This window comes from Miniopterus natalensis, chromosome 3, assembly GCF_054644295.1.
Source record: "Miniopterus natalensis isolate mMinNat1 chromosome 3, mMinNat1.hap1, whole genome shotgun sequence".
NCBI classification, from domain to species: domain Eukaryota; kingdom Metazoa; phylum Chordata; class Mammalia; order Chiroptera; family Miniopteridae; genus Miniopterus; species Miniopterus natalensis.
In genome coordinates, this window is record NC_142083.1 from 10,664,424 (window position 1) to 10,952,781 (window position 288,358).

General features: G+C 42.5%; 2 protein-coding genes and 1 non-coding gene across 4 annotated transcripts; 2 read left to right on the top strand and 1 right to left on the bottom strand.

The window, feature by feature from the left end:
- Nucleotides 1–4,931: 4,931 nt before the first annotated feature.
- On the top strand, nt 4,932–180,792 carry ADAMTS12 (ADAM metallopeptidase with thrombospondin type 1 motif 12). Of its 2 annotated transcripts, XM_016224373.2 has the most exons (24): nt 4,932–5,168; nt 11,994–12,355; nt 69,865–69,997; nt 111,606–111,802; nt 112,475–112,558; nt 116,995–117,119; nt 118,025–118,174; nt 119,954–120,097; nt 120,611–120,755; nt 122,324–122,416; nt 123,868–124,013; nt 127,105–127,274; nt 131,323–131,456; nt 136,543–136,663; nt 139,607–139,851; nt 141,337–141,475; nt 149,405–149,531; nt 151,761–151,971; nt 155,758–156,858; nt 164,178–164,330; nt 168,561–168,737; nt 171,723–171,866; nt 175,427–175,586; nt 178,181–180,792. In XM_016224373.2, exons 1-24 carry the CDS (start codon nt 5,042–5,044, stop codon nt 178,357–178,359), a joined length of 4,767 nt encoding a protein of 1,588 aa, XP_016079859.2. In that variant the 5' UTR covers nt 4,932–5,041; the 3' UTR covers nt 178,360–180,792. The 2 variants fall into 2 exon arrangements, with proteins under 2 accessions (XP_016079859.2, XP_087671441.1); XM_087815315.1 differs by lacking the exons at nt 168,561–168,737; nt 171,723–171,866; nt 175,427–175,586; nt 178,181–180,792 and adding an exon at nt 166,629–167,820.
- A 9,247-nt stretch (nt 180,793–190,039) lies between these two features.
- On the top strand, nt 190,040–190,122 carry TRNAL-UAA (transfer RNA leucine (anticodon UAA)). Its single transcript has one exon. It is a non-coding gene; the product is annotated as a tRNA-Leu (tRNA).
- Nucleotides 190,123–191,618: 1,496 nt separating this feature from the next.
- Nucleotides 191,619–215,272, bottom strand: TARS1 (threonyl-tRNA synthetase 1). Its single transcript, XM_016224359.2, has 19 exons — nt 215,141–215,272; nt 211,749–211,829; nt 208,568–208,758; nt 205,556–205,679; nt 204,038–204,159; nt 203,405–203,522; nt 203,079–203,143; nt 202,916–202,994; nt 201,979–202,125; nt 200,851–200,949; nt 199,706–199,872; nt 198,589–198,751; nt 198,362–198,499; nt 197,935–198,012; nt 197,448–197,548; nt 197,189–197,293; nt 195,582–195,654; nt 193,020–193,134; nt 191,619–192,566 (listed from the first exon to the last, which is right to left on the bottom strand). Exons 1-19 carry the CDS (start codon nt 215,195–215,197, stop codon nt 192,418–192,420), a joined length of 2,172 nt encoding a protein of 723 aa, XP_016079845.2. The 5' UTR covers nt 215,198–215,272; the 3' UTR covers nt 191,619–192,417.
- Between the last annotated feature and the right edge of the window lie 73,086 nt (nt 215,273–288,358).

The window sequence follows — 288,358 nt, forward strand, 5'->3', positions numbered from 1 at the left end:
AATCAATCGTAATGAATCTCAAGATTCATAAACTTTGACCTTATTGTCTGACATGCAGCAGTTGCCCACCTTCTAATTCACACTTGATGACACCACTTCTTTCTAGGAGTCCTTCTCTCTGCCTTACATGCTATTCCATGTACTCAGCAAACTTACCCTGTGCACTTACTGTTCTCACACCAGGCTTCTCAGCCTCCGTCAGTCCATCTACACACACGCCACCCCTCCCACCTTCAAGAGCTGAGTGATAACACCTTAATGTCCCCACAGCCACTGCTTTACTGCAGGAAGCAACCAGCTGAGCCAACATCGCTCTTCACTCTCCGAGGCCTGTCAGGAGACCTGGTGAATATTTAGCAGGACAGCAAAACGGTAACTAATCTTGTGAGTTGGGGTGTTGTCTGCAACGTTCAGAGGGGCAATGAAGCAACAAAGGAGGCGATCCCAGCAGGCACCGTTTGGAAAGCGCGGCCCAGGTGGATAGGGTGTTAGCAGAGGCATCCAACCCTCCCCACTGTCCCCTGGGTCTCAGGAAAGGGTCTCTGAGAGCACAGAGCTTGGATTTTTGTGCTCTGAAGAATCAAAGTGCCGCAAATAGCCATCTCCTGGCTGTGGAGATAACCAAGCCCTGCCTGGCAGTGTGGGCAAGCTCTGCTGAGACTCTACAAAACCATAAAGAGAACCTTTATCTCAATCCAGGGTTAACTTCAAAGCCAATTTTTTTTTTTGATGTGTATGTTTTAAAGTTACTTTATCTTGAAGAGAAACACATACTGTCCATTGAATTGCAATTGTTGGAGCACGTAGGGGCCGTGCTTCACTGGTTCCAAGAAAAGATCTTCAGCATGAATTAGCAATATGCACACATCTGCCTGATTTTAGGCCGGGTGTCCAAGTTTACCCTCCATCATTTTTCCAATGGTCAACAGATAAGCTAGTGACAAGGTGAGTGATAGCACAACTGGGGTAGATCTACACAGTGGATTACTATGCAGAAGTAAAAAGGAGCAGAATATTGACGAACAAAACATCCAGGAATCTCAAATAATGCTGAGTGAAAGAAGGCAGACAAAAGTGGGCACATCCTGTATGACTCCAGTTATATAAAATTCTAGAAATGCCGACTAATCTCCTGCGACAGAAAGCAGGACAACAGCCACCTGTGGTTGGGGGTGATGCAAGTAAGAGCAGGAGGAACTCTTTGGCTTGACATGCACACACATGCACACACACATGCATGGACATACCTATTGTGGTGATGGTTTCACAGGTGTATATATGTCAACACATAACATGTGCAGTTTATTGCATGTCAATTATACCGCAATGGCGCTAAGAAAAAAGAGTGAGTACTATTACGGTGTATCCTTCTTGTTTCCTGAACTAATCTCTTTTACTCACTTCAGAGTTTCGTGGGGCACAGCTGACGTTCTGCTCTCAATGATCCCAGGAGGATTCCAAAGAGCAGTGATAAATGTCAGGGCAGTGGGCCTCTGGACCAGAGCGGGACCCCTGACACAGCTGGTCTGCTCCTCTAAGGAGGAGAACCCCACCCAGGCTACTCACAGGCTCTGGTTGAGCTCAGCGGGTTAAGAAAATATAAAGAGTGGGGTGAACTAGGGTTGTAGACATCCCTTGGTACTTTCATCCCTTCCTGACACCACCCTCCATATGAGACTCTCTAATCAGGTCGGATTTCCTGGACACCGATGGAGCTGCATTTATTAGTGGGTGGAGTTACTATTCTCTTTCTCTCAATTTTTTTCTTCTGTGCAGTTGAGTATGTAGAGCCAGGAGTCCTCCCCCCCACCCCCGCAGTTTGAGCTAATGAATCACTCCTTAAAAAATACCCCCTTACATAAACAGGAGCTCTCCCTCTCAATCGCTCCTGGCCGCCTGGCCTGCTCTAGTTCTCCATGGTTTTCATCGCTACCGTACATAACATACACTTACTAGTTTCTCTCATCCTCCTGTCTCCCACGACCCAAACTAGAGCACATGCAAGCATGAGGAAAGAGACCATTTTATGCACTGCTGCATTCCTAAAGTGTGGACATGGTAAGCAGTCAATAAATAAATAAATGAAGTATTCTCTTCTTTGCTAAGGCAGGAGCACTCAAAGTTTCCCTGATGCATTTCGTCCCCAATTTCTTCCTCTCCTTAGGACAATAGATGCACTCTTCTTAAATTCAGGCTTGATCTTTAAGGCAGAATAAAATATAGGGGCCGGTGGCCATGTGGTTCAGGACCAACATAGGACAGTGTGATAATGATGGCATCCACAGCTGGGAGCTCAGAGATCACCAGACACGGCCACTTCATTGTCAATTAACTTCTCATTAATACACTTCTCTAATCTCCAGTTCTATAGCATCTCCACCAAGTGTTATTTTATTTATTTATTTTTAAATATATCTTTATTGATTTCGGAGAGAGGAAGGGAGAGGGAGAGAGAGTTGAAACATCAATGATGAGAGAGTCATTGATTGGCTGCCTCCCACACACCCCCGACTGGGGATCGAACTTGCAACCCGGGCATGTGCCCTGACCGGGAATTGAACCATGGTCTCCTGGATCATAGGTCAATGCTCAACTGCTGAGCCACACCCAGCCGGGCAAGTGTTAAATTATTTTAAAGAATGAGAACAGACTGTTACACTTGATGTGTTTTGTTTTTGGGATTTTTTTGTTTGTTTTGTTTTTTGTTTTAATTTAGAAACAATCTCAAACTTACAGAAATTTGAAAGTGAAGTAGAAAAAAATTACATTTTGTGTTCTGAATCATTTGAGAGTATGTCGCCAACTAGATGGCCCACCCTCCAAGCACTGTAACGTGTGTCTCTAACAAACAAGGACGTTCTACAGAACCACATCACCATCGGGAAACCGGCAGGGATGCCAGAGGACCATGCAATCCTCTCTTCCCTTTCGAGTTGCACTAATTGTTCCAACACTGTCCTTTGTAACAAAGGATCCAATTCAGAATTGTGCTGCCTTTAGTTATCGTATCTCTTCGGTCTTCTTTCATCTGGAATAGCTTTTCAGTTTTCCTTTGACTTTCATGGCCTTCTGAAGAGAAAAAGCCAGTTTTTTGTAGATTCTCCCTCAGTTTCCCTTGGCCTGATGTTCCCTCACTCTGTGACTCAGGCTGTGTATTGTTAGCAGAGACTTCAGAGGTGACGCTGTCCTTCTCGTTGAGGCCTATCCGGTAGCACACAGTTTTGATTTTCTACCTTACTGGTTTTCTTGCCTTTTCCAGCCACTCTATGACTGGCCCATGATGACATAACGTACGATGTTATATTACATGTTGTGGGATAAAGGCTGCAGATGGAATTAAGGCTGCTGATCAGCTCACTTTAAGATGAGGAGACATCTATCCTGGTTGATCCTGGAGGCCCAGTGCAACCACAGGGGTCCTTATGAGTGGAAGGGAGGGAAGAGAGATAGCGACAGAGTGATATGACATAAAAGACTCAACTGGCCATTGCTGGCTTTGAAAATGGGGGAAGAGAGCCATGAGCCAAGGAATGGGGGCAGCCTCTAGAAGATGGAAAAGGCAAGAAAACGGATTCTCCCGGAGCCTCCAGAGAGAAATGCAGCTGTGCTAACATCTCCTCGATTTTAGCCCAGTGAGACCCAGCTCAGACCTCTGACCTCCAGAGCTGTAAGATAATACATTTGTGTTGTTTGAAGTTGCCAAGTTTATAGGACTTCATAATGGCAATCATAGGAAACCAATACATACCCCTTGAAGGGCCGTGGTGTGTATGTATCCAGTCTGAAGTTGTGCAGGCTCTCCCCCCAGGCCCGAGAGGACCGCCTTGCACTGGGTCACTGCTTTGACGTGGCTGCCCTGCCCTGGGCATGGGTGAGTGAGCTTTCATCCCCAGCCTCTCACTGAACACATGTGGTTCGCTGGAAAGCCAGGGGCCAAATTCCTCCTGAATGGAGTAAGGAGGCGTGTTTCAGTCCAGAGGTGCAAAATCTTGGCTGGATGATCGCAGGAAATTCTCAGGAAGCCTGGCAAGCTCCCTGGTTTGTGGCACTCTCTCAGTGATGTGAAGCTTAAGCCTCCGAAGGGACACCCCTCCCTGCGCCCCTCCCTGCTCAGGCGCCCTGCAGAAAGACGCACCTCCTGGGGCTGACTTACTCCCTCCACTCTCCCCAGTTTCCTGTCGGGTGAGTGGAGATGGGCTCGGAAAGGGTCGGTTATAAAGGCAGAAAGCACCGGAGAGACCTGCAGACTCAGAGTGCCTCGTATCACTGGGTCAGATCACCTTTTGTGCAGAGGAAGGGACTTGTCCAGGGTCAAACTAGCTGGTGAGCTCAGCCCGCGTCCCTCTGTGTGACTTGGCAAAGAGAGAAGTTCCCTATACATTTTTCAAGGGGGAGCCCTGGCCTGCCCCGGGGGACCCCAGCTCTGCAGCCTCGGTGGAGGGAGCGAAGTCAGGCGAAGTTCAGGGCTGGGAGGGGAGGGGAGGGGAGGCGGGCAGGGGGCAGCACTGAGCCGGGAGGGGCGCGGCGCTCGCCCCGCCCCCGCGCCGCAAACCTTCCTCGCGCGCCGGGCCTGGTGCGGGGCTGGCCGGGGCCTCGCTCCCGGAGTCCCGCCCAGGGTGGCTCTCGCGGGGCTCCCCTATTTGGCCGGCTCGCCCCGGCCCTGGGCGGGGCCGCAGGAGCGCGGGGGTGGGAGTCCCCGAGGAAGATGCGCGGAGCCGGCCGCCGGGCCGGGCCCCGGGAGGAGAGGGGTGGGGAGCGGGGGTGGGCTGCGCCCTCCCCTCCAGAGCCTTTCCACACCCCGCGCGAAACAAACGCTGTCAGCAGAAATCACTCCCCCTGTAGGAGGAGGGAGGGGAAATCAAGGTAACTAGCCCCTGGCTGCTTAAAAAAGCGGAGGGAGGTCTGCGCAGCTTGGCCGCCGCTCCCGCCCCGCTCCTGGACCATGCGCCCGGCGCCTCCCCGCAGGGCCGCCGGCGGGGACTCGGTTTCTTAAGCTGAGAGCCCAAACCTGGTGACTTTGCTTCTCCCCAACGACTGAATCATGCCATGTGCCCAGAGGAGCTGGCTCGCAAACCTGTCGGTGGTGGCTCAGCTCCTGAACTTTGGGGGCCTGTGCTATGCGCGGCACCCGCAGCCCGGCCGGGTGCGCTTCCCCGACGGCAGGCAAGGTTGGTGGCTTTTCTCTCTTTCCGTTTGGAAACCTAGAGGTAAATAAAACGTGTGAAAAGTTGGTGGCTCCCTCTTCCCTTCCCCCACTCGGCTGAACTCTGCGGAGCCTTTGGGCTGAGTTGTGAGGAAATCTGAGCTGGGAGCTCAGGAGCATAGGGGTTCTCAGAATCCAGGGTTTGCGGCGGTGGTTCCCTAATTCTCACTGAAAGGTGAGTGTCCTGTCTCTTTTCACTGATGCTGCTGCAGCCAGGACTCCAGAGGTAGCGGGTAACCCCCCCACCTCTCTCTTTTGTGTTCTCTGCAGCTGCCCTGGTTCAGTCCCCTGGTTTTCAGATTCTGAACCCAGAGAAGGATTTTTTTATTTTATTTTATAAAAGTTCCAGCTGGCTCCTGGCAGACATGGCAGCGTTTCTGGTGCTTTTTAAACTCTGCACAGGGAAGGGGGAAATGTGACTCCGGCCCCCTGCTGAGTGAGTTTGGTTGTGTTTTGGTTTCCTGGAAAGATTTAGGGCTGTGTTTTAAAAATAACAGTCATTTAGGAGAAAATTTACCACCGTAGGGGCTCACCTTTTCCTGTCCCACCTTCCTGATCACAGCCAGCTGTGTCCCTTTCTGAGTTTTTGTGAAGCTCCTAATGCCCTAGGAAGCACTGGGGCAGTTGTGATAGACCCTTTGTTGTTTTAATTATTTTTAAGCCTGATACCCTAGGAGGCTGGTACTGTTTTATTGGACTTGGAAGGGCCAGAGACTCTGCAGTTTGGTGGGGAGTTCACTGTGCCTCTGGGAGAAAACAGGAGAGTGTTCTCTGCACCAACAGTGCTAAGGCACCCTGTGTGTGTCCAGCCACTGACCACCCACAACAGCCTCCTGGGTGCAGGGGCCGTTGTTACTGTTTTACAGATGAGGCAGCTGAAGTGTGGAGAGTTTATGGGCCTAGCGAGTGGCGGAGTGAGGTTTTGAACCCAGGTCGCCTGACTCCAGAGGCTGGCTGGCCCCTTACCATCAAGCAGCATTGCCCAGCAGCAGTAATAGGACAACACACAGGCACAGAGCACTGGCTTAGCATCCATTAAGTCCTGTGTCTGCTGACTATGCTCAAGTCTTGGGAAGCTTCCATACTTCCTGACCCCCTTTGATCCCCAAAACCACTTGGGTGGCAAACATCACCAGCCCACCCTTCTTAGGCTTTCCACGCAGGGGTTTCTGCTTACATTGCTAAGTTCAAAACTGCTGGAGAGCTCACCTGCTGAGACTCAAGAGCCAGCAAAAGCCAGTTCCTTTGCTTTCCTTGGAAGCTGGAGCCGCAGCATTGGAGTTGGATGTCAGGCAGGGCCCAGATACAATCTCCCACCCCCAAGTTTAAAATAGCAGCGTTTGTTGTTCTTTGAAAAACAGCTCCTTTGTGAAAAATCTCTCTTCTGTGGCAGCACAAACAAAGCCTTCGAGCACTTCCCAGGGCATTTAGAGATGGCTTGGTTCAAAGACACATTCTCCTGGGCTGGCTTTCAGCACTGCCTGCTCTGCATCTTCGAAAGAGAATCCAGGGTAGTGTGGAGCAGACAGCCCAGGGCCTTGCTTTCTCTTCCTTAGAAAGTGGGAGGTGATGGTTTTCCCTGGTCACCTTTAGGGTTATGTACTGAGAGTGTTCCACATGGAAAAATAGCTGTGAAGTGCTCCAAGCTTATTAGCGATAAGTAGATATATTAGGATTTAAAAATAATTTCAGATTTTAAATGCCCTTTCACCAGAATATTTGTCTTCAATCCACATTTTATGCGAAGGAGAAATTTCTGAGCAGAGTTCCATTGAGGACTAAGTTGAGAGAGCAGACCAGTCAGAGAAGGAAATGTTGAGGCTTCCTGGGAATCTGATGACTTGGGTTTTTCTTCCACACAAGCTGCCTGCTGCTTCACATTGGCCAGTCCCTCTCAACTTCTCCTGGAACTCTGACAGCATTTTTGAGTTGCACCCACATTCTGCACATAAGTGCTTTAAATATCACATCTCCCAGCCTTCTTATTTTTACAGATGAGAATGGGTGGTCTAGGTGGCCAGTCTGTCAGTCAACATGTTCTCATCGAGTACCCGCCAATTGCTATTTCACCAGAGGGGTGAAAAGAGCCCCACAGTTGGAAATTCATTCAGAACCTAGGTAACTGTTAAGGCTCCTTGTAGGCCTAAGGGTCGAGCAAAGTCAGGATGTTAGACTGAGGAAGGAGTATGGAGATAAATCCAATCCTTTTTGGAACTAGAAACAGGCAGATTTGACAAACTCCACTCAGTAGACTTTCCACATCGCTCAGTTGTGCAGTGATGTCCACAGGGGTCCCAACCAAGGATCAGAACAATGGGAAATATTCATCTTGTACAAAACACTCTTCTGCAGCCAATGCTGTCCCCTTAGGTGTGTTATTCCCTGGGCTGTTTATAAGTCGTCAGTCACTTCTGTGACCTCTTTTGCTCCCGACAGTTCCATGAAATCAACAGAGCAGGCACTCGATCCCATGTTAGAGCCATGCTCTGGGCCGCACAGACTTGTGCAAGAGCCCTGGGAGTGTGGCCGTGTGTTTCAACACAAATGTTACAATCGTGCACTTATGCAGTCTGCAAAAAATAAATTCTGCAAGGAGAAAATGGTTTGGGGTATTTTCTTAATGTAAGCAGAGACTTCACGGTTTTGATATTTTATATATGTTAATAGTAATGAGCAATTATGCTCTGCAGGTTAATCATGGGGTTGGTGAGCAGATCCAGCCTCCTGTGGTGTATCTTATAACTTTGAGGGGACCAACACGATTCTCCACAACATTTCCACACATGGAGTTTCCTATAATAAAAATACAGAGGAAAGGCTACAACAATCTGTGGAAGATAATTATGAAAACAAACTTCCATTACAGGAATTGCCCTTTTCAGTAAGGAGTCTTAGAAATTCAATTGCTCTCTAAGATAGAAATAAATATGAAGAGTAATCATAGATTTAACCTAAAATTTATAAAGACCGGCAGGCGAATATTCTCTCACCTCTCTCCTTTCTTTCTAAGCAGAGGATAAGTGATCACTCGGTATTTTGTATTTTCAAAAGTGTTTGTGCCAATAGGCTTCACTTAGAGTTTCTCATGAAGTATCAGCATTTGTGGTTTCAAATTGAATTTTAAACACAGCAACTCACAGTATTCAGGGCTTTTAATTTATGTTCATAAACCGCAGGGCAGACCGTAATGTCGTTATAGTGCGTCTCAGCCTCCCCCCAGGCTTGAAGGCTGATGCCCAGTGGCAGACCCTAAAAAGCACTCAGGACTTAGCTCAGAGGGTGGTCTCTGGGGTCAGGTTGCCCAGCATGAGTCCTCGCCCCTCTTATTATTTTTAAAGAGGTGGGAGTGGAGGCTAAGGCAAGGGACACCATTAACAATACCCACCCCGCCTGGCCGGGCATGACTCAGCGGTTGAGCATCGACCTGGGATCCAGGTGATCAGGGTTCGATTCCCAGTCAGGGCATATGCCCGGGTTGCGGGCTCGATCAATGACTCTCTCATCATTGATGTTTCTATCTCTCTCTTTCCCTCTCCTTTCCTCTCTGAAATCAATAAAGATATATTTAAAAAAAAAAAAATACCCACCCCTTGGAACTGTGAGCATTAGACAAGACCAAGTTGCTATAGCCTTGATGCTGTGCTTGAACATAGAAATGGTAAAGCTGTTATTAGAGCTGTTATTATTTCCTGACATCTATTCCTCCATCCCTATCATATTCCCTCTGGACTCTGCTTTCCGTGGGCCAAGGTTATAGCCACCTAGTCTTCCAAACTAAACGCCTACTGAGGGGAAGCCAAGGTGAGTGGGGGCAGCTCACTCTCTCTGCTTGGAGGTTATATGTATTTATGGCCACAGAGATCACCAGTAGCCAAGTTTATGTCTTTAATACCAATAATAACTAGTGAGTGCTGATTGTCAGGCACTGTTCTAAATCTGTTACCTGTACTGATACACTGGATCCTCACACCACCCTAGGAGGTAGATACTGATATTATGCCCACAAGGCAACTGTAGTTGGACCATCAACATTAACCATACTCGGTCCACAGCCTCCTGTTTCCACCCACACCTGTGGGCTGACATGACTAAGCGGCCTCCTTTGCAGTAACATCAAGAGGCAAAGCCAGTCTTATCTCTCGTTATTGTCCCCGATAAAGAGGCAATTATTATTTCCATTTATTGATGAGCAAATTGAGGCCCTTAAAGAAGTCAAGCAGTTCTTTGCGTGTTAGGTCATCATTGCCAGGGGCAGTGCTATTACCTCTACTCTTACATTCTCTGCCGAGTGCAACTGCATATATGTACGTGAAGTACGGTGGCAAGAACATGATTTTGAAATAGGAAGCACGAGATTTTAATCTGAGCACTGTTGCATATTGGCTCTGTGCCCTCCCTTGGCCTCCGTTTCTTTATCTGTGAAATGGGGATAATACTCGGTATCATGGGGTTGTTGTGAGTATTGAATGAGGAGAGACTTATGGTACCTGGCTCATAGCAAGTGCTTGTTAAATGGCTACAGTAAGTGTTATCATTATATTATTGTATAGTCATCTTATGCTGGCTCTTTAAAAAACCTGTTAGGTTAAAAGTGACCTGGTCAAAAGCTGGAAATTTGCTTGCTCTTTTATTCTTTGGGAAATAGGTGCTTTAGTCTCTCATTTATACTTTCAAAAATTATGTTTAACTCTTTGAGTTGTATCTTCAGAGAGAGGCCCTATATGGGGCATAAAATCTGCTCCTGAGAGAGGGAATCTGCATCTGGACACTGGCCCCACACAAGGACCACTGCATGAATAAGTCTTTTCCTGCCTCTAACTCCCCTCCACTGCTCTAATCCTGGGAAGGCAGAGACATCACTACCAGTAGGAGAAGAGAAGAGAAACACAGGAGAATTACTAACGGAGGCCGGCTACGCCCACCTCACCCAGCCCGGCCGTTCCTCTCCTGGGGTCTGAGCTCGGAAGGGCAGATATTCCTTGGCGAGGGGGCGTGCAGAGGGCTAAGTCAGTTTGACTCCCAGCTCTTGGCATAGTAGCATCACTAATTTGTGCAGAACCCCTTTCTTGTTTTATTTATCTATGCATTTTTGTCCCCATTCCCCACTTTCATTTTTCCTCTAAAAAACCCACGATAATGGATTCCATATGTATTTTTTTGTGTGCATATGTCCTGGCAAACTTTGTAGTATTGTTTCTGTGTGCACACATTTTCCATGAATGTAAATGGCTCTGTATTAACTTGCTTCGTCTCATACTTTGCATCAAGCATTGTTTTGAAGATCTGCCCGTGTCTCTACGGGAGCCTGCTGTCTCTACCTGCTGCAGTTGGAAGCAATGGGCCTGGACAATTTACACCTGAAAGCCGAGATAATTTGTTAGCACCTAAGAATGAAACTCTGTGCTCTGTCCCAGATTTCATCCAAGGTGGAGATGAACCTCTCTACAAAGTGTGCTTGAAGGCAGTTGTCTGGGGGAGGAAGTCTTTGATCATGGTACCCCAGCAGGTTCAGTTCTTTTAATTAACCAGCTACAAACGTCTTCACTGCTCCATCGGTGCTGTGATGTGCAAGGTTCTGGCCTCCAAAGGGTGTGGGGATAAAGAGTATAGTAAACAAAAGGCATCGTAAAAGGAGGCCCTTCTGGGAGCTGCGGAAAGCAGGGACAGGGGGTTCAGAGGCGGCAGGCAGAGAGAGCTTCAACCGGGGACCTTAGGAGGGAGACAGGGAGGACTGGAGTTGGGACTTTAAAGCATAAACAGGAATAAATAGGATATTGATAGGGAGTGTGAACAACGTAGGAAGTAGCTGGGGAAGTGGCGAGGAAATAACACCAATCAGGAAGTGCTGGTGCAGCTGCAAGGTGGCAGGTGTCACTTTTCCCTTTCTGTCCCCCTTTCCTCCCTGCCTCCCTCCCTCCCTCCCTGCCTCCCTTCCTGTTCTTGTTTTTTTGTTTTTTTTCTGTCTCCAGCTGAAGACTAGTTTGCCTTGCCGAGTGTACTGGTTTGCTTTAAGTAGCCTGCAATCCAGAGTGACAGTCGCTCCCCAATCCTCAAACATGAAAGTGGGGACACAGCGGCAGATCCAGGGGTGAGGGAGCCGAAAGGCACCCGTGTGCCGTGTGTGCAGGGAATGAATGTTCCTGCTTTGCCCTGTTAAAGGGGCGATTTTCATACTTTGCGCTGATGCCTCGGCCCCTCATAGGTTCACTTACTCTTTTTTTGTGTATTTTGTAAAAATAAAAAAGAAACACCCAAGGTCCTGTAAGCACTCTGCTGCACGATCAACCATGTATGCTGTAACTGGTGTAAAGTTTGTCAGAATGTATATGGTGCATTTGCTGTGCTTTTGCATTTTTTCTTCAACCTGACCTAACAGGACACCCCCAAGGTGTTTAAACTCCTTAATAAACAGCGAAGTACTACTGTCTGTGGCAGGGAACTCTGGGCTTGGACTGTTCCTGCTTGTCGTGCTGACCTTGCCTTCTCCCTAAGAGTACTGCTCATGAATTAGTTCTCGCCTCAGTTTGTCTCTGGTCAAACATCTGCCATCCAGAGCTAGGCCTCAGCGTCAGCTTAGGTCACATGCCACCGAGGAAGGAGCCCCATGTCAGTTGTTCAGGGAATTTAATGTTGACAGCATTTGTATGGTGGAAAGGATCTCAAAACTTAAAGTCAACGGTGGGGTTTTGCAGCCAACAAGCTAAAATCTAAGTTCCAAACGGGAGTGCATTTGCCTTGATGCAGACCCAGCAGGGACCTCTGTTTTACCCTGTGTCTCCTTTTTTTCCAGAGCATTTCATCAAGGCCCTGCCAGAATACCACGTGGTGGCACCTGTGCGCGTGGATGCCCGAGGGCATTTTCTGTCCTATGGCCTGCACCATCCCTTTGGTGGCAGCAGGAGGAAGAGGGACGTGGAGAGCCCAGAGGACCGGGTGTACTACAGAATTTCCCACGACGGGGAGGACCTGTTTTTCAACCTGACGGTCAATCAGGGATTTCTTTCCAAAAGCTACATCGTGGAGAGAAGGTATGGGAACCTGTCCCACGTTAAGATGGAGGCGTCATCTGCCCCGCCCTGCCATCTCAGGGGCACAGTTCTGCAGCAAGGCACCGGCATGGGGACTGCGGCCCTGAGTTCCTGCCACGGACTGGTGAGTGCCTGGGTCCATCGCCTCCCTCCTCTGTCCCCAGGCCCCTAGCACCTTGACCTGCACACCCACTGCCGATGGGTTCACAGATGCATTCAACACGTGGGAACTGAGCACTTACCATGGACATGGTCCTGGCCTCTAAATGAGTTTAAGAGAAAGTTCAGAAAATTAAAAGTCAATAAATCTGGGTGGAACAGAGAGTAAGGGTTCTAAAGTCGCAGGTGATTGCAGCCTGTAGCTGGGGATGGAGACCAGGTGCTCTCAATTGCTCTCAGGCTTGCAAATAGAATAATGGGGCCTTTTCCATTTCAAATGGCCCCTTGTGAACAGTGAGAACCACCCTATGGGCATTTTCAGATTCAGATTTCAGTTTCATACTAAATTCAGGAGCTCAAAGAAGAAAACATTGACTAATGGAATTATGTGGCAGTAGCCAAGGTGATGGAAAATGTTTAGAGCCAAATCATTGAGTGATTTTGCCAGAAGAACCAATCCACTGGGATTATTTGGGTTTGGGAGCCTTTTACACATGATTGGACAATTAATGGATGTTTATAAAAAAGGGCACCAAGACGGAAGGTGATTTGACTATGGGTGGTGGGCACACAATGCAACATACAGATCATGTGTCATAGACATGTAAACTTGCAACCTACATGACCCTATTCACCATTGTCACCCCAGTAAGTTTAATTGAAAAAGACACCAAAAGCCGAATGAGTTTCTTTCCTTTTTGTGAGCACACAAGCTGGCTGGCTTCAAGTTGATTTGCTCATGTGTCATAATTCACCAGGGCTCACCTGGTCAAAAGGATAATGTTGGCTGGTGTCTGATTTTTCCTGATCTCCAAGTTACTTACTTTGCCTTTCACCCAGGGTTGACCCCACACTCAGGTTCACAGGATGGCAGGCGTAGGATAAGCTGGCTCTAAGCCTCCCACCTCTGAGTGACATCTGGGAGGCTTTCTGAGGAAGGAAACTGCCATGTGCGACAGGACATCTGCTTCTCATTTCTATGGCTCAGAGCTGGCATAGTTTTTGCTTCAGATGTGGTCACCCTAATGCTGGGGCTGTGTTCTCTTCGAGTTGTCTCTAATTTGAAGTTCATTTAGTCTCTGTTGGAGGAGACTCAGATGGTTGCAAACTGAAGACCCAGGAAGGTCACCCATGACAAGCCGTGGGATGACCACCTTCCTGCATTTAATATCCTCTTACCTGGCTCTGGCTCTGTCCCCTGGAGGTTCCTTTCAGTTTGAGTTAGCCCATGTCTCCAGCTTAGCAGCTCTCCCCCTGTCCATCTCAATCATTTTCATTACCGTTTTCCCTCAACAGTTTTATAACTTTGAAGTTATGGAATTTATTTCTTTAAAAAAAATTGATTAAAAAAAATTTTAAATGTCCAGTTGCTCCAGCACCATTTTTAAAGACGGCTACTTTTTTTTTTCAGTTGCTTCTGCACTTGTCAAAAGTCACTTGGGCATAATTTTGTGTCTGTTTCTGAGTTTTCTATCCTACTCCACCAACAGAATCTTCATTATTATTGCTTGAAATCAGGTAGACTGATGCCTTCCATTTTCTTCTTTTCCAAAAGCTGGGTTAACAATTCTAGTTCCTTTGCCTTTCTATATACATTTTAGAATAATATGACAAAAATCTTACTGGGATTTTGATAGGGGTTGCATTAACCTATATATTAATTTTGTGGCCGGGCGGGGAGAGAGATTGACATTTGCTATGTTTAGTCTTCCAATCCATGGACATGGTAAGTCTCTTCCAATTCTGCCCATGAGACCCATGTAGGTTGGCTGGTGGAACTGAAAGGTCCATGCAGCTTGGTCTTCCCTCCTTCCCAAGGTGATAATCATATAGTCTCTTAAGGAAAAATGACAAATCCCACTCTGATGGCATTTCTCACAGGAAATATCCCAGTGAACAGTGAGAACCACCACATGGACTTTTCCATATTCAGATTTCACACTCATACTAAGTACAGCAGCACAAAGAAGCAAATATCAACTAATAGAACAAATGGAAGGTATGCTCCAAAAGGAACTTCAATCTTCCTTCTCTTAGGATGCAGGACACTCTACAACTTTAGACTAGCTTTCTAGCCTTTAACCAGCAAGGTATCAGTTTTTGCTAGGATATGCTGTTAGAGTCATTTTTAACTCTTTAAATTGTGTTAGGTTCTAATTTTCAGAAATGCAAGGATTAAGTGTTCTCTGTGTTTTGCTGTATAAATGCTACAAATGAGATCAGTGATATTTAGAAATCTGTGCCGCATGATGGCTCCCCTGTTGGGAAGGATGTGTGTGCTATACCACATGACCCCTTCAGCTCTTGGCCTGGATGGAAAGCCCTACTGGTTTATATTACTGACAATCCAAGAATGTAACAGTCTCTGCCCTCATGTCCTTGAGCTCTGGCTGCAGCCTGGGGTGTGTGGCTCAGGAATGGAATCCCTGGCAGAGCCCCGTGGGAAAACTTTCCCAGCGTGGCTTCTCGCCTGGGCTTCCCGATCCCAGGAAACAGTGGAGTCGAGGGATATCTGTGTGTCAGGGTTTGTTGTTCCTCACCCAGGGGAGGGAAAGAAATGCTCTGTGTATCTCCTAACTCTGCTCCCAGGCGGAAGAATTTGCCCTGACCCCTGACCTTTGGGGATTACTGGGTAAGACCCATGTTTACTTGGACTTGAGACTAAAGCAGGGCCTGCGGCTGGTGGGAGTGCCTCCCTCACTATTACTGCTTTGTGTTACAGGCTCATAAACACCACTAGGTCCCCCCCTCCCCCCGTTTTCATCTTTCTGCTTACTTTTCAGTTCATTGGGTTCATTTTGTGAGTTCCCAGCGTGATAGATTGGAAGTGAGAGAGAACTGAGGAACCTATACTTTGAGAAGCAGCATTTCTTTCTTTTGCTGGAGCTTGAGTTAGGGGCCTTCCCTATGGTCCTGGGAGGGACAGGAGAAGGAGTGGCCCTCAGCTCTTATGGAGGACAAGAGGCCAGTGCTCTTTTTCTTACTGGGCTGACTACTTGGCTCGCAGTCCACACCAATGCAGCATAGAGGCGCCACTGCCTTCTGCTGTGTATCTCTCCCTTGGACACTTTAATTTGAATATCATTTCTGTTTTCATTACAGACATTGAAGATTGGGTGTCCAGAGTTTCCCATTATTAATGTTTAAAAATTTTTCTTCCTTTTTGATGCAACATGAATTGTAGGTCCAGGGAGTTTAAATAGTAGCTTTCAGGAAGATCTAGTTCCTTCAGAAATGTCTCTGAACCCAGAGACACTAATTCCTTTTGAATACACCCTTTTATGTATTGCATGCCTTTGGCAAACACGTGGAAGCCTAATGATGCTTAGAAACAGTCGTGTGTGTGTGTGTGTGTGTGTGATGCTGTTCTAATCAATGTAGGTGAAAGGGTGGATGAGGAATCTTAGATAATGGAATTCAGAAAAGGACTGGAAAGATCCATGGGCGCTTGGGAGCCAAATAAGGTAGGTTATAGTGGCCAGATGTACCCTTTGTCATTCTTTGCTACTCTTCTGTCCTCTGCATGGTTTGTTATATTAGAACCCATGGACAGGGCCTCCCACAACAGCTCCTGTGTTCTCAGGTTCCTGAATTCTCCGCTCTCTGGCGAGTGTGCTAAGCAACACTGTCTGTTTCAGCGCCTTCATCCAAACGGTTGAGAGGAGACAGGCTTTCTGGGCCCCTGGGAGCCTGGGACAGACACAGTTTAGCCTCTCCTTGCTACTCCCAAGGGGATGGGGCCTTGTGGAGGCTAAGTGTGGGTTAGGAATGAGGAGACCTTGATGTTTATAAATATTTCCTTAGGAGATTGCCAGTGTGGGGTTTTCAGATTGTTAATGGGAGGCCAGGTATGAAAGGGCAATCGCAGAGCAAGAAAGAGGCTTCCCTCGCTGCTCTGTCCATGCACAGAGACCAGTGTGGCAGGGCACCCCACCCACGACGGGGACAGGCAATGCGGCCTCTGCCCCTGGGCCGGGGACCTTGCTTCCATTAAGCTCTGTGTCCTTGACCAAACACACCAGGGATTTAGAGAAGGTGTGCATATGTTTGTCTTCCCACTTCTTCAGAACCATTTATTTGTTAGCCCTGTGGATGGATGTCCTGTTTGCCTTCTTCTTTGATTGTACCTGGTTATTTCCTTTCACATAGTCAAACGTGGGAAATTCTTCCTCCAAACGCATTAAAAACCATGACCTTGTGAGACTTCCCAGGGGTGTATGCGGTTTGATTTCCTTACTTTCCCCCTTGAGATAGCTCGGGCGTTCATGTGAAAGGGGTGACTTTTGTACGTCGGTGTTTCCCACTGGGCCCAGTTTCTCTGACCCTGACCGCACATTCCCACTTACACCTTCCTTCATGGTTCTGAGCGAAATTGGTGGCAGGACAGTTAGCAATTCTCAGGAACAGATTGATCAGTTATAAGCTTTCATGCTAATGGTCCCATTTGATGGTATTGATTTCCCTCTTCGCTAAGCCAGCCACCCCCACCCTGCTTACAAACAGATTTTTCTCTGGAAATTTCTTCCTCACTGACTTTCTGGTTTGACCCTAAGGAGTGAGTCACACAATTTAAAAATGCCCAGCTTCCACAGTCTCTGCCTGGGTCACCAGATACCACTATCTTTCTTCCAAGCAGACCTCCATCTGGCAAGTCTTTTTTTTAAATTTAATTTAAGTTTGCAACCAGATTTCTGGCTTTCTCTTTCTTGCTCTTGCTGTGTTTTAGTGATTTTTTTTTTTTTAGCACATCTGTAGAAGCAACACATGAGATTGAGCTATTAGCTAAAATAGACTTATTTAACTTTTATAACTTATAAGTTATTATTTTATATAACACATATGTTTAGTGTATTACATATTTTTTTATAAGAGGTACTACTTTATAAATATATATTTAACTTATATAACATATATCTTAGAAGTTATTTAGCTTATATAATTTATATAAACTTCTTATCTCTTTTCAACCTCTGCATAACTTGATAGGGAAAGGACATTGGAAATGGGCAGCTCAGAGCTTCCAGACAAGTCAGAGTTTATTGCAAGTAGAAGAGCAGGTGTGTGTGTGTGTGTGTGTGTGTGTGTGTGTGTGTTCACGCATGTACATTAGGAGTGGGGGGAGGGAGATAGCTAATACAGAGTAAGTCCACAGAAAGGGGTTTTATCTGAAACTATGATTCAGAAGAAATGGATTAACTCACAGTTACAGTTAAAGATAAAAAACGTCCTTCACCGTCATTCATTTGACATTACAGTAGAGCAGAGGGCACGTCTGAGCCTGGAGGATGGATGGGGGCAAACGTGCAGTTTCCCTTCTGAGTGGGCTCAGTGTCCTGCAGAAAATGTCTTCCAATGTTCAACAAATAATTTTATTTATTCACATTTATCTGCAGTGCCCTAGAATTAACATATACAGCATTATTTATTATTTAGTCTTTGGGACAAATAAGTTAAAATTTTTCAATTATTTCTTTTTTTTCATAATTAAAATCTTTTTTTAAATTTTTACTTCCTTAAGCTTGGCACTTAAAGTTTTCACTCTTCTGACCCATCTTTCCTTTTAAGAAAAAATAATCTAGAGGACTCTAGACTTTTTCTTTCATTTATAATAATATTTTTTCAGCAGGTAAATTCACATGCTACAAAATATAAGACACAAAAAGGTTTATGGCACATGTGTACAGGGAGGAGCCAAGAAAGCCCCTTGGAGGAACTGCAAGAAGGTAGTATGGCTGGAGAGCAGAGAGCATTTAGTCTTCTAACAGTATTTATTAGCACCTCTTTCTAATTAATAAATATTGATGGGGAAAAACCTTGAAGCTATATGAGCATTGTCTTCCTCGTGGGCTTTCAGTTTGTTCATTCATTTATTTATACTAGTATGAACCTGTGTCCACATGAATAAATCTCTGTTTATTGTGATGCTCAATGATCTCAATTTGGCCAGTGGAAGCCCTTCAGTCTGTCTCCTTCTGACTTGTCCCCTCGTTATTCGAGCATTCTGTTGTGTCCAGGTCCAGTAAGATGTTCTAGCTCATCTTGTACTTTCCCAGCCCTAAAATCAGTCATATCCTTAAGGAACTTCTTTCCCCCTCTCCTGAAGAGTGGTGCCTAGAAGCACAGATCTGGGCACAAGGTGTGCTCATTGCTATTGGGTGTTGCTGTGCCAGGCCTCCTCAATGGAATGGAAGTGTGTACACGCATATGTACACGTAAGTCAACGTATGCAATTACATCCATAGATATTACTATTATCTATCTCTAGATAGAACATTATGAATTTACACCAATACATTTAATTCTAGCCCAACACTACAGGATTCGTTCTAGCTTTCTCTTTCCAAAATTTGTAAAAACATCTTCTCCGACAAGGACAGAACTGGCTCCCATCATTCTTAGCCTGTCTACTCACTTGCTTGATCTCCATTTATAGCCAGTATCCCATTGCTATCACTTCTACAACTCCCTCCTCTCTTGCATAAATGACTGTCTCACCTCAGTGGAGCCCCTGCCTTCTTTGCTGGTGCCCCCAGATCCCTCATGTAAATGTCCCCTTGCCCCTGCTTGGGCTCCGACCCTCATGCCAGGTCACTGGGCTTTGATTCTCTAGTGAGGCTGCTTCCCTGTGGGGTTCTCAGAGCTTCTGCTCTGACACCCGGCGCTGTGTCACTACTTCCCCATCAACAGCGATGCCTTTCTCACTTTGTTTGGGTTCTGGGTCCCATTACCCTGCATCATGCACCCCTCCTATGCAGATATCTTTCCCACTCTGCTCGGACTTGACTCTGCTCTGCTCTACCTCAGCTCTCGCTGCACCCCCAAGCTCCCTATCCCAACCCCATCCAGGTGCCTACATTGCTTTTAAGGGCTTAGAACTGAATTGTTCGGCAAGAGAAGAGGAGAGAGAGGGAGAGGAAAGGGTACCTTGTCTGTAATTTTACCATGTGTGTCTGACTGATCACCAGATGCCCTTTAAATTCAGATACTCTGTGAACCCACACTGGGCTGGGGACAGATTCCCAGCTCTTCCTGGTGTTTCTTGTGTGCCCACCAAGTCCAGCTCTGCCTTTGGTTCCTGCCTTTGTGTTCACACCTCACTGTTGCCCTGGCTCTTGGTGTGATGCCCACTGTCCTAGTGTCCCAGGCTTTCTGTCCTTCTGTGTGTCATCTGTAGGGCCTCTGCTCCAGCTGTGAGAGGGCTTAGCTGGAGAGGCTGCCCCAGTGCCTGGCACCAGGCCTGCTTCCTAGCTCCCTGTGTTTTTTCAGCTGTCCCTGGAGTTTTCTCAATAGTTCTTTATGCAGCCTTGTGAGTATTAAGTAAACTTTATGCTAGTTTCAGTGGGAAAAGGTCTGCTTCAAAGTTGCAGTGTGGACAACTCCTGTTTTAAATTCCTTTTGCTCTGGAAAGCTTTGATGAGATAGAGACACACTTTTGTTAACCCGCCCTTTGTGGGGAGGTGCAGCCCTGTCAGTTTATTTACAGTGGGGCCATCCCCAAAGCAAATTCAATCTTACCATTGACTCAGCTGTATAATTTGAAATACATCTCTAATGAAAGCACCTTTTAAATTTATATAAGCATTAAAAAGGGGGCATGGAAATCAGTAAACTGGGATGGGTACCTGATTGGAAAGGGATGGAGAGTGCATTTCTCGCCTGTGTTAGGATTATAAGCTATTTTTCTTCTCTGGTGAGTTACTGATGAACATTTCCAGTGGTCTGTTGGGCCTATGTACCTGGGTGTCCTTGCAGAGTAAAATCATAATCCTGTGCTGGAGGCCCAGAAGGCATTGCTGAGGGATGGCTGAGGAGGGTGCCCGAGGCCTCTCTGATGCCTGGGTGGCGTTGACTCGGTCCCCCTGGGTGCCAGGTGCGAGGCCCAAAGGGGATGGAGTTAGGAGAGTGGAGAGGGGCTGGGGCTGGAGTGCCATGCAGGGGGTGGGGGACAGAAACCACCAGGAATTACACGGAAGAGTCAGTGGGAGGAATTAAGCTCCAAATGTAGATGACTCTTTTTGAAAGAAATAAAAATACAGGTCAGCAGAGAGAGAGAAACAAAGGGTTAGACGTGAGCTGCTTTTTCTCTCGGGAAGCTGGGAGAACCAGAGGTCAGCCACACGGAGGGTAGTTGAAACAAGGGCCCTGAGGAGGTAAGAGGGTCCCAGACCCACAGCACAGTGAGGCGACTTTGCTTTGGACGGGATTGTTTAAGAGATGTGACTTTTATAAGGACTTTTCGGCTGTGTCCGCGCTTTGGCACATTTTCTAGCAAAGAGAAAGCAGTGAGGAAGCAATGCCGGGGCGCCCAGCATGGGCCCCGGGGTGTCTGGCATGGATCCGGGGCCTCCTGCATGGACCCGGGCTCCAGCCAGGTCCCGGAGGCACAGGCTGTGCCATGTTTTAGGTGATGTCATCAACTCCGGTTCATAGGCAAGGAAACCGAGGCACAAAGAAGTTAAGTGACCTTCCAAAGGGCTCACGTGGAGAGGAGACTGAGATTAGGACTGCCTATGGTCTTAATCTCAATATTGTTGTGCTCTTCTTTTAAACCACAGAAGGGTCAAGTTTGACGAGACCTGTTTTAGGAGCTTCACTTTATAGATGAGGGACCTGCCACCGAGGGGGGCTGGACCCGCAGTTGAAGTGGCCCCAGATTAACATCGGTGTTGGGATGTTCAGGTCCAGATGTTTTTCAATCAGAAGAGGAAGGTCCTATCACCAGCCTGCTGTGTCCCAGTGTTTTGGTCCGTTGTCTGGTCTAGGGACACGTTTCTCCTAGAATATGACCTTGCTTGTTTCCAGGTAAGCTCTTGCTTCTTCCCTATTTCGTCCTACCCACGTCTGTCCCTTGGCGCCCTTCCCAGTCTTCTTCCCCATCTTCCCACTCATTCTTTCTCCCTCCCTCCTCTCCTCTGTTTCTCTAATACCTTTATGCGCTGAAATTCTTAGTCTGCTTTCAGCTGTCTTTTCCTTTTCTTGCCTTTCTCTTCTAATACTATCATTTTCCATTTAATTTTTTCTTCTTTTTTTATTCTCTGACCCCAGTGAGTCTGGCTGATGGGCTCTAAGAAACTGTGTAATTGGCATGATTCTTGTGATCGAATATTTTTAGTCCTTTAAACTCTTGAAAGGTTGCTTCATGTTTTCTAAATTTGTGTCACCATTGCTCGTCGTGGAAGTCTAGACACCCATGTGAGTGCCTGTGAGGTGTTGGGGGAATTTCTATGTAGCATTTCTGTGGTGGTGTTGTGGAGGGTAATTAAAATGCACCATCATTTTTCATGACAGTTCTTCCTTTAAAAAATGTGAGAGATGTTAAACTGAACTACAGATCCTAATTTAATTGTGACAGTTGAATGCTCTTAATTATAGTTTTTATATTGAACTCTGTTGTATACAACTTTTAAACTCCTTTTTTTTAGATTGCTTACTTTTAAAAAAAATTTATACTGTTGAAAGTGTTACAGATGCCCCCTTTTTCCCCCCATTGGTCCTTCCACCCCACCCCTTCCTCGCCCCACTTTGGAATGGTTTGAAAACTTCTTTAAAGTAAGTTTTCTAAAAGGCAAGCTTTGCTCAATACGAAATCTCTTTCTCTGGTAAAAAGTTACAAGTGAGGTTTCTTCCAATAATTAATTCTCAGCAGTGTTCTTATTGTAGGAAGTGGCCACTGAGTAATGCTGTAATTAAATCCAGATAGTCACTGCTGTTGACCTGTCTCCTCGATTGCATTATTGTCATATCCGTGCTTTCTTTTAAGCTTCTTTCTCAAAATAATCATACCCTCCAAGAAGTACCCAGCAGAAAAGTTACAGCAGATGCTGGGAACGTAATGGGAAGAGATTTACCTAAGCCCAGGAATCCCATTCAGCTGGAAACAAAAGCATTCCCTGCCCTTACAGGGTGAGATTCTTACAAGAAATGGATGCTTTTCAATAATTTTATTTATTTATTTATTTATGCTCTTATTTTTAAAAATTTATCTTTATTGTTGAAAGTATTACAGATGTCCCCTTTTTTCTCCCCATTGACCCCCTCCACCCCACTCTCAAGAATTTTTTGTTGGACCTAAGGGGTCAGTTGTCAAAAGGAATTTATCTGTGCGGGTGTGGTGAGCAGAGCTCCGATGACGGCTTCCTTAACGTGGGCATTTGGCTGAATGCAATGAAAACGTGGTCTCCCGGCCCGGCCCACCACCACACCTGGGCCACTGTAGTCCTGTTCTGTCTTCGAGGCATAGTTCAAGTCCCTGTCCGCCCATGGCCCCTCTCACGCTAGCCCAGGCCCCGCATCTCTTACCTGACCCCGCTGTTCCCCTTTCCCCTGTGTGATTCATTCTACACACAAAGCCAGAGTGACCTACTAGGAACAGAAACTGGGTCTTGTCCGGTGCACTTAGGCCCATCCAGTGGATACGCGTTGTTAGGATAAAATCCAGGCTGCTGCAGAGGCGGGCGGGACCTCTCCTGCAGGCTCCGGTTTTCCCTCGCCGCCCGCTGCTCCTCAGGCCTCAGCCACCCGGCCTGCTTTTGATGTATTTGGTTGCGGCTGCTTTGGGACAGAACATTCTTTAGCTCATCTGGTTTCTTCTGGCCCTTCAGTCCTTTGCTTACTTATCACCTCCTCTGAGCACCCCAAGTCAGGGTCTGCCCCATTTTATTATTATTCATTCCGTCTCCCTACTCCTTTCCTCCCCAGGATTTCTGTGCCTGTGCTTCTCTGTTGTCTGAAACCCACTGACTGCCTCCTCCCCTCAAATGGAAGTTCTCCCATATCCTTAATATGTCGTGACTATTAAATACAGATTTATTGAAGGCATTTGTTTCTAGTCCCCAGATTGTCCAGCTGACTTTCATCGTCTCTGCCCAGAGGTTTTCTGTACCACCACTATCTAGATATTGGCATTTTAAAACAGGACAGGAGTGAATCACCCCTTGGGGAATGTCGAGGTTGGGGGGCTACCTGGCTGCTTTGGAGCCATTCCAGATTGGCACCACCCATTCTTCTAGGCTGAGGGAGCCTTCTCGTGGCTGGTGCACACTCTTCTGCCCCCACCCAGCCAACCACAGCTGGCATGGCCACGTGGGTTGGAATACAAACCAGGAATATTTGTGTTTGTACTGAGCTTCTGTAACTCGTATTTCTCATTTGGGTCTTGGCATAAACTGCCCAGATACATAGGAAATTAGATAGACGATTGTTGATTGATTGATTGATTGATTGATAGGTAATGGATGGATATTATCCTCCATTTGATTATAAGTTTTATCAGGGCAGGGAAAACCTCACACTGCTCTGTATTTTCCAATCCTGAGAATGTTGCACATATTTAATTTCTCCAAGCCTCAGTTATCTTACATCTAAAATGGGGAAATAGTCCCAATTTTGCAAAGTTAGTGTAAGGACTAGAGATCATGTCTGACAAGTCCTTACCTGGCACTGCGGTTCTTAGTAAATGAACTAATTTGGAGGGCAGGCTGTATGGTTTTCTTTTCTTTTTCAATGAATACTTATTGTGGACCCCCTGGGGATAGAGTAGACTAGACACGGTGCTGCCTTTGTGGAGCTTATGGCCCTGAGAGGTCATGAATGGGGCTCCAAAGACAGGCCTGGGCTCCAGTCCTGGCTCAGCCACTTGTTAACTATGCAGCCTTGGACAAGTAACTTCTCTGAGTCTCAGTTTCCTCATTTGTAAAAAATAGAATAGACTTCATAAGCTGTTCTAAGAATGAAAGGGATAGTGTTTGAAACATGTTTAGCACCACTCGTGGGTATGGAAAGTGCTGAAGAGATGGTGACTTATATCTATATTCCATTGCTATCACCGTGGCAGCTGTTGCCACAGGGTTGGGTGACTTTTCTGCCTTTTTCTTGGCCCCCTTCCCTGCAAGTGCCACCTGGGACTTAGCTGTTCCCAAGGATCAATTTGGTTGTCTTGAGTATGAGTAAGGCCTCTCAGCCTTTTACTTGTGACCTAAATATGTATTTTAAGCAGGCATTTGAAGGAAGAATCCTTGGCCAGCAGCAGCATGTGTGTATGGACAGTTGGAACATGGTGTCCTAATCCTCCAAGGAAATGGTGACATCTGTCCTAGACTTCTATTTGCCCAGGGAATTTGGGTGAACCATTGTGTGGGGAGGGGGACATTTAAGAGGGGTTGATCTTTGGTGGATGAGCTTGCCTCTGACTCCCCAAGGGGGGTTTTGTGGAGAAGGGCAGGGCCCTGGCCTGCTGGAATGCAAGCCAAGGGTTCATAGATGGCCAGGGTTCCCGAGCGAGGATGTCGTTCCCTGACACATACCTGGCAGTGAGCACAGTGTTAGGTATGTGGCTTCGCAGCAAAGCCTCTCTATGTTTCCCAAAAATGCCAAGAACTTTTATATTTCCTAAATATAAAAGTAACAAATATTATTGTAGAATATTGGAAACATTCATAACAATACTAAGAAGCAAAACAAAATTCTCTGCATATTCACCAGTTTGGAGCTTAAGTCCAGGGAAGACAATTTGTGTAGCCATTTATGAACCAAAAAGCAAGTACTACTGTGTGATCTGAGGCCTACTTGGAACTTATTGGAACAAAGTTGTTTTTTCAACAGAAATTATATTTCCCCTCCTTCCCCATCACACCCCCCACTTTAGTTGTTCATTTTTAGCGTCTCACACTAACGTCCACGTGCCTTTACAAAATTATGGCACAGTGACTCACATCTTACTTTTACTCATGGTGACATTTTTTTTAAAAATGTTTTTGTTGATTTTCGAGAGAGAGGAAGGGAGAGGGAGAGACAGAGAGAGAAACATCCATTGTTCCCCTCCCACATGCACCCTACTGGGGATGGAGCCTGCAACCCGGGCATGTGCCCTGATGGGGAATCGAATGGGCGACCTTTCAGCACATGGGACATTGCTCAACCAACTGGGCCACACTGGCCATGCTCATGGTGACATATTTAAATAGCTATTGTGTTCTGGAAGATCTATTAGAGAGAAACAAGTGTGTTCCTGGAACCTCTGCTAATAAGAGGACTATATTTACTGAATTATAAAAATGGATTTGCCAGAGGCTGGGGAAATACGCAAGTGGCCTGTTTCCCCTTCATGTTTGGTGTCAGACCATTTTTTTCAGTCTGGCCTTTGTTTGTCTCTGGTGCATGTATGAGAATCAGAAGGAGTGAGCCTTATATTTATATTGATATAAATGGAGGCAAAGTGTGGTACATTTAAAGATGGGGAAACCCAGCTCTTCTGTTAACCATCACTGTAAATAAGCAAACACTGTATTATTGTCCCCAAATCAAAAGGGGAACCCCTCCACTCATCCAGTGCTCAGTGGAAATTTAGTTTCTGAGCATGTGCTATACCAAGTGATAGCAACTGTTCACGTTATGTGTGTGATAAATTTTTTAATGCGTAACACATTTGCCTGCATGTCAGCTGAATGGAACTCAGTTGAAACAAGAAAAGGAAATTCCATTCTGTTGGAGAAGTTTCCAACTACCTTGATTCTTTGTGGTTTGCATATTGTAATTCTGAATGGATGTACAGTGCCCATGCCCATAGGCTTTTTTTCACCCTCACAAAATGTTCATTTATTTATTAAGTAACTCTGTTTGCAAAACACATAGTCAGGTAAGAACCTCATACAGTGCAGATGAGGAAACTGAGGCATGGTGAGCCTGCACAGTGAGTTGGGGTACTGCTTAGAACTGGAAAAAAGATGCCATTTCTTATTTAATTATTCCATCCACCAGCCTACATACCCCCCCTACCCCCCCCCAAAGTCCAGGTGTTGCCTTTAGAAAGCACATTGCAGCTACTGCTTTCCTCTCCTTCCATTTGAACCTTTCTGGATAATTTCAGCAACAGGTCACAAACACAGTGACAGTGATCACCTGAGCTGTGAATCTGGAATGCACGGAACATGCCATCTTCCTCAGAAGGGGAGGAGCTGTCTTCGTACCAGCTGCCCGTCAGGGATCCTGCCTCCTTCTTTCATCATTCTGGGCAGGACCCTCCCTGGGAGTCAGGAGGTACTAGAGAGGACCTGCCTACTTCTAGCTTTTGCAGTGGCCTTGGCCATGGGTCAGGGCTGTCATGAGTGTCTCTCCCACCTGGAGTTTTCATCTTGGGAGCTGTTCATTTGCCATGGCCATATATTTTTGTTCCCTGGGATAGGAATTGTGAAAAGTAACCAGCATAAAAAGGAGATGATGAAGCAGCCAGCTTCATTTGCACCCACCATTCTCTCACTAATTAAGCAGCACAGTAAACATGTATCATGCTGTTTCCCACGTGGTTTGGGGAGTGAGAAGGCATCCAAGATGAGGACCGATGACAGATGCAAACAGGGCCCCTTGGTTGGAACCAATGATGTGCCTCTTGGTATTTCTTATTAATTTCTAGTTACTTAAAATGCAGTAAGTCCAGCAAAATATTTGCCTTCAGCTGCTAGACTGATATTTGGGCTAGTTAGTGAGGAATCCTTCACAGGGAAGCTTGACTTAAGGTCACTTTATTTTTGCTGGGGTGATAATCACCATTATTTAGGAGATAGTGTAAGAGTGGTTTTAGCAATGGATTCTGGAGCCAGAGTGCATGGATTAGAATCCCAGTTCTGCCCCCTCTCACAGTTTGGGTTTGACAAGATATTCAATCTCTATATGCCTCAATATGTGGATTTACTAGTAGCTATTTTATAGGGCACAGATTCGATGAGTTAATACATATGTGCTTAAAAGAGTGCCTGGAACATAGTAAATATTATCTATTGCTTTCCCCTATTGTTATTGCAATTTTCCCCCCATTCTATTCTCAGTGTATCCTATCTGAATTATGTGCATGTGGATGTGTACTTCCTAAGGCAAGAGTCTGTTTCTAGTGTAGCCACAATGGAAATAATTTTGAAAACAAAATTACATCAGGAACCAGAGGCATCAAGTTAGCAAGTCCCCACAGTTAGTATGGGCTTTCTTTGCAGAAGCTGATGAAAAGGCAGAATTCTTTAACAAGTGTCTAAAGTTGTGAGAGCCACCCGACCCCAGACCTTTTGTGTTTTCCTGTATCAACCAGCTGCTTTCTCGGGGGTGGGGGGTAGGGGGGGTCTTCTCTTTCGAAAATAAATGTGATCATGTAATTGAGCTGGCCTTATGCAAAGTGTGATACAGGTCAAATCTGCACACTAGTTTTCCTGGCCCCTTTTTTCACTCACCCCTTCCTGTCACTCTTTCCTCTAACTTCCGAGGAGATCAGAGCTGCACTGTGACTCTCAGGAGCCCTGGTTGGGCGATTTCACTCAGATCTGTCCTTCCTCATAGATCCTTCATTTCATCCCCAGTGTCCTACTCTTTCTGCTTCTCGAATCCATCAAAGCCTCATTCCATAGGATGGCCAGAAATGGTGGCCTCATCTGCTTCCTGATTTTGATTTCCACCCTGTGACCCTGGCCTCTCTTCCAACCTGGGATGTCTCACCTCCCTTCCTTCACATGTTGGGGTTTGGGACACTAGCATTTCATTGAGTCAGAGGTACAGGCTGACCAAGGAGGTTCTGGAGGGGCCTCTCTGAATGCTGGTGAGGAGCCTTGAGGCGGGCTGTCACCCTCCCTTGAAGGGTCTGGGCTTTCCATCACTGGTGCCAATTGGATTCCTCAGTGAGGGGAAGCTGAGTTCTTTGAGAAAGAAGGGAAACAGGTTGACATCAGAGCGGGACCAGAAAGGGCCATTCCTAAGGGAGGCTCTCTCCTTGGTAACCATAGCGGCTTAGTTCAGTGGAATCTGTTCACAGCTGTCTAGAGGAGTTGTTTCCAGGGAGTGAGTTCAAGGGAACTCAGAGGCCCTGGGAGGAATGAATTATTAAGACCTATGGGGGTTAAAGAAGGCCAGGGGGTCAGATCCTCCTTCCATGCAGTTCTTCGGAAGTCACTTCTTAACTTCTAGGCTGAGTTAGAAGTTGAGAGAAGAAGAGAGATCAGAAAGTTGAGTGCTGCTTTGAAAAGGTGAGGAGGGAAAGTCCTGGCTGCATGAGAAGAGAGGAGGAATGGACCAAGCTTTAAGGTAGAGCAGTGAGTTTCAAGTACACAACGAAAGATCATATCTGGCCAAGACCTTGTTAACCAGGCAGGTCAGGACTCCCGAGCTGTGAGCCCAAGTCCTGCAGAGGGCCCGAGAGCCTTCCCTCTTGTTGTGCTCAGGGAGGGCCGGCTTGGAGAGGCACAGCTTGAGTGTGGTGCTTTGAATGGGCTCCTCTCCCTTTGCTGGAAGGCTCTAGCCTAACAAGCTGTGCCATTTGTTGATCTCCTTGGACCTCATCAGTTTCATGATGCAAAGGGTTTTAAGATGGAATGACATGGGCTGGAATGGAACAAATTCAGAGCAGCGTGGTTAATGCCAGCTGTTGATGTCACCAGGGCTTACGTGGTATATATCAGCAGGACCTTTTCTCTCCTACCACCCCCTCACCAACTGAAAAGCAACTCATTTCCAGTGGAAGCTGAGATTAGTAGCTGTTAACACATGGGCCAAAGAGGATGTTCAGGACAGTGTCTCCTGAGACAGACCCTTTCTAACGTCTTCCCGCCAGCATCTTCAGTCACTGCGTCACACCCTCCTCCGGAGGATGGTGGGGTCACTTTGGGTTCTCAGCCCGTCCCACATCCATATTTTCCGTCTTATCTCTACCCAGAGTGGACTGTCGAACAGATGGTGTTAAGAAAACTGGCTCACAATATGGAGAAAAATAAAACTAGAGAGCTTTATACAAAATGGACTGAAATGTGAAAGATAAAAATATGAAGCCAAAAGAAGAAAATACTGGATACTATTTTAGTAACTTAATGGTGGGAAATAGTTCTTTTTTGATTTATTAATTTAATTTATTTTTAATTAATTAATTTATTTTTAATTTTTGTTCAGAATATTACACATGTCCCTTTTTCTCACCAATGACCCATTCCATCCCATCCCACCCCTTCCCACCCCACTTCCCAGTCCCTCGCCACACCATTGTCCGTGCCCTTGGGTTGTGCATATATGCCTCTAAGTTCTTTGGTTAATCTCTCCCCCTACTACCCACCCGCCCTCCTTCATCTCTCTGATATTTGTCAGTCTGATCCATGCTTCCATGTCATTGAATCACTTCTGTTCGTCAGTTTATTAAGTTCTTTAGATTCCACATATAAGTGAGATCATGTGATATTTGTCTTTCTCTGCCTGGCTTATTTTGCTTAGGATAATATTCTCCAGGTCCTTCCATACTGTCCTAAAAGGTAAGATATTCTTCTTCTTTACAGCTGCATAGTATTCCGTGGTATAAATGTGCCACAGCTTTTTTATCCACTCACCTACTGATGGGCACTTGGGCTGTTTCCAGATCTTAGCTATTATAAACTGTGCTGCTATTAACATAGGGGTGCATATATTCTTTCTGATTAATGTTTCAGGATTCTTAGGATATATTCCTAGGAGTGAGATCACTGGGTCAAAAGGCAGCTCCATTTTTAATTCTTTAAGGAACCTCCATACTGTTTTCCATAGTGGCTGCACCAGTCTGCGTTCCCACCGGCAGTGTACCAGGGTTCCCCTTTCTCCACACCCTCGCCAGCACTTGTTTGTTGATTTGTTGATGGAGCCATTCTGACAGGTGTGAAGTGATACCTCGTTGTGGTTTTAATCTGCATCTCTCTGATAATTAGTGACACTGAGCATTTTTTGTATGCCTCTTGGCAGGAAATAGTTCTTAACAAAGATTTTAATAAAGCACACATTATAAAGCAAAACATTGATGAACATGATGATAAAATATTAAGTATTTCTGAGTCAACAGAAAAACACCACATTGGAAGATACCAGAAGAGTCTGGTGTCTAAAAGGTACAAGGACTTTCTAGAAATTAATAAGAAAAAAATGGGGAACTAATAGAAAATTTGGCAAAGTATATGAGCAGGCAGTTCACAAAAGGAGAAACCTAAATGGTTAATAAATATAGGAAGCGACACTTAACGTCATTGATTCAGAGAAATGCAAATTAAAAGAACTAGATAACACTTTCTACCTGAGAGATTGACAGAGACAAGGAAGTTGGTAATGTCAAATCTTAGAAGTAATAGAAAACAGAAACTCTTGCAGAGGGGAGTAGCCTGATGTCACCATTTAATAGAATAATCTGATGGCTCACAGTTAAATTAAGTATTCATATATCCTATGACCCATCCATCCTATTCCTGAAAGAATTCTTACAGGATCATGAGGACATCTATGAGGGATGCTTATCACAGTGCTGATTTCGATACCAGGGCATGGAAGTCCAGCTCAGAAAAATTAGTACATAAGAATGTAGTGGACACACACTATGAAATACTTTGCAGTCAGAAGGAACTCACTAGGTCTGCCCACAGCAAATGGATAGATGGTAAGGTGAATCTGAGTCAAAAAATTCAATATATAGCATAGCATATGTGACACAATTCTATTAATATAAATTAAACTACATACACAAAACAAGAACATATATTTTTTTCAGGGACATATACACAAAATCAAGGATATATCTTAATGACAAACAACAGTTTGCCTCTGAGTAAAGGGGAATAAGAGAGGGGGATGGGGATAAAAGGCAGTTTGCTGAAGTATTAATTTTCTATTGCTAAAACGAATGATCACAAACTTAGCAACTTTGGAACAACACCCATCTATTAGCTCACAGTTCTGTAGGTGAGAAATCGGGCACAGCATGCTGGGTACTGTGCTGAGGGTAGCTCATGGCTGAACTGAGGGTGTTAGATTAGCTGAGTTCTCCTTTGGAGGCCTTGGGGAAAAGTCTGTCTCTAAGCTCACTGCCTTGTGGTTGTAGGACTGAAGTCCCTGTTTCCTTGCTTGTCGTAAGCCAGGGACACTGGTGGCTCCTAGAAGCTACCTGCATTCCATGTCACAGGGCTCCCCTCCATCTTCAAGCCAGCAGTCACAGATTAAATCTTCTCATGCTTAACAATCTCTTCTTCCCCCGTGACGGGCCAGAGAAAACTCTCTGCTTCTAAAGGACTCATGTGATTAGATCATGGGCACTCTGATAATCTCCATATTTTAAGGCCATCTGATTTTTTACCTTAATTACATCAACAAAATCCCTTCACAGCAGCACCTGGATTAGTGTTCCATTGAATAATTGGGAGAAGCTGTGCTTACAGCGGGGGCTGGCCCATCTCCGACATGCCCCTACCACACTGACCCAGGGAAATCCTTTCACAGTCCTTGATCTCCAGGAAAGGGCTTTACATCTGTTTGCTCATTAGTTTGTTCATTCAACACTCCTAGCCTGCAAGTCACTGTCCCCATCCTAACTCTCGACTTGGTCTGGGAGTAAATATATCTTAGAATTCACCATGAGGACCCTGATCCTGGCATGAATGTAGTGAGCTGTATGCAGTCTTGCAATATATAGGAAGCAATTTTGGCTTACCTAGCTGAAGTCAGGATTCCAAACAAAGATGGGGTTGATGCTGTTCACCACTGGCTTTGAAGAATTAGCTTTTCAGTTATATTTTCCAGGTCCTGTTAGCCTGGGGCTGTTTTCCTGGCCTTCTGGGTGCCTAACCTTCTCTGCATCATCTCCCAGTGCTTTGCTTGGCATCAGAAGTGCAGCCTCCTCGCTGTGCAGAAGGAAGATCCTGCCTGAGATGCAAGGTTTCTTCCTGAGCTCATTCTCAAGAGTTGTCAAGCAAGTGTAGCATTGGCTCATCTCTTTCTCTACGAAGCAGTCCCTTTGGAAATGCATAGAGTAGAAAATTTGAGGAAAGGAACACACTTTATGCAGCCAGAGTGATTTGAGATCCCCTCTTTTTATCTCCATTTATTCTAGAAGGGACATCAGGGATATAGTAACCTTATGCTATTGCTATTAATTGTTTTTGTACCTTTCAAGAGTAATAGATGAATAAAAATGCACGTGGAAATCAAAGAAAGCCCTCTGGCATTCAGACTTCAAACTTCGTCATGTTTTCAGTTAATTTCTATAGGTTTTAAGGAGCACCTGCATAATTATGTATGTGTGATATAGTATTTTTCCAGGGCCCCACCATGGCCTCAATCAAAGCAGCTGTTTTTAACTGGTTTATATGTCAGGGTGACTTCTCTTTGAATCCACGTGTTCTGAGAACCTGCTGCCAGCATCTAGTTTTCATTTATAACTGTTCTCTTCTGTCTGTGTCATAGCTCCTTATATTCACCAATTAATTTTTGCAAATAACAGAATACAATAGCTAAGTGTTTATCTGACAGGAGTCATGGGAAATGATATATGTGGGTTATCTCAGGGAAGGGCACATTGTTTTTGTAAAGGGTCAGATAGTCAATATTTCAGTCTTTGCAGGCCATGTGGTCTCTCTCGCAAGTACTCAGTTCTCCTTTTATAGTGTGAAAGCAGCCATAGATAATACATAAATGAGTGGGCATGACTGTGTTCCAATAAAACTTTATATATAAAAACAGGGGGCCCTTGGATCATAGTTTGCCAACCTCTGAATTATATTGTTTAATTCTCATGAGAACCCTATACATAGAAATTATTGTTATTATTATCCACATTTTTCAGATGAGGAAACTAAAGTCCAGAAGAGTTAACTAATTTGTCTAATGTCACACAGCTAAGAAGTAGAAAAGCTGGCTTTGGCTTTTTCCATTGTCTCTAGAATTCAGCTCTTATTCCTTAAGCTATAAATTCTCCTGGCTACTGCTGAAAAAATAATTTATAACAAATACTCAGGTCTCATGTTCAATTATTGTGGATTGACTAGAAAGTATAATCTTCCTGATCTACAGTACAAAGTTCTAGCTGTCTCTGTTTGTTGTCAGAGAAATGCGTAGATGGTCTTTCTCCATTGCTAGTGGGAGTGGGGTTTTTGGGGTGCTGCTGGAATAAGCATTTCTGGAGGCCCCCCGGGAGGATGAGATGTGGCAGAGAAGCTTTATTTCGTGGAATTACATCTCTGCATTTCCAAAGTCCCATTTCCCATAATCCAGTCCTAGAAAATGTGCAGCTGGGGGTTCAGTAGAACTAGAAGCGGAGCCAGCATCCAAAGATTCCTTTCCGTGTGGGAACTGGGCCTGGTTCAGCATTAGGCTAGTTGCAGTCCATCAGTCCATTGTGTGGGGTCCACTGGCTGTGGGCCTATGGGTGAATGCAGGGAGCCAAGAGAGCACACCCACTGCAAGAAGAGTCCCAAGAAAACCAAGAGAGTGACCTCCTTTGTTTGGGAGAATAAATATCTTAACTCTTCAGGTGCTTGCAGTGGCCACGCCTGTTTTGGCCAATGACCTGTTCCCAGGTGTGACTGGCAGGCAAGTTCCTTCCCCATTTTACCCAGACTTTACTGGGCATGTGTCTCTTCTGCATCCTGTTCAGTCCCTTCGCACAGTGAGGCGGGTGACTTCCCTGCGGAGTGTTAAACTGCAGCTTCCTGGCAAAGCTGCACAAATGAACGCCTATAATACTTGGCCTTCCCTTTGCTCCTTTCCAGTTATTCATAACTAGGGTAAATTACAACGTTGTCATGTTCATCCATGTCTTCAACATAAATAACACCCCCCCCCCCCCTTGCTCCTACCTCCCTAGGAGACCTTCCTGCTTGACGGTGCTCAAGGTTGGGGTGTCATCAGAGTTGATTCTGAAAGTGCTGCCCCCAACCCGCTTGTCAGCCTGGAGCAGCCTCCTGATGGGCTGAGAAAGGGGCCAGGTCCTTATGAGGGGAGTGATGCATACAGTTCCGTGGACTTTAATTTTCATGGATGTCAGAGCTATTTAATGCCAACCAATTCTGTGAGTTATTAAGGATTATTAGATTTTAGTATTTAGAAACTAAAATGAATGTGTTCCTGCAGCTTATTATGGACTCTAGTTTGTTATCTTATTAAGAAGCCCAGGTGCCCTGCAATTCCTGGCAACATAGCAGAGGGCCCTGCCGTCCAAACACCTGGCTGACTGTGGTCCTGCAGTTTTTGGACAGAAGCTTTTTACTGGTTTACCATCAAGGTGGTACTTAGCTATTTATTTTTGTTTGCTACAATTCTTGCCTTTTAATTTACAAACGGTGCTTATTATTAATTTAGTTTGTTATTTGTTATGTAGTTAACCAAATAATGAGCACTGTACACATTTGCATCAGGAATATTTTGGACATATGTTTTCAAACAGTGAGGTGCAAATTGGATTACCCAAACTATATTGCTTAAACTTTTGTGTATAATCTCCTACAAATTTGCTAGTAATGGTATCACTTATTTTATTAAAATTTTTTTTACATGGATGAGTTAGGTAGACTGTGAATCTTTGGCCCCTACTGAGTAGACTTCCATTAAAAAAAGTTTCAGTTCCATGGCTCAAAAAAGAAAAGCTGTTTTTTCCTGAGCACACTATCAGGAGGCATAAATTGAACATAAAGACTTAGAAGGGGAGAAGCAGAAAAACCAATTTATTTCTTGACTTCCCTTGGAAATGTCTCTGACTCTTATCACTGACAAGTTATCTAGGGATATACAGATGAAAATACCAAATGTTTTCATCTTCTTTGTTCTTAAAAGGGCTTTTATTTTTAACACCGCCCTGCCTGCACTCAGACAGCAGCCAAGTGATGTGTCCAGCCCGTTCGGGTACAGCAAGAGAAGCTCCATTCCAGTGTGGTGTGCTTTCTAAACTCCATTTGCAGAAGTCGCGTGGCTTGGCCTTGGCCTCCTGAGCAAGTCTGCGTAGTTCGGAGCACACTCTTCAGGTTGCAGAGTTGAGGATCTGTCTGAGCAAAGTGTTGCAGCAATTTCTCTTTGCAAGAGTGGAGCAAAGACTCGTGTGGGGAAGAATTGCTTACAGTTTGGTCCAATTTTCTTTCCCACTTCTGAAGAATTTTCACGTAATCAATTATTGCTTCTTCCTTGGTCACAATTTGTTAAGCAAAACCCATACATTTGAAAATTACCCATAGGAAATTATCTAGTCTTTCTTTACAAAAACAAAAATAATTATGATTACATAAAAACTTTAAAGCACTCCATCTTGATCAAATAGTTTTAAACAACTAGTTAAAAGCTTTGTAGTTTTGTGTTGTTGTTTTTTTTAAAAAAACCCTTCTGGTTGTGTGTGGCATTTTATACACAAATCCTGGGCGTACACACTTCTCTCTTGGCAGGAGCACCTCCACATTCGTTGCTCTGGCTATATATCAGCTGAAAGTCATCCGAGTTTGGCCACTGTCAAAACTCCTGTCCAGTGAAATGATTTATCTAGCCTCGTTTCCCTCCCTGAAGAGTTTGGGCCACAGTGCATTCATAGGTATCACTAGACTTCTGGCCACCACTGGTTTCTTTCAAGTGCTTTGTGTTCTTGCATGTGGCCAGCAGGGCTTGTCTGGAATTTCAGTAAGTGGTTTTCAGCAGGTTCTGTGAGGTCATCTCTGGGGACCTCCTCAGTACTAAGCTCTTTGATCATCTGAAGGGCAGAAAATGTTGTACACACTGGATCTTTGGTCAGGCATAGAGGAGACCACGCTAGCTTTCCTGGGAATACTTAGGACTGGCTTTGTAGTTACTGTAACACATAGCTCCCAAATCTGAGTTGCCAATCATAGTAAGTTTCTCATTCACATCACAGCCCAGTCTGGGTCATCATCTCTTCTGGATGGCTCTTCTCCAAGAAATGGCTCCCCTTCCAGTGGTGAATCAGGAATCCAGGTCCTTCATCATGTGGCTATGCCATGGTAGAGTCCTTTACTTCCCACCCTTCTGAAAAGCTGTGAAGGTGGGAGCTGAGGATCCCTAGAAGATTTTACAGGCCTAGTCAGGAAGTGTCGTCCTAGCCATGACTGCATAATTTAACAGAGCAAAAGATGCTGGGAAGTGACGTTGTCTTGTGTTCTCAGAAAGAGAATGTGGGATTGATGGATATGTGAGGACACTCGGTCACAAATAACATCATAGTCACCTTTGGGGCAAGTGAGTGATGACTAGGAGGGATACAAGGAAAGCTTCTGTATTGGCAAAAATAGTCTCTTTTTTATCTCGATGGTGATTAGCCTGCTATGTTCTTTGTGTGCAAGCTCATTGAGCTGCCTACTTAAGATGTGCGTGTGTGTTTCTTCTGTATGTTAACTTGAGCTACAGAAACTGTCTTCCCTAAAACTGAGCTTCTCACCCCCCTGTGAAACCTCTGCCACTCAGTCTTCCCATCTGAGCTAGTGGCTGCCCTCTCCTGAGTCATCTCTGACTTCACTGTCTTCCCCTCACACGCAAAGGCACCTGCGAATCTGGTTGGTTCACCTTCAGCACAGGTCAGGATTCCACCCACCCTTTCTCCCGCCTCCAGAACCACCCTGGTCCAGGTCCCCTTGTCTGCTCCTGGATTATTGCCTTAGATTCCAAATTGACCTTCCAGTTTCTGCCTTCTCCCTGCTGTTGGCTCTTCTTAGCTCATAGCTAGATGATCCACTCAAAACACAAAACAGAACTTCACGGCACTTCTCAGTGGCCCCCATGTCACTCAGAGTAAAAGCCAAATTCCTCAGCGCAATTTACAGGGCTCTGGAGGGTACAGCCCATTTTCCATTTCTCCTCCGGCCGCTCTGGCCTCCACGCTGTTCCTTGAATATAGCCTGCGTATCCTCGCCACAGGGCCCTCTCCCGATCACTCCCCCCAGCCCCCCAGAAAGCTGCATGACTGTCACCTCTTAAGTTTTTTTCCAGCTACCACCTTCTCCATGAGACTTGCTCTGACCACCCTAATTAAAATCACCCTTCCCTCGCACTGCCCTGCTGTGCTTTGAATTTCACCTGTGTACTTATTACCCTTTACAAACTATATATTTTCCTCTTTATTACATTTATTATTTGTCTTTCCCCGTTATACAAACTCCCTGGGGGAGGGGTTCAAGCAAGTTAAAGCCTGGGAAGCTCTGGCTTTGATCTTCCCAGTTCAAAGTGCTTTTACATCCCCTTATTGAGCTTGACTTCTACCCTGTGAGTGGGCAGAACAGGTACTATGAGCCTCTATGACTTTTTGTTGTTGTTGTTTTTGAACAGAGAGGAAACTAAGGCTTAGAGACCAAGGTCATGGTGCTAGAAAGTGACAGGGCCAAGACTTGTACTTTGGTCTTCAAGGAATTGACTCCAAGGCCAGTGTCCTTTCTACCATAACACATCACCCTCTAAGGCAAACAGCTGCAACTAAAAGGCAGATGAGATTGGTGAGAGCCCAGCACCGAGGTGGGCCAAAGAGCAGGGGAGCGACTGGACTTAATTTAGCTATGAAGCAAGACGGGGTGGTGAGGAGTGTGTGGACATCAAAATGACAGAGCCTGGCAAAGGGCTAACCAGCCAGTTGTCCCCAGGGGCTGATGGGGAGTCAAGTAAGGACAGTCCTGGCTCTACTCCATGTCTGGAGGCTGGAAGTGGAGCAGGAGAAACGCCGATCCTTTCGTGCCCAAATCCCTCCGTTTCAGGGCAAAGTTCCCGGCTTGTGGTGCTGTGCTTTGTTTTGCTGGTGCTCACAGACCTTTAGGGGTCTCAAATATTCCAGGGGATTCACATGAGAATCGGATCTAAATTTCTATGGATTATTTCACTTATTTTTCTTTTCCTCCAACTTCCCTTTGAAACAGATTTGAGACAACTTACAATGTAATAGGACCATTAGCGTAAACATAAAAGATAAATAGCACATGTGGGGGCATGGAGATAGAACGAGCCAAACATTTTTTTCTAGTGAATTGACTGTGATTGGAACATTTGGATTTGATAATTTTGGGAGCTGAAGAGGAAATGAAAAGTAGCAGGTAATGCCTGCTGGATCTTTTGGGGGATCTAATCTCAGAGGAGCCCATCACACAAATCTTGTTTCAGGGACATTGAATTCATTAGTTGATGTTCATTTTACAGACCTATTTTAAAGCATTTTTTTCCTGCTATCATGAGTGTTCCACTTACCCAATAGCTCTCTAGTCATTAAAATGCAGAATGCTTGGAGGGGGTTTCAGGGAGGAGAGATTTGCATTGTGAGAAACACTTGTGCTTCCACTCTTGCCTGTGATTTGAGTGCTCTTAGCACTCGTAACTTAGCATTTTTCAGTACATCACTGTCAGCCCTGCTTCTAACCTTGATTTTCCCAGTTAAATTTAAACTTCTTGAGGACAAAAATGTCTTCCATGTCTTATGTGCTCCCTCAGTGCCAGGCCCAAAATACTGTAAAAACTACAAAGTCTTCAGTCATCTCTCAACTGAGTTTGACTTTGGAGTCAGATCCATGACCAGATCTGACCTTAAATTCTCATCTAGGATTATCCTGGGTGAGAGATTGAGAGCTAAGAAACCTTGGTGTGAGTCCTGGCTCCAACATTTATAAATCATGAATCATAGTTTCCTATTCGGTAGCATGGGATACCTAATGACCCATTTTTCATATGACCTTCACTGATGAATTTTGTAGCCAACTCGCAGTTTTAGTCCTAGTTAACCCATGTGGGTGTCATATAAACTCAACTGCCCAAAACTGAATTCCTTTTTCTTGGCAGTCCTTTCTCTGTCAGCGTCCCTGCCTCCGTAAAGGGCACCAATATCACCTGGTAGCACAAGCTAGACTCCTGCAGCCCTCCTGACTCCTTCCCTGTTATCTCCCACAGACAGTGATTCATCACTCGCTGTTGATTCCACCTTTTACGTTTCTCTTCATGTCACTGTCACCATCTTTCTGGTGCAGTCGAGCACACAGTGACTGCAGATTCCAGATTGTTCCTGTCTGCACTCTGACCCCGCAGTTCATTTTCTGTGTTACTGCCTCTGGGATATTTTGAAAATGGGCATCTGCTCATGTTCTTCCCTTGTTTAAAACCCTTTAATGGCTTTCCAGTTTCTCAGAATAAAGTCTGAACTTCACACAGCTTATATGGCCCTTTCTCCTCTGGCGCTTTGTGTCCCCAGTAGTTATTCCCCCCTTTCTTTCTGTTTTAACAATGTTGGACTTTTATCTCCTCCAGAGTTCTGCATTCCCTTCTGCCTTTTGGCCTTTGTACTCGCTGCCTCTTGTCTTTCTGTACCTGAAACAGTCATTTTACGGGTAAGAAAATTAAAGTTCAGGAAAAGAAAGTGACTTACCTGTGGACATTTTATTTGTTCACTAAGGAAATATCTAAAATCCCAAAGTACGACAAAGAAAGAAGCATAGCTCCAGAATCAGACACAGTTAGCTTCGGCTTCTAGCCTATCACTTACTAGCCATGACCCTAGTCGAGTGACCTGTCTCCTGTAATCCTTGTTTTCCTCATGAGTAAAATGGGGATAATGGTAGAATCATTGGGTACCTGTGAGGATGAAATTAAACGATAGATGTAAAATTCTTATTGCAAAGACTGGCCCACAATAATCATTAAATAAAAATCTGGAATTGTGTTGTTGATTTAGAAATCATCATCATCGTCAGAATCAGTTGGCTTGATTCTTGATTTTTTGGATTTAAATCTAATGTAGTCATAAAAATAATGACATAATTAATTAACCCAGAAATATGGAACCACTTCAGAAGTGGACACTAAATTGCTTACATCCAGTGAAACATCAGTGAGTACATACCAGGCATGGGCAAAGAGCAAAAGTGTAGAATTCAAGGAAAGCCATCATAAGCAACGCCTGTTCGGACTGAATTGGGCAAAAATAGCATGTAGCTATTTTTAACCCATTATTCTTATGTAATATTTATGGTGGAAAGAATGAGGCAGAGTCTTGATCAGCAGCTTCTTTTATTGCACACTGAGAAGTTTGGGGCTCAGAGGACTTAAGCACTTACCAAGGTCACGTCATAAGTGACATAGTTGAAATTCAAGGGTGGACCGGGGCCAGAGCCCAGGGTGCCGGACTGTAGGCAACATTCTTCGCACAGCAGGCTCAGGCACAAAGCCTGTCGTCATATGAAGGGAACACTGAGACACAAGGAGGTGCGACTTGCCCAAGGTTACTCATGTGGTGCTCCTTCCTGTAAGAGTATGATCCAAATATACGGCAATTAGAAATCTGTCATGTGAGAATATTCATTCTTTTAAAAGAAGTGTAAACTTCTTCCACAAATTCTATAGTTACCAACATATTTAGAGGATCTAGAGTCCAGATCCTATACTAAAAACTATTAGGTTTCTTTAAAAATGCTCACAAGGTGAAAAGTTCCTCAGGGTTTTTGCCTCAGTAAGGATTTTGTACATCAGAGGATCTCAAACAGAGTCTGAAGTGCACTCTTGGCAGGAGTCATGGAGAAGGGGAGTTTCAGCTCAGCTCCATCCCTGGCTAGACCTGGGATTCCTTGACTTGGATTCCTTGACTTGCATTTCAGTGACCAATTTTATAAAAGTAAAAGGTTGGCATGAGGTTGTTGATGTTTTTGCTTTTCCACGTAAGGAAAATATTTAAAAGTTACAACACTTTCAGCTAGAACTGGTCAGCATCATTCCATTCCATAGATCAGCCCTGAGAAAGTACTTAGCTAAACTGTCATCATGTCTTTCCATCCTTAGAGGATGTGCTTCCATTAGTACGTCTGTATGTATATACTGAGTACTTTTCTAGGTTCTTCAGTGACTTCTACATATTGGGGGTGAGGAAAGAGAGGGAAATAACACTGAAAATACACAGTGCATGTTTATTCAAGACCTTCTGTGAGTGCTCTTAGTACTCTGTCATTATTACAATGTGTTATCCCATTTAATGCAACACTCCATTAAGGTAGACTTGACTTCTGAATTACAGACAAGAAAGCTGAAGTTCACAGCAGATCTATAGCTAGTAGATGGAAGAACTAGGATTTATGACTTTAAAGCATGCTTTTAAATAATATTTTATCATCTTATTTATTAAAAAATCTAATTTTAGACTTTTGTACTTCTTTGTCCTTGAGACAGCAGTGGACTCTAAAGCATAATCACATTTAATTTATTTTTAAGTGTTCACTAATTTACAATAGACAGGGAGTAAGAAATGAGTAAGGAGTCAGTAATGTGGTGTCTTAAAAAAGGAAGGCTAGATTTTGTTGTTGTTGTTAGTTACCCCTGGATGTTTACTTCAGAAGCCACCCAAGGAAGTTGTTGAAGCCTTCTTAAAACCAAGCAGAGCACTCAGTGAGGGTATTTATGGGGAGTAATGGGAAAAGATGCAGGGAATAGGGACCTAGGTGGCCATCTGAGCCATGGTGTGCATGTTACTGTCACCATAGGACTGGTGGAGCAGAGCCATTTTTGGTGATGAGTACCATCCCCATGGTGACACCAAGGGTGGCATCCTCCTGTTTGACAAATGCTACTTCCTGTAGTTAGGATCTGATTTTGTACTTGACCCAGTTTTGCTTTGCTAGGAGATATGCTCAACAGAGAAACAAGCCTTCCCACTCAGCTCCTTTCAGAGAAAGCTCTGTGATTAGTCTGGGAAAATATCCCCCACTGGGAGCTCCATTCCCCGGTGACAAATTACCTCAGTGACTTGGCACTGGGATGAGAAAGAGTGTCAGTCATGGAAATGGGAAATGCCTCAGCAGTTACCCTCAACCTTTTACCTCCTAATGGCATTTTTTGGTCACTTAGCCATCTGATGTCACCGAGTTGTCCCCTTCATCAATGACAGGAATCATGTCTCACTCATTATTGTTCTTTCAGCACTCTTTCTGGTACATAGCAGGTGCTTAGTAAATGCTTCTAGAGTGAATGAGCTGGTTTTGAGCCTCTTACTTTTTCAGGAAGGAAACCACAGAGAAAAGTAAAGAGATCTTTGTAAGAACAGATGGAATCTGTTGGGTGAATGGCAGACTGAGGAGCCTGGTTACAAGTTAAGTGCATTTTCCAGTGTATCACATCACATCACATCACGTTATATTATATTGTCATGTCATGTCACATCACATCACACCATGAAGTGACATTCTCTAGTTGTTCATCTAAGGCTGAACTACCCAGTTATAATGTAATTACACCAACTCCCTGAAGCTAAAAGCCTTGATTTTGAGCATTTGCCAATTTCTGTGGTGTAAACACTCCACCATGGTTGATTTCAAGCTACTCACCCATATTAGTTTCCTATGGCTGCTGGTTTAAACTTGGTGCTTTCAATCAACAACAAATTGTTTATTTTCTCACAGTTCTGGAGACCAACAGTCTAAAATCAGTTTCACTGGGCTGAAATCAGAGTGTCAGTGGGACCCTACTCCTTGCCTTTTCTAGCTTCTGCTGGCTACTGACATTGCTTGGCTTGTGACCACATCGCTCCAATTCTGCCTCAGTGCTCACAGTGCCTTCTCTTCTTCTTTGTGTGTCTAATCTCCTTCTGTACCCATCTCATAAGCATACACGTGATTGCATTTAGTGCCCCCTGGACAATCCCATCTCAAGATATTTAACTTAATAATCACATTTGCAAAGTTCTTTTTGTTTTTTGTTTTTGTCATATAACTTAATATTAATAGGCTTCAGGAATTATGTTATCTTTTGGAGGGTCATTGTTCAAGCAACCACACTTATTTTTAACAACCAGCTCACAAAATTCCTGAATATTTAGTAAATGATTCTCACAGGAAGTACAAGGGGCTACAACACACTACTGAATGTAAACTTCTTGCAGGAGAAAATTGAGGTTACTCCTTAATTCATATCCCCTATGATCCTTAGTTTGAAGCAAGCTGTTATGAGCTAATGCTTAAAAAATGCTTTTGAATTGACTATAGGAGACCTTAGTGACAACTCAAAAGCTAGTTAATGTCCAGCCATTCTGGTTGTTTATTTCTAGGAAATACCTTCAGACTGTGAGAATTATAGCAGAAACAAATAGTCAAGGGCTTAGGGACATGGTCAAAACTCACAGCTTTGTGAGAATCCAGTGGGTCATGGCCAAAGTATGCACAATACTGAGCTCTTTGGAAAACCCACATATCTGCAATGACTCATTCTCTGAATGTTCCCCTCGTGTCAAGTTTTCCAGTTCTTTTTTTCTCTTTGCTTTTTTCTCATGCGCCTCACTAGAGTGAGCTCTTTGGGCAGAAATTGCATGTTGTGCTTCCTCATTACCCCGCCCTTCTCCCCTCACTCAATCCTGCAACACGAGCCCAATTCCTTGAACTCAATAATGTCTCCAGAGTTATTTTGTGATGTAATGACTGACTGAGCCACACACTACATTGAAGTGCATGTACATGTGCATGTATAAGTCTACTGAATGGGAAAGTGAGAAGAAAACAGCTCCGTTTCTCATCCTGCTTCCCTGTTCCTCTGGAAAATGTTGAAAAAATATCACTCCCTTTTCTGTATGGGAGACTCTTCTGTCACCCCACACAATGATATGTTAATGACCCCTAGAGGCAGTCATGGCTGTGGGTCCCCCAGGGACTGGGACATGGGGAGGGGCAGATGTGGGCAGTGAGTGTGGAAACCAGGAAATAGGCCTCCCCAAGGCTGGACCACAATACTGGGCAGCCTGTCGACTTGATGCCATTCAATTCTGTAGCATCTGCGTGTGGTTCCGGTGTGATTAAGAGTGTCAAAAAACTGGTCTTCTTAAAGTAGTATTTTTTCACTGTGCCTTGCCACAATTCTGAAGGTTCCTAGCAGTGTAGAACATGGGCAGTATTTCTTAAACTTTTCTGATCACAAGAATTAACAATTTTGCTTATTAAAAACAGACTCTTGTGACCCAATTGGATTAAGAAGAAATTCTCAGGGGTATATATTTGTGGGGTAATGCATATCAGAATCACCCGGGGGAGTATTTGCAAACTATATACAGCCTCCCCATAATGATGCTGTTCTTTGATGTCTGGTATGACACTGTAGAGAACAAATGTGTGTTTTAAAAAAACTTCTTCGATGATTCTAATATTCTGCTTCCTGTCTTCTTCCCTGTCCCTACCCACCCTCATTGGAGAACCACCAACCCAGAAGAAAGGAAGTATCTTTTTCAGTAGCTTTATTGAGATATCATTTATATACCATGGATTTTACCCACTGTAAGTGTACAGTTCAGAGGTTTTAGTAAATTTATGCAGTTGTGGAATCATCACCACAATACATTTTTAGAATATTTCTATCACCCAAAAAAGTTCACTCATGCCTATCTGCAGTCAATTCCCATTCCCATCCCAGCCCCAGGCGAATACTGTTCTCTGTCTCTCAAGATTTACATTTTAAAGAAATTTCATATAACGGAATCATACAAGATACAGTCTTTTGTGTCTGGTTTATTTCAATTAGCATTATATTTTTGAGGTTCGTCCATGTCGTTCCATTTATAAGTCGTTGTTTTTGTTTTGTAGTGTCACAGTATTCCATTGTATTCATGTATAATAGTTTGTTTATCCGGTCACTAGCTGATGGACTTTTGGATTGTTTCTAGTTTGGCACTACTGTGAATAACGCTGTTATGAATATTTGCATATAAGTAAGCCCTTGTGTGAATATGTACTTTTGTTCTCTTGGGTAGATACCTAGGAGTGGAATTGCTTGGTTATATGAAAAGTACATGTTCAGTCTTTTGAGAAACTTCCAAACTTCTTCCCAAAATAATTGTACCTGTATAATTGTAACAAAATAATTTCCAACAACAACATATGAGGGCTTGAGTTTCTCCAAATCCTAGCCAACACTTGGCATTGCTAGTCTTTTAGAGCAAATGGGTATGTAGTAGGATATAATTATGGCTTTAATTTACATTTCCTTAATAATTAAAAATGTTTAACATCTTTTCATGAGTTTAGTAGCAACTCATATCTTTATTGAAGTGTCTGTTCAAATCTTTTCTTATTTTGTAGTTGGTTTATCATGTTACTGAGTTGTAATTTAAAAAATTTTAATTAATAGTTTACATTTAATATTATTTTGTATTAGTTTCAGGTGTACAGTATAGTGATTAAATAATGATATACTTTACAAAGTGTTCCCCCTGATATTTCTAGTACCCAATGGGCACCATACATAGTTATTATAATATTATTGACTCTATTCCCCTATGCTGGACTTTATATCCCCATGACTACTTTTGTAACTTCCAATCTGTACTTCTCAATCTCTTCACCTTTTCCACCCAGCCCCCTATAGGTTGAAAACATAATTTTCATACAAATATATGTGTATTAAAGTTTAATTAATTCTTTAAAGATGGAACCAGCAGCATAATAGACTGGTAAAAGAACGCAAGGAATAGTTAATGAAAGAGCCAGGTCATGCGAAGTCAGTCACAGAATGGGTTAATGCTGTACAAGCCAATGGAAATTAACCTTCAGGGTTAATTCTCCACTGGACAGTAACCATTTGCATTTCTTCTGGACAAAAATCACTTGCAACTATTTATCTTCTACAAGTTAATTCTAACTTCAGAGAGCCTAGACTCTTATTAAGGGTAAATAGTAACTCAAATAAGAATACATTCTTCTAAAGAATTGGGCAGCTCTTTAGTGAGCCTGCTAGACAGTGTGCCAGCATGAAATAAAAAGGACATGCAGCCATCCTTTTGTAATTTACCAAAGTTTTTGGTCATTTTTCTTAACAGTATGTGCTACCATGCTTAGGAAAAACTAGCACAGCTCACCTACATACAGATAACCCCAAAACATGCTATTTGGTGGCAAATTAGCTTAAATGTCACTTCTTCTAGGGGAGCATTTTCTGGATCCCCTAGGTTCTTAGGTGCTCTTATGCAATCCTGCGCTTCCCTTATCAGGACTTTCATTATAATATTTTAAGTTGCTTGTTTAATTCCCTGTGCTCCTCACTAGACTCTAAACTCCACAAGGGCAGCAGAGATACCTGCTTTCTTCACTGTTACATTCTCAGGGCTCGTGGAGAAGCTGGTACACAGGAGACTCTGAATAAATGCTTCTTGATTGGGTAGATGAGAGTGGTGATCTCAGACCAGGTTAGTGTGAAGTTATACAAAAGTCCAATATAGAGGGTTCATTGGAAACCCAGCCAGCTGCTTTCCCAGGGCAGTGCTTAATGGTCAGCTGCTTCTGAACAATGTTTCTCTTGATGAAGGGTGAGCTCAGCCCTGTTTTTCTCTTTCAACATAAAAGATTGAAGGTTAAACCTATATCTTCAAAAAAATCAATCATCTTCAACCTCCTAAAGAGCTATTTTTTCCCCCCAGTAGCTCAGTGTAGTGCTCTGCTAGACTCCTGGAAAGAAAGCAGTCAATATCATCAAGACCTACAGAGGGTAGACAAGAAACTGATGTACATGATCTCTCTTCTTCCAGTTTTATGCACATAGCAGTTAGGCCCAGGCTACTACTTGGAGTTAGGGTAATTCTGAGTCCGATTACTAAGGCTTCGCATAGAAAAATGACCCCCGTTTATCATCCTGATGGTCACAGTGGTGGGGCTGTGACAAGCCATGAGGAACATAGTTCACCCATCAGCAGCCAGTTATCACTCTAAACTCCCTAAGTGAGTGCAATGAAAACTAAAGGGAGAGCGTGGTTCTCAAAACTGTGAAAACTTCTCTACCAAGCTCCAATCAAAATATCAAGAGCACGACCTTTCTTAGTGTCATATACACTCGTTATTGGGAAGTTGGCCAAGGAGTTACCATGTTGCCCCTAAATTCAGGAAGAGACGAGCCCTGGAACCTGAAATGTCATTGAGCAAAATAAGCAGCGAGTGCTGTTCTTAAAAGGACAAAGAATTGAAACAGAAGATTCCATCAAGAATCACTCACATGTTCTGGAATCCAGGCTACGCCTTGTACTTCCATATGTGGGCTTTGTGCAGAGCCTTTTCAGCTGAATAAAATATTTTGCTCCCCAACTGTAAAGCACTCCTCTCTCCAAGGCCCGGATCACAGACACCTCCTTTATGAAACCTTCCTAGACGGAATGAATTTCTTTCTCGTTAGTCTGGCCGCAGCATGGAATCTGTTTCTTCTCGCTGCCCACTTCATATTAGAATTATTCATGCCAGTGTCTAGAAGGCAAAATTCATGTGTGCATCACATGTGGTGGTGCATGTCTTCATGCACTTCAAATGGTGCGCAAAATAAATCGAATCCGGGGAAAGCTTCCCCAGGACTAGCTCAGTTCTTCAGAGTAGTGCGGACCCGCCTTTAACACACAACTCTCATTATGCAGAGAGGTGCAGCGCCAGCCTGGTGGCTCCTTTCCAAGAATCCTGGGAAAGAAGGATCTCATGCTTTACTCGTGCATGCACTTTGTTACGAATGCGTGCAGGCACATGTGGGAATTGTCGCACCTCTTTTTCTAGAATATCTTTAAAAATTCTCTTGCGCTCAATCTCCTGACCTCCCATATGTTTTCCAAATGAGTGATAGAACACCTTAGGAGGAGTTATGTCTGGATCACAATGGTAGATAAGTTTCATCTCCCACTGTCAAGTCTGATTAATTGGTAGAGAATGAACTGCATGTTGAGAGGGTCTGTAGGTGGTATAAGGCGTGGATAGCAGTGTCTGCTATGAACACATCACAGGGGCATGTGGGTGAGGCAGGTGGCAGTGTGTGGACCATGTTTTTGCCATCTCTGGTCTAGATGGATTATGGTAGTTCTTGTGCAAGGAGGTAGCTGCTGAGAGTCTAGAATTAAAACTACATCGAATTTACTCATCCAAAGTGACCACAAAGGATATCTAGTCTAAAATATAATTTTACTTGATAGTGTTATCTTTTTTAGGACAATGGGTATTTCTTTTCTTTTTTGTGTGTGTGCGTGCAGTTTTTTATATTGTGGAAAAATATACATAATGTAAAATTTACTGTCTAAGCAATTTTTACGTGTACAGTTCTGTGGCATTAGGTACCTTCACACTGTGGACAAAATGCATCCATTTGTGTAACTTTTCAGCTTGCAAAACTGAAACTGTACCTATTAAACTCTGTACCTGTTTTTCTTACTATTTCATTTTCTAAAAAGCAGTTTTAGGTTCACAAGAAAAATAAAAGAAAGGTACAGAGATTTCCCATATACCTCTTCCCCTCACACATGCAGGGCCTCCCCATTACCAACATCCAACACCAAAGTGGTACATTGTCACAGTCGATGAACCTATATTGGCACATCATAATTACCCAAAGTCCATAGTTTACCTTAGGTTTCAGTCATTGTGTTGTATATTCTATGGGTGTGAACAAATGTATAATAGCATTTATTCATCATTATATTATCATCACACAGATTATTTTCACTGCCCTAAAAATTCTCCGTGCTCCACCTATTCATTCCTCCTCTCAGCCCCGATCCCTGGCAACCACAGATTTTATTACTGTTCCCCATAGTTTTCTCTTCATCAGAATGTCATAAAGTTCGAATCATACAACATGTAGCCTTTTACAATTGTCTTCTTTCACTTAGTAATGCACATTTAAGTTTACTCCATGTCTTTTCACGGCTTGATAGCTCATTTCTTTTTTGTGTTGAATAATATTCCATTATCTCGGTGGACCACAGTTTATTTATACATTCACCTACTGAAGGACATCTTGGTTGCTTCCAAGTTTTGGCAATTATGAATACAACTGCTGTAAACGTCCATGTGCAGGTGTATGCGTGGACATAAGTTTTTAATTCCTTTGTGTAAGTACCAAGGAGCTTGATTGCTGGGTTGTATGGTAAAAGTATGTTTAGTTTTGTAAGAGACTCCAGACTGGCTCATAAAGTGTATGTACCATTTTGCATTCCCACCAATGAATGAGAATTCCTGTTGCTCCACATTCCCACCAGCATTTGATGTTGTCAGGGTTCCAGATTTTGTCCATTCTAATAAGTATAGTGGCATTTCCCTAATGATGTATGATATGGAGCATCTTTTCATATGCTTATTTGACATCTGTATATCAGCTTTGGTGAGGTGTCTGTTAAGGTCTTCGGCCCATTTTCCAACCGGATTGGGTTTTTTCTTATTGCTGAGTTTTATTTATTTATTTATTTTTTTAATATATCTTTATTGATTTCAGAGAAAGGAAAGGAGGGAGAGAGAGAGAGAGGCAGAAACATCAATGATGAGAGAGTCATTGATCAAGCCCACAACCGGGCATGTGCCCTGACCGGGAATCGAACCCCGATCGCCTGGATCCCAGGTCAACGCTCAACTGCTGAGCCACGCCCAGCCGGGCTTATTGCTGAGTTTTAAGACTTCTTTGTTTATTTTGGGTAACAAGTCTTTATCAGATGTGTCTTTTGCAAATATTTTTCCCCCAGTCTGTGGCTTGCCTTCTCATTTTCTTGACATTGTCTTTTGCAGAGCGGAAGTTTTTAATTTTAATGACATCCAGCTTATTAATTATTTCTTTGATGGATCATGCCTCTGTGTTGTATCTAAAAAGTCATCATACCTGCAGTAATCTGTGTTTTCTCCTATGTTATCTTCTAAGAGTTTCATAGCTTTGCATTTTACATTTTGTCCATGATCCATTTCAAATCAATTTTTATGACGGGTGTAAGTTCAATGTCCAGCAGCACCATTTGCTGTATCGTATTATCTTTGCTCCTTTGTCAAAGATTAGTTGACTGTATTTATGTGGGTCTATTTCTGGGCTCTCTGTTTCGTTCCATTAACCTATTTGTCTGTTATTTTGCCAGAACCACCCTGTCTGGATTACTGTAGCTTTATAGTAAGTCTTGAAGTTGGGTACTGTCAATCCTCTGAGTTTGTTCTTCCCCTTCACTATTATGTTGGCTATTCTGGGTCTTTTGCCTCTTTAAATAAACTTTAGAATCAGTTTCTCAATATTCTGAAAATAACTTGCTGGGATTTGATTGGGATTGCATTGAATCTGTAGGTCAAATAGGGAGAAACAGACATCTTGACAATATTGAGTCTTGCTATGTAGGAACGTGGAATACATCTCCATTTCTTCTTGGATTTTATTCATCAGAGTTTTGTAGTTTTCCTCATATAGATCATATATATGTATATATATGTAGTTAGATTTATATCTTAAGTATTTCATTTGTGGGAGTGCTAATATAAATGATACTGTATTTTTAATTTCAAATTCCACTTGTTTTTTGCTGGTATATAAGAAAATGATTGACTTTTGTGTGTTAACCCATATCTTACAACCTTGCTATAATTGCATATTAATTCCAGGATTGTTTTTGTTGATTCTTTTAGATTTTCTACATACACAATCATGTCATTTGCAAACAAAGACAGTTTTAGTTCTTCCTTCTTAATCTGTGTACCTTTTATTTCCCCCTTGTTTTAATTAGCTAGAACTTCAAACAGGATGTCGAAAAGTAGGGGTGAGAGAGGACATACTTGCCTATATCTGATCTTAACGGGAAAGCTGCAAATTTCTCATTAAGTATGACATTAGCTGTACGTTTTTTTTTGTAGATAGTCTTTTTATTAAGTGTTTTTTGAAATGCTGAGGTGTATTTTTTTTAATCCCACATGGTGTTCTCTGAGCTTCCTGGATCTGTGACTTGGTGTCTGATATTACTTTGGGGAAATTTCTAGTCATTATTGTTTCAAATATTTCTTCTGTCTCTTTCTCTCTTTCTTCTCTTTCTGGTATTCCTATTATGTATATGTTATAGCTTTTATAGTTGTCCCAACAATTTTTGGATATGCTGTTCTTTTTTTTTATTTTTCCAGTCTTCGTTCTCTTTTGATTTTCAGTTTTAGATGTTTCCATTGCTATATCCTTAAGCTCAAATATTTTTTCCTAAGCTGTGTCCAATATACTAACAAGCCCATCAAAGACATTCTTCACTTCTGCTTGTGTTTTTGATCTCTAGCATTTATTTTTGGTTCTTTCTTAGAATTTCCATCTCTCTGCTTACATTGGCCATCTGTTCTTGCATGCTGTCTACATTATTGATCGGAGCTCTTAGCATATTAAATGTAGTTTAAAACCCCTGGTCTCATAGTTCCAACATTCCTGCCATGTCTGGTTCTGATGCTTGGTCTTTAAATTGTGTTATTTGGATTTTGGTATGCCTTGTAATTTTTTAGAAGAAAAATTGTGTATGTGTATACAACATGATGTTTTGTATACAGAGTGAAATGATAATTACAGTCAAGCTAATGAACATATCCATGTCTTCACATAGTATTTTTAGGGGATAATTTTTTCTAGAAAGGTAGACATTATGTACCGGGTAAAAAGAACTGCCGTAACCAGGCCTTTAGTAATGTGGTGGTGAGGTGTAGGAGAAAGGGAAGTAAGTGCTCTGTCATTCGTTGCTTAGGTCTCAGTTTTATAGTGAGCCTGTGTTTCTGGACTGGACTGTGAACTTCACAGGAGTTTCTGTTTTTTTCTCCCCCTTAGGAGGAACAGGACAGCTAGCCTGGGCTGGAGTTGGGTATTTCCTTTCTCCCATGTGGAAGGCTGGAGCTGTTCAGAATTGGGTATTTCCCTTCCCCAGGTCAGTTAGGCTCTGATAATATGCCAGCAGGCTAGTCTCTTGTTAACCACTCCCCCTGAGGGCTGGCTTCGTTAAGAAAAAAAGTACTCTGCATATTTGAAAATGGTTCTTTTTGCCCTCCCCCTGAAGAAAGCATGAGGGGATTTTTCTCTGATATTTTCTTTGGGAACCTTGTTGAGCCCCTGGAGGTAAATCTCACGATATTGCAGGGACCCCTTTTCATTGGGTCCTCCTGGAGGTAGCTCTCAGAGTTGTCCACACTGAGTCTCCAGTGGTTCATCAGTTACAGTTCACGTTCTCCCTGGCTCTGCTTCCCAGGGTGTTTGTCCTCTGAGTCTGCACTGGCAAGCTGCCACCCTCTGCATGCCCTGCCTGCCTCTCCAGTCTCGGGGCCAGCAGTTTGCGTTGTGTCCTCCCCTTTCTCATGGATCCTGGAAAGGTGGCCGATTTTTTGGTCTGTTCAGCTTTTTACAAGCTCCTTATGAGTCCCCTTTTATACCTATCTTGGCTGGATGGATATTTCATTTTTAGTTAAAAGTTTAGATAATAAAAACTAATGCTTTCAGGAAAGTTAAAATGTATAAGAAAATAAGAAAGAGGAATAATAGTTTTAGAGTGGGACTGTTAACGTCCTGGTGAATGCTCTCCACTTGGTCACTGAGGTCACTGAGGTTTTCTCTTGTGTATCAAGATCTGCTCCCAGAAAAGAACTGAGACCTGCTCTTTCCTACAGACTGAAACACTTCTTCCAGTCATTTTAATTATTTTCAAGAAACAGATTTCTTGTTTAAGCTAGAAGAATAAAGATCTAACTATGGATTTTAAACATGGGTTATTGAACATTCACACTGGACAGATACAAGTTCAGCACCTGTCAGGTGTTGTGTCACCGTAGTAGTCTAGGCAGTGGGGATACAGCCTTGAACAAACTTAGATAAAAGCTCCTCTCATAGAACTGACATTCTGGTGCGGAGAGTGACATTAGATGAGATTATACTGGTAGATATATGCCTATACAGAGTATGCAATAAGTGGTATAAAGAAAAATAAAGGCAGTAAGGTGGATAGGGAGGGCTAGGGTGGGAGCTATTTGCATTTTTGTTTGCATGATCAGGAAAGGACCTTCTAGAAGATGACATCAGAAGTGTACATGTATCTGGGGGAGGGGGAGAGGGCAGAATTCAAGGGCAGGGACCCTAAAATAACATTTCAGTCATCCCCTCTGGGTCTGTTGCAAAGCTGACTGTCTGCTCAGACCTCTGAATTTTTCTGAATGTGTATTTCAGACAGGTTTGAGAAACACGTTTTCAAACATTCTTATATTGCCACAAAACCCCAGTTAAAGCTGTGGAGATATAATCAATGAAAGCGCGACTTATTTGGAGTTTCCTGGGAGAAGCTGAATCACAGGCAGTTGAAGACTCCCCTTTCCCCCAAACAGTGTGCAAGTTACAAATTAACCAATAGTGAGAAAGAATCCAGCAATGTCCTCACATTTTCCCAGGAGGCTCCAGGGAGGTTGACACTTGATATGAACGGGGTTTCTTGCTCCCCACAGATTTCGAATTTTCCTATGTTCATTTTATACTTGGAAGCCACCAGGACCCAGCCCTTAAGGCCATTTCCTCCTTCATGCTCTGAGGTCAAACAGGCTGTTCTGGGAAGTTCTCTTTGGAACCTTTGGAATGAAGATATGTTTAAAACCATGAGCTCATAATACAAAAAAAGCAACCACCCACCTTCCTCAGGCATGAGTTTATTTGAAAGAAAACTATTAGTAAAGCGTAATTGCGATTTGTGATAAAAGAAGTGATCATGATAATTAAGCTGAAAATGATAGAGGAATATACATATGTATTACTTGCAGATTCACGTAGTTTTATTTGCCTTTCACTATACCCATGTGAAGGCAGGGCGGGTATCATAATTTTAATTTTTTGGCTGCATCTTCTAATTGCTAGGCCAAGTTCGTTTTCACCCCTTGCATTTCACTTCAGAGCCCTATATCATATATTAAGCTATCTAGAGAGACAACTAAATATCTTAATGCTATTTCTAATTTTTCTTCCCAGTAGAAAGAGAATTGTGTTTCAACCTTAACAAGCTTGACTTTTTTGTGTGCTAATTTGGCAAAAATCTCTGGGGGCTGAGATGAGCTCACACCACTGTAATTGATTTAAGATGCATGCAATAGCCTCATTTTAAGTTTCTTTCAAATGTTTTAGTCTGTAGCTACAATTTCCAGGGAGCGAAGTTAGCCCTTTTCCTCAGTCCCAGGGCTAGATACCAGCTTTCATCTAGGCATAGGCAATCTTCTTTTATTTAGAACTGGCACCCCAATTCTAGCTGGCACTGTCTTTCCTTTTGCACTTGATGTGTGTAACCATATTGTATTAGTTTCCTATCGTTGCTTTAACAAGTCACCACAAGCTATGTGGTTTCAAACAACACAGATTTATTATGACAGTTCTGGAGGTCAGTGATTTGAAATGGGTCTCAGTGAGCCAATATCAAGGGTCAGCAGTGCTGTTTTCTTCTGGGAATTTGGATAAACCATTTCCTTACTTTTTCCAGCTTCTAGAGGTCACTTTGGTGGCTTATGGCCCCATTTCTCCATCTCCCAAGCCAGCAGCATTGGGCCAAGTCCTTTTCACACTGCGCCTCTCCAGTTCTCTCCACCTCCCTCTTCCACTGATAATAATCCTTTGGATTGTACCAAGCCCTCCTGGACAATCTGGGTTTATCTCCCATCACAAGGTGAGATGATTAGCAACCCTAATTCCTTGTGCAATCTTAATTCCCCTTTGCCATGTAACCTAACATATTCACAGTTTCTGGGCATCTTTAGTGGGGCTGGAGAGAGTTATTATTTTGCCTATCACACATATATTGTTTTGTTGTTAGCTGTCTCCTTTTATCAGTGTGTAGTATTTTAGTATATAACGATATGGGTAGTTCATCAAGCCACTAAATGGTCCTGAACATAGTAATAAGTAAGGTCCCATTTTCCCACAAGGAGTATTTTGAACCCAATGAATTATAGCTAAAATCCCACAATATGCTATAAAATAAAAGGCACAGACATCAAAAACCTTTTAAATTATTTGGAGTAATAATATTAAACCATCAGCCCTGTAAAACAAACACGAATGTATTCTGTCCAAATAATTACATATTGTATTTTCATGTACCTAAAATTAGAAAGCAGGCATAGTACAGTTCTACTGTATCATTTAAATATAATTAAAAACAAATATCTTGGCAAGGCAAACATTCATGAGCTACTTAGTGAATAAGAATTTCCCCTCTTTTATGGTTTAGAAGGGCTTTTGACATAGTGATTTTGACCATCCAGAAGCCTGCCAAAGCTGATGGTGTTATTTCGTGATTGCTTGCAGTTGCGTTCAAAATCGCCTCTCTGATGTTACAGATCAGCTTTTCAGAAATGACCTTCCCTGTCCCTCTTCTGCTGTGAGGTGCACAAGTGACTAGCTGAGACTAGGCGGCGAGCAGAAGGTGGAAGGGGGGCCTCCAGCAGCTTTCTTGAGCAGAACGACCCACTGCCCCGGAGACGCCCGCAGGCCTCGCGCTGCGCTCTTGGCCGCCTGCAGGCCTGGCCTCCCCAGGGCAGCTTCGAAGCATTGCTCTCCCAGCTTTACAACACTTTTTATTACAAAACAGGTGTCTGATGTAACCCAGTTGGCTTATCTACTGATTACGGACAGATCTCACCCTGTGTCATTACCTTTTACTGTGTTTATTTCATGTAAGCTCCCACTTCCTACTTCATAGATTTGAAAGAAGTACATACAGTATCTTGCTCTCCCTTTCCTACCCTTTTTTTTTTTTAATCCTCACCTGAGGATATTTTTCTCCCATTGCTTCTCAGAGAGAGTGGAAGAGAGAGAGAGAGAGAGAGAGAGACTGGCTGGCTGCCTCCCGCACGCTCCCCGACGGGCCAGGGATCAAGCCTGTGACCGAGGCACGTGCCCTTGGCCAGAATTGAACCCGGGACCCTTCAGCCTGCCGGCCGACGCTCTAACCGCTGAGCCGAACCAGCCAGGGCCCCACCCTTTTCTCTTGCTTCACTTCCATTCCTTCCACTCTGCCCCGTTTCGGCTTCTCTGTCACTCTTTTCCCCTTCCCTTCTCTCCTGGTGCAGTTGTCCTGTCTGTCTGTCTGTCTGCCCTCCACGTTCTCCAGCCCCACCCTCCTCTTCCCTGCTCTCAGCTGCTCACCTGCAGGCTGCTCGTTAGCAATGTCAGTGTGCAAACTGATGACTGTCAGCAACAGGATGTATTTTAAAAGTCCCTCAATTAAAATCATGCTTCCTAATAAATACCCCCAACACATCACCCTCTATTTGTGTATGTCACTTGGTTCCTTAAAAGCTTTTTCCTGGCTAAAACATGTGTTACCACTCAAACCATGACATTTACAGCAAGAAGAATATTAAAACCTATTGTACATTCTATCTCATTTTAAGTGTCACCTGCTAATATAGAGATTTGGAAAATTCAGAAAGGCACAAAGAGGAAAATAAGAATTATGTGTAATCTAATCACGCAAGAGCACTAGCAAATGTTTTGAAGATAATTTTACTTTCATTATAAAAGAAGTATATATCCAGTGTGGCAGATTCAGAATTTTCAGCCAGAAAGGAAAAACTAACCATTATCCCTCAGGAGTGACTGTGATTAACATTAAAATATATATTTCTTTCTTATATTTTCTCTGAATTTCTACATAAATAGAATCATGCTGAATGCACAGCTTTGTATTTTTCATTTAATCTCATCTAATGAACATTTTTGATATCATTAAAAACCTAACAGTTTTTATTTGCTTTGTAATATCCTATTGTATAGATGTTACACAGCTTATTTCCCAGTCTTCTGTGGTTGGTCATTTAGGTTGCTTCCCGTTAGTTGTCATTATAAGTAATGCAGCGATGGCTATCTTTGTGCAGAAACTGTTTTCCTTAATGGGACTGCTTCCTTGGGAAATAATTTTACATGTGAAGTTTTGGGGTCAGAAGTGTGCTTTCTGAGCTTTTGACTCATATTGCCCCAGAGGCAGAGCCGCCCTCCCTCGCTGCCCGGAGTGCGTGAGAGCGTAGCTGACGATGATATGATGTGGCATCTTGACAGAGTAATTGCTCAAGTTTACTGTGGGAAATTTTAAATCTCCCTCCCTAGATTTTGATTGGGACCCACATTCCATCAATTTTAACACTAATGAAAAAGAACTGAGTTACTTATAATTTTTAAAGTATACTATTTTATTGCAGTTCTGGATTTACAAAAAAGTTACAAGGGGAGTACATCTAGTTCTTGTACACTTGGTTCCAGTTTCCTTCATTGTTAACATCTAATGATATTACGGTATATTTGTCACAACTAAGAAGCCAACATTGCCACATTACTATTAACTGAATGACACACTTGGTTTAGGGTTTGCTAGCTTTCCCCTGATGTCTTCTGTTCCGAGATCCCATCCTGGATACCACGTTACATTTAGTCACCACGTCTCCTTCACCTCCCCTGGGCTATGACAGTTTCCCAGGCCTAACTTGTTTTCGATGACCTTGACAATTTGAGGAGCACTGCTCAGGTGTATCATAGAATGTCCCTACATTTGGGTTTGTCCAGTGGTTAGACTGGGATTGTGGGCTTTGGGGAGGACCACAACGGAAGTCAAGTGCCCTTCCCACGCTGTCGTATCCAGGGCACATGCTGTCAGTATATAAGACTTGCCACTGAGGATGCTAACCTCAGTCACGGCGGAGGCAGCCGGCATCTGCTGTGTTCCTCCACTGGAAAGCGACTCTTTTTCTTCTCTTTCAGCCCACTCTATGGAACCAAGGCACCAAACCAAGCCTACACTAAAGGCAGGGTTCGGAGAGTTAGGTTCTACCTCCTGCGGGGCAGAATATTTACATAAATTATCTGTAGTTCTTCTTTGTAGAAGAAGTTTGGATTTTAATCTTACAAAACAAGGGTGTCACATAGAAATAACCATTGGTAAATTTTTGGAATAATTGTTTTGTTTATAAGAGAAATATACATCAAATATGTAGATGTATATATAAGTATGTGTATGTATATACACACAAACACATTATAGATATTAAATATATATATTGACTGTAGCAAATTTGGGAGTTACAGAAAAATTTAAAAAGAGAAAATAACCTTATCTTCGTGTTTTTGCTGTGTAAGACTTTTTTTTGCGTTTATTTTTTAAAATTTTTAAATATTTTTCTATTACTGTCATTTTATTTTTCTGTTTTCTTATTTTTTGTTTATTTTCGTTTAAAATATTACAGATGCCCCTTTTTCTCCCCCATGACCCATTCCATCCTATCCCATCCCCCTCCCCAGTCCCTCTCCCACCACTGTCCATGTCCTTGGGTTGTGCATATATGCATATAAATTCTTTGGTTACTCTCTCCCCCTCCACCCACCTGCCCTCCTCCATCCCTCTGACATTCCTGTCTCATCTATGCTTCCATATCATTGAATCTATTCTGTTCACCAGTTTATTAAGTTCTCTAGATTCCACGTATGAAATAAGCCAGGCAGAAATTCTTGATTATACCTTTTCGTTTGCTTAACAATTACTATTCATTAGTAACTAGGGAAGTCTCCAAGGGTCAGACAGGTTGGCATTTGCCTCAGGCCAATTCATCTCTAAGAACATTGTCCTCATCAGGGTTAAGGTCACTGAAAAGGTCACAGGTGGTGGACAAACTTCAGCTGTCATTCAGCTGCCTCAGAAAGTTCTGCAGCACTCACCACATACTTTCCAGAACTGAGCAAATTATTCGTGCTGTTTAGATTTGGGCAGGAATGCTTTGTTGTATAATTAGTCTAATAGAAAGACTTTTTAAATTTTTGTGCCATTTATCATTTCTCTATTATGAACTATTTGTGGTGTGAACAATTTGAAATGGTGAGTTAAAAGAGAGGTGGACTTATTTTCCTGAGTTTAAAAAAGGGTGGCCCAGCTGAGCATGGCTCAGAGGTTGAGTGTTGACCTAGGATCCAGGCGATCGGGGTCCGATTCCCAGTCAGGGCACATGCCCGGGTTGCAGGCTCGGTCCCCAGTCAGGGGCATGCAGGAGGCAGCTAATCAATGACTCTCTCATCATTGATATTTCTATCTCCCTCTCCTTTCCTCTCTCTGAAATCAATAAAAATACATTTAAAAAAAATTTTTTTAAATGGTGAATTTGATATTATAATCTCTTTGATGTAGGTGTAAAGGGTTAGCTCATTATCTATTTATATTTGTTAAAAGCATGTCTAATTACGGTAGTTATTTTTATTTTCAATGTTCCTGAGACCATGAAAACATTTCCAAAGCTGAGAGATGGAACAGTAGGTTTCCTGTCCTTCCTAACAATAACAGAGAATACTACAGGAGCCATTTTAGGGTAGGAGATTCTGACAGGATTCTAGATGATAGGTGATGGAAAGTGGGAGAAGTCATAACCAGTGTTTCATGGCCGAGTAAGCCACCCTGAGTGTGCACCCTGCTAGGACAGAGACCAGAAGAAGGTCAGTATGACCCAGGAACCCCAGAGCGGCCTGGACCTTGGACATGCTGGCGATGATGGGGGGTAGGGAGGGTGGGGGATGGAGCCAAAAACGCAATGGTGGTCTGCCTCCAGTGTCTCAGGCAGAATTACGACAGCCTGGCATCTATTTTCTAAGACTAGAGTTTTTTTCTCCGAAGGAATTAAATGGCCCCAGAAAAAAAAAAAGACCTTTCTATGTTGGCATTTGGGCAGTCCTCCAGCCATAAAGATGAGGTGTCTCCCAGATCCCCACTCCAACAGTCAAAAGTCCTCTATGCAGCCCCGGCCGGTTTGGCTCAGCGGCTAGAGCGTTGGCCTGTAGACTGAAGGGTCCCAGGTTTAATTTCGGCCAAGGGCACATACCTTGGTTGCAGACTTAATCCCTGGCCCCGGTTGGGAGGCAACCAATCGATGTGTCTCTCTCACATTGGTGTTCCTCTCTCTCTCTCTCTCTCTCTCTCTCTCTCTCTCTCCCCCTTCCACTCTCTCTGAAAAGCAATGGGAAAAATATCCTCAGGTGAGGATTAAAAAGAAGAAAGTCCTCTGTGCACACACAGAGCACCCCACCAGCTTTCCAGAGTCCATCATAAATATGAATGGACGAGCGAGGATGTCAAGGTGTTTTAGGAAAACCCTCAAAATGAAAGAGGTAGAGTAGGGCGAGGTAGATAGGCAGGAAAAATAACTTTGGGGACATCAGATAGTGTAGAAAGCAGAAAGGAATGCAACAAACAGATCTCAAAATCTTTAATTAGTGTCCTAGAAATATTCTAGAATAGATTGTGCCCATCAAATGAGAAGAGGTTACCATGGAAAAGAGCAACTCGAGGCCAAGAAAGAGCTCTCTAGGAAAAAAATGATGAAATTTAAAAAGAAATCAATAGAAATGTTGGAAGATAAAGCCAAGAGAATCCGTTAAAAAAACAGATAAAGCGAACTCATAGAAACAAAGGACAAACTGATGGTTGGCAGAGGGAGAGGGAGGGAGAGGTGGGTGAAAGAGGTGCAGGGGAATAGAGTAAATATTGTGATAACTTTGCACGGTGACGGTTGGTCACTAGACTTAGTGTGGTGATCACGTTGTTAAGATATATAAATGTCGAATCTAATATAATATTGTATGTCAACTATATTATATTTAAAAAGTAGAAAAGGAAGACTAAGAGTAGAAAAATATGACAGAAAAGGTAAGGAACATGGAGGCGTAATGTAGCAGGTCTAATATGCAAGAGTATTCCTCATAGCCGGAGTATTTCTCAAAAACGCAGTGTCCAGAGTGAGAAGCACTGGGTGTCCAACACAGTGGATGAAAGGAGACTCCCTCAAAGGCACATAACTGAAATTTCCAACTAGCAAATCAGTGCATACTGGTTGAGTACCAGGTTCGCCTGGTTTCAGTAACGTAAATAGAGTCGTCTGTATTGCTTTGATGAAGTAAGGATGTTAGGAGTGGCGCAGGGACTGCGTAAGGAAGCCAAGTCCTCATCTGCTATAGCAGGCAGAGTCCTTCAGCTATGCCCAAAACCGATGTAAGAAACTAACAGCATCTTATTTTAGAAATATGGAGGTAACTCCCAAAAGTCATTACCTCTGGGGATTGGGAAGGGGAGAACAAAAGATTAGTGTTTTTCGTAAGAGGTTTTTAAAAACACTCCACTTTTTAAACCATGTGCTTGAAATACATATGAAGTTATTAAAAATAATTTATTGCATGCCAACCAAATGCATTTTATTAAACTTGATTAGATTCTGGAGTACAGACAAAGAAAGAAGCAAGCAAGCAATGAAGAGCTCTAAAGTACATTTTGGGGACAACATGGGAAATTTGAATATGGAATGAAAATTAGGTTATGCCGTGGAATTATTCTCATTTTCTTAGGTGAGGTAATGGCTCCTCATATGAATTGCCTCAACAGCGCACCTCTTTTTTCTCCCTGTGCCACCTTTGAAGGAGGGCGCAGCACTTCTGGCGACCCCAAAGTATTAGAGAGCAATGTTGATTCTGCTGAAGATTTCGGAGATAAAGGAGTTTCCATTGTACATTTTCTATCACGCTCCAGGCAGATCTTTCACTTTGGCGGCCAGCTGGTGCATCTCCCTCTGTAGGTCCTTTACTTCCAGCCTCTCTATCTCCAGGTGCTGCTTTGTCTACACCTGGATTATACCCAGGACTCCCATTGTCTCCCTTCTTCCTTAAACACAGTTATTTAGGACTTTTTTGCTGCTATTTCCCTTCCCCTAGCACTTTAATGTTGTCTCGAAGGATGTGAAAGTCTGTTCTGAGTTGGAAGATACTGCTTGCCCTTGATAAAAAAAAATACTCTAGTTACCTGCACCAGTTCTTACAGGGTAGTGGGGGATTACAAATAACTAAGCTATACTTGTTCCACTATAGTGTGACATTAATGGGCAGGAAAGGTGCAGGCAGTCACGTCCACATTCACATCTTTAACATCGCACACTAGACCTCCTCTTCAGTTTTTCACTTCTCTGCTGGGGCACTTTGTGAAGTTACCATCCTATCAAACTCCTCATGGCTCACCTATTTCCTTCACTAAGCCACCAGACAAGGTGCTCCCGTTTGGCCCTAAGTTTTTGTTAAACATCCCCGGATGCTGTGAAGCCAAAATCACCTTGGTGGCCATAGCAACAGTCTTGACTGGCTGCCTGCTCTTCCCTCCAGGGATGGGAACAGTCACCCATCAGGGACTGTTGCCCTTCACAGTGGGAGAAGCAGGGCCAGGAAGGGCTTGCATCCTCGCAGTAGAGAATGGTCCCTGGTTGGGAGTCGTGGCCTGCTGGGCAGCATGTACAATGGTGCTTTGTCGCTGCTAAATCCGCCATCATGGGTTTCTGCTCCTTCCAGGAGCAGGTGCTTTCACTCTGTGAAACTGGTTCTCTCCTTTTGTTGTTCCTTAAAACATAATTTGCTGGGCTTGGAATATGCTAGCAATTTTCCCCTATCTTTCAGATGAACTCATTTTCCGGTGATGAAATAGATTGTTGCTTAGAGGCACACATACACACAAAAGGCAGACATAAAGAAATTCTGAGAAATAAAAACTTTCCTGGTAGAATATTATTGAGAAGAGAAGTAGTCAGAAATGACCTGAAGTCTCTGACATTCCTCTTTGTGCTCAGGACTAAAAAGACCATTTTGTAAGGTACCATTAACCTTGAGGCTGCCACCCTGTCCCTGAAGACAGTGGGAGACAGAAGTTCTGAGGAATTTTTGGTTGTGACAGTGTCTCTTAGCTGATGCTCCTTGATTCTGTTGGCTTATATAGGGACACATGGTTTGCTATGTAATGAAAATTCCTCTTTTAATTTTTGGGAATTGGCTCAGTAGGGTTCTTCAGCATTTGTATCAGGTTGGCTTCCTTCAGACTGCCCATTTTCTTCTTGATGTGAAATAATTTCATATTTATTTCACATATCAAACCCAAAACATTTATTTAATTAGGGGATCTACTTCCTAGAGTGTTTTCAACTTTTTTTAGGCGGGAGGAGGGTGCATCTTTTAATTGCCCTTACTTGCCAAGATGTTATTGGCTTTCTCTGCGAACCTCAGATTCAGGGGAACATTCTTCCCAAACTACAGTCAACAATCATGATAGCTGAAACTTTTGAATGAAGTGAACTAAGTGTCTACTTGGGGTCATTACTGGTATTCCCCCATATCTTTAGTGTCATGCCATTTGGTGGTGGGAAAAGATAAGACAGTCACATGCCACCTAATGGAGTAGTATGATATATGGGTTACCTAAGACCCTAGGGTGCTTGCTAAGATGCAGATTCCTGGATATCATATTGGACTTACTGATCAGGATCGCTGGGCAAGGCTTCTGGGTACAGTATATGCATTTTCAATAAGCTTTCCCTGTGATCTGCACACTGAAATTTGAGATAAGTGGGTCATATGATGCCTTATTCTCTTTGGTGGCTACATTTTTAATTTCTAAAGATGCACTTCGTTGGGTTGAATGGCTGTCCTTTATCAGTGCTTTACTCCCCCTTCCCTAAGAATAGTTGCAAATCTGTGGGGACAGTTCTTGGGAATTACTATTGAATAATCCAAATGAGTTCCAAGTACTATCAAGTGAGAAACTAAGATCATTAAGAGACAATTTGTCTGCCCTTAGGTGAGCAGAAGGTTTTCTTCTGGAACTAAACACCGAGCACTTCTAGAAATAAACAACTAGGTTAACCCTGCTGCAAGAAGAGGAAATGAGTGATTTAGTTACAGGGAAGAGCCCAAACGCTGTCACCTTGAGGAGATTCCTAGAAACGGCAACATTTCCAAGGCCAGGCACTGTTTGGGGTCATTTTTATGTATTGTCTTAGTTCTTACCAGAATTCCTTAGCAAAGCACATGATGTCGTCATGTTTTTACAAGTGAGGAAATTACCTGTGCAAAACTACACTGCTTGCTAGGACCAGAGTTGAGTGTTGAACTCAGCTCGCCTCCAAAGGCTGGCTCTTTCCACTGGAGGAGAGCCAGCTGTGCTGTATGTTCTGTTTCCATACAAGGACTTGGACTTGGCATCCATGGCTGACCTAGAGACTTGGAAGTTAAGTTGACTGAAGATTGCAGCCTTAATTCACTTGAGGAAATCTCAGCTTGGGAATTAAGCTTGATTTTTTCCCTGAGCGATACTCTGAAAAACAACCTCCCAGGCTGAGGAGATGACTGTGATGTGTTGGAGGTATGATCAGAAAGCCTCCACCATCACTTCTAGCTCTAAGACAATCAAAAAGAAACAAGGAGAAATCTGTTCTGCCTCCTCGCAGATTTTTCCAGACAAGTCAGTGTATGCCCAGCCACCACCACTGAGACGCCCCACAACCTGCTATGAGCTAGAGAACCAGGAAAGCCAGTGGTAATTTAATCCAAGTCTGAAGGTCTGAGGACCAGGGTCACTGCTGATGTAAGGCCCAGTCTGAGAGAAAATTTGGCCCTCAATGGGTTGGGTGATGCCCACCCACTTTGGGGAGGGCAGTGTACTTTACTGGGTCCACCAATTCGATCACTAATGTCACCTGAAAAGACCCTCACGGACACAACCAGAAATGATTAATCTGGCACCTCATGGCCACTCAAGTTCACACATAAAATTAACCATCTCATTAGGCATCTGTGGGGAATGTTCCTTGAATTCTCATGATAGCTAACAGCTAACACTAGGCACTCGCTATGTGCTGACACTTATGCAAACACTTTATACTAACTCATTTAATACACCTGACAACTTTTAAATAAGTTAGTTAACAAGTTACCATCACTATTCATATCTTCCAGATAAGAAACTGAAGCCCAGAGAAGTTACCTGCAGCTAAGAGATAAACCAAGTGGTTGGACTAGAGAGTACTTGCTTTCGGTCACCACTTTATATCATGTTCATTGTGGATTATGCTATGATAAAATACACTACTGTGCATTTATTGAGTACCTAGCATATGGCAAACCTTCTGCCGGGCATTTTACATGCAGTGCTGGTAGTTTTAACCCTGCAAATTAAGATATATTTTGTCTCATTTTACAGATGAGAAAACTGGGGCTCATTGTATTAACTAATTTGGCCAAGATCACACAGCTCATGCCATTTCTATTAAACCTTGTCATAGCATTTTGATCTTATAATTTTTTTGGAATCCATATCACCCATTTCTCAATAAAAGGATATTTTTTCTACTACTTGGACTCTGAACTGTCAGCCAGTGATGGGATGTGGTTTTGTATATATTAGGGCTGTGGCAGGCTCCTCTGAAGAGCATCAGAGGGGTGTGAGGACATGCAGGCTGCTACTCCAGGGCTCTTATGAGGACAACTCCTTCTAGAAGTGGATCCAGGCTTCCAATTCTTCCAATTCTGTATGATCATAACCCCAGTCCCAGGCCTCTGCTGGGACATCCAAGTTCCTTCCTTTCTGGTCTCAGGACAATGACAGCCACCTCACACAGCCCTTGTCCTGCCAGATTTGCTCCCGATGACTCATTTTAATTTTGGCAAATGTTGCATCGTTTATACCTAGTTTCCTCTTTCAATTCCCCCAAGTCTGAGTGCAATACATGGATGTTTCCAAGCAGGCTCCTGATCGACTTGATCATGAAAAACAAACTGTTTTAGTGAAATGTCACATTTTGGCAGTTTGTTTTTCTTTTCAGTGCTGCCTTTAATTACAGCACTTATCACTGCTTATGGATCTCACTCCTTCCCTAGTCAGCCAGTCTCCAGAAATATGCAGTTCAATATGGCAGCCATTAACCTCCTGTGGCTGTTTAAGTTAGTACTTAAAGTTAGATGAAATTAAAAATTCAGTTCATCTGTTGCATTAAGCACATCTCAAGTGCTCAATAGCCACACGTGGCTAGTGGCTGTTGAATTGGACAGTCTGACATAGAACATCTCCATCATCACAGGAAGTTCTATTGGACAGTACTGTTGTGAGAGGTAGGGGCCAGGTTTTCTGCAGGTTATAACACCTACATTCACATGGTAACTTCTAGGTAGATGCAGCAGAGAATGTCTTTCTGGCTTGGGCTTTATTTCCTTAAACCACATGAGTTACTAGGGCTTCCAAGACTAATATGCATCATCTTCATGAATCAATGACATTACCTTAGCATCAGAGAAGGGGCTGGGATGCTCCTGGGGGAATCTTCTCAGTGGTTTTGCTTCTCTGTATTTCAAAGCTTCTGTTACCCCTTGACTTCTGACTTAGGGTCCTGGCTGCATATTAAATGAGAAAAAGTTGTTCTGCCTCTTGCAAACCAGCCAGAAGAAAGTGAGTGATTCTGGGAGGCTGCCATGGCGTTAAGACTGTGCCAAGTACTTTGCAGACTATAGAAATTCGATGACTTAAAGGTTTCTGGCTTTATGATTCTAGAATACTCTACTCACAAATTCCATGTAAGATGCTTCCAATTTCCCAGTGGACCCCAAATCATTGCATTAACTGAAGTATAATGTCAAGTACATCATGATGACGAACACTTTAATGGGAATTCAGGAGAAGGAGGTATTTTCAACCTGACACGAGGAAGGAGAAATCGGTTCTAAAGAGCCTGTGAAGGTCCCTCTCCACCTTTCATTAGCAGAGAGCAGTAGAGGCTCAGTGCCAACTGACTCTCCAAGGTAGCCCAGCCCTGTCTCAGCCCCACCAGCTGGGCTTGCCTGGTGAGTAGGAAGCAATATGAAGAGTCCAATCTAATGGGTCTTGAGAAATCCACCTGCCTTAAAATCTTTTCCATTGGCCGCTCCCTAGCACTGGAGATGCATTAGGACACCTTATTTTTCTTTTATGTCAAGTAATGCTTCCTGTACATAATTCAGGATAGGCTTAAAGCTAATTTGTTAGTGTCAGAAATCAGAGTAACGGTTACCCGTGGAGGATGTTATTGCCTGGAAGGGGGACCCGGGAGTGTCTCAGCAGCTGGGCATGTTCTGTTTCTCCATCAAGCTGTTCCCTCTATGGAAGATTTATGGGACTTTACAGTTCTGACTTGTAATCTTTCTGTATGTTTACCATACTTCAAAATAGAGTTTATTTAAGGCAGCTCTTCCAAGATAGCCTTGGGAAGCATTCACAGATACTTAGAACTTTGTTAAAACAAAGAGGTGAGTTTATTTCTAAAAGAGGGTTAGTGTGGAGGAGAGTAGATGGCAGAGAAGATAAAAGGGCAAATTGGTCTTCTTTAAGCTTCTGTCTGAGGCTTATTCCACCTTGGTGTTCATGGGAACAGAGTGCAAGCCCCCAGTGAAGTGGATACTTTATCCTCAAATCAATTCCTTCCACTGTCCTTCGGGAGAGGTGAGCAGATTGTAGGGAAGATTGGAATGAAGAGCACCTTCTTTAGCTCAAATCCAGAACTAGCAATAGAAGGTGATTCTCTTGGGCAGTTAGCTTTGGGGGAGGCTTGGAGCCAGTCCTTCCTTTGCAAAGTAAACTGTATGTGATTTCTTCCAACATGACCTGGCCTTGGTTAAATGAGAGAGACCAATAAACCATGGCCTCCTGGGTATACTAGGTACACAAAGTCTGTATTTATATGTTGGGAGGGAGAGAGGAGGTCCAGAGCCCAGCTGGGCAATCTTCCCACCTCACTCTCCCCCACAACAGCAGAGGTCTCTTCATCCCCCCTCCTGCCTGGTCCCTTCTCTGTGACACACTCATGGGGTTCTGAGGCCAGCAGCCCCACTTGCATGTGAGCCGGTGTCCTGCTTCCCCTCCAGCTGGTCAGCCACCCAGCTCTCTTAGGTCTTCACCTGCCTTTGGAGAAATATTTAGGCTGATTAGGTGATTTGTGGACGCACGCTGGCCTGGCTGGCCTTGGGGAGGAATGCAAATGGAAGTGAGCCTTTCGGAAGATGCTTGTTTGGCTTCCAGGCGTTCTCATTCATGTTGCCCATAAAATAGTTATTATGTTCTCAGCTGGAGTCCCATCTGTTTCTTCTGCACCACCTGGGTCCAAAATTTGAGGCCGAAGAAATACCAATAAAACCTTCCTGTTGGTGATTTTTTTCTTCTTCATGGACATCAGTATTAGGATGATAGCAGTGTCACAAAGGGACCCCAGGCCAGCCATCCCTAAGGACCTCTTGACTTCTTTGCTTCTATGGAACAAATGAGCTTCATTAGCAACAGGCATGCTTCTTCCATGCATTCCTGGTCTTAGTCTCAGAATGGAAATCAAACCAAACCTCAGCACTGCACGAGTCTGTTTCCAGCTATTTTATTGCAATGTGGACCTTGTCAGTTCTTCCTGTCCCAGCAGTTTGTCCTGGGAGAATGATACTGAGAAAAAAAAATGTCTCCCAAGAAATGTGAGCAAATTTGAAGTCAGATATAACCACTATGAGAGTTGGTAGCTAAAGCATTACCAAGCTGCATTTGTAAAGCAGTTGTCACAAGCTTCAGCTCACTTGAGTCTCCTAACAGCCCTATGAAGTAGTAGAGATTTACCCCTGTTTTGCAGGCTGGGCCACCAAGTCAAGGTCACATAGCTATTGTTATGACTGCCAGTAAAGTGTTCCTTTTTTCTGTTCTCCTTATTATTAAAGATATTTTAAGGTCAGTAATCGAAATGGGAAGTCAACTGTGGAGATTTATGTTAAGATCTGGTTATATTACTGGTGCAATGAAGCAAACATTTTGAAAGACACTCAACTGCAGGGTTGTTGAGTAGAGAGCAGCCTCCTTTTGTGGAGCCCCGCTTGTCTCCTGACTGAGGGCTGCTCAGCTGTCTTCAGAGTCCTCTGCAGAGCAGAGCAGCCCTGGCTTGCTGAGATTTTGGGCGGGGGAGAGAGGGTCTTGAACTTTGGAAGCCTTTCACAGTTCCCCTGATCCCCCAATGTTTCCAGGTTTATTTTTGCAAAATTGAAATTTTTTGAACTTCCATACTGATTCTGGAGACTGTACAATGAAATGATATAAAATCTGAGATCTGGAAAGAGCCTATGATAGATGAGACTATGAACCAGGCCCTTTTCTAAGAGCTTTGCATATATTAACTCATTTAATTTCCACAACAACCCTTGATTAATCTCTATTTATCAGTTGAGAAACCTGAAACTGAGCAAGCCATTTGCCCAAGGGTATAAAGTTAATAAGTGGAGGAGCTGGGATTTTAACCCATTTTAATTCCAGAGTGTGAATTTCTGACCACCTCAATATGATGCCTCAAGCAGGTTGTCTAGGGCAAGCCCTATTGTTCATTGATACAGAATTGAGATCCTGAGACTTAAATCCATCCTAAAAGACTATTAGCAAAGGAGTTTTCTAAGTATCTCAAATGGGCACTAAGACATTTTCCTAAAGAGAAAAGAGAGCTGTAGGATATGCCTCTTCTAGACCTGACCTCCAAAAACGAGTTCCCCATTGACCAGCATTCTCCAGCATATCGCAAATCCCCATATCTGTGAAATGAGAGGGCCTCTCTTCCCTCAGAACTGACAGAGGGCTTTCCACTGTAGACCCTTGGGCACCCAGTCTCAGAGCAGAGACTTCATGTTACAATTCTTGGTTTTCTTGAGAGCGTAATGGCATTAAACACATCAAGTCAAACAGTTGTGTGAACATGTAGCTGGGCTGTCCACATCCAGATCAATAAATATTCCACAAAGCCGTCAGTGGACATGGAGTTCAGGTACCAACTCCACAATAGGGCAGCCAGGAGGCACTGGCTCTTAATTTAAAATTTACAGGTACCCAGCTATGGGTTTTAGGGGGAATGCATGAAACTACAAAATCATATGCTATACTTTAGATACGTGTATATATGTGCACGTTTTTCAGTAGAGTCTCAAAGGGATCCATGACCCCTAAACATTTAATAACTATGACTATGAAGACCTTCATTAAATCACTTATGTGTAGCTCTTCTGTGAGATCAAATGGCAGCTATGAAAGCATCCATCTTACGAGTTTGAGGAATCACATGATCTGTATAATTTTCACTTTGCTGATTTTCTTTGCATAGATAAAGAATGGATTCAAATAAAACTTTCTATTGCATATATTTACAGACTGGGTTTTTCCATCTACCACATGGAGACTTTTTTATTGAGCCTGTCAAAAAGCATCCCCAGGCGGAGGGAGAGTCCCACCCACACGTCGTTTACAGGAGGCAGAGGAAGGAGCCAGCCTGCGGATTAAAGGGTATTGTTACTTAAATCTCCTCACTGGGTTGAGGAGTTTGTTCTGTTCTGTTATTGTTTTATTCCAACATGACCTGTTCTTATTGAAATCTGTCATTTCCTCCCCATTCAAATGCCAAAAAGTATGCACCCTCATATAGGTTATTTCAGTTCTCTACAAGTCTCTTTATGTGCTTAATGGGAAGGGAGAAAGCAGTTCCTGTATCTTTGCCACATTTAGTTGATGATACTCATATGATATTCATAGTGGTGAATTTGTTTAAAACAACACTTTTCTGAACCCCCTAGAGGAAGGTAATTTAAAGAAAGTGATTTTCAGTATCAACAATGTCATGATACATTAGTGTGGAAGATTATTAGAGAGCTTGTCAGATCTACATGTGAAATGCAGAGTTAAGTGTTTGATGATGCCGACCACGGGTGAAGAGAAACTGAAAAAATATCAACACATTACCAGATGATGAAATCAGCTAAACGTCTTTCGGTTGCCTTTTGTTTGTAGGTCACTGGGATGCTTCCCTGCCCCTATGCCCCTGGAATGACCTGGGCTGCTCCTCTCGGCCTTGTGTGAAACAGTTTTGGGTAGCTTTCAGAGAGAAACTGACCCAGGCTTTTTCCTTGCAACTCCCACATTCTCTTTAATGTGTGGGAGATAATAGTTTATGCAATAAAGGACCATTGGAAATTGGGGCATTTTCTTAAATATTGTATAGTTCATGCTTTCTTCAGAGATTAAAAAATAATGGGCTGGGGGACAGTTAATAAAAGTAACCCATAATATTATTTATATGTCTTAAGAATTTGAAAACCATGGACTTCAAAGGGAAAATAGGTAGATGATGAAGGAATTAGGGAAGGTGGATTCTGATAGGGTTTAAGGGGACTAAGAACGTGAATTTTGTAAGTGCGAAAATGAAAGGAAATTGAAAGAACAGGGGACAAGTAATTTCTCTACAGACTTCACCCAGACCCCGAGGGACGGTCACTTTCCTGGGAGTTTCTTCTGTAATCTTAGCAGAGTATATAAGCTTCAAGAGACTTCTGAGTCTGCGATGTTTTCTGTACACAAAAATGGACAACTGCTTAAATTCTTTAGTAAGATATTGCAGCTTTGTCCGAAATTAGATAATCTCCTGTCTAAATCTCCTTCTAGCAAGTACCAAGAGAAGGTAAGAGACGTATTGTGTGGTTGATTTGATCGATAAAGCTACCAATCCAGATAACTTAGCCTCAATGGGAATTTTAGGACTTAGTTTGCCACCAGTCCAATCCCCTGGATAACTCTCCAGAAGTGAAGGTTCTATTATACCTCGGGCTTTACATTCCTTCGGGCTTTACATTATTCTTTCACTCTTCCTTGAATATAAATCTTATTTTATCAGCTATCTTGAAAGCCCCATTAGAGTAGGAACTCTCTCTCCAAACAGTATATAACATAGTGTTAAGTGCAGAGTAGAAACTAGTAAATCTTTGAAATGAAACTGAGAGTGATGAGTAGCCAAGTAGATGAACCTAGACAGTGGCAGTCTCTAGTATATGTAACAACGATAGAAAGAAAAAGGAAAAGTGTGTTTGCTAGATGCCGAGGAAGCCCCAACTCTGTTCTTATGGTCTTTCATCTGATTATCAGTTGTTGGTGACCATCTCCCTTCCTAAAACGATAAGCGGGATTCAGTGCTTAAGTGATAGCAAGAAATTCAAGAATAACCTAACATGCTGTGAATATTCTTAAGGTGTATTTGACATTCGGAATTTTAAAAACTTGGTAAATTGAAATGAACGTGATCCGGCTGAACAAGGTAATTGCAATGTTCTTAAACCACGATACCCTGCAGAGATAATGACATGAGCTGACAGTAGCCGTGTCATTAGCCAGCATTAAGATATTCTTCGTTCTTAGGTTAGTTGGTGTTGTGAGATTAAATTACTGTGATTATATCAAGAAAAGATCACATTGTGCAAAGCATTCCGTCTTTGTAAAGTTCAAAGCAGGAACACCCTTGGTGTTGAAAAAAGATGTATTTTAAAAGTATTCTAGTACTTCAGAAGAGGAATGTATCATTGCTTTCCCCTAAAATATGTCCCCTCAGTTATATTTATTTTCCACCTAGCAAGGTGCCCAGGAATCCCGCAATAAGTCCTTTATCAACATAGCCCAGTGTATTGAAGTTCTCCCCCCACCTCAGGGGTTTATTGTGATGCTGTTTTGTTATTGATTTGATCCGTTTGAACTAAAATTTCTTAACCTGTGTGCTAGTTCTGTTTGCTTTTCTGAGCCTCATGTTTGCCAAGCCTTGCCAAAGTTCTTGTTTTCTCCAACTTTCTGGACTCTATGTTAAATGGTGGGAAAATACAGCTTGCCTGAAATAAATCTAAAGCAAATCTCAAAACTTCATTTAATTGACAATGATAAGCTCCTCTCTCTTAGGTTTTTTGGCAAGAATGTGTCACACTGGGACTTGAGTGGCTTTTAGGTGGAAGTGTCTGAGGGAACCTCGGTTTTAGGAGGCTGGGGAAGGGGAGGCAACGCTAGTCAGGTAGGTCAGGTGACAGCAGCAGCAGGATCGGCTAAGGCAGAAAGGGTCCAGGCAGGTGAGGTCAGAATTTAGGGTTTCATGCATCAGGACTCTAGGCTAAAAACACAGGGTCAGGTTCCTGGCATGCATTTCTGTGTTCAAAATGTATTCATTCATTCTCTATCTATTGGGTATCTTCCGTGTGCCTGGTACTCTCCTAGTTCTGCAGGTACGGCTGTGAATAGGATATAGTTTTAGTCTGAAGAGCTGTCAGCCTGGATACAGGACATGGATAAGTAGGGATCCAGTCCTGGCTTTACCTTTATAATGTACAGTAAGACAGCGAAGAGAAATGGAATCTTAATGCATGGATTAGATTTTTATTTTTATTTTTTTACTTTGTGTTACTATACATTATGTTCGTGCCAGGACATGTAGCTATAATTTGTTCATTTTATTTGCTGTCGTTCTCTATTATGTGACTCTTTATCCACTCTCCTATGAGTGGATCTGAATTGCTTGCAGTTTGGGGCTATTGTACATTCATTATGTTGCAAAGACCACTTTTGTACATGTTTTGAACAGGTTCATCAGGGTCTCAAGGATATATACATAGTAGTAGATTGAAATCAATGTTGCATAGGATATATACATCTATGCCTTTACCAGATGATGCAAAATGGCTTTCCAGAGTTGAGGGTCCAAAGCAGCAAGTGAGAGTTTCCACTGTTCCATACCCTGCCCACTGCTTGGTATTCTCACTTTAAACTTTGCCAGTCTGGTAGATATGAAGTGGATTCCTGTATGCTTAATGTTGAAGCTACTTGTATCCCATTGTGAAATTGGGTTCCTAATATGTGGCTTGTGGCTATAGATTCTCCATGAATTGTTTTCTCGCCTGTACCGAGAGTTATGAAGCCCAGAGAGCCAAGTTCAGGTTTGCTGGCTTGTTTCTTTGTTTTCTGGTTCACTTTTTCAGTTAGTGCCTAATTTGACTTTTCACCTATGTGGATCCTGAACTTGCCTCTTTTCTCCAGAGCAAAAGGAGGGAGCAGCAGTTGCCTCAGACCAGCAGCTAGCTCCAGACATCAATCGGTATTTAGCCAGAGAAGCAGACCAGTAAGAAATGTATATTAAAACATTTATTGCAAGAAATGGGTTGACATGATAGTCGGGGCTGGCTAGGCAAATCCAAAACCCATGAGGGCCCTTCAGGAAACACAGGCTGCAACTCAGGCCTGGGCAGAAGCAGCTGTCCCCCAGGCAGAATTTCTTCTTCTGGAAGCCTCAGCTCTGCTCTTAAAGGTCTTTCAACTGATTGAGTCAGGCCTCCCCGATGATCAACAGTGATCTTTACCTAAGGTCAACTGATTATGAACTTTAATTACACCTACAAAATATCTTCACAGCAACACCCAGATTGGTGTTTGGATAACGGGACTGCAGCCTAGCCAAGCTGATACATAAAAAAAGATCATCATCACACTGCATCTTTCAATTTTCTCTCTGAATTCTGAACTTATTTTTCATTTTCTATATCTGGCCTCTGAACAGTCCTCTCCCCTTTTATGCTTTAAACATTGGTAGGGGCTTTATATGGGGAGAGCTTTTCAGAATATCAAGTCCACTATATTGCAAATAATCAGACTTGAGTGGGTTTCTTATGTAAGTCATTTGGAAATTTTTGAGTTGCCTTTTAAATAGCATGCACAGACTATTAAATGTTAACAAATGTTAAATACTATAATAACATTAACAATAGCTCATTCGACTTAATTAGCATATCAGACCATTAATCTGACACAGTGTGAGGGGATTGTTTGTAGGTTTGTTCTGATTTCATGGCAATCCAATTAGTTGAAAATTCGAAATGACCACCATACTCCATATTGAGTCTAAAATGCACTATTAGGTTTATTTGGTTAACAGCAGACTTCCTTGGTACAACCTGCCTGAGACTTCTCTTGAATTTCTTGATTGCCTTAATTGCCTTATGGTTGTAGCCACTCCACAATGATCCATGCTTTGCTTTGCTCTGAGGTAGTTAACATTTTAATTGGTGTTCTGTACTTTTAACTTTTATTGGGGTGACATATGGTTTTTGATTACTTGCTTTCAGAACTGGTGGAAAGGTGGGTAAAGTGCTTCAAACTTTTACCAGTGAGAGGGATCAGAAAACTGTTGGAGAGAATTTGGGGAACCATTTAATGTGTGAATATATAGAAAGATAGAATAGTAATGTTTGCTTAGTAAAATCCAAGACCAAGATTATAGGAATTCAAGCACCAGGTGCCTCAGCACAGTTGCTCAGAGCTACTCATTTATCCAGTCAGAAGCCTTTATTCTTTCACCTGACCTCGCCCCAGTAACTCCTTTGTGTGCATTTCCTCAGCATTTGACGGTCCTTGCCTTTGTTCCTTGATCATTTTAGGTGCATAGGTTTCCATCCCCAACAGGAAACAGTTTCCCTGGGAGGCATGGCACCTGCTCGGTTTACCTCCTCCAGGATGCTCTGTGCTGAGCCCAGCCTGTCAGTGGCCAGGACTGCACTGACGTGCAGGTAGAGTTTGGAGGCCATGCTGAGCTGGGAAGGAGATTTGGATCAACCTGAAGTCATACGGTCTGATATCTCAGTTATGTAAGATCTGCTATACTTCCCATAACTCTTTAGGGAAATTGACAAGGTATCTTGATGAGTAGCAGCTCCTAGCTTTGCCCTGGGTCATTCCTGTGCTTCCATGTGCCTGGGGGGTGGAGAAAGAAAGATGCTTACCCTATACTTCTTTAAAAAAATTTTACTGATTGATTTTGAGAGAGAATCTTTGACTTGTTGTCCTACTTATTTATACATTCATAGGTTGTTTCTTGCAAGTGTCTTGATGGGGATCAAACTCACAACCTTGGTGTGTCGAGACAATGCTCTAACCAACTGAGCTGCCTGGCCAGGGCTGGTTTATCCTGTTCTGACCAACCCTCTGGCTTCCTCCTGCTGCCCGAAGAGACCTGAGATAGCTATCTTATCTTTCCTTCATGCCCTGTCTGCTCATCCTTGGAGCCACCAATAACCCTAACAGGACAGTGATATTGGCCCTAAAAAACCAAATAATTCAACCTCTAGCTTCAAAGCTCTATATGGCAAGCAAACCCCCCGGGGTGGGTTTTCTTCTTTAATCCATGCCTGCCATGACCCACATTACCAAGGCCTGTCGCTTCTCCCTTCTGATTCTCTAAATCATGTGCCTTTCCCAGTGCACTGCTGCGCTTCAGCCTTATAACCTTTCACTTGGATTATTGCAAAACCCTCCCACTGGTCTCCCTTCCCTTGACCTCTCCCGTCAGAAGTCGGAGAACTATTTCTAGAGCACAAATCGGATCATATCTTTCCCGTGCCCTAGCCTGTCGGCGTGCCCCGAGGAGGAAGCCCTGGGTGTTTAATGAGCTTCAGGAGCGCCTTCTCTGTGTGACTCCTGCCCGTTTCTCTAGCCTTATCTCTTATCTCTCCAAATACACGGCCTGTGCCACCCTGAGCGAGTTGTGACCCCTCAGAGGAAATGTTCATTCCCTCCAGCCCTCGCACCTAGGCTCCTTCCGCCTGAAGCTCGTTCTTCCAGGTGCTTTACTGACTCACTTTGTGGGACTGTGGCGTGGCTTCCTTTAGAAAACCTTCGCGGCTGCCCCTCGGTCTGCATTAGATGCCTCTCCCATGACTTCTAACACCAGCTACTTCCCCTGCCACAGGCTTTATTATGAATATCTGTCTGTGTCCTTCTCTGGGCAGAAAGCTTAACAAGGACAAGAGTCATGTCTGCTTATTTACAGGTGTGTCTCCAAGGACTGGCAGAGCTCCTGGCCAGGGTAGGAACTCAAAAATGTTGAGTTTATAAGTGCTGGACTTACTATCTCTCATGCATGTGGTGGCTTATTGGTTATTGTTTGGTAGCTACTATATATACTAATATTTTACCTATATGGTCTATAGATACTTAAATTTTACCTACATGGAGCCAGTTTAACCCATGAGAATACCCACACTCTCCTGAAGAAATGTAGTGGACACTGTGATGCCTTGCTGTTGAGGAGGCCATACAAGAGACAGGTGGGGCAGTGCTTGGGACTTGCGGCTGAGGTTACACCTGAAAATGACTACTGCACATTCTTCTTTTGGAAATAAGAAGTGGGTGGGTGGGTGGGTGGGTGGATGGATGGATGGATGGACGGGCGGATGGATGGGTGGATGGATGGAGGATAAGAAAAAGCAAGTGACATTCATTTACTCAGCAAGCTCTCACCTGTGCCAGGCGCTGTGCTGGCAAATGGGGATGCGGTGGTGAACGTAACATCAGCCCGGGCAGGAGTGTAGAGACGGAGGCCTGGGACGGCCATCAGGTGGCAAGGAGCAGGTGTGCCCTCTAGGTGAGGTGTAGAAGAGCAGGCGCAGTGGAGGGTGAGCACAGCCAGAGACGCCGGCGTCTGAGCCCACGCACACGTGGTCTTCAGCTTCCTGTGGGGGTGGGAGACAGGTTCTCGGCCAGGCCGCTGGCATCCTTTTGGTCTCGTTTCAAATGCTGTCTCCTGTGAGGTCCCCCTCCTCTACACGGACTGCCCTCGGAGGGCTGATGTGTCCCTTTCCCAGGCTCACTCTGCATTTCGACGTGGCCCTTAGCTGCCCCCTCCCTTCCCTCCTACCACTTTCTCCTGCTTCCCCTGCCTCTGTCCCCTGATGTGACTCCCCTCAGGGCCTTGTACTCACTGTTCCCTCTGCCTGGAATATTCTCCTCCAGGTTTCTTCCTGGTTCATTCCTCACACTATCCAGGGCTCTGCTCAAAATCACTCAATCGAGAAGCCTTCCTTGACCATGATCTAGGACAGCGGCCCCTCTGTCACTTTGTAAACCATGTTCCTGCGTTTTTTCCCCACAGCACTCTCAGCATCTGATGCGATTTTATCTATTAATTTGTTGATTGGTTTATTATCTCTCCTGCCCCAACTGGAATGTCAGCTTCCTGGAGGCAGACACTTCCTCACTTTTGTCCTCTGCTGCACCCCCACCGCCTAGGGCAGGGCCTGCCACAGGGAGCACCTGGTAAGTGTTGGATGAATGAGTGGCTAGGTGAATGAATGACAGCTTCCCTGTTGAGCTTGTATTCTTTCCCAGCCATGGACTCATCTTCGTGTCCTAAGAATCAAGCCCAGTGTCTGATGCATACTTGGTGGTTTGGTAAATGTTTGTCCACCGAACGAGTGGGTGATGTGCATTTGCGGCAGGGTCCTGCAGGTTGAGTGGACCCTATCTTACCTGGGCTAGGAGCTGAACGTTCCCGAGTCCTCTGTGTCTCCGAGGCACGGCAGATGTGGGCCTGGGGCAGCAGTTCATGTTAGCGCTGTGTGTGTCCCACAGCTGGGTTAATGCCCCTGTAGGGAAGTCAGACATTCCACCCCCACACAGTCCCACTTCTGTGCAGCAGCTGGAAGTCTCATAAATACCATAAGATTGTTTCTTTATGGGGAAGGAAGTTTACTTGTTATTTTGAAATCAAATATTTGAGCAAATTATCAGTGCACTTTATGCTCTAAATCCTTTCCTCCAAAGGCAGAGAAGCAGATCCCCAGGGGACTTTCTGGGCCAATAAGCCAAAGATTTCGAAGGTTTCAAAATTTTGTTCACATTGGTTTGTGTGTCATTGATTGACCTTCCTTCCTGAAGGAAATATTAATTTGGCGTTTTCTGTGGGCCAGACACTAAGGGACACAGCTCTGAATGTGCCAAGTTGGTCCTTGCCGTCATGGTCTTACAATCTAGTGGGAAGAGAATTTAAAGAAAAATTATTTTGAAAGTATTCATGGGTGTTGTGACAAATGCTGTAGGAGTGTATAGCAAGGGAAGTTGATGTGATGAGGAAGGTCAGAGAAGGCCTCCCTAGGATAAGTATAGACTGGTATAGACTCTTAGGGAGCCATTTTTCCTGAGGTCACTTCTACAGAATATGCAGCCTTCAAAGAACGGTGCCTGTGGTGGATTGAGTTGTGTCCCCCCCAAATTCATATGTTGAAGTCCTAACCCTCTGTAGCTCAGAATGTGACTGTCCTTATGGATAGGATCTTTAAAGAGGTAATTAAATTAAAATGAGGTAATCGGGGTGAGCCCTAATCCAATATGACTGGTGTCTCTAGAAGATGAGATTTGGACACAGACCTGTACAGAGGAGAGACCATGTAGTGACACAAGGAGAAGATGGTTACCTACAGGCCAAGGAGGGACCTGCAGACATTTGGATCTCGGACTTCTAGCCTCCAGAATTGAGAGGAAATAAGTTTCTGTTGTCTAAGCCACCCAGACTATGGGACTTTGTCACGGTGGCCCTAGCAGATGAACGCTGGGGCCATCTATTAGCTCACCTGCGCAGTGTTCTCTAGTTCTTTCTAGCTCCGGGCATGACTTACGCCCCATGAGCAACAGAAAAGTGCATGCACAGCAAAGTTTAGTCAGGGCTGGCTGTGTGGTGTGTGACCAGGTGCATCACACAGCTCTCACCCAGAGGAGTTCCGTGCTTGGGGCTTTGTGCTGTGCAGTAGCCGCCTCAAAATTCTTAATGATTTCATCTTTGAATTTATGCTTCATAAGTGAAGGCTGGTCAGGGTTGGAGCACATGCTAGGGCCTGGAGCCTCAGCTCTTACATATTCTTGCCTCTTGCCACCTTCCTGCCTTCCCACAGTGGGTCCTCAGCCACTTTCTCCCTGGCCTCTTGGTGTCCTGGTCCCAGCTGACCTCCCACTTTCCACTGGGACCGTCTGGGGCAGTGACAAGGTCACACCAATGGGGGAGGCCTGTGTTCTGTGGTTGCCCCTCACCTCCAGCAGGCGCACACATGAGGACATTCAGGATTGGGTGGTATCCTAGGGGCTTGGGGTGAGGCACAGCAGTAGTTGGCAGGCATCAAGTGGAGGCGTGCTCCTCCACTTCCCATCAGGTCCTGGACATATCCTGGGTAGTGTTTACAATTCCTTGGGGTTGACCATCTCTTCTGGGTTGGGATGGGGGGCATGGGAAGGAAAAATTGACTCCCCTGCCGCTGGCCCGGGCCCTGTATTTTCATTTTGCACTGCACTCAGTAGATTATGTAGCTGGCCCTGGCTTTAGAGTTGCTTTGCTTCCAAATAATTAAAATGAATCCGACACATATTCATGATGTGCCTGAGATTGCTGGATAATTAACCATAGGTGAAGAGCAGTTATTATTAATCATGATTTTTAGTTTGGCGCCTATATAAGTGGATGAGTTTTACCTTTTTCTTTTTTCGGAGTTTAGAGAGAAACAGACTGGGGGTCGAGGGAACCATGCTCTACGCCGCCTCCGTCATCCTCTCACTTGGACACATTTCATACATGTGTCCGTTTCCTCATCAGTAAGATGAAGGGCTTGGAGGACCATGATGGATTTTTTTGAGCTCTCATATGTTGAGAGCCTGGTTCTGTGTTTATTCTGCAGCATCTAGGAACAGAGCCGTGCTGACATTCTCCACAGACATCGTGTGGTTGAAATCCTGTCAAGTGGGTTTGTACACACTTGTGCCACGCTCACACTGAGAAGGTGAAGGTCCTGACCCGATTCTCCAAGATCCCCAGGCCTGGCTGCCAAGTGCTTCCTCCTTCGGACCTCCTGCCTCCTGCTTCCCCCACACCCTGGCCCCACCCCAAGCTGCAGCACCCAAAGCAGGAGCACAGGCCGCTGGCGCAGAGGGCCCCTGGGCCCGCGTTCCTGGGGCCCCGCAAGCTGAGGCAGCAGAACTTCAGGTCATGAGTTGGTGGGTGTGTCTAGTCTGTCATCGTGAGTCGGAGCATCGAAGGAAAGAGGTGGCTGTCCAACAGCTGAGTTTGGACCCAAGAGCCCTAATTTCTGGGAAGGGAGAGAGGTGAGAGTACAATGTTGTAGCAAGGTTAGAAGGCCAACTATGCAGGCATAGGGCACGTCGTGTGTGTGTGTGTGTGTGTGTCTCTCTCTCTCTCTGTCTCTCTCTCTGATACACACACGTTTCTCTTGAAATGTGGTGCTTAGTTAAAAAGACTCCACGTATATTTGAATGATGTCAAATACAGTGGGGCTATTCTTCTAAAGTTCAGGACCTCAGGTTTTAGCTAAATTCAGCCCAAGTGGTGTGCGTGTGTGTGTGTGTGTGTGTGTGTGTGTTAATGTGTATGGATGTGTGTTTGTGTGTGTCTATGTGTGTTTTTATAGGTAGAAAGTGTGTTTGTGTGGTGTGTGTGTTTATTGGGCATGTATGTGTGTCTTTAAACACACCGATTGCGCACTGTTGGCTCCAGGAGACAAAGGCAGCTTGCCCCGCTGCTGTGACTCAGGATTTTATGTAAGTCCTTTCCATTCTGTTAAATATACCATGTTGAAAGCCCAGTGTATTCTCTCAGTCGACAGAGGAGTCCTTTGTTTAATTTAACTGAGAAGGGGGAGCCCAGGCCCTTCAGAAGAAAGGCTTCCCCTTGCTGAGAATTGTGCTAATAATAGTGCCCTCATCAACCCTGCCAGCAGCTGGCCATTACTGGCTGCATTTCTGAGGGAGTCACTGCTGCATTTACACAGAAAGGGGCCCAGGGCTCTGTTTCTATGAAGTGCCTCTCCGCCCCTCCACCCCTCCATCCCCTCAGAGAGCCCTGAGTTGGGCATAGGCCCTTCTCACCAGCTCCTCAGGGACACCAAACCTTGGCCCTTTAGCGCTTCTCCCAGTGTGATCAGTGAGAGCACTGAGGTTCTGAGCACTGTCTCCCCTTCGTTGGCCAATTCAGCACCAAGATGTGGAAACTGAGGCAGCGAAGTTCCCATGGTGCTTGTGTGGGTGCACTGGAGATGGGTGGCCGTCCATGCAGGTCTGCTGTGTGCTGGGGCGGCCGTCCACGCAGGTCTGCTGTGCAGGTCGATTGGCACAGCATCTGCGACTAAGCCCTGTCGTCGCCAGCGCTCAGGGCGCTGCCCTCACGGGGAGATGAGAGCACAGCCTTTTTCTTGTCTGCTCTGTCAGGCGTCAGCTCCCCTTCGCTCTCATTTCTCCTGGGAACACGCAGGAGCAGTGTCAGGTTAAGAGAATCAAAGGCTCTTTCTATCTACATGGCTATCTCTGGGGAACAGTCCCCTTCGAAAGCAGATTGTGAGCATTGGGGACAAGGGGAGCAGAGGCGTACTGGTTGCAGAGGTCCCTACTTTAGGCCTGAGTAACAAAAGATCAAAGCACAGTCTCCGGGGACAGAGGTATCCTGCTCGTGGTCCAGGCTCAGAGAATCATATGCACAGGGGCTGGGGAGGGAGGAGGTCATGGCCGTGCAAGGGGAGAGGCCATTATCAACCCCCCACGTGGCTGCATCTCACACCCCTTCCCCTGCACCCCTTCTAGGATGAATTCTCTGGGAATCCAATTTCCAGGGGCTTCTTTGGGATTTCATTGTTTGTTGATCAGGTCTGTGTCCACAGTAGCTGGGTCAAGGTGAAGCCTCAGCAGTGGAACCAGTCAGGTTTGAATTCCGACCACATGGCCGACCTTGGGCAAGTGCTATTTTCATCCTATTCCCTCCTGTTTCCATTTTCTTGTCTGCAAACTGTGGATGACAAACATTTCATACTAAGGTGGGGCAGGGTGGGGTCAGTGGGAGCTCCCAGCTTCTGAGCTGCAAGTCCAAATGCACCGAATTCCGAAAACCACAAGTATTATAGTGTTCAGCAAACTTGCTTGGTGGCTAAATGTGACCTGAACTGACGTGAGGCTGTGTATGACTTTTATTCATCCAAGTTAGTGAGACTAGTTGTACATTTTGTTGTAGAATTATCCACGTGTTTGATTTTCAGGTACCACGCTCGAGCCTGCTAGGGATGTTCAGTAACACAGAGTCGATGATCCAAATTACTTGTTTAAAAAATCATGACAAAGCACACATAACATAAAATTTACCATCTTAACCATTTTTTACATTTACAGTTCAGGAGTGTCATAGAGCTTCACGTTGTAGAACTCTTTTCATCTTGCAAGACTGAAACTCTGTACCCGATAAACAATTCCCTATTCTTCCTCTCCCAGCCAACCGCCACTCTACTTTTCAGGTTACTTTTATAATTGCAGAAATTCTGAATTCTAATGCATTTGACCCCCAGGGTTTTGAATAAGGGATGGTGGACCTTCATGAGGGAAGAGGAATGGTCACCTTTGGACAGTCACCACCCTGCAAGATAATCCTGAAGAACCCAGTCCCTCTGTCTTACAGGGATCTTTCCACTCCAGCAGTCTGCATCCCAATATTAGTGCCCATCTGCAGAATCTTGCCCAACACGAGGACAGCACCACTGGACCCCCACAGCAGAGTGGGCACTAGAAGGCAGTGCTTAATATATTCTCCTTCTTTTCTATCATTTCCTTAACCTCTGTCTCGGGAAGTAGCTGGTCGTGACTGCAGCATGTTAGTTCCAACCCATGGAGCATGATGTAGGATGCATTTCCAGTGAGAAAGCATTCAAACCTTCATGCAGACTGCGCTTGAGGGAAAGATGCTAACGGCCCATTCTGACCTTGCCAGAGACCTACAGCTGGATCGATCGTTTCGCAGAACTCCCCAGGCATGTCATGAAAAGCGGTACCCCTCACTTTGTCATCCCCCAGCAGGTGCAGCCTGGAGGCCAGCTCTGAGCCGTGTTCCCTAGGGCTGGAGTGAGTCAGGAAAATCACACGTCTCCAACAGTGCAGCAGTGAAAGGCCAACTCGGGTTCGTCATTGGGAAACTAGAGCATCATTATTGGAGTGTCTTCTCCACACCTGTGATTATGTGAACATCCTGGGGGAATGAAGGGGTTGTTCTGTGCAGGAGGCTTGTGCTTTCTTTCCCTGCCTCTCTAAACACAGTTTCTCTTTATCTGATCATAGAAGCATGGAACAGACTGACACATTTCAGAGGGAAGGCAGGGCTGGGGGAGTGAGGCGGGGAGAGATTAATCAAAGAACTTACATGCATGTATAACCCATGGACACAGACAGTAGTGTGGAGAAGACCCAGGAGGGGGTGGGGGTGGGTGCTGGGTAGAGGGGATCAATGGGGGGAAAGGGGGACATCTCTAATACTTTCAACAATTAAGATAAATTAAGATAATAAAATAAAGAAAATGAAAATTACTCATAATCTCATTACCAAAAATAACCACTATTTGTGGATATTTTATTTTCTATAATATGACATATGACATGAGAGTATAATTTAATATTGGATAAAAATATAATATACTGTGATATATAATGAAGCACACAATTGGGATGTGCAAAATTTTTCTACACAAATGTTATGTTGTAACATTTTCCCCAGTTATTAAAAACTATTTCAAAACCATTTTAAGGATTGCTGAAAACTCTTCTGTTAGATAGATCAGTTTTCCCTAGCTTAGACATTCAAATTTTGTTGCAATAAAACTCTGTATGATTTTGCCCACACTTTAAAATATTACTTTAGATTAGATTTCTATAAATGAATTACTGGAAATATTCCAAGTATTCCCCAAAAGACAATTTATATTTATAAAGCACCATATCAGAGTACCCACTTGTATTCTAACTAGCATTGAGTAATGTATATTTTTAATCTTCTTTAATTTTAAGTGCAAAATATCTTTTCTCATGAGCGCTCTAATCACTAATTTCTTGAATGTGAGTGTGCACTTTTGTAACTGAAGATTTTGAGTCATTTACTCAAATGCATTACTCTCTGGGCAGACATCACTAAGCTACCACAGCGCCCCGTCCTGCTCAGTCTGGATGCAGCCCTAGACTGTTTCTCAGTGCAGCGGGAGCTTAGCCACTACCAGCCCGTCAGAGTTGGAACATGAGATTATGTCTTTTAGACGTCTTTACTGATATTAACGAGAAGGCTGAATAATTTTTAAAATCCTGCAAATCTTGTGTATTTGTGGAATAATTTATCATCTTGTGCATACACACAATCTAAGAAGATGTAATCTTAGCATTTCTCAGTCAGGGTCACGGGCCCTCTGCAGACTTCTGGCATCCCCCTGAGCAGCCTGTGCTAGGACAGAGCATCTTATTTCTGTCACTATCTGCTTTCCCACCTGGCCTCAATTCTGGACCTGTCAGCCTAGTCCTGGAGAAGGTCCTTGCTCGTTACTGCCTTACCTGATCCCCTAGGGCTTGACCCCTCATCTTAGTAGACATACTGGTCCCCCTTTTGGAGCTAGAGTCCATGTCCCACCCTCTCTTTCTTCATCACCACTCATGCTATTTCAAGGCGTTAGGTAAGGGCCATCTCTGAGCATATCGGAATGGATTTGGGGTTTCATGACAAGGCAGCAGGAGCTTCTGTATGTATACCTGTCTTTAACACTCGCTGTGCTGTAGAGGAAATAAAATAATAGGCGAAGGGGAAACGGGAGTTAATTAATAATAATAATGAAAAATAAATTGCCATTATGTGCATGTTATTGAGTTAAATACTCTTCAGATGACGTGTATTGAATTCTCACAATAGCATGGTGAGGCCATTTTTAATACTATTCCTCTATTCCTGTTTATAGATGAGGAAACTGAGGCAGGACAGACAGCTGCCAGCTCATTAGTGTGGAGCTGGGATTTGTATCCAGGTGTGTGTGACTTCTGGGCTGTTAACCACTATGCTCGCCCCTTCCACTCTCTCTACAAAGTCAGAGACCTCTCCATTGTGGAAGAGCTTCGGGAAAATAGTTAGGTTATCCTAAGTGAGCAAAATTGAAGGATCGTGCAAAGAATTGTCTGTCTTTCACGCCACAGTTAGGAATTTGTTAAGGTATATAAATGGAGTTAATGACATTATACTAGCATGGAAAACAGTGTGTGAAGTAGGGGCTCCCAATGAAACAATCCTGCTGTCTAATTAGCTGGAAAAGGGACCTTTTGTCTTTTGACACTGACTTTCTGTAGACCAGTGGTAGGAACTGGCCTTTGGAAGACCACCAACTGATTTTAGTATATTTTCCTGTTATTTAAAAAAATAATACAATTGTAGATTTTATTCATCCCCTTAGAGATTAAGATAATGAGTTAAAATTCTATAAGAAAAAGAAAAAAGAGGTATTTGAACTCTATATTTTAACCGTATAAAGGAGTAAGTATAAGAACAAGAGGGAGAGACACCGAAGAGACAGATTCTGTGGTCCTTCTCACCTACTCCCACCTTTCCATCATGTCCATCCTCCCCTTCCTAAGAGAATTCTCTCTTCACACACACACACACACACACACACACACCCCAGACTTTAAGAGCCTAATGACACCATCTTGTGGCCTTGTGCAATATTGATGCTTATAGACTGTCACAGATGTGCTGTTTTTGCTATGATTGGCATACACAGTGTTTAATCCCATTTCACAGGGAAAGATTCAGATCTTGCTTCTAGCCCTGGGGTGGTGGTGAAGGACATTCTTAAGAGCATCAAGGTGGAAGGAAGGAGCCTTCTATTCTATGATTCTATGACTTTTGCTTGGTACTCCAGAATTGAACTTTCACTCATAGACACACCCTTAATTGGTACATATTTAGAAAAGCTGGGTATTTAATAAGTATTATTATTTTTTAAATTTCTTTTTTTTTTTTTATACTCATGCCATAAAGTTTTTTCAAGGCAGTATAAACATTTTTTAAAATTTTATTGGAGTGACATTGGTTAAGAAAATTATATAGGTTTCAGGTATAATTCTGCAAACATCATCTGTATGTTGTATTGTGTGCTCACCACCCCAAGTCAAGTCTCGTTCCAGCACCATTTATTCCCCCTTTTCCCTCTCTGCCTACCCCACCTCCATTTCCCCTGGTAATCACCATACTTTTGCCTGTGTCTATGAGTTGTTGGGGTTTTTAGGTTTTTTTAATCCCTTCACGTTTTTCACCCAGTCCCCCTCCCCTCTGACAGCTGTCAGTCTGTTTTCTGATTCTTTGAGTCTATTTATATTTTGTTTGTTAATTTATTTTGTTCATTAGATTCCACATATAAGTGAAATCATGTGGTACTTGTCTTTCTCTGACTGGCTTATTTCACTTCACATAATATACTCCAGGTCCATCCATGCTGTCCCAAACGGTAAGATTTCCTTCTTTTTTTATGGCTGAATTAAGTATTTGAAAAGCTACACACTCTATATCATTGATTCATCACACACACTCACTTTAGAGCATGGTCCCACTGGATCTCATATCTACCTGTGCACTCAGTGGGCTGGAAATTATTTTCCCATTAAACTTTTTCTGATTGTGTAAGTTATGTCTGCATAGTACAACATTTGGAAATTCCATACGCATATGTAGAATATAAAATACCATTATACCCCCATCACACCGAGCTAATAGGAACATTTCCTATTTCATGCACATCAGTTTTCCTATGCAAACACACATATATGTGTGTGCATATGTTCATTTGCATACATGTATATATGTCCATGTATATGCACACATACATATTTTTAATGAGATACTTTATAAATGAGATGATCATAACTGAGACGTTACATGACTTGTTCAGCCATACCTGACATTCCTGGATAGTCATTGATTCTAGAAATCCTTTCTTTCTCCCCCTGTTCTACTTGGCCTTCTCTCTACTGACCAAGCTCTCCAGGGTAAGTGGCCTTTCCCAGCCTGCGGTGACAATAGGTTTTGTGGAATAGCCTGTGCTAGCCTGGGGCCTGAACCCCTGCCAGCAGGGACACTGTCCTTCTCTCAGTAAGAAGTGAGGCTTAAAGAGCAAGTGGCCTGGGCAGGGAAGCTCCAGGGATGGACCCATCTCACCAAATGCCCGTGAGCAGACCGCACACTGAGAGCATGTGAGGTCACTGAGCTTGTGAGTGTCAAGGTCATAACTCCGCGGAGGGAAAGGGGCACAACTGGGAGGTTGTGAGCACTGACTGCTCATCCCCTCCACCTAGTCTGTGGCTCACTCTCATAGGTGGGGTCCCCCTACCACCTGGGGCCTGGAGTGTGAGCGTCTCACCCATAGCAGACAGTGCCCTGCAGGAAGCTGGCTCTCCCAGGCCTGCCTCACAGGGTCCTTTTCATGGTCGGTGCTTGGCTCTGCTCCTCCCCCTCCCTTTCTTTTTTAGCCTGTGGATTTTCAGCTGAAATGTATTATTTCAGTAAACATCCCCATGAAATGACTTCCTTGAGCCTCAGGAAGCCCAGCGGCACACAGAGAGGCAGGGGCCTCCTTCCAGGGAAGGATGGTGGCTTCAGGGCTGGCCTGGGGCGAGGGACAGGATGTCCAAGACTCATTTAACGGCCACCTGAGCATTCCAAGGACACACCAGGACCTTCAGCAGGTTTCTGTTAAATATGTTTGTCTTTTTCTTTAGAGAACAGTCTTGCAGCCTTGGAGCTTTCGCCCAGTCTGCAGATGGGTTCTGAGTGTCCGCATGCTAGGTGCTGGGGGTGCAGTGGGTGCCCTACAGGCACTGTGCCCTCAGGGAGCCACTGGCTTGTAGGAAGACTGACACAGAAACAGGCAGACATCCAAAATAGAAACCAATGCACAGCAGTAAATATCAGAAATGGAATGAGCAACATGAAAGCAACAGAGGACAGAGGGAGGGTGGGACGGTCTGTAGGGCTCATGCTGAGAAGGGAAGGAGCAGGACCATGCACTCAAAACCCAGGAAGAAGTGTTGCAGGAGCAAATGTGCCAAGGCCTCGAGCACAGACGCATTGGCCTGTCTGAGGAATTAAAAGGTGGTATGGCCAGAGAGACAATAAAGAATTCACCTGGAGATCCGGAGAACCCGGAGCCCTCTTGAATAAACCCTGAGCTAACACTCCAGTATCTATAATAGTCGAAGGCCTTGGAAAGTCTTGAAAATGTAAGCGTCCAAGAAACTGATACATTGGGACAAACTGTAAAGCTCAGGTTTTAATTGCTGTGGGTTTGCTCTTTAGAGGAGAGCTGCTGACAGTCAGAAAACTGCTCTTAACCTTCCTAGAATATAAGGCTAAATGGAGTTCACCTTCTAAGTCCTATATATCTATAAACCTGAGATGATGTTGACAATGACAGTAAAAAGGCGGGGGGAGGCCTCTGCGCAGGCTGAAAGGGTAGGAAAAGAGCAAGGTATCTATCTAGTTGACACAAGTATGCAGGGCAGGAGAGGCTGAGCTCTTGTTTTTTTGTTTGTTTGTTTTTAATCTTCACCCGAGGATTTTTCCATTGCTTTTTCAGAGAGAGGGGAAGGGAGAGAGAGAGAAACATCCATGTGAGGCACATCACTTGGTTGGGTTCAAGCCTGCAACCAAGGTACATGCCCGTGGTCAGAATCGAAACTGGGACCCTTCAGTCAGGCCAACACCCTAACCACTCGGCCAAGCCGGCCAGGGCAAGGCTGAGCTCTTAAAGCCAGCCGTCGGCTCTGACCCGGGCCCTGTGATTCTGAGCTGCGTCTGCCACCTTTGCCCCTGCTGGCACCACTCTCCCTGGCTTTTCTCCGGCTTCCATGGTCTGCTGTCCTTCCCCTCTTGCTCCTGCAGCTGCATGGTGGGCACTTCCCATTGCTCTGAACTCTGCACCGCCTCAGTGTAGGGCCAGTTGGCTGTCAGTGGTCCCTGCCTGACCCTCATCCTGACTCAGTGACTCCTTGGTTACCTGTCTGTCTTCCTTGCTTCCAGAATCACTCCTGATGAATTCCCCTCTGCCCCTTTGGCCCGTCGGTAGAGCAGTCGTCCCCTCTTACTCTTTTCATCCTTCTAGCTAATGACATTCCGCATAGTTAAAATGCGCTTAAAGGAATTAGGGAAATTTTACTTCTTTACCCATTTAGTTTTAAAAAGTTACTGAATATAAGTGCACATATCGTAAGTGCACAGTTGATAATTTTCACAAACTGAACACACCCATGTAACTACACCCAGATCAAGAAATAAGCCAGGCAGAAAAAGACAAATATCACATGATCTAACTTATATGTGGAATCTAAAGAACATAACAAATGGATGAACAAAATAGATTCAGTGACATAGAAGCATGGAACAGACTGACGAATCTCAGAGGGAAGGCGGGGGTGGGTGGGTGGGTGGGTGGGGAGAGATTAACCAAAGAATTTATATGCAAGTGTGCGTAACCCATGGACACAGACAATAGTGGAGTGAAGGCCTGGGGCGGGGAGTGGGTGCGGGATAGAGGGGTCAGTGGGGAAAAAAGGGGACATCTGTAATACTGTCAACAATAAAGATAAATTAAAACAAAAAGATAAGGTACAGAAATACATCATGTTATCCAGTTATACTGAAATGGCTTTAAAACATTAAACAGTTTATTTAAGTAAAAAAAAAAAGAAAGAAACAGAACAAGAGCAGCCGCCCCAGAAGCCCTTCTGTGCTACTCTAACTTTTAGCCGAATAGGTTACTTTTGCCTTTTTGGTACTTCATATAAATCGAATGATTCGATATCCACGCTTTTCTACCTGCATTTTTCCCCTCAGTATGACATTGATGAGATTCATCTGTAATGTTGCGTGTGGTTGAAGACCATCCTTTGCTGCAGAGAACTCCATCATCTGAATACTGTTGATGCACATTTAGTGGTTTCCATCTGGCCTATGTGACTAGTGTTGTTATGAACAATCTAGTATATACCTTTTAGTGAATACATGTGCACATTTTGGGAATATATATGTGTGTGTATTTTTCACACACGCACACACACACACACACACACACACACACACCCCTTCCATACCTAGAGTGGAATTGCTGGGTCATACACTATGCATGAGCTCAGCTTTAGTTGATTCTGGACAGTTTTACAAAGTGAATTTACCAATTTAGTATATGGGGGTTCCATTTGGTCTCCATCCAACTTTTGCCTCCCTAGATTTCAGGGCCAGATTGACAGACTGCATGTGGAATAAGCACATATAACTGGGAACACACTTCAAATAGACAAGTCAGCCTTCTTTTCAAAGCCGAGCTAGTATTCTTGCTGCTCACCTCAGCTGCTCTCTGTCTGACTGATGAGATTTGTCACTGAGCCATCAAGTCCCTAGTGATATATAAACACAGATCACATTCTTGGTTCTGATTTTCCTTTGACCACTGAGAATCCCCTTGAGCATTTGTTGTTGATGGTTGCCATCAAAGGACTGAGTCTCTGTGACCTAGAAGGGTGGAAGGACTTGGAATGGCTATTCCTGAATCTGGAAATGTACTTAGTGGAGTTGAAATACAGCCACTTTTTGGAATTGGTCATCATTTGGGGGTGGAGGGGGGATATATTAAGAGCCTATTTAAGAAAGTTGATACGTTGATGCCAGAAACCACTTTCATTCTCACCAAAGAATTCATCTTAATCCCATTGCTCACTTCACAGTTTTAGAAGCCTCTGCATGGCTTCCACTGTGGATGTTTGTTTGGGTGTTTTTACAAGCAGCGTATTTTCTTGTGGAATGTTTGGCAAACATTTGTAATCAAGATTTTTAAAAATTTTGTTAAATTTATTTGGGTGACATTGGTTAAAAGGGTCGTATAGGTTTCAAGTGTGCTTCTGTGATACATGATCTGTATGTTGCATTGTGTACCCACCGCCCAATGTCAAATTAACCATTCCCTGTAATAAAGATCTTGGATTTGCTGTTGTGAGTGCAGATGAATAACCTCAGCCTACAAATCAACCAATAAGTAACGTTTCAGTAGTTAAATTAGATATTAGATATAAATGCGTGCTTTGACTCCTCCCACCCTCAATCCCCAAATATTTCTCTTTGGCTTCCATTTCTTAATAATTGTTTAGCAATTTTTCTTTTTATTGGGCTTTGAACAAAGTACTTTTCTTTAAAAAAAAAAATAGCATCTACCTACCATGGTAACTTCTTCACTTTTAAGAAAACTGGCAAAATTGTCGCTCTCTGTGTTGTCTTTTACTCATAGATTGAGTTCCAGCAAGTAAAGATGACAAGCCAGTGGCTAGTAGTTGAGGAAGGTTTGTCCTATGGGTAAGCTGTTTAGCCGGAAGGGATTTAAAATGCTGCTTTGCATGGCGAACCCCCTTAAGATTCTTAGAAGGTGATAGTGCTGTGAAGTCAGTGTACTTAATAGGTACCCATTGGACAGCTGAGCCACCTGACCACCTTATCACTCCCTGGTCAGAAAAGCAGGCTAGTCACATACACAACTATTTTGTAGTTAGATTTCTAGAAATGACATTGCTAGGTCAAAGAGTCAAGTACATTTAAACATTTTAGAGATATTGCCAAGTTGTGGTCCAGAAAGTTTCCATCAATTGTCACTCAATCCAGAGTATGCAAGAGTGTCTGTTTTTTTCATCACATCTTTGAAAAACTGTCACAAAAACATTTTCTCCTTGGTTTCTTTATAGAGTTCACCTTTCACAGCCCCACTTTGCATTTCCCTAGCACCTGTCTTTTTCTTCTCTATAGCTCATATTTTGCATACTTTTACAGCTTACATATTTATCTATGTACTTCATCCCCTCAACCCAGCCCGTCTGCCTTCCGACCTAAGAATTAAAACCCAAGTGGACTGGAAGAATTATTAAACTCTTATTTGTGGATTTTAGTGTATGTACAATTTTAACTTCACAATAACTAATGAAATAGACAAATTGAGTAAGTGGAAGAATGACTATATAATGAGAAAGATATCAAGATTAGGACCATTGAAGTATTCAGTAATCAAGGTCTTTTATTTGGTATAGGATGCTTAGTGGGGGGGAAGAAAGAGGGAGAAGATTATTTCTGAGAGAAAATGCAGTGATTAAGAACCAAAACAACTGTTTAAATCCCCGCTCTGCCACTTACTGTCTGTGTGACATCTAGTAAGGAACTTTTCTCATCTATAAAATGGGGTAATAGTTGTATTTATCTCATGGAATCTTTGTGTAGATTAAATGACTTAATGTATGCAAAGCACTTCTAAGGGGGTCTGGCACAGGGCTACTATAATTAGTTCATTGCTTTCTATTTCTCAATGCTTAACTATTCCATTGAACAAGAAAAAGAAGTCTTCTTTGAGTTCCCTTCATAAGACTAGCTGAAATATTAATGCATAGAGAGGCAGTTTACATGAAAGGACTGAGCTTTTTTGCTTCAAAAAATAGCAAAATGGTGCTAAAAGGAAGTGGCAAGGGAGGGGTGCAAGTTTTGTCTTATCTATTTAAAAACATTGCCTGCATGAGCTCAGTTTTTCACCTGTTTGATGGACGCATGAAATGGGTGCCTCTTCGCTCCTCCTCATGGCCCATCTGGCACGCCTTCAGCAGGGAAACACAAGCCACGCAAAGCCCCAGGACACCAGGGCAACCAACAGGACCCCTCTGCTGTGACATGCACCAAGAAAGAACCAAAAAGTATGGAATTTCTTTCTTAATGTCTATGTACATCCAACTTTCCAGCCTCTAAATCCACAGAGTTTCTTTAACTCTACGGTGGTACCAAAATTATTACTATATTCATGTCCTGAGATTGTGCCCCTCCACAAACCAATAAAATAAGGACTCTGCTTGGGCAAGCTCGGTGACTCCCCCCATCTGCTGAGAAGGGTTTAGTCCTACTAGACCAGTTCTTTGGGGACTTTTATACTGTGGAACCAGAAGGGAAGTGAAAGTGAAGAAGACCCTGAAGCCCTTGAGCTTGGACCAGGGAGGAGATTTTCAGGGGAATGTTGGAGGGATGCTATGACTTTAAGAGATTGTTCCTTGTCATATGATTTATTATGTACAAGTAAGTTACTTGAGTTATTTTAAATTTATTTTGTTAGTGGCTGATTGTGTTCCTTTGTTCATATCAAAATATAATTTTTAATGAATAAAAAAGGCAGAATTCTGATAAAAATTATGGTGAGTGTGTGCCAGGTTTTAATGACCACAGTAAGGAGGGAGCCGGCAGAATGGCAATGCGGATTCATAGGAGGACGTGAGAAACTAGCGGGTCTAGACCCTGTAAAGGAAAAACAAAAGAGCACAGCACTGCAATAAAGAAGAAACTGCAGAAAGACGGCTAAGTCCCACACAGGACTGGCTAATTTCCTACGAGGCAATAAAACCATAACCTTTGGCGTTATCTTGCCTACCAAACAAAACGCATTTGTAGTTTCTAAATTTTCTACAAATGGACAGTTATCTTTTCAGGTCTGTAAAATGCCTGGGCCTTATCAATGGTAAATAGTAAGTTGAACAAAGTTACATCAGGAGCCGAGAGAGTCCAGTGAACTCCCCTTGGGTGGGCTTGTTAGACGACTCCCAGCCTAACAACAGATTACCCAGTTATCCTGCTTTTTCCCCCGGAGCTTTGGGTAATTTTTCTTAAGAGTCCTTTGTATGGTCATAAACAGTCTCCAAAGATTATTTTTGATTACAAAGAAAGAGCTGGTCTCATTATGTTTCGTGTTCTTTGCCTGCCTCATTTACAGAGGAGCAACATATATGACACATACCACACTCCACATTCTGGTACAGCCGTCAGTCTACCCCAGGAGAAGCTGGCCAACTGCAGAAGCCAGAGAATTAACTTTGGTCTGGGGAGTTTGTAAAGAACCTGGGATTTCATCTCAGAAACCTCTATTATCCTAAAGATCACTTCCCCTGATGTTTGTTTAATCATTCTCACATGTTTATTTATTTCAAAACTAGAGAAATAAAATTAAGAAATTTATCTCCATCCAGATTTCATACTCAATGCCTAAAACTGTTTGTGGATTCTTCTATTCTCAAAGTCCCCCCAAATTGCTAAAGTTTTGAGACTACCAGGAGGTGATCCTCTTTACTGCCTGTAAGTCTGGAACCTGGAATAGATTCATACCAATTTCTCAGAATGGTTTTGTAGACATTAGGTCCACATATGTCACTCAACCTTTGTTGCTTAATAGTGGGCTTGCCGTACCGGATAAAATGAGATGTAACTCAGGTATGCCAGTCACAAATAATGGGTCCCCAGGGTACCCACACTTCTGATTTGCCTACAAAGTGGGGGGTTCTTACATCCTCCAATCCCACAATTTGCTAGAACAGCTTACAGAACTCAGGGGGACATTTACTTATACTAATCAGTTTATTATAAAAGATGTGATCAAGGATACAGATGAATGGCTTGATGAAGATGTCCATAGAGTGATGTCCGGAAGGGTCCCGAGTGCAAGAGCAGCTGTCCCCATGAAACTGGGGTGTGCCACTCTGGGCTGTGGATATGTTCACCATCCTAGAAGCTCTTCGAATCCTGTCATTTAGGGATTTTAATGGAGGCTCCATCACATAGGCACGGTCGATTATTAACTCAATCTTCAGCCTCTCTCCCCTCCCAGGAGGATGAGGGGTGGGGCTGAAAATTCCAAGTTTCTAATCATTGCTTGGTCTTCATGGTGAGCAGCCCTCATCCTGAAGCTATCCAGGAGCCCACCCAAAGTCTCCTCATTAGAAAAATAGATGTTCCTATCAGCCAGGAAATTCCAAGGGACTTAGGAGCTCTGTGCGAGATGCTTCCATAACCTCCTTCACTCAGGAAATTCCAAGAGTTTTAGGAGCTCTGTGTCAGGAACCAAAGGCAGAGACCAAATATATAGTTCTTATTATGTCACAACTAAATAACACTAGAAAGGTCGTGCTTGTGCAAACGAATGCTAGCTTCTTTTCGTGATTGGGCCTCTCTTCCTGTGATCAGGGCAGCTCTAACAATGGCATTGACCTGCTTAAGAAACACGGAGCATGCTGAGCCGTTGTTAGCATCCCTCCTGCACATAGGGTCAAGGCATTGGTGTCAAGATGAAGAAGCCCCTTGTTGGCATTTCCCCCATGTAGTAAGTTTTATAATGTGATGGATCATGTGATGCTTAAAATTACTTTGGTGATACTATTTTTTTCTGAATTCAGGGTCTTATCTTGAAAAAGTAACATCAAAAAGAGCTATCAAAAGAGAGCTGATACCTCTTTTCAAACAGAAGCCTAGGTGCCCAACAACAGTGAGTGGCTTTGCTTCGATACCTATTTACCAGAACAATAACCCAGTATCTAAAAATAAATATGTCCAAATAATGTAATTGTAAGGAACTTGTGCTCTTCGGCACTCTGCTCTTTGTTTTCTAAAAATCAAGGATGTACGAAGTCAGCACAAAGCACAAAATTATTTTGGTGAGTAGCCAAGTCTCTGTTCTCTGGACAAATTACACAGAAGATAAAGGGTAATGTTTACTACCTCTTATTAAGAGCAGGCTGAACACTTCAAGACTAATTTACCATATTAATGGAAATAAAACCACATGCTAATTTTGCATTAATATAATATTTGGCAGTAAAAAATTCATGAGTATTATTTTTTAAATGAAAATTGAACTAGATTGGTCAAAATTTTAAACAAATTTCTTCTTTCAGACTCTTAAATCTTCAAGCTTTGTAAACTTAGGCAAATAAAATGTTCTTTTCTTCAGTACCTCTTCATCCTGTTCCCATGAAGGTTTTGGCTTTTGTCATCTTTTTTCACATGCTAGCAGAACCAGATATTTTATTGTAAGATGGAATTACTTCCCTTTCTCATTAATAAATAGAACCATATCCCATTATCTTATGGCACTGTTGCTCTCAGTATAGTCTCAACCACTCATCTTATTTACAACTTTTAACTGAAGTAACCAATTTTTATTTCATACTGAAAACTGAGAGGTCATCTTTAAGAGCCATCTGTTACACAGAAGCACCATAGCAGACTAGCAAAGTCCATGAACCCAGATAACATGACCTGCAGCCACGCTCGTCTCATTTACACACACACCTACTGAAGCTCGCAGCTGCAGGTCTGCAACTGAGTCAAGTTCATGTACAGACTCAGATACATGGGTCTGAAAACCAACCAACCAACCAACTAACCAACTCCTACCTGGACTTAAAAAAAAAACTAAAAAAACCCCCTTGCAAGTCAGTAGACCCTGAGAATGGGTAATTACTAAACAGCCCCAGGCCATTACTTTATCTGACTTTCAGATATAAACAAGTGTTATCCCAACCAAAGCTCACTGTCTCTACCCGGAGGAGGACGGGTATCCAGCCAAGTGGACCAAGCTCTCACCCTGGAAAGGAATTCCTTGTCAGACTAGATTTTTGAGACTCTTATCCTGTGTGATGATAACCAGAAAAGCTGGGCCTTAACATTTTTCTTTACGTCTCAGAAACAGCTTTGCTTCTGTTGACCCAAGTGGCTTTTTGTCATAGAAACAGTCTGACTTGAATAACTAATGACATTTTCCCTCAGTAATGGCTAGAGCTGGAGCCAAGCGTGTGGACCAAACAAAGCCAATAAGGACAGAACGTGGTAGCCCGTTTTAAATTGGTCTCGTTTTTCACTCATTTTAGTTTCTTTCCCTTGTCTTTCTTTTTTTTCTTGCTATCTTATGCAAGTTATCTGGCCACAGTGTCTATATTTTGGAACCACATTAACCCCTTTGTGAAATAAAGCGGGCTCTCTATATAAATCAAATGCCTGTGTTGGGTGAGTTTCCAAATTGCCCTTTGTGATGCCCCTTGTAGTTCTGAGGGCATGTGTTAGAATATGCCCGGCCGGCGTGGCTCAGCGGTTGAGCATCGCCCTAGGATCCAGGAGATAGAAGTTCGATTCCCGGTCAGGGCACAGGCCCGGGTTGCGGGCTCCATCCCCAGAGGGGGGCGTGCAGGAGGCAGCCGATCAATGACTCTCTATCATTGATGTTTCTATCTCTCTCTCCCTCAACTTTCCTCTCTCTGAAACCAATAAAGATTTTTTTTAAAGTGTTTTAGAATAAACAAGAAAAAGTTATAGCTGTAAGTCTCTCTTTTCAAAGCTCTTGTGAGAACTAATGAGGACGCTGCTTTGTATGCAGTGGCTTCTGTTGACTGGGCCCTGCTTTTGCTTCCCTGGAGCTTGATTTCCTCAGCACTGAGCTCCCAGCCCGCTCTGCGGCTGCTGACTGGACACATCACGCACAATAACTCTTGATAAAGCAGGATGCGTGGCGGGGCAAGTAGAGCTCCCTGATTGGCCCTTTTGATGATACTGATTTTCCCCTTTGTTGCGTTTCACACTGTGAATCAAACTCTAAGAACCAAGTGGGAAGCATCCCCTGAGTGTCAAAAACGTCAATTCAGAGCCTTAAGACCCCAGATTCCAGGCCATCCACAATTACAAAACCAGTGTGGAATTTGGGGTATTTGACTAATATTTGTTTAAAATCAAGATGTGAATTCTTCCCAACTCCCACATTTATTTTAAAATGAGGCCAGGCTACATGGAGTCTAGCCAGGTCACCCTGCTGTGCCATGAGCTGAATTGCTGTTGACCCAGACAATGGTCCACAGGCAACTTGGCGACCCTGAGACCAGATGTTGGGTCGGGTGAGCCAAAGTCCTGGTGTCCAGCACTGGGAGGATATTGTATCAGCTTATCTCATCTGGATTCATCTCTTTGTACAAGAGGGACCCAAGAGGCTCAAGGGGGGTGAGGTTTGAATTGAGAGGCCGTGCTGGTTCATCTTTGACAGTTTATTACATGAATAATCGCAGGTTCTCACCTTCTTCAGTGATCTTGGGCTTGGCCTGTCTTTATTCTTCACATTGTCAAACCTCGTTGACTCTCTCCCTCACCTCCGGCACCACTAAAACTTTCTTTTCACAACCTGCTTTCCCTCCTCTATGTAGGTGTTTTCATCCCCAAGCTTTTACCCTCACCCATTTGAATCTTGCCCTTGAAAACTTCCTATCTCTCCAGGGTAATCTCTGCATTTGGGGGTGCTGTTGAGAACTGCTATCATCACCCAAAGTCCGAGGTTATCTTTGATAGTAACTGACCGTGAATATTTTAGGTTTTCCAGGCATTTTTTATTTATTAGATCAATTATTAATAGTAATAGATAACATTTGTTAATTTTTACAGGGTGCCAACTACTGTTATAGGTATTTTATGCATCAGCGCATTTAATGCTTATAATAATTCCACGAGATAAATTCTGATACATTCCCAACTTACAGATGAGGAAACTGAGGCAGAGAGACATCAAGTAAATTATCCAAATTCACTCAGAAGTAGTACTAATTCTGCTTTAAAACTCTGCACGCGGACATCATACCACGCTCAGAACTAAGACTGAGACACTGCTGTGTGCTGCGCATGTAGTCAGGGCCACTCCAGCTTGCCAGGGTCCATAGTAGTTGGAAAACAGTCTATATTTCTAACTCTGTAGACATTTTCAGAGAGAAGAGTAGAAGAGCTGTGAGGGAGGCAATGATGCTATTCACTGAACAGCATTAATCTTAGATTTTGCCTCTGTGGCCTCCCACTGCTTGTATATCTGTTGACACAGTTCTGTCCTTTCAGAGAGCCCAATGGCAGGGAGTGATGCTTGGAGCACACAGTGTGTCTGGAAGGGTACCAGCGTCTGTTTGTGCAGGACAGACCCCAGGTCCTGGAGCCCGGCTGGGCCAGCTGCAGCTCGGCAAGGGCTTTAATTTAGAATTTCCTGAGCCACTTGTGGATCCAAAGTATTTCATATGTGTTTCAAAATAATAATTGAAAAGGAAGCAGAAACAGCAAATCAGCTGTAAAAGTTGAATGATATCAAGTAGCAGGGCCAGGTTACCCAAGGCTGTTGTCCCAAGGGAAATCAATAACAAAGGGCCTTGGAAAGTCCCGTTAATATGGATGGGGAGGGTGGAGGGAGGTTGGAAGAGGGAGAAGGTTCAGGGACTTGGGAATAAATTGTGCGGGGCCAGTGACTTACTCACTGGGCCGTGATTCAGGTGTGAGGACATTGTCTGGGTCTTGAGCTGGGGATAAAGCTGGACAAGGGGAAGAACATGGTGTTTGAAAATAGCGGGAGCGAAAATCTTGGTTGGAATCTTCAGTGCAAGAGAGAAGAGGCAGAGATGACCACATCTTTTCTAATGTGCTTCCTTCTTTGCTCTCTCTCAAGGCTACATGTCATCTGGCCCTGCCAGCCTGTTCAGGATAGTCCCTCTTGTGTCACCTGGCCCACGTTCACCATGTCCCAACCAATTGCTCTGTTAGTTCCTGGTACCCCTAAGCTTGTTCCTGTTGTAGGAATTTCATACTTGCTCTTTTCACTCTGGAACATTCTCCCCCTGTGTCTGCACATGTGTTTCTCATCATTGAAGTCTCAGTGTACATGCCATTCCCTCAGTGTTGTTTCCTGATCGCCTTATCTAAAATACATTCTCCCCTTCTACAAACTTCTGTCTGTTCCAGCAGCCTCTTTGTGTCGTTCACAGTGCATATTACAACCTTTGATTTTTTTATCGGTTTGGTTGTCTCACTTGTTTGTGGTAAGTCTTTACAATCAGGTTGGAGCTCCACGAAGCCAGGGACCATGTCAGTGTTGCTCACTGCTGGCTACTCAACTTCTAGGACAGTGACTAGCTCATAGTAGATGCTTAATAAAGGTTTTCTTTAAAGAGAGGGAGTGGGAGGAAGACTTGGTGACTTGGGATTAGAAAAGGGAGGCATAGGGAGCCTCTGGAATGGTTTGTCATGGGGCCAGACCTACTTCCTTGTCTCCTTGACTCCGTGCTCCAGTGGCAGCAACTGGATTCAAGATCATTTCTACATGAGGTTCAACAGCTTCCTTTATGATGAGGGTTGGAGTGTAGACCTAAGTGAAGAAGCAGAAAGTTGATCTGACCGATAATTTAACAGGTCCGTTGAGACTTCAGGAGGTGTTTTTGTATGTATACATTTTTTTTTTAGAATTCAGATCTTTAAGAATTCTGAACTAATATCAATTACTAGTTCTTGACGTGAACACAGAACTTTTCATAATTATCATATCCTTGGATCACCACAACAGCCCTGGAAAGTGACAAGGGCACACAATTTTAATGCCATTTCAGAGATGAGGAATTAGCCTCAGAGAGTTTAAGAGTCTGGTGTCGAATGGTGGGGATTAGAGTAGAGGACGTTTGGCTTGTATTGGTTCACTTGGAGCTCAGTGTAGAGTGGAGTCTTCATTATCCAGAGCTATTAGCTGATGAGGGTCCAGGGAAATCCCAGCTTCTGCATGACTTACATTTCTCTCTATGCCACCACACACCCTCAGTGTTTAAAAACACAGTTGATAGAAAGTATTCAGTAGGAGTCCTCAGATGGTCACAGGATTTCTTTCCTGATTGAGAAGGCACGTGTGGATCTTCACAGACTCATGATCACTGTCAAGGCCGTGTAACACTGGCAAAGGAAAGAACACCCTGTAGGGAAGCTGGGCTGATTCTAGAACAAACACTGGACGTTGCTTTAAATAAACTATTGCTATCAGTGCCTTCATTATTTGGTCAGTTCTTTGCTCGTGTAAAAGGATGTCTAAGGAGAAAATGATGTCCCAGGTATGAATCAGACTGAACTTTGTGCTTGTTAAGGTTCCATGAACACAGTCATTTGGCATCGTGCTGATAACATTTCTTCTGTGAGATGGGCTCTGGGAGATTTGAATCTGTTTTTGGCCTCCTTTGGATACCCAGAAAATCCATTTGATCCAGTGTGTGCATGATAAAAATCCTTGAAAGGTTGCTGTTGGTGGTTGTCACTCTCCATTAAGCTGACATTAACAGGAAACCTGAAAACGGAAAATGACAGGGGTGTTGGGTTTTGCAGCTGTGTTCCTTTTGTTTCAGGCAGGCTATGGGAAGGGTACTGTGCTGATGGTTATGTGGTTTATATCTTCACATTTTATCCCCACAAGTTAAGTTTGGCAAAGGACCTGGGTGACTGGAGTCACTGTCCCAATTGCCAGCTCTGTGAGTGTGGTCGTTTGGAAGGTCAAGGTTGTGATTTGGCTGCCACTCAAAGCACCAGTGCCCTGACCTAAATGAGCATCTTAATTTTAATTTCACTTTTGTGAACATATAAAAAGTAAGGAAAGCTTCTCAGTAATTCTAGCTGTTCAGATTTGGGTAACTTCTCACTGATTCAGACTTCCCAGGGGCGTGGTGGGTGATTGTCAATGCCATCGACCCTGGTCTGGACACTGGTCTGTATGGTCTGTCATGGATGTGGATGGATCTCATTGGGTTCACTCAATAAAAGGAGTAGCCAGGCAGCCACAGGCCCAGCCAGGAAGGAAGGAAGAACAGATTTTAGAATAATCCAGAAGAGGATGAGGGTCCTAAGGCTGGTTGGCTGGTGGGATGCAGAACCTGGAGAAATTCCTCTAGACAGTGACAGCCCAGCTTGGCCTTGATAGAGGCTGACTGTATTTGGTTTACCTTACTTTCTTTTATGTATTTATGCACATGTCTTTAATTTCCCATTCCTGGGGTTATATCACGCATGCTGCTGTTATCATGGACACTTCTCCTACCCCTTCCCCACTCGTGTTCCTCAGAGGTAGCTCTTCTTGGTGGTAAATCCACTCAAGCAGGAAGGAAGCACAGATGGGGGTTCAGGAGGGCTGTCTGAGCCAGAGGAGCCACTGACTCTGGACTAGGAGTCGGGAGATTTAGGTTTAGTTTTTGCTTTTGCTACTACTGTGTGAGCTTGGACAAATACTTTTTATTTTAATAAAAATGGATTTCAAGTATTTGTAGATTCTTATATAGTTGTACAATATAATAGAAAGAGATCCCTTGTACCTTTCACCCAGTTTCCCCAATGGTGACATTTTGCAGAACAATAGTACAGTATCATAATTGGACACAATCCACTGATCTTATACAGGTTTACCCAGTTTTCTTGTATTCATGTGTATGCGTTTGTGTGATTAGTTCTTCACAGTTTTATCACATCCTACCCCAACGATGTCACTGATGACCAATCAGGGGCGCCCTTGCTGGCCAGGTTCCAGGTAGAATTTTGGGGTGTCACTGGGTGTCTTGTGGCCTGAGGTTCCATAGTGACTGGGCAGTCTCAGACTTTTGTGAGCATTATATACATAGTAATCTAAGTGAACATATATAGTTTATTCTCTGCTTAAATATTCTATTTTAATTTGAAAATCTATGCAGCTTTGCAATAAAGACTTATAATTTGCATAAAAAAATCAGGCATGTCCATGTGGGTCTATTTCTGGGTTCTCTGTTCTGTTCCGTTGACCTCTGTATCTATGCCTCCTATTTTAAGCTTTTTAAAATGCGATTGCCTTTCTGGAAAATGGAGTCGGTAGTACCTGTGCTCCTGCTCCCAGGTTGTTAAGAGAAGCAACTGTGACTGTGTTAAGGTACATGCTCCTATTGGGAGGAACCAGTTTCACTCATTCCCTTTAAATTCTTTCAGCATCTCTGGTTGGCACCGTTCAACTTTCCTGTTCCTATGCTGGGAACCACGATGAGTCACTGCTCAGTTATGGACATGGGAAATGTCCACTTTATGGCATCTTTGCAGTGACATGAGAATCCCAGCCCAACTTCAACTTCTATCTGCAGTCCTTTTGCGGGCTCTCTGGATTCCTCCCACCATCCCAGTTGTTGTTGGTTCAGAAATACAAGCTGCCCGGCCGGGCGTGGCTCAGCAGTTGAGCATCAACCTAAGATCCAGGCGATCAGGGTTCGATTCCCGGTCAGGGCACATGCCCGGGTTGCGGGCTCGATCAATGACTCTCTCATCATTGATATTTCTATCTCTCTCTCTCTCCCTCTCCTTTCCTCTCTCTGAAATCAATAAAGATATATTTAAAAAAAAGAAAAAAAAAGAAAAAGAAATACAAGCTTATTTTAATATGCGAAGTATAACAAAATTATAAAGGAGAGCTAATGTCCCTGAATCACTTGGTAAATGGAAATAGTGCAAGATTAGGCCATTTGGAATTATCCAGGCCATTCTGAATTCTAAAGGCTACACGACCAACCCTTTGCTCATATTTTATCTTTCCCCAGAGAGACTAGTGCAGGCCTGGCAGGTTCTGAATACTTGCACAATCCCTTATGCCTAATTAAATAGCACAGTTTAAGTGTATTGAGTTCACTACCCCATTTTTGAGGAGAGAACATTCTAGAACCCCTATCTCTAAAGCCTCAGGCCCAAAGTGACACCTCGGGGAGGAATTTTGTGGTAGGTGTATGGTGAGCAAGGAGTTAGATGGAGGATTAGAAAGCGAAATCTAGACTCAGAAAATATATAGTCAAAGACAGCAAGCAGACCTACTGAGGACAATATCTCAGGCTGACAATATTAAGCCAAAAAGAGCTGCCTGGGAAACAGCCTCAAAAGAACAGGGGGAGCAGAGGCATGAAGGTTAAGCCAGGACTGGCCTGTCAGCACTGATGGATAGATGGGGAGAAAGTCACAGGGGGCAGGACCAGCCAGGCTGCATGCAGTCAAGGGTCCATCCAGGAAGGTCCAGGGAAAGACTTTTAATTTATGTTATTGTCAAACCTCATTTCACTGGAATGTTTTGGAATGTGGAATTTCTGGCTAATTAAAATGTTAAAGTTTATTTAGAAAAGCCTTACTCTGATAACTCCACTTGTTGAAATGTCAATGCCTTAATAAGCATGCTTTAGTGATCATGGAAGTGATTCCTGATTGAGCCTCTTAGGGACCTAAGGTCGCCGTGGGGCTTACTAATGTAGCGATAGCAAGTGCAGAAGATTGGGTGGATCCGTATTCACTTCAACACCCACCATCTATCATGGAAGTTACTTTTTTAAAAAAAATTATTATTTTTTTAGTTTATCTTTATTGTTGACAGTGTTACAGATTCCCCCATTTTCCCCACCTTGCCCCCTTATTTTTTAATTGTGGTCAAATCTATATAACATAAAATGTATCATTTTTACTATTATAAATGTATATTTCAGTGACCTTAAAACATTCACATGGTTGTGCAACCATCCCCTCTATCTGTCAGTCTAAAGACCTTGAGCCATCTTCCCAAACTGAACTCTGTACCTTAAACAATAACTCCTCAGAGTGTCCCTCCCTGCCAGCCCTTGCCAACCAGCATCCTATTATCTGTCTCTATGAATTTGACTGCTCTAGGTACCTCATGTAAGTGGAACCATAACATCCTCAAGTTCCATTCATGTTGTAGCATGTGCCAGAATGCCCCCCTTTTCAGGGCTGAATAACATTCCATTGTATGCATAGACAGTATTTTGTTTACATAGTCATCTGTCGATAGGAAGTTACTTTTTTAAAAAGCAATTTCAGTGTCAGAATTGATTGATCTCTTTCTCTCTCCTAAAAAAAAAGTATGGAAAAACAACAGGTATAAATTCCTTGCTCTTAAGTGCCGTTTCCTGGTCACTTTGCTCTAGTGGGTGAGAAACTAAGGTATTTTATAAGCAAGGGCAGGGAAGAGGCAGCCAAGCTGGTTAAAGTCATGGCTCTCCACCATCAGTGGAATTCACTGAAGATGAGAGGAACTAGGATTTTGACCTTTAATGAACGTCGTATTTTTAGTCACAAATACGATTGAGAAAAATGAAATAACACTTATTGTGCCTCGGGTATGTGACAGTCATCTTGCTTGACCGTGATCCCACATTCTGATTTACTCCTTTCTCATAGCAGTTCTGCGAGTCCAACTGTAGACAAGACGGAGAATAAGTAGGAGACCTGGCCTGATATCCAGGTGCCTTGAGCTCTAAACACGTTCCATGCAATAAAAATATACCGTGAGCCACAAACGCCAGTCACCTATATAATTCTCTGTTTTCTAGCAGCCGAGAGAAAATGAAAATGGAGTAGGTGAAATTAACTTTAATAATTTCCTTAGCCCAAGATATCTGGAATCTTATTATTTCAACATGTAATCCATGTAAATCGTTAATGTGATAGTTTACATATTTTTTTATACCAGTTCTTAAAATCCAAGGCGTATTTTTACATTTACAGCAGGATTCAGTTTTGACTTGGCACATTTCAAGGGCCCGATCGCCACCTGTGGTGGGGGCCATGTATGGTCCTGTGCTTCTGTGGACGATGGTGTTCTTTCCGTTGCTGCAGGAAGTGTGTTTATCTGGCTAAGTTCAGTGTCTCCCTTGGTACTTCATGTCTCTCCAATTCCTTAATGGAAATGCTGGCGCATATTTTCAAAGCTCTTTACTAGCCTCATGCCTTCACAGAAGAATGGCTGGCTTATTATTTGGAATAGTTCCTTTTTTTGCCTCCTTGATTTTGCATTTCCCCCCAGGTTAACTTCTGTACCTTTGGAGAACCAGATAATGAATGAACAGAAACATTGAGCAGATTTCTATTTCTCAATAATTAGGTAGGAAATTATGTTGCTGTGCTGTTTCCAGGGGAGCATTTAACATAGTTGGGAAAATAGCCTTTGGTGCCTTGGTTAAAAGGACAGACATTAATGAGAGAATTAGAGAAGAAATGCAGAAAAATACTGCTATTAAATTATAAAATTGATCAAAGTAAGATTCTTCATATTTTTAAACTTTATTTTTCTAGCTATAAAAGTAATATAGAAAATATAATAAAGTAGATAAAAGAGAAAATTGCCCACAATTTCACTTTCTCCAATGAACTACTAAGAAGTTTCAGAGCTGAAGTGGGAAGGCCTGGTTAATTTGTGGGGTCCCTTCTCCCTCAGAGGCAGGACAGTGCCTTACTCCACAATAGTGTTTCCTTTAGAAACAAGACTTGCCTGATATGTGTTCATGTGTGTTGTTAGCATTCTGCTTTGGGGTGTGGGAGTTGGAGGTGGTAAAGGTGCCGAGAAAAGTACAGAGGTTGGGAAAGAAGAACAAATAACTATCTAAGTCAAGGTGATGGCTCACTGAGCCTGCTGTTGGACGGTATGTACCTTGAATGAATAAAGGGCACCCACAAGGAAAGTTGGGAAAGGATGAGTTCAGTATTTGTGGGATTCAGATCTTCCATCAGAAGCAGACCCTGGCCATCAGTTTGTGGTCTTGGGTGCCTTGGATTGTGACCCTGGCCCTGCATAGTTAGGCTCTAGTTCTCTCTGTGAATGACTTTCTCTTGCCCCAAGACACTTCTGCAAGAACTTTCCAAATAATTGCTCCTCTTCTGGTCATTGACACCTCTAGCATTTGAAATCCTCACTCTCCTTCCCATAGGTAACCCCCCCACAGACTCGGCAGGAGAGACAAGGTCAGAGGCTGCCTGCCACTGACATGGTCCTTCCACAGTGTCCACCCCTCAGTCTGGCCCATCCTGTGTGAGGAAGGTCCAGGGTGCCTTTGGAACTTGTCACAGGCCTGTGAAGGGCCCACTGTCTTGTCACCCTTGATATTGCCTTTGTCTTCAGACATCTATTTAAGACTAGCTCAGCATTTACACATTAGGGAGTCCTGTGGAGCCCAAAGGAGCCCTTTGGGTGATTAGTGTACTTCCAGCTTCTAGGGTGCTCATCTCTGTCACTGTCTCAAAGGCAAGCCCAAAGGGCTCATGCCTTTGGTTCATAACAAGAATAATACCATTCTGACCTTTACAAGAAAAAAGCAAACTGCAGAATCTCCCTTTTTGGCATTTGTCTCAAGAGCAAAGTGATCCCTGACTGCAGCTGATACAGTGCCCCTCAGATAATTTATATCTCCTGAGTCCCTCTGCCCTGATGTACTTTGTCAGGCCTGTGATGTTGCAGAGGACCTAAGAAAAAAAGATGTGTTCAGTATCTTTGGACTATTTTAGAAAACAGATTCTTAGAACACATTGGGAAACTATATACTCTGTAGCATTTCCTACAAGTAAATATACTATTTTGTAAGTATAGTGAGGCTGAATTTTACCCTGAAAAGTGACACAAAAATACTGTAAACTTGAGACCTTGCAGAAGCCCATATCCCCACCCCAGTGTGTAAAACTTAAACATTCTGGATAAAGAGCTTTTACAAAATATTTATTTTCTTTAAGTGCAGATAGTGGAGTGGGTAGGAACATGAACAAAGTTCTCAGAGGCAAAAAAGGAAGAAGAAGAAATAAAGGGAGGGAGGGGGAAGGGGCAGGGAGGGGAAAAGTATAGGAATGCAGACACTAGAGGTTGCCCAGCTGCTGAAGACGGTGGCTTCTCCGGAGCTTAGAGCTCTGGGTTTTGGGGGGACTGAGGACAAGTTTCTGAGGTCATAGAAAGTGCAAAGCTGAAAGCAGTCACCTACATAAAGCTGAAACTCTGAAAAAGTTCCATTTTTAGTGCAAAGGTATACTAGAAACAAAATAAAACCAACAAACAAAGAAATCCCGCGGAGGAATATGTACCTGTTTTAGCCTAGGTTCTGGGTGGAGGAGGGCCATGTGTGCTAGGAGCAAAACAGAACATTTTAAAACTGGTATGAATGTAAATACTGTATTTATAATAAATTGGCATGCAAGAAGTTATATTTGTATGAAATGAAGCATTAAGTAGAGGGAAGGAACTGTAAAATACGGCAATGTGTATGTATGTATATAATATATTCGTTGGTATGTAAATATGACCATATATAAATGTGATCTCTCTCACTTTCTTTGAAAATTAAGCCTCATTAAGGTAGAGTGGTTCTGCTACTTTCAGCTCAAACATGGGCAGATGGCTTCTCCAGGTCTCTGTGGTGTACTTTTCTGATTAGTGCCCTCAAAGACTTCTTTACTCTTGACGTCCAGCTTGACTCTTGCAGTCTTGCCAATTAACATTTATTACTCAGGATGTTTATTTTCTGAGAGACTCTGGGGAAAGAGCTAGGACCTATTTTTGCCCTGGAATCAAGTTGGTGAAGTGAAATATCGTGCAGTTGTGTGTGGTGTGGGGCGTAGCAGCAGCACAAGTAGCTGAAAGCTAGATTCCTTACCAGCAGATATACTGAGCTTTTGATGCCAGTGGGGAGAGTGTTAATAAATCAGCAACACAGTAGGTACCGCTCAGAATTTTCTTGCTGTGCTTCAAAGTGCCTGTGAATTGAGGTTCCCAAGCATGAGTCGTGTTTCCTTCCTCTCTCCATGAAAGTTGTTACCTTTAGATCTCTCCAGAAGACCAGACTGACCAGGCCTAAAGCAAATTTAGTCTGCCAATTAAGGCTCAAACATTACAGGCCAGGCAGGAGTCCTGCTTCTCCGTGGGAAATCTGGGTATGAGGCAGTAGAAGTGAATCTAGGTGAGGCGAAAGTTGAGTCAGGGTAGGAGGCAGAGCCTTGAGTAATGAGTTCCCTAAGAAAAGGTAGCTTCATTGTTCATGCTACAGGCCACTAGATGCTCAAAAAGACCCCTTCACGTACAGGAAACTTTGTAATTTCAGAGTCTTCCACTCTCTGTGTTCACTTTCCTTGCCCCTGGTACCACTCAAGCCTCCTCCATGCAGCTTTCTCCAGGCATGGTCCACGCCTGCTTGCAGATGAGCCCGCTCTGAGAGAGAGGGAGCAATTAAAGGCTCTGCTGCCTGAGAGAGCTCTCAGTGAAAGAGGGCTTTGTGAAGTGCTGCCTCAAGCATTTGTGGAAGGAAAACATAATTATTTGTATTTCTCAGGGATCTCTAGGACTAACAGGGATCTCAGCTCTGTTAGTGCATGGGGCATCCTGGACGGATATCCGCACTTCCTTAGCTTCAGGTCCAGGAAAGTCGATCCTGTGTCAGGACTGGAAATTGTCCTCACTTCAACTGCCCTTTTGGCTGGATTTCTCCCCTTAGAACAAATACTTCACAGTCTCAGTGTGGAGAATTCTCTAATTGAAACAAGTCACCTCATGGGGAAAAGTAGACAGTTTTTGCAGTTCTTATTATGATTCATAAATTGATTACAGTTCATCTTTTTCTTTTTTTAAAAGATTTTTTTTAAATGGATTTTTAGAGAGGAAGGGAGAGGGAGGGAGAGAGAGAGAGAAACATTGACATGAGAGCAAAACATCCATCAGCTCCTGCACTGGGGGGCTGGCCCAGCCTGTAGGGCTGAGTAAGAGGAGCAGGCCTGTTTACCGTGGGCCTTGTGAGGGTACTCTCGTGAAGAAGCTAATCTGCTGGTCACCCAAGTACATAAGCTCTGGAGAGCTGTGAGCATCCTTGAAATTTGGAGGAGATCCGCCTCCACAGGGCAAGGACAGAAGGGGATTGAGAGAAGACTATCATGCCTAACCCGAGTTGATAGGATTCCTGCACTTGGCCCAGTCTGCTAACAACCCCTCCAGAAACACAGGCCCCATGTGGGCTCAGGTGTGGCTTGCTCCCTGGCTTGCATGGAAAGATTTGGAAACGGATTGTTGTTTGAAAACGTTCCCATGATCTTCAAAGATGGATGAGAGGGTGAGAGACTGGGGGACACCTACGGGGTGCAGAATTAGAAACCAGCAATAAAATTTCTGGACATTTCTTAGGGAAATCATACTCAGCCATGCAAGGTAAGTGAGAAGGAGAATAGAAAGCTGATCTTCCGCAGATGAAGGGTTAACCATCTCCCTATTTATAAGCCTTTGCAGAACTTTCCTCCAATGCTTACACAATCCTAGATTATTTTTCAAAAGTCTTCTATCAAAATATGGCTTTATTATTTTCAAGTAAAATTCACAATAATAGGATTTGAATTGACTTAGACCTATGATTATGTCTCATTTTTTTGTAACTTTTACTCAGTGTGTGCTATTTCACATGGACAGTGAAATTGAGGAACCAGGAATGGTTATGCAGTAAATTAGTGTAATTAACTCAACAACCCAAAGAGCGCTGTGGGAGAGGGCAGGACGTGGTTTCAGTCGTCTGCAGGAGGGGCCTGGATTTAGACAGCTTCAAAGAGCAGGAACAGACTAATGAGTGAAAATGACAGTGGAGGGGTTTCAGCCCAGTGCAGGAGGGAACTGCCAAATAGAACAAGATGCCCATGAGGTGGTGAGTGCCCCACCACAGGAAGTATTCAAGCTGAGGCTGGGTGGCCATCACTAGAGATTAGGAGGAGATGTGAGGTTTGCTACCCTGCTCCCAGGCTCTGCCCCTGCCAGGGGTCCAGGGTGCCTACGGGGGCGCGGAGGTGAGGCGTGGGGTCTACAAGGTGTGTGGCTGATAGGAATCTCCAAGGACTGAGATTCTGCTTCCCCATCAGCCCAGGCTTCTTTCCTTATTTACTCTCCTGGTAAATTTCTCTTTCGTCAACTTCCTAAGCCAGCAATTTTCAACTTTTTTTCATCTCATGGCATACATAAACTAATTACTAGAATTCTGCGGCATGCCAAAAAATATATTTTTTGCCGAGCTGACAAAAAACATAGGTATAATTTTGATTCATTTACACCGGATGGCTATTGTTGTGTAAAAAGCACTGTCCTAAGCCCTGCGAGCTCACTGAAACCTCCTAGACCTGACCACCACTTGAGCTAAGTAAGCTTCCTGACGGTTCAAGCAGCACTTCATTCCCTTTGGTGTTAAACAGACCTTTCAGCTTTCAAGGAGGTGCTGCCTGGTTATAGTATCCTGGGATTTTGAGAATGATTCGTTTCCTTCATGATTCTATAGCTTCTCCTAGGTTTTGCTTTCTAAACGACGATCCTCATTTATTAAATCTTGTTCATACTAAAGCCTGTTAGCCACCCTGGAAATTTCCCTGACCTCCACTAGATCTTTTCCAGCTCTCTATGCCTTTTGAAGTAGGATGCCCTGAACCACATGCAGCTTTTCCAGCTTACCTGTTCTCCAGCTTTATGCGAGTTTACTCCATGGGAGACAGTGTGGCGTATATGAAAATGCACGATTTTAAGGGCATAGAAAATCCTAGCTCTTACCCTGACTTTTTGTAACCAGCCACTTTGAACATCAGTTTCGCCACCTGTAAAATGGAGACAGCGATGTGTACCTCAGACATTCGTGAGGATATCAACTGGGCATTTTAAAGCCGAGTACACTGCCTTGCACACAGTAGGTACTGAATAATTTAGAGGAGGGAGAGAAAGACGAAGCTCCCAGTCTTGATGAGGAGCTTAATAGTGAGGAAACCTTTTAATGAAACAGGTAACGGTTATTTCAAAGAAGCGCTTTTCAACCTCCCTGTAAGATTCAGATGTCGGCTATCTTGGCCATACTCACTTAAATTGGCCCCTTCCTCCATTTCAGTGATGTATACAAGGGCATTGCGGTCGCACGTTATCGATCACAAATTCAATGCACGGCCTTGCATCTTTACTAACATAACTGATTCACACTTGAGAGAGATACGGAACGAACCGACCGCCCTCTGTTTACTGCGCAGACGGCCCTGGCGCCTCCCAGAGGCTGGAGCTGCAGCGGGAGAAGTGGGAGCGGGGCGCCTGGCCCAGCAGGAGGCTGTCCCGGCGCTCCATCAGCAAGGAGAGGTGGGTGGAGACGCTGGTGGTGGCCGACACCAAGATGGTGCAGTATCATGGGAACGACAACGTGGAGTCCTATATCCTCACCATCATGAACATGGTAAGTCAGACTCCGGGGGGCACGGCCAGCTAGTGAACATGTCATCGGGAGCCTGTTCGCTGACCAGGTGACGGATGGAAATTCAGGACGTATCAGGCTTTCCCTTCAAAGTGCGTGTCCTGGGAAAATGTATAACTTATCAGTCACATTTTCTGCTAGATGTTTACCAAGCGACTCAGTCCTTTCCGTATGAAAGGACTTACATCAGTGCCCAAATGACTAAACGGAGGCACAAAGACTGGGACGTGATTCCCTCGAGGTGGGCAGAGCTAGAATCGGAGCAGAGTGAGTGATCCCGAACTTCAAGCTTCCCCCTCGTATTGTTGATGTTTTCCGCCTCCCCAGAGAGCGTAGTCCTGTGGAGATGGGAAAGATGTTTGCCTGGGTCACTGGTAATAAGAGAGGAAGACCCTGGGCCAGGGCCAGGGCCAAAGAGAAGAAAGGTGCCAACCCCCCGAGCGCACAGCCAGCTGATGGGTAACCTTGGAAAGGCCTTTAAGTATCAATGTGGGTTGGGCTGGGCGCCTCCCTCACCCTCCTTTGCATTCCAGCAAAACTTCTTGACCTAGGAGATTAGATTTGCGTTGAGTACACCCCAGTGCTGTTCCCCGCACCCTGGCATTTGTCTGTTGTCAACTGCTGTGGGCTGATGGTGTCTGCTTCTGACTCTAGGTCACTGGCCTGTTCCATAACCCGAGCATCGGCAACGCAATCCACATCGTCGTGGTTCGGCTCGTCCTGCTTGAAGAGGAAGAGGTGAGGGGCAGTTTCCCTCCACTCCTCTCACCTACACTTCCTACTCCCCGCCTCCTTTCTTCAGGAAAGTTCTTAATGGACAAGAAAGAGGGTACCAGAAAGGTACCAGAAAGGCCAGGTTTCTTAGCTTGTCCTGCAGAGGTTTCAGCTCTTTCTGGCCCTTCCTTGGGTCGCCCTTTGCCTTGCTTCCCGCTCTCACTCACTGAACTTGGGACAGGTGGGTGCTGGACTCCTCTGTGCCCCCGCGTCTTCGCTTTATAGAATGGGGGTGATAGCCCTACTTCTGGTCACTGCGGTGAGAATGAAACGTGTTAATCCATGTCACAGCACGGTATCCGGCTTGCAGAAATCACTCGATAAATGGCACTTGTTAGTATCATTTTTATTATTCTTATCATCAGCATCCCCATCGTTTAGGTCCCCCAACAACCCTGTAAACTCGTTACTATTATTAGCTTAGTTCACAGATGGGGAAACTGTGCCAAGGGCGAAAGGGTAAGGTAGGGTCATAAGAGGCTGGAGGCTTCTTTTAAGAACAGTATAGAGACAGTACTGGGACGGGGGCGAGTGAACTGGGATCTAAAGCCAGGTGGGCCCCATGTCACTGTGCCATCCAGGGCTGTGACCCAAGGCTGTCAAGCTGGCTTGAAGGAGCAGCAGTAGGGCTGACAGGCAGGAAGGAAATGAATGTTATCATAGAGAATATCCCTCTTGTTCTCAAAGTGATTTAGTGTTGGGTCCACTTTTGTGAGTCTCTGGAGTTAAAAAGCCTGCAGACCTTAGAAATCCAGGCTATTTCCCCAGCCCCAGGGTAGTGTGTGGGTCTGTAATAGCCTGTATTTCAGGATAAATACCAACAATATTAGCAAAGAATTTGTAGACTTGTTATTTTTTTAAAATCAAGTATCTTTTCCTCTGATAGTCTAATGAGTTATTTCTTAAGCACATGGGAAGTTTTCAGATTAAACTTTTTACTGCTTTTCTTTTCTCTGCCCATTGTCTCTCTCCCAGGAACCTAATTCTGGCTAGGAGCATGTTCAGATTATGTACTGAATCAAAAGCTGCCATCAGGACTTCTCAAAGAAATAAATACAAGATTTTTTTCATTATAGAGAGAGCTTAAAAGGAGCAGAACAATTTATAATAAAAGCCATATACTTGCAAAATCATTTTCTATCTCCCATTTGGGCCTGTTCCCGTGAGCTGTTGTTGATTTCCTCTGGGTCATCTCCTTGCCCTGTAAGGTCACCTACCCCAATGAATAGGAAAGGGAAGTGGGCAGTGAATTGGACTCACTTGAGAAAATGAGGTGAGAAAAACAATGATGCGAGAACAAAAAGGGAAATCTATTTTTGTTTAAAAGGAAATGGGGGGAAATTAGTGTGGATGGGGGTTTGTTTGGACAAGCTCAAATAATTATGAGGTTGCTTTATGGAAACTGTTTGTCGCAAGTCTCTGCATGTTCACTGAGAGCCAGCATAATCCTCTGACGTGTTTCTACATCTTGCACATGCTTAGGGCTGCGCGGTAGTGAGGCACAGCTAATTACTCTTCCCAGGGCGCCTGCGACCAAGTGCATTCAAGAAACTAAATGAGTAAGTGTTCCTTGGACTTAACCTCTTAGGAGATTTAGAGATTTAGAGGCTGAGGAGATTGAAAAAAAAATGTGCACAATTAAAACCTCCTGGAAGGGTCATGACACTTAGTAGAAAAGCAGTAAGGCATCCTTGAGACCATGTCACTGAGCTTGCGTCGAATGCCCCATATTGTAGAGGAAAATTCTACACGGGCAGGTTACCCAGCTGCAAGTGATCAACTACCCAGCTATTTGTGCAGTTGCTTTGTTTGTAAGAGGAGCCAACAAAAGCAATAGGAGAAATCATGGATGCTGAATAGGTTAAAGGGGAGAAGAGAGAAGAGAAAGACATTCTAGGTGGAGGGAGCAGCTCAAGGAAAGCAAGGTAAAAACTAGCATGGTGAATGGGAATGTGGTGCTAGGGGCAATAATAATATAAGCAGTTTGAATGTTGCTAAAGTATAAACTGTGAGGTTACAAAAGAAGGGAGAGCTTCCTGGAGGCTAGACTTTGAAGGGTCTTGAACCCCGGGTCATGATATAGGTGGACTTTGGTTTTGACTACGTTGACCTGGCAACAGCAAGGGGGTTGGGATAAAAAAGAAAACAAAGAAGAAAGAAGGAGAACAGTTAAGAGATGCTACAAGCGTAAATCCAAGCATAAAATGATGAGGGTTGAGCTAGGGCAGTGGGGAGTAAAGATGGAGAGGAGGTAAAATGAGCAGCCCATGATGGATTGGGAGGCAGGATATGAGGGAAGAAGAGGCCAATAGGTGGACACTGGTGTTTTTAGACTGGGCAGTTGGGTTGATGGTAGTTCCTGTAACTAAGCCAGAGGATACAAGAAGAACAGGTTAACAATTGGGGGAAGATTTCAGGGATGCTGAGATGGGGCTACCTGGGGTGCCATCCAGAAGGAGGCGTCCATCAAGAGATTTGGATACAGGAATTTGAACTCTAGGGGAGATTTGGAGTGAGAGATGGATTTGAGAGTCAACAGCATATAGGTGATTTACTAAAATAGGACTGTGACTGAGAATGAACTAAGCAAGGAGCCAACAGAAGGGCAGAAGAGGGTCCTGAGAAGTAATCAGAGAGTAAGGAGGTTGGAGAGTTGGAGATCTCAGAAGTAGAGGGTCTCTGCCTGTGTTTGTCTCCTCGTTGGCAAATTGCTAAAGCTTTTCAGTTACTCAAAGCAAAAATAATTTAAAGAAGTCTTCAATAGTTTGGAAACCACTAGTCCTAGACTCGTAGCTGGAAACCTGGCCTCTAAGCCCTGCTCTGCCAAAACCTGCTGTGTGACTAGGTGAAGGTACTGCCCCTCTCTGGCCTGGATTTTCTCATCATTTAAATGACAGGATTGGAGGCATAGTTCCTAAGGTCCGTCAGGGAAATGGGTTCTTCCTAATGCTGGGAAAACTAGAAGCAGAGTTTATGCTGCAACATCTGGAAAATGATTGTTTTCTCATGATGATGATATGTCCTTGCTGACGCTGAATTTGGCTCAGGAACAAGGGGGAGTGGATGCTAGCATCTTATATCTCCCTTCTGCCTACCAACCTGACCCTGGGAAAGCACTAATCTCTTTTCCATCTCTGTAATTTTGTCATTTCAAGAATGTCATAAAATGGAACAGTATAGTATGCAACCTCTTGAGATTAAATTTTTTCATTCAGCATAACTCCCTTGAGATCCATCTAAATTATGTGTATCTAGTATATTAATATTCACTGTTCCTTAAACAGACACACATGGTTTGTATGTAGGGTCTTCCAAAATCATGAGTCCAGCCAACGTATTGTAGTGAGGCCGGCCGGTCACTCGTTAGAACCACAGCTTCGCCTAAGAGCCCCTATATCTGACCTGAGTGACCTTCACTAGTTCTTTACTTCTCTGAGGTTTAATTCCCTCTTATTATATAATGAACCTAGCAATGCTTTCTTTCTTTACAAATGATGCTGAGAAGATGCAATTAAATGAGAAAATATAAGTGAAAATCGCTGGTGTACCTAGTAAATGATTAAGAAATGTTCCCTTCCTTCCTTTTCTCTTTTCCTCCCTCCCTCCCTTTAATTTCCTTGTCTTCTCTTTTCTTTTCTTTTCTTTCTTTCCCTTCCTCCCTTTCCCCTTACATTCCTGCTGCATGCCACCTGGCCAGTGCTTTATGGTGGGTGTGGGTCATTCACCCCGGTAGGGTTGCTGTTCTAACTACAGCTTGACTACTTGTGCCCAGCCGGTTCCCCAGAACTCCTCCTCATTCTCCATGGTACATCATTTTGCTGGCTGGTGTCACGATGAGGATTTTTAAATAATAAAGCCTGTTTCTTCTATTTAAATTCATTATACTAATCAGTTTGGTGAGTTTTCATGAGTGACGAGCCATCTTTCTGTGTTTTCATGAAAGGAAGGCGGCCTGTGGTGCTTAATTAGCATGGGTGGCAGGACCTGGGAGTATATCTAACAGGCAACTGAAAGGAAGAAGCTTTTTGCTGCAAATCTATTCATTTTGCATTGGAAATAAGAATGCCTCTTAGGAATTGTATTGACTTCGGCAGAGAGTCACTGGAAATAGAACTTCAAACAGCTGCTGGTCTTTGCTAATATAGTTTTGGTTACTTGTGCCAGTGATCATTCTGTCCTACAGTTCTCCCCTCCATGTTCTTTTAGTGGAAGTCATGAGAGTCATAGTGTTTAGAGTAGGGGGGTAGCCCAGAGAAGTCACTTGGCTTCTGCCAAATTCTGCCAGATCTCTGCGGCACCCACCTAGAGCTCATCTCACTTGGCTGCTTTTGGGGACTAACATGATGGGCCCCAACCACAGTGAACTCACCCATTCCAATCCGTTCCTCTTCTTTCTCCAGCAAGGATTGAAAATAGTTCACCATGCAGAGAAGACACTGTCCAGCTTCTGTAAGTGGCAGAAAAGCATCAATCCCAAGAGTGACCTCAACCCTGCCCATCATGACGTGGCCGTCCTTCTCACCAGGTACCCCAGAGACCACGGGGATCCAGGGGCTGCAAGGCAGGGAGGGCTGGCAGGTGGGAGGGGTGCCAGGTATTCAAACGCATGAAATTCTCCTACTCTTTGCTGCTCTTGGTCATTTTTAAAGGTAGCTTCTATGACCTTAAACAACTCCTGACTCCCATACCAGTGAGGGGGCAGTTAGCAAACTTGCTAAATGTGACAAAGTCTCTGTTAATAAACCGTGTCTGCTGGCGAAATGCTGGCCTCTTTCCTAGCCCAGTGATGATTTCCTCTTTAAAACTGGCTCCTCTCTGTGGCTTTGTAAATAATCAGGAAGCTTGTTTGCAGATCCTTAGTTGCATGTTCATCCCCTCTCATATGCAGTATTATTAAGGTAGCCGAGCTGGAGAGAAAATTGATTTGATCTCTGGATGGGTTTATCAGACCAATTGTCTTTTTCATGAGTGAGAAAAGGTTCTCATACGAGTTTTGAGCACAGACCTCAGAAAAAACAAAAAAATTATTTCACATTTGAAAAACCTCAGTGACTGCTTGTTGTCTCCCTTTCTGGTTTAAAAGTTCAAATTAACCAATTTTCAACCAAATCCTTCTCTTTTTGAGCAAAAATATAATTTGTCTTCCTGAGATCAAGAGCAAAAGCAGCTAAAAATAAAACATCTACCATAATTCTCACATTCCTTAGATGTTAATTAGATTCAGTTATCAAGAGGTGAAATCAGAATAATCTTAAGAAATTCAAAATTGCTCCCTGTATTCATATGGACATTTTAAAAAATTATTTTAAATTAATGATGCTTTACAGACCATATTGAATGTGAATTAATACCCAGCTTTTTCCAGGAGGGTTTTGTGGGTATTTTTTTGGCACTCTGCATGTTTCATGCATCTCTGTTCTCTGCTTTCAGAAAAGACATCTGTGCGGGTGTCAATCGCCCCTGTGAGACCCTGGGTCTGTCCCACCTGTCGGGAATGTGCCAGCCTCACCGGAGTTGTAACATCAATGAAGACTCGGGCCTCCCTTTGGCGTTTACCATTGCCCATGAGCTTGGACACAGGTAAAGGGCCGAAGAAACTGAGATCTCTTTGCCATGTTCGTGTGTCAGTATCGGATAGTAGAAGGAACGGAAAGCGCCTCAAATGGGACACAGGCAGCCGGGTTGCTCTGTGGCTTGAACCTCAGCCTCCTAAATCTCTGCTTTCTCACCTGTAATGTAGACATAATCACCTTTAAAGATCCCAGTGCCTCCTCTGTCCTGACCACTTGTACCACCTACATCACAGAGTCAGAGGGGCCCCTGCAGTTATCTGAACTAGAAGGTGAGCAGCCCGGCCGGCGTCACTCAGCGGTTGAGCATTGGCCTTTGATCCTGGAGATCTCGGTTCGATTCCTGGCGGGGACATGTGCCCGGGTTGCGGGCTCGATCCCCAGTAGGGGGCGTGCAGGAGGCAGCCTGTCAATGACTCTCATCATTGATGTTTCTATCTCTCTCTCCCTCTCCCTTCTTCTGTCTCTGAAATCAATAAAAAAAATTAAAATAAAATAAGATGAGCAGAAGCAAGGGAATAAGCTTTAACTCAGTTGATTAATTCAGTAGTAACTCCTGTTTAGTTCTTGTGAAATAATAATTATATTAATATCATTAAAAAGTCACAAACTGTTAACATTCTGTGCTCTTCCATTATGCCCGCCACTTTGCATTGTGTCACCGAATCATCTCAGTGGCTTTATGAAGTAGATACTAGTGTTAGTCTCATTTAGCTTCTATGTGTAAAGGAGAATATTGAATAAATAAGAAATTGAAAACTGCTATAAACTTGGAAAGACCATCAAACAAACACCAGTTAATAGGAGGTCCAAGTTGTCACAAAAATGTGTAACTTTGATTAGATGAATTCATTCAAAGCAGGTTCCAGAATGTTTGCGTGAAGGAATAAAGAAAATTCTGGATTCTCCAGGTATCAGAGGTCCCCATGGAGGGAAGGTCTTAGCTTAGCTTTGCCCCCAGGAAGCTCTGTGACTTTTGACAGATCTCAGACACTAAGCTTCCTCATCTAGAGAAGGAAAATAAGCTAGACAATGATAAAACAGCAATGAAATTTTCTTTCATTTACGGAGCCCTTATATGTCAGGCACCTGGCTAAGTGGTTTTCAGTCTATTCCGTTCAAATCTCATCCACCGTGATGTCTACTCCACTTTCCAGGAGAGGCAAATGAAGCTGAGCAACTTTCAGTAGCACGGATCATGAAGTGGCAGGGGCAGGGTTCCAATCCAGACTCTGTCTTCAGAAAGCCTGCTCCTAACCCTGAACCGAGGCCTCCCCGACCCGACATGTGTGATGCTGAGGACCCTTGTGCAGTAGAGAAAGAAACCCATCCCCTCAAAGCTCTGGCCTTGGATGAGGCCTCCCTCAGGCTTCTCCTTTCATACTGTCCCTTCAGTTATGATGAAAAGGGAGGAGGAAGGTTTTGTTCTTTTGTGCTGTGGTTACTGCAGCAGGAGAAAGAACACAGCTTGAGGCAGCAGTTGCCCTCCTGACTCTAGACTCATAGAAAGCCACTGGCAGCTCTACACTTTCTACCAAACAGAAGTTTTTGAATTAGCCACGTGGCTCTCACGGGTGCATATTTGAGGCAAAGCTTGCCTAAAATGCTCCCTGTGCTTTTTAGTTGAACATTAGCTATCCCCCTCCAACTTCCAAGTCCCACTCAAGTAAGCAGAAGCCTTCTGTACAAAAGTAGCCCTCCATGGGTATTTGCACCGTGGAGAAACCCTGGCTTTGCCCTGTTTCATGCCTGTGTCCTTGATGGCCTTGGACCTTGTGCCTCCCTGCAGCTTCGGTATCCAGCACGACGGGAAAGAAAATGACTGTGAGCCCGTGGGCAGGGACCCCTACATCATGTCACGCCAGCTCCAGTACAATCCCACCCCACTGACGTGGTCCAAGTGCAGCAAGGAGTATATTACCCGCTTCCTGGAGTAAGTGACAGTGTGTCTCAGAACAGCCCCACTTGGGTCTCAATTCCTCTGACAGGTCATTGTATCAAGGTGACATATGAAGGTGTGGATTTCACTTCCACGTTGGGTTCTGCTCTCCAGCCACAGCCAGGTGAATACCGTGTCCCCTGCTGGCTTCTGTCCAAGGTGGCTCTTTATGAGCTGAGTGTGCCTTAAGTCCTTGGGGACTGGCAGGAACAACCAGGATATGTCAGAAGTGGTCACCCAAACCCCACTGGAGATAAGATGATGATCCTCTAATTTTACCACTACTTGTATTTCCTAAATCACATCTGAACGAATGGAACGGGGTGTGGTTTTTGGTTTCCTTTTAATGTCTCCTACCATGGGCCCGGAGGGTTCTCTGCCTTGTAGAGAGAAAGACTATTTGGAGACAAAGACTAAACTAGCGGGGCTGGAGCTTCTGCCAAATGAAAGACTGAAAATGAAGGAAGTCATAAGCATCTGCTCTCATTTCTATTAACTTCTTTTCAGCCGAGGCTGGGGGTTCTGTCTTGATGACATGCCCCAAAAGAAAGGCTTGAAGTCCAAAGTCATTGCCCCTGGAGTGATCTATGACGTTCACCACCAATGCCAGCTGCAATATGGCCCCAATGCTACCTTCTGCCAGGAAGTGGAAGTAAGTGTTGGGTGGGCAGGTACAGGGCCCAAGATCTCCAGCACGCTGAAAGAAGGGCCAGGGAAATATTCGGAAATCCCAAGATCCGGACACAGGAATGGAAACTCTCTCTTTATGGCCAGGTGTCTGTAAGGCAGAAGGGCTGGTGTTGGGGTTTGCTTATACTCCTTGACTCTACCTCCTTGGTGTTCTATGGAGCCAGCAATGCTTTGCACCTGGGTGGTGCCGAAGAAAATTCTACAGCGATTTTTCAAGAATCACAGTTATTCACACCTACAGACTCCATAGCAAACAACTTAATCCCTAACATTGCTCTCTCTCCTGAATTTCCCACCAGATCCCAAGGTAGGAATAGGATTCATCCCTAGTTTATTCTTCTTTATGTTCAACATCCAAATGGTAGCTCCTAAAGGGTCTGTAGCTCAGTCCTGTCTTTCTCATTCCCGCTGCCACTGGCTTGATCCAGTCTCTCATTTTCTTTCCCTGCTACTGTAATTACCTCCTACCCATTCCCTGCCCCCCATTTCTCAGGCTATGTCAAAAACACACAAATCTAACCATGGCTCTTCTCAGATCTTAAGGTCCTCACTGACCACAGGATAAAGTCTGAAGTCCTTACACTTCTTTGTGAGCCAGATCTTGACTGTCCTCTGAGCTGATGCCCTTTAGTGCAGAAGTATTATTGTCAACACGTAGACAAGGAGAAGCAACTCTCATTGAACCCACTGCAGATTCTGTGCCGTGTACTGAGTGAGAGGGAAAAGACGAGTGCTCTAAAATTAATATGACAGAGCCTCTGCCCTTGTGGGACCCCAGTAGAGGAGGCAGGTGGAAAAATTTCAATACAGTGAGATAAAGACCAAAGGAGACAAAGAGAAGAGTTTGAGGAGGAAGTAAATAAATGCTTAGACAGAACAAGCAAAACAACAGAAATGATAATGTTGGTGCAAAAATCCCTCACCCCTCACTTCTAACTGGTTACACATTGCACCAATTCTGCCTCCTAAATATCTCTAAACTCTACCTGTTCCTAGAAGACTGCAGTGGCCCCCTGATTGGTCTCCTTTCCTAGAGGCCACCAGATAAAACAAGCTGGATACTTTCAGTAATAAGTAAGTAAGCTGAGGCTTTCTGGGTGGAATAGTTTCCATTTCCTTCAGTGAGCAGGCTCAGCTTCCAACCACCCCAGCTCTCTGTAAACTTCTGTCCACAGTTTTTGGATTGGCCCTTGATGGCTACTATCACCAGTTACCCTGCCTAAGGGCAATGATATTGTGCCACACACATCTAGAGATTACAGTTTCAACTTTCAGGAAATGTGTTTTATCTCCCACTTTCTTATTGCCCAGAATGGTCTCCACACCGCTGTTTATGAATCACGACAAAGTCCAGATTAAGTCTGAGCTGAGAGTGCTCGAATGACCAGTTTCCATGACTCTTGTTCACTAAGAACAGCAGCACTTTTTGTGGGTATGTGGGTCAGTGTGTGTATTTTACCATCACCATAGAGATGCTTTTGTGCAGGTTTTGAAAATATAAAAGGTTGTGATCTCACATTTGCTTTCCAGAATGTTTGCCAGACACTGTGGTGCTTGGTGAAAGGCTTTTGTCGCTCTAAGCTGGATGCTGCTGCGGATGGGACACGATGTGGCGAGAAGAAGGTGATGTGTCCGGCTGAGGCAGGAAGGTGGGAGGGAGGTGGACACTGAGTCCTTGGGGAGAGCTGGGGAGAAGGTCCTGGAGAGCAGCTGTCTCTGGATGAATGGAGATCCTAGAGCCGGACTAGCCAGAGGAAAGGATTCACTGCCACTACACCTTTGAGCCTTCCTGGGAGCAAGGAGAGAGGGTTGAGGCCCAACTCCACACCTCACTTGCAAAACACCTGTTCCATCTTTTCCTGATGAACTTCCATGGAGTTTGTGGTTAGTAAACATCTGCTGAGCTTATTTTGAGTTTATTTTCCCTTCATGTTGAAGATTGGGAAGGACAAGCCAATGGTGCTTCTTTCCAAAGATGATGGATTTGGGCCACTTATGATCTTCTTTCTCATCCTCTGACCTAACTGCATTTCTTGAAGATCTGTCCACTCTATAAAGCAGGAAAGCCAGACACCCAAGAGCTCAGAGATGTTAGATATGCTCTAGTCTTCCCGAGAACCGGGTACTACTTGTTGCTCCACAAAGCCAATCGGGTTTGATGTGGGCCTAGAATTTAGGCGTTTAGTGGGAATTTTTATGCAGCTTGAGGATGGCCGGACCCATCACTGACATTTTAGAACCTGGTCAAAATACACAGTGATCAGAAATCATGACGACAAGGTGGGCAACAGGTAAGACATGCCCAAATTGTCCAGGTAATGTGGCCGTTTCTAACAACCATGCTGTATTTTCTTTTGTTTTCCTTTTCCTGTGTTCTCCCTGCTAAACTGATAGTTGTTGAAGTATTTCCCTGAAGAGGGAGAGAGAGGATTTTTTTCAGAATCACTTGGAAGGCCAGAACTAAAAACATTGGGTAGAGTTGCAAAAAAGGAGAATTTTTTTCTTGGTACTAAAAAGAACTTCAAATTCTTAACATGTAGTGTTTTTTTGGCAATGAATGGACTTTTTCTAGGAGGTTTAAGTTATCTGTTGCTGACATTAATTACCCATAGAGGCTTTGAAGGAGTGTTGTCACAGTACCAGTCTGGAAAATGTTTGTTACTGTCTACAGGAAGATAAGGAGCTTGCACCAGAAAGTAAATCAATGGTGTCACTAAACAACTATGTCACCGAGCATACTGAGCTGACATGCTCTTCAGAGCAAAACGTTCTCCATGTAGGAAGAGATGTGTTGCTGTACATTCTGGCATGCAGTCTGCCAACCACACTTTGAGTAACACTCCTGCTTTGGATGCAACTAGGCACCATAAAGTTCCCTAAATTCCTGAAATTCTCTGATTCTAAGATCCAAGACTCTTGGAGGAAATTCCTTAATGAGCTCTTCTTGGTTGCCCATGTGATGTGTGACTGCAGGAAGCCTACTAGGAGAGTTGGGGTTAGACTTCTAGTGTTCTCGGCCCAGCCTGCCATGGGAACCTTCCTGACATATGCGTCTCCCGCTCTTCTCTTTCCAGTGGTGTATGGCTGGCAAGTGTATCACGGTGGGGAAGAAGCCAGAGAGCATCCCCGGAGGCTGGGGCCGCTGGTCGCCCTGGTCCCACTGCTCCAGGACCTGCGGGGCCGGAGCCCAGAGTGCCGAGAGGCTCTGCAACAACCCCGAGTGAGTGCGGCCAGATATACTTCCCTCCTTCCGGGAGCTCTGGGAGACCTGTCTTCACCAGTGTGACGTCAGTGACCCCAGGCCTCCTGAGGGACACTAAGTGGGGACCCTGAAGATTCATAGAGGGTAAAAAAACAAAGTGGTCCTGCCGTGTTTCATTTTGGCTTGGCGCTGGATTCTTGTTAGAACTTGGATAAATAAGCTGATTGCATCACTTGAAAAGATAAGCTAAGTTCTTTTAAAAGAGCATCTGTGTAAAAGCCTCTAGATACGGTTAAATCTTCCCAGATAAACCACACTATCAGTGAGAGATTAGTCAAACCCAATTTTGCTGATAAGATTGTAGCTGTCTTTCAATCATAATGAATGTACAATTTTAAAAACATGTTTTCCTTCCCTTAGGTAACTAAGAAAATAGCTAGGCACCTTTTTGAGGATTATTATTTTTAACATTTTAGATAAGGATTTTGTAAACCTTAGAGATCCATATCAGCCTGTTAAGGATTCCAAAGAAGTTATTTCACAGGTGGCTTTTGATATTTTAATCCAATCGTGTAATTTTTTCATGTTTTAAATTTGTATAATAATATTATATATAAATTAAATTTAAATTCCCTTGTTTTTCAAGTATCTATTACATTCTCAATTTCATTATTTCCTGGTACACCAGTTCCAAAGTATAATTTTTTAAAAGTATATATATGATGCCTTCTGTAAGTGCAAAACTTACTAAGCTTCTTTTACCTATTTTTATACATTAGTCTGCATCGAAGAGAAAGAGTCACAGTTTTTAAAAGGCAAATGATAATGTTATTACAGTCCCCTCAATATCTCAATTCCAAACCTTACATCTCCTTTTTTTTATTTGTTTATTCTTGACAGTATTACATATGTCCCCCATTTTCCCCCCTTGTCCGCCCTCCACCCAGCCCCTGCCACACCCCAGGCCTTCCCCACACTATTGTCTGTGACCATGGCCTATACATATATGCATATATATTCTTTGATTAATCTCTCCCTGTCCCCCCACCCCCCACCCTCTGAGGTCTGTCAGTCTGTTCTATGCATTTATGCCTCTGGACCTATTTTCTTTGTCAGTTTATTTTGTTCATTAGATTCTACATATAAGTGAGATTATGTGATATTTGTCTTTCTCTGACTGGCTTATTTTTCTTAGCATGATAATCTCCAGGTCCATCCATGCTGTGGCAAAGGATAAAAAAAGAGATCCTTCTGTTTTACAGCCGCATAGTATTCTATTATGTAATGTACCACAGCCTTTTTATCTACTCACTCACCTACTGATGGGCTACATCGCCTATTGATAAATATATTATTATATGTATATATGTGTGTATATGTATTTATATGTATACATATATATACACACACACACATCACATATATAATAAATTTCTAAGGGCTAATAAGTTACTATCTATAAAGAGTTTAATACAATACCTACTACAAAAATTGTTAGTAGATGGTAGTTATTATAGTAATTATTATGATATTTTATCATTTATCACACATGTAAGTGTACATTTGAGGAATTTTGACAAAATTGCTTTAAAAACTTACCCTTTGATCAAAGTTGCTTTTGTTTAAATATAAGGTTTCTGTGAATTCATAAGTGTAAAACAAGGAATTTCTTATACTTCATTTTTACAGAAAATCTTTATTTTATAGTTTATTTCAGTGTGATCAGAAAAGTGATTTTTATTTTGGTGATCAGGAAATATAGGTGGTTAGCTCTGGGACCCATTGTCAGTGCTGTATGTCAGCTACCACCAATCTGTAGCCTTTTGGGGATAATGGTAGTGGCCTGTGGTTATCAAAAAAGGGACATCTTTGTCAAGGAACTAAAGGGAGATTCTCTAATAGACCTTCAGGGGAAAGTGATCCTAACTCCCACCCCAGAGGCCACATTTTGTCATAGAGTCTCCTCAAATGAATGACCATGTGTGATCTCAGTGGCTGGTTTGCTTAAGTTCTCTGAGAACAATGCCAGTGGACAGAGTCACAGATTCAGATCTGTGATTCAGATCACAGATTCGTGTCAGTGAGTAACCAAGTGACCTTGAGACTGTATCCTTGATGTTGGTCAGCTGTCTAGTGAGAACCCAGTGGGGCTTGGCTCATAAAATGCCCTCAGTGAAGTTTGTTGGATGGAGATGAATTAGAGAGATTCCAAGTCATAGAGTACCACTCTATCATAACGAGTAGAAAACCAGCCTAACCTCAAATATCAGGGGGAATTCTTTCTACTGCCTACAAGGAGTCAGTGACTATAAACTCCTTTTATCAGAGAATTATCTTCAGGAGTGCTAAGTGCAGGAAGCACATAGAGTAGAAAACGAAGTGTCATTTAAGTGGATAAAGAGATTACTTCTGGCAGGATTCCAGAAAGAATTCATGATTGAGATGACATTTATTTGGTCTTTAGAGCATGGGCCATATGTAGACTTTTAGAGACTTAAGAGAAGGAAAAATCTATCTAGAAGCACAAAAGAGAAATACTAAATATGTCAGCTTATATTACTGGAGCAGTGTACAGATGAAGGAGAGTGTAGGAAGTGAAGTTGTAAAAGTAAATTATGTCAGGATTGTGAGGGCCTTGAAGGCCAAGGTCAAGAGGCTGGACTTAAAGGTTTTTAAACAAGAAACTAAAATAATTCAGGTAATTGTAAAAATTACCCAGATAATAGTGTGTACAATGGGTTGAATTAGGAAAAAAAGATGGACGGGGGCAGATAGGAATGGAGATAAGGGTTGAATAAGTTTGGTGATTATGAAAATAAAGCGGAGGAAACCAATATAAAAACACAGCTGATGACCAGGCAACTGACTGACTGTGGGGAGGGGTCAGGCTTTTCGGAACAGTACCTGTACACATGGGACTGAATGTTCACGGACAACAACACAAACGAAAATGTATGGACTTGGAAGAATTTGTCTGAAAGCTGAATTTTGAGGGTAGAGAGGGATGTGCTTTGGGAAGGAGTGAGCATGGCTACGTGCCAGGGGAGCTTTAAAAGAAGATGCTGGCCTTTAAGGAGACTAACAGGACAGCGTATGTGTTTGTCTGCAGACCAAAGTTTGGGGGGAAGTACTGCACTGGAGAAAGGAAACGCTATCGCCTGTGCAACGTCCACCCCTGTCGCCCAGACGCCCCGACGTTTCGGCAGATGCAGTGCAGCGAGTTTGACACAGTGCCCTACAAGAACGCCTTCTACAACTGGTTCCCAGTGTTTAATCCAGGTAAGGGGCTGTGACAGAATATTCCAGAACTAGGTCCACAGCCATCATCAGAAAGCCTATGTCAGGGGTCTGTGCTGCCCCACAAAGCTCAACAAAAAGACAAATGTACCAGTAGGTGTTTTGTATTTTAGAAGGTAAAACCACTGGTCAGTAAAGTTGATAAGGAAATGCTGAAAGCTGAATATGTCCAAGTTCTGTGCTGAGCTCTGTGGAGGTGAGAGAGTAGTTTATCCAACTCGGTGTCTCTAAGTGATAAGTGGGGCCCATAGGAACTCCGTCACTGATCACTGATGAAAGTGCTTGTTGATGAGCAGACAAAACTGACTGTAATTTTGGGCAGAAATTCAGAAAAGGAGGTCATTGTGGGTTTGGAGTAATTTCAAAAAAGGCTTCCAAGGAAGTACGTGATGATCCTTAAGTCTGAGTGGTCTTGCTACTGGAAGAAGGCATGAAAATAGAGTCGGTCATTCCAGGTGGGCAGAGAACAGGACAAGGAAAGATGACAGGAATGACTTCATCAGAAAGGAATGAGAACCAGTTCTGGGCCAGAAATGAACATTTTATGTGTACAAGGCAGTCTAAGAGGGGTAGAAAGTAAAAGCAAACATCTGAAGAATGCACGTTAGAGGGAAATAACTGAGCTGGGGAATGGAACAGCAGCCTTGGCAGTGCTGACCCTGAATCAGGACCAGTGACACATTGTCTTCTGAAAATGAAGACTATCATTAACTCTTAGCTACAGATTAACATCAGAAAATATCTGTGTTATTCGTTGTTGTCCCAGTGAGGAATGAAACATAAAAGATTTTCCTGAGCGAGAGAGATTTGAGACAGGAAGTAAAAAAATAACCAAATTTTTCATGAATTTAAGTTTCTGAAATTCCAGTGTAAGAGCACACAGGAGGCCTCAGAGATGTTGGGCAATGAATGAAAATTATATATTTGAACTATTATAAAAATGCTACAATTTCTTTTGAAAGAAAGACCCTATAGTGCTATGTCTACTTTGGGTCTCCAAAATACCCTGATAGCTATTGGTTGTCATGGGTGACATCTGCTCCTTGCCCCCCATTGTTTAGCATCATTCATGCTCTAAAGGAGCGAGTCATTTGGTTATTGGTACAATTTAGCTTACTGAGCCGGGCATTTGAATATAGTAAAACTCATGTATATACTCATGTGACTCCCCACCCCCAAAAAAAACTAATGATGAAAATTACTTACTACCTTTCCTATATTCTGGACATTCTCTATTTTGTTGAAACTGTTTGAGTCCTATATAATCCTATGGCCCTAAGTGAGCGGCCTTCCAGAACTAAAGTAGCACAGCTGCCTCAGGAGTGTGACAGGTGCTTAGTTTGGAGATTCACACACACACACACACACACACACACACACACACACACACACACCCCGCCCAGTGCAGATGCAGGTGCAGAGTTGGGCTTGTGTGTTCCAAACTTGGATGACTTGAGTAGTTGGACTTGGAATAAAAAGATTTGGTTCATCTTGGTTTTTCATTTTTTTACAAGCATTTAGCACATGCATACTTTTTTTCTAGTATAGAATAGGTACTAAAGAAATGAGAGTCATAAAAGTAATAAGTTTCACTCGCTTTGGAGTGATTGGTTTGTACCTGAAACTAGTCTGAGGCTGAATAAACCACAGAGTGGGGCCAAGCTAGGCTCGCTGCCCACCTGGGCTCTGAGCCTCCGCCCTCCCTCCTGCCGGTGTTCCTATAGGCCTCTGCTCTATTAGTTGAGCATGTGGCTTACCTGCTAATACGAGTAACTCCTACCTTGACCAGCACGCTGCTTTCTTTCCCCCATCAAACTCTGTCTTACAGAGCTGCCATTTGCTTAGTTGGTAAGCATCCCTGACTGGAGGTAATTCATATCAACACCTATGCATGGAGCACTTACTCTGTGCCGGCAGCGAGTACTTTACACCGCCCCCCAGCCTTCCCTTAAAAGTCACCAGAGAATAAAATAATATACAGCAGAATTTTCTACCCACTCAGTGGAGAGAATTAAATGTCTTGGTATGTGATCTTTGGTAGATTTGCTAAGCTGCCAACAACTGAAGAAGAATCATAGATTTAAACATTTGGAATAAACGTAGAAACTCTGTCAAACCTTATAGTTTGCAAACTCAGTTTCATGGAATCCCAGGGCTCCAAAAATTGCTTGATTCTCATTTCATTTTGCAAAAAAATTTTTTAACTATTTTAAAAAGTGCAATAAAGAACAATGCTTACACTAAAAAATATTAGGCCAGGTTTTAACGTATCAGAAACCACCAATGCATTAACTTACACAGTCAAATTAATTTGGTTTTCTGCAGATCTTAGAAAGAAAGTCTCCTATCAACACAATTTCACTGAGAAATATCCTGAGATTGCCAGATGAGTTGTTCTAAACTGTAGCCATTTACAACTATTTGTCTGTATAAGTGAAGATTTTTCAATAGTGCGGAACCAAAAACCACAGAAAAAAATTAGATGCTGCAGCCCACATAAGTCTGTAACGCCATCCATAAGCTCAGTGTCAAATTTTTTTGTTCATCTTAATAGTGTCTATAAATCCCACTAATTTGTTTTTAGTCATTGTATACCTGAACTTATAAAACCTATGCTTAATAAAATCCTGATTTCACCTGCCTTACTGGCAAGGTCTTGTTTGAAAAAAAGAATAATTCTGCTTTAAAGTTTTGAAAACTACTAATCTAGGTCAGCCTGCTTTCCAATACAGGCATTTTCCTTCCAGCGTTCCTGACAAAAAAATTATGCCAACTCCACCTGATCACAGCCGTGCAGGCACCAATGAGAAGAGCCGCCATGTATCGGCTCCATTGTCCGAGGACGCGCTTATATCAGCACGTGGATGCGCAGGATCTCACTTCCCCACCTCCCCATCTTTTAGCGATAAAGAAGCTTAGTCTAGGGAGGGCAGTAACTTGCTCAAGGTTACAGGATTTTTATAGTGGAGCTGGGATGGCAGCATGGGTCTGTCTGACTCAGAAGCTCACACACACACACACACACACACACACACACACGTAGATTCCCAGGGACTTCATTAGCTATGTTAACAGAATGTGTTTATATCCTGCATCTTCTATTAGGAAATGACCAGTGTCTGATCTTGATGTCATCTTTCTTGGACTCTTTCTTTTTAGATCTTTTTAAATTTCTCAGAACACCCAATAACTCTTCATTGATGCTCATTTTTTATTTTTGCTTCTAAATATTTAAGCCCAATTAATGCTTAATGCCAGTGAGGTTTCCAGCAAATGTGGAGGGTCTGACGTGAGGTCGGACCACAGCCTGCTCCTCGTGGAGCAGGGTCCTTCGGGAACCTCTCTGAGGAGTTGTTGCTGGTGGGTCCCTAGGAAACAGACTCCCAGACAGAGGCCAGCGGGCAGGAGGTTCAGCAGCTGTGAGGGGGACGGACCATCACAATAAGCAGGTTGGCTTCAGCTTCGGCTGCAGCAAGAAAAGCACATCCCTGTCTCTGTGTGATTGTAAATCTGCCCAAGGACGCCCTTGGCTTAGGAATAAGGGAGGATTTCGTGGGGGTGGGGTTATGATAGGAGTTTGGGTGTTAGTGGTGAGCTGGTCTCATGGGAGGGAACCAGCTCTACCCTGGAGGCCTATTTACTTTGCTGCAAACAGCGGGCAGGTGTCATGCTTGCCTAAAACCCTGCGTCAGTGGTTGATCTCTAGGTTAACCTAGGGATAACCTTAACCTCCAGGTTAACCCCACATGCACAGTGCCTTATTTTTACAAGCACAGTTCAATGCTGGATTGAAAGTTCTCATCGTTTGTAACAGCCTTTTAAAGCAGTCTTCCCAATTTGCTGTAAAACTCTTTAACCAAAATAAGAAAAGAAAAAAAGCTACTCTTCAGCATGTGTCATAGGAAGGTGGAAGATGGGAATCTGCGGATTAATGGCACTGGGTTCACATTCATACGTACAGAAGAATCCCGGGGGAGGGGAGCTGAGCCAGAAAGCTGACGTGCAAGGATTTGTCTCCTTTTCACTTCAGCACGTCCCTGTGAGCTCTTCTGCCGACCCATCGACGGCCAGTTTTCCGAGAAAATGCTGGATGCTGTCATTGACGGTACCCCCTGCTTTGAAGGCGGCAACAGCAGAAATGTCTGTATTAATGGCATATGTAAGGTATTGGGTATGTTTCCTTAATCTATAACTCTACAAAATCATGCTTTTATTAATTCAGTAGGTGAGGCGTTCGAACCCTTGGCTTTTGTGGCATTTGCATGTGGCCCGGGTTTTATTTTTGGTCTGCGAGGCAGGACTTCTCAGTGTATATCAGAGACACTGTTTGGAACTGAATAGTGTTCATCCTGCTGTCTTCTTTTCTTGACTTGTTGAGATGCTCTAGGACATTATTTTACGCATGGAGCAAGGTCACACTGAAGAAAAATCCAATTAAAGTGGGAATTGTAAGGAAAAGGCAACGAGATTATTCCAGTCACATTCAGTTATTCATTGGTTTCTTGCCAACAGCTATTAAATTTCAGGAAAAACTGAAATTAATAATAGTTTGTACAGTGTTTATCACGAAGCATTTTGACATTTAATTTCGTTGATTACCGACGTGATCTTTTTAGGAAGAGAGATGGCATGACAGGGAGTTACACACCATTACACACCAGGTCTTCTGATTTCTATTTAACTTTTCCTCACTGATTCCGTTAATCACCTCAGCCTTTTTGTAAGCTACTTAGACTTGATTTGTGAACGCTTTTATGTGTACAACCATTGAAAAATCCCTTCCCATTGCTCACAGTTTGTTTTGCAAGGAACAAATGAACACGTTTTGTGCTCCAACACCCAGGCATAAATCTCAGTTTAAAGAGAAGGTGTTTTTAATGAATGAAATAAAAACTATACTATAGAAATGCCAAATTAACTGTTGGTAAAGCAGAATGGTTTCCCACTCAGGCTCCAGAATGTGAACTCATTACCATATTATTTATTAGCTATTAACCCTCTGCATCTTTCTAAAGCTCAATTTTCTTTCATAAGATGAAGATAATAATATATCTTCCTAATGTGGTTGTCAAAAAGATTAAATAAGGCCATGTTTGTTAAGCCCATAACAGAACCCTGGCACACAATAAACTCTTAATACATTTTATTTGTTTTTGCAAATATTTATCATATTTTTTTTCCTACTGGACCAAATTGCCACTGCAAAAAGCTCCTGCCCATAGATGTTCGTTCCCTGGGTAGGTGCACTTACCACCTTGAAGTTGTCTTTTGACTATTTCTGGTTCTGACCAAAGCCCAGAAGGTGATGTTGATATCCAGGAATGAGTGAGTGAACAGCCAGCCTTAATCAGACCCTTGATTGGAAAAAGCTCAGGCAGAATTATCCTCCAGACTCACTAATTACCACTGTAGCTACAAAGAGCCAAATTTAGGCTAGATGTGTTCCCCAGTGTGGGAAAAGGTTTATTTAGCTACTTCAGGCCAAAACAGCCCACCACTGCTGAAAGCAGTGGTTCTCAGGCCTGGCTGCCTTTTAGAATTACCTGGGGAGCTTTTAAAACTCCTGATGTTTGGCTGGATCTCAAAATTCAGAACCTCTGGAATTTGGGGCCTAGCCATTGATATTTTAAAAACTCCCCAGCTGATTCCATATGCAGCTGGGGCTGAGGACTTTGTCACGGGGAAATTAATGGGATGCTGAAACGGTCTTTTAGACCTAAATACCTTCTCATGCATAAAGAAAACAGGCGTTTTGAACAAAACATAAGGGGTCTTGGTTGTGCCTCTCATAAAAAAACAACTAAATCAGTTTACTAGAATAAGCCATATTTTCTCAGCTTGCTTTCCTCTTTCTGGAAACCAATTAAGGCCTTTTAGAAGGTTTAATTACCCACTTTCTGTCTGTGCCACACTGGTTTAAAAATGAGCAAAGGACTTGAATAGACATTTCTCCAAAGAAGACATACAGATGGCCAACAGGTACATGAAAAGGCACTCAACATCTTTAAATATCAGAGAAATACATATCAAACCCACAATAAGATATAACCTTGCCCCTGTTAGGATGGAGGTTATAAAATAGAACAAAAATCAAAAGATAAAAAGTGTAGGCAAAGATGTGAAGAAATTGGAACCCTTGTATATTGTTGGTGAGAATGTAGCCTCTATGGAAAACAGTATGGAGGTTCTCCAAAAAATAAAAAATAGAGCTACCGTATGACCCAGAAATTCCACTTCTGGGCATATATCCAAAAGAATTGAAACCAGGATCTTGAGGAGATATTTGTACTTCCATGTTCATTGCAACATTATTTACAATAGCTGAGACACGGGAACAGCCCAAATGTCCATCAACAGATGAATGGATAAAGAAAATATACACACCATGGAATATTATTCAGTTTAAGAAAAGGAGCCCTGGCTGGTGTTGCTCAGTGGTTAGAGCGTCGACCCACACACCAAAGGGTCCCAGGTTCAATTCCCAGTCAAGGGCACGAACCTCGGCTGCCGGTTCAATCCTGGGGCCCTGTCGGGGTGCACGCAGGAGGCAACCAATCGACGTGTCTCTCTCCTCTCTTACATGGATGTTTCTCTCTCTCCTCTCTCCCCTTCCCCCTCCCTTTCTCTCTCTCTGAAAATCAATGGGAAAGATATCCTCCGATGAGAAATAATAAAAAAAAAAAAGAGAGAAAAGAAGGAAATTCTACCATTTGTGACAACACTAATGAGCCTTTAGGACGTTGTGCTAAGTGAAACAAGCCAGTCACAGAAGGACAAATGCTACATGATTCCACGTACATGTGAATCTAAAACAGTCGAACTGATAGAGGCAGAGACTAGAATGGTGGTTGCCAAGGGCTGAGGAGAGGGAGCAGTGGAGAGCTGCTGTTCAATGGGTACACAGTTTGTAACACCAGATGAGTAAGTCCCAGGGACCTGCCGTACAACGCAGTGTCTGGGGCTGACAGTACTGTACTGTGCCCTTAAACATTTGTTAAGAGGGTGGATCTCATGTCTAGTGTTCTTACCACACACACACAAAGGACACAAGGGGAGGTTTGGAGGCGAAGGATATGTCTGTTACCTTGATCGTGGTGACGGTTTCTCAGGTGTTTGTGTAAGTCCAAACTTATCAAATTGCATACATTAAATACATGTGGTATTTTATATATCAGCCACACTCAATAAAGTCAAAGTGATTTCCTTTTTTTCTCTTTTTTCAAAAATGCTGCCCGTTTGGGTGTCTGCCTGGCATCCTAAGTCACATCAGAGAAGAGCCATGCTGGAGTCATGGCCCACATTTGGTAGCAGTGGCAGAGCCAGCTCTAATTCTGTTGGAAACAGAAAGACAGGACTGTTGCGGGCCCTGTCGCCAGAGCATGTGGCGTGAAAGAGGAGAGGGGCATCTACTTATTTCCCCCCAAGAATCCTTACGTCTTGTGTGCAACATGAGGACTGCCTAAGCCTTCATAGGCCTTCTATTATATACTTAATTCAGGGTTGATTATCACGTGTGCAGCTGATGGGAGAAGCAGATTGTGTGAAGTCTCCACAAGAACCCATTTAATATGTTGGGGGACAGTGTAATGTGGTTGTGTGTGTCTCCTGCCCCAACCCCAACCCTAGACATGCACGTAAATATTGCTCGGGAAGAAAGATGGGCTCAAGGTGTTTGTGTTTCTGGCTTTCTTTCCTTTATTGTTTACATTTTTTAAAAAAATCTATCTCCTTTTGATAGAGATTCTAAAAAAACACTTGAATATATCTCAGAGTAAGTTTCCCTGGCTTGTTCCCAGTCACTGAAGGAAAGAGGGTCACTGGGAACATCATTTGCGAAGGTCAGCTTGTTAGAGGATGGTCCAGCTTGACGAAGACCTCACTGATGAAGGGTCAGCATTCTACTTGTCACCACCGAGGCCTTCACATCCAGGCAGATTCTTTTCTTTCCATTGTGACGAGCGTGGTTAAGGTTTTTAATCTCTTCGCGCTTTATTTTCTTTCCCAACTGGGCCAGGAGGCACAGTCTGAGACTGAGAGGTAGTTAGAGATGGTTCGCCTGAGAAATGGAGCTATTCTGTCCGCAGGCATTAATTCTGTTTAGTTGTTAGAGGGAGGGTGTAATTTAATGACCCAAATTGTTCTTCCTTTCAATCGATTTGAGGTGCCTTTAAAATAAGAAAATGACTTACCTTTGAGAGAGTAAAAAACTACTGGGCACCATTCTTTCCAAACAGAAAAGAAGAACCTGACTACTAGGATGTAGTATAGTGTCCCCTCTTTCTTGTACCACGGACGTGTGGTTAGGAGCCTGGGCCGTGGAAGAAAGCAGGCAACAGGGAAGTTCAACTGGAGCTCCCGTTTCACGACCTTCAGTCTCAGTGTCATGATTCTTTGTATCTGATGCTACCAAACACTGAGGCTCTTCTTTTCCAGAATGGGAATTTTAGGACGGGAAAGACTTGGCCATGTTGGTGGACTGAGGAGAAGGAATCCGTGGAGAGGGAAAGGTGATGGTTCGGGAGGACCAGTGAACACTGAGGAGGGATTTGTCCAGCGCACGGGGCAGGATTATTCTTGGGGCAGAGGAGAAGTGGCCAGTTCTTCCTGTGCGGCTGGAGGAAGGAGCTCGGGATGGCTGGGATCCGGCTCCGTGGGAAGGACAGTGGCGGTGGGGTCACAGGAGGCTCTGCAGGGTCTGGTGGCAGGTCTGCAGGTCAGAGATTTCATCCCTCGGACTGGAGCGTCTCAGCATGAAGCCAGCCTCTCTCTGGTGGCTGCTGTTCACCTGCTGTCCTCAGGCAGGAGCCAGGGAGAATAGCCCAGGGAGGAAGGGAAGGGATTCAACAGCCAAATTATAGGGGGAATAATTGCATCCCCCCTGCGAGTCCCCATAGGGAGGAGAGGCCTGAGGTTTGTACCTCTGGAAGTGGGGCGCTTGGGGTTCCACCAACTGCGATTCCAAGACGTTTCATAGTTGAGCTGCTGGAACTGTGTTCAGCTCTGCCTCTGCCTCAGCAGAGGCCCACCCGAGTGTACCTCTCTCTGTGTCCTCAGGCAAGTGTTTCCTTTGCCTTCAGTGGACGCTCTGGTGGTTCCTCTGCTGCACCAGGAAAAGGAGACATTTGTGCTTTTGTATCTGCCCCCAAGCCCAGGCTCACCAACAGCAACGGGGGAAAGGGCAAGTGAAAGGTCCAAGGCAGGTGGGCCGTCTCCTGCCTGTGTCGCTCACCCTCCGCCCCTCTCCCTGCAGATGGTCGGCTGTGACTACGAGATCGGTTCCAACGCCACAGAGGATCGCTGCGGGGTGTGCCTCGGGGACGGCTCTGCCTGCCAGACCGTGAGGAAGATGTTTAAGCAGAAAGAAGGATCTGGTAACAGACAAACAAATAAATCATTGAAGTGGCAGGGGGCTGAGAATGGAGGGCAAGATTGATCGCTGGGTGTGCGTTTTTTAGCAGATTGCGACTTTCAAAGAATTGAAAATGAAAAAGATAGAAGAAAAGTGATTTTACTGAATGAATATGTTCATCATTCTAATGCTTTGGAGATAGTCTTACCAACCCTGAAAACCTCCCCTTGAAATAGAATAAATGTCTCAATAACACTTCACCCCTGCAACTCTTTAATATGATTTTCATTTCTGTGAACAAGACCTACGAGGATGAGACATACAGGAGGATTTGTTTTTCATCTCTGTTTTACCAACCACCTTTTCCCATTTAAACACTACATTAGGGGTTAGTAAACCCTGGTTATAGGCGTCTAATCTCTCATCCTACCTGTGTGATGTGGCATAGATTTCTTCTCTTGGGAACTCAGCTCCCTCATTTTTTAAATAAAGAGATCGATAGCCATTCCCTTCCACCTAAATACCCATTAACAGGGGGTTGGTTAAATAAATGGGATTTTGTCATTTTTGCAGTTGTTAAAATGTTCAAAAACTACGAAAAGATACTCAGTTTAAAAGGCAGTAGTAGTTCGTATAGTAAGATCCCACTTATTTAAAAAATTAAGTGCATGTGTAAAAAGTTTTGTGAGAGAGCCCAATAAACCATTAACTGTAATTGTCTTTGATACAGAGGACAGGGAGTGGAGGGAAATGGAAATGTGACTTTTCATTTGACACCTCTCTCTCCGGTGGGCTTTTTTGTCATGTGCAAAGGAGACTGGTAGATAGTTTATCATGGTTCATTTTAACTCCAAATCACTATAATTTTATCCTTTAGCTTCCTACTGAGTACTCTTTTGCAAATATATATTACTTTTTAAGAAAATCCTCACCCAAGGACATGCTGAGAGAGAGAGAGAGAGAGAGAGAGAAACATAGATCCGTTGCCTTCTGTAGGTTCCCCAACTGGGGATCAGACCTGCAACCCAGGTATGTGCCCTGCCCGGGAATTGAACCCACAGCCTTTCAGTGCACGGTACAATGCCCGGCCAGCTGAGCCACCCCGGCCAGACCAAATATATTCTGTTCATGGCTAAATCTGTTTCAGTTTAATCTGTCTACAGACTGTTCAGAAACAGTGCTTATATCACTGAAAGCTTTTCTTTTAAATTCTGAAATACCTCCCTTTCAATTTGGCAGACTCTGCCCATGAGAAATACTTATACTTTTGGATTTTTCTCCCTTAAGTGGAAGATAAAAAGCAAACTCTTTTGTTGTTGCTTTCCACCCAGTTATCTTTCCTTGTTTCTTTGTATTTTGGTTTTTGCTTGTTTATTTTTAAACAAGGGATGGGGTGATAGCCAGTTGGTTTTCCTATATGGGAAGCTGAGCAAGGTCCTAAGTCAGAAAATAGCTGCAGGCAGCAACACTTCAAAGCGTTTAAAAAATTGCATTAGCCTCAATCGCCTGTGATAAATATTTCCACCGAGCTAGTTAGGAATTAGTAGTTTTAACCTGCCGTATCAGGTAAGTGTGTGAGGGCAAGTGGAATTACTACGACTCACATTTTGGTTCCTCTGGATTGGAGCTGCCAGGTTGAAAAATGGGACTGAGGTTGTGGCTGTACCAGCTTCTGAGTGAGTCGTTCCTGCTGCCAGTCCTGGGTATGAGCTGCCAGGACATCGTGCTCCTCTATGTCCGAGTGAGAGTCAGGCACTTTCAGGGGACAGAGATGACAGTTTGCTTGTCAGGCCAAAAACCTAGTGTATATTCAATGGAAAATGACCAGAACGATCAGGGTCTTACAACCATGTTTTGTATAGAAAGATTGAATGTTTAGCTTAGAAAAGAGCAAAATAATGGAGTCCCAGAGCTGGGATGGACATCAGACCTCATCTCATTCAAGCGCCTTCATTGAAAGAAGTTAAATAAGTCGAACGTTATAGAGCTTGTTATGGCAACTCAGAAACTAGACCTCGAGTGCTCTGACCCCCTGCCTCAGTGCTCCCTTCCAGTGCCATCCCCAAGGTCCATGCTCCTTCCATTCTGTCGCCTTTATGAGGTGATGGTCCTTAAGAAGCCTAAATAGGATGAGTGCGTGAGGTGCGGTGCTCGGTGTAGGGTCTGGCAAGGGGGAGACGTTTGAGTGTCAGCTCCTTTCCTTCCCATGTGTCTCCGTGATAACCAGTGAGCAAGAGGACTGGCTAGAATGGATCATCGTCATCAAATGGATGTCCTCTGTGCTTTTTTAGAAGGCTGGATTTGAACGTATGAGAGTAAGTTCGTATTTCAACAAACCCTAAGAAAAAATAAGAAAAAGCTCTTTCTAATGAATAGAATTGTCCGGCAATATGAAAGGCTGTGCTTGGAGCTGAGTTTCTCATCAGGAGCTGCATTCAAGAGCACCAGGGTGGCAGTCAACCCCAGATTCCCTCCAGGACTCATAAGGAATTTAAGCTATGATTAAATTACTTCTAAAAAATCCATCTTTAACTTGCAGGCAATAAGGATGAGCTAAAGGATGTATCTAATGCAATCTTTAAGAAGTTTAATCTGATAGCAGCTACAATTGGGGAAGCAGAGATGCTATTGGGAAGCTAGCTAGGGGATGTAAAATTCTGAACTATCAGCATGAAATCACAGAAAATAAATGCTGGATGAACCACAAAAGCTTCAGAGTGCAATCTGCATTATTTCACCTCTCCTCACAAAACTGTTTATATACTGAGTCACAAAGCTCCTGAGGATTCTGCTTATGGCCAAGATCTTTAAATTTCTCCATACTTAGTACATCTACCAATCCCAGTGACCACCCAGGAGGAGGGCAAGGGCACTAAATGATGAGGTTGAACAATGGGTCAGAAGCAGATTGTGTTCAGCTAAGCTAGCATGCCTCTTTCATTCACTGTAACTTCTCTCTCCCTAGGTTATGTTGACATCGGACTGATTCCAAAAGGAGCAAGGGACATACGGGTAATGGAGGTAGAGGGAGCTGGAAACTTCCTGGCCATCAGGAGTAAAGACCCTGAGAAGTATTACCTCAATGGAGGATTCATTATCCAGTGGAATGGGAACTACAAGCTGGCTGGGACCGTCTTTCAATATGACAGAAAAGGAGACCTGGAGAAATTGATGGCTGCAGGTCCCACCAATGAGTCCGTGTGGCTCCAGGTAATGCAGAAAGGAAACTACTGACATATCATCAGTTAGGATTTTTCTAATTTTCTTTTTCCAAAGTATTTGCTAGGAGACACGAATTAAGAACCCCTAAAACTTCCTTTAGCAAGGAACAGGGAGGGAGTCAGAATATTAGCTTATGCTGTTAATGCTTTATTGCTTAGAAATTGTTGAAACACCCCCCCCCCAATGAAATGCCAGAGGCCTTGAAACCATCCATTGGGAGGTTTGAGTTCAGGGTTCAGTGTGGTTGACACGGGCTGTTTATTTGAGGGTGATTGTCATTGGGCACTGAAAGGACGCTCTCAGCCTGTGTCAGTCTGGCATGAGTTCCAAGCAGCTCCCCAGCAGTGGCGATGAACTGACATGGCTCTTTCACATGTTATCATGCGCTTGTCCTCAGGCAAAAGGTTTCACTTTGTGAAACTCTTGGGGGAAAGGGGTTAGGGTATAGGACGTGTTCTTCAGAGTCATGAGCGATCTGTCTTGGGTATTGGCAAAGACTATAGAAAAAGAGTAGAATAATTATACCAGTGGAGACAGGCAGGTTGGAGATGACAGATGACCCAAAAGAGTCACATCTAACCACTTCAGAAGTTAGAGGGAAGTCGTTTCAGAGCCAGATGTCAGAGCACTCAAGGAAGCTGGAGGTCAAGGCTTGACAGCTATGTTTCATAAATGTCAGGGAACCTGATATCTTACCTGTCCACGCAGGGATAGATTTACATATGGGAACCCCCAATCCCATGGGGCAACCAATCCACCACCTCCAAGTTTACGATGAATTCATTTTAAATGTGCTGTAGGTAGATTACCTGCAGGAGAGGGAAGTGAGAGGAAGGTCCCAAAAGTGGTAGGCTATGACTAAAACCCACGACCATTTTTACTGCAGAACTATATGCTTTAAAAGAGCTAAGCAGTTTAAGAGCTAGAAAAAGGCAGGCATCATAAGGCAATAACAACAATAAAAGTTAATGTTTACTCAGTGCTAACTCCATGGCAGGTACTGTTCTAATCCTATCTAATTACACCACATTAATTTATTTGTATAACTCTCACAACCCTATTAGTAGTACTATTATTATCCTGAATGGGGAAGCTAAGGCACAAAGAGATTAAGTAATTTACCCATAATCACAAAGTTAGTAAGTACGCAAGGGCAGAGGCCACTCACCAGCCTGTTGTTGGAAAGGACCCTCAGGGCAGTTCCCTATGATTAGACCTTCCTTTTTCCATGAACTGAAATTCCCGTGGGATTCAGCCAAGAAATACTAGAATGGAGAAGCTTAAATATAGATGTAGGTAGGCGTAGATGAGCAGGTGGGAGTGGAGGTAGGGATATATTCGTTTAAGGCAATTGCTCCAGTGCGGGCTACCATAACTGCTTTAGGATGGTGGACGTTGTGCAGTATTTTTATATGACCGTGGTTTCAGTGTAGAGTCATGGCAGCTTGGCATCACCCCTCTCTTGCCTTTTAGCTTCTATTCCAGGTGACTAACCCTGGCATCAAGTATGAGTACACGATCCGGAAAGACGGCCTTGACAATGACGTGGAGAAGCTGATGTACTTCTGGCAGTATGGCCGCTGGACGGAGTGCAGTGTGACATGTGGGACAGGTGAGAAGCAGTGGTCCTCTCTATGAACCCACATTGGCTCCAGAATGGGCCGTGGAGGCCATCGAAGCCAGTGGTTTGCCTCTGTGCTGTGGGTCTGCAGGGTTCCCAGGGGGCCCTGTGGGGAGTAAATGTGCAGGTCACAGTCTCAATGGAGAGGCAGTTTTTCTTTCGCCAGCTTTATAGACTGGCCTTCATGAAAGGTTTTGTTTAAAGAAAGGGTTCCATGTCTTCTTAAAACGCAAAACAGAAAGACTTAACCACTGCTCTGACTGAAGATACGAGGACCACAAAAGTCAAATAACTCCTCCAGGGACATACTATCAATCATGGCCAAATCCCAAAAAAACTAATTTCTAGCCCAACTTTACCAAGTTATTAGGTCTACTGAGAGAGTAGTTTTCCCTGACGAAATCCAGTATTGGAGAGATTCCTTGCTGCCAGGTATTAGGATGGGGTAGGTTTTGCTACAGTAACAGAGAAATTGAATCTCAGGAATTCAACACAATGAAGGCTTATTTTTAACCCATTCCAAGTCTCACGCAGGTTGGGTGGACCCACTCAATCTCCAAGCTAAGACATCTGAAATGTGTGGTCTCCAGCTTGCCCCACAGGGGAAGAGAGAAATAGAAGAGGCAGACTGCCTCTTAGCAAGGACCTTGGCCTGGAAGGGACACAAATCACTTCTGCTCGAGTTCCACTGTGGGACTTAGGCCTGTGGGCACAATCTAACTGCACAGCGAGGCTGGGAACTCAAAGGAGCGTGTGGACATTTGCAGAGCACGGGCTCTCCCGCTGTAGGGCCCCATGAACTTGTCCAGGGCCCAGGAGGGCAGGCTCAGGGCCTTGCACTCAGTTTGAAGGGCTTTCGTAGCAGCGCCACAGGAGAAAGCCTCTGCCTCTCTCTCCTTTTGGATCATGTCTAAGTCTGTTCCGGAGCTTCCTGCCTCTGGCCTGTAGCGCCTGCCTACAAGACTAGGGCAGCTACAGGGCGAAATGCTGGAATCTGCCATAGAGCAAAGGGGATAAAAGTGAAGGAGCGAATGGGCCAGAAGAACACAGTCCCCTCCTCCGCAGGCTTCTGTCGCACAAGCTTTGTCTCAGCACCACTTGTTGACTCGGTCCCTCCCCCAGCCCTGTCCCCAGCAGCTAGTCACAGAAAGACCCTTCACTTAAGTCCTGCTCACCCTTCTGTGGGGATATTTACCTACATTTGAGCATTGTTTCTTTGTGGTTTTCTCTTTTTATATCTTTATATTTTATTATGTAATATTTCTCATATATTTATATTTTACATATTACTATTGTGCCTTTGAAGCAAAAAGCTATTTAAGCATAAATTCACTAAGATGCTATTTCCTTAGTTTGATGATTTAAAAATTTTTATTACCTTTGTTCTAGATCATAAATCCATATTAAAAACTGGCAGCACAATGTTGTAAATTTAGCTAAATGTCCTAAAGCCGGCTCAATTTCCATAGCCCACTGTTCACAGGTCTAGAGGACCCTCGGAGTAGACCAGCGACGGTCTTCTCTCCATTCTTCCGTCCTCTCGGCCGCATTTGCTTTCCCTCCTGCCTTATGCCTGGGGCGTGACTTTGGGGTGACTTTGGGGGAATTTGGGACTGGCTGTCCTTCAGGAAAAGTCAGAAGGGGATGGACGAACAAGTGCTACTACTCATAGCAAAAGACTTGTTGAGAAAATTCACCTGAGTTGCTCATCAAAAGATCACCCCTGAAAGTTCAGCCAATGGATTGATTCTCTGTGAAGAAACAGCTGCAGAAATGGCTTGACACAGAGGCTCGTCCCAGTAGGAAGCCTCATGACTCTTTATTACACAAGAAACTATTTTGGCAAAAACTCAAGATTGCTTTTGTAAAAATGTCAAAGCCACGTTTTTGCCCCATCGCATCTCTAATACTGCAGAGCTCCGCCAGGTGTAACACATTCTATCCAACGCTTCCTGTTCCCGTAAAACTCAAAGTAATGGTACTATTGTCAGAAAACGGGTCATCACTTCTTTGTGACCTTTTCCAGTTTTGTGCTCTGTGGTCTCCTCTGTTCTGCATTTTCGAGTCTATAAATACAACTGCGGCTGCACAGAAGGGAGAAGACGTTTCCCTGCTCTGCCATGAGCCTCTCGTTTTCCTTCGCCCCACTCGGCTGAATCCTCTCTGGGGTTTGTTTGAGGAACATCGTGTTCTAGTAGGAAAAGGCAAATGTTAAAAATTCCAAAGACCATGCAAAACTCCTTAGAGGTTGTTCAGACTCTTCTAAGCTGCCTAGGAAACTAGATCGTGTTATTGGAAATAAATAACGTGTAAAACAGATGCTTAGGTTTACTGGAACCAGTCCTTATGGGGCTTGTGTGACAGTATTTCTGCTAAAGCTCAAAGTAACCATGTAGGTTGAGATTTGTCCACTCACCATTGTCACAGCAGGAGAATCATAGCCGGGGTTGCATATTCCACCCTGGCCCCGGTGTGTGCCCATATGCTGATGTGTAGAAGACAGAATCATCTTCTTTGGAAAACCAGAGTCAAATACAGTTTTCACTGTCTCAAAGTGCAGTCATTTTAGTGCTAATCTGTCTGACTCCGTCCGCTGTAATTGTCAGGGAGGATCGACCAAGCCCAGATACCGATCTCTAACAATGGCCAGAGGATGTTTTTTAAATGTAGGACTTCATGAAGATAGTAGGAGGATTTGTTGAGACGGGTTTAAGCATATGCTATGGAATGAGGAGTGTATCTATCGTATGCATACATATATGAAATAAACTTCCAGTAATATACCGTGGAGATCAGATAACCTTTCAGTTCTACTTCCTGAATGAGCCGGCGAGAACCCTTAACCGGAATGTCTAATTTACTGCTTTTTACTGATTGCCGTAGAGTTTGCAGTATACATTTATAGCTATTCCAAATCCACTTTCAAATAACACTATGCCACTTTGTGGATAGCCTGAGTACCTTAGAATAACAAAATAATCCTAATTCCTACCTCCTATCCCTTGTGTCATTGTTGTCCTTCAGGTCACATATATAAGAATGCATAGGCCTATATACACACAAGATACATGCATAAACATACATAATCAAATACATGGTTGGCTTTATTTTTTTTTAACAAGCTGTTAGATCAATTCAGAGTAAGGAAACTAAGAGTTTTTTATTTAACCTTCATTTGTTGCTTCTTTGATGCTTTTCCTTTCTTTACGTAGACCCAAGTTTCTGACCTATATTATTTTATTTCTCTTCAAAGAGCTCTTATAACATTTCTTGCATGGCAGGTCTACTTGCAATGAATTCTTCCAATCTTTTGTCTAAGAAATTCACCTTTGAGTGATAATTTCACAGGGTTCAGGCTTCTAGGTTGGTGGGGGTTTTCCTCTCAATACTTTAACTGTTTCACTCCACTCTCTTCTTCCTTGAATGACCTCAGAGAAGTCAGATTAATTCTTTGTTCCTCTCGTAGGAAGATGCATTTTCCCTCTGGCTTCTTTCAGGATTTTTTCTTTAGCTTTGATTTTCTGTAATTTGAAAATGATATGCCTAAGTGTAGGGTTTTTTTTTTGTATTTGTCCTACTTGGTGTTTTCCGGGCTTCCTGGATCTGTGGTTTGGTATCTGACATTAATAATTCGGTGCACTTCTGGTTTCCTCTCATGGGTCTCTGCTCCGGGAAGTTGTGACTCCCATTCAACTGTGTTCTCTCCAGTCCCAGCAGTTGCCCCTGTGCCCTCTCTTATCTTATATCCAAGAACTGTTGTTTCTTAAATCTATTTGGCTTTTTACTTGTTCCAACAGAGTGGCAACTTCCAACGTCCTTACATGTGGAACCGTTACCTGGAAATCTCCCCAAGGTGGCTAATGTAATGGTCTGTTCTCCTTCAGGTCTTCTTAATCCCATCCCATTTTGACCCCATGCAGCCAGCAGAGATTAGTCCCTCCCTCATTTGCAGGCCCTTAGTTTTGTTCTCTAATAAATGGCACTTGCTTCAGGATTTCTCACTTAGTTTCTGTGAAAGCTTGTTTTGCTCCGTGAGCCCTGCACAATGCTGACTGCCTGCTTTTCTTGGTAACCTCTGAGTCACAGAAAGGTTCTACTATTCCGGCAATTGCTTTCCAGAGTTAATTAATGAGTATGTCACCCAGTGCTTTTTTATGCGTGTTTATTTTATTTTATTTTATTTTACTTCTTTCATCACCATTTATCTCCCCTATCCCCTCCTTCACCTCCCCCACCTCTGCCATCGTCACACTGTTGTCCTTGTCTGTGATTCTTTCTTTTTCGCTCAAGCTCTCCACCCCTCAGCCCCAGCCCCACCCCGAGCTGTCAGCCTGCTCTTAATCTACGAGTCTGTCTCTGCTTTGCTTGTTAGCTCAGTTTGTTCATTTGATTCCACATAAGAATGAAATCATATGCTACTTGTCTTTCTCTGACTGGCTTATTTCACTTAGCATAATTTGAGATTTTTACTGCAAAGGAGACGTTATCAGTCAAGGGTCCCTGCAGAAATATCTGGCACACCCAAACTGCATACCTTGGCTACTTTCAAAGGTATGAGTAGGGTTTAGGGAAACTAAGAAAGGTAGTTCATTACCCCTGCCCATTAGCAGTCGAGGGTGGGTCAAATGAGACTACCATCCCTAGGCCTGAGGAGGTAAGGGGAAGGAGCAGTTCTCCAAAGAAACAGTGCCTCCATTTCCCAAACCCAACTGAAAGCCACAGCGATTGACAGGATCAGCTTCCCAGGGTTCAGAGCGGGTGCAGCGTGGATCCGGAGAGACGAACAGCAGAAGTGTAACATAGAAGTGGAGATGAAAAATCAGTAAACTCTATAGCGGGTAGACTACTAGCAAGCCAAGCTGGGTCTTGACTCAAGAAAGAAAGTTAACATTCACTGAGTGCTGTTCCACTTACTACAGCTATATAACAAACCCTTCTAAATTTAAACAGCCATCATTTTATAATGCTCATGGATTCTGTAGGTCAGAAATGTACACGGGGCACAGTGGGGATGGCATGTCTGTGCTTCACAATGTTTGCACCCTGGCTAGGAAGACTCAGATAGCTGGGGCTGACTCCGATGCCTGGGGGCTGGGACCACCTGGAGGCTTCTTTACTCACATGACAAGGCCTCTCCCAGGCTGCAGGCTTCTTATACCTTGGCAGCTGGAGTGTCCTGAGAGAGCCACGAGAATCAGATGGAAGTTGCATGGCCTTTTATGACTTAGCCTTTGAACTCACACAGCATCACTCCTGCATTTGGTCCAAGGACAGGGTAGCGAGACACCATGTCTTGGTGGAAGGATGGCATTTCACACTGTGGGAAGAACTTGCTGGATGAGAGATTGTTGCAGCCGTCTTTGGAAACTATGATTTGCCATATATCCTTTCACTAAGGCAATATGAATTAATATAATTTTGAAACATTCTGACAACAGTTGCAACAAACTATATTCTAAGTAAAATGTGCAGCTATTTTAACTAGAATCCCTTCATCCAACGTTTCCAGTGATTAAACTTTAGCTTTGTCTTCCCTTCATGGATTATAGCTTTTAAAATGTAGAAGACACTTCCAGGGATCAGCTTCCTGCCCTCAAACAGTCTAAATGTCTTTATTCACATTTTCTTGCAGTTAGTCAAAGGATGTGTAGAATGAAAAGTAGGGACTAGAACCCAGGACCCTTGGATTTTACTTATTTGTTATGTTTATTTAACCAGAAATTGTTAAATAATGTAATTATAGATTGCATTTTACGAAATGGACCCACAAACACCAGAATTAAGGAGAAAAGCACCTGGCCAGGTATTATGTTTCTGTACCGTGGGAGAAGTCAGGCTATTGGGTTGGGGCCCCTCCTGGAGGATTTGGGCTTAGCTTTGTATCTATCATGTGAGAACTCAAGGGCTAGGAGAAGAGATTAATGGGCACCAGGACCATTAATTCCAACTGAGAAACTGACATGTCCTTATTGATTTTCTCAACACTATCTCCTGGCCAGTCCTTCTGTTCATCTCACTGCTGGTCCAGCGGATTGACCCGAGCAATGTCACTAACGTTCTGAAGGGGATTTTATTTCATGTTTTGTGCCTTTTTCTACTTCTGGAATCAGGAGCACTGAGCACACTTATCTTTGTTGTTCATGCACAGCAACAAGCCTTTTGGGAATGTTTCCAAACTCTTTGAGAGCCATTTGATCACTTCCTTTGATTTTTTGGACATCAAGAATTTGCCACACTCCCCAGAGTTTTAATAAAACTTCTCAGTGTCTAAGCATTTTCTGTTTTCCATGCTACAATGGCAGGTGCATGTCAGCTTTTCTGGCTTCAGCCCTTCTCAGTCTCCTCCGCTTACCTTGTCTAAGACTTCTCCGCAGGAGTGTGTGTCTTTCCAAACAATGACTCACTCACTGTGCCATGAAAGTTCCCTTCCTAATGTTGCTTCCCGCTGATGCAAGTGGTTTGTTTATATGACAAAACAAGAGTAACGCGTCGTCTATCAGTTCAGAGAGCCTGCGTGGTTGAATGGTTAAGTCTCTTTTCAAAAAGGATAAGAAGACTGTTTCATTTAACAATAAAACGCTGTTCATTCATTTTAAAGGATTTTCTTACTGTTGCGACTCCCTCCGATGTTTTTAAAGGTGAGACGCCATCCATGGCTCCTGAGGATGCCAGGCAGCCGGGGCCGTTGGGCTGGGCCGAGTCCGGGTGAGGGTGAGGCAGGGTGAGGTGATGGGTGTAGGGGGCTGACTGCAGTTCGGGTCCTGTCAGCTGTGTGGCCGAGGGGAGCCCCTCCATGTCTTTCCCAGTAAAGAGAGGCGGTGACCGTCTCACTGGGGTACTCATGGCCTTTCCAGTCTGTAGTTCTGTGCACCAGTGAGCACACTCAAGGCCTGGCTGCCTCCAGAGCGCAGGGTGCCAGCCTTAGGCAGGCTGATCGCTGCATCCCCTGGGGGCCTCAGACTCCTCACCCCCAGCTTCACATTCAACATTGAAGTGTCCTCTCTCTCAAGAGGGATGGTGACTCTCCTCACTGTCCCTTCACCTCTCAGTTCCTGACATCCTGGCCATGCCTCTAAGCTCTCCTGCTAATGACCTCCAAAACCACGGGTCCTTCTCCTTTCCCAACCTGTGGGACTTCACTGTGCCTCAGTTTCTTCATCTGTCAAGTAGTGATAATGATAGTGTTGACCTCATTGAGTTGTTGTGGGGTTTCAGTTATATATTAAAATAGATAGTAGGTAATACATTTTATATATGTTTATATTTGGGACACACACACCCGGTTTAGAACAGCACCTGGGACAAGGCAGGCACTACATGAGGTACCTGTTACTATGTATCCCAGGTCAAGTTCAGCCTACAGATGCGCTTGCTTTGCCTGCTGCCCCCTGTCTGCTTCTCTTACTCACGTTACCAGCCTGGTCTCCAATGGCAGCAATATTGTCAGTCCCTGCTGTCAGAGCCCTCTGCTGGAACGACAGAACCTCCTGAACTCCACACATTAGTTTGAATTTTATTCCCATCTTTTAGAGTTTATGAACCCCAACTACAATAAAGGCCCCTTCCTCCTCTGTGGCTTTACTGAAATCATGTAGCAATTGTGTTGGAATACCTGGTGGAGAGTCTGCTTTCCTTATTTAAATCTCACTTTCTTTTTTACTTGGCACGTGCATGTTAGTCTTATCTCCACAGCTACACCCTGTTCTGTGCATTAGATTATATATAAGTCTGTCTACATTGCCCGTAGTCCTTCTATCCATTGCCAGCTGCAGCATGAACATCCCCACTTTAGGAATTAAATACCTTATGGACCACTTGCCCGTCAGCTATAAGCATAATCACTCGACACGACCAGGGGCCTGGCACCGAGCATGCGGGCTCGGGATTCAGTGTGTGTGAACCTCTCTGCCTGGCCCCTAGGTGTCCGCCGCCAGACCGCCCACTGCATGAAGAAGGGCCATGGGATGGTGAAAGCCACGTTCTGTGACCCAGAAACGCAGCCCAATGGGAGACAGAAGAAGTGCCATGACAGGGACTGCCCGCCCAGGTAAGGGCTGAGAGCAGCTGGAGCCGGCCCCCTGCCTTGCGGCCTTGTTATTAGAACAAACCCGGGGCCTGGCGCGGGTCTCCGCGCTGTGCTCCTGGAGCTGTGGCACCCTGCGAGGTCGCCTCCCCAGGCAGCAGGATTTCCTACAGAGCTGCTGTGCTCTGTGTTTAATTATTTGGTAAGACGAAGTTTCCGAGCACCGTGGAAGAGAGTGCTATGTAGACCACCCACAAGTTCTTCAGTTGCTGGGTTTGGCTTTTCCGAGAGCGCTTTCCTGTGGGACAGTAGCCTCTAGACAACATGCTGACGCTTCCCATCCCAGTGCTCGGTTGCTCTGCAGGCTGCCTGGAGGAGTAGATGCACGGCCCAGGCTTTCTTAACCTCAGCACTATTGATACCTGGGTCCGGATAACTCTTTGTTGGGGGGGGGGGCTGTCTTGTGCATTGTAGGGTGTTTAACAGCATTCCTGGTCTGTAGCTATTTAGATCTTGGTAGCACCCTGACCCACCTGTGACAACCAAAAATGTCTCCAAATGTCTCCTGGGGGACAGTCACCCTTGGTTGGAACTGCTGTAATAGAGGTGTTCGTTTGCTGCTAATTATATTGGTTGAAGATATTGGGATCCTAGAAGGTAGCTCGGGTGTTGTTATAAGGGGTTTGTGTTGAAAAGAGAAAAAGAGAGGAAGAGGGAGGGAGGGAGGGAGGGAGGGAGGGAGGGAGGGAGGGAGGGAGGGAGGGAGGGGATCCCGTCAGCGTTCATCGCAGCCCTCAGAAGACACTGTAAGAGGAGTTTGGCTCAACAGGGAGTGAGCAGCTGGCATAACAAATCAAACAAAGCACAGGCTAAATCCCAAAGGAGAGCCTGGTGACTGTGATACGTGCCAGGAACTGGGCTGAAAAAATGCAGTCTAGACAGGTCAGCGCAGGCGAGCATGCCACTCTCGTAGGTTCGTAGGTTCGAAGGCAGGACCCAGAGGCCAGGCGCTCTTGTCCCAGGGTCTGAGGTCTGTGCCCTGTCCTGTTCTGTAGTGTCTGTGGGTGAGGGGGCTGGGAGGCAGAGCCGGACCCGCCTCTGTGGGGGCAGGACAGAGGCCTGCGTCACCTCACCTCCACCAGCTCACAGAAGCTCCACGGCTTGGAAAACCACATGATTAGGGTTTTCTCAAAGCATGTGGTGCAGGATTTTTTTGAATAGCACAAGTATGTCACTTCCTAAGGAAGCTTACAGCCAGAAAGATTATACACATACATCAGCAAGACGGAGCTGTCGTTGTCAGGTCTGGGACCAGCAGGCATGAGTTGAATGCCTCGCCCAATGCCCTGACTCCTGGTCACTGTCCATATATATGGTCCCTGCCCTTCTTAGGGCTTTGTGGTTACTTGATGTCTCTTGATTTCTCAGTTCTAAGAGCACCTTGTTAGCACAAGGTAAGTGATAGATTTTCCCCTCTGGGAATGCTGCTTAAGCCGAGGGCATGGATGCAACTTGTTCATTCAGAACAAAATTTTGAAATGCCTCAGTGACACAGCCCCCTCCCACACAATTGGCTCTGAAGCCTGGTAGTTAGAATGGAAGTGCTCATGGTCTCACATAGGAGGAGCTGGGCTACCAGGCTGTGCGGTCCCAGCTGGCACAAATGTGGCATCTAGTGCCCGGGTTTCTTGGTGAGCTGATGATCATTTTTGCAGCAGATGCTTCTGCCATTCCATATCATTGCACCTGAAGGAGGAAAACAGCCCAGCCCAGCCCCCGGCTTCTGCTGTCGTGTTGGGAACATGATTTCCTCCAAACTATTTTAAGAATATGCTCAAGGAAGAAGAGCAAAGCATAAGCAACTTGATAATTCTTTTCATATCTTTGTCATTAGGTAGCATTTTTTGCTATTTCAGTTACTTTTCCCTCTGTCTGGTATGTGTCTGTTTCCAAAGTTCTGAGTTTCTTTGAGACTTTTTCTGCACACCATTAAGGCCTGGGCCCAGTTTGTAGTCAGTCATTAAGGATCAACAAAACTAGCAGGTCAAGCCTGAATTGACCCAGTGCAGACCTCAAAGTGCAGCCTCCAGAAAGAGATATTAATGATCCCAGTAGTGCTTTTGGAATGTTGAAAGTAAAATGTTTGCCTTTATTTTTCTAGGAATAAATGAATAATACAGATGTTGATGACTTTGTTGATATTATTTGTTTGGGGGTTTTTCGTGCAATCTTCTCTCACATGTGTTTCTGCAGGTGGTGGGCAGGAGAGTGGGAAGCATGTTCGGCGACATGCGGGCCCCATGGAGACAAGAGGCGAACGGTGCTGTGCATCCAGACCATGGGCTCTGACGAGCAGGCTCTGCCGGCTAAGGACTGCCTGCACCTGCTCAAGCCCAAGGCTCTCATTTCCTGCAACAGGGACATCTTGTGTCCATCAGACTGGACCGTAGGCAACTGGAGTGAGGTGAGCTCAGAGGTTAAAAGGGAAACTGGCATGATTTATGCCTCATCAGCCCTTCCCATTATTCGTCATTAACCAATCCAAAGTGACTCTGGAGAAAACGGCACAGTGGCCAGTGTCTGTCATCTCTGGCCTGTTTCCTGCATTTCCCACCGCTCAGTATTCTACCTTGCTTGTTTTCCATTCTTATAGGATCTTCCTCTCATTTGTCCAGTGGTCATATACCTGCCAGGGATATCCTGCTTGCCCAGGCTCACAATAGCTCATTGATAAATCATCAGGATTTTTGTTGGCCTGTGTTAAACTATTGGCAGCAAATCAGGGCTTCCACCCACCCCAAGAGCCAGTTTGTTAAACATTTACCAGTAGTTATGTTTCACTGGAGCTACTCTAGTAAAGTAAAACCAAGAAGCGTTGCTCTAATGGTTGAATGACAGGCAGTGCCCTTGACACTTAATCCATCTTTTCAACACGTGTCAAGGCCTGACCTGACCGAGGTTTAGGATGTCTACTGTGATTAGCCACATAAATTCAAATACGTTTTGCATTTTTCCCAAAGTTAATCTGATCTAATTCTCTGAGTGTAAGTTATGAAAACTCCCAGGCTTCCGTTTTCTTTGGGTCACCATGGTGCCTGATACGATCAAGACCTATGCTCCCAGAGTCCATGGTGGCAGTGGACCCCTTTTAGCTCCAAGGTCCTGGAATCTCTAGGGGCCCCACTCTGCTTCCTTATGCACATTTCAGTCAATGGCCTAAGGAATGACTAAAAAACAAATGTGTTTTTAAAACCAAGGGGGTAAAATGTATAGATGGATGCTGACTTCCTATAAGCTTCTTGGGAAGCCACATGCTTCCCACAGTAACACCACCATTGACCAGAATTATCTGAGGAACTCCTCTTAGAACTCACAAACATTTGATTCAGGAAAATGCCACAGAAGATCAGTTAGAACTAAATCTGATGGGCAAGGGAGTAATGTGACCAATTTGGATAAAACCTTTTTGTTTAAAAAGCGGTCTTTGATTATCAGTAAATGAGATTGCTTTTCATTGCTTATAAAGATACTCTACAAGTATTATCTGAAGAGGAATTTGAAAATTTGCATAAGCAAAGGTACCATCTCTGACGATAACTAATTGAAAACAGAAAACACTCATCTGAATACAGCCACTTTGATAACCTTACTTCCAAGACTATTTCTTGGAAGCAAGAGTCACCGGTTAGGTTTTTCTCTTCTAATCCTATACAGAATACATTCTTGGTCATGTAGGTGACATTTTTGAAAAATGGCAAGTGTGGTCCCTGTATTGTAAGAACTTCCTATCAAATGGAGAGATAGGACCAAAAAAAAGTCAAAGGTATACATGCAAAGAAAACATACCTACAAAGTAGTATGTACTACTGATGGTGCACTGACTCATGTGCACATATCAGCAATAGTCCAGAACGTTCCCCCTGCTATTCCCAGGAGGGTACAATGATAGCTTCTCACTGGCCTATTTCCACCAACAACCTAGATAGAATGTTGTAAATTACAGTGTTGTTGAAATAAGGCTGAATGGGGTATTGTGACTGATCCATTAAATCTGTTTATCGAAAATGTTTGGCTCCATCCAAAGCAGTTAGTAATTTTTGTCACATAGAATTTACTAATTGCTAGAGCCTTCATGCTTTTCAAAAGAACTGCAATTACATGTTTGGCCAAGGAGTTATTTTTATTGTGTTCATGTTTATAGGGAGCAAAATGTTGTGACTTAACTCGGGACAAAGGACCAAAATGTTGACATGATGTGACAAGTACTTGTTCCTGTTCTGAATACAGGCTATTGCATAGTGTATTGTTAGCAGACAGGGATCCAGTTTCTAGCTTCTACCTGATGGAGCAGAGCAGAAAGGCCGACCGCTGCCTTCATTCAGGAGATGTTGGTGCAGGTGCAGTACTTAAATCAGTATCAAAATACTCATCAAATGGGTGTTCCTTTCTTCCCTCTGCTGTCTCACTAATGTCTGTGCACATTAGCCCTCAATTTCTCTAATAGCCTATTTTCTGGAATACAATGAAATGCCTTTGACATTCTAACTATGCTCAGCTACTTTTTTAAGAGAGATGATACAGCGATTCTTGCTACATATACATAGTGCTTATGGTCTGGATTTTGTCTTGAGATTGACATTAGTTCATGCAGGGTAGTGGACAAGCAATACCTGATCGTTTGGTCTGCATTGGGCCTTTTGAATCACCCTGGATAAGTCTGGAGCTATCAATGTAACTGGGTTAAAAGACCCAAGAACCGTGAGGTTCCTAGATTCCTACAGAATGGCCCTCCCTGGGAAGGAGGAAAGACAAATCCATGAGCTGCCCTTCTCTGTCAAGGCAGATCTGCCAGCCCAGGCAGTGGGAGAAGGGTGGGCTCAGCTGTGCCAGTGGTCAGAGGGGGAACCTAGTGAGAGCTAGAGGCTGCTTCTCCCAGGGAGAGCTTGTCTGCCCCCTATGACCAGCCCCTCTACCTCTAAGCTCAGGCTCCTATCCCCAATCTCAAGTTTCAGCAAGACTCCTCTGGTTTTGTCCAACTGCCTTTCTGGGCTTGGAAGATAAAGAAGGGAGACTTTCTTTATATGTTGTAAACAAAGATATGTTGTATCAAAGTTTCTGGGGCTCCCATTTTTACGAGGTACACCACTCCAGGGACAAGCCTTGTGAGAGGCAGCCAGCCTAGTGGTGAAGGACATGGTCTCTGGGCCATGAGTTCCTGGGTTCAAAGCCTGGCTCTGCCACTTATTGGATAGGTGAATTCAGTCTCTTTGTGGTGACTTTACTTTTCTGTGGCTTCTTTCCTCCATCCATGAGATGTGGATAGCAGTAGTACTTAGACTCAAGGGAAGTTATGAGGGTTAAATGAATTAATATTCCTAAAGTTCTCACTAAAACAGTGCCAGGCACGCAGTAAGCTCTATCTATACAATTATTTGTTAGTAAAGTGAATAGATGGAAATAATAATGTCATCCATCATTTGTTGAGTGCTCTCTATACTACATAGTTTGTCTCATTCAGCTTGTAAAATAGCTCCATGCGGTGGATATTAGTTCATTCATTCCCCTATTTCTCCTGGCACTTAGACTATGAATAGATTTAGTGGGATAGCAATTTCCCTAGATTTTTTAGCCCTGGCAAGCCCTAACTGTATGGCCTTGAGCTAGTGTTAAGACTCTCTTAGCCTTTTCTCATTTAGAAAGCCAGGGTTATAATGCAGATTTCCTAAATATAAAGGGAAAGTTTCATTAGAACTAACAGTAGATTTCAGAGAACATATAAACATTTTGCATTAACTTAATAGCATCAAAACCCTAGGAAAGCTATTACTACTATCCCTTTTTTTTTTTTAAGTTTATTTTTATTGTTGACGGTATTACAGATGTCCCTCCTTTGCCCCCAGTTGCCCCCCTCCACCGGCCTCTTATTTAGATCTCTGCACTCTTTGTGAACCCGCTATCCAACACTCAAAGCCCAGGGAGACTTCATTTACACTGTCACAGTTTGTATTTTCAGTTTGTGGAGGGTACATGGTTGGTCCTGAGTCTCAGCTGGTCTCCAGGAGATAACATATTTCCATGGGAAACTAAAGAGGTACAGAAAAAAAGCGTAAAATAAAAAAGTGTAAAGTGTGAGAGGTTCGGCTGCACAGTTCAGCTTCCTTTGCCCGCCCTGACCCGCTGCAGCCGAGCCGGAGCCCCGGGGCCCCGGAGCCCCCCTCCCTCCCGCACCCACCGCTGTCTCTCTTCCCAGTGCTCTGTGTCCTGCGGCGGCGGAGTGCGGATCCGCAGTGTCACGTGTGCCAAGAACCATGACGAGCCCTGCGACGTGACCAGGAAACCCAACAGCCGAGCCCTGTGTGGCCTCCAGCAGTGCCCATCTAGCCGGAGATTTCTGAAACCCAGCAGAGGCCCAGTTTTCAACGGGAAGAAGCTCCCCACACCCGGGCCGGGCCCCTCGATGCCCATCCCGCCCACAGCATCCAGGCCCAGGTTGCTGAGCACACCCGCAGCGCCCGCGCCTCCGAGCACAAGCGCCGCCCCTGCCACAGCCTCAGGAGGAGCCCCGGGGGGGCCTCGGTGGCAGAACAGTTCCACCCAGACCGAACTGGACGCGCCTTATGCCATTTCCACTGCCGCTACGTCCCAGCCCATGCCCCCTGCCTGGCCGCTGAGCGTCCAGCCAAGTGAAGGGACTGTTTCCAATTCAGAGCCTGGCCCCACCTCGGACGGAGGCCTCTCGGCCACAGCAGGGAGTGTTTCTGGTCTGCCCCCTTCCAGCAGCCCCGTGACCTGGCAGGCCACCCCATTTTATAATACCTTGAGCAAAGAGCCAGACATGGAGATGCACAGTGGCTCCGGGGAAGGCAGTGAACAGCCTAAGAACACAAGTGACAACAGCTCTGTCATGTGGACCCAGACCATGGCACCTGGAAACGGTGCTTCAGTGGAAAGTACAGAAATGCCTCTGGGACCTCCGCCAACACCTTATGTTTGGGGGGCATCCTTGTGGCCACCTGTCAGCACGGTGACACAAGGACTGCTACCCAGCGAAGGGCCCGCTACTCTCAAAAATGGTACACCCAGAGCTGAGGGGATGGTCACTGAAAAGCCGGCTAACACTTCACTCCCTCTGGGGGGAGACCACCAGCCAGCGCCCTCAGAGAGGTCGGTGGACCATAACCCCCCAGAACTTCCGAGCAGCATGAACCTGACGCAGAGTCCGGGAGCAGTCCTGACCGAGGCCGATGCAACCAGTCTGATTGCTGAGGGCTTTCTGCTGAATGCCTCCGATTACAAGCAGCTCCCGACAGGCCGCGGCCCTGCCAACTGGATCGTGGGAAACTGGAGCGAGGTAGGAGTTCCATCTCTTCCCCATCCCATGCCTTTTCTATCTGGAAACAGTCAGGGGCGTTGCATTCTTGTGCAGGTTTCAAAATGGGCTTGTATGAAATATAGTCAGATGTGGAATAAGTATGAAGCAATCAGGTTTATGCCCCACCTCCCTCTCTGTCTTCCTAACTCCAAAAATGGGGTTGGGGAGGGGGGGAGTCTCCAGGGAAGAGAACAGATGTAGTGAGATATAGTGAAAAGAATCTCGACCCAAGTCAGGAGGTCAGGGTCAGCCAGCTGTGTGATAGTGGAAAATGTGGCGTCTCCCCCAGCCTGCTTCTCATCTGCAGAACAGTGGGCCAGTGTGGGTCATCTCCAGTGTCCCTCCTGGCTAGGAAACGATAATCCTATGATGAAGCCCCGCTGAAAGGGCTCGTTTCATTCAAAAGCTAATGTTTGAGACGCTAGTTTAAACCTGCCAAGTAATAGCAATTAAAATGGAAATCTAACGCCACATTCTTTAAGAGAATTCTATAGCTCATTGTATCCGTGATTTCTTTTCTTTTAGATGCATTTGTTTGTATACAAAAAAAATCATTTTGGCTTATTGAAAGAAATAGAATACATAGAGAGAAGAAAATAGATGATGAAAAGATGTTGGCCCCTATTTTCAGGCTTTAAGAATTTGGCTGGACATTTGTTTTTCCATTTCTAAAACGAATTCAATCCTTTGAAGCATGAAAATAATTTCTCACCTATTTGAATTTTGAATGCACAGTATATGTACTTGTTAAAAATAACTTGACAGCTCAAAAGGGGACTTTGTGCCAAAATAATCACACGTTCAAATCATTCAGCATTTTTATAACATTCCATGGCTCATGCTTGTAGATAAAGGGAAGGGAAGTAATAGTAGCTGATATAAAAAATTAACATTTAATTTATAAAGCATGTTAATTTCCAAGCTACTTTCATATATACTCTCTTCTTTTCTCCTTTTGACAGTCCTGAGGAGCAGGTAGAGTCTGATTTGTACCAATTTATAAATAGAGAAACTAAGAGTTTCAGTGGTTCAGTGACTTGTCTGATACACTTGTCATTTGGATGATGAACCTTCTCTTTCCACTCGAATCTGCTGTCTCTAGTGAATTTCAGCACCAATTGACAACTTAGCTGTATAAAAAATTTTATATGAATTAATCATCATATTTGGTCATAGCATTGACTATATTGGCAATAACTAGGTAAATTCAAACTTTCAAAAATGTTTGTTTGCATTTGAACTCTGTTTTCACATTGATTCATGTTTGATTTCTTAAGTACTTACCATATTTCCTGTCAATGGAGCAGCATCTTACTCTCTCCACCTGCACGTAAAGGATACAGGCTCAGGAGGAAAACAGATTTTCATGCTTAGAGTAATATTTCTCGGAAGAATGAGAGGAATGGGTCTTACGATTCCTGACATTTTAGTCACATCTTTCCATTAGGAAAGCTCTGATGGGCTCTTAACAATGAGGAGCCTGTTGACAGTGAGCACTTATAAAGTATGTACCATACTTTAATAGCATAATTTTATGCTAATTAATGTGAATTCTCTCATTTAATCCTACCACAGCCCAAGGAGGCTGGTAATATTTTCCCCATTTTAGAGATGAGGAAACGAGCTGAGAGACGTGGAGTAGCTGGCCAGCCTCCCACACAGCCAGGAGCGCTGGAGCAGGGATTCAACCCAAGCAGACAGACTTCCCAGCCTCTGACCCACTGCTTTGCAAATCAGAAAACATCACCACTCTCTCTGCCTTCTTTCTGTTTGTTTCTTCTTTGGTCATAAGACATAAAAACAATGCCAGTTAAGAGGTGACCCTGGGCAGATAGATGAGAAAAATCACAAAGTTCACAGAAAGTATTTTAAAGTAACATTAAGGGCTCCATGGTTACTTTTGAGCTCACAGAGCCAAATGGTCCCTATTCTGCCACCACAGTGGGTTCAGCCTAGAAATAAAATTGATCTGTTTCGGTTTTGTGAGCAATGTCCCCGAAAGGATGTACTTGAAAGTAGTACCTTCAAAACATATCTTTCCTTCCAGAAACATGGGGCCTCCCTAAAAGGACAGATAAACAGGCTTGCTGTCTTCCATCCACGAAAGCAGTCTGGGCAGTGTGTGGCCTCTGCAGACTCAAAGACAGAGAGAACATGTTACAGAAACTGAGGCTACCAGTTAACTTGTAGTATTTTGTTAATTAGTTCATGGAGATGTAGTCTGAAAGCACCTACAATTAAAGGCACTGTGGGCCTTGAGAGGAATACAACCTGGTTGGGCAGAATATGAAAGAGTAGGTGATAAAAGGCATAGATTAGGGTTGATGTCAGAATAATCAAAGTATGACATGTACAGCATGTGTATGTGATTAGAAATCACACTCACACACACTCTCACGCATGCATGTGCATGAAGCTAGGCTGTTGTGACAAACAGAGCCATACCAGTTATGGTTCACTAAAACAGAAGTTGATTTCTCACTCACATAATAATACAGGGTAATTCCGAGTCTACAATGGTGGCTATAGATGGTGCTCTGATCTGTGCAATCGTTTGGGAATCCCAGCTGACAGTGGCTCTGCCCTCGTCTCATCATCAGATTTGCCCTGAGGTCACCACCCTAGTCTCAGGTGTTCCTGCAGGGGTTTTATGAGCCAGGCCTGAAGGGGACATGAATTACTTGCTCCCACAATCCATTGTCTTGAACTCAGGCACATGACTGAACCAAACTGCAAGGCCTCTGAGAAATGTAATCTGATTGTGTGCCCAGGAGGAAGGGAAGAAAGCTTATAGTGACTATCTGGCAGTCTCTGTCCCTGAATGGCATGACCCACTGGGTGTTTTGGGAAGCTCATTCTGGAAGCAGTGAGGCTGAGGGATTTGACCTGTTGGGAGGTTTCTGCAGTGGTCTAGATGAGGCATGAGACTGAGGACAAGACTGCTCAGGATGATGAAGGGAAGTTAAATTCAAAATACCTGTAGAATTTAACATCACTAGGGCTTTGTGAATAATTGATGTGGGGTGTGGAAGGAGAGAGGAGAGGAGTCTGTCAAGACCATTTAATTGGAATCTTGGGTATCTGTTGAGTGGTGCTCCTATAAACTGAGATACCCCACATTATATAGGAGTGAGTTTTAATAGAGACAGGTAAAGGAGGGGTGATGAGGTCGGTTATAGATTGAGTTAAAATAGTGGTACCTCTGGGATATCCAGGTGATGACCAACAGATGTTTGTGTGTATGGGTTTGAGCTCTTTAGAGAGGTGAGAACCAGGGATAAGATTTGGTAGCCAAGACCAGTAAGTAGGAGTTAGAACTTTGAGAGCGAAGGAGGTCCCCTTAGCCTGTAGGCTGCAGAGAGGAGTGGGCCAGTGATAGGACCCTAGAAAACATCGGCATTTTAAGGAGCTGGCTAGCAAAGAGATCCCATGTGGAAGACTAGTAATGAACTGCCTAATATTTAAGACGTAAACCAAGAAAAGTGTTGCCATGGATGTCTAGGAACATAAGAACTGACAGTGGACCTAATGGATTTGACAATTAGCAGGTCACTGGTGACCCTGGGGAGAACAGCGTGTATATTGAGATGGATTGCAGTCCGAAGGGGAGAAGCTATCACAGTCCTAAGTTGGAAGAGTCCCATATTAGGGCTGTTAATAAGAAAAGACAAGCCCCTCTCGGTCCACAAGTTGATACAAAAGCTTTATTAAAAAGTAGCATTAGGATGACCCAGAAATTAGTTTCTTTTCCCATCCTCTTATCTTTTCTTCCAATCCCCAAATCCCAAAGCAGTCATGGAATTATTAAATTTAAATTTAAATATCTTTTGTCCTGAAGATATTTAATATGTGATAATGAATTGATACATGTTCATTGATTCTATGAGAAATTACTGTATCCAAATAAACCAAAATAAAAGTATACAATAAGCCTGATGACTATTTGAGCCCAGAGGTTGGTTGACACATTTTGATTATAGCCTAATCAAGATATACAGAATTGCCCTGGCTGGTGTGGTTCAGCTGGTGGAGCATCCTCTCGTGCACCTAAAGGTTGGAGGGTCAATTCCTGGTCAGGGCACATGCCTGGGTTGCAGGCTCAATCCCCAGTAGGGGGTGTGCAGGAGGAAGCCAACTAATGTTTCTCTCTCACATGATATTTCTCTCTCTCTTTTCCCCTTCCTCTCTCTAAAATCAATTCAAAAAACATATTTAGAAAAAAAAAAAGGATACACAGAATTAATTCTATCTCAAATGTCATCATTTGACTTTGGCAGAAATAAACTGTCTTATTGATTACATCATAGCTCACCAAAAATCTGGCAACCTTGCTGTGGCCACTGAGAGCTATTAATTCCAGGGAGTTTGGCTGGGAAAAGGAAATTGACCCAGAGTGCAGAGTTTTCAAAGCTACAAGGACAGGACAGAGTTCCACGTCTGGCAGAAGCTTCCTCACGACCAGGCGTGGTGCCGGCTCCCTTTGCGGCTTATGAAACAGAACGTTTAACAGAATTGTCAGAGAGGAGCAGGACTCAGAATGAAAACTCTGGGTTTTGAGTTTCCCACTGTCCCCACTTTTTTATTCTGCCTACTCCTGAAGCTGTTTCTTTAGGAATGCCCCCCTATAATATCATCGCCCTTCTCTCAGTCACCAAGTCTTAGAAACCCCAGCGTCACCCCGGATATTGATCTGCCCTGTGCTACTAAAAGAACCCCAACAGTTTTTTCAAGTCAGTGTCACCTCATCTTCCTGCCATCTCCTCTTTATTTCCTGTTCGCCGAGGGCCCAGTGTTTTCCCAGCTAGTGGCAGGAGGCGTTTGGAAAAGAGTGGGGATGCTTTAGATACGAAGATGGGGAGGGGCAGCCACGAGTGTCCCGTGCCTGAGAGCCAGAGACGATAGGAATCCTGCAGCGTTCTCTGAGGAAGTATCGTCTGGTCCACGATGCCACGAGCACCCCGGGGTGGAGAATGAAGGACCCTCGGTGGCACCTGCTGGACGCCTCCTGCTGGCCTGGGCACTCTGGGTCTCCCCCTTCTCCAGTGCTTTTCACACATCATCACAAGAGATGCCAGGCTGCCAGATTAGTCTTCCAGAGGGAACTTTCTAGTCCTTCCAAACTCCTGATCACAAATCTTTGATGTCTCTACATTACGTATCAGATAAGGTAAAATCCTCTCTAACAGCCACACGGACTTCACGACATAACCCAGCTGTCAAACCGGACGCCTCCGGCTTTTGTCTGTCCGCCTTAAGCTTCAGTAAATCGAACTCAGTTTCTACGAAGCCCTCTGCCCCTCCCACTCCAGTGCCTTTATTTAGCGTTCCCTCTGCCTGGAATTTTCTCTCCCTCCTCTGCCCTTTCACATCCTACCTGCTCTTCAGTATTGACCTTTGAGTTTCCTCTCCCATAAAGCCTGTCCTGACCCTGAGGACCAGAAGCAATTTTTCAGGTTGCTCACATCTGACCTGCAGTCCCCTGACCGTGTCCCCCCGCTCTCTGTCCTGCGGCCAAGGCCTGTTCATGTCCTCATGGCACACGACGTCTTTCTCTAATTTTTTTATTTCACAAATTAAAGAATGGATTTGAAAACCAAGCTAACACTAGAAGTAGACATAAAGCTGGGACCCAGACTTTCTGGGTTTGAATCCTGGCTCAGTCGCTAACAGTATGTCCTCACCGCACCCCACTGTCCTCACCACACCCCACTGTCCTCACCTATAACGTGAGGGCGATGGTAATGCCCGACTCCTGGGTCTGTTAGGAGGTAAAAGGAACAGGTCCACGTAAGGAGCTCAGAGGCGTGTCAGGCACGTAGCAAGCACTTAGTGTTTGCCCCCATATCTGTTTGCAGAACAGGAAACAGGCGTCACTCAGCATGCAGGGGTATTGGCTCTTATTTGGACAGAAAATCACCTCTCATAGGGTTGTGTCTTCATTCAGCCAGGTCCCCCCGGCCAGTCGGTTAAATGGAGGCTCTGCAGTCATATAAAGGGAAGCGACAGTGTCATTTTCCACAGCCCTTCACGGCGGTTTTCACACGATGCAGCCCTCCCTCCACGTCAGCTCCAGTCTGGACACCCTGAAACCTGCTCCTTGATCTATGAATCAGTTCCCATGTGGTCACTAGCTGTTTCCAGGACAAAGTGGAGTTGTCCCTCAGCTTCCTCAGAGCCCTCCTTTCTCTCTGATCCCCCCTCCCAATTTGAAACCAATGCAAGTGACAATCTGTGGAATCCCATCTACTTTTCCTATGTCCCATGGCCTTCCTCTTGTCAGCTTCACCTTGGGGTGTTGTTTGCTTCTTAAATAGAGCCTGTCAAAAAGCAATGAAACAGATTGCTGGGTTCAGGACATCCGAACCCAGCAGGACTAGATGTGGAGCTCCAGAGACAACATGCATTTATTTGCAACATTATATGGTGCAGAGAACTGTAGACATCACTTGAGATATCCCTAGCCTGGGAATTTGGTCTTCCTAGCTCCTTTTTTGGGTTTGGGCAGATGTCAAGTTCTTCTCCATGTTGTAACCTGAAATTAACAGCATACTGGCTGTGCGATCTTGAGCACGGCTTCTAAACTCTCTGGGCCCCAGATACCTGGAAAGTGGGGCTCATAATGCTGACCTTGCAGGTGTGTTGTGTTTAGGAGGTAACATCTGTAGATCACTGGTCAGTGCATGAATCATCTCTTTGGTCCTCACAACAACCCAGTGAAGAAGGTCCAAGTGTTCTCACCAGTTTTACAGGCCAGGGAAGTCAGGAAACTGCAAATGATCACACAGTTAGCCAACTGAAGAGCTGTAATTGTACCCTGGTCTCAGGAGGTTATAGGAAATGTAGAAAAGATACCTGTTAGGTTGTATCAATTGACTGTTGCCACAGTAATGCTAAATAACAAACCACCACCACACCTCAGCAGACATTTATTTTTGTTCATGAGTCTGTGGGTCAGCTGGGAGGTTCTTCTGATCTGGGCTGAGCTTCACTGATCTCAGCTTGGCTTGTCATGCGCCCGCTGGAGAGGTGGCTGAAGGCTGGCCGCTCTGGGATGGCCTTGACCCGGTCACCCTGCTCTGTTTCACATGATCTGTCATCCAACAGCAGGCTAGCCCAGCCTTACTCTCATGGCAGAGACGGGGGCCAAGAGAGAGGATTGCAACAAGTGAGGCCTCTTGAGAATGGGCCAAAGTCACAAGAACAGTCCTGATTCAAGAGCTGGGGAACTTCGGACTGCAGGGTGTCATGGGTGTGTCTGAGGAAGTGGCACTCAGCCTCTGTCTCCTGTCCCCTGCCAGTGTTCCACCACCTGTGGGCTGGGCGCCTACTGGCGACGTGTGGAGTGCAGCACCCAGGTGGATTCTGACTGTGCAGCCATTCAGAAGCCTGACCCTGCGAAGAGATGCCACCTCCGTCCCTGTGCCAGCTGGAAAGTGGGAAACTGGAGCAAGGTAACTTAACCAGGCTCAGTGGTGTGGGGGTTTGGGGGCTGGGTGGGGGAGGCTCTTATTTAAGCATTTGCTAAAAAGTAGCTTTCTCTCCTCCCTTCCTACCTCCCTGCCTCCCTTCTGCCTCATTTCTTTTCTTTTCTTTTTAATATTTTTATTGATATCAGAGAGAGGAAGGGGAAGGGAGAGGGAGAGAGAGAGGGAAACATCAATGATGAGAGAGAATCATTGATTGGCTGCCTCCTGCATGCCCACAACCCGGGCATGTGCCCTGATCAGGAATCGAACTGTGAACGTCCGGTCCGTAGGTTGATGCTCAATTATTGAGCCAACACCAGCAGGGCTGCCTCATTTCTTTGATTAAATCGTGGGTGAGTAAATCATAGGGTTACCATAGGCCTACTACTCTTGTGTACAGTAGTTTTAGAACAAGTACAGAGTGTTTATTAATCCACATGTTTTTATCTACCTGTCCTTCTCTTTACCAGATAAGTTAAATTTGTGCCCTTGGTTGCTGGTCCAGGATGCAACACTGTTTCTAAATTACTTAAATTTAGCATCGTAATTAATAATTATACATTATCACATGTGTAATTAAATCGTGGCTCAGCAGCTGCTCACAAAGCAAGTATTACATTAAATCTGCCAGACTTGAAAAGAAAAGAAAGCTGAGCCATAAAGAAGAATTTGATCGTTAGAAGTACACTTCCTATTTTCCGTATCTTTTTGTGGTTTTATTGTCTTTGCTAATCGGGCTGTGGTTGCTCACTTTATTGGGCTGTCTGCAGAGTTCTTGTAAAGGCTGCATCGGGTTCTAGGATTACCTAGCCTGGGTGCTTCAGGACACTAACCAGCCAGACCTGCCAGTCACCCTGGATGGGGCTGAGCCGGCCCCTGGGGGATATACACCTGGGCTATGACAATGGTCAGCGGTGGGGCTGAGAGCCACCTGGCAGTAGGCGGTACAGAGGTGGGAGCCATGCATACACCTGCTTGCCAAGCACACACAACCCAAGATGTCCTGTAGGCCCTGTCTTCTCTCTGGGGAGCCAGTTTCCCTTGACACAGAAGGGAAAAGAAAGAGCTGCCCAGAAGTCTGGGGAGGCTGGGGTCCTCTTTAGATGTTAGCACCCTCGTGGAGTGGAGAGCTCATGTCCCCGACGGCAGCACTGCGACGGGTCTCACCGGGCAGCTCCGGCTCCCCTGGCAGACTCACCTGCACACAGGAGCCTGGAACATCATTTACCTGCTTCAGGCTGCTTTTCCCAGAGCGAGGCTCTGATCTTTTGGAAGAGGGGAAGGAGGAGATCACTTGGCCTGTCTCTGCCGCCCACCAGCCCCCTTCCTCCATTTGCACACACTGTTGTTCTTAGTGAGGAATGCTGGCTCTTGTTTCTTTCTCTGCCAACTCAGCACAAGCCCAGGGTCCAACGAGGACTTGGTGCTTGGCTGTAAATTCTCTTCAATATCCAGAAAAATCTCCAGAAACATCTTCTACCTCTGAGCAAGTCCTAAAGGTCCACTTTCCCATCACTGGGACTAATCCTTTCCGTGGAAATTACACGGCTCATGGAAAGGACAGATGCGTGAAATAGCTCACACTTTGCAAAGGTCACTCCAGTTAAAGCCCTAAGAATTCCAGGTGGTGTCAAACCCTGGAGGAGAGACCTAGAAGCCGTTCTCTGGAGCCAGACCCCCTGAGAAAAGCCCTGCTCTGCCTGCACATCCCTTCCCTGGCTCTGGATCTCCTCTCCTTGTGCCCGGGAGGGTGGCAGGTGCTATTAACCCCTGCACTCCTGGTAGTTCTGCAGAAGATGTCTCTGACTTAATCAAGATCTGCCAGAATGTGGTCACCACCGCAGCTAAAATCTAATCCTCAGAGTTATACAGTCCTATCAGTAAAGAAAACGTCTCTTCTCTCAGGATAACAGATACACCCAAGGTCAGAGACACTGTTTAACTGCTGATAGTCAATTGCACTGACTGTTTTTTCTGACTGTGGGATATCATGGATACTGCATACATGACTTCTGTTTTTCCTGGGAGTGTTGGCTTAGGTTTTATCTGAAAGTCTGATGATTAAGAGAGACTCCGTTTTGACTCCTGCTTTATAAACCAGGTCACAAGGGTCACACACTGGGAAAGATTTGAGGGCCTTCTTAGTTTTCTCTTCCTTCAGGACTTGTAAGCTCATTCAGAGGCAAACCCCAAAACCTAGAGTAGGAAAGTGGACCCTGGTTTTGCCTTTAAGTATCCAGAGGGTTTAGATTCGGCCAAGATGACAAGTTTGCCTTTTCACAGATGCTTTCTCAGAGGGAAGAATTCTAATTTTCCCTGAACCTTCTGCATCATCCCACCAATCTCTACCCCAGATCCAGAGACTTAATTCTCATAGGACGACAGGTATGCTGCAGACTCACCTGAACCCACATGTGTCACACCTGAGGCCTCCGGGGTCCTCACTGTGATTGCTCTGAATTTCATTTGTTTTACCAGCTTGTGTCTCTTGCACTCATGTCCTTGTTAAAGCCGATACCACTGCTATGGACATTGTCTCACATGTGACAGTAGAATGCGATTCATGTTCAGATCTCTAGCTTCATAAGGTGTAGAGGTAGTTTTCCAGAATGACTCGCTTCCTCTTGATGCATTGATCTGTCTGGAACCAACTCAAGGTCGTAGTCCTCAGGTTTGTCCCAGAGATGTACTCGGGAAAAAGTAGTTCTGCATAATTGAATCCTAGAAGCAGCGCTGGGCTGGGGATCGGACTCATCTGGGTTGGCGCCCGGCCTCTCCCTGGTCACTGGCCACCATGTGACTCTGGTCCATTCATCTAACCTCTTAGGAGCTTTAGTTTGCTCACCTCTGAAAAATTAAGTGTAGAACATTGCCTCTACTTACCTCATTGAGTTATTATAAGGATCAAAAGAGAGAATATTTTTGCAACAAATTTGTCGATGGTAAACGACTGTTCAGATGAAACCCTGGGCAAACTCTAGCTCTAGGTAAAGGCTAGGACCAGCTTTTATGTGTTTACTAACCTCTGGTTTCCAGGGTCAGAAGGCCTGTGGACAGGTAATAGTGGAATAAGTCCTGTCACCAAAGTGACTGGCTCAAGCAGGTGTCCACTCCCAGCCCTAAGCAGACAAGGCACTCAAACGTCCATGAACTTGGGAAGACTTGACCTGTCTTGGGCCTTGGCATTTGCCAAATACTACCATGCACTGACACTGCACAAGAGCTTTAGATACACAATTTAATTTTCATCTGATACAGAATCTTCTTTATAGTTCCCACTGTGGAAACAAAGCTTGAAGTGTTCACATCACGAACACTCCATCACGAAACTAGTGCTCAAACACTCTCAGTTCTAAGAAACCACCACCTGGAGGCTACATCATCAGCTTAATTACAGCTTTTCAGAAGGAAAGGAAACACTGCACAGTAAATATGCACGTCAGTTTTAAGACACACGGCAATTTCAGAGCATTAAAATCCATCTGAGAAAAACAGTGGTTCTTGTGCTGGAAGAAGCTCAGTACATGACACAGATGAGCTTGGAAACCCCTCCGTGGGCTTGACGCCAACACTATGCATCACCCACAGCTCCCACACTTCCTGAGTGAGCATCCTGCCCTCACCTTCTGAAGTTTCGTAAACTGGCAACCTGACTACCTACCCCTGTATTGTCTTTTTGAGAATGAGCACCACCCTTTTCATAGTTAAGTCTAAGAGATCTCGTTAATTTCTGAAATGAATTAGAAATACTTTTACATTTTTTCTTGGAATGAGGTCTTCCTACCTAGGCAATGTTGTAATTTTACTTTAGAGGGTAGTTGACTCTATTATCTATAGCTTTGCTAGAAAATAAGAGACAGTGGCAGCTTTTCCTTATGACCTTGGGAGTCATCTATTTGCTAATATATTTGCATATATTGCTAGTCTTCCTGTCTGATTGTACTTCTTGTCTCCCATGTTTATTGGATTTTTCAGACTGTCAATGGCAGCGCTACATTTTTTCAGATGTGAATATTTACAAATGAATTAAATAGGGGAAGAACCTCAATTGAGGACTGTTTGTATTTAGCCTATTTGCTAAATACAAATGTTCCTCAACTTTTATACATAGCATGTCACCAGGAACATATATTAAATTCTAGTGTGCAAAACTCAACATGTAGAACTGTGTGTTATAGGGGAGCCTCTATCCCCTTTCTCTTGCTCTCCACACAGTGCTCCAGGAACTGCGGCGGCGGCTTCCAGATCCGGGAGATTCAGTGCGTGGATGGCCGGGACCACCGGAGCCTGAGGCCCTTTCACTGCCAGTTCTCGGCCGGCATCCCTCCCCCGCTGAGCATGAGCTGCAACCCGGAGCCCTGTGAGGAGTGGCAGGTGGAGCCCTGGAGCCAGGTACAGCCCCTTGTCCACCATCCACACAGCCAGGAGCCAGAGTGAATGTCTGTGTCACCATGTGAGCCTAGAAGTCAGGGAAGACCATGCCTGCATCCTGCCAACGACTGGCCTCCATTCAGTGATCCAGCACTGTATGGGGAGGCTGACCAGGTCAACAGCTTAAAGACTATGTTGTGCAGCTTCCACTGCGACACGTCCGTGTTTTTGTTAGAACCTAGTCTCCCAATGGGTATACAGGAGAGTTGGAGGTCCCTGCTGGGGAAATGCACGTGGACCACTTTGATGAGAGCCATTCAGATCAGAGCCTCACATGCCCTCCTAGGCTTCTGCAGTCAGGCTGGGGGTGATGGTCAGATCCTTTCCACACATAGGATATGTTAGAGTTCTCCCTCTCAGTTAGATGCCCAGATCATTGCACAAAGAAAAAGAAGTGTGTGTGTGTTCATGTCCAAGTCCTTTGTTTTGTGAGGGCCCAGACCCCGCTGGGCCTCTGTGCTACGTCAACACATGAAAACAAGGTTACCGTTCTTTAGTGAAGTATGATGATCTTAGTTGCCAATAGGCAAATGCCTCAGTAGACAGAAATACTACTCCCAAATCCATCATGCATGGTGGAAAAAAGAGACAAAGAGAACCCAGCATATTTTGAGGGTGTCCATGAGCTAGGCATTTTACCTACAATACGTAGTTTAATTCTCAAAACAGCCTGGATAACAGGCCTTATTAATTGCATTTTATTGGTGAAGACACTGAGACTCAGAAGCTTTCATGAGGTCCCCCAACTAGAAAATAAGTTGGTGGAGTATTAACTCCAGCCTAAGCAGACTCCAGTGCCTGTGCTCTTTCTGCTGTAGACCTTAGCCCAGTAGGCACTGAGAAGAGAGTGAACTGAGGAAAAAGAGTACATTAAGAGCCACTTGGGTGTCCTACCATGTGCCGGGGAAGGGAAGGTAGAGTACAAGTGTAGGATATAGAGTTTGGGTCAAACGATGGAATACGGATTCCCCTAGAGCTTATAGTCTACTGGGCCCAGCAGCCATGCTGATTTCTCACCCTCTGGGCCGATACCTGGTGCTTTCTGGGGCAGCAGCCACCACTGTCCCCTCTTTCTCCCCCTTCCCCTGCCCAGGTCTGGAGAACATGAAGCACTTGCTGTTCCCATGCTCTGGCCTTAGACCTCCAAGCTCTCATGTATGCTGAGCCTAATAATGGCTTCCGGAATCCTGGAATTTACAGAGGAGCTTAAATTGCCCTGTCAGAGAAATAGCATTTGCAGGTTATAAAAAATGAGCAATTATATCTGCTCTCTGGTTATGAAAGAGATGTATTCTTTATACTTCCTCAGTAGCTTCTGCGAGCCCCAATCATGAGCCTGTTCCCAGAGCGCTGTTCCCTGAAGGCCTACCACCCTCCTTTCCAAATTTCTCTGTTCTGAGCAAACCACAAAGTTGGAAATCTTCCCTCTGGGGCTCTGAGAAACAGAGATGGAAAATGCAAGTCAGTTGGGTATATCCTTGGAGCTGTTGGAGGACTAGACACATTCAGGTGCTTTCCTGAGCCATCATGATGTTGCTCTGTCTACACACTATCTAATGCCACATGGGAATGTCAGGGGGTGCCAGCCAGCCCAGGCTGCTTGCATGGAAAGTGCATTTCAGCTGCGAGAATGTGTCTTCTCCAGTGGGCCACAAACCAACATGCTTCAGAATCACCTGGAGGGCTTGTTCCCACACAGGTGTCTGGACCCACACCCCCAGACTCTCCAATTCAGAGAACTGAGGTGGAGCATAAATTTTGCATTTCTAACAAGTATCCAGAAGATGCTGCATCTGCTGGCCTGGGGACCACACTTTGAGGACCACTGGTTTATATCTTCTTCACCCCTTTTTCCTGGAGATTACTCAGCTAGGTGATCCTGAGTCTGTATGCACATGTGTAAATACACACAAGGATCCCAAGTGTGGGATTACTCTCCTCTCCTCATATAGTTAAAAACGGAGTGCATAAATTGGGAAAGTCCATGTTGACTCTCAAAGTTGGAACATTGTGAATGCAGTAGATTAGTTCTTTTATTAAGCAGAAAGGGCTACTTGTATATAATTTCCATTTTCTATGGTACCACCATACACATAGTGCCTGATGTGATGGGCAAGATGTTGACAACCAGAATTGTTTGTTGTTGTTACCATGCCATAATTAAGATTCTTCAAAGTACTAGGCTTTTTGAGAGTACTCAAAGTGCTTTTCAGAGAGTCTTGGTGAGTTAATTTCCTTCCAAAAACTTCAGGAAGATGAGACAATATGTCTTATAAAATTATTTTAGTGAGCAAAAACCTGACACATTTTAGATTGTATCCCTTCAGGATCCCAACTTGTCATTTCAGATTTATTTTGTGAGCATTACAGCCGGTGCATCAGAACCCCAAGCAAACCTACCCATTTCCCTGTTCAGAATAGAGACAAATTCTCTGCTCTGGTAGGAAAGGAAGACCAAATCCCCTTTTAACAGGAGATGAACAAAATTGTATTGCAAATGTGTGTGCTCCCGGTTTAGGCGGTCGGAGCTAACCATAATAAAAATGACTGTATTTTACATTTTGGTTTCTAAACACTGTTGCCAGAAGGCAAAATGCAGATAACGATGTCCATTCTGGATTGATGACTTATTTCTATTTTTAACCAAAATTCCTTCTGTTTGACATATTTGACATGGAACTATTTGGCATCTTCTGCTTTTTTCTCCTCTTATCCTCAGAATTTCCTTTGTCAATCTTCCTTCTCTTTAAGTCTGTTTCACTGCTGTTGTTTGAAATCACTGAGTGGTCATTGTAAGGAACCTATAACAGATGCTGCAATTCCAGTAGAGATACTAATATTCTTCATAACACTGCACACAACAGAAATGACATTAGAAAGTTCTTCCCTCATCACTGCAGATGCCACGTGTGATTGTCACCTAACCTTGTCCCTGTCCCGTATCAGTGTTCCAGGTCCTGTGGAGGCGGAGTGCAGGAGAGGGCAGTGACTTGTCCGAGGGGCCTCTGTGATTGGGCAAAAAAGCCCGTGTCTACTGCACCCTGCAATGGGCACCCCTGTTGTCACTGGGCCACAGGGAACTGGGACCTGGTAAGAGTGCGTTGTGTTCTCTTCAGTTTATTTTAGTCTTAAAAAAAAAAAGCATTTGTTTTCTTTTGATTTCAAAAGTAATATATATTCCTTGTAATGTGCAGTGTATCCATCGATTGACAGCATGTTTCTCTATATTTTAGTTCTAATATTCTTCTGCTATGTAAATACCTCTAAGTCTGCTGAAGTTGACCCATAGCTGACATGGTGGTCTACTGACATTGACATGGTGTCTACTGTCTTGAGTTCAGAAGAGAAAAAGGTCAAAGACTTTCAAAAGATGCAGATCTAATGCCAAAACTGTCCCAGAGGCCCAAGGCCCAAGAAAAGGCAGTTTGCAGGAATCGCACGCACCCTCAAGTTTGAGGCTGAGCCTGATTTAGTTACTTCCAGGTCTCTCGTCATTTGCAGATCAGCTTGCCGGTGGCCAGCCAGTTGGATGGAGAGACAAATAAAAGAAATAAACTGTAAATGAGGGAAAGATCTATTATTATTCAAAGTTTATTTATTGTATAAATAAATATATAAGTGATATCGAAAATTAATAAAATTCTTCCATAGACAGATTTGGCCATCGCTCTGACTTGTCTTATCCTGGATTCTCTAGAAAATAAAATCTTGAGGCAAAAGTAATCACTTTATTGGGAAGTACAATGCCTGGGAAGCAGATGTGATAGGAAGAAAGGAAGGAAGCAGGGAAGTGGGGAACGGACGAGAGGTGGTGCGTTACCAACCTGACATGCTTGGTGTCCGGAGCAGTTGATGACTCGTTCTCGAAAGGTCTAAAAGCTGTGTGAACTACTGCCCCTTAGGGCGGTTCGTCCAGAGGTAGGAAGAGAGAAGTCTGCTGGCTCCAGTCTCCCAGGAATGGGTGAAAGGTCTCCCCTCAGATGGCTAGTACCCTGCATTGTCCTGGATTAGTCATGTGTGGGCAGGTCCCACTGTGTCTCATGTCCTATTGGCAACAAGAAAGCCCAGAGTCAGGAGATGAGAGGCACACAACTTGGGCATGAAGTGCAGACCAGTGGGCTGTGCTTCCATGAAGTTGGACACTATCTCAGCTGAGGAAGATCCAAGGCCCAGCTGAGAAAGGGAGAGCCAAGAGGATCTGATACACTGACCTCCCAACTACAAATGTTTTTTAAAGTAACATGTTCTTATGTAAGTGTATTTTGATGATTATAATTATAACACAGGCCAATGCAGTATTTTGCCTGACATAATGCCCCCAGATATTTTGCTGATGCTATATTCTTCTTAGTAATTTTCATTAGCTGTGTAGTTGCACCTGCACGCCCATGAAGGATTCCAAGACTGCCATGTACTACATTTTCCTTTGGCTTTTACAATATTGCTATTTTTACCCATCATTCTTCTTTTCATACATGCAGGTTCTTTTATCTGGAAGTATATTTTTTTAATCTTCACCCGAGGTTATGTTTTTATTGATGTTAGAGAGAGAGGAAGGAAGGGGGAGAGAGAGAGAGACATCAATGGAGAGAGAAACATCGATCGGTTGCCTCTCATACATGCCCTGACCAGGGATCAAACCCACAACTTAGGGATGTGCCCTAACTGAACCCACAACCCTTTGGTGCGTGGGACGATGCTTCATCCAACTGGGCCACCCAGCCAGGGTACTGTTTTTCTTTTTAAATTAAATTTATTGGAGTGATATTGGTTAATAACTTTATATGAATTTCAGGTGTGCCACTTTATAATACAACATTTGCCTAGTCTATTGTGTGTTCACCACGCAAAGTATAGTCTCCTTCCATTACCATATATTTGACCCCTTTACGCTCTTAGTCTTTCCCCCACTCCTCTTTCCCTCAGGTAACCAGCATTCTTGAGTCTGTATCTATGAGTTTGGTTGGTTGGTTTGTTGGTTGGTTGGTTGGTTTGTTCCCTTGTTACTTTTGGTTTTATATCTAACATCTGAATGAAGTCATACGGTCCTTGTCCTTTTCTGGCTCACTTATTTCACTTAAATATTCTCAAGATCCATCCATTTTGTGGCAAATGGCAATATTTCATCTTTTTGTGACTGGGTAGTTAACAGATTGCTTTTCTCTTGCTGTGTTTGCTATTCTGTCTTGAATTTTTGGCATTTTACTTATGATGTGTCTGGGTGTGGGCCTCTTTGGATTCTTCTTGCTTGGGACTCTGTGCCTCCTGAACTTGTGTCACTTTTTCCTTGACCAGGTTAGGGAAATTTTCTGCCATTATGTCTTCAAAAATGTTCTCTAACCCTTGCTTACTTTCAGCCTCTTCTGGCATTCCTGTGATGCTAATATTGTTACGTTTCATATTGTCCCACAGTTCCCTTAGGCTGTCCTGTTTTTTAATTGTTTTTTCTTTTTGGATCTCTGATTGAGTGATTTTTTTCTTCCCTGTCTTCTAATTTGCTGACCCTATCCTCAGCTTCCTCTAATCTGCTGTTTATTCCTTCCAATGTATTCATTATTTCTGCTATATCATTCTTCATTTCTGACTGGTCATTTTTCATAGTTTCCATATCTTTTTTCATGCTGTTGAGCATCCATACAGTCAGTATTCTGAACTCTGTATCTGATAGATTGCTTATCTCCATTTCATTTAGCTCTTTTTCTGGAGACTTCTCTTGTTCTTTCATTTGGGGCTTGTTTTTTTGTCTCCCCATTTTGGCTGCCTATTTGGGTTTGTTTCTATGTATTAGGTAGGCCTCCTAGGACTCAGTCTTTTTGGAAGGTCTCTGGTGCAGTGTCAGATGCTGTTTGTGTGGCTGAGTAGTATTCCACTGTAGTATGAACCAACATCTTCTCTACCCAGACATCTGTTGAAGGACACTTAGGTTGTTTCCATGTCTTGGCTATTGTAAATAATTCTTCAATTAACATAGGGGTACATATATCTTTATAAATAAGTATTTTCAAATTTCTCTGATAGACATCCAGAATTTTAAACACATATATATGGTAAATTCAGACATATTTTCTTCCATCCCCAGGAATCATCTTGTCTAAGCTGCTTTCACAGGCTGGTGAATCTCTCTTCTGATTGCAGGTGGCCAGATCATGACCTTACAGTGGAACCTTGCCTGTTAGAATGGCTTGAGCCCACACGTGATCCAGCGAGGTCCATTCCAAACTCTCTCTCCATTCCACCTCTCTCACTTCCCTTTTTATTCAGCTCTCAGCTTTCTTTATAGCTCTGTTCCCTTTCCTCACATATGATTTCCAGCCCCAGATCAAAACTAGTTCAGAGAAAATGAATTGCCAAGAAACCAGGGCCCAGATATGAAATTTTTTTCTATTTTACTCGTAACTCAACCTCTGTACACATTCTACAGAGAACCCAATAGTAACTTAAGCCGAACACAGTCCACACAATCTATAATATAATCTCTTCCTAAATTTACATCTCCACATTATTAGAGCCTTTATTCTATGACTCCAGAAAGGTTTCTGATCATTGAGACTTCCCCCTACTTGACCATGGTGGGTTGGATATGTCCTGCTGGGGTTCTCCTGGGGAGTCTGGGGAAGGATTCTGAATTTCTCCATGCACCCCTCTTTCAGTGCACGGCTTCCTGTGGAGGTGGTTTTCAGAAGAGGAATGTCCACTGTGTTTCCTCAGAGGACAACAACACTGAAGATCAAGACCAATGCCAGTGTGACCATGAACCCAGACCTCCTGAGTTCCAAAGATGCAACCAGCAGGCCTGCAGGAAGAGTGCTGGTGAGTGAATGGCTTTGCTCAGGGGGGAGAGAGCTTTTCACAAATAAGTTGTCCTGCAAGACTCGATTCCTGGGTAGTTTTAGTCTCCTTTACCGAGCCCGGAATTGTAATGCGGAAAAGCCAGCCAGCATCTCTGGGAGGAAGCTGTCTGACTTGGTGAAGATTGACTCTAATTCCTTGAGGGATTGTCTCTTCCGTTGTCCCAAAGTGCATTCACACGGATATCATCCCACACAGGTGAGAATCACTTCTCTTTTTTCAAAGACTTTTCAGAGATGCTCCTGCCTTTCTCAGGAACCCCATCAAGTACTAAATGGCCCTCTATATCAATCTAGCACACTGTCTTAGGTTTACAGAAACTGACTCTGAGATGCAAATTTGTGTGCAAGGGATTCGTTAAGAAAATGCTCCAGGGAAGGCCATTAAGGGAGTGTGGGCAGCAAGACAGAAAAGGGAAGAAGCACAGCCAGGCTGCCCTCTCAGGGACAGTCCAGGCTCCACTGTGGTCCCACAGGGGAGCTCTAAGGTGTAAGTTCTGTCTCAGCTATCTGCTGCCACAAATGCACCTTCTCCGTCCACCATCCCCAAAGGTTTCAGGAGAGGCTGGCTAAGAAAGTGGAATAGCCCTGTCACCCAGGCTTCCCTGCTAATCTCTGTTCCACAACCAGAAACCTAGGATGGAATCCCTTCCCTTGTTCTGAACAGCAGCCCACGGGACACACGGCCCTGGCCCCATAGAAAATGCCAGCTGCTGTAGGGGAGGGGGACATGGGAGAGGAAACGCTCAAGTTTCTTTCCATAGTAGGAATACTTGGCCAGAACATGTGCTCTTTCTCAAATATCAGAGCATGTACCAAAGTTTTCTGTGGGATTTCAGGAGATGGATTGTTAAAACAGGTATAAGAAGAGTCCTGAGGAAGAAAAGAATGAGCAGTGAAGAGGTTTGGGGTTCCAGGAATATTGCATGTTACCTATTCTCAAGGGCACTTAAAACTTGCTCACAAAATGGAATTTGAGAGATAACAGAAGACACCGATTTCTCCACAAAGCACACACACACACACACACACACAAACACACAAGTCACCATCGAGGGAATGTCCTGAAGAGATAGAAAGTATTTTTTGCCTTTATGACCTGAAGGTGAAAGAGCAGAGAGAGGCAAAAACACTGTCCCAGGCTTTGAGTAAAGGGGGTATTACCTGAATTTCTACTTTTACTGACAGTTCTATTTACATAGGACAGAAGCCTGTTTGTGAAAAAGCTTTTCTCCAGGACTATGCAAATCTTTTCTGTAAAGAAGAGCAAAAGACAATCAGAGCTCATAGAGGCACTCATGCTAAGTTTGAAACAATTCACTTTATAGGAGAGAAATCTGTGATTTAGACCTTACTGAATTTCTTCCAGGCCAGGCGACTGTGGGCCAGGCAGTCTGAGTCTCACCCACAGAATGTGTGGTGGTAGTTCCTGAGAAATCCAGTCTAATTCCTTGCTGTGACTATGAGGGGAGCAGAACCCACCCCCCCACCCCCAAATTAAGGGACTTCTTGCCCAGAGTGAGGTAGAGCAGAACCCAGGTAACTAATTATATACTTGTTATGGGAATTACCCGTGTATGTCTGATGCCTACCCTCCATGGTGCATCTCTGGAGGGCAGGACCACATTACTCACTCTGCTGAATGATGCTCAGAAAGCATCGGTTAGTTGCCCACCTAGGGGGTTGCTTGGTATTCTGAATGGATGACTGATAAAAGCAAGAGCTGTAGGGTCAATACTGCCTGTGTCCAGATCTAGCTGCGCCGCTTATCAGCTTGATAACATTGTGCAAGTTCTTAACTTCTGTAGGTCTTACAGTCCTCATCTGGAAAACAGAAAGAATAGCTGTAATTATCCCACAGCACTGCTGTGAAGATTAAATGAAGCAATGCAGGTAAAACATTGCTTTCAGCTGTCGCATAGCAATATTGCACAACGAAGCACCTCTACACTCTCAACTTTAAAACTACAATCAGGTATTTCTTACTCAGCCTGTGTGGGTCAACTAAGGTGCAGCTGATCTAGCCCGGCCTTGGCTGCAGGCTGCAGGCTGTAGGTTTGGTGGAGCTCGGCTTCCTCCTTGGTTCAGTGCCTGCACACGCCGTGTTCTCATGGTGATGGCAGCAGCTCATCAGGGCAGGGTCACCCTTCTGCACATTCCAAGGCCCCACAGGGATCATGTCTACTGGTGTCCCATTGTCCCAAGCGTCACAGAGCTGAACCCAAAGGGCAGAAGTAGAGAAGCGTTATTCTTCACCCACCAGGCGACCATGGCAAGGGTGGGAATGTTTAACACTGCTACAGGGGAGTGAAGACTTATAACTCAGTTTAACACAGACACCCTGCACAGTGTTAAACTGATAATTCAGTTTAACACAGACACCCTGCACAGTGCCTGATACATAACGAATGCTCAGTGATGTCCACTATTATTATGAATTATTGTGGAATCTTTCTTGGTAGACGTTTAAAGCCTTCCATTATTAATAGAAGTTGTGCTCATTCACTTATAAAAGATAATCTTTGGTATTTTCTTAATTTTTTTCTCCTTCCACAGATGTGCTTTGCACCAAGGACAACTTATCCGCCAGTTTCTGCCAGACACTGAAAACCATGAAGAAATGTTCTGTGCCCACTGTGCAGGCTCAGTGCTGCCTCTCGTGCTCCCAGACACACGAGGTCCACACCCGAAGGCCAAGAAAACCACAGTTACTCAAAAGCCCCAAAGCGTCCTAAGTCCAGGAGGAAGCCACCTGCCACCATAGACTGCCGCAGCCTGCTGACTGCGACCTGTGCTAACCCCAGGAGCCACTTCAGGAGGTGTTGCTCTGTGCATTTCAGGACCAACTTTGGGTCATAACAAAACAAAATCCACTGTGTTCCATCAGCCACAAACTGTCCCTCGCAGGAGGTGTGGGCCCATAACACCTGCTGCTCCCTGATAGGCAGGCGAGGTACCCAAGAGAATTAGGCATCTCCTGGGCTCAGCTCCTGGGAAAGTACCAGATTAGGCAAGTCTGTGAAATGATGTCTTTTTTTACCCTTCAAAGAGAAAAACAAACCAGATTTTTCCCAGGTATCAGGAAACAGAGCCACACTTACCCAAGGAACAAAGAATCTTGTTAATTGACCTGGTAAAATCATCTTTCCCCACACCCCCTCTGCTGGGGGCAGCTGCTGTTTAAAATATCCTAGGAGAGCCTTTAGGAACATTCCCTTAGTTCACCCAGGCAGAGAACCCCTATCTTCACCCAGGACTCAAGCAGAGAGGAACAGAAAGTGCCCGCTCCATCCCTCAGTCTGCCCCTAATCCCTGCAGACCGTATATCTGGGTTGTTCAGACTCCCATGCCCACCTAGGGCACTAGAATAGGAGAAAGCAGGCAGGAACTGTAGGATTTTATAAAGCTGAGGCATTTAGGTTACACAGAGGACATTTCTGGCCTGAGGATAATTTCTAAGAAAACTGTTAAAAAGCAAATGGACAGAAATTAATTTCTTGCTAGTACAGTTGACCCTTGAACAACATGGTTTTGAACTGCATGGGTCCACTTATACACTAATTTTTTTTCAGTAAATACTCATATGTTTTCCATCTGCAGTTGGGAGTCCATGGGTGTAGGGGGCAGACTGTATGCGTTGATCTATGCCATTTTATTTAGGGGACTTGAGCCTCCATGAATTTTGGCATCTGTGTGGCTGGGGGGGGGGGGGGGTCCTGAAACCAATACCCCACGGATACCAAGGGAAAACTTACATTTTGGGGGAGTCAAAAGTTATATGTGGATTTTCAACTGCATAGGGTTTGGGACCCCAACCCCTGCATTGTTCAAGGGTCAACTATATAAGAAAGGGAACGTGGGCCTTTATTCCTCCCACTTCCTGGGAAATTTCCTTCGTGAAGAGCAAATGCGTCTTCCTGTCCCACTTTCCCTCTCTGGCACATTCCTTGCCTGAGTCATCAGCTCAGGTCGGACGTCTTTCCACTGCTGGGATTTACACACAACAACTGCTGTAGCCTGGCCCATCCTGGCCCATGGCTGCCCCCACCCCCTCCAACCAGGTGGGAAAATGGAGTTCCCAGTTAGAATCTCTCAAAGAACCAGGTAGATTGTATTAATACAAGAACTTAGTACAAATTCCTAGTCTGGAGGGGGAAAAAAATCCCTCAGAAGTGAGGTAAAGATGACCTATGCCCCAGTGCACCCGGTAGTTACTTTTGAGGGTCTTTTAGGGGTTGGTGGAACAGGCAAGTCAAGGGGAATCCACAAAACAGAAATGAAAGTCAGGGGGCTTATCCTGGATGTTCCCACCACCAACAGGAATCAAAGTAGGTGATGGTCTCAAATTCAAGGTGAATTTCTTGGTTTCTAAGAGGATGTATTTTCTTGAACTCAGTTCAGAGGGAGAGGGTGGGCGAGTGGGTGGGTGTGGAGCCTCGAGGGGAAGAGCCCTCAGAATCACCTCCTGACAGAGGGAAGGCAGGAAGGTGGCCTTCATGTGATGGACAGCGTATTTCAAAGTCATACACAGGTACAGTCAATATCCACCATGGAATGCAACGTCCCATATCTTGAATTATCTATCCGTTCAGCAGAATGGTGCTATTGAAAAACGGTGCTAATATCTAGACAGTGGCAGACCTAACAAAAACATGTAGATAGATGCAGACGTGGGCAAGTCCACATCCATCTTCTGTTCAATGTGTAACGGTATTGCTGGCCAATGCCAGTTCTATTGCTTGGATACCAGAAACAAAATTTTTATATTATGTGCTTTTTATTTTTTTTCAAGCCATCAATGTTTATTATTCTGATAAGTGTCCGTGGAACATAAAACACTGGGGTTGGGATGAAATTCAAGATAGACCAGAAACAGGAGGAAAGTAGAAATGTTTACCTAAAGCCAGGAAATTTATTTCTAGATACTAATTATGACAATCACTCTGCTTTGTGTTCTCTGTCTTCAAATATAAACATTGCTGGCCGATGACATTTCCTCTTGAAATAACAGTTTTAGAGAGTAGATGCTTAAAATGTGAGTGGAGGAGAACCTGATTTTTTTTCTAATGAGGCAATTCCCAAAGGCTTCCCCTGAAGTGCAGTGTAGGTTTTCAGGGGGGTTAATTTAGTAAACCAGATTGGTTTAACCTGGTACTGTACTATCAGAAGGTCATGCATGTCATGAGGGATCTGATAGGACCAGTTTTACAAAACTCAGGAACAAACTTGGCTTCCTGCTGACCTCAACAAACTTAACTAGGCTGGTTTTCCCAATACACAGAACGTTGTTTATGACCCATGTGGCAAAGATGGTAGAAATGTAGGGAGGACCTGGCCAGGTGCTTCACTTTAGGCCTTTTGCTCAATAATGGCCCCTAATTGTGCATCATGGATATCCCCGAGGCTGTGTTGTGGGACAGTTATGTGGCATCTGTCAACCTGGACCCCAGGGTAAAGATAGCACTTGCTATTGGAGTCATCTGATATGGTTGTTGCCTTGACAATCACTCTGCTTTGGGTCATCAGGGCTTTGACAGGTCCCTGTGCTTGTAACAAGAGAGGGGCCTCAGATTATCAGGGAGGCTCAAGAACATAGACGGTGTCTTCACCACTTCTTTGATGCTCGCAGGGGCCAACACGAAGCAGCATTGTTGGTTTATTTCATCCATGCCCTCCTTCCTTCCCAGCTTGAACAAGCAAGTGAGAAGGGTAGCAGGAGACACTGGACACAGGTCCCCGATGAGCCAGAGAGGGCCGCCACAGGGCCTGGTGCTCACATACATTTAGGTTCTCACACCCAGTTTGGTTTACATTGCCTTTCACAGTGGTCAAGTCAGTTCTCTGAAAAGTTGTGAGTTAATTTAATTCCTGAACACAAAACATACTTCAACACGATAAAAAATATTTCAAGAGACTAAATAGTGAAACAAGAAACCGTTTGGTGATACAAACAGTTGCTTCTTTCTAGGAATGACTTTATGATGGGTTTTGTTCAATAAGAGCGAACTTCCACCTTATCTCCTGACACCTAATTGGCAGAGTCATCCCAACGTGATGCTTTCAGACATTTAGTGAATGTTTTTGATAACCTTCATTAAGTTTCTGAAACACAGCTTGAGGGATTTATATTCCTTCAGGTTATAATTTCCCGGTCAATTGGCTATAGTCCTCTAAACTCTGAAAGCAACACATCACTACCCCAGAGATCGCGGGTCTCGGCTCTTCTCCCCGCTGACTTTGAGACAAAGCCCTGGGACTGTATCTGGCACCCGGTGCACAGTGATTCACTTTGAAGAGAGAGACCACATGATGGGAACTGCTGGTGCTACAACTTAGCCAACACATTTGACGCTACTCCTGGTTTTTGTATTGCTAATTCAAATATTACTGATAGTATTAGTATTAGTATTTTAAGTTATATCATTTTTTAAAAACATGGTTGGGAAGCACAAATCTACCTATTATTGTCCTCCAACCCATTGTCTCCCTGCATCTCTGTGCTGCTTTGCCAGGCCCAGCCTCAAGGGGTACCCTGCTGGGTACCTCAGTATTTAAAACCAGACTGTAATCGTAGCCTGCCATTGCGTGGCATCAATAAATGGCCGAAATCGTTGACGTTTCCATGTGATTCATTTCTCCCTGCTGCTGATCCCTGCTTCAGCAGCCTGCCTCCCACTCCCCCTGCGGATTCCCTCCCGCTTCCTCCCGAGATCGGTGTGTTGCCAGATGAGTCACGTGCCCGGGGAGGTAGCGCTTGGGTCTCACGAACAATCATGCACCAACTGACAATCTCCCCCGTGCTAATCTACAGCGCTGCCTAAAACCTCCCACAGTGCTTGGCCCCGCGCATTCAGCATCACCTCTTCATCTTATCCGAAGTGCAGACATGGTGCTGGAGCGAGAGGAACCCGCGTCTCGAGGGATCTGCTTCGGAGGGTCAGTCCTATTTCAAAGTAGCCTTCGGGCATGTGGACGGGGCAGCCTCTCCCAGGAAGGACTGAAGGCACTAGGGCGGGGCGCCAGGCAGCTGCAGGCCATGCCTAGAATGTCTGAGGGCGCCCCGAGTGGAAGGAATCTTTCCGGGCAAGAAGACCCCGCAGAGGGCCATCAACACCTCCCTGCTTGTACCTGCAAAACTCCTCTCTGTGACTACCAGGTGATGTGTGCTACAGAGCCCAGCTCAAATGCCCCTTCCCCTGGGAAGCCTGCACTCCCCCTGCCAGAAAGACCGCGGCCCTTCTCTGCTCCTTTCTCCCTCACTGGCCTCCGCCGCTTACCCTCTCTCTGCGACGTCCCCCGTGTTTGAAGGGGCAATGTGACGCAGAGCAAACCCACTGAACCACAGCAGAACCGAACGCTGGTCTCAGTTCCACCACCACCAAACCGTGGACTGTGGACTTCGGGTCGGTCTCAGGCAATGACTTACTTCCATTTCTGTCTGTCTTTCCTGTGGATGATCAGCTCCCTGAGGGCAAGGATCATCCTTATGCATCATGACAGCCCCTTCTTAACGCCGTGCCCGGCAGGGAGAGGAAGCCTGGGAAAGCGAGTGAACGGATCACTCTACTTGTGAAGGGAGAGTGTTGGTCTAAGTGGAAGTGCCCAAGGGATGTGAAAAACCGCAGGGAAAACATGACGCAGCTTCTGAGTCATCAATTTGATTCGGATTGGTGAAATGGAAGCATTTTTACATAAAATACATATCGGGAAATATGGAGTATACTTTTTTTAAAAAAGATAGGAAACTCCAAGGGCATTTCCTCAACCATAGGGGCCACTTCCATCAAGCCCCTGGACCTCTCCCTGTGTTAGGTGTTTTTATGCTTAAGGCTGGGATCAGTGCTCCGAGGTCAGACCTGCTCTGATATTCCATGGCATGGTAACTTCTTACAATCGGCCCCTTCAAAATCCCACTGGACATCACCCACCGTGCCCCCCCCCCCCCCCCCCACTACACGGTTCCTCACTGCAGTCCCCTCTGCAGGCTGTTTATTTGCTAACCCCATTTTTCTTGGCACAGTCAGGGAAGTGCTGATGGCTGCTGACTTGCTTTTTCCACTCCACCCCGGACCCCACCACCCTACATGGTCCTGGCTCTAATCTACGAGCAGGATGCCAAGCAAAACTGCGCCTCTCTTCCAGTTTGAACCTATAGCAGCCGATTGCTGAGTGTTCATCACACCATGATTCTGAGGCTGGAAGGAGCGATCCATCCCAGGCTTTGACTGCTGGTTTGTTACACTGGCCAGAGGCAAGGGCTAGGGGGCCACTCCCACCAGAGGGGATAAGCAGCCAGGTTCCTGTTCCATTGTTGCCCCCCAAAAAAACCCCAGACTTAGCGGTGTAAGAACAGCTACCACTTGGCTGTGCTCACCACCTCTGTGGGTCAAGGATTCAGACAAGACTCAGAGGGCTGGCTTCTCTCTGCCCCATGATACTGAGAACTGCGAAATCCTGGCATAAAAGACTGTCCAAACCCCTGCCCTGAGAGACTTGACCATGGCTTCTAGCAGCCTAAGATTGTGTCCCCAGGATGGCCCAGGCCATCTTGAGTTCCTGTCTGGAAAGATCAAGCCTGCCAAGAGAATTTAACACGTGTTCCAATGGGCCCCTGACCTCCCTTTTCTTAGTGCATTTATTAAAAGCTCACTATTGTAAGTCCTCTCTCTGTCCCTTTTGAAATGTATATGACTCTTCAACAGCCTGGGACTGTCATTCTCACAGGCCTGAGAGTCATTCCTTTGAAATGCTATCGTTAGGAAGGATAGGGCACCGGTCTCCCAGCCTCTGACTGATAAGTGCCAGTTCGCAGACACAATGACCCAATCACACTGACATTGACCAACCTTCTTACACGATTTTAGTGACTTTTCACCTTCTGACTCTGCTCCAGCCCCCTCCCACTCCTCTTTCCTACTCTCTCTCATTCTCCCTTTAAAACATCCAGTCACCTTTGCACAACTTGGAACTGAACTCACAACACTGGAGTCTTTCCCCATATTCAAGGGGAGAAGACACAGACCTGCCTCTCAATGGGACAAGTGCCAAATAATTGGGTGTATGATTAAAAACCGCTGCATGCACCAAGTTCCAAGTGCCAATCGAACTTCATTATTCGCAGATTCCTCACCTTCAGGTTCACCTCTCTGTTAAGTGTATTTATATCTCCCAAATCAGTACTAGTGGAGCTCTCGCAGGTGTGCGCAGAGCTGCGCAAATGCCGAGTCACCCTGTGGATGCGCCTCGCCCAGCCAAGGTCGAGCAGGGCGGTGCTCCACTTCTTGTTTCAGCTCTCATTCTAAACAACTGTCCTTTTCACAGCTCATTTAGTGCTGTGTTTTCTGCATGTTTAATGCGGACCCCGCTCACATCCCAGGCCCACTGAGTCAGAGGCCTTGCGGATGCTACAAGCCTTCCAGATTTTTCCGATGCACATTAAGTTTAGGAAATACTGGCTTCAAAAGCCTAGCTAGTGGAAAGCGAAATCTTTCTCCTAGAAGAAGGATGACTTTAAATTTAAAAAAATAAGTGCCAATTAGATGCTAAAACCCAGTAGGAGATGAAGCGAGCCCTGCTTCCAGTTCTGCTATCAAAGACAATGATTTAGTGGCTCAGGTGAGAAGCTGTGCCCTGATTGGGACCATCGGCTGAGAAAAATGTAGACTATTAACTGCTGGGAAATGTGAGACATCTGAAATTCAAATGGGCTGATAGCTGGATTCTTGGATGACAACATGTGTGGCAGACATGACTTCAAACAGAGACTAGCATAAGTAATTAGATGTAAACAGTAGCCTGCTGTCTTTATAAATTCATTCATTTACTTCAAATTTATTAATATTCCTTCATGGTAGCTATACTTCCCACATAAAGCAGCCGTTCTCACTCTTTGGTGGACATAAGTCACTTAAGAGCTTGTTAAAATAGATATTCCAGGCTTTTCCTCTAGAGACCTGTTTGTTGGGTCAGGGGTGAGCCCAGGATTTTAACAAGAACCCCATGTGATTTTGAAATGTATTAAAAGGGCTAACTTTGAAAAAACAAACACTTAAGAATTTCTGACCAACAATTTTCGCCCCTAATCCTCCCAAACCTCTTTACCACAACTTATTCAACCAACCTTTCCATTTAACTACACATTGAATTAATGCTCAGTGAATGATTTAATATAGTATACCCTTTTCCAGAGCCATGGACGCAGTAACAGGTTTCACTTCCCTGAATTTTTAAAAAAATAACTATCACAAGAAGAACTATTTATTTGATGGCAAATTGACATAGGGTGGTTCCCTGGTTCCCTGATCAATAAACACACCCATGCTAATCAAAGGCATTCAGTGATGCATTAAATTTCGGTTCCTGGATTCCTGCCTATAGGACAATATAACAGTGGGCACAGACATTTGTCATCCTTCTTGGTCATGCAACACTTGTTGAGTTCTATTTCTGAGCACTTTCCCCCCTTATGCATGTTACCTCCTTGAGTCAGAAGCTCTCCACCAACCCTCCTTTGAAACTAGGAGAGCCAGGGAGCAAGAATTCACTGGGAAGAAGGAAGGGCCATGAAAATACAGCAGAAAAGAGAGGCGGTGGGCCATAGGGAGAGATCCCAGCTTTCCAAGGCAGCCTGGGTGGAGATGCCAGGGCAGAGGCGCTCCCCAGGGCAGGTGTGGTGAGCTGAGACCTTCCCCAGGGCAGGTGTGGGGAGCTGAGACCTTCCCCAGGGCAGGTGTGGGGAGCAGAGACCCTCCCCAGGGCAGGTGTGGGGAGCTGAGACCCTCCCCAGGGCAGGTGTGGGGAGCTGAGACCCTCCCCAGGGCAGGTGTGGGGAGCTGAGACCCTCCCCAGGGCAGGTGTGGGGAGCAGAGACCCTCCCCAGGGCAGGTGTGGTGAGCTGAGACCCTCCCCAGGGCAGGTGTGGTGAGCTGAGACCCTCCCCAGGGCAGGTGTGGGGAGCTGAGACCCTCCCCAGGGCAAGTGTGGGGAGCAGAGACCTCCCCCAGAGCAGGTGTGGGGAGCCAGGGCCGAGTTCTCCGGAGGCTGTAGCGGGCTCCATGGGGAAGTCCAGCGCTGCCCTGAGGCTGTTCCCACTTTGCACAGCTTCCCGTCCGACCCCAACCCCCTCCCAGAGGCCCCGTGAACTACTTTATATCCTTTAATAGTCGCCTCTCCACTTGAACTAGTTGGAGCCGGTTCTGCTGTTTCCTACTAAGAATTCAGAGAACAGTAATTGTCCCTCTTGCCATTTACAAACATTCATTCTTTATCTGAAATGTCATCACATCTACTTGGCTGAGTTTTTTTAAAACATAGACATAAGTAAAAAGTATTTGTTGTATATTTAAAAGGAAACCTGTGTGAAGCTAGAGTTTGGGACCCAGATCCCCAGCCTTGGGCTTCAGTGGCCAGCCCGGCCCAGCTCGCATTTGCCTGGGGTCAGCCCCAGGCGGAGCCTGACCCCCAGCGCTGTTCCTTCTGCAACTGCAGGAGCAGGTTCGAGGCCTGCAGGTGTGTTGAATGTGCTGATTCCAGGTCACAGAAACAAAGCCCCCGGGCCTGTGTTCAGCGGTCAGCTGTGGATACTGCAGGTCCCAAACTGTAGGCTCTTTCGAAAAGTGTCTGCAGGAAAATTTCCAAGTCCCGCTTATAATTTCGGAGAAAAGCCCTGGGCTGAAGCTTTGACCTGTGCAGCCCAAATAGCCCCGCGGGCGCTCTCACCCGCGGGAGTAGCTCTGAACTGGAGTAGGCGTCTGAGCAGCAGTCCTTAGGCCGGAATGTTCGAGCCAGCTGGTCCAGGGAGCAGGGATTCTCTGCTTCTCGTTTTATCAGGAGAGGGCTGCCAGCTGTCTGCACTGGGCGGAGAAGTCACTGCCGCCTCTGTGGAGAAAGGCAGCTGGCCCACCGTCAGCACAGGGGGCAGCTGTGTGCTTGGAGCGGCGTCATCAACGAAGGTAAAGACTGGCTTTTCGGCTGCTAGGCTCTTGTGCTCCCCTCCCTGTCCCTTGACTCCCTTTCCCTCTCCCTCCCCCTCTCCCTCCTCCTCTCCCTCCCCCTGTCCCTTGCCTCCCTCCCCCTCTCCCAGTCCCTGTCCCTTGTCTCCCTCTCCTACTCCCTTCCCTCCCCCCTCCCTCTCCCTCCCCCTCTCCCTCCTCCTCTCCCTCCCCGTCCCTTGTCTCCCTCCCCCTCTCCCAGTCCCTGTTCCTTGTCTCCCTCCCCTACTCCCTTCCCTCCCCCCTCCCTCTCCTTCCCCCTCTCCCAGCTGGTTCCTCACCCAGCAGAGGAAAAGAGGGGAATGACTTACCAAACCTTAAAACCTTTATAGTCTTATATCTCTCTTTCTCTAGTTCCATCCCTGCCTATCTAATTCCTGGCAACTGATCCTGACATCCTTCATTTAACTAAAATGTTCCTGTAAGTTCTCTTAGCAACAGGGCTTTGCCGATTCTCTTTAGGGAGCAATGCCATAGGGAAAGGTGTTTTTCTAGGGACTCCCTTCTTTGACAGGTCCAGCTATTAACAGAGCTTTCCTTATTCTGGTCAAGCTTTGCTTCTCCCAACCTAGGCATTCGCCCCCTTTCTACTTTAAGTTTTCTTTTTCCTGCTGAAAAACCAGAAGTCTATTCACCATTCCTCCAGGGCTCTGGCCCATCCACTGCTCACCACCCCTCCTCATGATATCGGAGGTGGTCAAGGCATCCCCAGGGCAGCTTTCCAGGCGGTTATCATGTTACGTCCATTACTGGTTATAATGAGAATGACTAGGGCAAGGTGCTGTTTCAAGACGTGAACATAATCAAATAATGCTGTTTGGTTCCGTTAAGTGGGCAACTCAGAAAGATGTTCCCACCTGAGTCTGTTTGGGCATCAATGGGCATCTCAGTCGAACAATTTTAAAGGCGACTTTTCTGCAATAGTGGACATGAACATAGGATGGAACAACGCAGGAAACTGGAAAATCTCCCCTTGAGGTTCAAACTAGCACAAAGGTTTTTTAACTGATTTCACCTCAACCTTGCCTGATGGATTTATCCCTCTAGATAAGGCAAGATCGCCCTCTGCGGCTTGGAATTAAAATAGCCTCTAATTCTTCAAGGAGCGTACACATAGGCACAGACACAAACTTCAAATAGACTTTTCAAAGCTTCCCTCTTACACAGGGATCTCCGGCAGTCAGGCCTGTTTGCAACATGACAGAGGCCAAAACATAAACAAGAGAACTTAAAGAAAGTAAAGATAATGCAGTGTGCTGAACAAAACTTCAGTGTTAAAGAAATACCTGAGGTCAAATCAATTGAATCCAAAGAGCAAGAACAGAATGCTTTAATATAGGAATATAAGGAAAAGAAAACTTCAAAACCAAACACACACACACACAAATGACTGGGAAGAAAAAGTTAAGAAAATCTCTCCTAAGTGGAACATCTAAATACTAGAAGGCCCATTAAGGACAGAAGGTAGGGGAGAAAACCAGCAAAAACAACAGAAAAAGCATTTCATAGAACTGAGGGACCCGAATCTGCACAATGAAAAGGCTGCTCACTGTGACGAAGGCAGAAAACCTACAGTCATCAAGAAATGTCAGAATAAGGGTAAAGAAATCGAAATCTTTTGGAGAAAAAAAATGACAGGTGACAACAGAGGACGGTATAGGAATGGATTCCCCAGAGAAACACTAAAAAGCAGAGGAAAATGGCAGCAACGTCTTCCAAATTCTGAGAAAAAAAATTTTCAGCCAACAGCTCTACACCTTGCATCCTTGTGTGAAGAGCAGCGGGAAAGTCCTGTTCACCATCATGGAATAGTGACCCAGGAGAAAGGGAGATAAGGAACCCAGGTCAGAGAACCAAACACAGCAGGGCGGTAAAGACTGACAGGGGCGTGCTCTCGGCCCAGGTGGGGCAGGAGACGGAGGGTTCTAGTCTTAGAGAAATGAAACTGCAGAACTGTCCGTCAGATTTGACTTAGGGATGGTAATTCTGAGGCGGTGGAGGTGTTAACGAAGCTTATTGTGGCAGGCATTTCACAGTATTTATGTGTACCACACCATGCCACTGCACACCTCAAACTCACGTTATATGTCAATAGTATCTCAAAAAAGCTGGAGAGGAGGAGAGCTGACTTTTGGAAGAACTATAATAAAAGGTATAAAAGCTGTTCAAGTCAGATATTCAAGGGAAATATTTTAAAAGGGATAATCTTTAAGTTCAATAAAACAAAACAAAAAAGTTGTACTAGAAGAAATCATAGGCTACTATTTGACTTACTGGCATCATACTTATGGACGTAGTAACACGGACACCTGGTACGAATTGACTTTAAAAAGCCGAGGTGTAATTAGGACGGAGGGGAAAGGGGAGGGGCGTGCCTGAAGCCCTCCGGTGCTGCCAGTGGAGAGCGGTTCTAAAAGTGCTGGCCACCGGGATGGCCGAGGGGTTAAGGTGTTGGACTTAAGATCCAATGGATGCATGTCCGCGTGGGTTCGAACCCCACTCCCGGTAGTTTAGTGCTCATGGGTATTTTATCCTAAAAAAAAGTTCCTTGTGTAGTAAAAATGCCGAATCAAGGAGAGAACACGGGCCCACACCACCGGGGCCAAGTGGGGCTGCCTGCGAATGGTATCAGGGCCACAGGACAAGAGGCTGGCTTTCTTACGAGCCTTTGTTACTATTTGACTTTTATTACGGCAGGAGAGAGAAGGCAAGTGACGGCGGGAAGTGAGGGCCTTCCCCCCAAGTGTGCTCAGCATCAGCATCGCTGGAGCTTGTTGGGTGCAGGGTCTCGGGGCCACCCAGCCTGCAGAACGAGTGCACACTTTCCGTCTCCCGGGGACTTGTACGCCCAGGACAATTTGGAAGCACCGGCCTAGTAGCCTGGGCGCGTGGATGGAGCAGGTGTCCATCGCTGCAGCAAAGGTGAAGTGGAGCAAGGGGCTTCAAGTGTGACCTCAGGTCACCATCCGAGGTCCCACGCCCTCTTCACCTGCCTTGGCCTGACTGCTCCCTTCTCAATCTGTTTTCAGGGATTTTGGTTTCGGCACCCATTTTACACATTTTGGTGCTCATTTTGTTATGGGTACCTCTTCCTTCACAAAATCTGTCCTTGCAGAGCTTATCACACCGTGGTTGCAATGTTGTTGTCGTTCTCAAATCGTTCCTGTATATTTGATCACCAAGATAACTCAATAGACCAGACGCTCAATAGAGGCTTAGCGGGTAGAATCTTTCAACCCTTATATACCTGAATGGAGCAGATGAGTAAGGCAGTAAACAGAGCAGCCTCTGCCTCCCAGAAAAGGGAAGGAAACAAAACAAGCTACAGAGAAAAGAGCTCTGATGGGACAGGCCCGCAGACTGTAAGAGTCCTTGGCAGGTGCCCCCCCCAGAAGCAAGGGCTGGGCTAAGGGGCGTGTTACAGAGAGGGTTCTTCTGCTCTCAGTTCTGCCAACCTATGTCTTTAGGATCTTTTGTATCTTTAAAATCCTGGAAGATTTATAAAGCTTCTGGGACTATCTCAAGTAAATTGTTAATATATTGTATAAGCCGTTTGTTGCTTTAAGTATAAAACAGGTAAAAAAAATCTAGCTAAAATCATAGTTGGTCTTTGGACTACAAAATGATTCTGTAATATGAATTTTTTAAAACTGAAAAAAAAATCCAAACTATAATACTGTGAATTTTTGATTAAAGAAATAAAAAATGTTGTTTTTAAATGACAGACTAGATGCTCATGCCTTTGGCATCATGACTTGGTTTAAATACAGGTAGCTTCCCCCAAGATCTATATAAAAACTAATTACAAACCCATCAAAGGCTAAGTCTTAAGACAGAGAGAAGCAAGGCTTAAGTGTGAAATTTCAAAAAATCCCTGATTAAAGATCGTATCTCCTTTATTAAAGTGAGGGCTAATCTATGCAGATTGGCTTTGCTCTTCGGTGACCCTTGCAAACATGCTATTGGTGTTATTAGAAAACTGCCAAGATGTTGCCTTTTAAAAATTATTAAACAGAGATTCGTATATGCATGAGGAATTCCTGAGTTCATGGCGTTCTCTCAATCACCATTCACTGGCAGAAAAATTCAACAATGATCCCGAGAGAGAAAATAGGGAATCTGTGTAACAAGGGACTGAACGGTCCAGAACAGCCTGCCATAAACATATATTCCTTTGACAAATTTGTCTTAAAATGCTGTGCAAATATTCTACATTAGGTCCATGGTTGGCTTTAGTTGTTTAAAAGGTTTATATACAAAAAGAAGCTGAGTAAAAGTGGCACTCCTAAAAGATGTTCCCCTCCACCCACCTAACATATTCGCTATAAAACATTAACGATAAAGAATGAATCATGCAATCTGTTCCAGGCACTTGTGTAGGATGCATGTGAAGGTCAGAAGTCTTCTGAAACTTACATGAATTCAAGTTTTTATTTTTATACCTAATCAAAGTCTCATCTTTCTTTCATCTGAATCAAATTAGAAAAATTTTATTTTCCAACTGCATTAAATTTACAAAAAAATGTTCTCCCTCATCTCACTAAAGCATTCCTCATGGTTTATTTCCAGTGCTCAGATAATTAAGGAATAAAATCATTTTAATGTGTCTCTTTTAATTATCTCCTTCAGATACACATTATCTAAAACCCGTCTAGGTCAGGGAAGGTTCACCCCCTGCAGGCAGCTATGCAGACTCTGCCAAACTACTCCAAGTTCAGTGTACGTTAGTGTTTTCTGGAGCACAAAGGGGACGTTCCGGAAACACTGCTCATCTCTTCTGCTGGGCCAGTCGCGCCAACTTCATTAAAACTCTTCCTCCGCCTGTTTGCTGCGGGTCTGCCGGAGCTGCTGCAGCCGTGCGATGGTTTCAGAAACAGTACGCTCTCCGTGGACCTTGTTATCTCTCGTGCGGATATTAACAGTGCCGCTGGTTTTCTCTTTTTCACCGACAACTAAACAAAAGACAGTAAGGATCCTTAGATGGGAGGGTTCTTACTGGACCCCAGGACCCAAAAGCCACCCTGTAGGTTCTTCTGATTAAAATGTACGGGTGACCTCGCAGAGTCGGATACCTGATTTAAAAATCTGTTCATTAAAAAACAAAACCCTCTTTGCAGTGCTCAACACTGCTGTGCTTACGGAGTCACTCAGTCCAGCTGACCTAATGAAAACTACTTACCATAGGAAGAATTAAGAGGTGAAGGGAAGAAAATGCTTCGACAGACCTTTACAGGTTATTTTTCAAACCAAAGTTTTCCTTTCTTATATCAACTGAACACACTTGTTTCAGAATCAGGACTGAAAGCAACTAAACTGAGGACGACCATTCCCTTAAGCCTGAGTCTCAAGATTTCAGAACTGTCCGAAGGTGTGGCAGCTTTTCTCTGGTTAATTTCCTTTCTTACCCAGGATGAAGTTATACTGTGCTAACTGTGCATTTCTGATCTTCTTATTTAAGGTACAGCCCGGATCCAGATCGATGTCCGCCATGAATTTAGCATCGTGGAATTGTTGCCGGACCTATTTAAAAAGACATAGAATTCTTCAGATCTAAAATTACATTCATATTTTGATCTTAAATGATTTTATTTAACCTGTAATTTGGAAAATCATGCAAGCATTAAAAATTAGTTCTTTAATAACTTTGTGTATACAATGACTTAATTAAGTAGAAGTCTATGAGAATAACTGAATAAAAGCAAATATCAGGTTCAAGAAATATTAAAAAGTAATTTTTTCTTTCTCAACAGTGATTTCCTTTTTGACCTTCAGATGATGAGACTGACGCACTGCCTACTGCGGTAAGAGGGCAACTTGTGGTTTCCTTTTGGATTAAAAGAACGCTTATTATGTCCTAGCTCAGCTACTTCCACCAACATATTGCTTGCTCTATTTGCCACCTTGCTCACCAGCAAGGTCTTCCCGCCATATGCTGGGCACTGAGCTCATCACTGGAAACATGAGGGAAGACTTTTCCTGTTGTCAGGGTCTGACAGGGGATATAAGCACAAAAATGGTGTGTTTCTTCAAAACATGATGAGGGATATAAATGTCAATATTGGATACTTTGATGGTTTAGCAAATGGACACATATTAGCAGGTTTTATTACAATACCTGTAAATAACACTATTTCTATAGAGCTACTAATGGAACTCACTTTGATTGACTTGATCTTTAAATGTGTTCAGACAAATTTATTTGTTGGTTTTTTTGTTTGATTTTTTTTTATATCATTAACTAATCACCAGGTTATCTTGTTCTTAATAAAATGTAGCCTCTTTTCTCCTAAGTCATCTTACACCATAAATCAGGCTAACAACTATTCTTTTCTCCTCACAACTTTATATATCCACACGTCTTGAAAATTCACCCCTAAAAAATAAAGAAAAAAGCTTATTAAATGAAGGTGGCAGATGAAGGAGTTAGAGCCAAAGATCAAATTGGAACATCCTGAAATAAACTTCCAGGAATTTAAAGTTAGCAAACTAACATTAGATATTATTCACTGCTTCCTTTCCCCTTTAAAAATACCAATTCCACTTTAGTCTCAAGTCTTTGTACATGTAGTAAGTAAACAATGCTTAATATTTTTCCTTTCCCAAAAAAAAGCAATACTAGATTATACTGTATTAATTGTAAATTAAGTTAAATACACTAGATTAATTTTTCATTTACCTGTCAACTAATTACCACAAATATGACAAAAAGATCTGATTGAAGCTTTTTTATTTCACTAATAGGTTTTCATGCCTTAGTGGTCATTAACCAGTGCACCTGTTGGGAGCTTATAAGTATGGGCGTTTCAGAAGGGTTCTTACACAGTTTATTCGAGTACCTATATAAGACTACACTTTCTACTATAACCCACTTTAAGAAAAAGCACCAGTGTCTTAGTTTCTCAACATGGGCCTGTGCACATGTAAGGTGGGCTATTCTGCTGTGGGGGAAGTGGCCCCATAACTACAGACTATTTAATACCTCTGGTCTCTAGTCATTAAGCCTCAGTCAATATAATCAGAAAAAAACAAAATAAAAACCCACCCCCACATAATTCCAAATGCCACTCCACCCCAAGGCAGAGGAGGTCAGTACTGTTTCCAGCTGAGAAATGAATTAACTAATTCAAACATTTTCCTCCTGAGTGAGTCTTCATAATGCATATAAGATAAAGGACAATGAATTAATCATGGAACATAGCTGATTTTCATTATTTATAACTAAAACTACTTTGTGCAGTAGTAGGAATACAGCATGTCTAAATGGTTTGCTTATTAGCTGGCTTAATGTTCATTTATTTCTTAAAGACAGTTGAAACCTGAAGGTAATTTATTTTGATGATCTGGAAACATAATTTTGATAAGATTGTTCAATGATATTTAGATTTTTGTTTCTTTTAACAAACCATGCTATTACTTTTAACTTGCAATTCTGAAACAATGCTTTTTAATAACACACCTTTTGATAATTTAATATCCTTAGTATAGAATTGCTGCTATAACAAAACAGACTGCCCTAGTCTTTCAGGTGTGAAGCATGAAAGAACATTTCTGTATCTGTTACTAAGGTAGTTTTTTGAAAAGTAGGGCAAAACACTGATCTAGCCTGGCTTTAACCTGAAAAATGGCTTCAAATAATTGAAGAAATTTGCATTGAAAATGAAGCAAAATTGCTCTTTGACTATATTATGCATCTGAATGGACATTTTATACCAAGGCATGCATTACCTGCTAATGCTAAAGGCTCGAACAAGAGCACATAAGACACTGCCCCACTACGTCTTCTCATCACAGACCACGTATAGAAGCATTAAGGAGGTGATCTGATCTCTTAGAGCTTACCACAGACTAAAAATAGGAACATTTCTTTCTATCACAAGCCGCTTGATTCACCAAAGATACAGCTTATGGGATGTGAAAAGCCGAACACTAGGTATTAAATTTAAAGACAAGTCATACTTGAGGATTACCTTTTGGGCATATTCATCACATGTTGGTCCCACTGGAACTACCATTACTTGGCGAGGAGACAGCCAGAAGGGCCTTAGGAAGAGATTAAAAATATTTAATGCGGAATTTCCTAATAAAGGACAGCACGTTCATTTATTAGGCTACTCCTCAGTGTCCTTTCCCTAAACACGTGAGGGCCACTTTAAAAACATGGCTTTTATTTCAATATCCAATAAAGACTAACGGGATGAAGGAGCAGAAAACCAACTCCAAGTAAGAAAACTCAGTGACGAAGTTCTCTCCTGCTAAGCAGACGGCAAAGCAGATTGGGGGCAGGGACTAAGTCTCAGGCTTCAGTACATCAGGTAACACCATGTGCTGGCTGCAGAGGGGTCAACCAGTGGCTAAAGAACCACACCTACTGATTCAGAGTTATTTTATTCAAAAAGTTATTTTGTTTAACTCTTATTACTTATTGTTCACGAGGAGGGGGGGCGCACACAGACTGTCCCTCCAGTTTATTGAAGATCCATTTTGCAGAATTCAGCAAGTTGTAACTAATAGTGGCTGGTGAAGGTATTTGGTAACAATTAATGTGTTTTCACTACTTAGTAAAAGATGACTGGCCCCACCTGCAATTCTCCCTTTGGAGTATTTCGGGTGTCGAACCCTCCCGATGCTGCAGACGTCAGTGTTTCTCTTGATCATTCCTCTATTTTAAGTTGTTTGGTTACATCAGGGAAAAGACTGGAGTAGGCACTAAATTCTACCCAACCTGTGAGCTTTTCCACCAAGCATTGTTGGCAGAGCAATTAGCTGAGGATCCCCCTATTCTCGAGATTCACGTAGAGAATGTTTCCCATATTTGATTTGATTTGTGAAATATAACTGAAAAGAGATTATCTTAGTGCACTGATAAGCATGACAAACTCCCTTAATGTTGGAACTAATCAAATTACAAATATGACTGAAATAACTGCAATGGATACAACAAAACATATTTACAACACTTTACAGAAGTTTTGCATCAACAGAATACTATAGCAGGCTGTACAAAATGAGCGTTTTTATAACCTTGTGTTGTTTTCCGCTGCCTTGACAAATTGTGCACCCAGGCAAAAGTGTAAAACGAAAGTCATGTGGTCTTATGTTTCCAGCAAAAACATAACCTTATAAAAAGAAAGCACAAAATGTTGATTGGTTTGGAGCCTGTACTCTCAATTTAAAAATGTGTGGCTTCTCAACAGTGTCCAAATACTCATCATCATGTGCAGCAACGCTGGGCAATATAAGCCAAAGGCTGCCCTTGTTTACTCAGACAAAACATCAAAGTTTCTCGTAAAGCAATCAAAACAACAAGTATGCCTCTTACTGAATAATAATTTCTAATTAGAAAGTATAACATTCAACAAATCAAGTTCTGAAATAAAAACAATTACTCATAACAAATACTCTTACAGCTAAAAAATTGGGGTTTTAACTGTGCTGCTTTACTTTTAGGTGAATACTTGTCACTAATTAGACCTGATTAATTGCAATCACTCTCCCTTTCCATCACATAACTCACTGGACAGCACTCAAGTTACATAGTCCAGACAGAAGCAGAAGGAAACAAAATGAAAATTACCATTTGCCCCCATAGTTTTCAGTGAGGATGGCGATCATTCTTTCCACGGATCCCAAGATGGCTCTGTGGACAATCACTGGCCTTTTCTTATCATCACCATCATGGCTAGAAAGAAAAAATAATAATTTGTTTTCCTTTATTTTTATACATACATACATATATATCTTTATTTTATTATATGTATATATGTATATAGACACACACACACACACTGTTATATGTCCCTGAAGAATACTTACAACAGACACTAGGAACTCACCTCACAAAAGTAAGATTGAATCTGATGGGCAACTGAAAATCCAGCTGGATGGTTGCGCACTGGTGGTACCGACCAATGGCATCCTTGATCTGTATGTCAATCTAAGAAGCAAAGACTGGGTTATTGTAAGATGTTGCCTATAATAAAGCTGAACTCAGTTACATTAGGGCTGATTCCCCTCCTGCCCTTTTTAAAAATAATATATCCTTATTGATTTCAGAGAGAGAAGGGAGAGGGAGAGAAAGATAGAAACATCAATGATGAGAGAGATTCATTGATCGGCTGCCTCCTGCACACCCCCCACCAGGGACCAAGCCCTCCACCTGGGGATGTGCCCTGACTGGGAATAGAACAGAGATCTCCTGGATCATGGGTCAATGCTCAACCACTGAGCGACATTGGCTGCCCCCCCCCACCCTTTTTAACTTAAAGTAATCTCTTCACCAAAAACCAAAATCACATTACTCACATCGACTTTGGTACTGACCTTTGGGCCATAGAAAGCTCCATCACCAGGGTTTAACTCCCACTTTTCACCAAATTCATTCAGGCTGTTTTCAAGTTGCTAAAGATAAAGCAAAATTGACTTTAATTTTTGTTCCTCTGCAACTGGTCTAATTTGAGACTAAAAATACTGTACTTGCTTTCCCAAATACTATTCTCTGCTCATCACTTTGTCCATTTAAACATACTCGCACACAAACCCCTCTAAAGGTTATAGTTTGATGACTGAAAACACATCCAAGCATTTCTAAATACGCAATCATACAGGAAAAAAACTAGCTTACTCAAACCTAGGAACCATTTCCAGTTTTCTTTTGCTTTTATCCATTTAAAGAGGCTTGGCTTTCTTACATTGCGGAAGAATCCAATTTCAGTCAAGTATAATTCAAACACGCTGAAACACCACTTACTTTCTCAGCTTGATTCCAGATTTCAATATCTCCAAGGAATTTTTCTGGCCGAGTAGACAGGTTCAGTTTAAAAGAAAATCCAAATATGGTATATACTGTACGCAGAAAATCCAAACAACCTTTTATTTCATCCTCGATCTTTAAATGAAAGAAAATGACATAGCGGTGATTTTCCTCAACTTGCTTGACCTTCCTTTCGACATATTTTCTGCCACAAAGTCCCATACCTGCTCCATGGCACAGAATATGTGAGCGTCATCCTGCTGGAACCTCCGCACCCGTGTGAGGCCGGTGAGTGCCCCCGACAGCTCGTTCCTGTGGAGGACCCCGAAGTCGGCCATCCGCAGAGGCAGCTCGCGCCAGGATCTTGGGCGATGGTCAAACATGAGGCTGAAGAGAGGAGTAGAAGCCACTGACATTGAATACAATAAAACCACTTCTCTAATATTATATGAAAGGCTGTCAAAAAGCCGCTGATTCCAAGCTGTTCAGACAAGCAACACTTCTCTAATCCTGGGCTCCATACAACAATGGCAGCACTGGCATGAACAAAACAGCAAATAAATGATAACACAGCCACCCAGAACTAAGAGAGAATAACAAATGTATTCCCATGAGTCTGCAGACACATCCTTATGCTCAGTACCTCCACTAATTTGAGGCCTGCCTATAGTAAAAGAGACTTAGCTGCATACAAATCATGTGTAACTCTGGAAACTAAGGTCTTGCTTTTTTGTACCTCCCAGAAGTGCTTCAGTTCCCTGTTAATCTGAAGGGGCTTCAGACACTTTGAAGGATGAACTCAGTTGGCCTCCTGACAACCCAGTTTCTGTGAACATTCCTCTCTTACCTCCTCTGCCCTTGAGGCCCTACTAGGAGCTATACACGCTGAGCTGCCTGGAATCACAGCTTCCCTCGTTTTCCCCCAAGTTGCTGTTCACCCAACTTTCAAGGATAGAAAGTGGACGAGCCTCAAGGCAAAGATTTCCCAAGGATGTTAATTTATTAGCACTAGGTTTTGATGCTATTCCCCACATCCAGGCTCCCTGCTCTATATCCTGCCTGTTCACTGCTATTACTCACCAACTGCCATTCTTCAGTGTCTACAGATCTGAGAACCAAATCAGGCATAGAAGCAATTACAATACCACAATAATGCTGCCTTTAAATATTCTCTGATTACATAACCTGTTTTTAAGAAAAATTCTTCCAAAGGAAGAAAAGCAATCTAGAACTAAATGCAGCATTCAAGAGTCTTCCATAGAAACTCAGTACCAGTGTCCTGGGCATAGGATTAAATGCACTATGGGAGAATCTTCAACAGAACTCAGAGCTGCTCAATACCAGTGTCCCGGGCAGTTCATGGGTTTCAGAGCGAACTGCTCCTTCTCCACCTCGAAGGAAAACATGTTCTCGCTGTAGTGCTGCCAGTGGCCCGAGGTCATCCACAGTCGGCTGTTGAAGATGTTTGGGGTGACCACCTCCTGGAAACCCCGTTTCCTATATTCACTCTGTTAGAAAACAAAAAGAACGCAAGCCTAAAAACCAATGCTCATACTTGTGGTGGAAGTAAAAATTTAAAGAGCAATTTCATACTCTCTAGTAAAGTTCAAGACACACATGTTATAATCTAGAAATCCTACTTGGAGGTATATACCAAAGACAAAACTTGCACATCCACATAAGGAGGCTTGTTGAAATGACGCTACTGCACCACAATTAGTAATATAGGGAAATCAGAAATCACACCCGTGTCCATCAATAAAAGAATGGGCACACTGTGGTAGTTGTATAACAGAATATGTAACAAGTGACAATAAACTGGATTTGGATGTATCTAAAAAAAAGAAAAAAAAAAATCACAATTCTGACACACAATGAGACTTCCTGTTGGCAAATCTGAAACACAAACAATCAAGGATGCATTTGTTTGGGGTAGATGGACAATAACAGATAAAAAGGAGCCTTGCTAACTTCAGGAGTAGTTTCCTCTAGGAAAGGAGAGAGCAGATCACTAAGATGCCCAAAGGGGGCTTGTCTCCCCCTTCCTATAGGTGTATTACTTACTTCAAACATAACCAAATGCAAACTCATGTTCAATTAGGTGGTGAGCACATAGATGTTGGTGGTATTATTCTCTATGAACATATGCTTTAAACACTTCATAATTTACAAAGAGAACAGCAGGTAAAGATGAATTTGCTTTCTCAAGGAAAATATAAATGAGTAGTCAAAGCGCACGCAGAGCACCTGTGTAAAGGGTTAAAAGTTCTAGTTCAAGGTCACTGGCTTCTCTCATATACATACCCATGTATGTGGACAAAACCATATATTAGGAAGAAAGAAGTTTTTAAAAATTTTATGAGACCTCAGATTCCATTTGTATTTATTCTTTTAAAATACAAGATTATCTTTCCTGTTAGCAGATCTATTTAATAAAATCAATGTATGTCCTAAATCTACCGAAGAAAATAATGTCTGTGGTTTACCCTAAGGAATTCAATTAGTGTGTTGTAAATGTACGCTCCCTTCGGCAGGAAAAAGCAACTTCCAGGGCTGAGTTCATGGAAGAAATACAGCTCTTGGTCCTGGAAAAAGAAAAGCAAAGAATGTCTATATGTACATTCATCAACACAAACATCGATGTTCTTAAGAATGTGGTCACAATGTCTCATATTTTAATTTGTGCCGATCCCCAATGCAAAGAAAACATGCCAACATTTCGAATATATGGAGCACAGGTCTTAGGTCTCTTCTATCCAGAGGGGGCTCTCATGGTTTTGATTCCTTAAAGCTCTAAGATCTGGGTGTTTTAAATTTTTCTTCATTATTATTATTTTTTTAAAAGTAGGAGTGGCAGGGAGGAGACTAGGAAAAAGACACTGATAACGAAACAGAAAATGGAGATAAAGTTGGCTGATTCTGGGTCGTGGTGAATGAAGTGCCCCCTCTACCCTCCGAAGGCCCAGACTTTTCCAGGAGGTGCCCCATTGATCACTGCTGGTTTCCTTACTGCTAGAATTGACTTCAGGCAGTCAAGAGAGCGTGGCATTGGATGCTGCCTCCTGCTCAAGCTTTCTAACCCAGAAGCCAAGGATGCCTGGCACAGAGTCAACATAATTTCACAAAGAAATGTTTTCATCTAAAACCTAACTTCCAGTTTGGAAAACAGGGGCAGAAGGATAAAGGAAATGACACCACGGAATCCAGCGGTGACTCGCTGCATCACCTTGCGCAACAAGGATATTAATCTTTCTGGGACTCAGTTTCCACATCTTTAAAATAAGTCAATGAGACCAGGCAAATTTCCAAAGTGTCTCTCAGCTCTATGAGGCACTGCTATACTTCTTTTACAGAAGACTGTAAGTCATCAGAATTTGCCCTCAAAAAAAAAAAAAAAAACCAGTTAAAACGAATATTTGTGCAACACTGAGCACACTCTTGAAAGCTAATGTGGACAACAGTAATTTCGGCTTATATAGGACACAACAATAATACTTGAAAGCTACAGCAGTTTGTCAAAAGAAAATTCTTCATATAGCTAAATATTTAATACAGCTGAATTTCAAATGAAAATAAACTCATTCTAGACACGTTACTGTTCTTTTTTAACATACCCTCCCAATTTTCCTATGATCTCGGTTTTTAGCTTCCTCTTGGAACTTCTCCCACTCTTTCAACAGCTTAGGATCTGGGAATGAAATGCCGTAAATTCTCTGGAGAGTCTCCATATCCGCCTTGCCTTCCCAGTACGTAGAGGAGTTCTGAAAACAAGGACCAACCATGAAACGATACTCAAATTTGTAAATATCTCACGTTAAGAGTTAGATGTTATTTCTCACGGCCACCTTATGAATCAAATTCACAGGAGTCCTTATACAAGAAAAGTTCATGAGAAGCCACACTTAGTGAAACATCTCCCAGGGGCTCTGGGGCGGTACAGAAATAGCTGGGGTCGCTCCACGCAGAGGTGGCTGTTCAGTTCCCTCAGAAAGCCCCCCCCAGTGCCCACTCAAACCACAAGTCCACCAACATGACTGATGGCAAGGGCTCCTTTCACAAAACGAGTAAGTGAACACAGAAAATAAACCAACAAAAAAATCTTGACATGGCTCCATTATTCTTATGATTTAAAGTGCATTTTAATAATCGCCCATAAAGTATTTATGAACTAGTATAAACAGGCAGGACTAGGTTGGTTAACGAGAGCACCTTGGGTAATTACTACCTTAGACACACACAGGGCAAAAGCACAGACTCCTACAGTGAGTCTCGAAGCTTTTGGAGCCATGATGGGCCATGACTGCGTGATCCCGTGAATCCCTCAAACCTCCACCCCCATGTGCCCTGGTGGTGGATGGCCCGTCAGTCACTGCTTGAGAATTTCTGCTAAAAATGGCTAATGACAGATAGCACCGTAGTTAGGAGACAGCATGAAGAAAAAGCCTCCCAAAAGAAAACTGGCAGAAAGAGAAACCAATAGAAGTTTAAACATATGTCTACACTGGACGAATGCGTTTATATGGAGAGAATCTTTAAAGTTCCATTGCTTACTTTGTGTATTTTCAACGTCTTAATTTTGCCAGTGTGTCTGACATGAGGACCCCGGCAGAGGTCTATCAAGGGGCCACACCTAAAGACAAAGTGAAAGGAATTTTAATAAAGACTTAAAATAGCATACATGCCAGATGTGCTTACCGGCGTTTGATAGTCTCACCTGTAGACTGTGGTAGTTGGAGTATTCACTTTCTCATTCAGGATTCGGCATTTGAACTTGTTGTACTGAAAACAGGAAATATTATTTTTTGAAAACTCTTTCAATTTTTATGTCTAAATATTATCACTAAAATATAATTCGAAGTGCATCTTATCAAAGGAGTGTATGATTATAAATATGTCAATATCTCATGTTTGAAAACATTGTTAAATTTTTCTAAGGAACAGAATAGGTTTCCACTTAGTACCCTTAACCCCAGTATAACGACTTCAAATCACATTAATTATGATAGGAGAGTAGATGCCATATGTTACAGTTCAATTTACCTTAAACATTTCCAATAAGGTTTCCTTCTTAACTTCCAATCTTTCAAAAGCTTGTTTTTCTTTAATGATTTTCTTACATAAGGTCTCTAAAGAAGAGAAATCATTGCTCGACACACCCCTGAAAGAGAAGAAGATACAAAATTAATTTCTGTCCACTCCCTTCTACTCACACCACAGGCCAGAGGAATGTTTCTTTAGAACACTTCAAGGGATTTCATGTAAAAAATTAGACCCTTGCATCATATAGAATTGTAAACTAAACATTTTTCATAAATCATTTTAATAATTTACACTTTCAGTGGCTACTGCCTTGGCCATCATGCAGACTGTTCCCACCAGTGACTCCTCCCTCCAACTCTGTAACTGGTGGAAAGGGAAGGAGAGGACCGGCTTCGTTTTATTTCCCAATACACCTTAGGGCTCTGCCTCCATCGATCTAGAACAAAGCTCTCACTAAAGTATCTACACCTTTATAAATTACTACACACTTCAAGTTTTAATAGTAGGAATGCTTGGGGACTACGAAGCAATAAGCATTATATCATCCCTCCTTTACTGAGAACTCTTTAAAAATAACGTATAGACTCATGGTAATTCAGATTTTACTTCTCTTTATCCAATTATAGAACTTACCCTTCCTCAAGGTACATGTCATAATAGAATCCATTTTCTATTGGTGGACCATAACATAAGCATCCTCCATAGACTCTTTCCATAGCTTCACCCATTATGTGGGCACTTGAGTGCCAATACACCTGAAAATTCAAAGAAAATGGGAAGGTTTGAGACTGGGCATATGCCTAAGTTAAGATGATCATCTGAAAGAGAGATATAAAATTTATTATATGCTCAGCCGGTGTGTATCAGTGGTTGAGCATCAAACCATGAACCAAGAGGTCATGGGTTCGATTCCCAGTCAGGGCACATGCCTGGGTTGTGGGCTCCATCCCAAGTAGGGGGTCTTTTCTCTCTCCCTCTCCTTCTCTCTCTAAAATCAATAAAAACATATTTTTAAAAATTTATAAATAAACCCAAGACAGAAAAATCTAAATTTACAAATCTATAAACTATACTGTGATTCTATACAGAGCCAAAACAATTTAAAAGGATGCTAATTAAAGTGTATTTATACCTTAGAAATTACCTAGTTTGTTTTCAAACTAATTAAATTCAAATTAGCATCATTAATTAAATGGGATGGATTTTGTTCCCTGAAAGCAATTGCCACTCAAAACGTGACTGTCTTCTTGACTGCAATGGCCCAGGGTCTCCTGAGTCATTGTGCCCACATCCCATGTGCTGTGCTCTGCCTTTTCTGGGCTGTGGAGCAGCACTTAGAATTTTATCTGTTTTCTTACTGGCCTCAAACAACTAAGGCAGTACAACAACACCACGGCACAACTAGAAATTACAAGGACAAAGATAGGGACACTAAAATCAAATGGCAGTACTTGGCTTTAAGATGGTCATTCAGATGAGTCGGAATGTATCCGAAGCAACAGTTTTAAGATTTAATAGAAAGGTACCCACACAATTTTTAAATTCTCTTAAAAAACTTAAGGAATCCAGAATACATTTGACAACCATTGATTCACATATAAAAGGAAACCATCATCAGTGAAACAAAATAAAACAACACATTTTCTTTCCCTTTCTATAGTGACCGTCCTGAAGTAGGAAGGAGAAAACCTTGCACCATGTGCATGTTGGTTTTTGCCGTGCTTTCAGCAGGTCTGCATTTGAAGCTGAGAAAAAATATGGAAGTCAACTTTCCAATATTAAAAGTACTTTAAGTAATGTTCAAATTTATTTGTTAAATATATACATACGTCTTGCTTAAATGTTGACAGTGTAGAAAACAAAAACAAGTTTTACTTGCCTAACCAATGTGTAATAAAATTTTAATAGCATTTCCAGAAAAATTTCCCCATTTTAGTATCTAGTAGTGACAATAAATTTATTTAACTTCACCTCTTGATTTTTATAGGGCAAGCACTTTTATTAAGTTCCCCAAATGAAAGACAAAAATAAAGATTTCGAGTATGAAAAGGAGACCTCAAGGAACTTTAGTCATCCACTGGCAGTGGTGACGAGCTGAACGGTGTAAATGAGCATCGCCGCCCTGAGCCTTGGTGGACGCTGAGCACTTACTGCCTGCGCTTCCTCCTCCTCGAACTTGAGGAGCTCCAAGGTACAGTCCTCCTCCAGGGGGCGGTCTAGGTCCCAAACAGCCTTATTCACTTTAGCAACCACGGTGTTGTCAGCCAGGCCTTGGCTTAAAAACAAAAGGACAATAAACACTATATAATACATGTAAGACTATATATAATACTATGTATATGCTATAACACTATATATATATACTAGAGGATACTGCACTGTAACACTACATAATATATAGATCTTCCTGAAATAAACCCCCCCAAATGCACCCATGTACCTAAAAATATAACTGCAAGATCCTGAAAATTCAAAATATTATTTTATCACATTTAATGCTTATTTAAGAAGATATAGCAACTCTGATACACAAACAATAATAATTTTCAGTGGTCTGATTTTTCATTTTCTCCAAATAAGCTCTCCACAAAGCCAAGCTACTTAGGATCCAATGGCAAAGGGGGGGATAGCAGATATTAAACAACTTCTCTGTTCTACCTCCTGGTTGAAATCTGTAACAGAACTTCTTTTGAGAGACAATGCTAACCTCAAACAGATTCTGCAAATGCCTAAGATGGTATTATTTATAACAAATATATGGGTAAGGTAAAGGACTAGTCAATAAATTTTTTAAAAAAATATATCTTTATTGATTTCAGAGAGAGGAAAGGAGAGGGAGAGCAAGAGATAGAAACATCAATGATGAGAGAGTCACTGATCAAGCCTGCAACCCAGGCATGTGCCCTGACCGGGAATCGAACCCCGATCGCCTGGATGCTAGGTTGACGCTCAACAGCTGAGCCACACCTGGCCGGGCAATAAAAATTTTTAAATAATATGGATAAAAATGTCATCTAGAACAGTATGTGGTACACTATGCAAACTGTCATCACATGATGAGATATGAGACCACGCCAAGTGTGTAAAAGTCACAGGAACTCTGAGGAGGGGAAAGCAGCACGGGTCAGAGGGGTCTGAACAGGCTTTGAGGATAAAGCAATGAGGGGCTGAAGGACCAAAAGAGCTGGACAGGAAGGAGAGGAGACGACAGGGCACTCCAGAGGAGGGAATGGGGATGGATGTAAACAGGGATGCAAGTTAAGAAAGGTTCAGGAAGCTTCGTAGCTAGGGCAGAATTGAGCAAGGTCAGTCAGACTGTAGGTCTGACCGTGTAGCTAGAGAAATGGGTCTATAACAGTCTTGACAACTCAGCAAGAGCAGGCACACTAACTACGCAGGGAAAGCGCACAGCCTTTACAGGGTCAGTCTTGAACTATGCTGCCAGAAGGCTGGAGTTGCTGTGCTGTACTTCTCTCCTTGCTCCCTGACTTAAGGACAGAAGAACAGAAAGTAAGCAATAAATTCTTATCCCATTTTCAATGTTCCCATTAAATTTCCCATGGGTTATATCCAATGTTTCCCGTCCTCCTGTGATCAAACAGAGCCAATAAAATATGCACATTTCCCAAAACATACATGGATTTGGCAGAGAGAAATGTATTGCACCATTTGGTGTAAAACAGTTTTCAGAAGACTAAAGAACTGATCAAAAGGCAACTGCTATACTCTATATTCTTCAGGAAAAAAGTGACTTTTATCTTAGGGTCCAAAATGATGCCATGAGATGCCAGTAATACTTACTTTGAAAATAAAGATTATACATGGACCATACTGGATCATTTCAATTTTCCAAAGAAGGCATAAAATAATCCATACTTTAAGACAGAACAAAACAAAACTTCAAAGAAAAACCTTTTGAAGCAAATGGAGCATTCCTTCTTTTTTCTTCCCTGTCATATTTATTACTAGTCATCTGAACCTTTAAACAGCCTGTTACTAGTGCTGAAACTTTTCACAGAACAAGAAGTTATTCCAGACTTTTGTAAAAATGTCTTAAAACACCCTCACTTGCAAATCAGGGACTCAACTCCAGCTCTAAAGTGCATCAATATCTTATGTAATTCAATTTAAAATTTTGCAGTTCTCGAAAATGATTTTCAATTTGCCACTTGACAAATTATGATGTAACCTGGAGGACAATATTGTAGAATGTAGAGAAAAAGTTCCTGGACTAATAGGAGAATGAATTTTAATACTGACTCAGCTACAGTATCAGTGCACAATAGAGGAATCTCTTCACCAAATGACCTTCAAAATTGCCTCTAAAATGACAGATTGAACTGATATTTGAAGGTCTATCCAATTATTTATGATCTTGCATGGGAACTGGCTTGATATTACAACTCTGTTATTTCCTTTGGAGTAAGGTAGTATTTTAGTTAGAAGCAGTGGTCAAACTAACTAAAATACTCTATTCTCTTTATAAGAAGTTCTAACCAATACCCACGGCACACTGAAGACTCATGGCTCACAGGCCTAGCTGCCTCTACTCCCACCAGCTGCACAGTGGCTTTACCACTAATCAGCTGGGTTGCTTGCCAAACCTGTTTACTTGTTATTTTATGTCTTATGTTCAACAATATGAAACTGACGACAATCAACCCTTTTTGACAATCATATAACGATTTCATCTCAACATACAGGGTGCGGTAAAAGTAGGTTTACAGTTGTGAGTACATGAAACACAGAGTTCTTGCATTATTATTTATGACTGTATTATTTTCCATACAAACAGCGGTAAGCCGACTATTGCACCCCTCTGTATTAGCTTCCTAACTTTCCCCTGTGAGATGACCAAACTTCATTTAACTTCAAAACTGAGACATTTTGTCTACTTGGTTTTTGTGACATTTATGACCAAGGTAGAAGAACTAATCATATAGAATCCTTCACAAGATCAAACCAAAGTGGAGTCTCTAAGAAATTAACTTTGAATCTTGACTATAAAGCTCCCCATTTTGAAAAATTCCAAATAATGTAAATTAAACATTAAAAACATTAAACAGTAACATAGAAATGTTTTGAGGATAAAACTTGGCAAATAATTTTTTTAAGTTTAATTACAAACAACAGAAGATCAAGCAAGGCAGGTGCAGCAGATACCTGATGCCACAAGCAATCTGATACGGTGTCGTTTTCCAGGATTCCGCAGAGACCTGTTTGCCATCAGGCAGAGTGACAGTAATTGGCTTGCTATCTTTTTCTGCTTTTTCTGCCAGGATGGCATCGTGTTCTGCTTTTAGTTTATTATACATCTCGAGACGCGTGTTAATATATTCAGGCCAAGGATTTAGCTGCAAGACAACAAACGAAGAAATAAATAATAGGTAAATACTACTTGCTTTCCTTTTTAGAAAAGGGAAATAATAAAAATAGACAATACAAAAAACACAATTATTAATTCAATGTGGTAAACAGATTGCAAAAATCAACAAGGGTAACCTTAATGTTGTCCTACATAAAGGTAAGAAAGAACCTAACTGCTCTCTTCTTATAATTAAAAAAAAAAATTTTAAATAGAGAGTATAAATAATAATAAATACAAGGCTGCAAACATCCGAAATAAACAATTATTACATTTTGCTATTATCTGCATAAGGTAACTATTTTTCTTTTAAAATACTCTCTTACAGACTTTTCTAATTAAATGATCTTACAAGTGCAACTATAAATAATACTGAAAATAAAAACTGGCTGGCTTTTCCATTTTGTTTCAATATTGCTCAAGGGATGATCTATGAAGCTGGCTAGACTATATGTCCACTCACAATTTTTAACTAACCAACAACAAATTTGACTTAAGGGCTCCCATTCAAGTGAAGTATTTACTAAATTCAAAGAAGCCATGATCTTTGAGTATCTCTTTCTTGGGAGTATTTAATTAGCAAATATAAGAAAACAGCACAACATTGCTGTTTACAATACATTAAATTAAGCAAAATATTTTATATAAAACACCCACTCAGGTTCCCAAAAGTTTGACAAAGAAAGAAAAAAAAAAGAGACAATAATCAGAGATTTGACTTCCTCTACTGTTAAGAGACTCCAGTCTTTAAAACATTTCAAAAAGCTGGTGGTGAATCTGTGGCCACAAAATAGTCAAACACTAACATCTACACAATTTACGCTCTTCAAATGAAAATAACACGGATATTAACAGCTACATATGAAAGCAAAGAGGAGATGGCTTAATTTTACCATGAGTTTCTATCTTCACATAGATTTAAATCAGCTATAATAGTTTATTCAAATACATGCTTTAAAATTTACTCAGTTTTGACAAAGCTACCCAAAATTCTATATATAATATATAACACACTTAATCTGAAAGGAGTACAAGCTAGATTTTAATCCTAGAGAAAATGACTTCTGATAATAGAAAATAAAAACCAACCACACTATGTGGACTCATTGTTCACCCAGTTTGGGTTCCATGGTTTCTGGTGGTCATAGTCACCCACTATGTCAATCCAGAGGTTAATATTTCCCTAAATATCATAGTAAAAAGGAACACATAGCTAGCCATATCATTAAAAAATACATTCTCAGACTGTCTGAATATAACTTATTAGAACAATAAATTTCTCATGCGAAGTAGTACATTTTTTTCCTCTTATACAATATTTCCTTCTCATTTCAATCATACTTTTTCTCGGTCTTCACCTTTTGAAATGGAAGAGCCCTAATTTCTTTGTAATTCCTTCCCCCAGCAGTCCTTTTCTTTCTCTAGTTGTTTAAGGGCACTTTAGGAGCATTTTATTATAACAGGGGTGCATAACCCTCGATGGTGAAGCCCCAATGAATTAATGAAAAGCTCTGGGCCTGTCATTCTACAACCATATACTCTGAACCCCTCGGGCTGAATGAAGCACACTGCCTGGCCCTACTACTTGGAAGCATCAGTACAGTCCTACCCACCCACATGACCCTCTATCTTCCTGCAGTTTATCTCCACATCCACTTGGCACTTCCTAAGCAGAAGAAATTAGTGTCAAACTTAATTTATTCAACATTCATGGAGCGGATTCTCTATGCCGGGCCCTGGAAATACAGGGAAGAATGAGACCTGCACGTTGCCCTTCTAAGAGTAATGAACATAAATGATGGAGCACAGGGGAGGAAGAAAGGTCCTGGACATGTCACTGCACACTTTTTTCCCACACAGATCATTTCAAATATATGTAATTGCATGTTGCACTTAAAATTATCCATTCAGAAAAGTGCTCTAATTATACCCTTTGTTTCCTATTTCCAGGCTAATTCTCAAGCTGGGATAGAACAGCATGTACTACTGTACTGAAAGTATAAAAAAGAAATCAGGGTACACATGCATTTTGCTATTCACTTGCAAAATTTAAAGTTCACAATCAATAATTTCCCCCACAATTACAGTGGGGTGTAATGGACAAAACATAAGAGAAAAAGTGAGGCAGGGCTCTAAGCAAAACTTAGTGATTCTTGATCACCTACAAACTCACCCTTAGGTAAGTGATAGCACTATCAATTTAGCATCACAGCATTTACCAAAACAGCTCTTTAAAGCCAGTTTACTGTGCTGTAACATACTCCCTATTATAGCCTATTCCTTTGTTCCTCTGCATTCTGGGAGTTTTCTAAAGAGTCTCTAATAAAATGGTTGCAATGACTTAAAACAAAAAGTGAAGCACAGTTCACAGCAGCTCAGCTTCACAGATAAAGTAGGAAGACAAGCTTAACTACCTCCTGAAGCACAGCACCCAGGAACCAGGCAGATTCTAGGCTGACTTCGAAAGTCAGTTCCTTTTGGTCTGAGCTGGGGAAACTGAAAGCATTTTCTCTGCACCTGAGAGGCAGATTTGTCCTGGCTCAAAACCAAACCTTAGTAGAAGGTCCAGGTGGGAAGAGTGTGAATGGGGTCAAGGAAGTGGGCCTTCTGGGTTTCTACTGTATTCAGTATAAGCTCCAACATCAAGTCTCCCCCCTTTAACATCCCATTGAAGGGAGCTATCAGCCAGCCAGCATCCAATGAGGCAACGGAGTGATTCCAGTCTCCTCTCTACCTTTGGTTCTGATTTTCATATCTAATCCCACAGACTATCTTACAATTATATTTCAGTTGTTTTCCTTTTTCAATAACAAGTAACTGCAAGTCTTTCTTCCCCTCCCAGATTTCCCTAATTCTTCTCTCTGAAATTTCACCTAGTCCGTCTTACAGTTCCATGTAAACCCTGAGAGTCTGACATAGGGTAAGTCAGGCAGCTCTCTGCCACCTGTCAAACTTGGTAACAGAGCCTGAAACACTTACCTCTGCCCGACCTCCCTCTCCAGTCCCTTCTTTGTTCCTCTTCTTGCCATCTTCCTTTCGCTTCTCCTGACCGGCACCTGCCTAAATAAGCAAAAAGAAACGAAGGCTTTATATCTGAACCTAATCTGACATCCGTTCATGCTGCCCCCAGAAAGTTTAGAGGATGTTATTTTAGTATATGTTTTTTAAAGAGTGAAAATCTGATTTTGAAAGACTAGACAATTTGACCATGGTCAAAGACAAGTTAACAACTTACAATAAAGATAAGTCCTAAAAAAGCAGAGAGGAATTACTTGATAATGTTCAAGTCCTCATATTTCATTTATTTTGCCTGTTCCCATGACTCTTGCTCCAGGTTTATGTGGATATATACTAAACATGTAGCCATAAACGAGCAATTTGTTCAGTAACAGTATTTTCAGGGGGGGAAAAAAAATCAGTTCAACATATATCCATTAATTCCACAAGTACTACTAAGAACCTCTGTGCTCATGGTATTGTGTTAAACCCTGCAGAAGCAAGCATAAGGCCTGATCCCTGCCTTGTGCAAATTTAATCTCTCCAGGGAAACGAAGGCATACATGTGTGAAAAACTCTGGGAGGGGAAAGAATACAGTTGCAGCGCTATGATTCAATGTCAAATAAGCGAGGATAACAGTAAGTGCTAGTTCAAGAAGATTTCAACAGGCTGGATTTCGAGAATGGAGGACATGTGTTCTAGGTGTGCACAAACTCATTGTCGGAATGTTAAAAAGAGAAAGACAGTGACAGCAAGAGAGCGAGAGGCACAGGCAGACTAAACTAGGCTGACTACAGCAGGATTGTTTTAGGAAATAAGATAAGACAAACTAGGGCTCAGACAGAAGCAAGCACTCATGAGGAACGGGGACTTCAATTAGAAGTACATGGAGCCATAGAAAATTTTATAGTAAGTCCTGTGCAAGAAGGCAACCAACAGCAGAGTATGTGCTTCCCCCACTCTGGGATATTTGTCAAATGAATAATAGTAGAAAAGAGGGAGAGAATTAACACAAATGAGAATACTGGCTCGAAGAGGGTAATTCACCCATTAGTATACAGGTAGTACTAAGTTACAGAGCTGGGACATTAAAACAGTTTTCTCAGAACCCTGAGGCCCATTCTGTCTTTACTACAATTGGGAACACAGGAGGCAACTGTTTTCTATTTCCAATGAAAACAGAAAACAAATATGTGACTTTATGTATTACATATTTATGTAAAAGCAATCTAAAATTTCAACCCAAAAGTGGGGACACAGAACCGGATTGTGAAGGGAAGCTACGGAATTACATTGCTCGGAAATATTTAGGAGTTGAAAAAAACTATCTGAATGTACTTTAAGTAAATCCAAACCCAGAGACTGACAGCTGGGATAGGTATTTCTTGGGAGTCCAATAGTTTGATGGACTGTCTGTCCTTGACTTGTTTCCAGGCAGATGAAGGAGGCAAGGCAGCACTGGGGTTATGAGTACTGGCTACAGAATATTGGGTCTGAGCAAGTTACTTACTGTTCCTATGCCTGTTTCCTCATCTGTATAATGGGGATAATAACAAAACCCTGTTCATAGTTATTTTGAGGACTGCATGAGTTAACACATGTAATATAATACAGTGCCAGACCCCACAGTTAGCACTCAATAATTAGGTATTGTGCAATTATTATTATAGAAGGGAGAAATCATAAATTTATTAGCCATGAATCACCTCCAATTAAGAATGGCATAGCAGAGTATTTATGGACATGAAAGGTTGACTATAGACTATTAAGCAAAAACAGTAAATAAGTTACAAAACAGTAAAGATACCATTTAAAAATATATATATATATCTTTATTGATTTCAGAGAGAGGAAAGGAAAGGGAGAGAGAGAGATAGAAACATCAATGATGAGAAAGTCATTGATCGAGGCCGCAACCCGGGCATGTGCCCTGACCGGGAATTGAACCCCCGATCGCCTGGATTCTAGGTCGACGCTCAACCGCTAAGCCACGCCCAGCCGGGCAAGATATCATTTTTAAGTGAAAAAAAATATGGAAGGGAAAAAGACTATGAACAGGCACCATTTACCACTTTAAATTTAATTTATATAGTTTAGAATGTGCACACATGCATTTTCCCCACTCGATCCCTGAGTTTGAGGTCGTACTCATTTTACTGATGAGAAAATTGTGGCTTTTAAGTGACCTGTCCAATCAGAGAGCTGGGCTGAGTCTCCTTTAGCTTAATACCTCACCTCTCACTTGGACTATTACAGCAGCCTCCTGCTTGTGTTCACCTCTTTCCAATGCACCTTCCACCCCAATGCCAGCATGATCTTTGAAACTACAATTCACATCTGTCACTTCCCTGCTTAAAAACCTCCACTTGTAAAACACAATTCCAACAATTCTTGGTTGCCTAAAATCCTTTGATTTATATGGTTCTCCCTTGAAGCAAATCTCTTGCAAGCAACTCCACAGACCACTCATTCATTCATTCATTCAGTTGCCTTTTCACGGCCTTCCCCACCATTACCTGGGAAGCCCTGCCCTGTCTGGCTTACCTGGGCAACGAACACTCATTCTTCCAAACTCAATTCGAGAGAGCCCTTGAAGGCGGAATTAGGCACCCCGCTTCTGTAACCCCACAGCAAAATGACTGTTCATCTGCCCTTCACACACCAGGCGGTGAGGCCCTCAAGGCCAGGCTGGGTCCCATTCACCTTCCTAGGTGTGTGGCCCAGCACTCGGGATGAATACTTGACGTTTAGTTGTTAATCATTAAAAAAAAGTCACAAGTGACCCAGGAGATATTCCTAAGCAATGAATGACACAAAAGGTAAAGTTCAAAGGTGAAATGATTAGCAGGTGTGAAGCAAGATAAAGCAGGCCTCCAGCCCCAGGCAGGGGAAGAGTGACACCTGCCTCGAGTCTGTCAGGTCACCTGGCGTCCACCGTTTATTATAAACCACCCGAACTTGGGCAAGTTGGGTCAGCTCTCGGGAACTCGGTTTTCTCTTCTTTAAACTTGAGTCTTTTACGCTTAACAGGGTTTTAGGATTAAATGAGGCTCTGCAATGTTCTTCTCGCCTAAGGTGAGGTAAAAACGCTAGTCTGGGAGCCTCGTAATGGTCTCTATTTCTAATTAGATGTGTCGTCCTGTGCCACTCACTCAAGGTCTCAGTTCCTCACCTGAGAAAAGAGAATGGAGCCGGAGAGGACCAGCGAGGCCCCGCCCTGCCTCATGAATGGCCGGTTCCTCCCCAAAGGGGACGCCGACTCGGCCCGGAGCCCCACCGTCCCCCTCGGGTTCCTCCGCCCCACACGGCCCCCGCCCGGTAGGGCCGCTGGGCACCAACAAGGGCCCCAGCCCGCCCTCCGGTCCCCACTCACCGGCTTCCCCTCGCCCCCCATCTTCCCTGAAGGGCTGCTGGCCTTCTCCTGGGACATCGGCGAACCAAGAAGAGCAGACAGAACGCAAAAGCGACGGCCTGGGGGAGAGGAGGCTGGAGGCGGGTCAAAGCTGGGCTGGCGCGCCCGGGAACTCGGCGCTCGAGCCACGTGGCCCGGAAAGGCCCAGCTGATGCAATCCACCTCGGCCCAAACCCCGCCTTCTAACCTGCGGGCAGCCAATCGGCAACGGGGAAAGGCGGGCTCTACCTTCTCTAAACCAATGGAAAAGCGTGTTGGATGACAGCCGGTCTAGGAAATCCAAGTGCGGCGGGGAGGAGACGGTAAGGGTCGGCACTCCCGGCCAGCCCGCGACCCGACCCTTTCCAGAGCCGAGAAGTCCGCAATACGCGTGCGCGTCTTCCAGTCCGACTTGCGGCCTCTTAGTCCTGGGCCTTTCCGGCCACCGTAGCGGATGAGCGGGGCTTGGCCTGAGCTTCCCGGAAGTGCCCAAAGTTTGAATACCGCGTCGGGACTGGGGCGCTGCGGCTCGCGCCCTCCTCTCGGCCGTCCAGCTCCCCAGCACCCAAGCCTCGGTGACCCAGGGACGAGCACCTTTCCTCGGACATTGCTTAATCCGTGCCACCGCCCATCCGTCCTGCATCAGGGAGCATTTCCACAGGGCCCGTGGAAATGCAGTGGAACTTGCACTGACGGAAAGGACCGCGGCGACTCCACGGATTCTCAGGCATACGTCTCACCTTTTAAAACAGTTTCTAATTTGAAATTAAGCGCAGTGAGCTCGTATACAGTTTCTGCACTCTGACACCCAGTTTTATGGATTTTACTGTCTAAACATCAGCCTCCGCAACAGCTGTCCACCTTCAGGGTCATCCTTCCACGGAGACTAGTAGCCGCCTACCCGGCTTTATACATTCATTCTTCACCCGGCACTTAGGATAGTGTTGTCAAATACGAATATAATCACGGAACCTACCGCTTAAAACTCTTCCGAGCCTTTCCGTGGCTCTTAGAATAAAAACAGCCATTGTTTTGAAGGCCCCTCGCTGCCCCACTTCCTCGCTGACCTGAGTTAAAAAATAGTGTCCTTATTTTAACTCAGGTCTTCCCCCACTAAATTTTGGGTGCCGCTGAGATTGTCCTCTCCAACCCCATCTCTGTGTCTGCCTCCACACACCTGTTGTCTGTTTGGCACCTACTTACCTGTCAGATCTCAAGAGTAGTTTTCTTTGGAGAACCATTTCTTGACCTTCCTTACTGGATGGAGCAAGTCTCTCTGTTGTACCTGCTGGTAGCTTCATGTAATTCTCTTAGAAGCACCTATGCGTTCAATTTTACAATTTAAAAAATTACTGTCTCTTAGATTGAAAATTTCACGAAAGCACAATTTGTGTATTTTTGCCAGCATCTAGCAAATGTAAGCCTGGCATACAGTTGATCAATAAATGTTAAGGAAATTAACAAGTATTGAGACTCACCTTGCTTGAAAAATGACCTCTTCATGGAATACTACTCGGTGATTAAAAAAAAAAAATTCAAAAAGGAGGAAATCACCTTTTGCAAAGGCATGGATGGACCTGGAGCGTATTATGCTAGGTGACATAAGCCAGTCAGAGAAAGTACCGTATCATTTTACCTATATGTGGAATCTAATGAACAAAAATACACTAACAATATAGAAACAGACTCATAGATACAGAGAACAGACTGACAGCTGTCAGAGGGGAGGGCGTTGCAGGGCTGGGTGAAAAAGGTGAAGTCATTAAGCAAAAAAGCAAAAAAAAATCAGACACAGAATGATGACCAGAGGGAAAGGGGGGTGGGAGAGATTGAAGAGGGCAAAAGGGGGATAAATGGAGATGGAAGGAGACTTGACTTGGGGTGGTGAACACACAGTACAATATACAGGTGATATATTATAGAATCGTACACCTGAAACCTATATAATTTTATTAGAAATGTCACCTCAAAAAATTCAATTTAAAAATGTTAAAAAAGAAAAACTACCTCTTTATTTGTACTGTGAAAAAGAAGCGAAAACCCCAGTACTAATTATATCTAGAAGAAGGTGTATGGTAAGAGTAGATTATTGGTAGCATTTGGTGGGTGTTCTTAAAAAGTCCTAGGAATTATGTACAATTTTAGTAGACTTAAATTGACAGTTCTGACCACCCATATTTAATTAGAATGACAATCAACAGGATCTAATCTTACCTTCTAATAGAAAACAATTTAATTATGCTCGTTAGACATGTTTGCCTGAATTGTACCTTAGTTTTAAATGAGGATAATGAAGACCGGAAAGATTAAGATTACTGAATTTGCTGAACAGTACAGGCTAATTACAGATTGTTCTTACTGCTGTACAACTTGGTCTCTAGCAGCTTCTCTTAACCTCTTGTTCTCATTCAGCCGAGGAACCAGCCCTGGCCTAAGAAGAGCAAAAGGAAAACCAGAAGGCTTTTCTGAAAGGTCGAATGTGATGCAAAAATGAAGCTGTAAAAAAATCCGTTGCTGGTGTGGGAAACTCAGGCAGGTATCTCAGTGGCACAGTGCCCTCTGGTGTTAGGAAGGGGTTCTTTCATCATATGCACATTTAGGACTAAGCAGATAATGAGAGCCTCCAACAGCTCAGACCCAGAACACAAGGCGCTATTAACCAATTTTTGTGTATTTATCAACAACAAACTTTTGATTGGCATCTAGTGTTATAATAATTTATACCCACTACCCTAGATATATTTTAGGACAGTGGTTCTCAATAGCTAGCTCTTCCTTGAGAGGTGGATCAAAGTTATTTGTGAACTGAACTATGCTACAAATAATGTTACAAATAATAGAAGATTGCACATAATCAACTTTAAAGAAATATAATTAGAGAAGATTCAAGATTATCTATAATAATCTTTTATTCACTCATGTAAGAACATTAGAAAAAAGGAAGTAGAAAGGCTATTAACAATTGAAGATATGTGTGGAAAGTTCTGCTTTGTTGTTAGTCCATCTTTTAGAGAAACACTCAGCTGGAACTAGCCAGGTGAATGTGAACCTGATTACTGGAAAATGGGGAAGGGTGCTCTTTAGTTGCAAGGAAGAAACTCATTTGGTGAATTTGACAAATAGGGAATTTATTCTAAAACTACATGAAGTAGAAAGGGGAACAGGAATCTCATCTGTGTAGCCAAGCTACATGGATTGCAGGAAAGTCTGAATAGTTGGGCTTCAAGGGAGGTTGCAAAGACTGCAGCTTGACGGTTGATCAGAATTCAAGGTCCTCTGTAGTAACAGGAAGTTGTGACTTTGAACCCTGCTACTCCACTAGTAGCACGATTCAGTTACTTTTGTCTCTTGCTCCCTCTCCTATTACTAGCTGGCCAATTTACTCTATATATCCTGGTTCAAATTCCCAGGAGGGAGAATCAGAGCAGCTGTCTAATTACCAAGCCACATCATCGTAAGTCACAGGCCAACTTATGGATTGATTAGGTTAGGTGCCTCTCCTGGTTTAATGAGCCATGGCTGAGGGGCTCATCCCATTGTATAGCCATCACTGTACAGGGATCAACTGCTTTCCTCCTTGTGGGCACCTTTATAAGAAGATGCTGAACATGATAGGTGCTATGAGCAATATTCCAAGGCAAAATGTGTTTGTGATTCATTTGGCAGTATTTTCAATTACTTACTATAAAGAAATTTGGGTGCGATTTAGCTTTAGAAGGGTCTAGAGGGTTTTTTGTAGGAGTGTTTTGGGGAGGAGGGGAGGACGGGTGCTTAACTTCTAACAATATTGAGCAGAACTCTAGTTGCATCTTGCACTTTGGAAAATGGGACACTACACTTAAAAGGTGTTCATTATTGTGATAAAATTACCCACCTCTCACATTTGGAGTGGCATAATCCTTTCCAAATAAATCTTGGATTATGTTTGAGTCTAAAATCCTTTGAGGTATAAGATATATAGTCCCTACTGATGTGATTTTTTTCCTTCTGATTTCTTTGTAAATAACACTACAATTTGTTTTATATCTGAAAAAGATGGTTAAAATTGTGAATTCAATTGAAAATGATACCAATCATGATGCAGATTCATGCAATAAAAAATACATCTCTTTAGACAATAGCACAGAAGACAATGCTGATGCAAATTTAGAAGATGATGTTTCCTCAGGACGCAGGCATAAAAACTGTGTCAGCTTGAAACTCATTCAGTAATTCTTTGAGTATTTTATACCAGTGTTTCTAGTTTCTCTTTCAAATCTGTGCAAATGTCCTATGGGCACTATGAATGACAGTGTCTACCTTTAGTGGGTAGAAGAGGGCAAACTCCATGGTATTTGAATCCTGGGCTTATAAATGAGTTATTCCAGTTTGTTTAGAGACTTTGCTTCCCATCCTCTTAGATTTTATTTCAGTGGATCTTAGTTATTGTTTTTATCTAATAATATCTAACACATTCCCCATTCCCTGCTACCTTTTTAAAGAATATTCTACTTCTCTATTCCCTTTAGAAGTTACTCCATTTTATACCTGTTTTCCCTTCCTTAAAGATAGCATTTTTCCTTTCTTGCCTCTAACAAAATAAATTGTTTCTTAAGAGTACCTCTCTCTTCCTCCAGCATAATCAGCACGTCTTTTATTTTGCTTTCAATCTTCTACTGCTCATATTAATAGCAAAACTAAAGCATCTTTTTCAAGTTGCTGTAGTTTCTCTTAGATCTCCTAAGAATACCTGCTTCCCAGAGACTGAGACTTTAGACACAGATCTTTTTAAAAATTCAATTACCTTCCCACCTCTGGGTTTGCAAAAATTTAATTGAATTTTTTCCCTACTTTAATCCCCCCAAAGAGCATATTCTCTTTATAATAAAGGCCTATATCCTTTTTTGTTTTAAATAACACATACTAGTTTTTTAATCTTAACTCTCAAGAATCTACTTAAGACCATGTGGCTGGTAAAACCTCTGGACAAACCACAAAAATCAAAAAGGTTAGTCCCTCCAGAATTTTCCCTTTGTCCTTAGATACAGTTCAAAAACCATGTGAAGGCGCAGATTTGGGGCAGCTGATCTAGCTCTGGATACCTAAGCCTAGTACTACGACTAGAACTAGCACTAGTGCTACTACACAGCAGTGCTCCACAGACCATGTGCACCTTCACTGCCTTTGCATGTTAGCATCTTGCATATTGGCTAAAAAACACTGTGAAAGAGCAAACATTCCTTTTGACAATGCTTTGTAGGATGCCCTCGCTTAATGTTTAGTGCAAGGAAAAGTTGAAACAGCTACTCTCTGAGGTTCACAACCCACTTACAAAGATGGGTGCCTGGCCTGTTCCAGTTAAATGCCCACTGCAGCCACTGCAAAAACCAGCTCCTGGGCACAGGTCACAGGTACAAACTGTTTGGGAATTATGCAAGTCAGTTATTACACACAACCATGATTAAAAATTCAATTATATTAAGGATAAGTGCAATGCAGTATGCTTGGTTGGCTCCTAGAACAACAACAAAAAAAAGGACATTAGGGAGAAAACTGATGAAATTCAAATCATGTCTGTAGTTTAGTTTAGAGTGTTGCACTAATGTTAATTTCATAGCTTCCATGAATGTACCATGGTCATATAAGATTATAACATTAGAGGAAGCGGGGTGAAAGGTACATGGGAACTCTATGCTATCTTTTCAACTCTTCTGTAAATCTAAACTTATTCTAAAATAAAAAATATGTACATTTTATTCTGAAGTAATTTTATATTTTTGCTGCATATACATTTATAAATTATACATAGTTATATTTATAAACTTACAGTTATTTTATAACTTACAATTTTATAATTAAATGCATGATATTTTTTAAGGTTTTAAATACTTAAAACTTATCACTTCCTAATTATTTTACCATATTTAACTATTATCTGTGTCCCTGAGACCATTTATATCTATTTTATCAGTATGGTGAAATACTATATAACTACATATCTCTTCCTAACCCATCGTTCAGATGTTGGTAGCTTGAAATTGGCCATGGTGGGCTTATATACATCTCAGAATCTGTCAAATTCTATAAATCAAGGAGTATTTTCTGTTCCAGAGAGCTGGTTGTTAAACATTTACCTGCATATCATGGGATATATGCCATAAATCTGTGCCAATATATAGGGCTCTTACTCCTAGATCCAGAATCACAGGTTCAGGGACACAGGAGAGGTCTTTGTCATCATTAACCTTTAACAACTCATTGGAAGCATTTTGCTTCGGATTTATACAGCTTGAGCTGGACGATTTCAAAGGTCCTAGTGCCTAAGGGAAGAATGATTTTACCAGGGAACATGGTCATGGCCATAGTCATGTTTCAGATGAATTGTTCTGGGACTGCCCTCTGGCCTTTTGGGGCTCCATATATTGCTGTACCCACAGGCAGAATTGAGGGTGGCTTTTCCGGCCAGAATGATTGATCTTGATTACTAGGGGTAAATAGGTTTCTGATACATAGAGGAAGATTTTTTCAGAAACTTAAAATTAACTACTATATACATACACACAAACACACACACACACACTGGTGACACACAGTCTTAAGAGACTTCATGTGTCCCTTGTGCTGGGGACATGCATTTTTCATGTGGATGGAAGACTAGAGAGGATGTTGAGAGAATATGGTCTGTATCAATGGACTCCTGTGCCTTTGGCTTCCAGCTGCTTCCAGCTGCTTCCAGCCAGTGGGGCCCTTAACAAGAGATGGGAGGGCAGAGAAGAAACTCAGAGTGTTTATGCTCTTCCCTGGGAGGAAATGATGTTTTACCACCAAAGGTGACTGTTCATCTCACAGCAATCCTCTCTACATACCTCCTTCCTTCTAGGTTCTAGTAAACCCTGGCTCTCCTCGCCCTTCCTGGCCTGGGAGTGGTTACAATTTTCCACTATTGCTGGCCCCAGGTTCCTAACCCTGCACACTTCCCGATCCTTTTATAACCCCTTGTAAATAAACTCTCCTTAAATTGAGTTTGCCGTCTGTTTCCGGTTGGGACCTTGTGTGATATGTTGGTGTGTCTCAGCTATAAATGAGGACAAGAATAACACGTGATTCTGGAACTTGTTGGGAGACTCAAATGAAAGGAGATGTATAAAAAGTACTTTGCAAACTCTAAGGGCTATAAATGTTAATTATGCTTGGGGAAATTAATGTTCTGGCTAATTACCCTCTCAGTTGCCTAGCTTTGCATAGAAACAGTTGGGAACTGGATTTGAAAAACATGTCCTCAGAATTGCTCTCTGAGTCCTGACTTTCAGAATTATCTACACTTGACTTCAGGGGACAGAAGCCCACACATGGTAGTTGAAGCATGAAGAAAGTGGCATGGCCAGGTTCAGTGGTTTTGATGATGCCAGGCCGCTGTCTCTTTCCATCTCAGCTTTCTTTCGTGTACCAGCTTTATTTTTCAAGGAGCTTTTTCTGTGGGACAGGAAAAATGGCCATGGGCTATTCTGAATCTATATCATCTTTACGTAGTTATAGCTCAAGCCTCCAGAGGAAGAGGAGGCATCTTTCTCAGTGGCTCGGGCAGAGAAGTCCTTGAACGAGTCATTTTGATCAGGAGGAAGGACAAATTGGGGACTGGCCAAGCCTTAGTCATGAACTGCGGGGGCTGAGGGAGACTGGCTCAACCCCACCCAAGTGGTGGGAAATGGAGATAGGTGGTTTTCCAATGGAAAGGTGGGGGAAACAGTTCAGTCAGATGTGTCCTTTTTTTTATTTTTTGGCCACACGTGAAATACCCAATTACATTCTTATTTTATAAAATGTCATGCTCCTCACTACATTTTGAAAGGATATATTGGCAATATGTTATCAATTCTTGATTGATAGGTAGGTAGGAGGTAAGTGGATGGATGGATGGATGAATGGATGGAGAGATAGATGATAGATGATATAGATAGATGATAGATGATGATAGATAGATAGATGATAGATAGATAGATGATAGATAGATAGATGATAGATAGATGATAGATAGATAGATGATAGATAGATAGATAGATAGATAGATAGATAGATAGATAGATAGATAGATAGATAGATAGATAGAGATAGATGATAGATAGATAGATGATAGATAGATAGATAGATAGATAGATAGATAGATAGATAGATAGATAGATAGATAGATAGATAGATAGATAGATGATAGATAGATGATGATAGGTAGATAGATGATAGATAGATAAAAGATAGATAGATAGATGATAGATGATAGATAGATAGATAGATAGATAGATAGATAGATAGATAGATAGATAGATAGATGATAGATAGATGATGATAGGTAGATAGATGATAGATAGATAAATGATAGATAGATGATAGATGATAGATAGATAGATAGATAGATGATAGATAGATAGAGATAGATGAGAGATAGATAGATAGATAGATAGATAGATAGATAGATAGATAGATAGATAGATAGATAGATAGATAGATGGATGATAGGTAGATGATGATAGATAGATGATAGATAGATAGATAGATAGATAGATAGATAGATAGATAGATAGATAGATAGATAGATAGATAGATGATAGATAGATGATAGATAGATAGATGATATAGATAGATACAGATTTGAACATTAGTGATAAGCTCAATGTAACTCTTTGTGCTTAGGCTGCAAAAATGATTGAGACCTGGAGTTCCTCGCCTCATGAAACTTACAGCTAATGTAAAAAATTAAACAAGTAAACTAACATTTTGAAACTGTGATAACCAGTAACAGGTACAGTGACAGATAATGATCTTACACAAAGAAATGAAATTATTCTTGGTCTTCTATGGCATCATTGCTTGCCTTTTTTTTTTTTTTTTTTTTTTTTTGGCTTTTGTGGGGAACATAAAAAGGTAAAAGACAAATACACTGAATTTGGAGTCAGTTGACTTTGGGTAACATGTCACAGTGTGACCTTAAGCAAAGATATTACCACTTTGGCTCTCAGTTCCCAAGAGGGTAGAATAAGGAAGTTGCATTAGATGACCCTCTAGATCCCACTATGTTTAAAAGTTCTAAATATTTGCATGTATGAGATTTAGTAATCATTAGTGACTTCGCTGGACTTGTTGGTTAGTTAAGATGCATATAAACTGAGAAGCCACTAGATGTCATCCACTTCACAGATTTTGCTTTTCAAAGCATATTTGAAATGCCAGGATAGCTGGGAGCTGAGTGGGTCCTTCAACCCATATGGTTCAATCGTGTCAATTTATTAAAAACAAAAGTAGACTATTTGGACTACATAGATGAAATGACTTAGCTAAGTTCACGTGGCTAGTTAGCATTAAAACCAGATTTCTTGATCTCTACTCCAGTGGACTTTCTTCTCTTTAAAGTGCATAATGCTTAGAAATTATGTTTTTATATCAGTTATCAACTTTGATGCTGGGGTTTTGTTTTTGTTTTTGTTTTTTTTGGTCTTTTCTTCTTGAACCATTATTCAAAATAACTTCGGGATCTGGGATAGACTGTTCAAATTTCTGTAATTTAAAATAATACCAATAACACTGGACAAAAAAAGTAATATTACTTATAGATGACTACCCTGCCTGGAGACCTATTTGCAGATAATTCACAGGGGGATGTAAGAAATTGGGTAAATGTGAATGGAAATGGAAATCAAAGTTCACAAGGCCTAGTTTATCTGAAGTTTAGATTTTGGCAAACTCAGGTTTTCCTTTCCTACCATGGCCCTGAATGGAAAGTAAGTTGAAAATGGCTTTCTCTGAGAAGTGAAATAGCTTTTTAAGGACTGCACCAAACCTGTTAACATTAATTTCTATGTCAGACCTTGAACCTTATCTAATATGCAGTTCTTAATAAACATGGTTATCTAATTCTTGGTTTAGATGACTTCAGGGATTTGAAGTAGAAATGGGACTGTAAGAGGCAGGCCTACTAGAGGAGCAACAGCAAGTAGCCCAATTAGAAGAAGAAGGGGGACAATTGCTAGACTCAAAGAAAGAAAACTAGCCTGGCCGGGCACGGTTGAGCATTGACCTAGGATCCAGGAGATCGAGGTTCGATTACCGGTCAGGACACATGCTTGGGTTGCAGGCTCATCCCCAATAGGGGGTGTGCAGGAGGCAGCCAATCAATGATTCTCTCATCATTGATGTTTCTCTCTCTCTCTCCCCCTCTCCCTTCCTCTCTCTGAAATCAATAAAAACATATTTAAAAAAAACAAACACAAAACAAAACTATATTAAACCAGCATAAAATAACAGGTTAAGTTACATTGGCCATCCTTTATGTCATACAAGCTTTTTGAGATGGATTTTCTACAAAATAGTTTAAATGAAGCTTTTGTGCGTGGCCGGCATGGCTCAGTGGTTGAGCATTGACCTAGGATCCAAGAGATCGAGGTTCAATTCCCAGCCAGGTTGCAGGCTCGATCCCTAGTCAGGGTCGTGCAGGAGGCAGCCGGTCAAAGATTCTCTCTCATCATCAATGTTTCCATCTCTTTGTCCCTCTCCTGTCCTCTCTCTGAAATCTATTAAGATATATATTTTAAAAATAAATAAAAAATTAAAAAATAAAAATAAATGAAGCTTTCGTGTACAAAAGGAATTCATTTCTGCTTATATGAGAAAGTTATTTATGTAACGTTTATACAAGTGAAGTTACAATTAATCCTTTGTTCAGGATAGAGGTGGGAAGGGATCATGTATATAAATAGTGAGTCTGTTAATACTGGCTTCATCTCCTGAGTAAATTGGGAGTAATAATAATCCTGCATAGGGGTGCTGTGGGATAGTTGAAAGAGTGCGGGAAGTATAAAGGGCCACATAATTGCAAGCTATGAAAACGAGGACGCAGGGAAAAGTGAATGCACACACCCTCCCTTGAATAGCTCTCTCTGAGGAGATAAACTGGGGGAAAAAAACAGAAAGGAGGGCCATGGGTTAACTTCTCTGTGGGTGGTGAAGCTGCAGAACTGATCTACTTTCCAAAAGATAGGAAGCGATCAGAGAGATTCTGCCAGGGATATGAAAATGGGACCGCTGCACCAGTGCTGAGATGCCACCCGTCTGTGCGCGTGAATGCGTGTGCGATGCTCTCCAGCTGGGATGGAGCTCCCCGAAGCCAAGGGCCCAGCTCTGTGTTTTCTCTCTCCATTTTCCCCCTGCTCAATTCCAGCATGAAGGAGCACCAGGGCCTGTATAGTGTCTTCCTTAAGCTATGTTCAGTTTTATTTGATATCTGCCCTGGCTTGGACAACTGGGGTGTTCTGCTGTTTTTCCTCTTATATGTGATCAGGCTTCAGTATTTTTCTTCTTTTTTAATGCTCTTGATGAACTTTTACTTAAAAAATGAAGGTTGCTCATTGTAGGAAGATTCCAGTTGGTTTCAGTGAGGAAGCAAGACGAGCTGGCCATCGCACGTGTCCGCATCTCTCAAGCATACACTGATTGAATTTCTGTATCCCCTCATCACCTCATGTTGCGTAAAATTGTTATGATGCCAGAGCCCAGAAATAACCAGCAAAATGTGCTTTATTTCAATGTGAGAATTTCATATTCTCTTGTATATTACCGGAAAATCATTTATTTCCCGCCTATTTTTGCTACATGACAGTGGCACCAGTCACGGTGTGCTAAGGTGGTGTCCTCATTCCCAGTATAAACTTGTCAGGCTTCTGTAACTCGACTGCAAGGTTCTGCCTCGAGCTGCAGATGCTCTCAACCTCAGAATCGCTTAGGAAAGAATAAAATCAATTTCTCTTAAATGGAATAAAGGAGAGTCAAAATAATTAAGGATGAAAACCTCCAATTGTTCAAATCCGGTGGCTGTTCTCATCCGCTCCAAACCCTGAAGCATAATTTTTGAATTTCCATCCTGTACAACTTTCAGTACAGCTTGGAAATTCATCTTTAGATCAGAGAAGGACATTTTATCTCTGCAAATACACCAACTAACACCTGGGTGAGAAAATTTTTCTATTTTACACAAGTTTCTTGTTTTAAACTAAATGCTTTGGTAAGTGTCACACAGCGGAAAGGCACACAACACTAAGGCCTGGAAGAGCCATTGGTGTGTGTTCCAATGCTTTCTTCAGCCTGAGAGACACACCCACAGAAATTCTGCTTCCTTCGCTGTTTCTCTCAGGCATTATTTTTTCTCCCTTTTCAAAGTGTTAGTTCAAATTCTGCTTTTGATTTTAATAGCAATGGACTTCTGGGGATAGATATGAACAGGACATTGCCACACATCAAATTCACTTTGTAATAGTGTCTCTTTATGGTTTATCAGTAAGTGAGCCAAGGAGCTGTGGACATGAAATATTTTTTCAATTGAACTGCCTTTCTGGAAAACTTTAATTTTTAACTGCCAATTTGCCTGCACTCCTCTGTTTTTAACCTACCAGCTCAATGATAACTTGAGCAACCCCCAGGGTTTTGTTGAACTTTCAGAGATCAAGGCTTCAGTAGGGACAGCCCCCTCTGGGGATGTTTTCTGCTCTCACTGACTTCCAAGCAACCTGAGCCCAGAAGGCAGGCACAGTTGGGGGATAGCTAAGCCAAATTTTTATCAAGAATATTTTGGAGTAGGGCTCTTTGGATAAACCAAACTATGTACAATTTTTAATTATCTTCCAAGCCCTAAATGATAATGTTTGGTTTTAGTAAGCTCAATTTGAATTGAAAGCCAGTCAGTTGGAAAAATAGTAGATGGGCTTTGGGACCCCGGAGCTAAATATGCTTCCTGAAAAAATGACCTCATTCAAGGTTCTGTAAGTGTAGTAAGGAACACGGGGTGGAGAAGTCCTGTCACCACCTTGCTGGGTGGTTTTCGCTAAGTTAAACCTTTCTCTGAAAGTCAGTTTCTCTCTACATACAAAAAAAAAAAAAAAAAAAGCAGTCTATCATAATTGTCATTTTTATCACTTACACAGGGATTAGAAAATTTTTTTCTGGAAAGGGCCAGATAACAAATATTATCAGCTTTACAGATCATGTGGTCTCTGCAATAACTACTCTGTCCCTGTTGCCACCGACAATATGTAAAAGAATGGGTGTGGCTGTGTTCTGATAAAACTTTATTTACAAAACCTAGTGGCCTATAGGCCATAGTGTGCTGACCTCTGGTTTTATGCATGCGTGTGTACTTATATACCAAGCAAGTATTAACTGCTTCACACACATTAGTACACCGAATGAGGTAGGTGTTGTTATTGTCACCAGTTTATGAACAAAGAAGCCAAAGCTCAGGGAGGTTAATCCACTTACTCAAGGACACAGGGCTGGTAAATGGCACAGCTGAGTTTTAACTTCAGGCCCAACTGCCTCAGCCTCTCTTACCCTTTTCTTTAGACGCTTGCTTCCTACTGAGGCGAGCTTCCATAAGGGAATTGCTGAACTCCAGCAGTGATTAGGAAATGTGGCCCAAACCACCCTAGTAACTCCAACTGGCAAGTACCATAAAATATCATCTGAATAGTGTCCTGGAGAACATATTTTCTATTTGATTCTTGGAATTTAGCTTGGTAATATAACTTTTTTTCTGATATGTGACAATATTTGTGTCACCCATATTTTACCTTCAAGGGGAATGATTCTCCTTCTCCCCAAATGTATTTAAATAATTTGTCCATTTGTTTTTCTCCCTTTAAAACAAGAGAACTATTAAGATACACTATTTATTTAGACCTGAGTTTTTCCTTTTTTAATTTTTTGAAAGCAATTTATTATTTAAAATAATTTTAAATTATTTAAAAATATATATTTTAATTTTTTATTGAACTTATTGAGATGACATTGGTACATAAAATTAAATAGGTTTCAAGTGTACAATTCTATAACACATCATCTGTATATTGTATTGTGTGTTCACCACCCAAAGTCAAGTCTCCTTCCCTAGTTTCTCTTTTTAAGTGGGAAAAAACCAAAGCATATTTTTCTGTTTTTCCCCTGTGAGAGGAAAAAAAAAAAATGGAAACAATAAGAAAACTTTGGCAAGTACCATAGATATGGTGAATTATATTTCAGCATGTCATTCCCATCCTCTTGTGTGATTTGACAATCACTGACGGGCTTGCATTTTCAGCTGTATAGCATTTGTAATGTGGAAAAGTGTATGCATTTTTACAATAAGGTTGTTGGCACGTTACTCAGGCAGAACAGCTCATTTGGCAAGACTGAGAAGTATATTGAGAATCCAACTTGGTTTATCTCCATCAGGGTGGGGAGAGCTTCCCCAGCACCTCACGTCTTCCAACTGGCTCCGTCTGGCTCCCAGGGAAGTCAGGAACTGAATAAGGGAACTGTACTGACTGGAGAGTTCCCACGTTTTCCATGTGTAGGAAGAACCAACTGTCAAGCTTTTCTGTAGACTTGCTGTGATGTGTGATGCCCGTCAGGACTCTCTGCAGATTTCCCAGGAGATCTTATCAGAGGGCCTCTGAAAGGGAACATGGGCTCGAAAGAAGGTCTGTTGTGCATCCAAGATTCTCAATGAACCTGACCCAGGCAGGATGAACTTCATCACTTCAAAGGTTACGTCTTAACCAATTGGGTCTGGAAGGGCACAAACAGACCCCAAGATCTGAATTTTCTGGACAAAGTAGACATATATACCCACGTACGTATGTGGCCATGACAGGAACGCCTGGAGCATCCTTTCCTTATATTGGAGCCACTCTGGCTTCTGAGGCTTGGGGAGCTGGCCCTGGTAGACGGTAAACCTTGACAAGTCTCTGAAGGTCTTGGATGACCCCTGTTGGAGGTATGATTCAACCAAATCAGCATTCATGGTTTATTTTCCAGTAGTGATGCAGGTGCATAGCAGCCGCTAACATCATCATCAAGCAATTACCGGTGACCCATTTGGGCCAACACTGTACAGCAGTGCCATCACTTCTCTTTCCAGAGTCTTTCACTTCTAAGACTCTCCACATTCTGGGGTTCCCATGCTGATCCTTCATTTTTATACTCCAACCAAGGCTTGCTGTATATCTGTACCTTATTTATGTCTCTGAACTATACACAGACATATTTAGCATAAAGTCTCATTACATTGTTTTTAGGAAAATTAATCTTTTTTTTTTTAATTGCAATTAGGTCTGAAGGGGGGGAAAAACAAGATAAAATTTCTTGTTGCTTTTTTTTTTTTCCTGATTAACAAAGGAATTTCAACTATATCAGATACTAGGTTGAGTTAGTTTTCCGGGAAAAGCAGTTTGTATACATATATATAAAACATTAAGGCACACAGTTGCATTAGAGATGACACTCAACTTTTAAAACCCAGATGGGTCAAGGGGATTGCCTTACAAATGAACTAGAAAGTGCACAGGATATAGGACAGTCGCACATGTAAACCATTTCATCTCTTTACAGAAACACCAGTGCAAAGATGTGGTATTTGAGTTCCCTAATTGTCTGGAGATTTCAATTCATTATCTATTTATTGATGTAGGATAGATCTCCTAGGAAATAACAGAGCTTATTTTTATGATTGTTCCCAGAAAGAGGTAATTACCTTCTCTCTTTTTCATCTTGAGTAAAATTTACTTTGCTGGAAAGAGTAAAGGCTCAATAAGATTAAGCACTTAATTATAAATCGGCAGCAGCGAAATATGGCAACTATTCTATATTTAGAAACAGTTCATTTGAATCCATTGTTTTGGTAAGTTTATCATGAAATACATTTCAGCAGGATCAGAGTTTCCCTAGCTAATTATACTTTGCAAAGCAAATTAAATTACAGACAGTAATGTCACCTCCTCCATGACCAAAATATTTTTTGTTAATAATAATAATAATAATATACATCTACCCTGGAAGATAGGTAACATTTTATGAAATTATATAAAGATATAATTCATAATCCAACTACCCATAAATAAGCTACCATTCAGCACTTCCTTCCTCCCCCTCTTCATGCATGCAGCCATCAGTGTACATATACGAATGGGTCACAATAAGAATATTAACCAGAACTTCACTGGGTTATGTCCTCAGCTGCCTAGTTCCAGCTGCAGCCACAGCCCCGCCGCCTCACTTCCCCCACTTATTTCTGGAAGTCTCCGGGGGTGTCCCAGATGAGCTCATACACAGTTGCTTGGGCGCTGTTCTGTTTCTCTTACTGCTCTCTTCTGCCCTTGCTCCTTGCTCATGGCAGTGTCCTCAGAAAACAGAACGGCTGGCAGAGATAAAGAAACATTTATGGGGGTGTTGGATAAATGAAAAGCGCCCTTGAGGGACGGGCCCCAAGAATGCCCCAGGGCTGGCTCGCTGTGTGAGGACGCTGCGGCCCAGGCCCAGGAAGGCGTGCTCTCTGGGTGCTGAGGGGTGCTTCTCCCCAAGGGGCCCCTGCTGCAGCCCAGAGAGCTCCTCGCTGAGCGGGCCCTCGCCCCAGGGGCCCTTTGCAAACCTTTCCTTTGGCTGCTTCCTGCAGTCCCCTCTCCACCGGATTCAGACCCGGGGCTGAGTCTAATGCCTGAAACAGGCACCACGCAGCCTCCTTCAGCTCTGTGGGCTCTTTGCTCCTCTCTCCAAACATTTTCATACAAGGGAACTTTGGTTACAAGAGAGAAAAGAAATTGCATAGTAGCACTCAGCAAATATGTTCAGAAGGCCTGAACAGTGGAAAAATTGCCTCAGCGGGGTGTTTTGCCTGCAAAATGCCTGAGAAAGTGTGAGAAAATTAATACTGTGTTATTCACCTTGGTTATCATTTGGTGGGATGGTAGGAAGTGCTGTATTAGAGCTGTACTTGGTTCTCCGCATTTTTGTTAACCTTCGGCTAGATCATTTACTTTCTTCTATATGTTTTCCTTCTAGAATCAATGCCAGTTATCCCCTCCCATATTCTCCCCCCCCCTTCCCTCTTTCTCTCCTCACACGTATCTGTGCACACATACATTAGAAGGGTCACCTCCATGACAAATGGAATGGGATATGCTTTCACTCTTTCTTTTTTTCCAGACGGTCTTTCTGAGAAGCTAACACTATTAGTTAGCTGATGTCCCTCAGCTCTTTCCTGAAGAAGTCTTATCCATGGATCTTTTTCAGATTTTGATGAAATTTTCATGTTTTAGGTTTATTTATTTATTTTCGGTATTGGATTAATTCAGTATTTTGAGCCGTGTAATCAAATTCACTTTCTTTTGATTTACATAATTCATTCATCGATGCCAGACCATCCTTTGATACAGAAGGAAAATTCAGCTTTCGCAAGACAAAAGGAATCAAGTCCATTTTAATAGTCAAGATCACATATTAAAGGGAAAGAAGTGATGAAAGTTTCAGTTTTTGAACAATGAGCAATGGTTATTTCTGTTCCTAGCACTTTGGTGTGTGGGAACTTTTCGAGTTCATAATTTAAATCATAAAGATGGCAACTTTTAGGACTGGGCAGCTTCAAGGGTGTCTAAAACTTGGGGATGCCTTTCGCCTCTAGCAATGCTGCTATCAAGGGACCTCTCTGGGCCAGGAGAGTGTTGTGCAGTTGGTTGAAGTACAAAAGTGGGGACAGTACTCAGAAAAGAAGGTAATCTGGGATTCTTCAGAATGATTTTGAAACTATCCCAAATCTTATTTTTATTCTTTCCCATATGAACTCAGTCCCTGGCTCATATCAGATGATTTCCTGCCTCTACGTCTCCTCTCCTGTTGTTCCTAACTTGTCACCAAGTCCATGGGAAAGATACCAAAACGGCCCTCCTGATTCCTCCCTAAAACCACCTGTGATCTTCGAGGCCTGGCTCACGTCCCTCCTCCTCTTTGTCGCCTTCTCTAACGATTCCAGCCCTTACTGAGTTTCCTTCCGCTCTGATCGCCTCCAGCACTATTTAGCAGTTAGCTAATATTTGGTATTGGTCTAAGTTATTGACTGGGAGTCAGGACACATATGTTTAGCCTAAGTTCATTTTCTAGGTAGATGTCCTTAGATCATATCACCTTTCTGACTTTTCTGGGCCTAATTTTTCTCATATAACAAACAAAGATTAGGTAGATCATCTCTAAGATGGCTTTTAGCTTAATTCTCTTAATTCTGCTGCTCAAGTAGCGTTTAAGTTTTATTTGTTTATTTTAAAATCCTTTTTATTTTTCAATTACAGTTGATGTACAGCATTATATTAGTTTCAGTTTCAAGTAGTTTTCAACTGCACATAGAACCGTATCAAACGATTCTGTCTTTTGCATGCCTGAATGAGTACTATATGCAAACAACTCAACTCAGTAAATGAATACTTAGTGACTGATTCAAACTCCCAGAAAGTACAAATATTTAAATTTTTTATTCTTTTCTTCTATGAATAAGAGAATTAACATCAAATATGCATTGTTGTGTTTTGGACTCAGGCTACAATTAGCCCAAGCTTTTCTAGATTTCTATAGCCAGTAAGATGTACAATGAGAATTGATGGTCAGAAGATGACTTTGAAATCCTGTAGTACAATTTTAAGTATCTCTTCCTGTGTTACAAGGTTCTCCACTGGGGTGATTTTTGTCCCCCAAAAGATATATGTAGCAATGAGAAACTTTTTTGATTGTCAAAATTGAAGAAATGCTATTGGAATTTAGTGGGTAGTGGCAAAGGATGCCATTAAGCATTTTACAAGGTACAGGACAGACTCTTACAACAAAGAATTATTTGGTCCAAAGTGTCAACAGTGCCATGGTTGAGACACACAACTACACTGTGAGCTCATTGAGGTTAGAGATTGCATCTTAATCATATTTGTTCCCTGAAGATCAATACTTGCTTCTCACATTCTCCAAAAATGGACCTAATTCTGTCGGTCTGGTTTTAGTATTAGGTACATTTTATGGTACTAAATTGTGTACTGAGAAACTGCTAAACTCGTATATTAGTTCCAGTTCCTTTTAGGTAGATTCTTTAAAATTTTCTAAAATCAAGTCATCTTCAAGGAAAGAAAGTTTTATGTTTCCTTTCCAATCTGTATGCCTTTTATTTCATTTTCTTTCTGGGAGAGATGGGGCAGGTACTCTAGACTCTTTGGAATGGCTGGAGTGAAAAGAGAGACAAGTGACTGATTTTTTTTTATTGGGGTTAGAGGGTGGGGTCAGGAGAAGTGTTACTTCTGACTAACACATGAATGGTCCGAATATTCTGCGGTGCCAAGGGAGAGGGTGTGTGGGACTTTTTATGGCTTACTCAGGTGGTTTTCAAGCCTCTGCCTGTGTCATGTCTGCTAACATCCTACTGGGTAAAGTAAGTCACATGCCCAGAGTTATAGGGCCTGGACAGGTGAAAAATTTGGGCCATTAATGCAGTCAACCTGCCATAATGGTGGAGCTCGTGCTCTCTTTCACTTTTCTGTCTCCAATTAATTAGTGAGATAATTATTCAATAATTACCCAATTATTCTTTACCTACCTCCCTTAAATAGAAGTTGAGTCGTGGGTTAGAAGAGTTGAGGCCGATAGGTCCAGCTGCCTCTTCTTGTGGAGATTCTCCCTGCACTGACAATTTTAGAGGAGTTTGCTGTGTTACAATGTGTGTATTCATATCCTAGGGTCATGATGGCACATCAGGTTCCAAGTTGGAGATTTTCCTCTGTACAGTGGTGACTAAGATTCCAGAGTTCCAGAGGATGAAGACTCCTTCTCAATAATGAGCATGCACCGAGCCTTCCATGATATTAGCTGTATCAGGCTGAGGGAGTGTGGAACAGCAGAGCTATTCTAAATTCAGTCCACATGTTTAGACTAATTTATATTTTATTAAGCCCAACAATATCTGTATCTTTCTACATTTCAAAAATAGTGGCACTTGTATATGTGCGATGTTCTTTATGTAACTTACAGGCAGCGCAGTTAGTGCATATCAATTCTCTGATTCTTTGCAGTAACTCCAAAGCTTCCCTCCCAAGTAAAGACATACACACAAACACATGCCTATCTGCCTCCTGGCCTTAGTAACAGAATTTTCTTACTCCATGTTTTACAAAATACCCCCTAGTAGATGTAGGCCTGGGGTTGCAATGGGAAGGCCGTCCGAGCTGGGAGAGTCTTTTATGAGGTGCAGAAGGCAGTAGCCACCTCTCTGCTTTCTACACAGGCTCTTGACTGCATACAGGAAAAAGATCTCTTCAGCCAAGGTTGTGAAAACCTCCCAAAATGGGCATAAACTTCCCTTTCTAGACTTTTCTTTCAATTTTCTTTTACAAAATGCTCTCTTCTACCAATACGCATTTTTCTCATTTCTGCTTTTTGCTTTATGTGAAATACCCTCCCCATGTTGGGCACCTGTCTGTCCCTCAGGGCCAGGCACTTTTTCTGCCTTGGTCCTCAGCCTACCTTTTACTTCTTGGTCCCATCCATCTTCTTACTTAACTGTCTTATATTTGACATATTTTGATTTACCTTGATTCAATTCAGTTCACACTCATTCAGAACTTTCAGAAAACCACACACCAGGCCAGGCCCCAGAATCACAGAGTGAAAACTCTGTCTTCATTATTAAGAGACTCAGTTATTTCTTTTTATGCATTTTAGACCCCTGACTCTATTGCAAGCACTTTATTTTTATATACCTTACAGCACGAAGCAGGTAGAAATGGTTTTAAAATACATTTTGAATTGAAATAATAAAAAGGAAGACAGCAGTGAGATTTTTTTTCCCTCAGGGACTATGTATTGAAGATCTTAAAACTTAAAAAGACTGACTTCTGTGACTTTAGGATATTTCCTTTTGACAATGGTGAGGGGCTGATTAGAATACACCATGCCAAGTGTTGGCTCAACATCAAACCTGGACTGTTATCTGAGGAATCCACCCTAAGCTCAGGCACAGGGTAGAAAAGCAAGAGATCTTTTATTAGGATTTTAAGAGGAAGAGGCTGATAAATAACACCTCAGAGCAAGACTGAGGAGGCTCTGAGCACCTGGTAGTAGTTCATTGTGTTGATTCTACCGCATGAAAGCTGATAGGATCAGAAAGAAAATGACTGGGCTGGGGATTTAAAGAAATGGATGCCTCAATTAATACTTGGCTCTGTCATCTGTATGTCAAATTTTGGACTGTTTCTCTTCCATATCTTCTGTTGGGCAGAAACATGACATATCAAACCTCTCATTAATCCTCCTGTAGTCTGGCAGAAGGGACTACCATGAGACGTGCCCCCCAAATCTGCTAGTTGGCTTTAATTTTTCCACTGGAATGACCCCAATGGGATCAAGTGACATCCCTCCCAATCAAAAGTACAGATGTCAATGAAGGAAGCAGGAAAAGTAGATGACACTTGGCACACAAGCCATCTCATTTCTATCCTATCTTGGAGCAACAAATCCCTCCAAGGCTCCAGTGTTCCACTTACAGGCATATCCACAGATAGCCACTGAGAAGGCCTGCCTTGCTTTCTGAACTCATGTGTGACAGCTGCTAAAGAACTGGAAAAAAGAAAAAGAAAAAACGCTAACATTTCCATGCCCAATTAGTGGGATAGTTAAAACTGGAGCAAAGCCATTCTAAGTCACAGTCGTTCCTGGCTGTCTGTTGTCATGGTATTCAAATGTTTTCTGTTCTTTCTGTGGCCCAGCAAAAATCAACAATATGTCATTGTATAAAATGTCATAAGTCACAGCACTGAATAATGGCCAATTTATTTCTATGCAGTGGAGCACAAACAACATAACTAACTGGTAGACAGTTTTGCAAATAATTCTGATTTTAAGTTTGCCCACTCATGTGGTACTTTGCTTCCTTAGTTGCATTGGGTCCTCTGGGGTGGTATAGTGGCACTGATAAGAGAAGAGACCCAAATTCTGGATGGGATTAATGATTTTGGTATCGCTCTTGAGAGACAACCATGAGGGCCAAGTAAGGAGAATATCCGCAGGGCAATACCAATATCAATTCATTGACCTTACTATCTTTTGACAGTCTATCACCTCTGTCATATGTTTTCTTTTCCCCTTACCAGCTTAAAATCCATGGCCTATCATGATAGCTAGACCCTTTTATATACCATACACCCTCACTCCCTCTTTCACTTTGATGTACCAACTTATCAAAACTACAGCTCTGGTTAAATCCAACTCCTCATCTTCTTGTGCTTACACTGATGTGAGCACACATGGCAAGAGAAAGACACACAGCACTGCTGACTGGTCTCACTTTAAATTCATGGCTCTGAACCTCAAGTGTTCTCTTAAGGCTTCCTGATGAAGTTTATATTTTTTTCTGGTATGCTCAACGTCCCATGCCCCTAGGCAACTATTTCATTCATCCCCTCTGTCCTCAAATCACCAATACCTCTTTTCATACCCCTATTCTCACCTTGCTGTCCTATGCTGAGAAAATGAACACAGAATTTCCACCAACTGACTACCTACCATCATGGTCAACCTGTCTACTGACATTTTACATCTATGTACTTTCCCTCCCTCCTGCTCCTACGGCTAAACTCTTCTGGCACTGGCAAAGATCAAAGCTTCCGCTTGTGTGAGAGATCCTATTCTCTAGCCCATGCAAGGACATTGTTCCAAGCATTCTCTCCTCTTCCATTAGTATTTCACTCTCTATTAGACCATTCCTAATTAGTATATAAATTTATAAGCTTTTATTTCTCATCATAAACACAAAAACAAACTCCTCATAATCTCACTTCCCTTAGTACAGCCCCATTTCTCTGCCCCCTGTGCAACAGAACTCCCTAGAAGAGTGTCTACACTCACTGTCTTCATGGAGTTCCTCTCCTCTCTCTCTCTCTCTCAAACTGACCCACAGTCTTTTCCTGCATCATCCTCTAAAATATCTCTTGTCAAGATTTCCAATGGCCGATTCTAAGTCATTGTTTTATTTGACCTTAAATACCATATGACATAGTGATCACCACCACTTTCCAGGAAAGTTTCTTCCCTTGGCGTCCAGGATACCACTCTCTTGTGTTTTTCCTTTTACCTCACTGACCACACATTCTTAGGCTCATCTTCTGGTTCCTCCTCTTTTTCTTGATATCTTAACATTGGCTCTCTAGTTCTTTTCTTTCTGTACCATCCTTTATTAATCTCACCCAGTTTCACCTATATGAAAAATAGTCCCAAATCTATGACTCTACTTTGACTTTTTCCTTGAACTCCAGACTCAGACTGCATATTCGGTTGTTCCACTTCCAAGGCAAATACACATTTCAAACAGAATATCCAAAAACGAACTTCTCTCTCCCCTAAACATACTTCATTTATAATCTTTTCCATCCCATTTAATGATAACTCCATGATTTCAAGGATTTTAATCTATTTTGATAATTGCTATATTCCCACGAGCTAGGCAAGTAACCACTAAATATTTGTTAAATGACTGAATGTTAAAGACTATATAGCACCTTATTGCAGCCAGGCAACACATTCATAGCAAAGTCCTCCCTCCCTCCCTCCCTGCCTCCCTCCCTGCCTCCCTCCCTCCCTCCCTCCCTCCCTCTCCTTCCTCCCCCTCCTTCCCTCCCTCCCTTCCTCCCTCTCCTTCCTTCCTTCCTTCCTTCCTTCCTTCCTTCCTTCCTTCCTTCCTTCCTTCCTTCCTTCCCTCCCTCCCTCCCTCCCTCCCTCCCTCCCTCCCTCCCTCCCTCCCTCCCTCCCTCCCTCCTTCCTTCCTTCCTTCCTTCCTTCCTTCCTTCCTTCCTTCCTTCCTTCCTTCCTCCCTTCCTTCCTCTCTCTTCCTTCCTGTACTCTATTTCTTTCCTTTTTCTGTCTTATATCTAGAATTCATCAATGATGTTATTAACAAGTTAAATTGAAGTCACACTTTTTCTGCAACAATGTCTAACTTGGCTGTTTGACTTAATCTGACAGCAAGGACTGGCTTTGCCAAGTTGTTTATATGTCAGGAATTTTGCACTTGTTCAATGAGTGAAATCTGCAAATGCATTTAAACATGAAAGAAGCTAAAAGCTAAGAGCCATATGATTTCACTCATATGTGGGATATAAAACTGAAACTCATAGACATAAACAGTGGTGTAGTGGTTGCCAGAGGGAAGGGGGTAGGGGGGTGAAGGGGGTCCTAATACATGGTGACGGAAGAAGATACGACTTTGGGTGGTGGGCACACAGTGCAATATACAGATCTTGTAATATAGAAACCCACACCTGAAACTTGTATGTTCATATTAACCATGGTCACTCCAATAAATTTAATTTAAACAAACAAAAAAAACATTTCAGTCCTGCCAGTGTTGCTCAGTGGTTGAGTGTCAACAGATGAATCAGGAGGTCACAGTTCGATTTCCCCTCAGGGCCTGGGTTGTAGGCTCTATCCCCAATGAGGGCCATACAGGATGTAGCCAATCAATGACTCTCTCTCATCACTGATGTTTCTATCTCTCTCTCCCTCTCCCTTCCTCTCTCTGAAAAAAACAAACAAAAACATTTTAAAAAAAACATTTCATAAAAAAGGTCGCCTAAGAACTTGATTTTAAGTCAACATTATTTTGATTTTCTTAAACCTTTTTGTCTGTATTGGGTTAAACAAGTTTCCTTAAAGTTACAGAGAAAAATACACCAATCATTTGATTAGTTTCAGTAAAGCTTTTTTGGTATATTTCCCAGATTTGAGAAAGTGAATCATTCTGATGTTAGATTACAAAACCTTTTGAAAGATAGGTGATTTCCAATTCTCTGCTTTCAATAAGAGTAGCCATATGGTAAATTATTAAAAATTAGATGGAATCTTATGTGATTTTTACTATGTAACATGAAAGTTCAAATAGTTGAATCATAGCACTATAATAAAATTCCTTCCATGACTATGTTTTCTGAATACTTCCATTTGTAAAAATGAGAAACATAGAAGTAAAATTAATGCTAGGCTCTATCACATTAAAATAACTAATTTTTAGTGAATTAATTGGAAAGAATCACCATTTATCTTAGTAAAAACTAGATGTCCAGTAAAATTTTATTTTTTATGCTCAATAATTACTTATCAAACTTTATAATATATGTGTGTTGTTTGAAACAGTTGCATGCTAATTATTTTAATGGCTAATCAATGTAGAAGAAGTTATAAGCACAAGAGAATTATGGCTACAGAAAATGAAAAACATAAATATTTCAAAAACATATTTTTGTTGCAGAAAAGTTTGATAGGGTGATCCATAAAGCATAAAGATATATTTTATTTAGATAAATTCTATGGTAGTATTCTTTTTGATGACAAAAAAAAGCAACAATATAAGGTGCACATAAAGAATTGCTCTTCTATGTATTTTCCAAGTGGATAGGTATCAAATCATTGCAGTATTAAGATTTCATTGGACAAATTTATAAAGAGATGCAATAGCATCGTTGTTTGTTTTTAAATGTTATTTACAGTACTCTGGAAATATCACTCTTTGTAATTATATTTATGATGAAAATTTTAGAGGACAACTTAAAAATGTGTGAATGGGTATTTAACTTTCAATCTTTTAGGGAGTGAATTCCAAAAAGTCTGAAGATCGCTATTAAAGAGAACTTTCAAACACAGTTTGGCTAAGGCCGGTGCGTTGTTTACAGATGGCAAAGAGTCGTTGCTGAGGACCGGGAAGCAGCGAAGAAGGAGAATCAGGTGTGCAGATTGGAAATTAGTGGGATGGTGTATGTACCATAGAGGGGCGCTGGAAGACTGAGCGGCAGAGAGGCCTTTGCCGGCCCGAGGGGCCGGAAGTGGCTCCTGGACCCAGGGCGGGAACAACAAAATGGCGGCCGTTGTTATGGAGACTTAGCACCACGAAAATCTGGGCCGATTAGTGACAGCGAGTTGGTTGTCAACAGGTTTCCAGGGAGACGAGACACAGGCGGTTGCAGCCAAGCGCGGTCGGTGAGTCGCAGTCATTGCTGGTGGAGAGGAGCGGGGATGGTTCTCTGGGGCGACGTTGAGGGCCGGCCCTGACCTCTCACGGCTCGGCTCGTGCTGTCTGGGTGTCTTACACATTGAAGTTCTCAGCCGCCTCGGAATTTCACCCGCCACTCAGAAAAAGGTGTCAAGTGTCGGCTGGTTGCCTTCAATGGTGGATGGGTTTGCCGGCTGAAGAAGCGCAGGGTTTCTTGGCAGTTATAACGATATCTGTGTCAATACGCTCACCTTCCAAAGCCGATCAGTATTTGGTTAATGTAACTTGTTAACTTTGTGCAAAAAGTGTTTCTGTGTCGTGTTCTCTGGGCTGCTGGGAAAGCGGGGGCCGATGGAGTCGCCCGCAGGATTTCACGGGTCGCGGCGATGCAGAGACGGTTTCCCAGGTTCTCCGATTGGGGTGTTCAGTTGCAGCCTGTTCATCGGGTTTGAAACAGGTCTCACTAGTCACATGCAAATGTAAAAACATCTACAAGGCAAAAATGATTGTTTAGATTTTCTGTCATTTCATGTTTTCCAAACCCTGATTTCTACTCGGCTTCCTCCCTTTCTTTTAGTAACACAAGTGATCATGATAATCTTCCTATTTTGTAAACACTCCACGTTTCCCAGAAGCTACTCTTGCCTATAGAATAAAATTTAACTTTTTTGTCGGGCATTCAGGAGTCTCCATAATTTGCCTCGTCTCCATTTCTTTTTTTTAATTTTTTAATTTTTATTTTTAAAATATATCTTTATTGATTTTAGACAGAGGAAAGGAGAGGGAGAGAGAGATAGAAACATCAATGATAAGAGTCATTGATTGGCCGCCTCCTGCAGGCCCCCGACTGGGGATGGAGCCCGCAGCCCCAGCACGTGCCCTGACCAGGAATCGAACCCCCATGGCCTGGATCCTAGATCATGCTCAAGCGCCCGCGCCCAGCCGGGCTCCATTTCTTATTTTATTTTCCACCATTTCCCTATGTGGAACAGGAGCTTAGTCTGGCTGTTTCACTGACATCTGAGTATGACTTCAGGAGACAGTAGGTGCTAGATTAAGATACATACAAGCAAGGGATGATAGGAGATCATTTTTGATAGGACAATCAAGGAAGCTTTCATAAAAGATATTTGAACTGCTCCTTGACATGTTGGACTTTCAACTCATGGGCTTAGAGTGAAATACTGAGCCGTTGGTAAGGAATTAGATGGGGTCTAATCTTCTAGGACATTTACTCCAATAAAAGACACTAGGAAGTCAGGTACTGTTTGCGTTGGTCTTTTCTTATTACATACTGCACCAGTGTGGTAAAAATGCCTACGGTAGGTGTATGCTTCGGTCTCTTTCCACAAATGGATTTGTGAAGCAGGAAGTTCCTGAACTTTGATCCGAAAGTAGGCAGACTTTCGTATAGGACAGTTCTGTTCAGTATCCTATTTGTGGTGGTTTATTATTAGTATAATATGGAACAACTTCATTCTTATATTTCACCTACAGCATTTTAATATAGGTGCTATGCAGATATACCTGCGCAAAATGGTGATTCAAGTTTTTATTGGGATAAAAAAAAAAAAAAGACCCTGAATGAAGAACCTGAGAGGGCGTAGATTCTAGAACCTGAGAACGCAGTGCCACTGAGTAGATAGATGGTAATAAAAACAAACAATAACATTCCTTAGCCTTAGTTTCCCATCTCTAAATATATGTTATTTTCCTATTTGTGCAGTGAGGATTAAATCTATTAATATATGTGAACTATTTCCAGGGAATTAAAAATCTCTAAAATGCAAAGGATGAAATTCCAGGCTCTTTGTTCCCACTTGAGGGTACAATTGGGTGATCTGAAATATGGCATTCAAGTGCATTAGGTGGTACGGGTGAAGTCCAAGTCAGCTGAGACTTTGTTTTCTGTTATATTTAGTGCCTACAGTAGTATCTGTCACATAGCAGGTACTTACAACGTATAGATTTATAAAATGAAGGAATGAATGAGTAACTGGAGGCGTTCAGGGGCCTCCCCCTAGCTGGTTGAACTGGCTGCCAAAGCACTAGGTCTAGGTGACTGGTTTAGTGAAGTCTGTGAACTGTGTGTTTGCTGAAGGATGTCCTGCTTCCACCTGCTTTTTTCTCCGACTATTTTGATGATAGTAATAGCTAATATTGCTTGAAAACCAAATATGTGCTAGGAGCTGTGAGGAGCTAGCTTTACATAAACTATTGGTATTTATGCAAAGGTGTGTATCCTTATTTTAAACCAGAAATTCATGTTCAGAGAGGCTAAGTAGCTTTCCAGAAATCAGATAGCTACTGTGTCAGTTTGGATAGGCTGCATTATGCTGTGATAATAAACAACGTCCATGTCTCAGTGATTTAAAACACAAAGGTTTCTTTTTTGCTTGTGTCACGTGATCATAGTGAGTCAACAGATGGGCGGGGCTCATTATACTAAGACTCAGGCCCACAGAGCAGCAACCATCACACATATTACTGTACCAGAGAAAAAGATATCCCTAGAAAGAGTCACATCGGCAATAAAATGTTGGCCTAGAAGTGATACACCCTTTCTTCTCATAATGCATTGGCCAGGATTAGGCACATGATTCCACTCAAACACAGGCAGGCTAGGAAGTGTAGCCCTATCATGTGCCTGGAAAACAGAGGGAGAAATTTGGGGGGCAGTGCAAATGACCAGATGTAGTAAGTGGAAGACTTGGTTTCTGAATCCAAAAATTATCTGACTCCAAAGACAGGTTTATTTCACAAAACTGCATTGCTTTAGTCAACTTGCTAGAGTTCTGGGAGTGGGGAATATCCATATCATTTAACTTTGTTGCTTTTCAGTGAGGGTTGTTGTCTTTTTGAGGCAACCTTAGGCTAAGAATAATTCTTCCTTCTCAGTTGTCTCACTAGAAACTATGACTCCTTTGGCCTATTGGAGGTGAGGGCTTGAAAGTCAGACTCAGGTAAGATAGGCACTGTCCCTGTCCATGCTATCTCTGCCTGTTCTATCTATTGAAGAAATAACGTCATTAGCACCATTTTCTGCTATTCCGGTCCCAGAGCCTCTGGAGTGACTCCCAGTCCCAGAGCTGCTGGAGTGACCTAGCCATTGGCTAGATGCACCCTGAACTACAGGAGATGTACGCTGGGCCAGAAGCAGGCCCTCTTCCTGCAGACTTGGAAGGAGCTGATGACAAAGGCCTGCCAACAGCGCTGTGACTGTAATTTAGGATCATTCACATTTCCATCTTTGTAGGCAGCCTGTGATTTGAGTTTGGAAATTGCCCAGCAAAGAACCCTGGATTGGAAGTCAAGAGCTTTGAAATCAGTTCTGGCTCTATCATCACTAGCTGCGTGACCTTAGGCAAGTAATTTAGTCTTTCAGAAGTCTGAGTTTTCTCATCTGGAAAAAGAATTCTAGTTTCAACATTCAGATTTTAAGGTGAAAACTACCAATCGGCACATAATGTGAATGGCTAACATCTGAATAGCACTTAATATTTTACCAAGCTTTTCTTTAGCTGCCCTGCTATGCAGATGTGATTATCGTGATTTCCCCAGGGAAGAAACTCAGTCATGTAGGAACAGGCAAATTGCCCAAGGTTTCACACTTAATAAATAGCAGAAGTAGGACGTGAACATAAGTCTTCTGTCTCCAAGTATGGAATTCTTTTCCCCTGCTCTGAGTGAGTGCCTAGTGTAGTCCAGATGATGTGAAGAAGAACACACAAGTAAAGTGGGTGGCAGAGAGAAAACAGTAGAGGATGTGGATCCTTGAAGGCTAACTTTGAATTCAGGCTCTGCCATTTACTGGTTTATAATCCTAGAAAAGCCACTTCTTTTTTCCCCCTCCCTGTTTGGCAAGTGTAGGCAGGGCTGATGGTCATTTGGTACACACTGGTAGAGCCATACTGTTTATTAAAATGTTGATATCCTTCTGTACTGTTTGGTGAGTAGCCACTCCTACTGATCCCCCTCCTTTTGGGTTTTCTCCCACTTCCCCATGATTCAGCAACAAAATGGTTAATGTGGGGCTCAGCAGGGGCATTAAAGACCTATTTCATTTCTGGGCTATGGTTGGTCCCAAGACATATTGGTTGTTAAATATTTTTAATATGCCCAATGATTGAGGATAATATTGGTAATATTTTCCCCAGCTTCAGTGGGCTACTGTTGAAGATCAGACAATATAAAACAATGAAGGTGACCAGTCAGCTGTAAACTTTAAAGGCAGTACTTTTTGAGGTGTCATAGCAATGGCCTTTGGGGAAAAGAATTCTGTTGTACAGAAAATAAAGTATAGCATTTTACCTTAGTGAGACTCTGCCTGTTAGCCCATTTAAGACTCTGAGATAGTAAAGGAACTTATTATCTTACATTTTTTACTTTGAATTTTCGAATACTTGAGAACAGAACTCATTTCTTCCACAAAATACACCTATCACACCCTCTGCTAGTATTGTGAATCTTGGTTTTGGCCCTGAGCTTAGTGTTTTATGTATCTTTACTTACTCTTGTATGGCATGTGTTTCTCTGTAGAGGCTCACATAGGTCCTATCCCAGGTGCTGCTTCAAGTCCAGGGATAGAAGTTATCCACTGCCCATGACAGGTTTATCACAGAGCAGAGGTCTCTGGAGTTCAGCTATCCTAGAGTACCAAGAACAAGGAAAACCATTGCATTATCCAAAACAATGGCAGCTAATATTGAATGCTTTTTACATCTTGAGGACTCTGCTGAATGGTTACAAAATTCTCTTATCAAATACCATGAAAAGTATGGATTAATGAAAAGTACATGGGATTTTTAGTTAGACATGAGATCGTAACATAGCTCTGTCACTATGTACTTTGGTAGCCTTGGTTTGTAGAGTGAGGATTTTAATCATTATATGATCTCATAGGGTCATCGTAAGAATCCAATGTCTAGCACATGGTGGGCGCTCGTGAAATGATAACTACTGTGAGAAGAGGTATGTAGTTATTATTACCTACTAGTGCTTAGCACTATGATAAAGTCTCTCCCTGGGAGCTTTTGTTGTTGAACAAGCAGAGGGGGTGAAGCAATTAGAGACTAAATAGGCCAGAGAAGAATCAAATATCAGTTATGTATTGAGATCCACAAGAAAGCTGCAGGTCACAAGCTCCGGCAGGTCTACTGTGCAACTGGATCACTTGTCACCCTTGCCATTAAAGAAACTTCCAGTCCTAAAAGCAAGTGCATTGTAGATTATGAGAATTGCATACATCATTGAACTACTGAGTTACTCAGCTACGTGCAGTTAAACTGCTATTGAAGCCAGTAAAAGCAAGAGCAGTTTAGATCTCCTTACTGGGTAGTTCCATTCAAGACAGTAGTGACAGCACACCACCCAGCTCAAATCCACTGTGTGAAAAGACAGCTTTCCCCCCACTTAACCAAACCAAACCCGTCTGCGTACTTGGTGCCAAATGGCTCACACAAGCACTGACTAACATTTTGAAGACCACATTGTGCTTTCTTTGCTGTTGGATGAAGGGCGTTATTTTCCATGTTGATAAGATCTGCAGGGAAGAATAAGGCACAATGGACTTTTATTTTAACCATTAAATCCCAAAGAATGCCCAGGGCTTTGTTCTACTCCTGGTCTCAAGGCTTCTGCCATTAGGAAAGTAGAATTGCTCCCTTAGAGATTGAACAGTGTTCTGGGAGCTCATTGGAAAGGAATTGAGAGATGAAGAAGCAGAATTAGAGGGACCAGAGGCTGAGCTGAAGTAACAGTGTTTATGCCCTGAGTCCACTGTATGCAATATGATTCTTGCTGTCAGATAGCCTCAAACATACTGACAGAGAGGGGCAGATGCTACCAGAGTAGATGAATCAGACAGATCATGAGGACAGACTCAAATAAGTCCCCCTTCACCCATGTAGCTTTCTCCAGTGCATCTATCCTGTGTTGATCTGTATCTTCATATTTTTTCCAAACAAGTCTATCTAGTAATTTTTCTGCTCCCTCCCTCTTTTCCCACTTACATTGCTAACTTGTGTTGTCTCAATTTGTTCTTGAACTTGAAGTGACATTGGATCAGGAATCAAGAGGCCTACTTCCAGCTTTAGCTTTTCTGAATATTGTAAAGCATGGCCTTTTGGAACTTCCAATTTTTCAACTCTCAAGACATACCTACTTGCTGTAGTTAACTGGTGAGAAGCCATGGAACTACATGTAGATTTCTAGCACCCCAGAAAGTTCTCTCATGTCCCTTATGTAAGTTCTCTCTTATATCACCTTCCAACTACTCCCACTCAGAAGCAACCACTATTCTGATTTCTATCACCAGAGATTAGGTTTTCATGTCCTAGAACTTGTTAGAAGCATTTTGGAAAGTGAGAGTCACTATACAAAATCTAGTATTACTACTGTTTTTCAACTGGATGATATATTACTTAAGAGAAAAGACCTAGTCTTTTACTTAGTACTAAGGAGAGAGCATAGATTTAATTTATTCACTTTAATATATATTCAGTATTGAATTAAATCATAGTTGTAAGTGCAAATGAAAAGACTTTGGCCCAAATTCTAGGAAAGCTGAATTTCTGATCTGCTCTGCCTTTATCCAGCTGTGTGTCCTTAGGCAGGTTTTTGGTCTTTTAAAAATATTTTGACCTTAAATTTTTATTTTATTAAACAGAGGAATTAGACTAGATGATGTCTGGAGTACTTTCTGCTTTTAAAAATTATTATTAACAATGATAATAACTAAGATTTATTGAGTGCTTATTATATATCAGGCACTATTCTAAATACATTTATTAACTTATTTTCATAACAATTCAGCAAGTTAAATGCAATTTTCTCCATTTTACAGATAGATTTAGAAATTAACTAACGCCTATAAGATCACAGAACTCATAAGTGGATAATGCTAGGTTTTGAATCCAGACACTGTAGCTCTAGAGCCAGCAACTTAACCACTACACTCTGCTGCCAGTCAGTGGGGTGATAAATCAATATAATGGGTAAATATGAAAAATGAAAAGTGTGAGTATGTGGTTAGGTCTAGTAATGGGTCACATTTCAAAAGTTTCAAATTAAACTTTTTATTATGGAAACTTCCAAACCTGCACAAAAGCAAGGAGTTAACTGAACCTCCATGAAGTCGTCATCTATTTTCAAAAACCATCAACACTTTACCATATTCTTTTTAACTTCTCTCCCTTAAAACTATGATAAAAAATTTCAAACATACTCTCATAAGTAGGCATCATGACATTTCACCCTTAAATACTCCAAGATGTATCTATAAAAAGGGATAGATTTTTACCTAACTACAATGCCATGTCTCGCCTAATAAAAATGAACAATAATTCTTGAATATTTATTGTTTAAGTCCATATTCACATTTTTCTGTCTTAAGATTTCTTAATTGTCTCAACATTATTTTTGTTGTTGCTTTTTGAATTAGAGACAAAACAGGTCCACTCGTTTTGTTTGGTTATTCTGTCTTTAAGTTTCTTTTAATCTAAAATCTTCCCATCTCTAAAGAGGAGAGCTTTAGATGGCTGTGAAGAAGGGGAGACCATGGGAGCATCTTTCTACTTTATTTCTCATACACAAAAATGGGGTAGTGGGGTTGCAGGAGAATAAAGTAAAATCACCCAACTTCTCCCCATGTTCCAGGCCCCTGCCCCACCCTCTTACCTTGTATATGACCATCTTCTTTCTTATGGAAGTAGCAAAGATTTGCCAGGAAGAAGCTGGTGGATTTCCTGGCTCTAACCAGAAAGAGCATTTCATTACTGAAGGAAATTACTGTGAAGAGCTCTCAGAAAAACACTTCCAGTATAACAGGAACATGGTCTCAAAGAGAAAATTGACACATGAAGAAATGTCTATGTGTACATTTTTGTTGTTGCAGGAAGGGAAATAACATGGGGTTGTTTGCATTCCAGGGAAGACCTCTTCCAGGTCAGAACTGGCTCCAACCCTTGAGGCTCATGGGCCTATGGTTTCTGAGATTGAGTAGGCGTTCAAAAAACCAAGTCCTTCCTTTTCTTGGGCCTTCCTCATCTCAGTTGTAATTGCCCCAACTAATCTCTCCCTTTGTGCTTCCCCCTGCTCCTTATCACAATCCCTGGTTTACCTACTCTAAGCCTCAACTTTCTAATCCTTTCCATGAATGTGGTTACTTGCCTTGACCTTGGGAAGAGCTAGAAATGGAAAGATAAAGAAACCAATCTCTGTGGTGTGGGTAGTGCATCCAGTCATGCTCTCAGACAAGCCTGGAGGCAAATCCTACTCACATCATTGGCTACCTTTGAACCATGAGTAAATCACAGAGTTCTTAGGATTTAGGTTCTCTTCTTTTAAGTAGATAGAATTTTATCGATTTTGTGTCTTTCACTGAGAATTAAGTAGTATATCAAAATGTTTTACATGTGCCTAGCATAGTCAGATAGTTTGGTTCAATAAATAATCCATCCTGTCTTTTAGTTCTCTGGTTCTTCTATATACCACCAGGAACTGCGGGAGAAGCTGATGACCTAACCAAAAAAGTAATAAAGTACGAAGTAGTCCTTATTTAGGAGCCATGTAAATAGTTAAATGCAGTGAAGTGGTTTGAGTTCTGTGACATGGGGTTACTGAGAGGACACAAAGAAAGGAGTAATACTAGTAAGATATAATAGCTACAATTTATTAAGTGTTTACTCTGAGTTAGGCACTATGCTAAGTGCTTTTTGCAATTTATTTAATCAGCCCCACAAACCTTTGTGGGATGTGCTGCATTATACCAGTTTTACAAATAAGAGGACTGCAGTTCATTCACGTTAAATGTCTTATCTGACATCATGTATCTACTCAGTAACAGAACTGGGATTTGATTTTGGGTCTGCCCAACTCCAAAGCCCATGTTTTTAACCACTGCTTGGGGGGTGAGAATGGAGGCAAGAAAGTTTTATAGAAAAGTTTTATTAGTTCATCTATCCATCCATCATTCATTCACCCTTCCTTTCACATATCTCAGAAGGGGTTTAAGGTGGCTTTTGGAAAAGTAACAGTTGAACTGAGTCTTGAAAGACATGTATTCGTCAATCACTGAGGTAGGGCCAGAAAGGGCTTTCCTGGTAGAGGCAATAGCATAAGGAGGATCCTTCAACAAGTAGCCTTTTGTGGCCCCAGAGTAGGGTAGAAAGAGAGGCTGGAGAGATGGGTGGGGCTTACACCTTGTACCCAGCATTACAAAACTGAGCAGTTACTCTGTAGGCAGTAGGAGTTAGTAAGGATAATGAGTGTCAAGGCAACTGGTTTCCTTAGCACAGAACCACACCTCATGTTTTGGCCCCGGATGGAGTCTCCTTGCTTGAGTGCCCTCATTCATCAGACTTTGTGAATAGCATCTGTCAGTTTTCAGAAACTTAATCCAGCCTCTGAGGCTAAAGCTTTAATCTCACAGAGGCTAGTGGAAGAAGTATTCCTCATCTAGTAAAGGCCATTCCCCAGGAAAGCTTTTAAAGCACAATTTGGGTATTGGAGTATGTCTGGAGCATGTTTTCATCTTGAGGGTTAGGGTTGGCAGATTTAGCAAATAAAATTACAGGACGTTTAGTTAAATTTGAATTTCAGATAAATAACAAGTGGATTTTAAAAAGCATGCAACATTTGAAGCATACTTAAAATAAAAATTATTTGTTGCTTATCTGAATTTCAAATTTATCTGAAATTTGTTGTTTATCTAAAATTTAAAAACAGGGTGTTGTGTTTTTCATCTGGTGACCCTACTGATTTGGCTACTTTGTTTTGATAAGTGTAAAATTCCAGGTTTATTCATTCGTAGTCACTCCCCCATAACCCCTTTTCCAAATTGCTGACATCCTGCGGGACTCAGCGCCAGGAGAAATGTGTGCTGTGTTCAGTGCACGGCCACTTCCCACACATATGGACCTGAAAGGGCAATGAGAAACAGAAGAGGAAAATCAAGGCAGGGTCCTCATGAAGTCTTCATTCAGGGCCAGCCTTGGATATTTTGCAGCCTCCCGGCGGCCTGACCGCCTGGCCTGAGCGGCTTAATGTTGGAATTCTTTTAAGTGATTGTGTTGTTTCCTTCTCATAAACCTTATCTCTTCCTTGGAGTGTGTTTTAGTTTGCCTGGATGGAGCTGAGTATTCTGGTGGCTGCTTGTGTCCTCACCTCCAACTGTCTTCCTATGGGATTTCTTTCTTTGCTTACTTGCTTTAGGAAGAAGCTCACTGATAAAGGAGAGCAGCCATCTGGGGGCTGGAGGGTGCTCTGGTACAGCTGCCATGGGAACCCTGCCTTCTCCTTGGGCTGCGGGGAGTTTGCTTATAATCAGGGATGTCTAAGCTGAAAAGTACCTTAACGTGATATAGGATAATGGTACCCTTGTCCTCCCATCCCCGCTAGAGTAGTTTTACTTTGTGTCTGTTATACGTTGTCTTTTGATGAAAGGTATTTGCAGCCAGAAATAAGTTATGAAATTCTTTATTATAGCCCCAGCTCGTTACAAATAAGGAATCTGAAGCCCAGAGACGTGAACTGATTCACCAAAGATAATGTAGCAGGTTCATAGCATAAGTGGGGAAATGTGAGCCCAGGTCCTCCAGCTCCCAGCTGGTGCTTTTAATTCAAGCGTTCCACATCCCTAACACCATCGCATGAGGACTGTGCACATTTCGGGGGCCAGGAAAGAGTTCCTTGGTTCTCCAGTTTGCATGCCTTCCCGCTTGCTTAAGGAGGGTAGGAGATTGTTTCAGTTGCTGCTGGGGGTGGTGGGAATGTGTCCAAGCTTAAAAGGTAAATATCTGTGGGAGGCTAGACAGCTATCCTATTTCATCCTAATAGATAAATCCAGCTAGGAGTTTGTTGCCTGAGAAAAACAGTTCATGGAGAAGAGCACAGAAAAATCTGGAAACCTAGTCTAGATGGGCTGCCTTTAGGATAGAAATGGATTCCAAGAGCAGGGCGTGACCTGGCACGTATACTTCTCTTTCCCTTTAGCTGGTCCTTGGGTCTGTCATCACGTCTGGATGTGTGAGATGTTCAATTCCCTTTTCTCTTTCCTCCTCCTTAGATGGGCATTTGGTTGAGGTACAGTACTTCTGTTCTTGTATCATGCACTTGTTTGTAACACTTTCCTTGAGGGATTCTCCACAGTTCTTTATTAGGTCATTCCTCAAACGGTCCAGGAAACAATAGGGGATCACTAATGCCAGGAATCACAGCCCCAAACTTCTCTTGTACTTACATGTAGGGGAATTTACACTGCCATAAGGGAATAAAGTAACAAGGAGTTGCAGGACCTGGGATTTGGATTTAAACAGCCCTGGATTAAAGTCCTAGCTCTGACTTTTACTAGCAAGTAACTTTGGGCAGCTGTTTTTACCTCTGTGAGCTCAATTTCTTCAAGTATGAAAGGGGTACGGGTTGGGTGCTAATAGTAGCCCACACCTCATAGGATTTCTGTGAGGCTTAATGAGAATGTATATGAAGTGCTTTGCATAGTGGCTGGTAAGTGGTAAGCACACAGTTGTATTATCATCATCATCATTATTATTGATATTGCTACCTTTATTATTTTCCATAAAAATTAACTAATTTGATTCTTCTAAAACATGATCTGGGAATTGGTGTTATTCTTATCTTCATTAAAGGGTATCTCTCTCAGTCAACAACTTGGATTTATATATAGACTTATTACTTTTTTTTGTAATAGAGATAGCTCTATTACAGCAAAAAAAAAAAAAAAAAAAAAAAATCTCTCTCCTGATCAAAATCCTACTTCTCTGAGTTTTTAATCATTTTAAACTGTGACTTCTTAAGTTCTGGTTCCAGTTTCACCTCCTCAGTGAAATCTTTCTCCGTTTCACACCATTGACCTCTCTTTCCTTTCATCTCCTGAGTTAGACATTCTTTGTGCTAAATGACCCAGAGAGCAGTTTCTGACATTTTCCACATAAAGAAGCTCTTTTTTATTATTTCCCTATGAATGCTATGGTTGAAAGCATATTTTAAAGCTAATTTTTTTATTAGGGAAATTTCAAACATACATAAAAGTGGTGAAAATAGTATGATGGGCTCCATGTATCCACGGGCCCATACAAGAAAGTGGTGAAAATAGTATAATGGGCTGCATTTCTGTTTCATGCAGTTACTTTGAATCTTATTAGAAATATTTTAGATTGATGGTCTTTGAAAATGTTTTATATAAATTAATTTCTTTTTCTTTTTTTTGTTATAAACAAAATGAGTTTTTGAAATTTCCTTTCAGGGATCATTGAATGACATGTTGGAATCAGACTGACTTGTGTTCACATCTCAGCTCCTCCCTTACTAACTTTGTGACTTTGGCAATTTAGGCACTTAATCTCTCTGAACCTAAATTATGTGCCTCTGTAAAATGGGATTACAAATGTTGCTGAGGATTAAATTAAATGAGCTAATTCACATGAAGAGCTTCTCAGTATGCTTGGCTCAGGGCACGCACCTAGAATGAGGAGGCTGTCATTGTTACTAATCCTTTCTTTAACTTTTGTTTTACTGAGGCCCGTGTGGTACTTAGTAAAGACTCTTAGATTCTTAGTGCCAGCTTCTTTTCACTGTTTCTCTTGAGTTACTTCAGGTTTCAGGGTCAAGTAAAAAAATATCATTCATTTTAATACTCCTTCCATTCATTTACTTTCCTCATATTCAAATGTTCTAGAGTCAGCTTTTCTAATGACCTGTGCAGCTGTCGTTACTTGTTATCTGCATAGTAGAACCCCATCCTGCTGCAGCATCCAGCCGTCCAACTGGTCTTTGAACAACTGGCCGTCGGCCTACTCGTGTACATGCATGCCCCTTATCAACCTAAGCTTTTCCTCACATTTGAAGACTTTTTAGTTTTTATTTGACAAGAAATGAGGCCCAGATAATCCTATTAATTTGACCTTTCCATTAAGCTTAAGAAAACAAAGAAACCTCACCTAAACCTCTTTTGGAGAAAACAAGCTTTAGAAACAATGACGCTTGCCAGCATTAAAATCAGTGCTTTTTATTGGCTTATTTTACCCTTAGCATTGACAGAAGAATTGTTATGCTGCGGAGTCTATTGGAAGTAGTTGACTTTAAAAGCCTTGCATTAGGTTAAAGTGTTGAATAATCATATTGTACTCATGTCCTGTTTTGCAATGCTCTGTTGCAAAAATTAATTTATAAAGGCTTGTTTCTGTACATGCATGGCAGGCTTGCATCCAGCTCTTTCTCACCTGTTCTGCTTAGGTGCCAACTTGTCTTTGTTTCTCATTGTGTCCAAGCTACTGGCTTTATTCCTAAGGTTTATAAGCAATTAATTCTCTGTATTTCCACAGGGACTAGTTAAACCTAACTGCATTGTGATATGGAGAAGCATGAGGTCTTTGGAATCTATGAATCACAGCAATCAGATCTGGAAATAGTCATGTAGCCCTTTGCCTGAAAAGGTATTATTGAGACCAGTTCATGGCTATTGCTCTCCTTTAGTGCCAGTTTGATTGTAAATCAGTTTAAAAAACTGTTCACACAGCCATTGTGTAAGGAGAGCTATGCTGGCAAACACTCCAGTGTTACAGTCATTTATTACCAAACAGAGCAAACATTTCCATAAATGTTAAGGATTTGTGTTTTTTTAGCCCCCTCAAAACAGTCCTAAAAGGACATTTTGCACATAGCCTCCCCACACTCATGTATTCATCAGCACTCCCTTGACTAATTGGTGTTAATGTGATGATGGGACATGTTTTCAGTTTTTATTAGGAGGGATTCACATTTTTTGCAGATTTTTTTTTTAGGCTAATCTTAATTTTCTTTAGAAAACTTGTAGTTACTGTGCTCATTTTCATGCTTGGATTACCCTAATTTTCTGATTGGAGGAAAATATTAAGATATTTGAATTCCTCACTCTGTGTAGGCACTCTCATATGCAGGAGTGAATTACTAGAGAGAAATTCAGGTAACTTAATACTAGTAACTTTCATATGCAAATTATTTAAAGCATCAGCCTCTACTTCTTCATTTGTAAAATGAGACGGATAAAAGTACTACCTTATAGAGTTGTGAATTTCCAAGGAGATTGTGCACCAAGCACTTAACCCAGTACCTATGGCATTGGGAGTGGTATGTATTTGATCCGCTTGTGAAATAGGAGGTGTATCATTTCCTGCACTTAGGTGAAGAAACTAAAGCTCCCAGAGAATTAACAGGCACTTGTTCAGGGTCATATGGCTAATGTGTGGTCAAGAATGGGATTTCAGTCTAAGATTCTTAACTTCTAGTCCAGTGCTCTTTCATTATAGAAAGGTGGGCCATTCATCACAGTTTTAAGCAGTGTTTCTTAATTCTTTCTCTTCACTAGAATCACCTGTAAAACTCTAGATCCATTCAGATGCTTTGGTTCCAACAATGGAGATTCTCATGCAGTAGATGTAGTGTGGAGCATGGAATTTGTAAACTCTCTTGATGTTGTGGTTCTGCTGCCTCTTCTTCATTCTCTATTTTTTATATTCCTGCCTCCTTCATTAACTAGGTTTTATAATTCTGGAATTCCCTTTGGATGTATGCCGGAGCTTTCCTTCTATCCTTTATATCTATTCACTTGCATCTTTTTCCTTCTTCAAATCTCTGATACATTCTGGGAAATTTCTTTATTTTTTTAATACTCTAAATTTCCCTTCAGTTGTAGTTAGTCTACTAATTAGCTCATATATTGACTCTTTATTTTGATAACAACACTTTTTATACTCTATTTGTGCCTAATTCTCTTTCTTGTTTTATGGATGCTAATCTTTCCTTTGTTTTTATATTTTTTAAATCAACTTTTATCAAACTCATTATGAAATTATGAATCAAATGAGTCATTTTAAAGGTGAAATAAGTCTCTAACCACTATGCTGTACAATATAAAATAATATTGAAGGTCAATTGTAATTGAAACATAAAATTAAAAATAAAAGGTGAAATAATTCTGTAAGGCTTATAATTAAAGTCAGTAGCTTTCTGTACACCCCTCTTCACCTCTGATTCTTTCTCCCTAGTGGCAACTATTTTCCAGCTTTCTAGATGTTTCTATTCTATTAGTTATACCTATATTTCTAAATAACACGTTTATATTGCTTTTTCTTAATTATGTATATTCTATGCAGCCTTCTATGGAATATGAGGAAGGTGAGGCTTCTGTTTCTTATTCCTTCCAGCTTTCCAGTAACAGTATTTAATGCTTATCTATGTGTATGTAAAGATTGTTCATTCCTGAGTCAAGTAGTGTGTTTGTTGCCTCATTTTACAACTTTCTGTTTTTCCTGAAGTCAATAAATGCCCTTTTTTTGTTCGGTTATTTTTCTGCCTACTTATTTCAAATTTATCCTTGTATTTATCATCATCCAAGTTCACCCCTGAACTCTTAGTTATTCAATGATAATAGATAATAAAAAATCTGTGTTTCTTGGAGATACTCCTCCTAGATCCTGTTGTTCCCATCAGGACTTAATTGCCCTCTAGCACTGCTACACAACTGTCCTCCCAGGATTTCTCTACTGTTTATTCTCCTGTTTCCTGGATCCACGTTGTCCTTTTTCTTGATTTACTTTTTATTTTATTGGATTACATACTCTCAGAAGGTACATGCAAAGTAAAATTTTTGAAAATTTGTAGGTCTGTAAATATATCCTAGGCTTACACTCAGGTATAGAATTCTAGATTTGTGATACTATCCCTCATAATTTGAAGGCAGTAACCTATATTCAGGAAAAATTCTGAAAACTAGGACACTTTTGTATTCCTTGCTTTGGTACCAAATGACTTTGTGTACATTACTGGTATATTTACAGCTATTATAAGTTATTTGAGGACAGAAACCATGGAGAGAGCATGCAGTTACTTTTTTGGTTTCATGGTGCCCAACACAGTGTTGGGCTCAAGATGGAATTCATTCTGTGCTCACCAGCTGATTGGGCAATAACTAACTTTAGGGGTTAGGTGGTGCTTGTCAGGTGATCTTCTTTTGGCTCTCCAAGACATCAGTAAGAGCAGTTCTATATTTTGCAGCCCTAATTGGTATCAGAAACATTTGTCATTTTTACCTTTTAATGAACAGCCTGGATTTTAAGAATTCTTAGGGCTTATACCTGACAGAATCCACCCAGAAGTAACTACACTTCAAGGAAGTGTAAAAACTTGTGGTTCTTGACCTCACTCCCACCTCCAGGTGCTCTAAAGAGGACGCAAAGGAGCTCATGATTCTTCTCATTCACAAATAAGTAAAGTTCTCTCATTCATGTTGTTCTTTCAGGCCTGTTTACTTCATGGATGTTATGTGGCAACCTAAAACTACAGGGTTTGTAAAGGTCCTTCTGCTTTCCTAAGAAAGGACTTTATTTCTGGCAGTGACCTAGAAGGTAGCATATTGTTCTTCTTGCTGTTTCAAACTAGTCTTGTTCCTGGGAGGTGGCTTAAAACTGCTGAGCTGAAATGGCCATTTGTGAATATACTGATTCTCAGAAGGCATAAATTCATGTCCTGTTCTCACTATGTGCTTTATTAACTGCTAGACGTATTCTACTGCCAGGCCCTGGTAGGGCCTGACTTGGTGCCCAGTGCTAACAACTATCTTTAAAAGCTTATGAATAGGGTCATAAACACTATTTACATTAGTGGAAACATGTACTTTTAGTATTTCCACCCCCTTCCTGCTTGTTGTCATGTGTACCAGCAGTTTGAAATGAGGGCATAACTGGTTACTCTGCACTTTGCCCACTGTATTGTTTACGTGGATAAATTCATTTGTTTAAACCTTTTTTCATAATAAAGTCACTCTTGTATCCTGACCTCCAGTCTTCAAAGAATGTGAATCTTTCCAAATTGTATGTAATAAGGAATTTTTTCCCTTCTTTTTATCTCAGGCCAAAAATAATAAACCTGGGCTATGATGCAAGCAACCAGAAAGTTAAACTGTCACTAAATGTGCATTAGCAGATGTTTAACTACAGCAAGGCCCTGTCACAGGCATAAGAAAACCATAGAACCTTCCATCGTTCAATGGCAAACTTGATATTCACTTCCCAGGTGGCTAACGATAATCAGTCTCAACTTCCCATCAGAGAAACATAACAATAAAAGTTAGAGAAGCAACTAATCTTTGCTTTTCTCCAGTTTTACTTAAGAGGGAGTCTGGATAGTTGAAAAAGAGCTTATTCCTGCTGTTTCGAGGTGCAGTCACTATCTTGTTATATTTGGTGAGAAATATGGGAAAGAAACAATATTGTGTAAGGGTTGATCTGAAGGTGACTGGCTTGCCACCAAAACTTATGATAATATGTGGTGGATATCATTCAGAAAGTTTCCAAGTGTCTGTGAGACAGGCTTGATTTCAGCTCAAACAGATGGATGAGTATTCCCTCATTCAACATTCCAGACACTGTGTTAAGTGATGAAGTCAGAATAATGATAGTAAGGATTATAACTAAAAGAGTCTGTCGACAAAAAATACATGGCAAATAGAAAAACTCGTGTTTTCTTGACCTTTATTTAGGAGTAAGGGACACTAAGGGAAAAGTGTTAGTTATGTACTTAATTTTTTCTCATTGTCTCATTTTGCACATTCAATTTAGCTATGCATTTTATATTCTGTGCCCTTAATATTAATCATAGTATTAAATTGGACTTGAGAATTATGTTTAAGCTCATGTAACACTGCCAACAAGAAGTTCCAACAAGCCACCTAGATGCAGTTTTGAGTAATGCTGAAACGTACAGGTTTTGGAAGTAGACAGAACTATGTTATTTCTTTGTAATAGGAACTTGAGCAAGTTCTCTATAAATCTTAATTTCTTTATCTGTAAAGTTTGGATAATAGTGGCACCTGTGTGATAATACTAGTGTGAGGATTAAATGAAATAATGCAGCTCTTAAATATTAGCTATTATATTTGTTCTCTTATGAATCTCTTAGCAAGGATATAGCATGCTGGTCTCCATCATTCATCTCTTCCAACTTCTCTGAATATATTATTGCTCAGAAAAAGAAGTTAGTAGAATACAGTATTGTTAACCATTACTTTGATTTTGTACTGATAGACGAAATAAAACATTCTGTTGGCTGGTTTGGTGACTTCTTCTTAGACACTGCTAGAAAAACAATAACTCATGTTTCACTTTTTATGTCCATTTAGGTATTTTGATTATAGCCATGTGTTATTCTCACTGAGCTCAGTTCACAGCAAAAGATTCCCAGTTGCTTTAGGAGAGAAAGTTGACCTGTGGACACTATAATCTCTTTTTTAACATGATGGCTTCTCTGTCTAACCAAAGAAGGTTGCTCTTACCTCACCATAATGAGGGCAAGAGACAGTGAGTTTAAAGGGTAGCATTAACTATAGCACTTATATGATGGGCTATTGTTGGGACTTCTGTAAATGAGAAAGGATTGATCTAGTGAAATACATGGATTCAAATAGGAAAACCTGAGCATTTTCTTCTGGCTCTCATACCTTCCTTATGCCTCAACATTCGTAGACACCTTTATATGTGCAAAAGACACAAAGGAGGAGGATCCATTTCAAAAATTCTGTTTGTTAGAGCTTTTTAACTACTACAGTCTCTTCCCGTGAAGCTGTTGTGTCCCTGAAATGAATTTTACCCCATCGGAACTGAACCTTCTTTTCAGAAGGTCTCTGCTGGCTCTTCATGCTTTGAATAAAGCAGAAAGCTCTTACAATTTTTATGCCAGTATTTTCTCCACTCTGGAACTACTTGAGTGAATACAACATGTCATTTTTTCAGAAATCAGTGTTTCTCATTAAAATCTTTACTTGAACTTCTCATACAGTTTAATAAAGTTTCCAAGTTAAGCAAGAACATTAATAGTCCATTAAGAATAACAGGTGATTGACTTATGTTTTTATTAATCTTTGTTTGTAAGTGACCTCAAAACACCATCTAGCACATTGAAAATCACCAGGCATGACTGCCCAGTGCTCCACCTAACCTGGCCTTTCATTTGTTCTCTTATTAAATCTTCAGTGGAAGAGCTTGTGTCACAGTGTCCTTTACTAGTCTGTTCCAGCATCTTACAGTTCATATACTACTTTAAAAGAGAACTCAGTAGCATTCTTATAAATGTAAATTTTTTTTTGATATTTGCTTGGGTTGAAGCATTTTCACATTTTGTTGGCTAGCTTATTCACATGCTGGTCTTTCATCATAGTGCAGATAGCTGACATTGTGCATGATGTCACAGTACACAACAGAAGTTGTGTCCAAAGTTGTGCTACAAGTCACATAGCAATAATTTGAAATCTTTTTGAGTACAAGGACCATTTTTAAATGTCAAAATATTATGCCACCCCTCTACACACACACACACACACACACACACACACACTCTAACCCTAACCCTAACCCTTTTACTATCTGTTATTTAAGAAAATCTATAATGGAAAATAGTGATTTAGTGAACGTAAAGCTTTTTAATGAATGTGTATTTTATTAAACGCAATAACATCTTCATATATCTGAAAAATAGTAATGCATATGTGAGAGAATTTTGTCAGCTTAGAAAATGAAGAAATATGTCCTATTTATCATTCTGAGTTATTCAGTGAGAATATTGGTGGTGTTTTACCCATAAAAATAATTCATTATGCATATTTTTGGATCTAATTAAAGGTAAAAATGACAAAAATTCGTACACCTTGAACTTTTTCACTCTCCTTGTCTGAAGCCCACAGAAAGGGTCCTACTAGAGCAGAGTGATCACTTAGATGATAAAGCATAATAAATTTAGATGTTCCGCATGTTCTAAGCCTGAGACCATGCTGTCTATGATTAAATCAGAAAATGTTATAAACAACAGCAAAGGGGCCGCTCTCAAAATTTTTTCTCTATGCAAACTTCTTTAAAGTACCAAAATTTACTGGTTCGTGGGTCTTCTTTAACTTAAGAGAAAAGGATTTTGTCCTCTGTAGCACATATGACTCCATGGAGGAATACCTGAAAATAAAACACTCTGTTAACAAAAAATTATTTAGGAGTGTCTATCGTTGTGGCTAGCAGGAAATCATCAGTTTCTTTCATCCATTTACCATGTTATCCATTGGCCTTAGATGAGTAATGAATGTCGATTTCTATGGACGCAGGAAGGAATTTTTATAGTGGTGAGCTGCATTTAGACTTAGAAAGCTGACCCAAGGTCTGTAGAAATAGCTTGATCTTTGGCGGATATTTTTCCTCTGGCTAGCATAAAATCACTGTTGTTCTCAGTCATTTTTATATTTATGAAAGACAGGCTGGTTTATATCTTTGGAGGGCTGGTGAATATTTTTCTGTCCATATGAAGAACTGATCAATTAATTACGCATGTGGTTCAGTGACTCTGTTAGATGATGGGGAATAGGAGCGAGGGGTTAGAATAGAGATTTTCAAACTTTTTCATCTCATACACACATATACTAATTATTAAAATTCTTTGGCACACCAAAAAATATATTTTTTGCTGATCTGAGAAAAAAATAGGTATGATTTTGATTCATTCACACCAGACAACTATTGTTGTGTTGGCTGTTGTCATTTTTTAATTTGACAACCAAAGGGAAAAGAGGCCATTGCCCCTGACTAAGTAGTCAGGTATTACATGTTTTAAAAATTCTTGTAGCACACTGGTTGAAATTGCTGCATTAGATCATTGGAACTTGATATATTAAAGGTACCAAGAAATTGCTTGTCTTGCTGTGGTACTGACAGAGGAAGAGAATTCATCTTTCAGACCCTAGGAGGTCTAGTGGTTTTTGCATACAGAGATGGAGATTCAATTTGGAAATATAGTCATATCTCAGCTAGGGTACTTGGTAGAATAACTACTTTGGGCCACTGTTATCCCTGGTTATTACAAAGGTCAAACTGAGGTATGCATGCATTTTTTTTTTATTCTTTTATTTTTCAATTACAGTTTACATTTGATATTATTTTGCATTAGTTTCAGATGTATAGCATAGTAGTTAGATAATCATATACTTTACAAAGTGTTCCCCCTGATATGTCAAGTGCCCACCTGACACTATACATGGTTATTACAATATTATTGACTATATTCCCTATGCTGTATTTTACTTAAGAAGTACAAATTTGTAGTTTTACAAAATAGCCACCAGGAGGTATGAATTCTTAAAATAAAACACAAGTCTTTGAAGACTTTTTCCCTTGTGGAAACCATTCATTCATCTCTGCTGTTCGTAGGATTTTGTTGGGAAAGATTGATAATCACAGGTCTCTGGTATCAGCTTCAATATAAAATATGTCTAAAATACTTTTATTAATCATGAGTCCCAGACCTTTCTTGGGCATTGTAGCTCAAGGTCATTGAGCTACACTCAGGTCATTGTAGCTGACAGTGAATACACAAGTATCTGTGTCATGATGAAATGTGAAACGTAGCGACTGGGCTCTCCTGCCATCCTCCCAGGTTAGCTGGTGGTCACGTCCCATTTTGTAGTTATACATTAGCCACCTATTACTTCAGCATTGTAAACATCACATGCCAGGTTTGTAGCTTCTAACTTTAAAAGGTCCCAACTGAGGCGAGATAGAGACATTTGAGAAGGAGAGACCAACAGACTAAACAGGTTTCTCACCCAGTTTCCAGATTGAGTAAAAGACCCTTTGAACTGGCAAAAGGGAGGAGGTCTGGAGAGGAAGGGAAGAGTTAGATGTGGTGTTGTAGTCCTGTGCTCTGCCCTCCTAGCGGGGGTGAGGCTGGGCAGAGGGCACAATAGCATTTCCTTTAAGATTTCCAAGCATCCAAGGGTAGAGGAGAATTGTGCTCTACCTTCCCTTTTGGAAACTTTGAAGGTGGTGGTCTCACAGATATGTCTTGTGCTATCTTTGTACAGGTGAAGGGGATAGAAATGGTGGCCTATATATGTGCTTAATGACCATTGTAGAATGGTAGGTATTATACAGGTTAAGAAGAAAGAAAGGTTACTATGGCCTGTGTTTATTGGAGAGAGTTTTAGTGTTTTCTTGCCTTTATTAAGTTCAGTAGGGGAAACATAATATTATGTTGGCTAGTTAGAATTAATAAAATGGTAATTATTCCCAGAGTATTAGCAGTAATAGTCTTGGATTTTTCATTTTTTGCCCACAGAGATAATAAAATAACTGTTTCTTATTAACTGAAGAATAGATAGAACAAAAATGCTTGTTTATTGACCCTTCTTGTACTTTTCTTTCTTCAGTTATTAAGCTACTCCAGATCTGATGGTTAATAATTTTTTTTCTTCAAAAAACAATACAAAACTGAGGTAGCAGGAGTCCTGATTAAGTGCCACCTGTCCAATACAGAAATGCAGCAGTAGCCTCTAATAGAACAAATTCTAACCATTGCATTTTGGAAATAAACCTAAGTCCTGATAATTATTCAGATCATAGGACACACATATCCCTTGAGGGTTTTCCCCCGTCACTCACATTTCTTCCAGATGTTTCTTGGTTCCCCAAAACACAAAACTATCACTAAAATGGCACCACAGTCATACATATTTCCTGCCCCAGAAAATCTCCAGTTAAGAGCCTCTTTATATCCAATTTCCATTCTAAGAGTAAAGTAATAAACCAAATTATAGCAAGTCCATGTAACTCCTTCACCTTCTTTCCCATGCAATTTGACCTCACAGGGACTCCAAAAAACAAGCAAAATTACCATTGAATTAACAATGAACAGTACCATATGAATTAAAATAATGACTTTCATGTTGGCAAATGCCATTTGGAATATGTTGCTTAGATTTAATTACTGATCCTTTATATTAAACTTTGCCCCTTCAAAGATATCAGTTTTATAGTGGATTTGGAGGATAATACAGAGTTGTAGAATGTAAAATCTGAATTCAGAATTTATATTATACAACTATTTATAATTACATCTGGCCCTTTTGTTTTTTCTAAGAGAAATGGCATTTTCTGACAGTTCTGTTCCTGGCAAAGTAAAAGATTGAGGTGTGACCTTTTACTTCAAATAAGCCATTATATAACTACTTAATAGTAATCACTTTACCATCTGCATCCACACTAAATTAGAAGACACTTAATCCTAGTTTCTGGCACATGGCTCCAAGCTTTGCCTTTCTTTTGCTAGTTCAGTAATGAATGATCATTTCTGTCCTGGTAACTGTGACTGTCAGTTTGATGGATGGAAAAACAGAGCACTAAGTGTAGCCCTATTTTTTCTGAACCAATTAGCTCCACCCAGCTTTGTTCCCATCCCACAGAGCTCCGTTCTCAGATAGTCTAAGCTTTCATGTTCCTTCATCCCATTTTGGTTCTCTAAATGGATAGATCATTGGTATTAATTTTCCACTGTGAGGTTTTCTAGTCTTGAGTGTGATCTCGATGGGTTCTGGAGGGAAAGGGGGACACTGCAAGGCTAACACACTTTTTGTAGACATCAACTGCTTTCCCTTTTTCCATGGAGAGACAAGGCTATCCCTTGATGCGTGTTAAATAAGGTAAAAGTTTGACCCAGATGTGCTTATGCGGAAAGGATTTGCTTTTGTTCCAGCGCATTGCAAGCTTTTACAGCAGAGAAAAAAACCAATCACATTTCCTGACAGTCTAAACACCTTTTGAATGGATTGCTCATTGCTGGTGCTGAGGAGGGAGGGAAGCAGAATAGAGATGCTGGCAGTCATAGGCTCAGGATTATTGGCCTTTCAATTCCTCAGATGTTTTAGCCTGAGAGGCTCCATTTTAAAGCTTTCAGAAAATACCCACTATCTCTTTTATGTGATAGTTACACATGAAGAATTTGAATTCCACCTTTATTTTCCTGGTCTTTAAAGTACCCAATACACTTTCCTCTTCATATTCTGCTTTCATTCCTCCCAACTCTCCATATTGTCCCATGTCTTTCCACAGCAAGGCAATTACTTTGCTTGATTTAAATGATCTGAACTTACCCCTGGGGTATTTGCCCATATCTGTGCCTTGCAGGGTATCTTACACTCTTCAGGGTAAAGAAAAGAGTGGAGGCATGGAGTCTGTGACTTGCTGTTTCTGGCAGCTCAGTCTTATGAACTGTATTCATGGGAATTTAAGAACCCATTCTCTGGAAATCACCTGGCTGCCTAACTACACTGCTCTGGGAAATTCATATTGGAAACAAGCTGTTAGTGCAGAAAACACCCTTAATTAATGGTGTGGCGTCACTCTGCAGTCAGCCAAGATGTGATTATGGAAACATTTGTATGTTGTATGACCTACAAAGTAAATGCCCTAAATAATTTTTTAAAAACTTGCAGGGATTGGGTGTGCAGGAAATTTATATACACACTCTGTCATTTATATGTATATAGTATAGTATAGGTATAGTATGTACTGCTAGTATATGTTATCTATACTATATATGTAATACATACTATACATGTGTTGTGTCCCAAAGGAAATGACCATCTCCTCTCAGGTCAGCCTTGACAGTAGGGAAGTAGATGGTCACTTTAATGGGATAATCAGTTAACTTGTGTGAGCCTATAAACCTCTCCCTCAGACCCATCATGGAACTTTAAATTTGATCAATTAGGTTTCAGTCCTTTACATTCTGAAGACCTTTTCAATACTCTTAAATACCGATTAAAATGTAAATATCCCTGGAAACACTTATCAGCTCTAACCTGTTTAAAAGGAAAGCGGAAAGAGAGAAAGTATGTCAGCTGACAATTACAAAATCCTGGCTCAAAGGCCCAGGCTAGATACCTGGATTTAGTAATGGGATAACTGGAGGGAGGGGATGGGGCTCCCAGCCAAAGAGGTGGAAGGAAGTGTCAGAGACAGTTCACCTACTCAGTTTTGCAGAATTCTGGCCCGGCCCCTCTTTTGTGTGTAATGGGTGTTCACTCTGTCAAACAAGAACTTGGATGGTCTCTGAAGGGAGGTAGAGAAATAACTTTTCTCTCCAACTTAACAGCCAGAACCTTCACACACCTAAATAAACAACCTTCTGTGCCAAACATCACATTAGCTTATAGGGAGATGTCAGTGGTAGAGCTAACACATGGCTTTAGAGGATTTTTTGTTGGAGGTTTCTGGCAGGGAAGCTGGAGGACGGTTGTGCTGGGCCGGGCCAATAAATGCACTTCAGCATTTTCCCCGGTGGCTTTGTCGAAGTTGTAATTCTTCACATACAAGCAATTTAATGTGTTTTCTTGAAAGTAAAATGGCTGGGACATGGGTCAAGGAAGTCAAACTATTGGGTTTGATGGCGATTGATTTAGCCGCAAAATCTTTAGTTACTTCTTTTAGGCTCAGTCTGTGCCTCATTTTTAGCCATTTATGATAACCCAGTTTCTTTTGTCAGCAAAGTTTGACAATCATACCTTTCTTTCAGCATTACTGATGAATACCAGGCTGACTCCTTCTCTTGGCCACTGTCCTCCTGCAGGAGCTTTTCAGTGCTGTCGGTTGTCCCTGTGGTTTCCAGGTTCCAGACTTAGTGCCTCCTTTAAAAAACAACACCCTATTGGCATACTATATTGACCAGACCTGAGTAAGTCAAAAGGTAATGAAGCTGGTACTTACTGTGTCAGGCACGGGATAGGGTTATTTGCACATTTATTTCATTTCATCCTCAAAGCAGTGTTTTAGTTAGATAATATTGTAACCATTTTTATATATGTAAATTATAGCTAACAGAGTTTAAGTCACTTTCTCAACCTTACACCTGAGAAGCTAAGACTCAAACCTGTATTGTTTGAGACTAAAGTCAGTTTTGAGTTATAAGCTTAGCTCTGTTCTCTTGCTATATATTGTTAATATCTAATGTTTCCATTTTTTCATGTGTAATCATATATGGAAATACACTTCTCATGTGCCTAATACTGTAACATTTTCCTGTGGTCAGTGATAAAAAGGCATGAAAAAGGCAGAAAAAATAATTGTAAAATATACTATAGAGCACTAGTTTTCAAGTGATGATCAAACGATCACTGGAACACTGAGGACCTAGGGCCCCTGGGGAGGGGGGTTTTTTGAGGGAGGCTTAGTTGGAGGAGCTCTGAGCTCTGTTCTCAGTGGCTGTACTTTTGTCTATTTTATGTATCAAGTTTCCAAGTAATATTTTTTCAAAACAAAGAACCCATTGCTTTAGCCCCACCCCGACCCCCAAAAAGAAAAGTTTCTGAGTCCTGATTTGTTATAATGTTGGAAAGATTTATATTATGAATTTGGCATGTCAGAGTAGAACCACAAGGTTAAACTTCCTGGCAACTTCTGAGGAAAAGAGGAACCATGTTTGTTTATAGAGTCTCCTTTATCTTATTTAGGACAGAAAGGGGAGGGAGGAAGAAAAGGCAAGCAGAGCAGACAAACTCGTGTGCCTTGTATGGCACAGCAAGCTTTCTCTCGGTATTAACTGCAGGAGGAATTTATCAAGATGTTCCTGATACGAGGGGCATGATGGACAATGATGGTTTCAACCGAGGTTTTACATAAGATGCGCTTGTGATGGACTTTTCTTTTAATAACCTTGAATGAAACATAAAACCATAATGTTAATTGAAGCGATCTGGGCAGATGACCACACCATAAAATGTGCAAAATGGACATATCAACCTGCCCAGCGTACCTCACAGGGCTGTTACCTAAAGCTCAAAGAGCTAATGTGTGTTAAAATGTTTGGAAATTGTCAGGATTACCTAACATTTAGATAGTTACAACATTTGTTAAATCACATATTTCTGAGCCCCTGTTCTGTGCTTGGTATTATTCTAGATGATGGGGATGCTCAGTGGTAACCATTGTTGGTTAGATTTTGTTTGCCTGCCCATCTTTTGCAAATTATATATCTAGTTATATTATTACTTTGAAAGATAAGATCGATTGCACAAATGAATTGAGTGGGACTTGACAATTATACCTTCTGCTGCTATCAGAACATGGAATCATCGTGTCTAATGAAAGCAACAAAGCTGAAAGGGTTTCTGGAGGTTATCTGGTCCATCCCATCAGTGCAGGAATCTCATAGAATTCCTGAGGAAGGGCACCAGAAATTCTCTAATTTGCAAATAGTCCAGTCTATTATTAGACAGTTTTATATTTTAGAAGCTTCATCTAAACAGACTGGAAGGTTGGAGAGCAGTGGTAGAGATGAGTATTAGAAAATCCTCTGTGTCTTCTGTAGATCACTTCATCTTTGTATTTGTTCTCATTAGCACTCCCTCATTCTGCCGTCAGAAGCATGATAGGAAGAATTTGCCACCTTTCACTGACAGCCTTTGAATTTAAAGATGTCTATGATGTCATCCCAGGAATGCTTTTTTATAGGCTAAACATTCCCAGTTCTCTCATTCTTTATTTGAGATAATTTCCAGACATCATCTTGGTTGCCTTTGTCTGGATACATTGTTTTGACAATGTCCTCTTTACACTACATCATTTAGAAATAAACACAGTGTCCTAGATCTGGTCTGACCAATACATTGGATTCAGTTCTGGAGAATTTATTCTACATTCTCATTTTCTTTTTTTTTTAAAGCTTCAAATCAACTTATAATTGAAATATGTGTGAGTGACCTCTGACCATAGGCTGTCTCTCAAATTGCTTGCCAATGTTATTGTACAAACTTGTTATACCTAAAAATGATATATCACATGAGGAATGCTCCGATGAGGTAACAGGCACAAGGCTGTTTATATGTCATAAAACACTCTACAAGTATGAGATGTAACTAAGGTGCTCAGATTCAAAACATGTCAGTTCTGAAATTGTTGTTGAATTACCTTTGGATCCATAGAACTTATTTCTGTGTCATTTTATTTAGGCAATTCCTTTCAATTAATCAAATGTTTTTTCTTGACCTCTTTTTCTTTTTCTTGGAATAAATTAATTGGAACTACGTTTTTTTGGTAAATAATTCAGAAAGTAGTTATTGAGCACTATTTAATGTACAGCTAAGCACTTCAGTGGTTAAAAGAGATCTAAGACACTCTATCAAGAAGTCTTACAGAGGCAGGGTAGCCTTGAGTAAAACTGTGAATTTGTCTTTGTTGCTTTCATTAGGATATTCCTTTGTAAAGGTACTGATGTGTGGGAAGGAGAGAGATGTCCAGCCTGGAGGTTGGAAAAAAGTCATGGGCTGATGTTCCAACCAACTGAGCCACACCAGCCAGGGTGCCACTAACTACTATTATTATTGCTACTACTACTGTCATTACTATAGTTGTACTTGAGACTTTCTCTGGCTTTCAGTAATACTCCAGCATATTCATATGTAACTTCAATTTTCTGCTGGCCTCACTGTGCAGAAATGTGGTTGAAAGGAGGCACAGAGTAGAGTGAATGAACTCCTGTGTATATTTGGATCTGAGATACTGTTTATATATTATTCAGCTAATTTTAATATCCTATGCTCCTTTTATCTTAAACCTTGGGGTTTCTTGTTTATCTTGAAAGAAACTATAGAAGTCATGCTGAAAGGGAGGTAAGAAGGCCACTTCAACAGTGTACTCTTATTGCTCCTTACTCCTTCACCACCAGGTAGCTTTGCCTCCTAGAACACTTGAATTCTGGATTCAGGATTTTTAAGGACATTAACACATATCTAGAAAATCTGGAGTCAAAGAAAGACATGTATTCTCAACACTACTTAGAAATCATAGTAGTTATCATACTTAACATCGGGATATTGCCATCCCACATGATTCATGCCCTAGGATCCCCCCTTTGCTTTAATGGCTCTACAAACATTTCCTGGATTGAGTTCTCACCCAGCTCTCGAGGTTCCTATCAGAGCTACCTGCACAGACTGTGTAACAACATGATTTATGGTGTTCTAATGTTGGAGTTGCAGGTTTCTTTATTAAACACCAAGAACAACAGGGAAACAAAGCGGGGGAAAAATCCACCATTACTACTACTGACTGAAACCTGCACTGGGCATGTGAACCAGGAAGGGACAAAGCAAGCCTCTGTTGCCAGCCAACTTGCGTGTGGATTTGGTGAATGTCTACTCTGGAGAGAAGAAAGTTTCATCCCCCTTGGCCTCCTCTCAGAACAACCACCTAGGAACTATTGTCATTCACAAAGATATTATTAAAATGCATTCATTCAGCCAACAAATATTTATTGAGCAACTCCTCTGTTCCAGGCACTGTTCCATGTGCTGAGTATAGAACAGTGAGTGAAACAAACACACACCTCAGCCTCTGTGGAAGTTGTGTTTCTGGTGTGGAATGAGGACTCTAAGGCATTGAAGGCTCCAGGCAGAGGGCCTGGCAAGTGCAGAGGCCCTGGGGAGCGTGTGGAACAAGATGCCAGTATGCCTGCATTGCAGAGAATGGCAGGGCACAGGGGTACGGGTGCGCAGCATGGAGTCTGATTATGGAGGGCTTGTAGGTCTAAGGGGGGCTTGGGCTTCTACTCCACGTAACAGGAAGCAGCTAGAGGGTTTTGAGCAGAGGAATGTCATAATCTGGCTTATGTTTTAACAGAAACATTGGACTTCTGTGGTGAAATACACTGAAGGGAGGCTATGATAGAAGCAGGGAGACAAATTAGTCGACTTCCTGGGGATCTGAGGGTTTTTCTTCAGTTCCTTCCAGGTAGTTCTTTTTGACTAGACCTAAACTGCTGACTCTCACCTATATACAGTATGTCCCTCATCTAGTTCATGGAATCCCCCCTTCATTTCTACCTCAGAAAACACAGTAAATGGCAGCAGCATTTTCTCTCCCATTGCCAGAGTTGTGAGCCAACAACCTGCCTATCTCTCACTCTTTAGAGTTTCCAGTTCTGACAGATGAAACGAATAAATTCTCTGAATGCTCTCTGTCGTCTGTCTCTCTTGACTGGAGTCAAGAAGGAAGAGCTGACTTCTTCCTTGGAAAGGGGTGGACTCATAGAGTGCCAAGACTTTCTTCCATAGAAAGAAATCTTCCTTAGAAATTCTCCCTAAGTGATGTCCTTAAAGCCCTCTCATTAGACTTTATATTAGGAGCTAGTATTCCTCCCACATGCCTTTCATGGGAAAAGAGGTAGGAGAAAGTACATTCTCTGAGGAAATCTTTTTCCAGGAGCCCTATTCCTCCCCCATCTTTTATGCTCTGGATGTAAGTGAGGGATTCCAGAGTTTTGGAACCATTTTTTTCAACTACCACCTTTGAAAAGTAGCATCTTGGTCTGGCATGTCATCCTGGAATGTCACAGCTATTATATTAGGTACCTTGGTTGCAACATCTTGTTACAAAGGGAAGGGCTCTTTGTTAATTAAGGAATTGTATATTTCTGCCTTAATATGACTATTAATAAATGAAAATATGTTTGGCAGAGAGAAAAAAGAAAATTCAGGATGTCACATCATCATGTCTTGGCATGCCATTATGCATGTAGCAGACACTTAAATATTTGTTGAATGGATCCAGCTTTGTGCTTTGAATGGAAACTGCAAAGTAAGTTCATATTAGGAAAGCAGTTCATGGTCAGAGTGAAGCCTAGCCCTCACAGGGATAGTGCAAATGAGGAAATTGTGCCCTCATTCTATATCAGATTACCACTCAAGGTATTCCTTTTTTTTTTTTCTTCCTACAGGGAGTTAGTGATTTTTAAGCCTCAAGTCCTTATGAACCCTAAAAGGAGCTGCCATGTAATTGGATTACAAGTGCTATCATATTGTCTTTGGTTTGTAGAAAGAGGAAAGTTTTCTGACTGAAGGAGAAGGCCATGAGCCTTTATGTCTAACAGTCACAGCTGGACTTGAGGAAAGTGTTTTCGCAATGATGATGCTAAATACTGGAACAGTGCTTTAACATGACCTGTTCTGATGTGGGATTCACACTTAGACTCTGTACCGATTCTTATGAATAAATGTATATCAAGGGGATACTGTATGCCAAGCCATAAACTGGAAGACAAATCACACACATGTGAAAGGCGAAGTAACAGCACAGGAACAGTTGTGAGGCACTTCATCGTTAACTACCAGTGAGAGGTGTGAGCAATGAGCTCCGTGAGAGCAGAGGAGGAAGCAGTCACTGTGGGATGGGCGGAATGCGGAGGCTTTTTGCAGGACTAGAGAAGCCAGCTTTACTAAGGCTCTGACATATAAAGTTTGGTTCTCATGAAACATATCTCATGTGGGTGTGAAATACACAAATCACCTGATCACTCTGTGCTTCAGATTTTCCTCTACTCTTTATTTATCACCTTCTTTCAAATTGAGGATTAAAACACATGCAGTATATAGAAAAGTACCTGAAATAGTTTAAGGAAAACAGTTAGTGAATGAATAAAATAAAATAAAGCCGTAATTACACCAAAGAACATGAACAGTGCTCTGGAAGCTGTATGTGTCTCTTCCCAGGCACCCCGCCCCCTTGTCCTCAAGGCGACCACTGTCCTGTTCTGCATTTTATGGCAGTGACTTCCTTGCTTTCCTTTTGGTTTTGTACACTACATACTGTAAAAGAAAAACTTTCCAAGCCTGGTCTGGAATAGAAATTTTCTGTGTGATGTAACTTACAGCCACTTGGAGAACATGAACATTCCTGATAGAGTGCCTGAACGGTTTTCTGATGAATTTTCATGAGATTAAAGTTTATTTAGGAAATTCATTACTCATCATTTTGGTTCTCCGTTGACTATCAGTCAAAAATTTACTACCGCCAGCCGGGTGTGGCTCAGCGGTTGAGCATCGACCTAGGATCCAGGAGATGGCAGTTCCATTCCGGGTCAGGGCACATGCCTGGGTTGCGGGCTCGATGCCCAGCTGGGGGCGTGCAGGAGGCAGCCAATCAATGACTCTTTCATCATTGATGTTTCTATCTCTCTCTCCCCCTCTCCCTTCCTCTCTCTGAAATCAATAAGGATATATTAAAAAAAACCCCAAAACGTCTCATAGGAGAGGCCACTAGGAGCATGTAAGGCCTGTGGATTTAAAAAAAGAAAATTTACTACCTTTAACCAAGCTCTCATTTTTATTTATCTAGACTGAAAATGACTACCTAACCATTCTCCTATAAAATGTATCTACAAAGAATAAATATTTGAATAGGTTTCTAGGTATCTTTTTCCCTTGTATACAAAATGTAAACAAAAAAAAATCTTTAATACCTTCTTATAACTAAATAATCTGAAAAGTTTAATGGTAATAATTTTAGTGTTGCCCATTTTTAAACTTCATGAAAATGGATTCATATTCTATTTATCTTGTCATCTTTGCTTCTTTGCTTAATATTTTAAGAGCCAACTATTTTATTTTTGTTTATCCATTTTTGTTGCTGTGTAGTATTCCATTAGAGGTATATACTAATATTTATTCATTCTGTTGATGGACATTTTGTTTCCAAAATTTCAGTTTTAGACTATTAAGGACCAGACTGCCAGGAAGTACTTATATATGTAACTTGATTCAGATATGCTAAGGAAGTAATAACCAGGAGTAGAACTGCTGGATCATAGGATATGCATATATTCAGTGTTAGTGAATAATACCCACTTGCTTTTCCAAAGTGGTTATACCAGTCTCTGCTACCAGCAGCACAATATGAGAGTCTCTATTTTTTCCATTTCCTCACCCAACACATGGTATTTTCAGACTTTTTGAAATTTCTTAATTGGTTTGGAGTACAATGGTATCTCATTCTGGTTTTGACTTTTACACGTCTGATTAAATATGAGGTTGAATTCATTGACATATATTAATTTGAATTTCTTCTTTCACGATGCTCCTGCTCAAGTCTCTACCCCTCCTTTTTTCCTGTTTATTGGTGTTTGTCTTTATTTATGTTTTTTATTTGTGGGGGTTCCTACAAACATAAAAAGCCTTCTTTTGCTAATATCTTTTCCCACCTTGTGTCTGTTTTTATACCCTTCCAATACAATCAAATTTAGCAGTCTTTTCCTTCATGGTGTGTGTGTGTGTGTGTTTGGTGCATGCGCATACAAAGACATCACATTTTTACTTTAAAATTTGTCATAATTTACTGAATTCATTTATTCTAACAAGTTTTTTTGGTGGAGTCTGTAGGGTTTTCTGTCTATAAGATCATGTCATCTATAAACAGATAATTTTACTTCTGCCTTTCTGGTTTGGATACCTTTTATTTCTTTTTCTTGTCTGATTACTTTCACTAGTACTTCCAGTGCTATGTTGAATGTAAGGACAAGAGTGGGCATCCTTACCTTGTACTGGATCTTAGAGGAAAAACTCCCCCCTCCTCCCAATTGATTGATTATGATGTTAGCTGTAAGCTTTTCATGAATGGCCTTTATTGTGTTGAGAAAATTTCCCTCTATACCTGTTTTGTTGAGAGTATTTTAAAAATCATGAATGCATGTTGAATTTTATCAAATGCTTTTTCTATTTAGATGATCATGTGGTTTTTAATCTTTCATTCTGTTAATGTGGTATATATCACATTAATTGATTTGCGCATGTTAACCCTGGCAACCCAGGGATAAATCCCACTTAGTCATGGTTTAAGAGTTGTTTATATATTTTAAATAGCAGTCTTTTATCAAATATGTATTATAGAAATATTTTCTCTATGTCTGTGGCTTGTCTTCTCATTTTCTTGATCCCTTAGCATATTAATCATAGTTATGTTAAATTCCCCGTCTGATGATAATTCCAACATCCTTGCTGTATCTAAGTCTGGTTCTGATGCTTGCCTTGTCTCTTTAAACTGTGTTTTTTGCCTTTTTGTATGCCTTGTAATTTTTTTGTTGAATGCTAGATGTGATATACTGGGTAAAAGGAATGCCAGTCTATATATAGGCCTTATTGATCTGGGATAAGGGATGGATGGAGAGGAAGTGTTCTATAGTGGTATGGTTAGGTTTCAGTTTTTATAGTCAGCTTGTGCTCCTGAGCTGTGACCTTTAAAAGCACTTCTCATGTCTGCAGCCCCCCCCCCCCCCCCCCCACACACACTTAGGTGAGACAGGAAGACTAGAAGAGGCTGCAGTTGTGTATTTCCCTTCCTCCACATCAGAGGCTAGAGAGAACTGGAGCTGGTTATTTCCCTTCTAGATCTGTTAGGCTCTGGTGTATTTTGTTAAGAACAGAGTGCTCTAGGCTAGTTTCAAAATGACTATTTTACCCCTACCCCTCACAGAAGCATGAGAGGATTTTTCCAGTCGTCTTTTTGAGAACCTCATAGGACTCCTGGAGGGAATACTTCACAAAAGTGTAGGACCCCCTCTAAGACTGCCCTCCTGGAATATTTAACTCTCAGACTTGTCCATACTGACTTTCCAGTAATTCATCAATTACAGCCTAGTCTTTCCTACTCTGGTACTGGTTCCCACAGAAGTTCCTGCTCCAATAAGTTGTGATTCTCTGTACCTGTCTGTCTCTCAAAATTTGGGGGCAGTGATCTGGATTCTCTGTGGGTCTAAGGTATGTTGTTGATTTTCAGTTTGTTTAACCTTTTTCTTGTGTGAATCAGAGTGATGTTTTCCAAGTTCCTTATATGCTGGGCTGGAAACTGAAAGTTTCTAAAGTATTTTTTAAAACAACTCTTCCAGGTTAGTATGCTATAAAATTTTATTTTATCTCGGAACAACTCTATTTCACTCATTTTCTGAAGGTCCAAAAAAGTTTAAATAAAACAAAACTTAGTCACATAGTAGCAGGGCCGGTGTTAGAACTGAGAATTTAGACTTATCCCTAGCCGTTTACCTAGATTAAGCGAACAGAGTGGTAATGCAGCTTTTTCTCAAATGAAAATCCAGGGAAGAACGGAATAATAAACGTATGATTAAACAGGAAGCAGAGGTGATGCCCTTTTTAAAAAAAAAATGTTTTTATTGATTTTAGAGAGAGATAGGAAGGGTAAAAACAGGCCAGAATATTGGAATTTTAGTTCTGGCTCTGTCATCACTCAACAGTGTGATCACTGACTGGGCCACCTCTTTATCTCTGAAACAAGAAGTTGAGTTAAATGGTCTCTAAGATTCTCTCTGAGACCAAGTCCTTTGATTATGTGACTCATTTGCAATCTCTTGGAAGCAAACAGAACAGTACTAATTAACCATGAACTATTAGCTGTACACCGTTATCCCTTCCCCCTCAAACATACATATATATTAAATGCCCAGACACAAGCAGTGGAATTCCTTTACCAACAGATGTTTTGTATGATCTCTCACCTCTTCATTATATTTTCAGCGACAGATGAAAGGTAGAGAAAGGACTTCAGATTCTCACCATGCGGAAGGTGCAAGCAAGACTGAGAGGCTAACTTTGCTCTTAGAAAAATAACGCAATATATTTTGTAAGTGGTCAGTCATTTTCCTAGAGGCCTGGATTAAGTCTTGGCATGCACTCTTTCTTCATCGCCTAACTGTGCATTTTTATATTTATCTGTCTTGATGCTGATGGAAAAAGTGTCATTACCATGGAATCTGCTTTGTTGCATCAGGCTTTGTTTGAGATAAAGCAAAAGAACATATGCTTTTCACAGTGCCTTGTCAACCTCTATTTTCAGGGATAAAATGAAAACCAGAGCTATATCCCTGGTATTTTCCAGTGTTTTTAAAGCTACATAAAACGCTAAATTGAAGAGCTCCATAGGTCACTGGATTTACAAAATTCTAAAGGTCTGTTTTTTAAAGCATTTCCTGAAATCTTTAGGGGCCACACCTACCATAAATTGTTTACATATAATAGTAAATTTTAGGGAAAAAGGCCAAGTGATCAGTTAATCTCATGGATCTACTAGCTGTAACATTGTTGGATGTCCATGCTGTGTTTAATAACCAAACCAAGAGCTTTTGATATCATTAGCTAATGGACTTTTTAAATCTGGGACTATTTAAGGCATTGTCTCAGCTTTGTAGCCAAACATAGGCTGTGTTTGTGACCAGCTGAGATGCCCTATTTTGGCTTGGTTCATACCAAGGGCTGATATTTCTCAGACACCTCATAGAGTCAGGAAACATATTTTTTGTTCATTTTACAAGTTCCTGTGTAAACTGTGAATGGCTATAAACATAAGAGATCATTTTACTGGACATACTTCTCTGATGGTTCTCACTGCAGGACCTAATCATGAGTCCCCTGACACAGCTTTAGATTCCCAGGGAGAAGGAAAATAATGCCCCATAAACGTATACTTTAAAGTACGGCCCCTAAGAGTTCAAGGGGAATGAAATTTAGGAGACTGTATATTTTAGACTGTTAATTAACTCTTCAGGGAAGAAACTCTGACACTCATGTAAGGGGAGGGGCACTCAGATGACTTCTGAAATCCTAATTAGAATATTTGCATTAAAATGGTAGTTTTCCCTCAGAGTGCTTTCTTTGGAGGGTGCTGCCCCTATTCTGATGAAATGGCCCCTGTGTAAAAAACGTTTGTAGCTCCTTTTTTGGGTAATTGTTTTCAGATTTAGCTTCTGAATGATTGAGCTCTGTTACCTCATAGTTATCCTTAATATTTGACCACAGCTAGTATTGCCCAACCTGCTTATTTGCTTCCCTTGCCACCCCTTGCTCTGAGTGATTTTGGGTTATTTAAGAAAATCAAATTCATCTTCAGAGAATGAATTTTTGCCACAACTGAGACTATTCGAAAGAATTTGACCTGATGTCTATAATAAAACAAAACTCTGACAAATCTTAAGTAATGGTGACTTAATGAGACTGTGTATAGCTACCAAAGTCAAAGACCTTAAACAGGACAATACACATTTGAATGTGTAGGTTTTGGTGTGTGTGTTAAAAATAAAACAAGTCATGTCTTATAGTCAGGCTTTGTATACAGAAATCACAGGCACAGAATCCTTCTCCTTAGTGCACTTTGCATGTCTTCAGCCAAGAACAATACTTTTTGATTACTCATTATTTAATGGGACTGGTATAGGCTCTCGAGAACAAAACAGACACAGTCTCTGACTTCGTGGAACATAAGGTAGAGATAAAAAAATTATATATATATATATATATATAATGTCTTGGGGCAAATAATTGCATATATTGCAAAATATAGCATGTAATGTTTTAGGGCAATAAGTACTGTGGAGAAAAAGTAAGGTCAGAGAGGAAGAATGATGGGATGGAGCTACTCTTTGGATAAGGTGCTCAGGAAAGACCTATGTGATGAGGTGAGGCCTGAGCAGAGATGTGAAGTGAGGGGGCTGGATTTGTGGACATTTTGGGGAGTGGCAGGGCTGGGGTGTTAAAGGGAGCATTCCCCAGAGGGAACAGCAACTGCAAGGGAATATACTTGCTTGATATAGTAAACTGTTAGAGCAAACATCCTGGCCAAGAGGCAATAGAAAACAATATAACAACTAAGTACAAATGTGCAGAGGAGGGAAAAGCTTGTTTTACTGGGCTAGAACCTCTAGTAATCAAAACTCAGGATATAATCTACTCCTTTTCTTTTTGTCTCTGCCCTCTGTCCTACTCAGGAGCATTTGGACTTGCTTTCCCTTTTAACTTTCTGGCCTCAAATGGTTTGAGTAGAATAAATCCATCATGTTATTCTGTATGCGTATCCACGCAATTAGGGTGTGTCTTTTGGGCTCAGTCATTTTGTTATTCAACTTCTGCTGGTGCTTCAGAGTCACTGCACATTGGCAAGGGAGAGGCAGGCTTTGACTGAGCAGGGAAAGGTATTTTATAAGCAGTACTTTTCAGCTGAGATACCTTTGCTGAGCTGTCTGTATACCTGCAGCTATCCTCATGTCCCATCCTTGGTTCCTAAAGTAAAGCTTTCTGTTAGGTCTAGAGGGCCGCTTTGGAGGACGTTTTCTCAAATGTTCTTAAACAGCAAAATGAAGGTTTCTGTTTAGCCAGAAGGAAGAACTTCCTCAAAATGAGGGTTTGATTTTGTAAAAAAGTAAGAGGAGTTGGGGCATAGTTGTAGAAATTCGACTTTGAAAGAACCATTGAATTTTTTGTGAGTTCTACTTCCTCATTTTACTTGGTGACCTGAAGGCCCTGCAAAGCTATGGTGGAATGGGAATGCACATATATAGAATGTTTTTTGTGTGACAGGCATTGTGCTGGGCACCTTTGTATTTCATCTTATTTCATCAGCTCTACCATTGTGTGATGTATTGGCAAGGACTTGTGCTACATCTTCTCTGTTTGCCCAGAATGTCTGTTATGTAATCTCTCACTTTCTGTGCAGACATTACCTTGTCCACACCTTTGTCAATAGTCCCTCCATTAAATTCTCCTTATTTACCCCATTTGGGTGTTTTTTCTGCTGCAACTATAACTGATCCATTTTTACTTGCTCTATTTTACAGAGAAAAAATCTGAGGCTCAAAGAGATTGAGTGATTTGTTCAAATCACCCAAGTAATTTTTCAGATAAAACCGGTTCTATCTGACTCTAAATCCTTCCACTTTCCAATACTTACCCATGGATACTGCTAGTTAGTGGTGAAACTGCAACCTGATCCCAAGTTTGGAATCCTTCTCAGGGTTTCTTTACACCAAACTCCATTAAAGATATTGTATATATTTATCACTCCATTGTTAGATATGGTTTTTAGTTTGCTTATTGCTTTGAGAGAAAAATTATAAAGTTTTTCTTAACGTGGAAAAGGTTAACATGATTTTAAAGGTTTTAATATTTTTATTTTTTTATAATTTATTGTTGAAAGTATTACAGAAATCCCCTCTCCCCCCATTAACCTCCTCCACCCCTCTCCAACACCCTCCCCAGGCCTTCACCACACTATTGTCTGTGTCCATGGGTTATGCATATAATGCATATATGCATATAGGTTCTTCGGTTGATTTCTTCCCACCCACCCCCGTTCCCTTCCCTCTGAAATAAATGAGTCTGTTGCATGCTTCAATGTCTCTGAGTCTATTTTGTTCATCAGTTTATTTTGTTCATTAGATTCCACATATAAGTGAGATCGTGTGACATTTTTCAGTTTTCATATTTTAAATTTAATTATAACTGGGAATAAGATAGTTTAAAAAACAGGCATGGTATTTACTCTCATGGAGCTCAGAGTTTAGAGAGAGAAACATCAATGGAATAGTCATGCAAATATAAATGTAAATTGTGACTAGTTGATAAATGCTGCGTAGAGGAGGTACTGGACCACAAGAATGTATGTAAGGGGATTTAACCTAGTTCTGGGAGACTAGGGAGACTACATTTAAAGAGTGATGCTTCAGCTAAGATTTGAAGAATGAGCAGGCATTGAGTAGATTGTCGTCATCCCAAATAGAAGCTAAAAGTAGGTTAGTGAGCAAAACTGCTTTTTTCTCAACACTGAGAAAATTTTGTTCCATGTGGCCTAACTCATTTCGCTGCTTTTCTTTGGTCACTGAGATGACATGCCCTGGCCATACAGAGATTTCTTAAGATGACTTCTAGCCCCGAAAACATGAGGTAGGTGAAGCTAAGAACCCTGACAATCTTGGGCTCTGACAGAGAGAGCCCAGGAAACACTGGCATGGCCTGCCATAGGATGTTACTGCCTACAGGGACCTTAGAGATCATCTAACCCCATTCCAGGACAGCATGGAAGGACACTAGCGAGCTCGCACCATGGTGCGGAGAACTAGTATGATGTCCACTAAACACCAGGAAAAAAGGCATCTGCTTTCTATCAGCTGCTCATGCTTGCAGTCTGGGAAACTGTGTCTGTCTGGATGGAATGATGAGTGTTTGATCATGGAAATATTAAGTCTAGTGTTCTTTATTGGGACATGAAGATTTTCTGGTCAGTCTAATTCTTGGTCACTACTTGTGGCTCTGGTTTTGCTTAACTGCCTGGAGAGGTTAGTTAAGACCACTAAATGTACTTATAACACAGTTTACTGTAGTGTATACTTTATATTATTATATATTTATACTTATTGGATTTTAAAATTTATGAGTTATCCTAAGTCATGCATTACTTAATACATACTTGTAATAACCTTTTATTACAAATTGTTTCACAACAAAGAAAATATGATAATGCTTCATAACTCACATTCCTCAATGTCAAAACAAGATAAAAACAGCTAAAGAAAATAAAAGCAATCTGCTTCTTGTCACAGCCCGGTGAGGGTGGACCAGCATTTGATTCCATGTCTGCTTGACTGAGAAGGCCATCTTTTATTTAATACACTTTTTATTTGGGAATAATTTTAGACTTACAGAAAAGTTGCAAAGATAGTGCAGTGTATTCTCATATACTCCTCACCCAGTTTCTCTCATTATTAACATATTACTCAAACTCTTTTAAAAGAAATAAATAAAGTTGTCTCTAATTCAGATGTTCTAACAGATGGTCCACAAAGGAAAATTCTTCTCTAAGAGAAAACATCTGAAAAGTGTGTTGCATAAACTTGGAACAACACAGGCTAGTCAAACATAATAATTGCTTTCTGGAAGAGGGTTTAATGGTGATGGGCAAAAAATGATGAATGAGAGGGAAGAATAAGATAAGAAATTCAGATAATATTCTAGATGTTTCTATCAGGTATCTGGGACTTTTAGTTCTCTCCGTTCTTCAAGCATAATTACATATTTGGAGTTTCAGTTCTATAGCTGGATTATATCTGTATCTTTTTGATAGGAGAACACTCTGATGTTCCCCAGCAAATTACAACTTGTATTTAGCTGTGACTTAGGATAACTCAGTAATGTACTTAATTGACATACTCCATAGGGGAGATTTTTTTGCTCATGGTGCAGCGTGTCATTTGCCTCTGGGATCTCTTAACATGTTTGGAATTTTAAAGTATATGCTTTACACACCTTGCATTTCATTTCATAGCCATGTCGTAACTTCTGAATGTGTGGAGCTAGGATCCTAAATGAAAGAATAAAGAGAACCATGGCCTGGATGGTTTTAAACTATGCTTTTTTTTTTTTTGCTTTTTTTTTTACAATTTTGAGAGCAAAGGCTAAAAAGAACTGCAAAAATGATACATGAATGTAATCACTCCGTCTTTTGTAGCCTTTGTTTTTATTCTTTTTTCTTGGCCTTAAGCCAGTTTGCTTTCTGTTGTGTCCAGCTCTTCCCAGTAGACTAGCTTTCCATTGCTTGCAGCCTGGACTTGGCCCCTGAGAGATAGTAGACTAGTTTAACAGTTAGCAAGTTATGCCAGGAGCTGAGGTTGCTGAAGCAGAACAGGACACAGTTGTCCAGTCTAGTTGCTTGGTGAACAAAGCTGGCTGGATGGTGTCAGATTAATTTAAGAGGTTTGGCTGTGGCTGGCTGACGGTGTGGTTAAAGGATGTCTTAAAGAGTGGCAGAGTGAAAGGGCTGCTGTCCTGGAGTTCAGTTGTAATTCGGTTGCTCACAGTTTTCATCTTCTCAACTAATGTGAGACCCTAGTGTAATTTGGGGACTCAAACAGCTCTGAAAAAGTTAAGATAAGGTCATTAGCAAGCTGCCCTGGGGCATTAAGTAGCTGTAAATATAATATGGAGCTGGGCTCTTTATCCTTAGGTATGCCCTTGCTTCTTTCTCACACTGGGGGGATCTCTGCTTGCAATAAAGAAGTTTATAATGTCCAGGGAGGGGTTTTGACTGTAAAACCATTTAACTTTGTTTTTCTTCATCATAAATATTTATATTTTAAGACACATTCCAAACCTTATAACAAAACATTTAAAAACAGCCAGGCCCTAAAAGAAATCTGTGTGAAGATAATGGAAACCAGGCTGTTAGCCTAAAAAAAAAATTTCATGTGCTCTGTCTAGCTCATCTTTCCTTGTAGCCTTGGTTTTGATAGAACTTTATTATGGTGTGCATGTGGTTGAGATAGGAGAGGGAGGAGACTTGGTATATGGAAAGAGAATCTTTTATCTAATGGTATATGCTGTTACTACAGGAGGGACTGAGGTTTGGGAATCTATTTGTCCATTTAATAAAAATATTAAACACACTGTAAAGGTCAGTTACATTGGTTAGAGGGAAAGTACAATCGTGGCCATGACTACAACCTTAATTAAGAATCAAATAAATTTAAAAAGTTATCTTATTGATCCCAATAGGAGCCAGATGGGGAGAAGTGTTTGGATAGTGAAAATTCATCATCTCTATAAGGGAAAAACAACTTGAAAAAGTGGGCATGTGCAGATGTTACAAGTACACTAACATTATGTTAAGGTATTGAGAACACAATTGTTAGGCTGAGATTATAACATTGATAACAAATTCAGGAATAATTTTGAGGACATAGTAGAATTTCTATATTTGAATGATTTCTATTTTGAATGATTTCACAAGGTAATTGTCAAACATGTGCTAATAGGTAGATTCTAGGGGTTGTATCAAATTGTATTGTGCTAGAGGACCTGATTTGATTTTATAATATTTGTATCTGAAGACTTTAAATTTGTTTAAAAGGAAAGGGCACCTGGCCTGATACCTCCATTTACCTCAGGCAAATTTGTTCATTCATTCTACAAGCTTTTGTTGAGAACAGACTGCGTGCTAGGCTTTACATTAGGCACTTCTCAGTGAATGTGCTTATTGTCTGTGCCTATTGTATCTCAGAAGAGGGTGAGAATTGTGATCATTCCTGGAAGAGAGCTTCTGGGCTGGCCCGTGTAAAGTGTAAGCAAGGTAAAGATCTGAGGAAAGATACAGGGTCATCTAGAGGCTTCTGACAAATGTTTTGTGGCCCTTTGGGGATGTTTCTACAATTTGCTTATTTGAAATGTCCTTTCTGAGTTTTAAGGAGGAGCGAAATGCAGATTTCTATTAGGGCTTGTCTTTTTAAAAATCTTTTGTTGTGGGATCTGGAGTGTGTCTTAAAATATAAATATTTATGGTGAAATAAAGAATTTTCCTATAACCTTTATCTGCTAGCAAAGTTCTTTATTTTTGTGTGAAATGCAAACCTTATATTATAGCTCAGAAAAAGTGAACTGTGCAATTTTCCCTAGCAAAAATGCCCTCTGTATACCCCCCAGCACCACCTTTTAGTTCCTCAGTGTCTTCATTTGCATTTCTCAAGGGTTTCCTTTTCATGCATCTCTTATTTACGAATTTTGCATCTGATTTATCTCTGTGTATTCAGTGTATTCAATGTTTAGACAAATTTGGCTATGACTTTAAACCCACATGGAAACTATTTGAGTTTTTAAATATCCAAAGCCTTTGCTGTGGTTTCTAGTATGTCTTTCCCAAGTTTCTAATAATAACTTTCTCTGATCTTTCTGGTGGCAGCCAGGAGCTGCTTGGGTGATTCAGTTGCTCTTTGTAAATGTAATTTATCGAGTTTTCCTTTATTGGAAGACCAGCCTATTCTTGGACAGTAAAAGAGTTAGAATATAATTTATTTGATTTTATATTTTAAACCCCTTAATTAGTCATTGGCAGTGTGTTACCATACAGCCTCCTGCATCAGAAAGGGGCTCTTTCTTCCTCGGCTCTTGTCAGTCTCGCAAGAAGGAATTCAGATGAGTGACAGAAAGCAGCGTTGTAGCACAGCAAGTGAATTTACTAAGAAAACACTTGGCATAGAACACAAGTGGGCTACTCAGCTAGTCTGAGCGCACTGCCCAATTTGGTTCAAGGGGTTTTATACCCTTCACCCTTTGGGTTTCAAAGCTCCCCTGCTAGATATCTTGGGTAGCAGACTAGGTTTCAAAATCCCCTTCTACATTGTTGTGGGTTTTACATTCAGCCATATTTAGTTATCTTACTAGTTTTAGCTCATGGTTCACCAAATTTTTCTCCTCTAAACTAACCCTCCTACTTTTGTCATCCATAGGTATAGACATGCCTTCTAAGTTTTTAACCAGGTTATTAATAAAAGATAATAAATAGGACAAGGACATTAATTATTGAATTTTAATAAAGTATAGTGTACTCTGCTAGACACGTGTGTGCAATGCACTCTTGCAGGGTGGGGATGGGGGTTACAGACATACTTTCCTAGCTTTAAAGTTTGTAGGTTCACATTTAAAGCTCAGATAAAATATTTTATTAAAAGATCCTGGGAGGCCTAGTTGGGTAAAATCTGCTTCTGTGAGTGACTATAATATTCCCAGGCTGTGGCCCTCTTTTTGGGAAAATCAGATGTATTTTTCACTCTCTTATGACAAATAAAGATGGTGTGAGAATTCCTAAGCTTTTGATTTACAAAAATTCCCAGAGAAATCTCCTGATAAAGACCAGATTTTTAAAAAATCTCATTTTGAGGTATTTAGTCAGAAGGTCTTTTACAGCCTTCAATTTATAATATGCTAAAGACAGAGGTTGGGAAATGACCACTAATACTCCTTTCTGTAGAAAAAAATGCTATTTATCTCTTAATGAGTTGAATAAATGCTATTTTGTTTAAAGCATATTGACTTCAACTTCCGTGGTCTGAAGAAGTCTAAATATTACCAAACAATAAAGTACTTGTTAAATCAACTAAGGGATGTGAAAGCTATTTTCCTGAAAACTAAGGACAAGCCACAGATAAACGATGGAACTCACCAGTACACTTCAACTGGGTTTTACAGAAGAACTCTACTAGGCAGAGGCTTTTGGCTCAAGACCTTTATTACAGACTTTCTTCCCAAAGTTAATGTTTTCTAAGTGGTGGACTTTAGCAAAAAAATATTTGTTATGTAAAATCCAAAGACATTTTTAACCATAGCAAGAAGAGCAGGATTTTTACTGTGAGTAAAGAAGGCATGTGGGAGTTCCTTTGGAAGTCTGAAGACTTCCTTTGGAAAATAATCATTGCAGAATTATAAAACGAATTCAAACAGTCATTTTTAACTTTGAAAGTTGAATTTTTCATTAGGGTTGATCCTAATAAACATTTTGGAAGCAGATGAAGTTTGGCTTTTCTAGGCCTGCTCTGTTGCCGGGTGGACCATGTCCTGGGCTGCCTTCCCATCTCTCCTGCACTATCACTACCTAAGCCTTTGGGCAGCATACTTCAGGATGTCTTCTTTCAAGGGGACTGCTTTCAGTCTTATTCTCAACATTGTCCTAGAAAACGGAATGATTAATTTTCTCTACACAGTTCACACTGAGGGTATATTTTACTTCAACCTGAGGTGCAGTTCACAGAAGAGAACATGCAAAAGTCCAATAAATAAATGCTTGTAGTTTATGTCACTAATAGGCAGGGGGATGAAAGGGTGAATTATAAAAAGGTCTGACTGAGCCACTGTTATCTCTTAGCTTTTCCTATTCTCCTGGAAAGGGTACGGAGAATTTGAAACCCTGTGCACTGTTGGTGGCAATGTAAAATGGTATAGCTGCTGTATAAAACTATAGAAGTTTCTCAAAAAATTAAAAAATAGAATTACCATATGATAGAACAGTTCCACTTCTGGAATTAAAAGCAGGGTCTCAAATTGATATTTGTACACCCATGTTCAAGGCAGTGTTATGCACAGTATCTGAAACATGGAAACAACCCAAGTGTTCATGTGAATGAGTAAGCAAATGTGGTCTATACGAACAATGGGGTATCTTTAAACCTTTATAAAGGAAGGACATTCTGACACGTGCTACGACATGGATGAACTATGAGGACATTATACTAAGTGAAATAAGCCAGTCACAGAAAGATAAATACTGGATGATTCCACTTATATGAAGTACTTAGGGTCATCAAATTCATGAAGACAAAGTAGAATTGTGGTTGTTAGGAGCTGAGGGATTATATTAGTTTCAGTTTTTAAAAGATTAAAAAGTTATGGAAATGGATGGTGGTAATGGTTGCACACATTATGAATGTGTTTAATACCACTGAAATACACAGTTAAAAATATTTAAGATAGTAGATTTTATATGTATTTTACCAAAAAAAAGTTCAATAATTCTATTATGAACTTATTTCGCAGTTATTATAAATTAAAGCCATATGTATTGACATAGAAAGATATCCAGAATATATTGATAAATATAAAAAAAAATTTCAGAATACATAAAGTTTCATGTACATAAAAAAGAAAACACTGTAAATATATATACTTTATATACAGTTATATAAGCATAGAAAGCATGAAGAATCCATACACCAAACTATTAACACTGATTTTGTCAAGAAAATGGGATTGGAAGCTATAAAATTATTTTTCCTTCCAGCACTTCTGTATTGTTTGAATTGTTACAAAAAAACAAATATTGCTCTTTAATTAAAATATACGTATATATCTTTGGGTCTCAAAAAAAATAGTAGTGATATGTGTATATGAGCCTTGCAGGACATTTGGTCCTGTCCAAAGCATCCACTAAGACATCTGGTTCATACCAAAAGGTCTTTGATATTTGGTTCTAACCAAAACATCAATTTAGACATTTGGTCCTGGTCCATGCCAAAAGGTCCTTGACATTTGGTCCATGATTTGTTAAATAATACAAACATTTGACTTTGTTAAAATTTTTCTTCTTATTTTTATTGTAATTCATGATGAATTTTGGATTTCACATTTATTCTTGTCCTTCCTCACAATAAAGTTTGGCAGGTTACTCTTAAATCAATGAGGAATTGCTCTCAAGTATATATCAATCTGATTATTATTTTCATTATATCTGTTAACAGTTCTGGTTATACAAATTTGAATTTGTTGGTGTCATCGTGCAATTGGTGGCCATACTAGATGTGACTACCAAGAACCGGGTGGTAATTTGTTCATTGTTTTGCTGTTCATCTTTTAACACTTCAGTAAACCTCCAAATTGAAGGATGGTACACTACTATCAGCTTTTGAAATTTGCTATAGCAGCCCTCCACTGCCTTGTCTTCTGAATGACATTCTGTACTGATCTATAAACATTCCAAGTTTCTAGTGGAAATCTTGGAGCTTCTTGTTTTCTTCAGCCTCTTCTGTGCCTTCCACATACCTACACTCTGTCAACATAATTCATTAGATCGTCTAAACTGTCTTCTGATTTCTCCACAGTGTACTCAGAAGTTTCATTTACATTTTCCAAAGGCACAAATGGAAGTCCAAATAACATGGATGCACACTTATAGGTGTTTCTTTCTCTAGTTCTACTTGCGTGCTAGACCCAAAGAAGATATTCTTGACACAGTGATTGTGAAAAGTGAAGCAAGTATCCTTTTACTTGTGTGTTTGTTGGGAGTAGTCAAATTGCATTCATGTTCACAGTCTTGAAATCTATCCTGCATAAGGAAGGATTAATGCTGAGGTTTCTTTCCTATGCAAATGCAAGTACATTCTCATCTACATACCTGTCTTCTTGTCTTGCCGGTCATTGTAATGTATAAATCAGTGGCATAGTATAACCCAGTACTACACCATGCACAATAAATAAACCAGTGAACTGTGTTGATGCCGCCTTGAAGGTGCCGTCGCTGAATAATGTAGTACTGGCGCTTAAATATCGAATATTGTCATAAATTATATAAATAAGAATTCTTTCACCATCTGAAGCACCAAAATTGTGCATAAGAAATAGTTCTCCATGTCTGGTCACTTTATACTCCTCTGGA

What these genes read in the sequence shown, in the direction of transcription:
- ADAMTS12 (XM_016224373.2), top strand. Translation starts at nt 5,042, where the DNA reads ATGCCATGTGCCCAGAGGAGCTGGCTCGCAAACCTGTCGGTGGTGGCT. An exon ending in GCCAGCCTGCGGATTAAAGG is followed by an intron (nt 69,998 to 111,605) that starts GTATTGTTACTT and finishes TTTACTGCGCAG; the next exon opens with ACGGCCCTGGCGCCTCCCAG. An exon ending in GTATTAATGGCATATGTAAG is followed by an intron (nt 131,457 to 136,542) that starts GTATTGGGTATG and finishes CTCTCCCTGCAG; the next exon opens with ATGGTCGGCTGTGACTACGA.
- TARS1 (XM_016224359.2), bottom strand. Translation starts at nt 215,197, where the DNA reads ATGTCCCAGGAGAAGGCCAGCAGCCCTTCAGGGAAGATGGGGGGCGAG. An exon ending in AGACGTTGAAAATACACAAA is followed by an intron (nt 202,126 to 202,915) that starts GTAAGCAATGGA and finishes CCTTGTTTTCAG; the next exon opens with AACTCCTCTACGTACTGGGA. An exon ending in GAGCTTTCTATGGCCCAAAG is followed by an intron (nt 197,549 to 197,934) that starts GTCAGTACCAAA and finishes TTTGCTTCTTAG; the next exon opens with ATTGACATACAGATCAAGGA.